Source organism: Anguilla anguilla, chromosome 6 (assembly GCF_013347855.1).
Source record: "Anguilla anguilla isolate fAngAng1 chromosome 6, fAngAng1.pri, whole genome shotgun sequence".
NCBI classification, from domain to species: domain Eukaryota; kingdom Metazoa; phylum Chordata; class Actinopteri; order Anguilliformes; family Anguillidae; genus Anguilla; species Anguilla anguilla.
Window position 1 is genome coordinate 13,185,250 of NC_049206.1, and position 288,358 is coordinate 13,473,607.

General features: G+C 43.7%; 1 protein-coding gene and 1 long non-coding RNA gene across 3 annotated transcripts; one reads left to right on the forward strand and one right to left on the reverse strand.

Moving 5' to 3' along the window:
* Window positions 1-9,240: 9,240 nt before the first annotated feature.
* Window positions 9,241-14,842, reverse strand: LOC118230564. Its single transcript, XR_004765879.1, has 2 exons — window positions 14,680-14,842; window positions 9,241-9,507 (listed from the first exon to the last, which is right to left on the reverse strand). It is a non-coding gene; the product is annotated as an uncharacterized LOC118230564 (long non-coding RNA).
* LOC118230563 (ephrin type-B receptor 1-like) lies at window positions 12,540-169,538 on the forward strand. 2 transcript variants are annotated; one of them, XM_035423674.1, is made up of 17 exons: window positions 12,541-12,826; window positions 66,739-66,803; window positions 77,757-78,438; window positions 110,453-110,608; window positions 116,771-117,106; window positions 125,546-125,670; window positions 136,696-136,858; window positions 139,952-140,060; window positions 140,604-140,668; window positions 145,043-145,213; window positions 145,559-145,806; window positions 147,093-147,308; window positions 156,030-156,179; window positions 160,274-160,467; window positions 160,902-161,057; window positions 164,273-165,442; window positions 169,172-169,538. In XM_035423674.1, the coding sequence occupies exons 1-16, from the start codon at window positions 12,769-12,771 to the stop codon at window positions 164,379-164,381; spliced, it is 3,003 nt and encodes a 1,000-aa protein (XP_035279565.1). In that variant the 5' UTR covers window positions 12,541-12,768; the 3' UTR covers window positions 164,382-165,442; window positions 169,172-169,538. The 2 variants fall into 2 exon arrangements, with proteins under 2 accessions (XP_035279566.1, XP_035279565.1); XM_035423675.1 differs by lacking the exon at window positions 116,771-117,106 and having other exon boundaries at window positions 12,540-12,826.
* Window positions 169,539-288,358: the final 118,820 nt, after the last annotated feature.

A 288,358-nucleotide genomic window follows, 5' to 3' on the forward strand; every position in this document is an offset into this window, starting at 1 on the left:
TGTTAAAGAGTTGGAATCATTGTCAAACACGTGACCATGGCCAGGACCAATCAGAATGTGTTGCATGTTTCGATAACATCCAGTGATGTAACAGTATACTGGGCGTGACAAATTCTTGCTGAATTGTGTAATAACACAGAATCAGACAGGCGTTAAATCAACGTACATAAACACTGATGGTTATTCTTCTCTTGCTGATGATTAAGTGGAGGTTGAATCAATTACTGAGGTCATTGCCATAATTAATTATGTGATTGTTTGACACATGGCTTGAAATAGAGGCTCCATTTTGGATCGATGATGCAGTACTAAAATACATGAGAGAACAACCCCTAAAAACAATATTATGCATTATAAATTATATATAGATTATGTATTAATCAATTTGTTCTCAAGCATTATGTGATGTCTAGACACTTTCAATCACATCATGCATGTGTACAGTGCATTGCCTCTTTAAAAATGTCTGACTGTGATCCGGAGTGGGTTTGTGGTCATCTGTGAAATTTGGCCTGGATGAAGGAAGAGATCTGAGATAATTAGAGATAAGCACATGTTATATCACAGCTGTATGCCATTTTACATCATGATCCATCTGTTCATTGATAGAATGGACCCCTGTATGAATCCTGTAAGAATGATACAACTTCTGTCACATCAAAATATGGTAAGAGATTCTGTATGTGTGTAGCCAAGTAAAAGTGGAACATCTGTCCTCCCATTACTTCAGTTCTCTTATCTTAAAGTTTGTATTTTTCATGTCTCTGTGATTATAGATGCTTCTCAGTGTACTAATTTTATGCCTGTGTTGAATAGCTAAATTGAATATTTGTTAAATAAGTTACTGGCATCTTTAAAAGTTTTGACTTAGAGTACTTCTTAGGTGCAGTGTTGTACTTAGATATCAGGAGGGTGTGTCAGTCCTAAGGTTCTCTGCATCCTCGTTAAGGAGCAGAATGTGAATAGATCGTTATCAGCATTGCCTCTAAATATTCATGGCTTGTCTTCTTCATTAAAACTGCAGTGGCTACAGGGATTCCTGGCAGATAATCAACAGAATGCAAGAAACAGGGATGAACAAAACCAATAGGCAAATGGATAATATATTAAAGCTATTCTGATGCACAGTCCACAGAACACTTGTGCCCTAACCACTACCCCAGAACTATCCGAAAAACTTTTTTTCTGACTAAACGCTAGCCTCTGTAATAAATGTTACATGAGGAGGACGACGATTTTCCACCTCAGAGTTCAACTTTAATTCCTTCGTGTGAAAGAAAGGCAATGCTTCCATCTACTGGTTACATGTATTATAGTCCACGTGATTGCTGAGCTGCCGTTACAACATTCATTCCTATGCCTGGTTCTAACCACCTGCCACCACACCATTTCACATGTATACACACCCTGTTTCTGCACTCTGCGTACCCACGTGTCTCAGGAACCTTAGTACTTTTATGCTATTTGTCCCCCTGATTATGTCAGGCATTGGATGATTATACAATCCAATGTTTTCAGGCATTGGATTGTATAATTAAATTGTTAGTTTGAATTTATTTATTTATTTAGTGTGCTGTTGCCCAACATCACGTTTCCTACCCAGAAACTGGCATCGGATGTTCTCAGATGGGTTTGGAGTCACATGGTACGACTCTGGGAAAGAGCAAAGATATATGGATATAGATATATACATACACACACATGCACACGCACACACACACACACACACACACATTCCCAAAGAGACACTGCATGTTCACTTAAGATACTTTTATCTAAACGACACTGCAGGGTAGCTGAAGTTACCCACCATGGGAGGAGGAGCAACGCCAGTTCATTTCAGAGTCTCCTTTGTCAACATTTGTTACTACCAAAGATGCTTGTTAGTTCACAACAAATGCCAAGTCACACTTTCTAAAGAGAGGCGTCTGGATTGATTCCTTGAAGAAATGTGTACTCTGGCTGCCACCTGCTGGTGAATGCTGTGACTAGCAGATGCAAATAAAAAGAGCTGAACAGCAAAAACCCCTTATGTGAAAAATAAGAATTATTCACTTTCAAATATATATATATTTTTTATAAAACTTAAAATTATTTTTTTTAAATTTTATTTTATTGTACAACACAGAGGGGTTCAGTGTCATTATTACTGAGCCAAATAGTTTCCACAGTTAACAATTTGGCCAAATAAAGTGTTAAAGCAAAATCAAGTTTTTTTTTTTTTTTTAATCTATATTTATATAAACCACTATATTTCTATTTTACATCTAAATAGACTTCAATCAGGGTCAATTCTGAATTCCTTCAGTCACTTCCTGTATCATGAAATTCATGAAACATGAATCCTACGGACAAAACCTGCTCTGTGGGTCACTCTGGTTGAGGGCTCAAGCTAAATGTATAATTGATCAATCATTGGAAATGGTGCAGGCAACATGCCATTAGAAGCTGAATAAATAGATGTATTTTATTGGCAGGCTTGACTTATTCCAGGAAATCAATCCTGAAGGTCTGGATGGAGAAATCTGTGAGCCTGTGCTTGCAACTCAAACACTATTTAAATGTAGCCAAGCCTTCCTTTCACTTCTTCTATGTGATTGTAATTTAGTCCTGCAACCTGGAGAGACAATTACATGTGCTGAATGAGTCCAATCAGAAATTATCCAGTAATGCAAAACAATGGAAATTAACAAACACTATATTGAGTAAGGCTGTTAGAACAATTTTCTAGCACAATGTAGGAAGTACCCTTTGTTTCTGGATGACAATTGATGAAAGATGAACCATATTAACAGTTATATTAACAGTCAAGCAAAATTTATCAACCTTTTATAAGCTACCAAGGACATTTATGGTAAACTTCTCACAGTTTCACCAAAATGAGGACTATTCCATAGGTTAGAACTGTATTGTATTTCTTGCACAGTCATCAATTACACAGTGAACTCTTTCAACTATATTCATTTAAAGGTCGTTGCAAATAAGGTCAAATGGTAATTCTGAATAAATTCCATGTTTTTGGAGTATGCTAAAAAGTGAGAAATGTAATTTGCTCAACCAAGGAAAAAAGAAGAATTATATATATATATTCGTATTTGTTTTTACCATGAACACATCTTTTAAAATAAATATCTGGGGTGTTGGTCGGTGTGTCAACATAAAGCTAGTCCATGATTAAAAGTGACAGACTTTGATTTGACAGGTTTTTAAACAATTGTTTATTTTGTTATTTTTTAGTATTAATCATACAAATACAATTAGTATTTAATAGTTATTTTCAACCAGATCAACTCTCCCACCCATCCCACCCTTGGCGGCCCCCATGATATGACAGTCCGAAGACGTGTCTGCAATTCATTTTTGTAGCTTGCTTACTGTACTTGTGACGGTTTAATTTTTCACTTGCTGCTGTAGATTGACTTTATGCCACCAATCAGTCAGTCAGAATTTAGATGTGCCTTAAGATATTTTTTGTTTAGTTCGTTTTCTGTACAGCGCTGTCATATTTCAGAGGTCATCCGTCACAGAATATCGACTAACATATTGCGGCAAAAAAAGTAACCTTTGAGCGTAGCTATGACGTTCACCTCTTTACCGTTCTACACAGTATTCTCTGAGCAGTAACCATCAGAGCATGAGTGCATCAATACATTGCAGGAAAAATGAACAGGACAAGGAAATCGATTTAATTCTAGCTTGTTACTGGGCCCTAATATTCTGGTACCTATTCAGGAAAATGCATTCAAATTCAAGTGTCAGCAAACTGGGGAAATGCGGCTTGTTATGAAAGCTTGTTACACAACAAACATTTCTCCAGGACTGTTTTGTATCTCAGTGTTATTGAACGCCTTGCCCATTAGTAATATTAAAATTTAGCTAAATGTGTTTGATAAGGTTGATTTCGTATTCATGTATTTTGCACTGTATTTGTCTTGGACTTGAGTTGCAGAAGCCTTGTGTAACTTACTCTGGAATAGGGTGTTTAAATTGATAATAATAATAATAATAATAATAATAATGTATTCTTGTGTCCATGGCAAATATAGTTCCAGTTCCAGCTACTGAGGGAGAGGATGAGGGCATATCTGGAGAATCCTTTACTGCTGGTCCATGTGACAGCTTGGTGTCAGTCGCATGTGATGATGTTGTTGGAGTACACACTGTCATCAGAGGCAGACAGTGTAATTGCCACTCTTCTGATTGAGCCAAGTCTCCCAGTCCAGCATAGAAATGCAGCCTGGCTTTTCCGCCCCATTATCACAGTCTGACAGGCAAAATGGCACCAAGAGGCTTTTACACAAATTCTGCTGTCACTCTGTGTCACAATATTACAGTCGTGCCTGTGTGTGTGTGTGCGCGCACGTGAGTGTGTGACTTTGCGTGAATACTGGACCAATCTATTCAGCCATCCTTCTCTCTATATGCACATACTCTGTGTTTGAGTATAAAATATTTTCTTCAGATCTATGCTTCCTTCCCTCCATCACTGAGCCTGTGCTATTTAAATTAAGCACGGCAAATAGAGAGTGATTTTCCCATCTGCTTTCTCACTTTGCATTCACACATGGGGTATTTGCTGTTCTAATGCTCTGCAGCTGCTGCAGAAGCTGCTAAGCTGCTCTGCTGTTGCTAGTCAGCTGCCTGGATGTTGAGGTATGGGGCTGTGCTGAACACACGCACGCACACACACATGCACACACACACACGCGCACACACACACACACACACACTCACACATGTGTGCCCTGCCCCCTTGCACCCACCAACCTCCCACACCCCTCTCCTGGACTCCAGGCTGTGTCGTTCCCCAGATCCCGACTGAACAGATGTCCAAATCCCAAAGGTTTTGACATTTATTGTTTTATTTATATCCTGAAGACCTTTGCATATTGTCAGGCGGCCTATTACAAACCGATTATGAGATTGCCGACGGCCATGTTTATTGATGTGGGGGCTTGCGCGCGTGCATTCACAGACAATCATCTAAAATGTCACAGTTAATCTCTGAAGGTCAGCCTCATAGCTTTCTGCCAATCTGCCTTTCCATCACATTTCTGTGTGTTATTATTTAATTTGGCCACTGCGCCGACTGAATTCACAGAATACTGTTTTCCATTGTCAGGACTGCTGGTGGAACCGACAGTGTTCCTCCACTATTCCTCCTCTAGGGGGCGCTGAAAGGTTGTTTTTCTCGAATTTCTGGTTTTTAAGCACATTCGAAGGGGAGGGAGGGGAGGATGCATTAGGCGTATTTGTGTGAGCATCACGGAGAGACACAGCGCCTGGATAATTTCATGCCCAGGTTGGAATCACCAATTGCGTCTTTCAAGTCACACCTGTGCAAGGAGCACTGCAGCTGCAGTTCACACAGTCCTCCAGCATATTTGCCCACGGTCCAGTGGCTATTTTCCACACTACAAGCCACACAATCTGTGGGAGCCCCTGCCGCCTGAGGGCTCCCAGCTGCTGCTCAAACAAACATGCTTTTATCAAACAGGTCATTTCTCGCATGCTGTGTTTATACAGAATGTCACCCCGCTCATTTCTGATTGGCTTTTTAAATCACCCATCACGTTAACAACCTTTTCGATCCGAAGGTGCCGAATGGACGAGGGCAGGAACTATGCTGTTGTGGTCAAGGACGGCTTGTGTTACATTTAAAATCAATTCTACAAAAACATGAATTAGTAATTAAAATATTAAAAAGTATTGATTTGCATTGAACTGCAGCTCTCCAGAAAGCCGTTAGCTTGAAAACTGCCCCTGTCTGCCCCTGTCAGCTTTCACGTATGAATGCTGACCTTTGTCCCCCTTTCCCAGGTGAAAGGTCACTGCTGAGGCTGGACCTGAAAATACTTAATAAAATCACGGTTGCATTTTATTTCCAATCGGCTGAATCCCTGAGCACATTTCAGGGAGAGTGGTGTTAATGACAGTGTGTCGTAAATAGCTTTCAGTGTTTACCCTTTTATTTCCACGGCTTCAGTAGAGACAGTGTGAACTGCATTTAAATAACCTGATAGCAGCTCCCATGCACACACTCATGCACTCCCACACACCTGCATTTACACACACGCACACACACACGCCCATACACACAGACACGCACAGATACACACACATAGGCACACACACACAAACACACACAAAGGCACACACACATACACGTGTGCATGCACACACACACATGCACACACACACACACATACACACACATGCACACACTCACAAAGGTACATGCACACACACACACAAACACATGCACACACAAAGGCACACACTCCTTTTTCTGGTAGCTGTCTCTTCGAGACCGAATGCCTCCGCTCATTTGCAGATTTTACATAAAGCTTTTTTATCCTCGGCATGTAGGTGGGAACTCTAGCTCCCTTTGTGACTTTCTGCTGTTCCGTGTAATAGGCATATCTGCCTGTCTCAAACAGTCACAAACATAAAAGAGCATGGTCACGTGCAATACATCCTTATGTACATATTAACGTATGCACACAAAACTGGCAAATGCACCAGGAATTAACCTTTGCAAGCACACTATATGCATTTACCACAAATTATGTATGATTCATTTTATCTCCTAACCTTTTGATTTTGTATAGTGAGAGTAGCGAAGGCTAACTGGAGGGATATGGTTTATTGTTTGTGCTGTGTTCGTGTTCAAAACCGTATTATACATGAGGGATTCTGTAATATGCTGTAACTGGTCCTCTGGGATTTACTTCACTTTTGTTGTCGGTCCTACAGTGATCACTGCCTCTACTTCCATTACAGGTATGCACTTACTACCCATTTGTTACAAAAGAAGCTCCTCTGCAGTTTGTGGAAGATTTATTAAGTTTACCGTAACATCCTGAAAACATTTTCATGCAAATTCATGATTCATGAATTTATTCTTATTCATGATTCCACACTCCAAGAATCTGTGCTACGTTCTGTCATCTTTGTTGAATCTCCTTACCCTCATTTTCCTCTCAAACACACAACAGCTATTGTTGCTGGATCACTAGACAAAAACATCAGTTAAAAACTATGCATTGCCATAATATATGCAGAGTACCAAACCCCACAACAATGCAAATGCTGTGTTTAAATATGATCAGCTATACAGTTTGCAGTGCTATTTACATAATTATAGTGTATTGCAGATTACATTTGATACTTTATAAAATGACTCTCTTCCTTGGCTGCTGAACTTAATTGTCCTTGGCAGACACTGTGATCCTGGCTTAGTCTCAGACTCATTGTTCTCTTGACTCCATTGGTGTTCTCTACGTTGGTACATATTTCTGCCCAGGTTTTATTATCAAACAATAAAAAACTGCAGCCACAAATAAATTCCCTGAAAGGAAAACAAACACCTGTGAACTGAGATTGGGTCTTAAAGGAATAGTTTGCTTTCTGTGGTTTTTATGTTCTTTCAGTTTTTTTTTTTTTTTCAGGTTAGTATGTTTTTAATTGGCCCAAACCCTTTTTGTGTCCAATGAAATACATTTTAGATGCTTAGAGAATGCACCACCTGGCTTTACAATGACTGGTCTGGGGGATTTTGGGGATCATTGGTCCAAAGCAAGAAAATGCATTTCAAGTGACTCCAAACATCTTGGACAGCAGAGATGTTTCCAGAGACTATGCATAAGAACAGATTAAATATATTGTGTTTATTTACAATAATTAACATGAATTTATAAGACTAACTGCATCCATTACAAATTTTAAATCTCTGCTGAAAACTCTTTTGTTTTGTTTATACATTGTTTCTTTGATTTGGCACGCACTGCGTCATTAACAACGTTCAGCGGTCGCGCCCCTTACCAGAAGATTTAAAAGACCATCCGACAGGAAGGAGCGGGGTTTAACTGTGTTTGGGCGGCAAAATTTGAAGAACCGAACGTACAGCTGAGGAGGCATTCGTATTTATTTCGTATTGAGCAATTAGGGAAAAAGAGTCACGAAATTAGAGACCTGCCGACGGGTTTGTGTGCTTGACGACCTTTTGGATGCGTAGCTCCCCTCGTAAGCCAGTTTTGTTAAAATTGTTTTTTTTTCTGTGTCTGGATACCGTCTGTTTGTGGAAAGGACTTTTTGGAAAACACCTGCCAACTCTTCTCCGTCGGTGTGCTGCCTCTGCTTTTCCCCCCTTGTTGGTTATTTGTTCGCGTGCGTTTTAATTTTCACCAAATCAAATAAACGGAAAGGAGAAACAAGACATAACAGCACAGTCTAGAAGGCCCGGAGGCAGTGCTGGTCCAGCCCTACATGGACGACATCTCCGCCTGTAAGAGGGAGGGAGCATTTTGTTTCTGTTTTCTTTTGTTTCGTGTATACATCCTGGTATACACGCATTTTGTACAAATTTGAAGCCATAAGAATCTAGCTTTAATTATAGGTCTAGCTTTCAGGTTATAGCTAGGTAGCTGGCCATGTTTACTCGGCACCTGTAGATTTGTAGCTCGTAACATCAGTATGACAGGTGCTCTACAAATAAAGTTTTTTTTATTATTATTATGCAGTTCTCAGGGTTTTCACTCTTTGGGCTGGTGATGAATCAATTTACTGTATGTTAAAATCTATTTTTCAATGGGAAGTTTTTCTTTTTCTAGCAAAAATCATAGCCAGAGCTCATGAATTATGCCTATTATTAAATCTGTGATGTTTTTCGAGAGTGAATACGAGTAATTGTGATGATCCTTTTGTTTTTTGTTTTTGTATCTGTGCCCTCGATGGATGGCTGTATATTATGAGTAATGGTGTCTTGTAAGCCCATGTGGGCTGGGCATGTTTATGATGTAAGACACTAAAGTAATCGGTCAAGAAACCATACAACCCGTGCCGTGATTTGGATGGAAGCCACGGAACAATTTCCTGGAGCAAAGCAAGCTTTGATCACATGTTCTATAGCAAATAACTAACCTTATGGAATCTTATTTTTCTGTAAATAAGATGATTACCTGTCATTTTTAACAAATAATTGGGCAATACACACACATACTATTTCTGGAGGTGTATGGTATAATGTCCCTGTACAAGTTGCGTTTGAGTTATTTGTAGTGCCATTTGTTGATTTAGACCACAAACCCCCAAATGACCCAATTCCAGCAGGTTGTAAGAAATGTGCCAATGTAAAGCATGCACTAAATGTGAAATAACATTTTTAAATATCCAGAAAGCGGCCTATCCCTTTAAATGTCATTCTCTCCTCCTTCGAAACCTGGAAAATATAAGTATGGGTTTGGCACCTTTCCATCAAACGTTTAATTTTCCCGCTGACAGGGTGCTCATTTTCCGAGTGCTTAGCCCCCGCTGGTGCATATTCCACACCTGGTTTGATAGGCACCAGCTGCTGGGATCACCATGATGAGCCTACGGAGAGCTGGACTGACCGCACGTCCATTAGTGATCTGTCCTTCAACTCCCCCCTCAGCGCTGTGTCTTTGGCCGCCATTTCGTCCAGATTAACATACATTTTTCTTTCACTCATCTCTTCCGCAATGTGACCTATGAAAGAGACAGTGTGAGGTAAGGATGGCTCAAAGTTTTCGGAGGTCTGTTAAGTGAGACAAGACAGTGAGGCTACCTGTCACTTAATTTCCATTAATCGTCTTGTATATTACAATGATAATAATAATTTTCAATGAGTGTGCAGTTGGAAATACAGAACTATGAGGTTTCATTTGTTTTCAATTACCACACTGCCAATGAAATCTTGTTTCAGTGCTAATGCTAATTTCTCTCTTGTTCCATTTTTAGCAGCTCTTTCATTGAAGGCATTCATCTTCCTGAGGCAATCAGGTTTCTCCACAGTGATCTAGCTGAATTGTTTAAACTACATAGTACATACTGAAAGTTTGGAGATTTTCGGATCAATCCTACCTGAGATTCAGTTCATAATTCTTAGAATCTTAAGAACGTGGAATAATTTTCCATCTGTGAATATTGCACAAAACAATTTAGATAAAGAGTTTTAATGTTGGTATTGAGCTTACCACCACTTTTTAAAATTGTTTTACATTAGTACAATGTTAAAGTAGGACTGGTTAACCTTTCCCGCTCCAGGCATGGGGCTACATAACAGAAACGTAATTCTGTCCTCCAGTCAACATCTTAACTACAGTCAATTTCTCCTCGAATTTGGTGAGCGTTATACAGTGATATTTTTCTGCCTCCATTATTTAACTATCATTATCTGGAAAAAGTCTGTGGTTTTCTGCAGTTTCAACAAATGCGCAGCAATAACTGACACTCACATGGCCTACTTACAGTACCAGCACTCTCACACAGCGGGTCATTAGCAAGCTGCAGTTTGACTGTACAAGTGCAGGACACTCGCTGCACTTCTTTGGAATAAAACTCTTCTAACCCCTCGTTCCTGGGCGAGGGCGGTAATCAAGGGCTGATTGTACTGGGATGCAGAACGTCTCCAGCATGTGGCTTGGGGTCAGATATTTTTCTGTTATTACCAAAGACCGTGAGATGACAGGTAGGAGCTGGGGAATGTTGTAAAGCCTAGGCAAGGGGAAGGGGTAGGGAAATGTGCGCAGCTATAATGATCTGGACCTAGTCATTAAAAATGATGAATAGCACTTCACAGCTATGCTGGTATTCACCTATAAGCTATTCGTGTAGTTAGAAGGTGTAACGATATAGCAATTGGCTGCAGCTCTGTTTTGCTTCCAAGCAAACTTTAATTTGTGCATAGTGCATGATGTTCTCTCGACATGCTACACAACACGGTGCTGTCAGTGCAACAATGGCTGGCCAACACTGAGTGTTGGAATAGATGGAGAGAGGGTTGGGGGGGAAGAAAAGAGGTAAGAAAGGAGACTGGAAAGAAGGAGACCAGGAGTAAAAGAGGGAGGGGTAGGCTGGAGGTGAGAGAGAAGGAAGAATGGTGAAGAACGGGAGAAGGAGCAAAGGGCAAATAGAGGGATAATGTATGTATTAAGGAGGGAAGGATGGAGAGGAATAGAGGGAGGAAGGTGCATTAGGGCCAGTCAGTGATCTTTTCTGGTTAACGTTATCGGGCTGAAGCCGTCCAGAGACTGGCTTCACTGGAGCAGAGGGAACAATTGAATAGAAACAGGTGTAGGAGCCGCTGTATTGATAAGCAAATATCAGGCTCACTCAGCAGGGCCCATGTCCACGCCGTGTCCCATAGGAGGGGGTCTTTGTGTCCACCATCTGTTGGAGCAGGATCGCACAATGGACTGCTCGGATGGGGGAGGGGGGGTGGAGGGCAAATGGGCGTGTGCACAATCAGTGCAAATATATCTATGAAACGGTAATGTAATGTCCCCAGGATTATAAGGAGGTGAAAGTACATTTAAAATGCAGATGCAATCCCTGCATTCATTGGGTTTAGTCTGGGGGGGGCGGGACGGGGCGGGGCGGGGCGGGGCAGGGGGGTGGCATCTGGCAGGAGATATATTGGGGCCTCCTTCATCCCCAATCTCTTATTTTTTATTTATGTTTGTGAAGTGCCATATATGCCTTTTTATGTATTACGAGCAATATTTTTTAATTAATTGGTAATATAACTCCATTTAACCAGGAGGTATTGCCAACATGCTTTTCAGGAGATAAATATGCCTAAATAAAGTCATTGGAACTGTTATTTTGATTTTTTTTTAAATAGAGAGATGAGCAAGATGGGCTCTATGGCCTGTTTTCATTATTGCAGTGCTCTCACACACAGTCACCTGAATGGTGATGGAACGACAGGTGCCTATGCCCACTGAGAGCCTCAATTTAGCCTTAATGGGTGGGATGGGCTGAGGTGTGTGCGTGCGTGTGTGCATGCATGCGTGAGAGTGGGGGGAAGGGATTTTCTAAGCATTTGGCACATCAATGCACACACAGTCAAGCTTGCAAACGGCGATTCCACAAAGAAATGTCATGTCATTAGAGCTTTTCACATTCCACTGAATTCCTGAGAATATGTCAGGTGCTTAATTAACTAAGGATCATTTTCCTAATGCTGAATGAGGCGGGGGAACAATAGAATATAAACATATTTAAAATTTATTTTCAATAATTCACAGGTTGATAACGTTTCACCAAATGGTCTACATGATATTTGCATAATAGCCTTAAATAAGTAGCAGTTCCCCATGTTCCTATGCTTTGCATCACATTATGTTCGGTAATCATCCCAGTTTATGTAAGAGGCTAATTTGCCGTGAAAGCAAATTTTGGATGACCTGATTTTTTGTGTATCTTGAACACGGGTATCCAACGGTTTTCCTCTTGATGATGCAATCACACCACCCACAGAAGCTATTAATCAGCGTCGTTGGCTATTAATCAGTTTTACATCACCGAATATAAAAACACCTTGCACAAGGGGATTTCTATCTGCTATGCCAACAAATGACCACTTGTCGGTGCTGTTTCATTTCCTCACAAGCAGTCAGTCGTTCAAATAGGCCAACGAAAAGTTTTTTTGTTTAGAATAACAATGCTCATGGGAGGAGCAGCTCATTTGCGATTGGTTTAGGATTTGCTGCTTTCTGTCTGTGATTGGTCGCAACTTGCGAAGGAGTATGAGGGGGGTCTCTCGGAACCCCTTGTCCACCCCCTCGCCCCCCCACCAAGCTTTCAGCGTCCGAAGCCTGCCTCTCACATACTACATAGCTACCCCGACTTGAAATGTGACTCAAAATATTCGCTGCTGGAATACCGTTTTGTGACAACTGAAGGATTGTGTGTGCTCGCCTTCTGGTATTCATTGAGGGATACACTGAGGAGAATACATTTGCCATGACAGTGGATTTGCTTGCGATTTTATGTCTAATCACCTCGGTCTCAGCGGTTGAAGGTAAATTGGACTTTACTATCTAGCTTTCTGGCTGCTTTGTGGGATGCAATGTCAACACATCGTTTTCCAGGGGAATGCCACATTTAGCAACATTTCTGATTTCCGTGATCCAAAACTGGAGTACTTTGCGTTGCAAAGGAACCAAGCACGTGGATGCGTTTTTTGCACGTTTTAACCCGTTTCTGACGTATTGTTATTTTTTTATAAGGACTATGTAACTCGCATGACCTTTCCCTCTCACTCCAGAAACTATTTCTGGTTTGTATCTGTTCTGGTGGTGCTCGAATTGATTCTCTGAAACTGCAATGCAGTGTTGTGCAGTCAAGAAACATGGGTTGGAATTGAATCGTTGGTCAGAAGGACGACCGGTCCCCCTTTCTCAATTTAGTTTTGCTTTTTGCAGCATTTGAGCGGCGATTAGATGACCACTGATGGGAGGAATATCGATTAATTTGGTAGCTACGATTTGGTTATTATACACCAGTTTCTTAAGGCACTGAACAAAAATATGGTGTCTGTGCATGTGTTCAGTTCTAAACTGAAATTGTGTTACTGGCTGTTTAGAGTAACGCCCGGAGAACCCGCCTTTACACTCCAGATGATGCATAACTCAGTTGCTGCTGATGCAATGTGACAATGCTGTGTATTTTACAAAATATTAGTATTTATTCAAATGACCCACTAAATTTTACAGGTATAAAAAATATAGGCTTAATAAAAAAATTTGAAAGCATAGATGTTTAATCCACGTAGCCTACATGGTGGTGATGCAACTTCTACATCCACATATTTCACAGTTAATAAACAAAAAGATCTGATAAAGAACTTATTTTGTCGTGTCGTCCAACAGGTAGCCTGTTCGTAATTTCCAAATTGGCGTCTTTATGCAGACACGGACGAATGAATGACATAAACATGCAGCATACGTTAATATTTTATGCAGGGCACGTTATTCTTATTTTAGGCTAAATGAACACTGCCGATCACATTGAAAAAATCCATTCGTTTCAGATGGTGATTTAATTGTATCGAGTCCAACCGTAAATAGGGACATATCATTAAATACACTGTTCACCAGGGAAAGGTCGTAAATTCGGTTCCCAATTAAGTAATTAACGTCGATGTATACGGTAGCCAGCCATAATAGCCTGTCAACGGATGCAGTGCAGTTTTTGTCGGCTACCTGTTGCTAGAAATTCTCTAAAACGAATTATCTGACCAGTTTAAAACTAACTGTAACAAAACGCTATTATCTAATGTGGATCATATAGCAAATATTAAAACACAGAAAGCGTCTGTAACAGGAGGTTTGTTAATTCAGAGTATTTGCACCTGATAAGACTTTCCCTTTATAACGGCTCTTACGTTTAACATTTATTCATGAATCCGAAGCTACTGGAATCTGTATTTCATCCCAGCAATCATTTAGAATTCCAGCAACATTACGCACGTTGGCAGTCGCCTGTTGTCGCCTATACTCATCATTGGTGCTTCCTATTTCTCTTAAATCTCATCAGAATTGGGATAGCCTACTTCTGTTTTACATTGCGGAGCTTAAATTGCATGACTCGGCTAAATGAACATAAGAGATCTTGCCTAGTAAGCTTATTTATTTATTTATTTGTTTGTTTGAACTTTTTGCCCACTTTTTACTGTGGCATTTTCTCAAAATGAGACGCCGTGGTGTATCGTATTACAGCAGAACTTGTACGTGGTAGGCTATTTCTATACTGACCACTCTTCGTTCAGCTGCATTCAGTTCAGCGTGATGTTGCAACCGAGGTTAGCATCGCTTGGACCGTCCGCTTCTTTTCTCGGTCAGCTAAGGCGTCAGGACCAATAGCTCTACTTACCGTCTTCTCCGGTGACTACCAGTAGGCCCAGTGTTCGACATGAATTCTTTCGATTTCAGCATTGTATTCGGGTGCCATAGTGCTCGGTGACCATCCCTTTATTGATAAGCTATAAAACCTGATCGTACCTTCATTGATTGATTGAGCTGGCGTTTATCATAAAATCATGTCCGTTGCATCACCAAGCCGTGTGCTCTAAATATTAACCTACTGCACATTTTCCCATTATTTGTTCATCCGAAATGGCCGGTCGTTCTCTGATCCATTAAACTTTCTTGAGAGAAGGATCTGGAAATGTGCTAGTATAGGCTACTTGAAGTTGTGTTCTCAAAGACCTTTAAGTAGCCTACTTAAATGATTTTCATATGGTTTGAAATTTACTAAAAGAAACCGCGCAGCATGCCCATGTTTTCATATGGCCTATATATTCAAATTGTACACTTCAGTCTTATAGGCTCGGAAGCCTAGATGAAAAAGCCTAAAGCGGGATTTCGCAGCTTCCGAAACAGTCTTAAAATGATTTTCAAGTTCATTCATGGAAATAGGGAATTGCTATTACGCTTACATATTTTCGTGGGCTACTCGAGCATGATTATCAAAGGCAATAGCCTACCAAATGGTATAATTATAAACCTAGTCATTTTTTCCAGTCGTAAAATACAATCCGTTGTAGCCTAGCCTACATTAAAGACAAGGAAAAGGCAAATTTTCTGAACTGTGATTTGCATTACGGGTATGTATACTGTAAAACACTAAATTGTGTTTTTACGAGTTCATAAGGTAGTTCGGTGTCATGTCTTGCCAATACTCGAGGTTTGACAACGGGTTACTACTGCTGTCAACAGTGCTATGCAGCGCCTATGCATAGAGACATTGCAAAGCAGTGCTCTGACCTGTACTGAGTACCTGAATCATAAAAGAGAATCACCGCCTACCTTAGGCTTTAAGAAACGCGCTTTAGGAGGGGAGGAGGACAAGGTTCTCCAGACCTGGTCTCCGAAGGGGAGCGGGGGACTGGGACGGCAGTGTCTGGTTGTAGGGGTGGGAGGTGGTTCCCTTCCTTAATTTTTTCTTCTGGGGTCATTTTCAGACAGTTTTAACTGAGTTATCTCCCTATGTTAGCAGGTAGGAATCATAGAGGCCAGAGTTTAAGTCATGAAACAATTAGTTACACAGTAAAATGTCCAGCGTTAATTCAACTCTTAACAGCTAACATTTGGTCCCACATTCCAGAGTGAATTAACACCAGTAAATTAACACTACTTTGAGGAGTTGCGATGCAATGTACTGCAAATTAACAGTTTTGAAACAAGTGGTCCAACTCCTTTTCACTCAACAGTCGTCGTTTCTACAATTGCTGTTATAGAGTGTTTTTCTTTTGCAGTGACTGCCTGCCTTGTGTGTGTGTAAAAATGTGTTGGGGGCAAACCCGCTCCTGATTTTGTCAGGTTATTCTAGAGGGAGAAGGGGTGTTAATGTGTGGAAAATGTCTTCAGTAGCATATGGCACGTGGAAGTTGTCTATCGTGCCTCGTAGCGCAAAGAACAATGTTTTTAATGCCTTCACAATCACCTGTCCTCGGGGAGACAGAGCTGAGAGGGCCTTTTGGCTTTATGTTTTGGATTTAACCCGTTGGTGTGATTTTTCTATCCTGTGCCATAACTTTAGATTCAGCTGTTTCTCTCCTTGGATCACATTGTTGTTAGTTACTGTGGGGCAGAGGAGGATCATATCCTCTCATTCCCTGACTGCTCATATCTGACTCATGCATATGTGCAGGGTTTAATGGTCCTCAAGAATTTCAGTTGATTAAGTGTGATGCTGAAACTCAGCATTGCACTTGTCTGCCATTTGGCTAACACCAGTTACTGATTGTAACTGTTAGGCTGGGTGTTTGTGAAAGAAAAGGTTGGGTGAAGTCACAGAGCAGTCAAAATAAACTTGTCTAAAATCAAGGAAAACTGGGGGGAAAAAGGCAGAATCACATTTATGGAATTAACTAACCTCATTTGTGGTAGTGGGAATCAATTGACATAACATGCACAACTGTAGCAACAGTAAAAAGTGCTTGAAGTTTTAAAAAAATCACCGGGCAATTGCCGCTAGGAACAAGTGCGAGTCAAATGCATTCATCGCACTTAATCGCTTTGGTCCATCATGGAAAGAAAGAGCATGCTTTTGCTTTTCATTTAACAGAACGTTGTTAGAAACGGAGCATGCTCAGATTGAATTATGGCAATAATAAACAGGATTTCCGTGTCCATGTTTATTTTGGTACAACATGCTGTACATTATGAGGTTTGAGTCTTTGATGGAATGCCTGTTGATAATATTCATGATGATATGATGAGAACCGCCCCCTTTGAATGGAGTTTTTGATTGTGTGTCCTTTATGGGGGAGAGGGTGCGGTAACACTCAGTTGAATTCTCTTGATGACTTCTTATGTAGGCTATATTTTTCTCAACTTTAGGAATTACATGTGTTAGGCAGCTGGTCAGTCTCATATCAAATGCTGATTTTTTTATTGTTAAATAAAAGTAGCATCCCTTACTCTTTGAAATTGAACAGGAATAATGTTTCACCAGTTCTCCACTAGGGGGAAAGGAGCATGAATCAGCTGATGCCATTGAAACGTTTCTTTGGGAAACTGCGGTCTACAACTGTCACAACCTTGCTGCAAACATAGCTACATAAATACACATGCACTTATTAGCATGCATTTAATGTGCACACTGATAGTCACATGCAATACACACACTGATATTCAAATTGTTTAAGAAAACAATTTCTCTCTGTTTATGTCTCTCACCTTTCCCCCTCTTCTTCTTTCCTTCTCTGTCTTCTCTATTTCTCTTTCCTTTTTCTTCCCTCTGTCTGAATTTTACTCTCTCTGACCATTTTCCTTTCATGCTTTGACTAATGCGCCTTACACCCGAATGTTAAGCTGCAGGTAATTTGATAGGCAGAGTTTTCTGTTACAGGAGGTGTTCCTGTTGAAAGCTCCCTGTCTTAATTCATTTGTCTATTCCAGACATCCAAATGAGCCGGCCAATCTGGCTTTGATTGGTTCGAGGGCAAACAGACAATAAGCCGCGTTGTTGTAAGCGCTGGAAGTTATAATTGCCCTGCTGAATAATGAGCCCGGGATGCAGGGAGCACGGTGACTTTAATTGCATGTAAATTTCTCTTCTTTCTCCCTGACCACTTCAATTTATTTGTCTTGTATATATTTTTAAACCCATCAGAGTGTCTATGGCTTGTGTGTTCAGACAGGGGTCATGTGTCCTGTGCCCAGCTGTGGCCCTGGAGGGCGTTTAATCAGCGTTGTTTATTTGATCCAATCAAGGCATTGGCTGAGTAGGCCCTCTCAGCGCTGTCTCCCCGAGGACAGGTGATTGTGAAGGCATTAAAAACATTGTCCTTTGCGCTACGAGGCAGGATAGACAACTTCCACGTGCCATATGCTACTGAAGACATTCTCCACACATTAACACCCGCTCTCCCTCTAGAATAACCTGACAAAACCAGGAGCAGGTTCCCCCCCCCCCCCCAACACATTTTTACACACACAAGGCAGTAACTGCAAAGGAAAGAACACTATTACATCAGTTGTATAAATTAGGACTGTTGAGTGAAAAGGAATTGGACAACTTGTTTCAAAACTGTTAATTTTCTGTACATTGCATCGAAATTCTTCAAAGCAGGCCTGGTAGAATTTCTTACTGTTTGGGTCAGGCAAAAACACAAGTAGTGTGTATCCCCTGTATACCCATTCTGAACAAAGGCTAAATGAAGTTGAGGTTGGTGGTGGATTCTGGATGTAAACAGTTGCCAAGTAACTGAGAAACTATAACAAGCCTTCTCTTATCATTTAGACGCAGAAAACTGAAGAGGGGAAAAAATTGTCATGTCTACTTTGAGGTGCTCCGTTATAGGAAATGCAGGTTGCTGGGGCTGAAGAATCTGTGTTTGGATTTGAACCTGTGGTAACCTTGGTTTATCCTGCTTTCCTGGGGGCGTATGTATATTTCTGGGACCAGATGCTTTTTTAGAAAGTGAACTTGCTGTGCCAAATGTGGCTCTGACTGCACACAGCGTATTAATTGTTAATGGGAGCATTAGGCTACCCACGGTGAGTATTCTACCATTTTGTGCCTGTCTGCGCTGCTACTTTGCTGTGTGGTTCAAGTGAGGGCGTCTCAAGGGTACAGTGATATTACAGTACAAGATTAAAAACACAGGAATATGGAGTATGTGCCCAGTAGATCTTGAAATATCTCAGCAGAACACAATTTATCATTCCAGCTATGTCAGTCGACCTTCATTTAATTCTTGGAAGTTAGGCTACACTGAGGAAACGAGCCCTCATTTACAATTGTACCATGATTACAAAACCCAATTAAAACGACAATAAAAAGAGTAAAGACATTTTTAAACAAAATAATAAATAAAAACGAATAATAAAATAAAGTATTGATAACTGTAATAATAAACAAATACAACGTAAACACCGTAAATAATAAAAGTTCACAAGGACAGTTATTAACAACGAAGTTGTAAAAACAATTATACTCCATTGTAATCAAGGTTGAGATCAGAGACTTGAGTTAAACCAGTCCAGTTTCGGTTCCTTATGTAATACATTCAAGGTTTGTGGGGCATAAAATAGCACTTTTATCCCGGTCTAAATTTATGTTGCATGAAAATATTAGTGCATCCATCCATCTATCCCACTTATTCCTTGTCAGGGTCACGGGGTTGCTGGAGCCTATCCCAGCATGTATTGGGCAAGAAGCAAAAATAAACCCTTGACAGTTCTCTAGTCCATCAACGGGAATGCACAACAGTCACTCACACACGCATACCTATGGGCAATTTAGAATCTCCGATTCACCTGGCCTGAATGCCTTTGAACTGTGGGAGGAAACCGGAGTACCCGGAGGGAACCCACATGGACAAAGGGAAGAACATACCAACTCCACACAGAAAGGCCCCAGATGGGATACACTGTGCATGTAATAGCCTATGTAATTCATAAATGTAGTAGGTCTAATTGAACATCTGGATAGCTGTCATGAAGGTAATTTGTCAAGGATTTTTATCATTTTTAAACACCTCATGGAGTTTGCCGTAAAAAGTGAAAGGTGTTAAATGGTGTCTAAAGTGTCAGAACTGTGGTGTTGCCCCTGCTCCTGTAGCGAGGAATGCATGTTAAAGGCCAAAGCCTGTGGATGCTGGGCCTCTGCCTGTGCCTTACCCCCCTTCAGTCTCAGAAGCAGATGGAAGGATTGTTCTTTAGTCTTGTGGAGTAAAGATGGTCTCTTCTGGAGTCTCACCGTGACATCACTTCCTTTACACCATTTCCTTTGCAAGGGATGTGCGCTGGGCTTACCATGCATAAATCTTTAATCAGCAGCAACAGAGCTCTTGGCTCTTTGAATGAACCCCTTGGGCTCATTCCAATTGCTTATTTTAGCCTTCCTTTTCTCCTCGGTCCTCCACTTGATCGAGGTCTGCCATCTTTAAAGACATTCCAAACCATGAAATGCTCCTTGAAGGAGCTGGGAGTGAGGAGGCTCACAAAGGATGCTTAAGCAAGAAAACACAAGTGCATCCTTTGTGGAAGTTTTTTTTTTTTTTGACCATGCGACATAAATGATCGACCCGTGTATCCACCTCACCCCATCTGTCACGTGTAATCGACGTGGCTTCAAACCGATGCCTGTCTGAACAAGAATGTTCCATTTTCCTAATACACGATTTCTTGATTCCTTCGCTAGGTGGAGCGAGGAAAGGATGCTTGGAGGTAAAATCTGTGATTGAGAAGAACCCCTTGTTTTGTTAACTGTGTTCTCCTGCTTTAGGCACATTGGAGAGGTGGATGGTCCATTCACATGTGTTTTGTCTTTCTGGCTTATGCTGTACATTTGCGATCCTTGGTTGTGCCACCACAGCCATCGTTTAGCAGACTCTCGTAAGGTTAAGTACTTCTCTCAAGAGTGTAAGTGGCCATGTTCCACCTGGGAGTTGAACTCGTAAATAAACAGTGTGTAAATGATCCCAGATAGGCAAATCTGCCAGTTTGATAGATCTTGATTATGAATAGATGAGACACGGAAAGAGAAGAGAGCATAACTCTGCATTAGCCCATTTCAAACAGGAGAGCGCTCGCCCTCGGGCTGAAGAATTCAGACAATAGGAGCCGGAGTGTGAGTGGGCGGAGCTCGGTGGCGGTTTACACTCAGAGTACAGCTGGAGTGGCTGCTCTCGGCCGGGGTGCGGTTAATCAGCCTGGCGAGGTGGAGTGCGGCTGCCGCTGCGCGGCGTGGCCCGGCGGCGGCCGAGGCCTGGCGGTAATGAGCGAGCGGGCTTCAGATCCCGGGCGCGCGCTGTTATCGCTGCTCCTTTACATGTGAACCAACATCAGCTCGTTATTTCCCAGCTGGAGCGGTCGGGGAACACAGGAGCAGGGAGAGGCCGCTTTACTAATGCTCCATGGGAAGCAGAGAAGAAAGTGGTGTTGACTGGGGTGGGGGGGTGGGGGGGTGGGGGGGACGACGAGTTGCCATGTGTTATTTGGAAAAATAAAATTGTGAAGAGTGGTTGGTGGTATGTATGGAGGGAGAGGGGCTGGGAGTCGAGGTGGAGGGGGGAGTTTGGGGGTACTGAAAGGAAGGGGGGAGGCGTGGGGGGGCTTAGCATACTGGAGAAGTCAGAGGCATCCCATTGCTGATAATCCACTGGTACTCAGAAAGCGAGGAGCATTCAACAAAAAGGAGATTAAATCAGAATTAAGCCATTTTAATGAATTTGGCACTGTACGCTTTCTTTGGTTTTAATTTCTGCAAAAACACAGCGCGAGATGCACCCGGTACACGAGCTGCCAGAACTGTCAGTTTAAAGTAATTAACCGCTAGGTTACATTAATCATAACGGCGAACTTGTGAAAAATAACCGTGAAATAGTTTGTCTTTGGGAAGTACGATCAGTGCGGATCCGGCTCCTCCTCGGTGCGCTTGTTCAGAAGACAGACAGGTAGAGCTGACAGACAGAACAAGCCCGTTTGATGTTAGGCGGAAGGATGTCTGGCTCACTGTCCGTCTGGTTGTTCTTTTTGGTGTGGGTGTATCTCTGCGCCAGGGAAACGCAGGAAAGTCAGCCTGTGGGGAAAAGCAGAACCTGGCCCAGTGTTTTCAGTGCAACGGGGCTGCAGAGTCGATCAGTTATGGAGTTCGGCTCCAGGCTCTTTTAGGGTACCAAGTCTGGCCCCCTTTCCTTACAACAAGGCCCTATTGTTCCCCCCCGTGCCTGCTCTGACCACAGTCCCGTATAGGGTCTTTTCCTTCCTTTTTTTTTTTTTTTTTTTGACGGAAAGGCATTTTGATTAAAACTCGGAAGCTGCAGCAGACTTTTTCTCTTGTTTAAATAGTTTGCAGCCCCAGTTTTCTCTCTCTTCTGAGCTGAAATGTGACTCCGCTGCTGTATTTACATAGTGGACACACAGGCGAATACTTCTACCAGGGAGCGAGAGAGAAATCAGACTAAATGCTTTTTTAAATTACTCTGTCATTGAAATTTGATTTCGGACTTCGCACAGTGACTAGGAATTTCCTTTTTTTGGGATGGGGGTGAAGTGTTGTGTCAAGCTCGTGCCTTTCAGCCACCCTAGTGAAAATCATGGAGCTGAACTAAGATCTAGCCTACAGTACGCCGTAAACACTGCTGTTATTTGCTTGTTGATTGGTGCTTATTGTAGGTAGTCCCTGGCAAGCTGAGTGAAGTTGATTGATAGCTAAGGAATTTTTAAAGAAGGTTTATAGCTTTCTGTTGCTCTGACTATTTGCCCCAGTTTGCTTCCTGCTGTTTGTGAAACTTCAAGCCTCATTCACACGGTGCCTAAAGAGGGTGAGCAGCTGTTTCTCCTAATAATATGGCACGTACTGTACAGTTACAAACAGGAGCCATAAAAAATGTTGTTTTCAGCCTGACTAGAAGCAGGTAGCCTATAGAAAACCAATGCTGCTTACTGTGAAAATAAGCATTAAACTGTGTGGATGTGACCTTGAAGTACCATTGACTTCGAGCAGTAGAACACTGGACAACTGCACAAGTGACCTGTGTTGAACTGTTTTGACACCTTGGCAGTGACGTACGTCTGCAATGTCAGTTTTTCATACACTTGCTTGAATGCATAAACACAGTTTCTGTTTATGGGCTGACGAGTACCTTCAACATAGATCACGAAGGGATAACTGCCAAAATGTTTCTGTTGCAACATTTCCATTCTGATATGCAAGAAGGTGAGCGAGATCATATATAGTAGCTGGTGGACCAGGTGATTAAGCAGTTCAGCAAAGGATTTATTGTTGTTTACATTTCTTTAGATGATTAAGCCTTTTTAATTCTGATTTGATTCTTCATACTTTATTCATAAAAACTGTTTCCCAACACTCTCCTCTTTCTGTAGCCGGTTTCCTGGGTCTGGTCTGAAGCAGGTTTAAAAATGAATTATTAATGCTTAATTATAATTATCTCTGTGGTACAACTCAAGTGTTGGAATACTCACCATGGTATTTGACAGTATTTTGTTTGAATAGAGGTTTTATTTTCATTTTTAAATACAGATAAATTGGTCTGGTGCAACAGGTGAGATCTTAAATTTCCCAGATCTCAGGCGAACCATGTTTCACATTACTTCAGGGCTATGTTTCAGACATGGAGATTTAGTTTTATTTGGCTGCATTATGTTTGAGTAGAGGTTTTATTTTCATTTTGAAGGGCATTTGAAAAATACAGTTAAGCTAATTCTACGGGCTACAGTGGGCTCCAGTTACAGAATGAGTCACGGTAGAGTCATGCTTTTTTTGGGTGTTGGGGTTGAGTGCCGGTTATTGGAAGAAAAAAAAAAAGCAGAGGATCATTTAAAACGGAGAGGTGCGATGCAGACAGTGATGAAGGAATGCCGTAATGACCTTCTGCTGAGCCTTGTTGAATGTCAGCCTTGCAGTCCCCCGGTCCGGGAGGCTTGGGCGTGGAGAACGTCTTCGCAGGTAATTAACTATTGATTTTAAGCTGCTGGAGGAGCGATACGGGGAACCATTGTGGGCTCCCCTAATGGCACCACAGGTCTGGCTGGCCCTGGCTCAGAGGAGCAAATGGGCTAGGGTGAACTGCCCCCGGTGGCCAGGAACGTAATTACATCACATTAATTCTCAATTATTGTATTAGCATAGCATTATGCAGGCCCTTTGTATGCGTTATTTTTATTTTTTATTTTTTACAAACTCTTTCATCCAAAACGCACCCCCTTGCTGAATCTACCCGGCTATGATTGGTCAAAGCTGAAAAGTGGTTGGGTACCCTTCTTCCTGGTAGAACAAAATTCACTGCATTCTATAAATACAGATATTATAAGAAATTTGTTTTTTAAAGATTACAGTGGACATTGATCCAGACATAAACCACAGCAAAATAATTTATCTGGTTTCTTTGAACCAATCGCCTTTTTGTGTCTGACCTTTGTTTTGTTTATTAATCATACTATTTACACAGCCAGCACTGCAAGATTCGAAGAGAAAGTAGCTACTTAATTTGAATGAAAAGTTGAAAATGAGATGTCACACTGGCTAGCTTGCTCAACATGAGTAAATTAAAACAGAAATCGCTCCTTGGGTGTTTTAATATTATTAGCCTGTGTGGCAAAAAGTTGTTTTGTTCAGAACGCTGCAACATTATTTATCTTATGTGGTCCTGATAATCCCGCAATTTCATTCCACTTCTGTTATAAGTGGCATCATAAAATTATGAACAACATACATTTATTGTGTTATCGTTGTTAATTGACATATTACGGCATAATAGTTACTTTTATCAGAGCACAATTGAATTCGTGTAAAACGCAGATTTTGAAATGTCCTGCGTTCCAAAGATGCAGCTATCCATGACCACTGCCCCCAAAAAATCATCTTGTTCTACTTGGGAGGATAAGCACCTTTTCCAGAATTGCTACTGACCTATAATTCATTTAAACATTCAGATATCTAGAGAGCTGATATGTTAACCTACGCTACTGTCAGGCTCGTGCTATTGTCAGCACGGCAGATTCAGCAAGGGACGTGTTTTGCATGAAAGCTAGTGCAAAAAAAAAAAAAACGCCCTTCGTATAGTTGGGTTTTCAGCATACCATACTCAGGGGAGGCAGAAGCTGTACTCTACACTCTGTGTCCTTGTAGCTTTATTGCGCGAACTGAACGGCTGAAATGTAATACATTCTTGGAGTGATTTCTTTCAGCCAAGGTGAAATGGATCATTACCCTGTGAGCAACCACTGGGTTTGCTGCTCTAACACTTTCCTCACTCCTCAAACTCAATACTGCTCGCCAGTCCCATGATCATCTGTCTCAGCTCTTGAGAAATGTATCAGTATTGCTATCAGTATATTTAGCTTAAATAAACATGTGATAAAAGGGAAAAATTTAAAAAGAAAACACGTAAATCTATTAGGCTATATATTTTTGAAAATTGTTTTGTAAACGTATTAAACATATTATCAAAGCAACAGCAATGAAGGTATTTGCATTGTGAACTAAAGCTTTGCAGGGCTCTGTTTGTTGGTACTGGCAGTCCAGGTAATAACTAGACCTGGCAGCCTGGTTCTCCTATGCTGAATCCCATCTTGCCTCGTTCCAGCCATGTGTCACGATCTGCCTCTCCCCCTAAAACAACCTGACAGAAATGGATTCAGTGCCTTGTTCCTGGTTGGAGTGTTTTTTTTTTGTGTGGGTGTGTGTGTATTCACATCTTCATCTGAGAGGGGCTCGGCATATTGATATCAAATGCGAGTGGACAGAGAAAGTTTAAAGAGAAAAAGTTTATCAAGTGGGCATGTGGTCAAATCGGGCATGGTGTGATCGACACTACCAGACTCTAGTGTTGGTCAGTGCTTTGCCCTATATGAGTGCAGGATGAGAAAAAGGTGGCAGAGTTTTTTTATTTTTTTATTTTTTAGCAGATGTAAATGCTGGTTGTGTAAAGTTCATAATCGTGGGCCATGGTTCAGATGTTCCAACGAGCGTCAGTTTTCAAAGACGCCATTTAAGTCAACTGCAGCCGCGCTGATTCACGGACCCATTGTTTCAGCTGGTTGTTCATAACACTGGTTATTTCCTTTCGAAAACAGAGGAGAGACATGGTAAAGCTGTTAGACCTCATTAATCTCTCAGTACGACTGTAAAAATGTCTGACTGATGGGGCCTTTGTGTTTTCTTCTGAGATTACAGCCACAAGGAGCCCTCTTTCCCCCCAGAGATGTTGAGAGAGGGGAGAGATTTGTGGCTCGACAGAGGATTTGACTTTTCGTGAGTGTTTGATTTGGATGACACTCTTTGTTTTTCGCCGGTGAAAAGAACGCGTCTCCACATTATTCATGCAGTTTATCCACGCGTCATTTGCACTGTTTAATGGACCGTGCGATGCACTATTTGAGCAGTCGGTGTGGTTTCAGGAAATAGATGTGTGGTCGGGCGGGGGATTACGTGTATGAGAGTGTACTTCTCCTCTGCGTTTGCTTGCCTTGTTTGAGGGCTGGCGCCTGAATTTTAATGCACCGTGTTTTGAGGCACTGCTAACCAGCCGTGAGGCACTTGTTGATATAGCCTACTGGTTCCATAACATTTCATGAAACACTGAAAAACACTTCTGTACACATTAAAAGGATTATACATTTTTTAAATGAATTTTTTTATCATCATCACTATTTCTGATAAGTTAAAGCCTGACTGATCTGTTATGTGGATGAGCGGGGAAACACTGGGAACACCCTCTTGTGTATGGGGACGTACTATGGGGACACCCTCTTGTGTATTGGTATACACTGTGGGGACACCCTCTTGTGTATTGGTATACACTATGGGGACACCCTCTTGTCTATGGGTAAACACTATGGGGTACCCGATTGTGTATGGGGAAGCACTATGGGGACACCCTCTTCTGTGTGGGGGAACACTATGGGGATCCCCTCTTGTGTATAGGGACACACTATGGGGACACCCTCTTGTGTATAGGGACACACTATGGGGACACCCTCTTGTGTATAGGGACACACTATGGGGACACCCTCTTGTGTATAGGGACACACTATGGGGACACCCTCTTGTGTATAGGGACACACTATGGGGACACCCTCTTGTGTATGGGTAGCTCTATGGGGGACCCTCTTGTGTATTGGGAAGCACTATGGGTGCACCCTCTTGTGTATTGGGAAACACTATGGGTGCAGCCCCTTGTGTATTGGGAAACACTATGGGTGCAGCCCCTTGTGTATTGGGAAACACTATGGGGTCGCCATCTTGTGAATGGGGAAATATATAAAGCCCTTGAAGCCTGGCTTAGGGTGTCTGCCAGTCAATTTTTAAGGATTTTGCTGCCTTCTGTCTGTCAGATGTACTCAGTAGCGCTGTCAGATGCACTTAGTTGCATTAGAATTTAGTGTCACAAAGTAAAGGGATTTTGCTCTCTCCTTCCACAGACTTCTATTAATATTCTTTTGATATTTCGGTGCAGTTCTGTTCCGTACAGCGCCGTTAGGCTCGAAACGAAGACCGCGGGATGAGGGGGTGTTACGAAGCGAGCTCTTAAGCCGAGCTGGCGGGCGGAGGAAGAACGATTCCCAGGCTGAATGGGGTTGGCGTGGCGGCGCGCGTTTCTCACCGACGGCTTGCAAGACGGGACTGGACTGCGCGAGGCAGCGTGGGAGTGTTGTTGAGGCATTGTTGCCACTACAAAACCAGCATCGCCCCTAGCGACAAGACCAGATATCCCACAATGCAACGCAAAGTGCCGCTCAGTGTGCGAATAATCTTCTTTGCAAGTGAGACGAGGTTGATTAAAAGGGAGTCGTGAGTTATTCTCCAGCTAGCCTAATTAACTCTCTGAAAAGTTTGCTTGGAAGAATCCTACTGTTCATATAGGCTATGTCCAATGAAACGCATTCCCCAAATTTAATGTTCATGTGGTAACTGCTTTTTTGTTCTTCATAAATAAATAAATAAATAAATAAGTGATAAATTCCAGTTAAGGCTCCAGTACCTAACATCTACTAATATTGTTACTTATTTTCTCTTAAATGCAGGCTATGGCTTGTGTTTAATTTGGAATTCGGTTGAAGAAAGCGCTTTTGAAACATGATCATGTTTCAAGATAACTTGTAGCTCTCCAGCTTGGATTAAAACAGGCTTACAGATAGAACAAAAAAAATCACCCATCTTGTGCAGGCATGAGGCCATAATGAAAAAGATTCATAAATAAAATAAAATAAAATATAAAAAAACAACTGGAAAATTCTCCTCACAACAGTGCATGCCTGTGTCGTGGTGTGACTGTAATGCCACAGTACTTTTTGCAGAAGCGGCAGGGCGGCCATGTTGGCCTGTTCCGTAGGGAACGACATCCATCAGATGTGTACGTTTGATTTTCTTAACTAGCTGTTGAAACAGGAGCACACTAACATTAAGGTAATGTTTATGTGAGTTCAGTTTTCATTGGCAAAGAGGAAAATTACCACCCATTATGGGGAATTAAGTGTGTCTCATCCTGAGAATGGATGCTGTTTCCCTAGCAGTAATATTGCTTTTATTATATTTGTACCTGTTATTAAAATCAGGCCCTAGCCTCTATAATGAGTGTTTCACTTAGGTATTATTACGGTTTTTGAAAAACATTTTGAAATCTAGAACACATGATCCCTTAAATCATTTAATATTTCATTTTAATTCATTTTAGTGGCTTTTTGTGCTGTCTGGCATGCTGCATAAATGAATATCTACATTGTCTCACTGGTTCTGTCCAAAGTGGCCTCTAGTCATTTTGCTGTGTTGTAGATATTCTCTGTACCCTTAACGCCCTACTTTGAGTTTGTCTTCACTGGACTTCTCTGTTCCAGTGCTTATGAACCTTACTGCTGGAAAAGGCCAGGCTGAAAACATGGCTAGGGATAGGACCCCTTTTGTTGGGTATATGGGTAAGCTATATAGACTATATACTGTAGCTATAAAGATTCAAATCTGAAATGGCTCAACAACCAAACTAACATTTAATAACTTGAAATCTGTCAAATAATTTCTTTATAAATTTAGAAAAAAACAAATGACATTTTTCTTGTTATTAACCGTGCGATCAAACTGCCTGTTCTATTGCGATGTTGCTTCCCTGCGTTTGACTGTGCTTCCCTGCGTTTGACTGTGCTTCCATGCGTTTGACTGTGCTTCCATGCATTTGACTGTGCTTCCCTGCGTTTGACTGTGCTTCCCTGTGCCGAATCCTGCTGCCTGTCCTTCGCTGCATCTGGTTTCGTTTTCGCTTCCCCAGGAAAGGCCCCCTTTTGGGTCTGATCGCAGTTTCGAGTGTCAGGGAGTGGCTCAGCTTGACTCCCCTGACCCTCTTTCAGAATATTAATAGCCCCAATCGGGTCTCTGCGGCCGCGCGCTCCGTCGAGCCTCCGCCTCTTGACCTCCGCGGCCGTGATTGACGGCTCCCTGCGCGGGGCTAGGCTAACAATTGGCCGCGAAGCTCGGGTCTCTCCGCTGACATCAGGCGGTTAATGGGGTAGGGCTGCTAACTTTTAATGATTTTTTTGGGGTGTTCTGCCATTTCCCCTCCGCTGTTGACATCAGCACATTAAAAGACAAGTAATGGAAAACAATTTGTGGAAGAGCAGGTTCGCAATTAAAGATTCGGCAGCGCGCCAGCCCTTCTAGGGGGCGTTCTTTGGCATATGGCTCCTAAAAGAGATTAGATGCATTATTTTGGGAAATATTCCTGTCATGGTGGAGGTAAAAATAGCTGGCAGAGAAAAGAAGCATGCATTTTTTATTTTTTACTGAATGGGGGTCAGCTGAGAAAAAAATTGACCTCATTTCAAAACAGCCAGTATGAAACGTGATCCATCAATCGTCAGAGTCCTCTCATGAAATAACAAAATGAACAAAAAAGCCCCTATCTCCAGACTCTAGGAAAATGGGACAGGTGAAACTAAAACTACAGGAGAAATTGCCCGGCAATTTACCAGTAATAGCTGCAGAATCATTTGGTATTCAGGCATGAATTTTTGCCAGCTAATTGCCAGTCTTTTTTTTTTTTTCCTGTAAGCGAATACCTTAATTATGTTAATCTTCTAATTCCCCCAATTGGCTGATGGCTTCCAGTTGACGTGGGATTTGGGTTAATTCTACTGGGAGGGAGAGAGAGTTGTGGATTAGGCTGACAGTAGGGCATACCTCCACAGCCTGGCCTCTAGCCAGTCTGGGTACAGAACAGATACTGTACATCACCCGGTCCAGATCACTGAGCCCGTACAAGCTGATTCAAATATGAAACATCATGAAGCTGAATTATTACATCCACCCTGTGACCACAGAACTGGTGACTATAACTCATCCCCATGACCCTCACAGTTTCTGTCGCAATGTACGCTCTCCATCAACCAGTGGAACCATTCCCCCAATTAAACCAAGAGCTATTAGATAAACGGCAAATCAGTAATGTTGAGTGCCATGAAACCAGACTATCAGTCTCAGGATCTGTTTGGATTGGCTGTCCAGGTTGAATGAAGACATGTCACATGTAATAGCTTTGTTTTTTTCTTTCACTGAAAGGTCATCTTGCAGATAAGATCAGGCTGAGATCTAACACCTGAAGCCGATGTGCTCGATTACTTCATAGAAAAGTAATAGGCCGTATCACTTGAATTCTACACAGTACCACTTAAGGGCATCAGTCTGCACAGTGTACAGTGGCTACACAGTAAACAAAACAGTTCAAATGTATTGCTGTATTACTTCCCACATAACATTTTTTACATTGTTGTAGATGGTAGAAAGGAACAATACAGCCCGAAATTGTAATTTAATGGGCAGTGGAACACCAAATGTGCATCGGCATTTTGTGTTTAATTTTCACACTCCCTTTTTTCTATTCTGCTTTATTGTTCGTTTTGGAGAAGAACCAAGTTTATGTGAAAAGCAGCTGCTGGTATGTCGGAGGATGCAGGAGTAGCACGGTCCCTACGACCAGTCCTTCTCTCTGCGGTTTAATGCATAACTGAGATAAACCAGGTTCACCGGTTTCATCGGGTGACTTGCCGCAACCTGCCGCGGGACGTACCGCGATCGCATCGACAGGAAGGTACCCGCACGGCAAACCAAACGAAACCGCCCAGCACGCCGCTCTTTCTTCTTCTTCTTTGTTTTTTTCACATCTCTACAAACGAGCGTTAAATTCCACCCAAACTGAGAGGCGGCGTACTTCCTGCGAAAGGTTTAACCGGGTCCTGGCGCTCCCCTGCCGGCTCCGCCCAGGCCGGGTGATTAAGGAGCCGGGCCGAGCTCTGCGCTCTGTCTCGGCGGTTCCCGGAGGAGGCCGCGCGGGGGCCGGGCGCTAGCGCTAATGCGTCGCAGGTGCCCTTGTTTGCGTAGCGGCAGCAGACGTCTGCCGACGGTAAATGTTTGCCGAATTAGAGCTTCCTCCCGTATTCCGGGCCCCAGGCGGTCCGACGGCGTCGCCGAGCGCCGGGGTTCGGCGGGTCGAATAATAGAAACCGCGTGTGCGTTTCAACCCAGCCCCGCCCCCGGCCCCTTGAACCAATGGGGCGGCAATCTCCCGCGCGCGTGGGGACGTCATGGAAACGGAACGTGCGCCAGGTTTTTGTTTTTTTTTTTTGTCTTTTTTTTTTTTGCACAAGGGAAAAGCGCAGTGCTGTTATATCTGGTCCGGGAACAAAGGAACGCGTCGGATGCGTAGCGGGTTCCTGTCCCCAGGGCCGGAACGTTCCGTGGCGGCTCTCTGCTCGCCGAGCCAGCGGAGGATTAAGCGCGCCGCTATCGCGCTCCCTACCGCCGTGCCCATAAGCCGCTGTCACGCACGCCTTTGATCTCTGTTCATTATTTAAAAAAAAAAAAAAAAAAAAACGAACTATATAAAACTGAAATTCAAAAGGGGAAATGAAACGTTGGCGCCGGTGCTATTCCTTATCCCGTGCAGGTCTGAAGCGGCTAGCGACCTGAGGTTAGCGAGGAGCCTGGAGAGGCCGGGGAAGCCTTTCAGGCACCGCACGTCTTTCTGCAGCCTCCAGCGCAGCCTAAAGCTGGTGTTTCAAATTTTAAAAATGGGCGTTCGTCAGCATGTAAGCATGGTAGGTCACCCACCCTCCCCGGGTTTCAAATGTATTTCTTTTTTTATTTTAATTTAATAGTTGTAGCTATATGCTTGAGTGGGTGGGTGTTTGTTTCTTTTTTTCTCCTGGATTGGGTGGCTGCTCGTGCCTCTCGGGTTTCCGGAAGGCCCCGTGGCCGCATGCGCCAGGAGCTCTGCGGCTGAAGCGTGTGCATGCCTGCGGTGTGGCTGCTCTGCATCCTGCAGCTCACACAGTCGCACTGGATGCAAGAGAGGTGCATCTCTGATTGGTGACCTGTGGGCTCCTGCCGTGTTGCTGGGAGTAGCTGGTGGAGCTGTTCACTAGCGCTGCTCTGAAGACTCCCTGCCTACTCAACCACACTCTGTGCCAGTTGTGTCGTTCCTCCACATCAGAATCATAGTCGAGACAGTGGATTGACCTGTGCTGGGAGGGCCCAGACTGCACTCATAGAAACAGCTACTTGGTGGCCTTTTTTTTTTTGTAGGCCAGTAGCTGTCTGAAATGGGATGGCACTGAGCTGCTCAACTTTAGTTCCACTTTCCCGCTCAGACCTTCGCCCAGCAATCTCCCAGGACAGGTTTTTCTGTTTCTGTCTGCGTTCTGATTTCAGTCCGGCTTTTGATAGAGCAGGCGGGCCCGCTCATGGACGGAAGCAGTTTTCTGAAATCAGGACTTTGGCAGAAACGGGACTGAATGAACTCTGAGTGCCTCTCTCTCTCTCTCTCTCTCTCTGTCTGTACTCTTGCCCGGCCGTTTAATGGCAGTCATGTTGTAGCAGGGTGACATGGGAAACACTGGGATTATTTGTTGTGAATTGTGCCCACGTGCACAGAAGGGGCCAGGGCTGGTCTTGTGACAGCGGAGTATGGTAGGAGATGGCAAAATTCTTCGCCAATTCAGGAATGGCTGACCTACAGATTACCCCAAACAATGGCAGGAAAAGGCCCAGGGGTCAAAATACTGGTGGAGAAAAGAAAAGAAAAAAAAGAGTCACAAGCGATAACTGTTCTACTCCAAATGTCTGAACCTCTTTTTTCCTCCTGTCTTCCCCTTTCCATCCACCCACCCAGGTCCACATTTCGCTGGGAGGAAGCTATCAGAGCCAATAAAACAAGCTGCTTGGCTGGGGTCCCATTGAGTGGAGCTCATTGAACCACCGACGTGTTTTCATTTGCTGTCTGCCATATATGCCAAGTGCAGACCCAAAAGTAAAAGAGATGCTCCAGATTCTGGAGCGCCGGCGGGGCTTCTGGTGAGGCGTGTCTGAGAAGAATCAACATTTGGCTTCCTGTCTGATAGTGGGCGAAATCCAGGAGGTGGGGAGGGAGGAAGCGGGCGGGGGGGGCAGGGAAGGATTGTCTGGTTTGCGCGTACTGCTCTTCACACGCGAGAGAGCGAGAGAGAGAGACACAGAGAAAGAGGAGAGAGAGAGAGATGGGGGATACGTTCCCTCCCATGCTCATATATGCGCCGCCAGCATCCCTCCACGAGCTCCTTTAATTAGCGGAGCTTGGAACAGGAACATCCTGTTTTGTTATTCATCCTCCCCCCCCCCCTTTTTTTTTTTCCTCCAATCACAAAAGCACTCGCTCCTCGTGCTCATCAGCCCTCAGGTACTGCTCGGAAGATCAGCTCAATTACCCGCGGAGCCCGAAGCAATTTGCTCCCCTCGGCCCGAACGAGGAGCCGTCCGCTCCGCCCGCTCCGTCCGCTCCCGGGCCGCGGCGGCCGCGCGGCGGAGAGAGGGGCTGGGGGAGCCCTCGTACCTGAAAGCAATTTCAGCCCCCGTCTGAAAACGAGCCGTGGACAGGAATTGAGGGCAGGCCGTTTGCGCGGAGAGCTGGAGGAGAGGTGCCGTTTCTGAAGAGCGCGGCGGCTCAGCGAGGGACAGTCAGCGGAGAGGCGGCCATTACGACCCGGGGCGAGTGCAGCTGCGTGTGTGTGCGTGTGTGTGCGTGTGTGTGTGTGTGTGTGCGTGCGTGTGCGTGCGTGTGTGCGCGTCTGCGTGCGTGTGTGTGTGTGTGCGTGCGTGTGTGTGTGCGTGCAAGTGTGAGCGTGAGCACGTGTGAGTGTGCCAGTAAGGGTATGCTTGGAGTGGCACTTATCTTTTTCACAGTTCACTGAAGCACACTTATTTTAATTCTTCACGCGGCTACACCCCACCAAAAATCTGCAGAGGAGATGGCCTGTGTCCATGATTTAATTTGTTTCAATTGTTGCATAGATTCTACTAAAAAACAACACTTAAAAATGGATCAGTGATTACCTCTCACTAGTGACCAAATTGTTCCTGTAAACCACAGACTTTAGTTTTTTTTTTTTTTTTTGGGCTGTTTTCTTGGCTATATTCTGCAGGCTAATGCAAACAAGCTAATTAAACTGAAAATAGTGCTTCCCTCAGGAAAATCTGTTTTGTTATGGTTCTGCTCTGATCTACACACACGCATGCGCGCACACACACACACACACACACACACACAAACACACACACACGCGCACACACACACACACACACACACACACACACACACACACGCGCGCGCACACAGAAGAAGGCGCCTCTCAAACTCTGTGTGAACCTGTGTCCCAGCGGCTCCCCCCGGTGAGAGACACAGACGGAGGGAATTAATTAGGCTCCGGTGTGAGGGGCTCATTTTTAATAAATCACTCCATTATCCGGAGCCGTGTGCGGGGCGGCGGCCTGCTTCCTGCGCGGGGCGAGGCCGGGGCCCCGAGGCGCAGAACCAAACCGCCGCGGCCCGACCCCGGCGGCCCCGGGGACGAGGGCGCGGCCAGGGCAACGGCGCCGCAGGCCGACCGGAAAGACGCACGCTAGCTGAACCGTCCGAAAACGACTCTCCCCCCAGCCCGATGAGGGGCCTGTGGGGCCGGTGCGTGCTCAGATCGCCCTGGCTGAACTTTCCCCGGCTCGCCACGGAAAGCCAGGCTCGTCGAAGTTTGTCCTAACGCGAAACAGTTGAAACGGTAAGGATTCAAAGCCTACATTTGGGAACACCTGCGTCCTGTTGCCGTGGCAACCGAAGATCTGTGCTGTGGTTGATGCCACTTAGTTAGACACACTATGTGCCCCCCCCCCCCCCAATAAAAAAAAACAACACAAAGAAAGGAAAACAATTCTGCAAGAAACGACAAAAGGATGAGAAATGTATTTTGACTGGTGAAGGCGCAATGAAAAAATAATCTGGCGATGGTTGGCGCTGAGAGACTTAAAAATAGGTCACGGAGAGTTTCTGGCTCTCTCCGTGTTCTGAGGCTGCTGTGCTTCTCCAAAAGTTTGGGTTCAGCTGCAATGCGCTGTGCTTTCTGTGACCTTCAGCATTCCAGCTTCCCCGCCCTGCCCCGCCCCGCCCTATCATGACATACTGGATTCTGTCTGTTCGCTGGGCGATCACAATACACTGGTTTATGTGTAATTTAGGTGCTTCAGCAAAAAATAGAATGCGCTCTCTGTGCTGTCACAAGACTCCGCTAAAGTTAACCAGGCAGGCTGAAATCTGGTCCTAGTGGACAGTAGTGCTACTGATGTTTCTTTTTTTTCACCGGTAATTTAATGTTTAATTAATGGATTGGCCAGACATTCCACTCAGCTGATTTTTCCCAGGTCTAGATCAGCCGCTGATTAGAGAGGAAGAATAAAAAAAAACACAGGACTGCTGGGCTCGAGGGCCAGATTTGAAACGCGTTGGGCGAGGCGTCAAGCGCTCGTGGCACGCAGCTCTTCTGCTGATGTTTCAGGGCCACGTTATCATGGCTGCACAAGCACCTGAATGTGCAGGGGAAAGAGAGCATCGCTGCTGTGCGGCGTTGTATCTCTGCAGCTGACGGCAGTCCAGCTCTTTACGATATTAAAGTAGCGGAGGGTCAGCTTCGCTCGCGCGCGTAGCCTGCATCATCCTGCAACCGTCACAGCTGTGTCCCCAGATGGAGTAGCCTGCTTTTCCCCGGGACCTGATGGCGTGGTGGGAAGGAGGGATGAAGAGGCGTGAAGAGGAGGGGTTTACGGGGCTCTCCAGCGCCTGCCAGGCCTGGCAGCTGACTGCGTCGGGGGTGGGGTAGTGCAGCCGGGGGAGAGCGGGCTGGCCGTGGTGGACGGCTTCTTTCCTCGCCCGGAAGGGAAGTCAAGTGTGTTCGCTGAGGCGAGCTAACCCGTCCTGCTAAAAATCACCTCCGCTCCAACTCTTACCGCCCCCACCCCTCCCCCGCTTCCTCCTTCGCTCCAACTCCTACCACCCCTCCCCCCATCCTCTCTAAACCCCCTGGGGAAGCCTTGTGACACACAGGATTATGATTAACATTTTTCTTTCCTTCTTTTCTGAGGTGAAGATGTGCAAGCTGACCCAAAAGTGTTAGCTTCACCTTTATCAGCCATAATGCTTCATACTGTCACCATAATCACCATATAAGTGATGTTTTTCAAGCTTGAAGGTACACTTCTAAATGTTACTACAACAAAATTCTTGATATTTTATTTTGGGGTGATTTTCAGTCAGGAACATCCCGTTTTCATTTTCATATAGCAGCCCTGTGCAGTGGAGAAGCAGAAATCCGCAGTCTGTGCTTAGGCTGAGGCCAATGGCCTAGAAGCCACGGACAATTCTCTGAGGTTCTGATTGGCTGCTGAACCAATGATGCCAATGGACTCTCTTCCAGTGCTAGGAAAGCTACCCTGAGAGCAATGGCTGACTGATGGGCAGTTATCTATGCGTTTCCAGATTAATAGCAAACATTAGCAATGCCTAATGTCTGGGGAGAAGACTGGGGTTAGTGTCAGGGTCTGCTTTACTATTAAAGAAACATGTAGGCTATGTGTCCTTATTTTAAGGAGTTGGGGTTCGGTTCAGCATTGTTGAATGATATTGACTCTGTTGGCAGGTAGCAGGGTAGCATAATGGTTAGGGAACTCTATGCTTCAAAGTCTAAGGCTGTAAGTTTAATTACATTTAATTTAAATGTAAGTTTGCAGAGTTACACTGCCATTGCAACACTGAGCAAGGCACATAACCTGAATTTCCTCAGTAAATATCCAGCTGTATAGATGGGTTGCATGTAAAAAGAATGTTAGCTTGTGTAAGTTGGTCTTGGTAAGAGCGTCTGCTAATCAGCTAAAACGTAAATGCAGTTGTTGTTAAGGTTCTGTGATATAGGAAGATGTTTGGATCCTGGAATTTAATATCTGTCTATTGAGTGAGGCCCAGGTTTAGCTGGGTTTTGAATATAGTACTGGCAGACTGAGATGGTGAGTCCATACTGCAGCAGCAATGCAGATGCTGGAGAATGGAATTAATCAAAGTCAAAGGCATACCTGTGCCATGCGCTGGAAGACACTAACTCCCTTCAGGTGGGCCTGCAGGCAGAACTGGTTTGTGGGCTTTGTAGGCTCTCCAAAGAGAGGCCCCTGAACCAGGAAATCGGAAGATTACCACAAGCAAACAATGTCCGCGGTGTTCTCTCGAGCAGCATCTGGTTTCCTCTTCCAGAAAGAAGCAGGGGAAGGCCGGACGGAGTGGCCCTCCAATGCGTTTGTTATTGTTGACGTTTGATGGGTCATGGTGTGCTTCAGGGTAGGTCATGTGACTCACGTCTGGAGCTCAAGGACAACAGGGATTAAGTAAGACATTTTAATGTTTGGAGCTTCCTGTTTTTCTTTGGGTGTCGCAGGGATGTAGGCTATTTGTAAGCCTGCACTGATGACACTGGCTTGTAAAATTGGGCTCTCCAAATGCTGAGAAAAGAAAAATAGGCAGGTAATTGGAGAAGATGACTGCTGCATTATGGGGTAGCAGTGTGGACTGTGAAAAGGGAACTAGAAAAGACCTGTAGGGCCACCCGTATGTCCTATTTCATTGGATTTGCTAAATAGCCGTTTCTGTTTGAAAATGTTACCTCCCAATCTTTCTTGTGCACGTTTCTCCACTTGTGGTCCATAATTATGTTAAATTACAGTCCAGAACATTTTTTTCATTATGACCAACAGAGTTAGAGGATGTGAGTTGTTACTTACTTACTTACTATTAGGCTACTTTTACCCTGTGTTTGTGCGTGCGTGCGCGCATATTCTTTTACACATCATTGATTTACCAAGACATTTTACCTGAATGTCATGTAAAACTTGCTCTTCTGAACAACCTCTGCTGTAGCAGAAAGAAAGGTGTGATTTTTTAAATGGTCCTCATTCACATATTAGCCTAAAACACATTTCACATGGAGATGGTTTTTGCATCCTGCAGAGAACAGATTTCCTTATGCTAAAATGGACCCAAGAATAAATAGGCTTTGCAAATTGTCTGTTTGCAAGCCAATTATTTTCCTGTGATGGGAGTCGTTGTTGTACTGAATGTTTAGGAAAGAAATAAACTTGAACATATCCTCATTACTGACTGTTCATATGCTCCAGTGGCTTCTACCCGTCTGTCATGAAAAAGAGATATTTTCACAATTTCAAATACGATAATATGGACATAAAACAAAGTGGAGCCTTGCTCTTATGTATCTTATCTATCAGATTTAATTGTGTTAAGTGAGATGAAAAAAGCTTATTCAAAGTAGTAACTGAAATAAAGCCGGCATTGCAAATGCAATGTAAAGCTAGATTTGCGGGGCTGGTTCAGTTTTCACTCAGAGTGGACTCTAGCGTTCATCTGGGCCGACGCGTTTGGATTGGATCTGGACGGGCCGGACGTGCGCGGAGCTGACAATGAAAACAAAACATCATTTGTTTATCGACGGCGATAAAGCGAGCGTTAGCAGTTCCGCTGAGAGAGAGAGTGAGTGAGTGAGAGTGTGAGGAAAAGGAATAATTGTTTATCGATCTCGGCGCTGCGTTTTGGGGGAGTGCATTAAACGTGGGACTGCTCGGCTGGGCCGGGCCGGGCTGGGCTGGGCTGGGTTGGGCTGGCGCAGCACGGGGTGGGCCGCGCCCTGCGTGGCTGTGGGACGGGGCGAGGGTTAGGGACAGGGCTTTATGAGCCACCAGCACCTGTGTGCGTTACAGGCTGTCTGAGAAAGTGACTGAATCACCTGCAGCACACCAGACTGCACGTGCTGATTGAAATGAAGCTATGTACAGTACAGCGCAATGGAAAACAGTAGCATTTGTTGGGAAACGCTCATAATATAGGTGCAGTAAGTGGCATGATGCGCTCTCTTAGCTATCACTTTGTCGACTCAGTGACTTCATTTTTGTTTTTTTCCTGTAGAGTAGTTCTATATACTGTAGTATAGGCCTATATGGTGTATTCATAAAATGATGTGTAAATGAAATGCGTGGAAGGTGTGGCGTGTTGGGTGGAGGGGATATTATTGAAAAAAAATAAGTGTTTCTCCAGCTTGAACATATTGGTGGGAGCCTGCCTGGGTCCGGGGGAGTCTGGAGAGTTTGTAATCGTACCTGGAGGAGAGCTCTGGGAGGACGGCGCTTTTAGCGATAATGGGGTGGATATTACACGCCTGACTGTTCCTGAAGCACACAGGCCGCGACACTAAGCCACAGGGAAAAGGCGCACGCGGCGCCTTTGTGTGCTCACGTCCCCCGCGATACCTTCCATCTTACAAAAACAAAGAAAAAGAAAAAAAGACTGCTTAATCACCATTTTGACATTGCAAATGTGGCAGTGTTTATCCCTTGTAATTGAAATATCTAGAATGGCTTGAGTGTGTTGACTGGCATCAGGTTCAGCAGTGCTTAGCAGATTGGAAGGAGGCACTGTAGAAATATCACCTTTAAACTACTAACTGGCATCGACTGGTATTCATTTGTTGAATTGAATTAACAAGTGCATCAAATATATTAATAACCAATTTAGTGATTTTTTTTTCTTTTCACATTAGAGAATTTTAATAAAATCAAATGCAATCATTTAGAAATATACTTAGGGACTAATACGTCCATTATCTGTGTATTGCTCCAGCACTGAGTGCAAGACACAATATAAGCTAACAAACAGCTGCTAGCAGCATCATCATCAATGTTCCATAAATTTTGCGATGTTGGGTTGCTATCACAAAATAAAATTAGGAATGAGTTGGAAAAACCTGTTGGAATTTATCAAAACATTGAAAATGCTGTGTGCTTTGTCTATCAGTAAGGAAGAGCAGTAAACAGGCAGGTAAAGCACCTGCAGGTGTGCTACTGGAATTTGCTACCCATCTATTTAATTACTTGATTACTCATCAAAGAAAGTAAATGTAAACATGGTGAGTAACGATCGGTATGAAGGTAAGATTCCAGCCCCCTGCTTCCAGCTCACCATCTTTCACAGGCTGAGGTGATTAACAGTGTCTGTGAGGAGTTGACAGACACATGACAGCTCGGAGCATGAGAGACACCATTTATCTGCATTGTATGTCTGCAAATTTGCATGAAATGTCTTTTAGAAATAAACATCTAGTCTGGTCATTCAGTTTGACAGCTAAGAACAGTTCATTCCAAGTGTCTAACTTGCATCATACAATGAATTTAGAGGGCGTTCAGATGGAGAATTGTGGGGCAAGAGAGCAGAGGACTGTGGGGAAGAAAGAAAGAATCATGTTTCCGCTGGAGATGTCTGTTTTTACAGCTCCAGAGGTGCTTTCATGCGCCACCTTTCCCTTTACACGCAGGGCTGCTTTTCTGCAAGCTGCTCCTATTTTCCCATTTTCTTGATTTAAAAAAAAAAAAAAATGTTTTGTTTCCTCTCAAAACAGCATTAAAAATGTCTGCTTGAGGGGTTCTGTGCAGCCGGCATGGCGGCCCGTTCCCGTGGCGATGGAGCTGGATCACGTGGAAGCTGTAAACTGAAGCCCTGGGAGAGCTGGTGTCACTGCACAGACAGCGTCGCTCCCTCAGAGGGACAAAACGTTATTTTGCTTTCTCCATTTCCCCGAATCCGGTGGGGGAATCGTGTTCCCGAATGAATATTATGTCTGTAAGAATGCCGTGTTAAATTAAATCAGTTACAGTAGGTTTGCTTGTCAAATTTTGGAGTGGGGGGGCAGCATGGTGTATGATACTGTATATATGATGAAAGTAAAGATGTAGACTTGAAGTTGAGCCATAGGCGTAGATTTCGGGGGGGACGCAGGGGATACATCCCCTTCAACATTTAGAACATGTGCATTTGTCCCCCTGAATTTAGTTTTTTCCTTTACATAAAGACATTTCCACCATAAATTGATGCAGAAAAGGCACAAATTGGTGCATAAAAATTCCCCAGAATGTAGGAAATGAAGTGTTTGACGCAAAAAATCCCCCCCCCACCCCCCCCGCTTAATGTGTCCCCCCCAATGTTCAAACGAAACCTACGCCACTGGTTGGAGTTCATGACGCATTGGACCAGCGTGTATCATTAGAGAGGGGGACTAGGCCATCTTCACAACCTGAGAGAAATGCATGTCCTGCTGTTCTTTGCATACCCCTCATCCACATGATTGTGCGTCAAATGCTGACTTCAGATTCTTGAGATTGACTCCCCAGCCCACTGCCTGTCTCATATCGCTGGAATTGACTCCTAAGTCAGGTGGCTCTGTCACATTTTTGTAGTTGACTCATATCATTGCCATTTTATTATTGTGACTGCTGACTACTGGTGTTGGATCATCGTAAGACCAGATCATTATAAAACCATTAGATTTTAATGCGTTTCGGCCGGGTGACTCACAGCGCTTGCCTCAGACCCATGAGTCTTCCGAGACGACTGGGTCTGGTGACGCGCTCTCGCCGTGATTTTTTCTGTGAGAGTCAGACTGATTTTCGCACCCATCTTTAGCGTCAGACTCGCATTGTCCTCCAGCGCATCAGTCATTGCGGCCCCTCAGACACGCGTGGATGCTAACAGGACGGTCAGATTCATCTGCAGTGCGGCGAGGGTAAAGAATTTTCCCCCAGTCTTTTTGTTCGACTGACATTCGAGCAAGACTCTTCTGCCGTGCCTTAAACCTGACATGCTTATGCAAGTCTCACTGAGAAATGTGGAGGTTCACTTATCAGGCTGCTAAATTGTTTTTTTCATGGTGGGGAGAGCTTTTTACTAAACAAGTGCCTAGTCTTGTGTCTGAGCAGTTCACCAGCATTGATGGGATTGTAGCCAGCTCAAACTTGTCTGCTTGCAGAAAGAAAACACACAGTACACAAGTGCTAAGAGTGAGAGAGAGAGAGAGAGGGAGGGAGAGTGCTAGATGGAGAGAGATAGAGAGAGAGGGATAGGGAAGGCAGGGAGAGGGGGAGTGAGAGAGAGATTTTGAGCAGCCAAGTTCTTGTCCAACTTGCATACAGTCTAAACTGGAACAATGGGTCCCCTGAGATGGCCAGCGTTTCCATACAGAACATCTCGAACGCTCCTTCCTCTTCCCCAGCTGCCGCTGTATCGATTCGGTTATTTCAACTCGCACAATAGGACCCAAAAGGAGCCTTCTCCTCCTGCTGCCGCCACTGCCATTGCAAGCCATTTATAACACCGTCTGCAGACTGCAGGCAGGGTGGTGACACCACCGTGTTCCCAGTCTCCTCCGCCGCTCAGGCTTCAGGAAACAAACACTCCCTCACAATGGCTACTGGATAGTCGGTTTAAGGAGTGTCGTGCGGCATAAAGGCCGGTTTATTCGGCTAAGTAACGGCTAATGGCTCTTACACAATTCACAGCGCTCACGCGTCTGCCGGGTCCCATTGTGATACAGTACTGCACGGGGTCTGACGTTTCCACAATTTATTTTTCCATTAGTTCCAGGCAACTTAAAACATTGTCACTCAGCAGTCATTTCGGAGAGGTGCGATCACGGTAATGGAATGACGGTACTTTAAGCCATCAGTAAGCCCATATTGATTTTTGGGAGAGCGCACATATTTCACGGGCGAGTGCGTCTGCGATGTAGTGTTTGTACACATTTTATTGTGCGGAGCTCAGCTCGGAGAGGGGAGACCTGCCGCAGAACAGAAATACATCACTACTGACCCAAGGCATCGCTGGACAGAGCAGCGCTACGGACACAGCAGTACTGACAGTGTTACTGAACTAAGGACTGTTCTATAGCACCATAAACCAATAGCGGTGCTGACCCTCGGCACAGATAACCTACTGAACTACTGACACACAGCAGTACTGACACAGTGTTACTGAGCAAAAGACTGATTTGTAGCACTATAAACCAACAGCGGTACTGACCCACACAGCGCCGTTAACCTACTGAACTACTGACCAACAGCACAAGTAACCTTCAGTGTTACCAAAAAGTATTGCTGCTTTTTTAGGACTCTTAACAACAGCACTGACCTACAATATGTATGACTCACAGTACTGTTTACTTACAGCCTTAGTGACCAGCTGCACAACTGACCTAGAACATCACTTACCCACAGCAGAAGTCCTGCAGCCTATCGTAGAACGTTATTGGCCTGTGGATTTACAGACTCAGTACTGCTTGCTGACACACACACTGCAGTCCTGTAGAGCACACCGTTTTCAGGTAACTGTATCACTGACCCAAAAGTCTCAGTTTCATACGCCCTACCCGGGTCACTGTGTGTAATTTCAGGAAAATGGCCCAAAGCAAGCCTACCATAAATACAGCCCCCTGCAGATATATTAAATTATTATGCCTGTTTTCTAAATTGAACCTTGTGTTTGATGTAAACACTGCCGTGAGGAGTCTTCAATCTTTTCATCCAGTTCCTGTATTTATATTACAGCAAAATTCACGCTGGCTTTCACCTGAAATGCATCATGCTGAAAAAAGTGTGGGTTACACATTGGGGCGGTGGCGGCAGGCCCGGGCAGGCCGTTAAAGAAAGAACGGGTTTTCCACGAGAAGGCTGGTTCCTCAGGCCCGAAGCTGTGCGTCTTAGGCCCTTCTGTAACTGTCCTGCCCCTCGTCTGTCCTGCCTTCACGAACATAAATACGCTCATGTAATTAATGTATCAGGAGGGAAACGGACAGAGTTGTGTCCTTCGCCCGAAACGTTCACAAGAACCAAGATGGAGGGTGCGTCCCAATAAAAAAATGAAAAATGTGTCCTCCTTTCCTCCACTATCACCTTGTCTCCTTCGTGCCCCGGAAACTGAACTTTGTGTCCTCCCTTCCTTATTTGAGATGAGCGAAGCGCACAGAACTGCCTTCAGACTCGTCTCCTCCCCTCCTTCCCTCCGCATACTTCCGGGTGGGAGACGGATGGTAGTGGGGGAATGGAGGAGTGAAGAATAATGGGACGCATCCAAAGTCACAAGCTGGAGGAAAGCAGCAACTCTTTCCCTACTTCTTGTTTACCTTTTCACTCTTTATTGATCGCCTCTGCACCCCCCGAAGTAGACAAGGCGAGAATTGTGGGGGTCACTATATTCGTCTCCTGCTGTACTGGTAAGCTGCCAAAGTAAACAGACCTCCCTTCAAGTGCCCCGAGCGGCGAGCTTGCTCTGACAGCAGACACCGATCCGTCAGAGCCCCCCAGCCCGGGAGAGCCTTTCTGCTGAGGGCGGTCCTTCGAATAGGATTCTGCGTATCCAAAGGTTAATCGTCCAATAACAGGTCTCCGACGCCGTCCCCGTGGTGACGGGAACATTTCATTCACAGTGAGGTATCACGGTGGCGGTTTTTAATTGAACATTGTAAAGGGCAGAGGTGACCGTCTGAGCCGAAGCCGTTTTCTTTATTCTGTTTTATTGCGTTTCGGCTGCGGGGGACTCTCCTTCCTCCGGCTCTGCTCTCAGATCGGCTCCGTCTGTGCCCATTTCCGAAGGGAGCTTCGGAAGATAAGAACCTTGAGACAACAACATCTGCATCGCCGGCCCCCCAGGAGAGCATCTGATAGATTAATTTCAGCTTTGAAATGATTATTATTATATAAACCATGTAAGCATAGCTGTTTTGACTTATTTCAAGTTATTTTTGGAAGGCAGTGCAGGGGGTGGGGAGGGAGGGGGGAAATAAAAACAGAATCTTATCAGTCCAGTATCTACAAAGCTGCAGCCTTATTCCAAAGGCTCTCTGCAGTCAGCGGAGAGAAGATGAATGAAGAGAGAAAACAAGCGGATTCGTGTCACACCCTGACAGACTGGCACGAGCTCGTCTGATTCAATTAGCACGGGAAGTCTCTGAGGAGAGCCTCCTCGTGTGGAGCCCCTTTTCAGAAACGCCAGCTCCGTCGCCCCCTCCGCGCGGAGACGAGCTCCGCCTTCGGAGACGATGACGGGGCCACGCCGCCCGTCTGTCAGCCTGTCCGAATGACGGACGCGGGCCTCGGCGAACGGGATCGCGTTTCCCCGGCCGGACGCGAAGCTGCTGTTGGGAAGGCTTTTGGCCTCTGCGGCGCGGCGTGTGACATCGCCGTAGCCCCGCGTCACACGATCGCGGCGGTAAATCAGGTGGGCCCGTCAACTTCTGTCTCCGCACGCCCAGGTTCTCTCAGTGTGCTGCATTTCTCAGACTAATCACTGATTTAGCTCTTGTCAAACACATTGGAAGTAGAATTCTTCAGTGCGGTTTATTTAATAGGCCGTGCATGCACGCATATATGATATGTTTCACTGTTTAAAATACGTTTTTTTATTTATACGATGCAGTTTATTGAAGGTTTTTTTTTTTTTTTTGAGCACCTAAGTGCTGCCACTGGCTAAACTGAAATTTCCATTCATGCAATTCCATTTTTTTGAATCTTCCATGTTGAAGTGCACGGCATCTTGACCTGTGTGGGAGATTGTAGATACTATAAGATGCTCTACTCATCTTGTGATGTGTGATGGTAGCTGTACAACACAGTTCATTATTCAGATTTAAATGCATAAATTATTCTGTGTTTTAGGGGTACAGGCCTAGTTGTATAATGTCATAGTTTAGCATTAGCGGTCGTGGCTCTGGACACTGCACAGTATCGCACTCTCCCATGGTATTGCCATCATTGATAGGAGTGTTATTTTTATCTAGGAAAGGCTTTAAAAAGGCACACATAAGGGTCCTGGGTGATCTTTTCTGACGTGAGGGAACTCTCTCAGTTAGCATACTGAACGTCCCCCCAGCCGATGTGAAGCAAACTCCGAGTGTCTGATCGGCTCATGTCAGGAACGCAGTCAACAGAAATAATGTTTGGCGGGGAGGGGGGTGTCAGGGAGCATGTGCAGAAAACACCTGCGATCACAGAAGTCACCCCGCCAGCACCAGGACCCCCCTCAACGGCCACCATCTGGGCCCCTGCTCTCTCCAGACAAAACAACTATGTTTTTCTATTTGTGAAGATGAAGAGAGTGCGTGTGAAGACACATACAGGCACTCACGAACGGACCTGCTCACAGACATGCATGTGCACTCAGGCACACACACACATACTGTACACACACTCAACGCTTAACACTCAGATAAGCCCTTCCAGACTTGATGTGGCCGCATCTGCACTGTACTTCAGCACCACTATAGTATCACTCACTTTCAGTCTTAATTATGAACCCCATGTATGTGTGTCGCACACGCACACACACACACACACACACACACACAAACACAGTACAGATGTGGCCATATGGACTCTGGAACGGCTTTTTTGGTGGCACAAAAAGAAACTATTCATTACACTAGAATAGATATAAAAGTAAAATAAAAACAAGTACAACAAAAAAAAGCTTTCAATACATAAATAGACCCTAGTCATAAATCAACACAACACCTTGCACAGAGAGAGAGAGAAAGAGAGAGAGAGAACACCCATCTATTACACGCCCACCCGCACTGGGGCAGTTCATCCGATCCTTTTCATCTTTTATCTGCTCTGGAAAAGAAGAAACTTACCAGCATTATGATTTCTGTATTATTATCTCAGGGAGTAATTCTGTTTGTTCAAAGCGTAGGCTGGTGTGTAAAGAAATTTTACGCCAAAAAAATTTATTTTTAAAAATGTTTTTTTTTTTTTTTTTTTACTACTGAAGTTTCACTGCTATAGCAATCCCACCCTTTTTTGAGTTGCGTTATGAGTTTATGTACATAAAACATCATTTTCCGTTGCGGCCTGTTTGCCATCTCCTCGGTTCGCTGGGTGAAGGTCCAGGGTCACGGCGGGGTCGCCGGTGCATGGATTGCCGTCTAAGTGCCGCGGCTGTAATCCATCTTGCAGTACCGTCCCGGCCAATTATAGAGCATGTGGCAATTAAGTGCAAGAAAAGGTCCTCCTTCAAAACCCGTGTCCTGTTTTTCCTCCGTGAAGATGTGTGTGCAGATGGAGCCAGATCCCTAGAGAGAGCTAGCCTTGACCCCTCTGGGTACTTTAATTATGTCCAGAGCTAACGGATATAGCGGCGCTGGGGGAATGTATAAAGAGACCATTACTCCTGGAATGAAGAGTGGAACGTGTCCGTATGTGAGGGAGCATACGGGTGTGTGTGTGTGTGTGTGTGTGTGTGGGGGGGGGGGGGGGGCTGGTTGTTGGTGGGTGGTAGTAATGGGTATGAATTACAATCGTGGCTTGGCGTTAGGTTCTCTGGATATTGGACAGAAGTTACGCCACCCTGTCGCCCATTATCAAGTCAGATCAGAGACATGATGAATGTATTTTATGTACTGTGCGTCAAAGTATGCTTCATGTGATAAGCCAGTAATTCAGGGGCCGTCTGTAGTGTGCATATTCATACATGTGATAGGAAGCTATATTATACCTCTATACATTTTAGACAGAGGACAAGTGATATTAAATGGCGTGTTCAAATGTAATGATTCTACCTTGATGAATAATGCAGTTCCATATATCTTTTATCAGTGTCTTTCATGGCTGTTGGCATGGAGGGTAGAGATAAGGTTCTTCTATTATTGGTCCATCCTTGGTAATTGAGTCTGTGGCTCTTTTTAAACCTTGGAAGAATAATTTGGGGCTTTCTGTTAATGGTGGAAAATTAGCAATTTGCGAACCGTGCTTTAGTGTTGATTTAACAGGCGCCAAGAGTGAATTTTCAGATAAGTGTGGGGTGGACTTTCCCTTACTTAGTTTCGCAGTATCATTTACAGTGGCAGTGTTTTCATTAGAGTACTGGCTTGACTTCATAGGTGTAGCTTACTTTTAACTATGGGACTGTGCCGGATTCGGTTATTACAGTTAAATGCAAGCGTACATTTTTCTTCTCAGTTCGAGGGGTTCCTTTGTGTGATTACTGCAATGCAGAGGAAAAGGTTTCTGTCTGTGTTTAACTGTTAGTGAAAGTTAACGACAAACGTTGATTGAATCCAGGCCGGTCACGACTGAAGGAAGCTTGTGAGCTTTCAGTAATGTGCATGCTCTGTGTGTGTGTGTGTGTGTGTGTGTGTGTGTCTCTCTGTGTCTCTGTGTCTGCCCGCCCGCATGTGCTCCACACTCACTCTATGCAGTGCTTTATATAGCAGTGGATGAAGCCCTTATTTCAGCCTTTCAGTTAAAAGAAAGTGCGTAGATCAAAAGCATTTCTGTAACTACACTTGAAAAGAAGAAAACGTCTCAGGTTTTGGGGGAAAACTTTGAGCGTTGGGATTCAGTGGAGTCGGTGAGCTGCCTTTCACAGGTGAGGTTCTGTCATGGCAGTGCCACGTTCCAAAACCTCAGGACAGGTGCGCTCACTGATTAGAGAGCCAATCTGGGCCTGCTTTCTGTATCACATTCAGCGGGTTCTTAAATCTCTGCAGCAAATGGAAAAAAATTAATACGGGCCAATGTTTTTAACAGAAGTGGACCGACCTCTTGTTTTAGACTTTGCGTTAAAAACATGCTATTTTTTTTTGCTTATGAATGTAGTTTGGGCTGGGCAGTGGAAACAGCCTAGCCTTTGAAAGTCAGATCAGTGCATGGAGAGCCCAGCGGCAGGACTTATATATGTATCGGTCACCCAGCATGAATTAAACCTCGGTTTTTACAAAGAAACGATTTGCAGAGAACCAATCTGAGAATGCACTTTCAAAGCACGCACTGTAATTTATATTTAATACCACTATATATGCTTGATAGTATTTTATCATAAGGATACACATCCAACCTCATATCCAGCAACATATGCTTTAATCCCAGCATCCAATGTGATTTATTTGTGATTGGATGGAATTTGCAGTGCAATTACATTAGACGTGAGTGCCCGAGTTACCTGGGGAATGATTTGCCCTTTACTCCCCCATTAACAACGGATTAAACGATAAATCGCTCAATCTGGCTCGCGCTCCAAACGATGCTGCGTGCTGTTCCCCGTAATAGGCAAAAATTATGAGATTGTAGATTCGCTGCATGATGAAAATTGCCGGTGTCAATTAGTATAATGCTAGTTGCGCGCAAAATGTTAGTGCATTTCTTGATTCTGAGCAAGTGTGAAGTATCCGCGTACCGGTTCTGCGTGCGCGCTCGTGTAAAACGGTTTACCCGTCATTTGTTCCGTGCGTCTTAATTCTCTGCCCTTGTTTTAGGGAATTCCTTAAGCACACCACGTACTAATACCCGAGCTCTCCGTCACGGTTTAAATGGCAAATTAATCAATTATTCTGCACTGGTGGACAATTTTAAACATTATGCTTTTGAAATAAAAATGTGTTTATGAACAGACATATTCCATTTCAGAACCTGTAATTATTCATGGCTTGTGACAGTTGCGATGGTATGGGCTGCTCTGTTCCTCCTCTCTCTCTCTCTCTCTCTCGTGTCCTGTACTCTAAGGAGGCTGCTCCGGTTGGCTGAGAGCCCTATCAGTGGTGTGATAGGACGTGGCTGTAGACTTAATGAATGTTAGTAGATGGGAACCGTTTCCGGCGAATCGCTGCCCCGCGAGGATCTTCGCCAGAGCTCGGCTGACGGGCGCCGCTGTCGCCCGGCCATCAGATTCCCGAAAGGACTGAAGTGACGTGCCAAACGGGGAGCTGGCACTCCCCGAGAACAAACATGCCACTCAATTCGGCTTCTTTAAAACATAACGTCAGGGTGATTGATATATAATGAGTACATGTGCACACAGACACACATACACGCGCACACACAGACACACATACACGCGCACACACAGACACACACATGCACAATATGCACACACACACACACACACACACACACACACACACAACATGCACAGACACACACACACACACACACACACAACATACACACACACACACACACACACACACACACACAACATGCACAGACACACACATGCACAATATGCACACACACACACACAACATGCACAGACACACACACACACACACACAACATGCACACACACACACACACCACACATATATGCTTGCTCTCCCTCAAGCATATGCATACTTAATCTACAGATGTACAGATGCAACAAAGGTACATACTCACTCATTAGTGCAGTACACGAACATGCTACTTCTTAGTCCTATGCCGTGTGATGAATATTTTAACTGCTGTTGTGGCTCTGCGATGACTGCAATGCTGCCGATGCCGGTCAGGACTGGAAGCCGTCACCGGACTGGTTTCTGAGTCCGATACGGGTCAGACGCTGGAGCGTGCTGCAGCTTTCGCCGTTCTGCGGTTTTGGCTGGATTGGCTCACATTGACTCCATGCACCAAACGTGTCTTTCAAGGACAGAATTGCCAGGGCTCTTGCTCGTTTCTTCGAAGGAACGATCACCTCTAAGCAAATAATATTGAGTTACGGGCACCGAGCTGAAGCCTGTGACATTAAGACATTAGCTGTGATGTAGGATGCCCCCAGGGCAGCCAGAGGGGGGGTGGAAACGCAGCGCTCTGATGGCAACTGTTTCTCAGGTGTGGGAAGAACACTTTAAACACAGCGACGCTGAATCATTTTTTGAAAATGGGTCAGCGCTCGCTTGTGTGTGAAGTGTGGGATGCTCGTACTTCTGTTGGCAGGCAAAGCTGCGCATCATGAGCTTGTTAAAGTCGGACAGAAAAAGGCGAATCCTGTATTTTAAGCTCAGGTCAGGGCCCGCTGCATTACCGAGGCCATCTTGGGTTTCGCGTGTTTGTTACTGTAGAGAGGGGACTTTGTGCAGTTGAAGAGGAGGTAGGGAAGCTTGTGAACCGAGGAGTCTGCTGCTGAATGAGCTGTAAGGCGTGTGAATCTGTCATTGTGATGTCTGTCACAGCACTCATCAAATAACAAGTCATGATCACCCACACACACACACACACACAGACAGACTCTCACACACACACACACACACAGACAGACGGACTCACACGCACAGTCACACACAGACAGACAGACTCACACACACATACACACACACATTCACTCATACACACGCACACATACACACACACACACACCCCAACACAGACACATAGACACACATGCACACACACACATATACACACATGTGCGTGCGCACACACACACCATGCACACACTCATGCATGCACGCACTAATTCATGCACGCACACACACACACACACACACACACACATTAGTACTCCAGAGCCAGGATGAGCCCAGGGCATTATGTGGTTAAATCTTGGCCAGAGGGAACGTGCTGTCTGGACTCCTGCCACAGAATCCCAGTTGGTTGGTGAGGCTGTTATCTTCTGTTTGGCCCTGAAATGAGAGTATTTGGTGGCCATTCTCTTTTGTTATTTAAATTGACATCTTTTCCATTTGAATCTCTGCGAGTGTGCACAAACGCATACATGCAAACAAGTTCGCACACCCTTGTATGCACACGTGTACACACACACAAACCCATGCGTGCGTTCATAGTATTACGCGCACCCACTTGCATGGACAGAAGTAAGCACATGTCAGTTACATGCCCAGGTAATTTCAGCTGCCCATTCATGGTACAGCCCAAAATAAGGAACATTAGGCAGGGATGGATCTTGAGTGGTTGCACACACACTGACGCACGTACGCACACACACGCACACCAAGCGCCATTGCTTCTAGATGTGCATAACACTTAATTCCAGTTCCGGTTGAATGCTGTTTGTAAATTAGAGATTTCAGTAAAAGGTTACACAAATGCTATCCAATATAGATGGGTGGAGTCTCTGTTTCTGCTCTGATCCAACTATTGCCTTGGCTTTTGATTCATGCTATCAATTGCTGTGAAAAAAATGTTAATGTGGGAAGGCATACTTCGCACTGTGTGCCGGATGCATCGTTACCAGAAATGAGAGCCTGACAGTAGGTATGGCGTTATTTCAATAACAATGCCTTACAGCAAACGGGAACAAAGCTCACTATATTTATTGCGCAAGGCTCACATCTCCCCCAGAAACTCTCCAGGGAGAAAAATAGTGTCAATGCCAGCATGCAGTGGAGCACAGAAACCCCAAATTTAACAGGTGAACTGAAATACAGATGTTTTGCTTCCTCCTTCCTTTAATGATGTTTCGTGCTGTGAAGTCGGCAGGGCTGCTTGCAGCACGGCGCGTTATTTTCTTAGCAGATGCTCGTACCCGGCCTACACTTGTGCGCATTTTCCATTTGTTCCAATGTATTAATTCAAGGAAATCGGTTTTGTAGGTTACTCTGGGGTTCAACTATGCTTAACCAGGGATTTGAACCGGAAACCCACTTGTAGATCCAACTCTAAGCTGTAGTGGTAGATGGCATTGTCATGTGCGGCTAGCGCTAATAGAAATCTCGTTCTGTTCGTGGGTTGTCGGGTGGAGCGGGCGGAGGAAAGCGGAGCTCGCTTTTCCTCCTCTGTCTCGTAATCTCAGAAGACCGGCGGCCTCCGAACCCCCCTCCCGGCCGAAAGCGCTCCCCGGGAACGCCCCGCTTTTGGTTTGTTTTCGTTTTTTGGCTGACGCTCTCCTTACTCTCACCTTGGGGTGTGCCACGAAGCTCCTGCTCTGCCAGGGGCGGGCACAGATTGCTCTGCTTCCTGTACAGGGCCGCTGGTGATGCGCTGATACCGTCCGGCCTTCTTTGCACTCGCGAACGCTGCTTCAGGCAGTTCATCCATTCCATCTCACGTACATTCAGATGTGCACACGTCCTTAGCCCTAATCTAGCATATGCATTGCATGTTGAGTATGTCCTCTGGCAAACAGATTAATGGAAAGGTAAGCCTTTCGGTGGAGGCTGTGAAGCACTTCTCTGTAGAGAATATACGTGCAGGAGTTACTCTGCGTTTGGAAGCTGTGCAGTGTAAACGACTGGAGGCTGCGTCTGTTGGCAAGCAGAAATCTGGGGCGGGGCGGGGGGAGGTCTGCTGGTGGACACGGCAGCAGGGGGGTTGTGGGGGGTGTATTTCTCAGTCCTGCTAGCGTTGATTCAAGCTTTGTCGCTACAAAGTAGACAATAGAAAATGCACGTTAGCAGATCAAGATTGATCTTTGGAAAAGTAGCTTTCTTTCTGAATAAGGGTGGCCCTCGTTGACCACAGTGTGTGTACTGAATCAAGAGGGGCACGTCTGTATGCCGTGTGTTCAAGTGGGGAGGGGGTTTGCGTTTGTACTGTAGTTATTATTAATGATGCACGAGGCATCATTTTTCTACGGGAGGAGCAGGCTAGTCATTTTCTCGGGTTTAGGAGGGATGGCAGCGGCGGCTAATGAGCTCCCTTGGCTAGGAGGAGACGGCGTGTGGAGAGGCTCCGGCCTCACTCGCGTCCCTCATGAGGGGGGGCGTTGGGCCCCGCCGCACTTCTTTTTCACACCCGCTGATCCTTCGCCCGGGGCGGGGGCACCGGGAACAGAGATGCATGCTGGGTATCGCCTTTAATGGGTCTTGTCCATGCGCGGCGGCCGACATCGCTAATTACGCGGCCTTGAGGGGGGGGGAGCCGTGATTTTTAAACTGTTTTGTCACATTTCCATTTGCGAGGAAGCGGTGGGTTTCTCCTGTGGGGGACCTCCTGGGGAAACCTTTGGTTTTATGATTGAATCTCAGACACCTGAGCCGGACTGTTAAATGGTGAAGGGCTTTCTGTCAAGCGGCGTGTGAGAATCTGCGGGCTCCTGGCCCATGAAATCCATGGCGATAATTGAATGTTATTGGATATTAACTTGACCGGATCCACAGTTATTAAAGCCTGTTCCGCTATTCGCTGTTGGGAAGGAAAAGAGATTTAATTGTAGACCTGCTCACTTTCCTTTGTCCTTGCGTTTTTGGAAAACGACGATCCAAAAACTGTTGGAGATTTTTTTAAATACAACTTCTATTTATAGCCCAGTGGCATTCCACAATGCCATGCTTTATTGCGAGGTTAGAATAGTAGAATGTTTATGTACTCAGCCATCCAATAGAATTGAACTTCACTGCTGTGTCAATCGTTAGAAGGTCCCACCACTGGTAGTCATAGCTTAGACTTTCATTTTACAGTTTAAGAATCTACAGTGCATCTGATGACCCCAGTGCAACATGGATCAGTAAAACTGGCCCTATTGATTCATGTTTGAGTGCAGAAAGCTGCATTCTGTCCTGGCTGTATTCCATGGCTTGTGGTGTTGCTTGGCAGAGCTGGGATGCCCGAGCTGGGCTTGGATTGGCTCCTCTGTCACGTGATCGAAGTTACATCTTTTGTTTTTTTTACTAAGTAGACTTGCCACTGTGACTTAGAACTTCTGCTTGTACTTCAACCTTCCAAGTCCAATTTACGGCCTGACATTCAGATGGAGTGATTGAGGTCAGGAGTGTGATAACAGTGTTTGGCCCGAGACTTAAACCCCAGTCCCCCGGGGCAAAGATATTGCTTTTTCCCCCTGCCTGGGAGCGAATTGAAGAAGCAGACATGTTGACCCTTAGGTGACCAGCCGGTACTTCTCAAACATCGATATCTGTGAGGTAGACGTGCGCGCCCTGTCACCAGCATGATGTACACCGGGTCCTAATGGGGAAGATGTGTCCTGGAAAAAGAAAAAAAAAAAAAACCTGGGAAATAAGTATGTGGGCTCTGCAGGGCAGATTCCTTCAGAGTTGCATGCCATTAATGCCTCAAAAGCACCCTCCATTTCTGTACATTTACAGGACCTGTCACTCTCCCCCGATCCTTACCTTTCTTTTTACCTGTCTCCCTGTCTTAGCTTTCTCTGCTGCTCTGCCTCTCTCTCCCCCCATTCTCTCCCCCCTCTCTTTCTTTCTCTATCACTCTCTCAATGGGCATGCATTTTAGAACACTTACCAGGTCTTCTGTTTCGTACATGGTCTTCTCCGCTGGTCTTACAAGGCTACTGAGATAATAATGAAAATAGGAACTTGAGATTCACAACAAAACTTTAATTGTTGTGCCTTTTGGGCTTCATTTGATTTAAACGATAATCCCGCAATCCCATCCATCGCACCTCCAGATAATTAGGCCTCCCCATGAAAGATTAATGAATGGCATCATCTCTGTGCACCCTGGCCTGTTTCCTGGCTTTATGGAAGGAAAATAAGCTGTAACTTGTAAATAAATGGCTTCAGCAGTCCTGCAGAGCTTAGTCTGATTGTGTAATAATTCAGTTATCAGTTTATTTTTGGGTGAAGTGTAATGCTGCAGCTTATGAATTTACTGCCACGCTCTGCCTCTTTCCTGATTTTTTTATGTACTGCTGCTGACACTAGGATTGCTGGCCTCTAACTACTAGACCAGAGCGTTAGACTGCAGGGTCACTTGAAATGTGACCTCATTAGCTGTGTAATTTGCGCAGTTTGACATTTTTAAACTTTTACAAGCACTAAATCACGGCTGAAGACCGGAATTATGCACTAAACCCAGGAAATTTCCGTACTGTAGAGTTCATTTTAGGAAATGTCTATGTGTAAACTAGTGTGGCTGGTTGACTGATTTGGTAAAAAAAAAAAGTCCTGTCTGGAGCTAAAACTAGGATGCAGATGTTCCTCCACGTTTTGCACACGGCACCGTACCTCAGTTGCTCCATGAGAACTTTTCTATTTGGCCACCATTTTGTATGAAAAATCAGTAATGGTTGAACGCTGAATCGGGATGTTCAGTGAGGAGCAGGAGAATGGAGCCTGTAAGGTTTCAAGGTACTGGTGCTCTACAATAGGTCCGGAAAAGGTTTCTTCAGAAGAGGTTTGATGTGGGCCTGTGTGAAGGCATTACCAGCACAGCTAGCGGTCATGGAGTAGGAACGAGCCCAGGTGCGATGGCCTGGAGGACAGGAAAGCGGATTGGACCCACTGGACTGATGGGTCAGTAAAATGTACCTCAAGAATTCTTCATGTCTGCAAGAAGACGGGGCGAAAATGTGGCAGAGGAAGGAGTGGAAGGAGAGATTCAGGGTACAGGCAGTAATTACTACTACCGCCCAGGGGTTACATAGAAAAGTGTTACAGCAAAATTACTGCTTGTGTGCATCCGGGGACAGAGGTGATGTTCATCATCTCCCACCTGAATAATTACTGAATTAGTGCCGCTAGTGCAGGTTAGATTAGTAAGTGGAGCCGGTGTCTGTGTCTCAGTGATCCTCTCAGACCTCTGCTACGAACACAGGCTGGAGGGTGGGGGGGAAGAAAAGCTGTTTTTCTCTCTCCCTCTCCGGTTTCAATTTCATTTCCAGTTTTTTTTATTGTCATGACACGGATTGGTATTGCCAAAGCGCTTGCTGTACATACACAGAGGAGACGGAAATACGATATGACAAAATGAAAAACGAAAAATGCGAAGTTAATAATTTACAACGATAAAGACTGCACACACAACATGAAATATTTAAATACACGAAAACTGAAGTAAAACAAAGGCAAGGAAAGTCGAGTAACATGAAAGGACGTGTTGATAAGACTCTTCTCTCTGTTTTATCTTGATTAGATCAGATCAGCCATGATTTATAGGCATGTCTACGCAATGCTGTACCATTTTCGTAGCGAGCAATTTGCATAATTAGTAATATAACAATTAGTGTCCCTCAGAATGTGGTCATGTGTAACATTGGGCAGACAGTGATGGTCCCTGCGTCTCTGTGAATGAAACATGTTTTTGATGTTCATTCATTTTTTCGAAATATAGGAGGAATGTGAACATTGTGAATATTTTTCTTTTAAAAAAGCAAAAGTGCATCTCTTACACAACCCAACCACAGTGACTACAAAGCCTTTGTTCTTTTGGAAGCCATTTTTTAGGTGTTAAACTCTGGTGACTGAGCCTGTTGCTGGTAAGGATCACTCTACTTTATATCTCTGATGGCTGAACAGGTACTTGACCAGTGTATTTTATACCAGTAAAGTTTTGCATTGTAATAGTTGTTGTGCTTCATGAATGAGAGGGTGTTTGTACGTGTAGATATGTGAGCGTGTGTATGTGTGAGTGTAGGTATGTGTGTGTGTGTGTGTGTGTGTGTGTGTGTGTGTGTGTGTGAGAGAGAGAGAGAGAGAGAGTGAGTGTAGGTATGTGCTGAGGACACAGTGCAGTCTGATTGCTCCCTCTGAGCTCACAGTAATTGAAGGAACACTCTTGGAATAATGAATTCCCAAAGCTCTCAAACATTCACATCCACAGATGGTGCGTTCTGAGCAAATCCAGGGGGATAACATGTCCCTGCTCTCCTATAGAACAATTTGAATCGAAGCTTTTTTTATGGTGTTCAGTTATTGTACCATGTCTATGCATATTATAAAGGTGTGGTCATAGTGGATATCCTATGTATTACTCTACCCTTTTGTAATTTATTTTTGATTGATTGACTGATTGATTGGTATATATCAGTTCCAACATCCTAACTGCTAAATAGCTGCTAGCTCAGACAGAGGGGGAGATGTGGCATTAGTAACAACGCTCAGTGATAGTCATGATGTTAGCCTCCTTCACAGTAATCCACTGTAGGGGAATATGCTTCAGTCCAGTCCACACAAAGGCATATTAAAAAAAATGTTTATGTCATTTTTTTCACACTTACCTGGCTGGTCCTCAACAGTTCCTCATCTTGTCTCATTAGTATATGCGTTTTAGGGTAGAATGCGGAAAATAAACATACTGGTGGACTGAGTGCATGAGTCCTCAGAGTCCCATAATTTTACTGAGATTGTGGGAACTGCCAGGCTAAGGACCAGGCGGTCTGGGCAATGAATGCTAAAATTGGCTTCATTAAAAGGAACTTTGGAAACATGCTGATCTTTCCTGACCAGTCAAGTGAGAGATCTGTGGAGTATGTAGGAAGTGCAGACTAATAGAAATCTGGGTTGCTTTTGTGATGAGAAAGAAAACAGGCAGTGCAGTTTGTTTGCTGAATAATAATAATATTAATGGTAATAACAAGAACAATATGATGAAGAAGTGTGTGGTTGTTATTACTGATTATTGATTACAATCGTGAAAGTAATAATTCAAAATTTTATTTCATCAGAAGCTACTTTGAATTTGTCCTGGTGGTTGCTCACTTCATTGTTGAAGCATAAATATAATTACCATACTGTATGTACAGAAACAGTCCAGTTCATGGTTAATACATTATAATATGATGCACTACAGTAATGTACTATACCATGTTATCATTGTACAGGGAAACAGTGCTAATTTACTGGAGTTTGAAATCCAAACTGCATTATCTTAGTTTCTGAAAGTGTGTTTAATTTTGCATGATTTGTTGCGTTTGACTGTGATGAGATGGTGCTTAAAATTTTGGATTTTGGTGGGTGTGACTGGTCGGAATCATTTTGATGGCTTTACCTACCTTTGATGTGAAGTATAAAAAGCTAGGAGGTAGGGCTAAATCACAGGTAGCAATTTTGGCTTTTCAGCAGCTCTCTCTAAATGGCTTCCTTTATGCTATGTGGTATTTCCATACCTCACAATAATGGAGAAAGTGAGAACATTCTTTCTAACAGCTGTGTGGAACTGGGACATCGCCTTTTGTGTAGTACCAAACATCTTTCGCAGCTCCTGAAACTTTTTATCTTGTTTTTTTTGCTTTTTTTTACGACCAGTTTTACAGCTTCACTTTGCCTGCCGCTTTAAAGCCCTAAAAATAGCTGCCACGAGAAATGTCAAGGAATCTACTCTTCCAACAGATCATTCAGTTCCAGTGACCCAAGGGTGCACTTCTCTCTCTGGATGCCAGCGACAAGGTCCTTCGTGTTACTCATCTCGAGCTGTAGATTATTATCTTTGCACCATCTTGCTAGCCCAGCGACCTCACCCATGTGTACGGTCCCATCCCCTAGCATTAGGCCATTCTGTAGCCTGACAGTCTTGGACTAACATACATTAATTTCCATACTGCTGATACCATAGGGGGGGTGATAGAATGCAACCTTGTACTGACCCTGACCTTGTTTTTTTAATAAGTAAGAAATGCAGAATCTAGTGGCTTCGATTATGTTACAGCTTGCCCTACTATGTTGCCATAGTACACAGGTGAACACCAAAATTCTGCAGACCCTGTAGCTCTTCCATAGTATTGATGGTATGATTGTGTTACATATAGAATTGTAATCGATAAACATCAATGAATGGAGTCTTCCATACACATCAAGCATCAATAGGTGCTTTAGTTGAAATACTGGCCAAGGATTTAATCAACATTTGTTGTTAATTTTGACTTGTAGCCTATACAAATACAGTTGGTCTTTTTTTCTTCACAGACAGTGAGTTCAGCAACCTGTGCTTGTGAAGAAAGAAAACAAAATGTAGAATTATTAGCATGCCAAAGTTAAGGACAAATATTGATTAGATCCAGGCTACTGCATCCCCCAAACTTTTGATCCAGGCTACTGCAACTCCCAAATGACTACATTTTCTCCTGCTTATCTGTCTTCTGTGGCTCGGTTTTCTGCATTATTTCCAGAAAGTTCTTTTGTAAATAAGTCAATACAAAGAAGGGAAGGAGAAGTCTTCTGCATTCCCTCACAAGTCAACCTGGCCTAACATCATTTCTGCTAGCAGTGCACACCCTGCTGGTTGTATAAAATTTTCATTTTACATTTTAACGGGTATGATTGATCATCCAGAGTAACTTTCACAGCTTGCAATCTTTGCATATAATGCATTCAGACAGCCTGATATTCTCTGAGGAAAGTATCTTGCTCAAGGTTACAATGGCATTGTGGCCCCCTGGGAAACAAACCTGCAGCCTTGGAGGAGTAAGCCCATTTCCCTAACCACTATGCTACTTTCTCACCCTCATCACATGTAGAACAGCATTTGGGATTCTCTTTTTTTTTCATCCTTTCTTATTCCATTGCTCCGTCGTACCCTTTCTTTGCCTCTCTCACTGACTCTCCATCCCTCTCTTTCTGTATTCCTTTCTTCCCCGTCCCGCTCTCTCCCTTTTAACACTCCCCCAGATGGACTGGCTTCTTGAGGCATCTGTCATATAATCTGCCTCTGGGAATGGGGGCTGTGGGTGTTGGCATATCTCAGGTGGCCAACCGTAACCATCGCAGGGTTTTTTTTTCCTTTTTTTTCTTCAAGGTGCTTGACTCACATGTTCACACCACTGATTTCCCTGGCGGGGGGGCCTGAATCATCTGCTACTGTCTCAGAATAGCTTTTGTCCTGTTCCCCCTATAGAGCACATTTCAGAATCTCTTTCAATTTAAGATTCATTTTCACATAAAGCAGGGTTTTTCATGGGGGCCTGTTATTCTCTGATGCGTGTTTTACATTTAAGGCCAGCCGTGTTTTTTTCGGGCCTGTTATTCAAGTCTATGAGGCATGAAAGTGTAGATTTGTTACACCTGACATTTGCACGTTAATGACAGTGACAATTTAACACAAACCCACTATAAACAATGTCTAATAGTGGGTTTGTGTTGGGGGGGGGGGGGGGGGGTTACCTTGTGCAAAAAGTGCAAAAGAAGTGGTGAAAACGCAACAAGGAAAGGACAAACTGCTGGGGATCATGTGGATGTGGAACCATGTATTGGCAAAACACTACACTGTCTTGTTTCATTAATATAACGGGGGAGAAACATGAATAGGGCCATTTGTGTGGCATTCATACAAGCTTAGCTGCTTTTAAACAACGCCAGATAAAAGTATAGCTACAAGCAGCAATTAACGGGGTTAAGCACCATAGGTTAATGGATTTAACAGCATGTGACCTGTGACCATATATTAGATCACACTGCCTGAAGGTCTATACAAAATAATTGATTTTCATGGCTGTAACTACAAAACAGTAGATTTTAAAGCCATTTCAAAGGCTACTGTGGATATTGATTCACTTCTAGTAGCCAAATTGCAGAAAACAAAGAAGCAATCTGTGATAAAGAACAGCATACATTTAGTTTATGTCCCATGCTACACCAAACGGGTTACAAGATGATTTGAATGATATAAATGTTCTCTGTAACAGGAGAAACAGATGTAAGTTCATTAGTATTTTCATAAGATGCAGTTAATTAAGTATTTTGAAAAATATCATACAAATAATGTGGTGGCCAAATCTGGTGTGAAGACATTTTCTTCACAGAATCCACACTAAGAACATTTTTAGTACACTTTTTATGCTGATAGCATAGTTAGTTTCTCTTTGCAATCCACCATCTGAACACTCAAAGGACTATACCCCTCCCCACACTGGCCTGCAAGTCTCCAAATGGCTGGTGGACTCACTGTTATATGATGAGGTAAAAAAATAGCCTCCCTTCCTGTCTGAAGCTTTGACCTGTAATGCCTTGTGTTCAGAGTATCAGCTTGTGTTCAGAGTACGGTATCTCTGAGAATGGTCTGCTTGTGTTCAGAGTAGCTGAGCGGTCGGCTTGTTTGTGTGGTTGGCTTGTTCATGGTGCCTGTGAGTAGGGTTGCCAAGTGGTCACGGTGCATGTTTATGGTTTTTTTCATTGCCGCCCACGCCTGTCCTCTCGGGCATTACAGCTTCTCTGTGCAAGGTTGCCTCATCTTCACGATGTCTTTGAGCATCATCACTTGGCTACGGCCAACCAGAGGTGTGCAGATGTGTACTGTGCCATGCACGATCCGTTTCCCAGAATTCCATGAGTGAGAGCTGCTCCCCAGGTGCTTTTCAATTGCGCAGATACGCTCTCTACATGCTCTCTAAAATCGTAAATTTGTTTACCCTGCATGTTTGTGTATTCCCTCAGAAGACACTGAATTATTACCTAAATACAAAACAGTTTTTTTTCCCTCTCCTCCTTGATTTGAGATCATATTAAAATGCAAGGCTTAGCTTGCTGTTAGGACCTCATCACTTCTCAGTAATTGCTCAGCGCACACTCAAATCCCTCTGATTTTTCTTGCGTTCACGTTTTCTCTGTCTCTCCCTCTTGGCCTCTGCCCCCCTCCCCCCCCCCCCCATGAATGGAAAATCATTTTAAGATAATTTGAAAGAAGGATCTTGGGAGCTTCAAGTAATGGCGGTGGAAAATCAAATCACAGAGGATATTTCTTTGAGTAAATGCTGTGGTAGTGCGATGAAAAAGAAGGCTATTATCAGCGCTCCGGATCTATACCATGCATGTGTTGTGCCGCTAGCTGTTCTCTAGGAAGGCTGTCCAAACCTTAGCTTATCGGTATTATCGAACCTCGGCTTCATTGGATTCAGATGCATTTTGCCGCATGTTTCATTAAGCCCAAGGAAACTCGGAACGATGTGAAAAGTCAGCCGCTCTCTGAAGATGGCCTGCTCTTGAGCGGCAGTGTCAGAGCGGCCCTTCGGGGCGGGCGGCGGCGAGGATGTGATTTCTCTGGCGTTTTCTCCGGCCCTTTGTTGTTGTTTTCGTCGTGTCCGGGTGAAGCCGCACACCCGCCGTCGCCGTGTCCAGGTGTGTTGACGTGACACGGTGTGCCTCCGGTCACCGGTGCGTAATTGTGTGAAGAGGAGAAATATTGATCCTGGAGGTCTGGGATCCATCAATGTTTAATGCAGTCCTCTTCACTGAAATGGCCTACCATTAAATATTGATCCTTTCAGAGCGAGATTCACTTTTTTTCCTATTTAATTGGTTCTCTGGTGCAGCAACAAGGCTGGTGCTGGGAGCAGCTTTGGGGGTGGGGTTGGGGGGTAGCGTGCTCTGTTGGAGTGGGGTGCGGGTTGCCTGACACTGTTGCCATAGGAACGTGAAGATGTTGTCTACGTTTTTACTCTGTGATATTTGCAAGCCATCGCCCAATGTTCCCTTTGAGTGGGTGATAGCCCCAAGCACGGGCCTTTTAATATTGTGCTGACATCAGGATGCGCATGGCCAATCAGCTGACGGCAGAGAAAGAGACACACACGGAGGATCATAGGGGTGTGGCCTGTGTGCTAAGGGAGTGTTATGTGGGCATATGTGCTGTTTTCTGCATTTATTTTAAAAAAAATATGCCTTGCCTGTACAAATGCCAACTAAACCAAACGCACATCGATCAGTTTAGAACCAGGTAATAAGACCTGCTCTTGCAGAAAGTCCCTTTCACATGAACGATTTACTGACGGAACAGAGACAGATGTCTGAAACGTTTAAAATGAAAGCCCTTCCCTGTGTTTACACAGCGTGCTGTTCCCAGGTCCGTCACGTATGATCCATCTCTTTATGAACACAAATCACATTAATGAAACTGCGAGAACAGCCGGTGTGAAAAGGATCACAGTACAAGGGACTGGAAAGTAAAGACGGGTAGGTAGGTAGAAACTACCACTGAAATGGACTGCATTTAGCCTATATAGCGCTTTTATCCAAAGCGCTTTACAATTGATGCCTCTCATTCGCCAGAGCAGTTAGGGATTAGGGGTTAGGTGTCTTGCTCAAGGACACTTCGACACGCCCAGGGCGGGGTTTGAACCGGCAACCCTCCGACTGCCAGACAATCGGTCTTACCTCCTGAGCTATGTCGCCCCTATATGACTACTGCTGGCCATCACTCTGATTGGGAATTCTCTGAGGACAGCAAGGTAATTATGAACATATGTCTACAGTGCCCTCCATAATGTTTGGGACAAACATGGCTCTGTACTCTGCAATTTTTAGATTTGTAATCAGACAGTTCACATGTGGTTAAGGCGCGGATTCTCCGCTTTTATAAAAGGGTATTTACAGCACTTTTCTATACATTTATATACAACTTTAAATATAACTTTATTTATCCGGCTGATTGTGGGCTGTGCTATAAATGGGACCAAGGAACCATCTGCTGTAGTCAGGCCTGTATTTGGGCTTGAATCTGCATCTGAATGGGCCTGGAGAGTTCTGTTATCCCATGCTTGGCAAAATACAAGTAACCTCAGAGACCGAGGGACTGCTATTGTATAGATTGTCGTGAGACTCAGGTCTAAGTGCTGTGGTTTAAAGTTGGAGTTGCACACCGAACTCTAGAATAGGATAACCTTTCCATTAGCCAGCAATAATGCTGAAGTCTCCCTGCGCTCCACTGTCATTCTGCTGGCGCATCGAGAGAGCCGTTTGAAAAGCCTTCATTTTGGACGTGAAGCTCGCTGCTTTCGCTCTTAGAAGAACAATATCTGCTTCCCTCCCCCAGTATGCCAAGTCTGCAAATTTTAATCAAACTGTCCGCGCCAATTCCAGTGAGGCTCCGCCCCGGTGACCATTTCAGTGATGTCACAGCTTGCCCTTTCCCTCACCCTCTGAGACATTTAGCCTACCTGAAACATTATCTCACGAATATGAATATGATACCGTTTGGAAGACACAGAGAAAGTAGTGAAAACAACAACTAAAGAAAAAGTTATTGGTTTGTCTAAAGGTGATGGGCGCAGGAGGATAGGTTGTTATTGTAAGCCTGTCAGGGTTTAATGTGATACATTTAGTGTGTGTGTGTGTGTGTGGGGTGGGGAGGTGGGGGGTCTGGGCATTTAATATTGTGGAGGTGTTTCTTTGTGACTAGAAATGTAAAATGCCATCTTGTTTTAAGCTGTTGATTTGACAGTAAGTAAATCAGCTGCTCCATAGATTTTGTGAAGGCATTTCCCATCAAAGTGTTATGCTTCCTATTCAGTTCCATCATCTTAATTGGAATGATAAACTTCATCATTAACATTAATGTCTAGTCACACAAAAATGTCTAGTCACACATTAGAAAGGGGGTTTAGGTGTTGAATGTCAGTGGCACAAAGATATCTGGTCACTTGGCTCTATAAATTTTTCATGTTTGTTGCGTGTCTTTTTTATGTTCTGAGTTGTAGTCTCACATGTTAGTTTAATTGGCGCTGTAGGTCTTGTGCAGTGTATTTAGACCTACACACAAGAGAAAATGCATGCTGTATGATACAACCAGGCACAATGACAATCAATTTGTGGGAGGGATCACTTAAATGATATAGGCTACCACAGGACTTGTTCAGTTGCAAAGAGGGGAAGAGACGGCCAGATTTATCTGGGAACAATGGGCCTGATGACAAATATGTACCCACTCTGCCAAAGTGGTTTGTGGATAAGCTGTTCTACAGGAAAGTGGCCTGTACTGTGAAAGGGCTACTTTTGAATGGGTGTGTCTGAATGAAGTTTAAAAGGTCCACTTGCTTGAGTTATCCTTAACTTTTAACAGCCCTGGGCCTGGAATGGTGGAGATGTTTCTGGCTTCTGTTCAGTCTTAGCTTGACGGCCCAGTTTAATGAATGAATTTCTAATTGTCCCAGTACTTCTTCAAGTACATGGTTGCCTGCATTCATTAAGCCTAATAAGGAATCCAATTATGAAGGTGAGTTTTCAGCTAGAGTGAAAATCCGAAATGTCTACGGCCCTCCTACCTGTTCTGTAGGGTACTGCAGTTCAGTTCATATGAAATGACAGATAGGCTAACTCAGTATAATTTGTTCAGAGGTGGCTTATATTGGATTGGTCCTCTCCAATGGAAATAACCTTTCACCTGAAAAGGATTGAAAACACTGGCTGCTGCAGGGATATTTTACCACAGTACTGTTGAGTATTTCTGCCTTGTCTGCAAACAAGTGTCCTGCATTCGGTTTTCATCTTATTCTTCTTCCCTTATGTGAGGGTTCAGCATTGTTTCTGGGCCACAATCCAGTGGCTAAGTTTTTGCCAAAAGCCGATTTTAAATTATTATTTTTTTAATCTGTGAGAAGTGAGAAAATTAAAAATATATATTTCATATTTATGCACATAGTTTTTTACTAGAAAGCTGTTTACATGCAATGTTTACATGCATGTAAATACGAAATGCACCAACCCTAAGCTTGCAAATTCACAATGCCACACTCACTGTTATAGCTGCCTACTCTGAAGAGCATGTAGGCTATTTGGAGGTGAAATGCTGTGGGCATCACTTTCACTTTCCAAGCTGAAAAAAATGCAAATTCACAACCCAGTGAGCTTGAAATGGAAACTTTATACAAAGATAGTAGCTAATTATTTGCCTTTGATTTGGTTCTTCTGAAAAGCACAGTTGTGGTGATTGTAGGCTACACTTTAGTCATTGCAACAGCACAAGCACTGCTCCACAGTCGTAAAATACACTTGTATTCAATTGTTTGTCAAATATCTTATATTACCAAAGATTTCATATACAAACCTCAAATACTTCATTAAACTCAAGCTATTTATTCATAAATGAGAAGTGAAAATATGGCAGCATTCACTCACATTTTCAGGCTTGAATGTGAACATAATTGACTGATGTTATTTTATTTTATTCTATTTATACATCCTACTTGTTTGGCTTGCATTCATGAATACCAAAGTGGCATAGCCTTGGACTGCGAGGCTCCCACATTTTGGAGAAACTGAAAAAGATTGTTGCATATTGATAATTTGATTATGGATCTCTTTCATTATTGTATTTATTAGCAAACATTCAACTACTAATCCCAGTAAATGATCAGTAATCAGACTGCAGAACATCAGAGAAGGGAAAAAATCAAAATCCAGCTCCAAACACTGCAGTGTTTTCACATCAGAATCAAGTTGTTCTCTGGCAAATCTCCTTTTTGTTCGCTTCAGTTGAGTCCGATTTACCATCAGACATCTCTTGCTGGTGCACAGAAATGAATGTCATATTTGGGTTTATCGAGGTGATACTGCTTTAAATGGAAGCGCTGACGGCTCGTGAGTGAGGGCGCAGTATTTGACTCTGTTTTTCTCTCTCCTCTGACTTGTACAGAAACGGTGATGGACACCCGCACTGCCACGGCAGAATTGGGCTGGACGGCGTACCCGGCGTCCGGGGTAAGTACCGCCCGTTTCTGCGTCTCCTCGCCATTTACCGGCAGTACAGGAAAAGAACAGTGGCCGTAGAAATATGAGGAATTTGGGGAACTAAATCGGGTGATCGGTTATAAATATGTAAACACTCGTGCGTAAACAAATCCCTCTTCTGCGATGTAGGGCGAAAGGATCGATATGTGTGGCACCAGTACTACTGTGCTCGCGGGCACGCACGCACACACACACACACACACGCACACACACACACACGCACACACACCAGCGCGCACACACACACACACACACACGCATACACAGACACGCACACACACACACATAGACACACACCAGCATACACACAAACACACACACATGCACACACACACACACACACACACACACACAGGCACATACAAATTTAGCTTTGACCCATTTTGACCCGTTATTTTCTCTCTATTTACTTTTACAGCATCTTAATGAAGCCAATTTGGCTTAAAACCGTTTAATTTAATGGCGTCATCGCACCTCTGTACAGCAGCGCGGCTGCGCGGTCGAAGCGCTAGCTCTTCGCGGGCCGCCTCACTGTTGTGTGAAATAAGCCGCTGACACTCCAAGCGAGGGGTTCAGGTGAGATGGCGTGGGACGGCGTGGGGGGCAATGCAGGGATCAAAGAGCCAGACGCTTGTCATAAGAAGCAGCCCTGGGCATTGCCCTTTGATTTCGCTCACACGCAAGCTGATGAGAAGTGCCGTAATGTTCGGAGCGAAAACTGTGCCGTTGCCGTTATCGATCGGTAGATATTCACAAGCAGGTTATTTTCATTCTCTGGAAATGATTTTTCTCTCTCCTCTTCCTCAGAAGAGAGATATTTTCTGCGGTCTCTGTAGTCTTCAGGGAAGCATTTCAAGCGGAAATCCATGGATAGCGTTTGGTTGAATGAACCAACCTTGCCTCAGGTGCACAGAACCTTACAAGAATGCTCAATAAATACTTGGCATGTCCGACCAAACTCTCTACCTGGGTTTGCTTTCCCATGAGAATGACTGTCCTTGAGGTAGATGTGCGCATTGTAAGGTGCCCTGCATATACAATAGACTGCAAGCACCAATTTCCTTATTTCCCCACAATGGGATGGGAGTGGAAACGGCCAGACTGAAGTCTGACAGTGTGTAATGGATTCAGGCTGCGGCTGCTATCTGTGGTATTAGGGATGTGTGATATGGGCAGCCCAGCAGAGAAGAAATTAATTCACTCGCGTACACGGTTTACAGAAACCTCCTGACTAAGGCTCTGTCCATAATATTTATAGCAGAACCCGAATTACCATGCAATTTTCATTACCTGCTGTTGTTATGAAAAAAAGTGTGCTAAAAATAAATATTAAAATTGCCTACTTCCTTGCGAAAACCACACAGAAACAGGACATCATTAAACCGAGTCTGCGGAGATTTGGGTTGTTTATACTTAATTTCTGCACTCGACACACATAGCACAATGGAGAACTTGGCCATTCATGGAATAGGTCTAAGCTTTCAGCAGCTGTAAGAAAAGGAATATCAGTCTATACTCAAAAGACAAAGACATCCAAATCATTCTTAGCAGAGTAGCAAAAAAAGCCTATATGTATTTTAATTAATCGAAGGATAGAATGTTGGCATGATATTTGTGGATATTAGATGTGATGACAAGTGGATTTTATGTATGTTTATTATCCTCTCAACAGACTCAATTGCTATAGGATTTTAACAAAATGTGCTTAGAGGTTGTACGGCTTAGTTTACCACCCACAACAGAAAAAAACTGTTTTATTTGGGGGATGTTTTTATAATCTTGATTTGTAATATAATATTGTAGGTATTGGTATTCATATTGCTATTGCTATCAGTAAGATAAGAAGTATTGGCACCAGGATCTGTGTCATTTCAATATGAACAAAACCAGTCCTTTCATCTGACATGTTCATTTTGACCACATGACACGGATTCACTGAATGCAGCAAGGTCATAGAGAGTCAGGCAGACAGAATTAAGCCCGGATTATTCCACGTATTATTTCCCGTTGTATAGCGTAAGAACTATATGCAGTGATGCATTATTGAAATGTAAATTAACTGTGAAAATAAAACCGTAGCCCCCTCTAACACACAGCTCAAAGTCAGATACTCATGATAAACTGAATAGAGGTTAATTGAAAATGGGATATTTCTTGTTTGTCCCTTGGATAGGGTAAGAAATATATGCGGTAATGTGTCTCTGAAATGTAAATTAACAGTGAAAATAACAGATGAATACACACACATGGACATACATGCAGTGGCCCGTCTAACACACAGACTCTCACACTGGCTCAAAGTGAGCTGCTCACTGATGATGAATTAAATATGGGCTCTCAGCAGGCTGTCTGACCTCTGACCCCGGTCAGGAGTGGTAATTGCCCAGACTAAATCCTTAGGAGAGGGGCCGGCGGGGGGGGGGGGGGGAGGGAGGGGCTGGAGGGTGCGGGCGGGGGGCGGGGGGCAGGGGAGCAGTTAGGAGTGACAGGAAGGAGGGAGAGTGAGAGAGAAGTAGCGGTTGATTGTGTTAAAAAAAAGTGTGGCTGGACATGAGTGAAGTGCCTTTGAGGGTGTGAAAGGGGGGTTGGAGACGAGGTTAACTCCTCTCATGTGATTTTGAGGGGCGGGTGTTGGGGGATTTGGTGTGGATGTTATTCAGGGATTATGGACGAGAAGGGTCTGGCTTGCAGTTGGAGAGTGCGTGACAATGACACTGGCGTGACTTGACCCTCCGCTGAGCAAGTTCTGGCTGTCCCACAGACGCTGGGCGATGGACGCGGGGGCGGGGGTGTTGGCGTCAGGGGCGGGGTTTGCTGACAAAAGGGCGCGGCCCTGCAATGGCACCCTTCATACGCTTCGGGAAGGACGAGCTAATGCACTCTCCCGCTCTCCAAGCACAGCCGGGGACTCGACAGCCTGTTTGTCTCCATCAACCTGAAAGTGAGAGAATAATGTCAGACGCTTCATTTCTCCAGCCATCTGTCCAGCAGTCTTCAATTATTAATATTAAAACTTCAGCGCTGAACCCAGCGCTCGGAGGTCTCCCCACAATCCTGTGATGCAGTATTTAAGGGAAGGTGCAGAGTGCCCAATGCCACCGCCATTTCACGCTTTTCAGGCACCCTTTAATGACACGTTTTTACAGCAGTCCGCTGCTCCCTTGTTATACTGCCAGTTTAAAACCAAGGGCAAAAGTTGTTGATAAGTCAGGGTGGTGATTCACCATTTACAAGCTGTCCAAGAGACATGCCGTAAATATTTGCTTATCGGTCATTTGCTCTTTCTGCAGGCCAATTCTGCCTTTAAAAGCATGTTGAATTTAAAAATACGCATTTTTAATCGCATGCATTTTAAATTTAATATTCATGTTGTGTTCTTTAAAGTGGCAAAGCACGTCTTGGTACCAGCGGTACTGTTAACGGGACACAGTAGTGTAGAATGAAGCGCTGTGCTGTCACAGGAACGTGCACAGTGAAATGTCCAGTGTTAAATCAACTCTTACGGAGTACAAATGATCCATATTGCGTTCTTACAGCATGTACTCTGTTACAGTTGGATTAACACAGGCCATTTTACCGTGTGATGTAAGGAATGTAATTGGACTGTAATGGGTGCAGTTCTTTGGGCAGACCCCCTGGGTGATGTCCACAGGGGTCTGAATCGAAGGTGGAGGTTCGCTCCAGACCCCCCGAGCCGCAGACCGAATGAAACGACCAGAGAGAGACGATGTGAACTTCCCCCCCCCCCTCCCCCCGAGGAAATGGGAAACGCCCACGCCCGCGTTCAGTTCTCATGCCCTCCCGTTGCCCGTCCGAGAGCGGGTCGTGACTACACTTTCAAGAAAGCCGCCGCCGGTCCAACCCCTCAAGGGCGCCACCTCTTTTTCTCCCCCCCTCCTCTTTGTGGTGCCCTGCAGAGATAGTCTTCTTTCACCGTGGAGACGGAGGGGCTGTGCTGAGAGAGCTTCCTAAAAACAGCACCCTCGTATAGCTGTGACCTTGCACAAGCAGAACTCCAATTACCTCTGAGCGCGGTGGGGAGCCCGGGCGCCACGTCCCTGCCCTAATTTCAACCCCGCTGACGGGGGGTAGCCTATTTTCTCTCCTGCCGATTGTTAATCCTGCACTCCCGTCTCCGCGGCCGGCGCTCCTTTTGTAATGGCCGGGGCAGATGGGCTGTCTGACCGTCTGAGTCACTGGCTGTTGTTCGTCTTTAATCCATTGATTCCTGGCTCGCGCCGGACCTGGCAAAGTGCTAACGCCGGGCACTTTCCGCTCCCCTCACGGCTGCTCCCATTGTGGGGGGCTCTCTGAACGCTCCGGAGGGCCACCGAAAGGCCACCCGCCAGGACTGAACGAGGGCGTCCCTGTCCTCTGCTACATGGCCCAAACGTATGTGGGTACCTGACATCCGACAGCTCATCCACAATTATGGGTATTAGTATGAAGTCGGTCCGCCCTTTGCTGCTACAAAAACCTCCACTCTTCTGGGGAGGTTTTGTACTAGATGTTGGAGCAGGGATTTGCTTCCATTCAGCCAAAGGGCATTAGTGAGGTCTGGCGCTGATTGGGCGATTAGGCCTGGCTTGCAGTTGGTTTCCCAATTGATCCCAAAGGTGTTGGATGGGGTTGAGGTCAGGGCTCTGTGCTGGCCAGTCAAGTTCTCTCAGAATTGTCTAGAATGTCATTGTATACTGTAGCATTAAGATTTTCTTTCACTGGATGTAAGGGGCCTATGAAATGAAAAACATAGGAGATTAAATATTTTTAAATATTAAATATTTTTTATATTGGAAAAATATAAATATGATTGATGCTTCATAAATAGCTTGGTTAATGCCTGCTTGCTTTCTTGATAAATAGATTGTTTTGTGAATTTTTTATTACATATACTGGATTAAACATTGTAGCTGAATTGTTTTACTGTGGTGAGAAATGTCCATTGGACATCTGTCAAAGATAAACAAAAACCCATTTTAAACTGATTGGTTATGTTTCCCCTCTCCTTTGTGCATATTGGCTGCGTGCAGTCTCACCTTCCCTGCTACTAAAATTCTTAAGGCAACAAAAGCAGCTCTTACCACCGTTGGCAAATAAGAGGTTTTTGCTGGCATAGTTATACATGCAGTGTGCGGAAAACACTGTGTCCATGATTAATTGCCTCCCCGGGCCCCGTTCCGTACCAAACCCGCAGACAGAGAAACCTGTAGCGCAGCAATTTTCCCTGTTCCTTGACTGTAATTCTGATGAATCGAATGCGTGGCTCGGAGCTCTTAACCAATCCCGCGCAGACGTTTAGAATAATTCGCTCGTATCCGGGAAACTTTTTATTATTTATTTTTTTTATAGAACGCCCGTGAAGTGCCGCGGCCGTCGCTTTCGGAATCCCGTCCTATTTTCCCGCGGGCGCGGTTTCTGTTTGCATGTGAATGAGTGGCTGGTAATAATGGCGGTTTACCGCCTGATCGGAGAGCCGCGGGGCAGGGTGGCGGCTCAGACACCGGGGCCTTTGAGTGCCATCGGGGAAAAATGTCACCGCGCACTCACCTCGTAGCGTTAAGGAAATGGTGTCATTATTTCCTGTTTCAATAGGAAACAGTGAGCCCTGTACAGGGAAAGCTGTGAATTTCGTTTGAGCAATAAGGAAGCATTTCTGCCGAGAGAAACGTAATGGAAGATGTGGAGTCAACAGTACTGAAGCCCGGGACGAGCGTTTCACGCTTCCTTGATCTGTGCAAAAGGGCACCTGCACAGTAAAATGTCCAGTGTTAGTTCAACTCTGGAATGTGGGACAAAATGCTGTCTGTTGAATTAACACTGTTAGTTCAATTAACAGCAGACATTTTATTGTGTGCCCTCCCTCAGGAGCCTGGCGCGACAGCGTCTGTTCCCCAGCTCTGCGCAGTCGGGTGTCCGGAAGCTCTCTCTGTATCCTGGCCCTTACCAGCGTGGGCTGCTCTGGCCTGCGCAGTCAGGCATCGAGGCTCTCCGTGTAGAATCACAGAGAGCTTCCTGTGTCTGCAGAGAGCTCTCTCAGGACTAGCGCAGTGCCTGCATATCCCCAGGGCTGTACAGTACCCCCGCTGAATCTTTTATCCCCCCCAGTAACCTCATTAGAACCATCACCGGGGCTCCTGTTGATTCTCGTTCACCATTTAGACCGGCTGTCTCATTAAAGCCTCGCTCCTGAAAAATAATGCAGGGGGGGGATCAATATGATGAATGGAGGGAGATGAGAGGGCTCGCGAAGGCCGTTCGGCGGGCAGGGCGTAGCGGTGCGGCGTGGCGCATGCACGCATCTCTCTCTCTCTCAGCTGCGAGAGCACGCTAGCTATCAGTAACGCTTTCCTGTGGCCTCGCCAAGGCAACGGTTTAGACCCTCCACATTAGCTCTGTAGGCTGACCTTTTGGCCTCGCCTGGTAAAAGGCTGTTTTTTGTTGTCACTGTGGGGAGACACTAGGTGGGTCATTTCTAGGGGTGCTTCACCAAACCGTATTCAAAAGGGACAATATGTAATTTTATGAGAACCATAGTGTGTGTTCCCCACATTTTATGACCATGCTTTCTAATGTTATCCAGCTATTGTCTTGCTGTGAATCTCAGAAAGAAATGGGGTACAAACTGAAAGGGGAAAAGCCTGCAACAAGGACATGAGCATTACAGCAGCTCACTGGTAAAGATGTTCACCGTAAGACTGCACCCTGTAGCTGAGTCATTGCAGGTTTGGGTCTGGGATCTGTCATTAGATGACAGATCACAATGCTGGGACAGATCACAGTGCTGGGACAACCCCCACCAGGGGGGGGTATGGCGGACCTCAGTCGGCCAGGACTCCATGGCTTACTCCTGCCTGAACTACATCCGACAGTGTACCAACAGGCTGGCTGTTCTCATCAGCGAGAGATACGCGTGTCCACTCACTGCGCTTTCTCTCCTGTAGTACTGCGCAGCCTGCAGCGTGTAAAAAAGTCAGCAGCTTTGACTCGTGTGCACTGAAAGAGCACACGCACTTCAGCAGCGGTCATGGCAAGTTTTTGGTGGCGCAGCGGTAATTCGAGAGGCGCATTTGGTGATGCCAAATTTAGGGAAACACAAGAAAATAAATAGATACATGCGCGTTCCAGCTGAGCTGAGCTCAGCAGTCTTTCCTGGGGATGAGCTGTAAACTCCTGGGACCAGCCTTCCTCCCCGCCGATTCTGCCCAGTGACATTTATTTACCATAGCGATGCATAATGCATAGTGTCACTGCATGCCTTCAGTGGAACAAGAGTGCATGTGCTGTATACAGTTATGGATGTGTTATAAAATAAGCACAGGGCGCTGATCCGGCATGAATGATTTATTTCATTTGATAGCAGCATATGAGGGAGAAAACAGCCCGTGGTAGAAAAATGTTGTGTACAATATTGCTTCAAGATCCTGGTAACAGGAACCAACAGGAACTTTAAAAAAAAAAAAGAAATGTAGCCCTATAGGATCATGTAACATCCTAAAAAACATCTTTTAAGCTCCTACATGATCCTACAAAAAGATATTAAGGATCCTACAAGACCCAATATGACACATAATGATCCTACAGGAGCCCTATTAGGATTTTAAGGAGATGTTGTAAACGACTTCATTTGAGGTTCTGCCTGTTCCTCTTTCCAACAGGCATAAGGATGAGAATTTTCTTTTTATGAATCATACAACCAAATGCATAGTTATTTTCTTGTTTCATAGTGGTGAAAGGGAAAGTATTACGTGAATCATATCCTGTTATGTCTTAGACCTAATGTCAAATTTATGCTTATTAGTGAGAGAGAAAACATATAGATGTATTCATATGATGTTCTGCATTTACAGTACATAGCTCATTACATCACTTTCTGCTGACTAGTAGATACTACTGAGTCCATTTACATTTCGGTGCTTGGAGCCTCTGCAGTTTGCACAGAATTTGAGGCGTCACACATTGGACAGGACGCGGCGCCTCTGCTGTGAGAGACTGGGTGCGTTTCACAGGCAGAGGCGGGAGGAAACCTCAGACTCGCACGGGCGCGACCGCGAGCGGCCGCCTGACGGAGCGCATCAGCGGCCGCCCCGCCCCGAGTACGACGGGCCCTTCTAATTTTGATGAATGGTCATCCCGGAGCAGAGGACGGTCGACGCAGGGGGGAGAAAAACAGGGTTTAATTTGAGCCCGAGATTACTGTAAACTCATTAATCACCGCCCGGTGCCGCTTTTGTTCGTTTCGTTCGCTCCCTCCCCTGCACCTCCCCGACGACAACCTAACCTAATTCTCTGCAGCTCGTCACGTTGGGTATTAAACTGTCAATAGTAGCCTAGTATGTACCATGCACACACACACACACACACACACACACACAAATAAGAAAACTGAGAGGATCACCTTGACTGTATGAGTGCTGAATGTGTACACAGCCATCTTCATTATACATTCATTTATTTGGCAGATGCTCTTGTCCAGGGTACTGTACAAGGCACGATACACAAAATGGCAAAAAGAACAAGAAAAACAGAAGATCAGGAGGTGGTTGTTAAGTATAAAACTGAAAGCAATGATAAAAGTAAAGCGTTTTTTTGTATAGGCCTACGCACTGTGCTCAATGAGGTTTCAGAGGCTACTGTTAACTATTATTACCCTACACTAGCTATGCCAATGTCGACGCAGTGCTGCTTTATCGTGATATGCACTGTAAGAGCAGCATTGGTCTGCTAGAGCTAGAGTTTTTCCACATGTTTCATAAATAGGTATCGGTTTTTTTTTAGTTTCACAAAAAAAAATTTCACTGTCCCAATACTTTTGCATTTTATATATATATATATATATATATATATAAATGGACTTTAACAGATAATTGATATCACCCTGACTCAATTCTCAGTTCCCCTCAGCGACCTATCATCAACTTTAGGGCTAAAAATAAGATGCCTTAATTAAATATTTTCTGCGCTGTCCTGTTTTTAAGCTGAGATATTTTAATAGGAATGTTAAAAATGGCTACTATCGAATCGTCTTTTCAGCTGGTGGAGAGTAAAAATAATTATTTCAGGTAACGACAGCCACCTAACACTGGGATTACTTTCAGACCTACATTGTTATACGCTACAGCATCTCTGGCCAAACATTTTATGTCTTTATTTGTTTACACAGAGATTATCAGTCAGGCTACAGGCCTCTCTGCAGTAACAAGGTCGTCACAGGGCTGTACCAGACATGAACTCTCCTAAGAGTGGCGGTTACTGGTCCCTCTGCCCTGCAATAAGGAAAGACAATCCCGCTTTCTGTACTCAAACCGTCTTTGTGACACAAGAAAAAAAGCTATACAAATAAAACTTATTTGATTTGACTCAAGTTAAGCTATAACAAATGAACTTTACGTTACCTCAGCGTCGCTACGCGTTTCCACACCGGACTGTGTTTGTGTAATTCTTTTCATTTTTTGAAAGCCGCGGAGGTGTCTGTGTGACATTTTTAAAGTTGCTGGCGTTACAGAAAAGGCGGTCTGCCAGAATTAATGGCACCAGGCTTTGGCCATGTTTTAGATGTATCTGCTGCACGCCTCCTAAAGTGTGAAGCAACGGCGAGGTCCTGATTAGGCTGTGTCTGGCTGGCATAAATCAGTCCCTTTTCCTCTAATTATAATTTAATACTACATAATCCTGAATGTGTTACGTGCACACATTTCATAATACGCTGAGGTGGTGCAGAGTCGCGCTTTTCCAGCACAGATTTGGGTTGGTTCGTGTATCAAGTATGTATTTAAGTGGCTTATGGCCAGGAATAGTCCATGGAAATTCCTTTTTCTTTTTTTTTTTTTTTTAAATGGTGAAGCGGTGGTCATATTCGACATATAGTATCGTATCAGTGAGGGTTGTCCATGTTAAAGGTCTGTTCAGAGGTGGAAAATCCAGGATCAGAAAGTAAAAGTCCTTTTTGTTCCAATCACCTGTATTTGCTAAATTAGCAAAATTCTTCAGGTAGAACTAATTAGTGTAATCAGCTGGCTGGCTGAGTTAATGGGTGGAAGAAAGACACGGCACGACTTTTACTTTCTGACCCCTGGACTTTCCACCTCTGGGTCTGAACACTTACTGGAAATAGAAAAGTAAAGTAAAGCAGTCTACCTTTATATTGTTCAAAACGTTCCATAGATTTTAAATCGGCAGCAAAATTTTCTCCAGTCAAAATTTGTGTCCACAGGACGTTATGGGCAGAGCTGATTCTTCATGGAAACACTCTGAGAAAAGGGTTGTACTCGGTGATGCACGTATTGTCTGCAATGAGCAGTACCTTTACAGTGCGCTCGTTTTGTCCTTGCTTCACAGGCAGTCTTTACATTCATTCGAGTGTTGTTCAAGTCCATCAGAATAGCCTTTCATTCATCCTGCTCTCAGCCAGGCAGGCATACAGGGGTGGTCACCGCTGTGGAGTAGAAGTTACATCACCTCCGCTGAAATGGCGGACATGTAAAATGCATAACACAGTGCTGGGCGGCACTCGTCCAATCATCAGCGCGATCATATAAGCCTACGTATTGTCCGGTACCTTATTCAGTACAGTAAAATTAGGTTTCTGATTGGCTACCTTTATCCACAGTGTCTTATGTTTCTAATGTAGTGCTAATGTTTCATGATAGCACTTTGTAAGGCAGGCCAGCTAATTGTGATTTGTGATTTTATAAGAACAGATGGTATAAAGTGCAGTGGTGTCAGCAAGCTAGCCTCATTCTCACGTCAAGGTGGCAGGTCCAGTAATGCTGTCATGACTGCCTGACAATGCCACGCTGGGCAAATAGCAGGATTTGTTTGGTAGTTCTTTGCCCAGGGGAAACACAAACTCCGGTGCAGGCATATGAGCTAAGGGAGCTTCCTCTAACCCCTCCGCTTTGTCTTTGTTCTCTCCCCGTATCTCAGTGGGAAGAGGTGAGCGGCTACGACGAGAACCTCAACACCATCCGGACCTACCAGGTGTGCAACGTCTTCGAGTCCAGCCAGAACAACTGGCTCCTGACCACGTTCATCGACCGGCGCGGCGCCCAGCGCATCTACGTGGAGATGCGCTTCACCGTGCGCGACTGCAGCAGCATCCCCAACGTGCCGGGCTCCTGCAAGGAGACCTTCAACCTCTACTACTACGAGACCGACTTCGTCATCGCCACCAAGGGCACCACCTTCTGGATGGAGGCGCCCTACCTGAAGGTGGACACCATCGCGGCCGACGAGAGCTTCTCGCAGGTGGACTTCGGCGGGAGGCTCATGAAGGTGAACACGGAGGTGCGGAGCTTCGGGCCGCTGTCCAAGAACGGCTTCTACCTGGCCTTCCAGGACTACGGCGCCTGCATGTCGCTGCTCTCCGTGCGCGTCTTCTACAAGAAGTGCCCCAGCATCGTGCAGAACTTCGCCATCTTCCCCGAGACCATGACGGGCGCCGAGAGCACCTCGCTGGTCATCGCCCGCGGGATGTGCATCGCCAACTCGGAGGAGGTGGACGTGCCCATCAAGCTCTACTGCAACGGGGACGGCGAGTGGATGGTGCCCATCGGGAGCTGCACCTGCAAGGCCGGGTTCGAGCCGGACAACGCCAACGTCTGCAGAGGTGAGAGCTCCTCCTATTCCCGCCGGGGGCGACGGGCGAGCGTCCAATCGGTCCCGGCTCTTCGGGAGCCGCGTTCCCGCCCCCCCGCCGCGCCGATAGACCGGGGAAGCGGCGTTTATTAATGGCTGCGGCGCTGGGCTCTGCCGGTCGGACCGGAGTCAGCAGATTGCTCGGGTCGCCTCGGCCTCCTTTGTCTTACCTTTCATTTCGTAGGCTAATGCTTCTTCTCCTCTCTGCATATTTTACCCATTCAGCAGTGTTCTCACTATGAATAGCTCGGGGTGTCTTGCCTGTAATGCATTAGCGAGGTATACAGCGTTCAATTAGAGTTTATTCTTCTGAATTTGAGTTTGCTCGCTCCCGGGGGATTACCGCGGACCGCTCGGCGCGGTAGAGCATCACTGTCGCCACAGACTCCGTTGTGCTGAAATAGGGTTTACCGAAATACCCTGTCTGTTCAGCCTGAACGCCTGCCCGTGCGGCTCCATAGTCGGGAGTACGGCTCTCGGTGCGCCGCGATCCCTTAAAACACACGGCGCGGGGTTCGGATAAATCCCGCCGCGGTCGATAGATTCACCTCGATCCCGCCGGTCGTGGTATTCGCAGGCACAGGCGTGCACTGTATGTGCAGAGTCGCACCGTTTCTTGGGGGCAGGTCCCTCTGGAACCGCAGCCAAGAACGTGCCGGATGCAGATAAGGTCGATCGACGGCCATCCGCCGCCATCGACGTATGGATCCCTTTCAGCCCTTCTGATGTGGAACGAAGCTTTTCTCGGGCGCGTTGCGGAGTGTCCTTGACGGGCTCGGATGACTTTGAGGGGGATTTACCCACAGCGTACATGTCCCCGCTGTTGCTCTGAAAGCACAAACCGCACCACCTTATCCCCACACTGAACCCCCTTAGCATCGCCAACGATAGTCACAAAGTTTTTCTGCTCTGGAAAGTAACACATTTACACCCCGCCACCTTTGAGGTGAGGACAAGCGAAGCTAACGCTCATTATGTTGCTAATTAGCAAATGTAAGATCTTGCTTTGCGCTATCTAAGGTAATCTGCGTTATTTGGAAGAGGAAGGGAGGTGTTTGGGTTGGCAGAACCGTAGTTGGACTCACTGTCTACATATCTACCAACAGAGCTAAATAAGAGATTGCAAAAGAAATATGAAAAGATTTGGATTCACACATTGTAAGTGTGCCAGCTATATTCCCTTACACTGAATGTGCGCATAGGTGTGTCTTGATCACTAGCCTGTTTCTTATGGTTGGTGTTGATACACCGTACACATTAGTCTGTCTTTATGCAAAACCATAGCCTCCGGACTCTTTAGTTGATGAATACGTGCGTGCCAGAGCAGCGCATTTTTCTGTACAGGCCGATGAATTGGCTAATGTTTTGAATCGGAGCCGAATCGTGCACAACATTTTAATAGATATATAATGAAACGGCCTCAGAATCACTGGGCATTTATTTGTACTTACTCGTTCATAAATAACTTCCTCTGAGCCCAGTTCCTGCTCCTGCCTTGTCTGAGAGTCTCCACCAATCTTATTAATGTCCTGTTGGTCTCCATTTCTGTCAGAGAGCCATATTTCTCTGCCAGAGCCCTCCAGCTTCCCTGCTCTCTTTTTTGCTCCTGCTCTCTCTCTCTCTCTTCTCTATTTCTCTATCACTGCCTCCTCACTGTCTTTCTGCCTCCTCTCCTTGTCTGTCTGTTGTCTTGCTTCCCTCTTGCACTCCTTCTCTCTCCCTCCCCCTTCCTTTTTATCTCTCACTCCCTCCCTCTTGTGAAGTGATTTTATTTAACATATGTAAATATGTACGTCCGCATATCCAAGCGTCTGAACAGTCGTTCATTTTAAAAGTTTTGTCTCTTGCAGTTATGCACAGGTACTGTATGTGCAGGCTCCTGTCTGGTTAACTGGTGAATTAGCAGCAGACCACAGTGGTACGCAGCAGAGTGTCTGAAGGCAGGTCCACACACTGAGGAACGTGCTGGCACTGGCAGAAGCTGTGTGAGTCATAGCAGAACCATAGCGAACCATGGGCACGCAAGTGTGGAGTGGAGACACGAATCCACTGCTGCGATTGACCTTACCACACACACACGTGCACGCAAGCACAAACACACACACGTGCACAGACACACACACACACAAGTGAAAACTGATTCAAATCGCCTCACCTACTTTTCAGACCTTCCTTAATGCGACTTTCTCGTCCTGTATTTTAAATGTACCCTCTTTAAATCTAAACTCGTTATCCCCGACATGTAAAATTATCCTATAGTCCCCCGCGATCTTCGTGCAGTAATGGAAATATTAATAACCGTGGGGACTCAGATCATCCGCAGTCCCAGTGTGCCGCTCTGGGTCGGTGTTTGGTAACGTTAATGCTATGCTGGATCCGTCGGGTTCACCCCTGATCTTCGCTCTTGTGGGCGGGGTCACGCAGAGCTCTGCTGGATCACAGTCCTCGCAGCCCCAGAGCGCCAGACCTGAGGGGGAGAGAGAGAGCGGCGAGGACGGGGGAGGCGGCCCAACACGCCGCCCTTCTCCGAAACGAGTCCCAGATGGCTCCGGCCACCTGGCTGGCGTGAAGAGGGCGGCGGTGCCAACGCGCGGCCTGCTGAAGAGCAGGCGGCTGCAGGGCTAGCTAGGCCCCGTTCCGCCCGGTGGCGCTGGGCTCGCTCCGTCTCCCTGTCTCCTGCTGTCTGAACGCGGATTTAGACATCTCTCCCATTTCCTCCTATTAGGAGAATTTTCTTGGATCTGCTTGACGTTTTTTTTTTATTTTACAAAGTTTTTATTGTGTTTTCTGTAGCGTTTTTGTCCCAGCTCTTGAAAGAGGAGTTGTAATGGGCCTGCAGACCTCAGAGACGTTTATTATTAACTACTTGGGGATTATACAAGAGTGCATCGATTGCGGTAAACAAATATGGAAGCATGTTTTATTGCTCGTATTTTTGGTATTGCAGTTTTGCAGAATTAGACTTACAGTATGCAGTGCACTGAGGCTGTGCCGTCTAGTGTATCGTCCAAGTGAAGTGGTTTGCCTGAGATATGTTTCTGCAGTACTATAATGCAGGGCTTGTTCTGATTGACCCTTAGGGCCCGTTTCTGACAGTACTGCTCTGACAACCTGGATATATTGCAATCCCTCCTCTGTGGGGAACAAAAGCGCCTGGTTATCGGTATAGATGGGTAATGTTATCTTTAATAATATTGTAACATATTTCCCTCTCCCTCCCGCTCTATCTCAAACTGCATCTGTGCCTCTATCTCCATCTTGCTGGCGGCTGGCTCAAGTGTGTGTTCGTAGAGCAAGGGTTTAGTCAGTACCAGTATCACTAGCTGCAAAAACACACACACGCATACACAAACACACACACTGAAACACACACATTCACCCACACTCACACACACATACACAGAAACGCATGCACTCTCACGCACACCTGCATACATGCACGCACACAAACACACACACACACACACAAAGTAATATTCCTTTCTGAGCACTTCTCAGCATTCTTCTCATCACTTCCCATCGCTCAGGGAAGCCTGACCTTTTATAGATTGTGTCAAAAGAACCCCTAATTCACCTCACACTGTGCCTTTCAGTCGATGCTACAACTGTCCCCAAACAGCTGCTCTTTAACTTTGTGTACCTCAGTCTGGCACAAGGGAGGCAATACAGTTTGGTACAATGAATTTTTTACAATGGTGTCATTCCATTCCAAAGCACACTGCCTATAGAAATTACCCCTTATCATGGAGCACAGTAAGATAGCACACCCTATTTTGAAACTTCAGGTACCACCTGCTCATTCACACAAGGAAGAAAACATCAGTTTTCAGAGCCATCCCACTATATCATTTTAACCATGGATTAAAACCTCACTCACATCTCATTATATCGTGTATAACATATCTGTGATTTACAAAGATGTACAATTATGGTATTGTTCATCTGACGACAATGAAGACATTCATATCCCTGAGCAATAAATCAGGTTTGCATGCAGGGAACTGTTGTTCTTCTTCATTTTCCAGTCCCTTCATTTTCCTTTCTTCGTAGTTATGCCAATCACGGTTGGATTAAAAGATTTCTGCAGACCCACCATTTCGCGCTTAGAATAATCCTCACCTTCTCTCCCAGTGCCCCGATTCAATCCATTAATTCAGAGAAGTTTAATATTGAGTGAGGGATTAGGGATAGCCACATACTGTACATATATATATATATAGATACCTGCAACTATGTCACCCTTTAAAGCAGAATACTTAACAAAAGCCATCATGATTGCACTAGCCTTATTCAGATCTAATGAACTTCCTATGTTTAAATGAAAACATTCAGCTCCTCACGACCAATGATTATGCCTAGACTCAGTGTTGGTAGCATAAGATTATGATTTGTTTTGATATGCATTATTCAAAATACATAAAACCCTCACAAGATAATTAGGTTACATATGTCGAATATGCTGAAGACCATCGTGAGATGGAATAGGTTTGCAATTGTCCAACGTTCTCTTTATGGTACATTCATGTTTATTTAATACTGTACATGTTGCAAAGGTTTCACTTAAACCTCTGTATCTCTAGTCAAACCACACATTTCTTTTCACACCTCGCTATTAGAGAAAAGCCCAGTGAAATATTTGATTCATTGAGACATTGTTAGGGGAGGGAAGTATGAACAGCTAGGATATTTGTTTTCCCAGTTTCCTTCCTGGTTATAAAGATGCATTGTCTTTTGCCTTTTTTAAACCGAAGCCTGTCTTGTCCCTGTCCAGGCATTTGTCTTTCACAGGAACCAGACAGCAGTTGTTGTTTTGACTTCGTGTCTCCGAAGGGTTCATTTTCACAGGAAGGATTGACAGACATTTTAGTCATGCGAGCACAGCGAGAGTCTGCAGTAGTCAGGTTGCTTGGACCCCCTGAGAAGATGCTGTGACTGGCTGTTCTTGAATCATATGATATCAGTGTTATTTTAAGATCTTCATCCTGCTGGTAAGGTGACTTCTCATTGGTGGCCTGAGATGTACCCAGTACATGATTTAGAAGTCTGGGGTTGTGTTTGTGCCTCTGGGCTTGTTTTTCTAGTTTTGTCTCTCACTAACTAACTAAAATGAATTACAACCAAAGCAGGGCAGCAGCCAGGAGGCCAGACAGCTGGGCTGGTCCCTCATTGGAAGCTTCACCCTATTTAAACCGTGCCTGTTTTTCCCTCCTTTTTGTTTGCACCCTCCGCTCTTCCCTCTGCTGCACTTTACACCAGTAGGTTAGGATCCGCTCGCAGGCTCTTAGCGTCTCGCCTTTGCACTCAGGCTAGCTAGCTTTTTGTTAGGTTTGGGACATCATTAGCCACGAATACAGTGATCCAGGAGAAATGGCAACTACATTACAGCGACTATCCGCAGTGATTCCAGAAATGACTGAAATTGCACTCTCTTAATTGCCTCAACTGCACTGTCATTATTTTCAGGATACGCTTGTATGTACACCCTCTTATTTTCCTCACTTTAAAAGAGGTCACCCCAGTGCTGTATTGGCAATAAACGGACACACTCATTTTCCCAATGACTACAACATAAGTTCAACATAAGTTTTGAAACTGCAGCCTTTAACTCTGTAGACGCCCCCCTTCTCCCCTGTACTACAGTTGGTATTTCATATTCCCTTCCCCCCCTCACTCCCCACCCGACAGAGCAGAGTTATTGGATTGCGGAACGGCAACCCGTGATTGGTGGACATGCAGGATGCTTGGACCGGTTCCAGAAGAAAACCCCTGGCTCTCATTGATCCCCACAGGCTCCGCCCACTCTCGCTGAAGGGGAACTCGTTCGCGGAGCTTTCGTGGAACTGCCGTAATTGCATTCCTGCTCCGGTGGTATGAACGCGGCTAACAAGAAAAACATTTCCGCGTATTATGTTTGTCCCCCTGTCCATAAATGCACACGCCAGCGTTCGTTTTATGAGTTGGGGGGGGGGGGGGGGGGGGGGGGGGGGCTAGGGCAATGGGATGGAGCCTTGGAGCAGAGCAGACCAGTGGCACAAAAACACACATCAACATTATGTCTTATCTCTCCTTCCATTATATAGCCACTCTGTTAGTCCCCAGGAGGACTGCAAATTCAATTCTCTTTCCTTGGCCGAGGGCTGTAAGTTTAAAACAATTTTCAGCTTAATTCTGTTTTATATCGTCCGCTTTTATTAGCCTTTACAAGAATTAAACAAGGACCTACGACCTCAGAATGTCTGTGGAGCAAGACCGGTTTTGAAACCAGTCTATTATATTGTGGCCTTTGCAATTAGACGCTGCCCACTCAGCACAATGCATTGCACTGGCTGAGGTTGGTCCATGAGGAAAGCTTGTAATACAGTAACAAGAAAAGGCTGAATGGCAGGAAGCGTGTGTGTGAGAGTGTGTGTTTGTCTGTGTGTCTGTTTGTCTGTCTGTCTTTGAGTGAGAGTGTGTGTGTTTATTTGTCTGTCTGTCTGTGAGTGAGTGAGTGTTTATTTCTCTGTCTGTCTGTCTGTCTGTGTGTTTGAGTGAGTGAGAGTGTGTGTGTGTGTGTCTGTCTGTGTGTCTGTCTGTCTGTCTTTGAGTGAGTGAGAGTGTGTTCGTGTGTGTCTGTCTGTCTGTCTGTCTGTCTGTCTTTGAGTGAGTGAGAGTGTGTGTAGTGGCAGAGCGCTCCATAAGCAGTGGGATATTGGTGGCCCAGGTGAAGCGTTGCTGCTCTTCAGCGTCTCTGTCAGCTGCTGTGACACTCTTCACACCCCCAACCTTCACATCCCAACACAAGCAGTGTCGTCCCCAGTGAATTAAAACGCATCGACCCACATGAGCAAACAGCCTCTTCAGCCAATATCCACCCCTGTCACTCACACATCACACTGTGACTGACGCCAGAGCTGGAAAGGGGCAAAAGAGGGCCTTGATGGGAGTGCCTGAGTGTGAGCAGCTAAGACTGAACGCGTGCGTGCGTGCGTGTTTGTATGTGCATGTTACAGAGGGAGTGGGGAGGAGACAGAACGAGTCTGAATCAATGGAGCTTCACATCTGACATGTGGCCTGTGCCAAGCTTGCGTCTGTCAGATATTTAATAAGAATTCTGCACATCGGCCCGGGCTTTCATGCTACATAATTAATCCGGGGAATACGATGTCATTTTAAACGGCCTAAGAACCTGGGATCGGCTGATGGGCGTGACATGCGATCTCCTTCCTCTTTAACCCCACCCACCCTGCCCCACTGTCTCGCTCTTTCTGCTGTCTCCATATTACCTCTCTCTATCTGTGTTTGTGCTGTAAATGCCTCTGTACTGTGTGCATCGTGTGCCAGTTACTCAAATAGAGATTCTGTGCAGTACAGGAAAGTCAAAGCGGTCTCTGCATTTGTGTGTGTGTGTGTGTGTGTGTGTCAGAGAGAGACACACAATCAGGTCAGTTGCCAAGGCTGCAGTCTGTATTTTAAGTGTGACAGCTGGGCGTTCGCGGTCTGGAAGGTGGGTGGAGGTGGAGTGTCTGTGGATAAATGCTTGTGCGGAGGCATAAATGTGAAGTTGACATGTACCTCATTATTGCCAGAATTTCTGATGGAAGAGATTTGTGGCTTCGGGTGTGTTTTATTAAACGGTATTTTCTCCTGCACAAGCGATCTTTTAAGTGCTTTATTTCCTCCAGTGTAAATCTGTCCGAACGCTTTCTAACTTTTCCTTTACCGCCGTCATTTTTTTCCGTTCGTTTCGGCGGTGCTGATTTGCTGAAAGCAGAATTCCAGCTTCCTCCTGAAGTTGTGCTGGTGGAACGAGGTGGTCCTGAGCAGGGTGTGAGGTCCGGTCTCCGAATTTGGACGTTGGGCCACAGCCTCCCTCTTCCATTATTCACTGAAGTTGTGTTTGCACAGCTGATTCCTTGATCCCAAGCACCAAGATACTATACATTTTTCCGGATGGATAATTCAGGTCATATTCCATCCGCGAGGGTGCATTGACAGCACCTCCCATGGGAAACTGATGCTGCCTGTTCTGAGTTTCTAAATAACGTCTTGTTCCTTGAAAACTGCATCATACTGCTGTGACACCTCAGTAGGGTGGGTAGGCCTTGACATTGGCTCATGGAATTGAAGACGGTGTTATAGCATACACCAACTGAAAAGCACTGAATCCACCCCCAGGTCATTATTTCTCAAGGAACAGTGCTGCTGGCCATGCTGTGAAAATTAATATCTTGTGTGAAGTTTTGAGATAATGGCTCCAGTCTCCCTTCATTCTATAGTTGTTTTTACTTTGTTTAATCTTGTGGAGGTGGTGTTGCTGATGATGTGTGTGTGTGTGTGTGTGTGGGAGGGGGCGGGGGGTAGTTAAATTAGAAAGAGCAGGAAGCATACCTTAAATGAAAGAGAGAAAAAAAGAAATGAAGAATTCTCTCCATTGGATTTTCTAATGACTTGAAAATATATGAACTGCATTGTCTTGGTTTATGAGGCTCTCTGGAGCATTTTATATGCTTTTTTATCCCTTTGTAATTGGGTAACAGCTTATTTCGAAAGCCTTATTGCTGCGCCTGTAGCTTTTGTGCTACGCCCCATTTCTATGCTAAGCACATGAAATGTGGTGGAGAGCCGTCTCTATCCGAACGGGATTGGGAGAGAATGCTGAGAGTGGAAGAGAGGTCGGCCTGTCAGCACAGTGAAGGCCGAGCCTTCAGGCCAGGACAGTCTGACTTTGATTGGCTGGCCATCGACTGTAACCCCTCCTATCCCGACTGCAAGCTGCATGCCTCCCGAAATCATCCCCCCCTCTTCTTTAATCTGTTTATTCCTTTATGTGAACGGGAAACTGAGGCCTTTCGAACACGAGAGTCCGGCGCGCGGGCGTTGATGTTATCGACGGTCACATGACTTCATCCGGCGTTCGGCGGGCCGTCGTGGGGGGAGGGCGGGTGAACCGGCGGCCGGGTGATTGAGCGCGGTACCCCGGGCTCGAGTGTCCATTCATCATCGGTGCGTTATTTTTGCATAATGCACCCATCGTTAGGCGGCGGGAGGCAGCAGCGGGCGAGAGGGGGGGGTGGGAGGGGGGCAGCCCGCAGGCATACTCCCGGCGGGACGGGGGCTGAGGCGCCTGGAGGTTGGGGAGAGGGGGTGGGTTGGTTGGGGGTGGGGGGGGGGGGGGTGAGGAAGTAGTTATCAAGCAGCAAGTAGGTCACCTGATTGCAGCGGTGGAATAGCCTTTGCCTCTTGATTCTGGCACATTCCAAGCTTTGTGCTTCAACCCAAATTACTTCATCTGGAGCTCTTCAAAGACTGCAAAGTGCTGCTGTGTCTAACTGATTGTATATAACTTAATATGAATTTAAGCATTTCTTCCCACCCTCTGTGTAAAATGCATATTTTACCCTTTGTATGGTTTTTAAACACCTTGGCCATGGATTGGTCCTTATTTATTTCCTCACTGACATATGTACTTAACTTTTTTTTCCTGATTCCTTTAGCAAAGTAATTCTACCAAATGCAAAGCCAGGCTAATCTGCGATGGGCTATATGAATGCAGAAACATCCGGAAAGCCCTTAAGCACCCGCCATTAATGAGGGCAGAGCAGAGCTCTTAGTCCGGCCAGTTTGGAGCTGTCTCTGCACTGGGATCTGTGTGTGGAGCTGACCAAAGGCCTCACTGATTGTCCTGTGTGTATCCAGAATAAGACATCATCAGCCATGTTATGCAGTGATCTCATGGATACATAGATAATTGCATGGGTCAAGGGGAGAGGGAGATACAGTGTGTGAGAGAAAGAGAGAACAGGTACTAAGTTATTAACAATATTGCTAATGTTCTATTCACATTCTTGTTTTTGGTTGCTTTTCATTAGCTGCTGTGTATGTGTTGCCAGTATGCAGTTATTGTATATGTCGTGCCAGTTATAATTATTATAGAGCACTTGATCTGCATTGAAAGGCAGTGGTTACCCGCTGGACTTATACAGCAAGAGCAGCATGCCACAGTATGCCTGCTACATTTCAGACAAAGGCCCACACTGCAAAATGTTCAGCGTCAAATTAACTCAAACAGGGAATCTTTTTAAACTCTATTAGAGGACACTTAGGCCATATTGTTCCCATGTTGATTTAACACTGAGAATTTTACTGTGTATGATCCTGCTTTCACTGGCTCAGGAGAAATACCGTTGCAGAATGTCTGCTGCCAAGGTTTCCACCTCTCCACAGAAAAAAATAAAAATAAAAAAATCGATTTGCTCTCCATGGTCACTTGTTGCAGACAAATGTTTCTTGTAGGTTGTCCAAGGGTAACCTTTTTACATTTTCTACATCTTTCTTTCAATTTTCAGAGTCCGATGTGATAAAACAAAAATGTAATGTCTCTCGAGGACTAAAGAAAAATAAATTAATTGCGAATCAATTGCAAAGTTGTTTGTAAAAACGCATAAAAGTTGTTCGTCAGGCTACAAAATTGGCAAGAAGCATGGAATTTGTGTCCATTCAGCTGGCCTCTCTGCCGGTCTGAAGCTCGGACTTTGAAGATGAATTTCAATACCTGATTGAAGGCTCCCCTGAGACCCTCATTATCACAGGGCCAATTCACTCGAGCTGACCAATCGGACGTCTCCGTTCTGTCCGGCGCGCATTGTTGCGGCTCCACCGATACGGACTGCTCTCAGTATGCGACGCGATTCTGCGTTCTGAAAAGATGAAGAAAAGGTGCCTGGGTTGTATAAGAGAGATTCCTCTTCCTCATTATGTCCGGCGCACGGACACGGGAGCCCCACCGAGGTCTAGACTCTCGCCGCGCGGTTTCCAGGCCAACCGAGGGCGGGGCCATCGTCGATGACTCGGCCCGCTCGCCGCTGAGAACTGAAATCCGGGAGAGCCGGGCCTTTGTTCAGCTCCGTCCCATTCAGACGAGTACACTCGCTTTCCCACAGTTTGTTTTGTGTGTACAGGCACGCAGATGCACATCCTCTCTCTCTCTCTCTCTCTCTGTCTCTCTCGCTCTCTCACACACACACACATGTATGTATGGCTTTTCACAGGAAGCTAACTGTCAAACGGGCCACCTTGAAGCCCAATTATAAAACCTGTAACTCTTGTTCAAATCCTCATTACAGCCCAGATTAAAAAGGCTGCGGAGGCAAAACAGAGACAATGGAGGGAGGGAGGGAGAGATGGAGAAGAAAGACGGCTGGTTTCCAGGGACTTCAATAGACTGAATGTGTGAGGTGTGGAGGCCTGACACAGCGGCAACCCCCCCCCCTCCCCCCTCCCCCCGAGCTGACCCCAAATTCAGGGATGCTCCGCTTTTTTAATGAGGTGCCAGAAGTCTCTAATGAGGTACTCCCTCATTTCATCACTGCCACAAAGAGAGTCACACACTCTGTCTGTCTCTCTCTCTGTCTGTTTCTCTCACTTGCTCTCTCTGTGTTCCTCCTGTTCCTCTGTACTGCGACATTCCTCTTTGCCCGACGGGGCCAGTCAGACTGAATGGGGCCCATTGGTTCGGCCCGAAACCCCCATACCACCACCCCTGATTCTCCATCACTCACCCCTCCTCCCCCCTCGCCCGCTTGGTGGTATTTCTCCCCTCAGTATTTGCCTCTAATTAGCCGGCCGTGGCATTGTGCGGTTAGCGGGACAATGGGCAGAGCGGCCTGGGAGAGGGGGGGGGGTAGGAGGACAAAGCCGTCAATGGCTTCAGCAGATGGCCCGGGCTGCTGCAATTTGCCCCGCTGTCACCACTGTTGGCACAACACAAAGGGACGGGGACTTGGGGAATGACCGGGGGGGAGGGGGGGTGCGGTATGGCGGTCCTGCCAGGGCGAGAGGACCGCCCGCCAACCCCGGGGAAAAGAGCAAGCTCTCTGGCGCCCCCAGTGGACGGTGTGCGTTTTGTCTGCTTTTCACGGTCAACCAAGCTGCACAAGGCATTATTCAAACTTTATACAATGCCATGAGCAGCATGGCTGTAAAATCATTTTGAATTTTATAGCACACCCCCCCAAACCGCAAGTTTTTTTTTTTCTTAGGGCGTTTGCTGCCCCCAACGAAATAACAAGAACACAGAGTTTTCACAACTTTCCACAACTTCAAAAAAAAAAAGTTTTAAAAAATGTGATTTGGCTAGCAGGCAAATCAGTTTCACCACGGAGAAAAAAAAAACAAACGGTGTCAATCAAATTCTTATCTGAGCTTGTTTATGTCATCCTTTCAATCCTTTCAGCAGAGGACATTCACCATACGCCTGCTGTCACATGGGGGGGATGCCGCCTACACTGGATGCAATTCTTTATATAAAAGAGATTACAATCCCACGTCCCTAACACGAGCACTGCCAAATCCTGTCAAGTGCCTTTGGAGTTGGGGAGAGCCAATAAAAGAAATATCCTGTTCTTTTACGTTTAGATTATCGGCTGAGATTCAGCTAAATTCTCTTGATATTTCTGCCAAAGAAATAAACCCAGAGAGATATCCGCAGTGTTATTGTCTTTGTACATCTGGCTCCGTGCGTTAAACAGGAAGTGGATCGCTTCGGGGCGCATGTTTTTTTTTGTTTTGTTTATCGACGGTCACTCTTGGTTTTGATATCAGGTCTTTGCCATCAGAAACCCCTCCCTCGTGCTGGCCGGGCAGCGCGGAGCTGGAAGCACGCGTGCTTGGCTCGTTCGCCCTCGCGTTTTTCTTTTTGCAGAATCATAACGGTTACAAATCGTGGAAACCAGGCAGTTCGTTTGTGCGAGCAAATTTAAACCGCCCTGTGAGCACTGTGCCTGTTTATCCAGTTGCGTTGTGACTAATATGGAACTAATTTGCGGTTTCAGTAAAAAAGAAATATTGAAAAACCCAGCCATGGCTTCCTGCCCTTAACCCAAACCTAGCCCTAATCTCTATGTAATTACACAAATCATGTAGCAGTGTGTGCTTATTTTGCACACTATCATTATTTCACTGCGCGTTTCATTATTCGCTTGGCAGATTACCTCCAGAGCAGTTTATATAGGTCCTGTTTTTACGGCTCGTCTTTTTATACAGCCGAATGTTTTCTGAAGCTATTCTGGCGAAGCGCGTTGGTCGAGGGTGCGATAGTGACATCACGTCTGCTGAGGGAGGCCGCAGTCCCCTGGTTGGCAGGCCTCGGCTCTGTTCCCTGCACTGCGCGGGCACTCCTTCATGAACGATGGGAAAGGTCTGCACTCCGTACTACCGCTGGCGCATTGTTCAGTGAGCACGTGCAGGAAGGAAGTGCGTTTCCACGTGGACTTCAGCGGGTTTAAAGCGCAGCCCTTGTGGAGGGTGGAGCAGATGGACACCGGGTCTCCTCCCCACTCCACCCTGCCGGACCACCTGACCAGCCCTCCTCCTCCTCCACCAGCCAACGTGAGGCTCGCACGTCTCTGTGACGGGAAATGCAACCCGTACTGCTCTCCGACTGCGACAGATTACCTGCTCCCGAGGACCCCCCCCGCTGGGGCAGCCCGCTGACATCGCCTGCCTGAAAAGACGCCGTTGGAGAGTTCAAACACGACGACTAGGACCAGGGGGCCGCCAGAGAGAGAGAGGGAGGGAAAGAGGGGGGGGGGGGGGGGGGGGGGGGGGGGGGGGGGGGAGAGAGTAATCCTCTTTTTGTATGTTTCTCCCGTCTCTCTCACTTTCTCTCTCATTCTCGCTCCCTCTCCCTCCCTCACTCTCTCTCTCTCTCTCCCTCTCCCCCAGTGACTCATTTCGTCGGGGCGCTTGCTTGTTTGTTGGCCGCACAAAGGCGGAGAGACTGTTTCTTTCGGGGGGGGGGGGGGGGGGGGGGCAAATAAATCCTGGCGTCCTTCAAGGCCGGGCAGTTTCTCACGGGGCCCTTTGTGGGGCCTGTGTGTGCGGCAGGGGCGGCGGGGGCGACTTCGCGAACACATCAGAGGGTGCTCTGGTGGCGGAGGCCCCAACACTTTATCCAACCCCCACAAGTTTTGCAGTCCCTAAATAACTTTCCCCGGCCCTTTCAGCTCCCCGGCTTCTCTCCAGCGCATCGGCGAAGGCCCGACGGGGCTGCTGCGAACACAGCCCTTTGAAAGCCTTTCTCTGTCTATATTTACAAAGGCCACGTCTATTTCCTCTTTAAAGTTGTCCTCTTTTGAAAGAAGACACTCTAGTGCTTTGTAAATGCAAGCAAGCCTTCTGCATGCATATGAAGCTGACTGAGTTGTGGCAATTTTTCTGTGATTTAGTTTTATTTATTTATTAGCTATATGCTAGTTCTCTGGTAAGTTTTGAATAAATATGTGTTTTCTCTACTGATTGCTTATTCAAAAACATACTTGTAAAATAAGTTCAGAGGGTGGTGCTTAATTAATTTCGCCTACTTCATAACTTTACATCAGTGTAACAATATTACGGTTTGAGAAATGAATAATGAAACATTAAATAATGTAATTTTAACAGACATTATATTTACATACAGTATGAGCGTTTAGCAGAAACTGCACGGATTACATTTTTTACATGCAATCTCTTTGCGCAGCTGCTTGTTTTACTGAAGCAATTCAGGTTTAGGACCTTGCCCTAGAGTACAACAGAAGCGTCCCAGCTGAGAATCAAACTGCCCGGACTTATGTGGTTTTGCGTTGTCACGGTCACAATCTGCAAAAATGTATTCTACTATAATGGTTTTCAAGTAACAATGTGTTGGCAGTGTTACACACGTTTCAAATTCAATTACAATATTGTAGAAGTAGGATTAATCTTAATATAAGCTATATGAAATGGTATCATCCTTCAAGATCCCCATTGTGTTTTATAACTTTAATATATTTTTTTGGGAATTACTGAAACCACGAAACTCTGAGCATTCCTTCAGATTTAACGTGCGGATTAGTCGCAGCCCATGTGGTCTCCACGCGGTGACCGGCGGCAGACACAGTGACCTCTGACCCCAGAGGTCGCCAGCCAGTCCACGCCAGCGTTTCGGCGAGCGAGGGCCTGAGGGCCAGCGGCCGCGTGATTGCTCTGAACAGTCACGGCCGGCGGAACAGCCCCTAAGCCCCTCCCACAGCGCCGTCCTGATGGAAGTTGCCATGGCTCCGCGGAGGGTGGCGGGGGATGGGAATGGCCCGCGGGCCCCGGCTTTGATCCTGCTCTGTGGGGAGAGAGAGCCGCGTAGCCCGGAGCTCCGTGTTCCTCCACCTGAGCGACGGCTCGCGGAGCAGCGGCGGCTGGCGGAGCAGCGACGGCTGGCGGAGGAGCGGCGGCTGGCGGAGGAGCGGCGGCTCGCGGAGGAGCGGGAGACGCCGTTTCACGCCGCGTTCCGGCTCGCAGATATGACCCGGGCCTCGCGGTTGAAGTAATGAGTCTGAGATTTGAACCGCACTCCTTCCGGTTTGCGCGCCCAGGGTGTGATGTTCCGTGGGCCGTTCCCGCATTGGAAACGCGGGAGGACTTGTTTTTGCGAACAGAATTTGTGTCAGCGGACTGGCGGCAGGGTGCTGATGCTGTAGAGGGCTGGAAACAACAACAAAAAATGTAGGAAAAATAAAATTCGAGACTGGAAGGAAAGTGACCTGTGTTTCAGCTGACAGAGTGGAAAAGCCCTGTGGATTTGCCAGTGCTGCTGGGCCTCGCTGGCACAAGCCAGATATTTTGTTGCTGGCAAGTCGCCGCATCCCATAGAGTGAGCCGAGATCTGTGTGTCAGTACTGACAGGCACCCTGGGCTTTTGTTTGCATGTGTGTGCGTGTTTGTGTGTGCGTGTGTGTGTAGCCCAGAGTGTGTGTGTGCGCGTGCATGTGTGCCTGTGTGTGTGTGTGTGATTCTGATTATATGTAGTTGCCCTTGACACGATGAAGAGTAGGTTTTGTGAGAAAAGAAACCCATTTGGAAAAGAGGTTTGATACAATGACACTGCGACTCGTTCCGCCCGTGATGAGGGGATTTAGAGAAATAATGAGACTGGCGGGTCCTCAGCTCTGTTAAGGGCTTCATATAAATCCTAAATCCTCGTTGCAGAGAATGGCCACCCCCGTAGTCACATCCTGTCCCTAAAGCTAACGTAGCCCAGTCCATTTCGAGTCAGATAATGTGAATAGAACAAAAGATCATTAACTGTAGCCTCAAATCTTAAAATCAATCTCTCCAACACATTCGCTATTATGCTGGTGGAGCCATTTTATGACAATGAAGCTGGGAGCATTGCGGTCGTGAGGGTGGAATTATAGCCAAAACTGGACTCCAAAATGGCCGATATCCTCTTTCCACAGTCAAGTACAAATGGGGATAAGACAAATAAGCCCCTCCCCCCAGACCCCGTTTCTTAGTGGCTCCTTCCTTCTCTCTCTCTTTCTTCTCTCGCTCTCTCTCTCTGATAACAATGCTGGCATTAACAGGCCATCCTCTGAAAACATTGCACCCACAGCCCCCCCCCCCCCTCCCCCCTTCCCCAGTGGTGCTAAGCGTGTGTTGAGGGGGATAAAGCAGACTGAGAAGCGTATCTGAAGAGAGTCAGAATGTGTGAAGGGCCTCTGTCCACTGTGTGCTTTTCATCGAGTCGCCGAAGCCTGTTTCCCCTCTGACGTTCTCTCCGTAATTGCTGCAAGAGAGCCTGGCCTGGGCCCAGACGACGTCTCACCGAACTCTCCCTCAGTTCAGCTCAGCTCACATGTGCCTTGTTAGCCCGGCTGTATGTTATGAGCACTGCGAAGGCAAATTGGGTGTTGAAGCTTGTTTCTAGCCGCCTCTCTTTATCGCTGTCTCTCCTTCCCTCTTCCAGTCCTCTCCCTCTTTCCCTTTACTCTCATTATTTTGCCTGTGTTAGGTGATGCCAGGAGGCGGGTGGAAAATTGCATTCCGCCCGCCGTCCCCGCACGGTGAAACCGTGGGGCGATCTTCGTTCGGTAGAAGAGCGTTGCCATGGGGGCCGGGGCCAGGGGCCAGGGACCTCGGGGGTCTGAACGAGTGCCCGGAATTTTTAAGGAAGACAAAAGGCGTACCGGTTACAGGCCCCACGCACAGAGAGTGGCACCACACTTACTGTATGATTCTTCTCCGTTCTCTTCCTTCAAGATGCTGCAGTGCTGTTGCGCTGGTCTAATTGCACTAATTCTCCCATAGTTATATCATTGTGAAATCAGCTCTAATAGTGTAGATTCTACTCCAGTGTAGTACTCTGTATGTCGTTTGGTTCGATGTGACCCCGGTTCGAGTGACTGAGCAATGCACTTGCCCCAGCGTGAAAGGGTCTTAGTGGGATTGGCTGTCTGGCTGTCTGGACAATAAGGGCGAAGCGCATGGGAAGGGGGGGGGGGGGGGCGCGTCTGATGGGGTTTAGAGCCGTGTGACCCAGCCGCCCGCGGTCCGCTCGCCGGCGGCTTATGACGGATCAGCCGCTCGCGCAGGGACCGCCCGCGTCTGACCGCACAGCCCCAAGACTCATCCCATCATGCACCGGTGCCCGCGCCGCAGCCGGGCCCCCGCGAAAGAAATACCCTCCGCGTCCGCCTTTGAATCCCCGCGAGCCAAACCGGCCGCCGCGTCCCAGCCGAGCCGAGCCGAGCCGGGCCCCGGACGACGAGGCTCGTCTTCTCCCTCCGCCACGCCCGTCGGAGCCGGCCTGCGGTTGCCAGCGGTTACAAATCCAAAAGGCCAAATGAGATTTACCCGCAGAGCGGTGTCGTCGGAGAGCGGCCGGTGATTGGGGGCCGTGTCGGAGCGCGGGTGCGGGGGGCCCTAACGCGATTAGGAGCGATGTTTCCCTGACCCCGCGGTGGCGACGAGCTGTAAGTGCCACGCAGCGTCCCACAGCACCTTAATCTAGTGTGAAAGCAATTGCTTTGCCAATCGATACGTACCATGGCACGGAACCAGGATTATTATTCCTGCCCCCGCGCTCAAGGTGGAATCAATTTATGGTTATTGATTTTTTTTTTTTTTTTTCCGCGACTGAAATACAAAGAGCCGGGCGGAGCGCGTTTGTATTTTTGGAATATGATTTATTTTGGAGAGGGGCCGGGAGCGAGATGGTGGCGGCGGCGGCGGCGGCGGCGGCGGCGCCCGGGAGACGGAGAGCGGGCCCGCGGCGGATCCTCCCGCCCGCCCTCCATAAGTCTCCCCGTGGCGGGGCTGCCTGGCACTCTCCCGGGCGCGGGTACATTTGTCACCACGCGGACGGGCATTTATATACGTGTCACCCGCGCGCGCATGGGTCTGAAGACAGGGGTAAATCACAGGAGTGTGGAGTGGCGCGCAAGCGGCTCGTATATCTGAGCTCTGGGTGTTCGCGTGCCCCGTGTCTGTGGGAGATGTTTGGGGAGGGGGGCGGGGTGGGGGCTGGAGGGGGGCGGGGTGGGAGGACTTGATTTTGTGCGTTTCTGATTCATTAGGGCTCGGTCCTCCTGCTGTGCATGCCTTTGGCAGCTACTGCGGAGACCCACTGGAGGAATACATTAGAGATGCCGTTCAGTCTTCAGTACTAACTTCTAAAATTCAGATTCTGTGTGTGTACGTGCATGTGTATGCGTGTGTGTGCGTGTGTGTGTGTGTTTGTATGTGTTTGTGCACGTGTGTGCGTGCGCGTGTGTGTGCGCATGTGTGTAGTGTGTGTGCTGCTGGTGGCGGTGTTGCTTTCTCCCTAACTGCCATGGTACCTCATTTTGAGCAGTATATAAGCGAGCTCACTGGGGTTAGGATTTGGTTTTAAAATACTGCCAAGCCTTTTTTTATGGACTCATTCAGTTACTCAAAATGTAAGTTTATCTGTGAAGCCAACCTTATGCTCGTAGGGCTTAGCTTTGTGCTGATGGTGATTTGTCTCTGCTCATGAGGGCTGGAGTCCAGGAATCAGACATCGATGCTGTCTGAAATATATGGCTGCCGGGCTGCAAGCAGGAGCCATTGTGCACAGAATCTCCCTCAATTGCCAACATTTCAATTAAATGAACAAATTTATGGTCACAGGAATGGGAAGAAAGAAATTTAAATGCAAATGATGCAATTTATTTGTGGATCCCATCCCGTGCATTTTTACTGGAATAAAACAATTAAGAAATGTATTTATTATTTTGTCTTTAATATTTGGGTCGTATGATAACTCAAAAAGAACTTTGAATTGGTAATAATGAATAGGAAGGCAAGAGACATATAGATCAAAAGCTATTTTAGGTCCTGGCAGTAACATTTTCTGTAAAAAATGGTAGGCACACACTAATGTATTTTTTCTGAATAAGTATATTATTCATATGTAATATAATCTATTTTGGGGATTTTGTACAATTCTGTATTCCCTCGTATTTAGGGATGATTAAGGAGTTTACTATTTTAGCTTATGACATAAAATATTGTATCGTGGCTTGATTCCTGAGTAAAATGGTTAGCTTTCAAGCAAAACAGGCCATAAAATTTTATGACCACATTGGCCAGGAAGTTACAAGAGAATTGGTAGCTACAGCACTTAACATTAATTTTGCAATGATGCTGTGACAATGGGGTATTGGCGAAAAGCTCGGTTTTCACTGTCAAAGTTAACTTGAATTCCAGTACTGTGACAGAGCAGCAGCAGTTCCGAGTTGATTAATGCACATAAAGATGAGAAATTATTCTTAAAATGGAGTCATTGTACCGTCGCATTAAAAAATCATTGAAGTATTCTAGCCAGTTTCTTAATCCCACTCCAACACTACAGGTAGTTACATTTGAAAGCGAAAGTGCGTTCCCTCTAATGTTAATTAGGCTGCGCATTGTTCCTTGGTTTTCCAGGAACCTCTGCTTCAGCCTGCCTGTATTTTATATTTATTAATGTTTTGATACCGTAGGTGGAGAAAAATGGAGAAATGTCATTTATGTGAAGAAAACGCAACGTTCAGTCTCTTTTCGATTTGAGCATATCAAACCTATTAAGGTTCTCTTAATATTTGAGTTAAAACGGTAAAACACTGCTTTTTTTTTTTACCCACGCAGAAATGGGCGCTCACAGCCACAGAGTCGCCCACGCGCGCTTAATTAATTTGAACTCGCTGAGACGTGGCCAAGTCTCGGAGCTTAGCTGGCAGAGCTTTATTAAATCTCCGTTATTAATGACTCTGACGAGGCGCTCCTCAGTGGGGCTCTCGCACGCGGCGCCTTCTCTCCCGTCGCCGACTCTGTCCAGGAGGTGAAGGAAATCCAGCAGGCGAGAGCTCGGTCCCCTCCATCTGCTGGCCCGCGGAGGTTGGCTCCATCCCCCTTATAGCCGGTCCCACCGGCTCCGGTACGCCGCGGTCAGCGGTTTTAATCCCCTCCCCTTCCTGGCCCCGGCGCGCCTCCGCACCACCGTATCGGTCGCCGCGTCGTTAATGTTCCCGCCGCTCTACGACCCGCTCTCTGAATCTGGGGAAGCCGAGTTGAGCCTCTCCGTTCTGCAGCACTTTCCTTGTGGCCGTCTTGCGGATAATGCGTGTCTAAGGAAAAGGGATTCACGCGTTACGTTTGAACGATTTCCTGTGTACCCCTTCTGTGTTTTTGTGCAATTAAGACCAGAAGGTTATGGATTCAAGTCCCAGGTGCAGGGTATTGCTGTTGTACCCTCAAGAAAAAGTACCCAGCCCGAATTTCCTGAATAATCATTCCAGCAGAGGGATTAGCGTTAGCCGTCTGAGCTACGCTGTACGTGAGCGTCTTCTCCCGGGGACAGGGCCACACCCGTCCCTGACGCAGACGCCCTCGGTCACGTGCGGCCGAAGCCGTCCGCTTTCAGCGCGACCCGCAAGCTCGATGGCGTGCGGGGTGGGGGGGGGGGGACTACGCGACTACGCGACGGTTTCCCGCCGCGAGCGCCAGCGATGAGCCCTGCCGGGGGGGGGGGGGCACGCTGAATTTACTCAGATGAACGCGCCCCGCTGTCCCAGCGCCCCTCTCTCATCCCCCCTCTCTCATCCCCCTCTCCTTCTCTTCACTCTCTGCTCTGGTGGGCAGGTCTGCTTCAGAGGCGCTTGTGGGAATGGCAGGGGAGGCAAGGAGGCTATGCTCTACTGAAACAACCGCTGTTCCATGGCTAATTACTGCGCCACCTGTTTGTGCCTTAAGTGCAGTTTTTCTATTCCTTATTTCTTAGATTTTATGTTCTTTGCATAAAGAATTTTGCAGATACTTTAGGCTTCATTTGTCTTGTTTGGCACTAGGTATTATTATTGGTCTGGAGTACCGTGACTCTTGTCTGGGCTCTGTTATTTGTCCTCACCTTGGATTCACGGTTGAATTCAGGAGATTCTTTAACCAGAAACAGCCTAATGTAGCCTAATCACCAAAATTAGTGAAATAAAGTTTCATTGGAAAAAAGTGACACTGGATTTTAATTTTGAGTGACAAAGTCACGGCTGTTTGTTTTTCTTAACCTTTTATAAATAAGGTCACGGTGATTAAATTTCACATTTCATTTGCCAGAGCTGCTGTATATGAAATTTGTGGACTTTCATTTGTGGAATTCATTTTGAATGTACACATTTCAGTGCTTCTTCTGCGGTTAGTGGAGCCTTGGCTTTCTGTAGAGAAAAGATGAAATTCAGCAGCCATTGTACAGCCAAGAAAACAGACAGGAGGAAGACTGGAGGAGATGCAGGCCTGAGACTCAGACAGAAGCACTCTTTAGTTGTAGGGTAAAGCTTGCGTGAGAGAACACTGAAGAGCATTTTACAAAACAGCTTGTATTGATTCATTGATTCAGTACTTTTATGAACTATGTTTAGAAAACATAAAAAATGGTGGGAAATATCAGTGCTATATGTGACTGATGCACAAAAGAAATACTGTAGGAAACGAGAGGATCTTTAACGTCCCGCTGTATATTATCTTTGTTTAAGACGTGGCGGCTTGTCTCCTGAATTTGCCCGTTCAGTGCCTGTGAGGCTACACCATGGCAACTGCTGCTCTCCTTCCCCAAGTACTACCGTCTGTTTTAGCTGTTCATTCATTAGGCCTATGCCTGGCATAGAGAATGGCTACTCTGGCAGCGTTTGCAGAGCACACGTGCAGAACCACACATGAGCGCACACACACACATACACCCATACACATACTACACGCGCACACATACACACACAGTGCCTGGTTTTGTTTGTTTTGTTTTTTTTGTTGTTTTTTTTTAGTTCATTTTACCTCACTTGACTGCTTTTTGAGGGCTCAGGCCTGGTTTATGCCTAATTTCCTGTCTGGTTTCCTCTGTAATGCATCTTCATGACAGCGTTTGTGAAAAGCCCTATGCAAATAAAATGGAATTGAATTGAATTTAATTCAATTGGAGCATTCCTGTGGACAAATCCTGCTTTCCCAGAAATCCATGTCTTGTTTTTAAGAACTGTCAATGTGACAAACCCGTTTGACCACTCTTTTGTACCTTAAATGGCTTATGTTTTCCTAGTCAAACAAACACATACATTTATGCATACTCTGTGTATGTGCAGTGTGTGCATGCGTTAGCGAGTGTAAGGGTACGCTTCCTGTTGTCCCAGGCACACCATAGATGGCTGTTACACACAGGCACAAGAAGGGGTCTCAGCTGCCAAGCATCCTGCTGCAGCCCAGGGCCCAGGGAGAGACTGAGGTTGGGGAGCGAAGGAGGAGGGAGAGATTACCAGCCCCCCCCATCTCCTCGCTCAGATCTGTGAACTGTAAAAGGAGAGTGCTGAAGGCCTCTGTTAGGAGGACGTCTCCCCCCCCCCTCCCCCCCCCCACCTGCGGTAATTTGTTTGACATCCATTCATTCCCCCCCCCCCCCACGGCTCTGTCACATCCCCACACATTAAACTGTCAGAGCCAGTGAGCACGAGACACGTCTCCATCCACACATATGCTACCTCCACCTTCTGCTACACCACCAAGCCCTCTCCCTCCACCCTACCGCCTTTCACAGCTGTTCTTATCACTGTAAGAATAGGGGAGGGAGTCATATGCAAAAGGAGAGGTGGAGAGAGAGGAGGGGGGGGAGAGAGAAGAGAGATAGAATTTACATTCTGAAATTACCTTTATTGAGTGACCTTTCGCACAAACTGCATGCAGTCAACGACCTCAGCAAGAATGACAAAGCTGCGTATTTGGCGTGAGAGAAGACAGTCGTCGCAGAATTCCTTCCTTGGGCGAGGGAGGGGAAAAGAGGAGTGTGCTGAGCAGGAGCAGCGAGGTGGGGGCTCCTCCAAAACTGCCCCAGAAAAGACGTGAAGAAAAAAATGTCATTAAAACAGGAACATCATATTCACTTGATGTAAGCTACACCACAGAGCGTGAAAACATGGGGTGGGTGCATGGGTGTGGGGGTGTGTGGATGGGTGAGGGGGGTGCGGTCTCCCAGGAAAGAGTAAAATAAAAACAGGGAAAAATACACAGAACCTGATGAAGGCTTATTAGCCCTGACACGTCAGTCATTCGCAGTACACGTTGTTTTTTAACCCAGTTATACAAATGATTTTCAACTTTTGTACTCTCATTTGGAGCGCCTTGGGTCTTGTATCATTTTGCTCAGTGTATTTCTGCAATTTAATTGATTACGGCGTCTTCTTGGCCCGACTTGACTGAGTATCTTTTTTTTTTTTTGTTTGCGATCTCTGGTTTTCCTGCTGTATTCCAGCGGGGCTGCATCCGGGCACACTTATTTATTTTCTGACCGCGCATCATTAGTCTGAAGGACAGGTATGTGCTCGGCTGGAAAAGCGAAACCCCGCCGAAGCTTGGTGCGCTGCCTCTGATTAATGACTGGACAGAACACAGTCCCTGCTTATTCATTCATTGTGTCGCTGGAGCCGACCGGAGGAAAAAAAGAAGCAACGAGCTGCAATATTTGAAATGCATCAGTCGGGCGGGCAGCTGGGCTTTTTTGCCTGATCCAGGGTGAACTCCAATACGCGGCTTTATTTCATTATTAACCCTTATGTAAGCATCCTACTTTTGCAGCATTTTAAATATTTAGTTTTAAGTGAAGCTGGGGGGTGGGTGGGGGTGGAAAGATTTGATTACCAGACTCTGGGTGTTGTGCTTGGACAGGAGTGATGGGGAGGTAATAGGTTGACTGACCGAAGATAAAAGGAACTTCACAGAGTTTCCTGCTTCTCATTTCGGGGCGTCTCCGAACAATGCTTCGGCCTTTTCCCGCTAAGCGCGAAGCCGGAGCTTTGACAGCGCTAAAATGGAGGGGTGATTAATGTTCTCCGAAGTTTCGGGGGAAATCTGGGTGAACGTCCGACAATGAAAGGGGCTTTCTGAAGAGCCGGAGAGGCAGAGGTTTTGCAAAGCGATGACGGACGGGAGTTAAAGTTCGGCGGCCACGCCCACTGAGCCTCCGCAGCTGCGTGCCCGGGGACCCGGCTGCGCTTTCAGGTCCGAGGACGCGAAGGCGACCGGCGAGTGATGTCACAATGAGCGCTGAATGGAGTCTCGACGGAAGCTGGCTTCGCACAAAAGCATCAGGCCTAGCGTTTCTGCCTTTACTTTCAGAACGCCTTTTACTTTTCAATCATGTGTCCCTGAGCTGTTTTTTTGTCTTTTCATTTGTTTTGTAAGTCACTTTGCCTCCCCCTCATCCTGCTGCATGCAAGCGGGTTTGGAGGGTGTCAGGGCGATGTGAGCTCTTAGTCGCGTTTGAGATTTATTTTTTGCGATGCGTATCCTGCGTTGTTTTCGATTTCGCTTCAAAGAAAATCTCTCGGAGCGCAGTGAATAGAAACAATGTAAGATTTAGTGGTGCCTGAAATAGAAGCAGTGAGGTGGAGGCAATTCATTGAGACCGATCCGCATCAGAAATATGAATACAATGAATGCCATGAAAGGAAGAGGCTGGTCGCTTCGCAGTGACCATCTGTTCCCATGCGATTGGTCAATAAGCAGATCAGTGCGCATGGTTCCCTGACGGAAATTTGATGGCTGGAGCTGACAGATTTAACCCCCCAAATCGGGCCTACGTTCATCGCAACCAAAAATGGTTTACCGTCATGTCCAACAAATTGGTTTGGAAGAACATCACATTTTGGGTGTCTACGTGCAATGCCTCCCACGCACTGTTTTGTACAGATCTACTTAAACACAGTGTCTTTAGCCTTTATGCCAGAAGCCCACATATTTTCACGGCTGTGCAGTCGAAATTGATCCTGTGCGTATTTCGATGGTTGCCAGCATCACGGGTGAGTACCCTCGCCCTCCGTGACGGGCTGCTGGTGGCGCATCGCGACGTACTGTCAGTGAAGGGTACAGCGCTTCCTCATGAGCTCTCACAGTTTTGGGCGCAGAGGTCCTGAGGTTTGGGATTTAACACTCTTGCCCCCCCCCCCCCCCCCCACACTCTCTTTCATTTCACTTCAATTTTCCGGCTGTCACACGGCCTGCCCGCCATCGCGTCCGCGCCTCGCATTGTGGCGGCGATATTTACCGTGTCGCGCCGGGCGTGCGGCAGTAAATCCACCGTGTATCTGCCTCCGTGCCGAATGAGGTTCTCACAGCCAATAAGCTGGAGCTCTCTATCTCAGCAAACACGCTCAAAGTTTTCCTGCGAGACGGAGAGAGAGAGAGAGAGAGAGAGAGAGAAATTTTACAGTTTTGAATTAATGTTGTTGTACGACCTTAAACATCAACCTTTCACAATTAATCAACAGAAAAGCCTGACCTCGTGTTTGCGTCGGTGGAAACAGCTGCCGCAGAACACCGCACGGAGAGGGAGAGACGAAGAGAGACCCTCGACCTTTGCCCCCCCCCCCCCCCCCCCCCCCCCCCCCCCCCCCCCCGCCAGAGGTAGATGGACAGCTCTTGCCATCTTATCTCAGCCGGGAAGCCGTGTTCAGTTTGAGGCCCGCGGCGCGCCACCGTCGGCTCAGGCTTTGGAAGGCAGCGATAGAAGCTAATATTGCCTGAGAGATAAAGAGCACACTTCCCAGAGCACACACAGATTAAACGCTCTCGTCTTTCTTTGAGGAAATAAAAAACAGAATGGAAGGGAAGGATCTGCTCGTTCTGCTCCCCGGGTGCCCCGCTTATTACCTGTGGATTTTTAAGTCCGGGCAGAGAACATCTGCTGGATCGGGGCTGGGAGAATGGGCCCCGTAAAGCTTCTGCGGTGGAACGGTGCGCTCCCCTTCCCTGCGATAGCGGCTGGAACATTTTCCAGGCGGCGTAATTGCTGTTCAAGGACACTCAGACAAATTGTTGCTCCAGTTCTTTTTTTTTCTTTTTTTTTTAATTCATTATCGCGAAACATTTTCCTTCGGATCGAAAAACGAGACCTCGCGGGATGATGGATTGGCGCTACCCTTTTGTGGCCGAAGCGCCGTCTGTGTTTCGGGAGCAGGAAAAGGGGTCCGACACCTCGAACGGAAAAAAAAAAAAACCAACGAACGAGGGATGGAGGGAGCAGAGCGCGGGCGGCGTGCCAGGGCCCGAGGCGGAGAGCCCCCCGATCCCTCCGTCGGGCAGTTAGGCGCGGGCCGCCGAGGCCGCAGAACACTCCGCCCCGCGTCTGTGGCCTCCTGAAGGCGCGGCGCGGCGGAGCACGACCGCGTCCATTAACCGGCTTAATGTGGGGGCGCCCAGCGTGTAACGCCACAGAGCCATTTAAACAGCACTGGAGTGAATCCTCACAAGCACACGCCCTCAGACTGTGTCAGCCGCAGCCCATATCACCCCCCCCCCCCCACCCCCCCGCTTCCTCTGCTAACCTGCCGTTTCTCCCAGCGAGAGAAACCTCCACTCGATGCGCAATTCTTGCTCATTTTGCAAAAACAATCGGCACAAAGAGCCGAGTCTTGCGTTTGGCGAGCAGACGCTGTGGGGCGGTCTGTTTGTTAAGGATCGATGGCGTGCGGTGAGCGCGTGCGGGGCGGTCCGTTTGTTAAGGATCGATGGCGTGCGGCGAGCGCGTGCGGGCGTGTCGTTTGGCTCGCCCTCTCTGTGTGCTGGCCGATTGGTCAGCCCGCGCTCCTGTCTCCTGTAAATGAGGAGCTAACGTGCGAGGTTGAGCGAAGCCCCACAAACACTTCACAGCTCGTTAAACATCGGCTTGAGCGCGCGACCGCGCGACCGTGCGACCGTGCGCCAGGCGAGCGGTCGCCGCGTTTGCCTGATCGCTCCTCGAGCGCATTCTGAGCGTACGTGAGGGGCGGTGTTTTTGACCTGAATTCACGGACGTCAGGGTTATGTAACGAGGTCCGGGGGTTGGCTCTTAAAGAGCTGTAAACCTGAGCAGTGCGTCGCGCGGACATTAGGAACGCGTGCCCACACACTGCCGTTTGCTCTGGCTGTCGACAGGTTCTCAGTGCCTTTTTCCTGATGAAAATCGCGATGTCCGTTAAGTGCGAATCCACACACACACCCTCAGTGTGGGCTGTCCAAGGTTGTGCTTCAGGTGTGTGTGTGTGTGTGTCTGTGTGGGTGTGCTCATAAGAGGTCATTTTTCTTTACATTGAGCACTCATCCGCCATATTTTCTGTCCCGTCACCCCCCTAGTGCGGGCACCAGCCGGGCCACGTGCAGGTTTGAGTGGGCGTGGTCGATGGCCCGGGGGTGGCCCCTTACTTCTGTTTAGGACAGCACTCCCCCTGCCTCTAGCCCTGTGGCTGAGGAGCTAACAGGCTTTGTCAGGGGGAGACCACGGGGGCCCCGGCCTCTGAGCCTACTGCATCCAGCAGATTTCGAGTGGCGGAGCCACGTTGCCATGGAACCGCTGGCCGGGCCTATCGCTGCGCAGCCTCTTCCCAGCTCCTCGGAGCCCCTCCCCCCTCCTCGTTAAAACCCGGCTACTCTGTCTGCGGCTCCCTCCTTGGTCCTGGATAAGCCCACAATGCACGCTGGCGTGACGGAGCCATCTCACAGACCTGGTCTGTAATGCACCAAAAACACCCCCCCAGTTACCCCCCATCTCCGCCCCCCCCCGCCCCCCGGGCTGTGAGCACAAACAGTCTCGAGGAGCTGTAAAACAGGCCGTGTTTTACTGCACAATAAACCAGCTACTGGTTGCAAAACTGTCTCTTTTTCCCCCCTCCCCGATTGCATAAAAACTTTAATTAAAACCTAAAATGCGATTGATATAAAGGCACAAGGTTTCAGTCCCCTCTTATTTTATTCAGGATTGGACATTACGACCCTGGTTGTTCATGTGAAAACGGTGTGGACTGCCAAGGCCCCACTCATTATCCCCGCTCTGTCTGTTATAAACATAACCAGGAGAACCCTCTGCCTCTGCAGAGATTCATTTTAATTAGCGCTCATATCCATCGGACATGTAGCACATTTAAATTTTTATACTTTGGAATGTATGATCAGCTGGACCGATAACCTAAGATGGTTTTACTTAAAAGCCTAGCGCAATCAATTTTAAAAGTTTAAAGTGTTCATTAAGCCACAGGATAAAGTTGCTTACTTTTTCCAAATTCATGAACACGAAAATTGAATTTCCTTTTGATGTAAAGTATTCCATTTCTCAACATGAGAGATGGAGCTGTAATTGGTATTCACTTCAGGATCATTTCTTATTGGTATGCTCGCTATATGCACAAATCCCTGATTAGTCAAAATGTGAATCACAAAGATGATTATTTCAGCAACATTGATCTCTAAAAGACCACTACCAAATCTGCCTGTTGTGGGGATTGAACAGTGTGAAGTGTTCCTTCTACTAAAGGATAACGCTCAACTGAATAAAATAGGCTTAATTTTTTAAAAATTTGTTTTATATTGTTTTATTTTTTTGTTCTTTATGTTTAACGTTCATGTTTCTAACTAATGTTCAAAGATTATGTATCAGTAAAATGGACTATTCCAGATTGTTATGTTGCCTGTTTTCACCTGTAGACCCTTGGTAGATGAACATGCACAGACATAGTGATAAAAAGAAATACAAGATAAAAGCATAAAATCTGATGGAAGAGCAGCAATGAGTTATCTTGCAACACTGTGTTGTTTAAAAGTTTAGTTTATAAGCACTTCCCCAATGGAGATACCCATTGAAAAGAAAACAGAGTCTTGGACTAGGCTTAATCCTTGTCTGGGAAACCATCCCTCTAAGTTTAGTTAATCTTGGAGTTTTGTAAGCTAAATTGTGAAAGCACTGTGATTCAGCTCTTGATCTATATAGGTTTTCACATAGTGCCAAACAGGAATCCGTCTGAGCAACATTAGCATGTTAGCCCTTATTGCTATAGTAACCTCCAGAAACCAGACCTGGGTAAAATAATCATTTTAAACACTGTTTTTTAACCCTTTAGTGTACACCAGCAAATGTTATGTAAATTACTGACAATATGATTGTATCTTTTGATTAGTAATGTGATCTGCTGGGTGTTTTCTGATTTTACCGGCATCTTTAGAGTGAAATTGTTTCACATATCTGTCTCATCCAGGTCTGACAGCAGCTGTGATTTACGAGCGCATTGCCTGGTGTTTGCTCGGGTTATCAGGCGCTGTGCGATAGGAGCAGGACTCGCTCAGATTCTGGGATATGAGCTGAACTTTGAGTTTCCAGCCGTCACCGGAGGATGCCGTGGAATTCTAAATGCGTCGTGTGTCGTAGCGCATTGCAGTCCATGTCTGCGGAAAGCCTCGTGTCAGACGCACAGGTCCTGTTCCGCACATGTTCTGTGTGTGCCTGGCAGGAGATCTCAAAGGGTTCTGCTTCCTCAGACATGCTAACCGTTGTAAAAGTCCTGGTTCACCAGGTCGGTAATGGCAGCGGATGAACTTGTGTTTTGGCACTTTATTCTCGTCCTGCAGGATCCAGTCGTGCTCAGAGCCTGTTCTTATCTGTCGGAAGGGAGGTGGGTTTGTAGCTAGCGCTCACAGAGCCGGTCTGCAATGGTCCCTTCTGAAGCCAGATTAATACCATACGCTCAGTCTGCCTTCATGTGCCGCCACTTTGAAATGTTTCATTCCCCATCTGTAAAGAGGAGCCCTGCTGCATTCCCATGCCGTTTAGAAACGTCGGAGAATCCTGCGCCCCAACCGCAGTGGTGCTCAGAGCGTGTGGGTGGAGGGGGTCAGGGGTTTGGGTACTGGGGGGGGGGGGGGGGTATACATTCTGGGCCTGGCAGATCTGCTACTCCTCTCTGCTCTAGGGGCCAAAGTGAAGGTTTATAATCGAGGCTTCCAGACTCACCAGCCACGAGCCAGGCCTTTTGTGCGTTAGGTGGCAAACCGGCGCGCTTAATTGCGATAAGTATGCATGGACCACAGGGAAGGGAATTGCCTGTTACCCACTTGGGCTTCACTTAATGAGAAATGCCATTTTTAAATAGCAGATGCTGATTGAATGAGTTAAAACACCTGCTGTTTTTGATTGATCAGCATTTGCGCATACATTATCTCAGTCTGGTTCATGATTGTCACCAAATGTCATCAGGCTTCCGCGTGACCTTGATTTTGCCGTTTTAATGAAGGCATTGTGTGCGGCATTGTGTGCGGCGGGGAAGGTATGGCAGTGCAGATCCTGCATACTGCAGCAGGACTGCCTCTGGTCCCTTGTGGTGATGGTAGCTATCGACCTTAATCGCAGCTGTTGAAAGGAGAGACTGAGAGGCAAAGAAACTTCTAACCACCGCGTTCAATAGGCACTGTGGGATGTTCCCGGGAAAATGTTGCGTAATTTAAATCACAGTCATCATTTAGCTTACAGTATGTATCTAATTAGCCATTGAAATTACGTTGCGATTATTCAATGACATTAAAGTGAGATGGACAGTGTGTTTTAAATGGATTTCAAGGATAGTGATTATCTCTATGTCCCAAGCGTCCAAATTTATGCTAAGTACATAGCTGGTACACCAAACCAAACATTTGTCCTTGGTTTCATTTTCTTTTCGAACTATCCTAGGTTCTTTGTAGCTCAGTCTCCATTTGATAACTCCAGGCTTTAGGGAATATATTCTCGGGTGGAGTGAAGAATAACTGCAATGTTTTGCTGATGGAAAGAACATGAACAACAGATCTTCTCTACTCTCCTATCACTCTCTAGTCTGGGTAAAATATGCACCACATCTTCTATGAATAAGAATAGTCATGATTCTTATTGGTCAAATAAATGCAGGGTGAAAATGTGAGAGGCTGCTCTATCTGAATTTATGGACCTTGTCTTGAAATGGCAGAGGGCAGTTAACTAGTCTGGATGGCTGATTGCTGAGCATTACTGCATATCGCAAACAGCTGGTCATCAATCCAGCCCTGTACAGAGTCGGCCAGGCTTTTGTTTCTTTAACTTGTAGAAGACCTTTCCTTATTTCTGAAATTAATGTGGCATACTGATGAGGCAGGCTGTTGTGTGCGAGTCTGCTTAGGATTTGTGACATCACTTCCTGGAGACCTGATGAGAGCGCTTTATCTCCATGTGAGAATAGAACCTTTATCTCACCAGTGTCATCGAGGATGTTTCCTATTGGTGGACTGAGATGGCTTTGAGTATTAACAGGTTGGCATAAAACCTTATTGTAACTTTTTGCACCATTACAGTAGGGTTTCTGCTGTGGTAAATACTAGTGTTGTTACTGTTTTATGAACATTTGTTTTTCCACCCTAGCCACAACTTTTCAGCACGTTTTTTTCCCTGGAAAATCTTTTAAAGTTGTGTGTTGTGACCTGACAAAATTACAAGATCATATTTCACAATTTTCCACAGTATGGACGTAAAAATGAATGTTATAAAAATGTTATTGGGCTAGCCGAGTAGAGGGGAAAGCGTGCAGTAAAGCAAGTTTATAATAGGCCACTAAAGACACTCAGCCTTCCTGTTTGAGGGATCTGGGTTTCAGACACCGTGGTGAAATTGTGTGTTTGCCAGTTGTGCTGTGTGGTTACAAACATTGTGAGTTCAAGTCCCATTCTGCCCACAGCAGCTACTCTGAGAAGGGGTCTCTTGTGGATCAGTGAACCTAGCTTTTTGTTCAATCACAATGTATTTTTCATCACAGTGCAAAAAAAAGGAAGAGCCATTCAAAAATGCAGAGCTGTCCGTCCCCTTTTGGTGAAGGAAATAATGGGCGCCGTTTCTGCACTGATGACTTAACTCTTCTCATTGTTGTCTCCCACAGCGTGCCCCCCCGGGACTTTCAAATCCAACCAAGGGGCGGGGCTCTGCCTGCAGTGTCCCCTCAACAGCAGGTCCACCGCGGAAGCTGCCGGGATCTGCGTCTGCCGCAACGGCTACTACCGCGGGGACATGGACCAGCCCGACGCCCCCTGCACCAGTGAGTGAACCGTAATTCACCTCATCCTCATACGGCATCGACAAACTGGCCTGGGGAGCTTTCCTGCCCGTTCATTATGGGGATGAAAATAGGGTTAACAGAAAGCACTGTAGAGTTTTCTGGATTTTCATCAGGGCTGAAGTACTATACGGAACAGCTCTGGGGCAGTGTAAGAGTACACAATATAGGACACAAACAATGGTCTAGATTCAGTCAGACCAGCACACAGGGAAATTGCTTGTTTTTTCTGCCACAAACTGTTTGGATAGTTTAGCAGTAAACAATTACCTCACAAAGTTGTGTTTGTGAAGGAAAAAAAAAAATTGCATATATTCATCAAAGTGAGGACAAATGCTTATTGAGTTCACGCCAACATCATGTAAACAATGAAGAGCTCTCCTCGTTTGTTTTCCATCAAGGATAAACAAATTGCTTGTTATGCAGAGAATACAGACATTGTGAGGACTGTATCCATGCAGGAAATAGCGCGTGCTGTACATGAATACCTTCGGTGAGCGTGAACGAGAACAGCACCACAACGTCCTGCCGTTCGGCAGCCGAGAAAATGGGCCTCAGCAAGGGTTTCTGGGAGTCCTGGGCGGCCCAATCAGTTCCCTCCGTCCGTCCCTGCTCCACATTCGGTCGGCTCCCAGGAGGCCCGGGGGAAAGTGGAGCGCAGTATGTGGGTCACCTGGACCGACAGGCGACTTCCTTCCCCATTCATGAATAACATTACCGCCGAATGACAGTTTTATGAATGGGGACAATTTCGGCCTCGGTTCTGGTCGGTCTCAGCTAAGTGGGCGTCGCCTTCCTTTTCGTGCCCAGAAGCCTCGCTTGTGCATCTGTGCTTCCGCGTGTAACCAGGCCGCCCGTGCAGTATGGGGTCCGTTTCTGCAGCTGTGGCGCTCCCACTGTGCCTTGTTCAACAGTACCGGAGCAGAGTGCTATGCGGGGCTAATACCCTCCCTGCTGTCTGCAGCAGCACGCAGCTGACAGTTAGCCGGTCTCGGGGAAAGTAGCCATATGCTGCCCCCTGGCCTCGGGCCTGCCTGCATGCTAAGAAGCGCACTGTCAGCACGGCGCAAGGTCAGTCTCCCTCTCCGGTGTCGCAGAGACAGAGACAGAGGCTAGCGGTGGAGCTCAGACCCCCGTTATCCTGCTTGACTCCGGGGGCTAGCGCTGGAGCTCAGACCCCCGTTATCCTGCTTGACTCCGGGGGCTAGCGCTGGAGCTCAGACCCCCGTTATCCTGCTTGACTCCGGGGGTCTGACAGGGCAGATCAGGGGCCGAGACAGGGCAGCCCCCGAGGCTTCACACCCACACCTTCACACTCCTCACTTAACAAGATTAGCAAGATGGCAGTGCTCTCTCTCTCTCTCTCTCTCTCTCTCTCACTGTCTCAGGGTCAGCGGTTTTTCAGTTTTTTTGGGGGCTGTCGGGGTGGGGGGGGGAGGTGAGCCCCGCCAGCTTGCTGATCCTCGGATGAAGTTGACACAATGGTCTCATTGTGGGATTTGGATTTTAGGGGGGTTGTTGGGGGGGGGGATCTTGACTCTGGGAAACTTCTTTCTTTCCAGAATCCAGCTTTCACTGCTTCTGCAGACGGCTCTGTTTTTATTGATTTTGCTAATTGTAGTATTGGAATCCATTACCATAACAGTCATAGCAGCAGTTGTAGCTATTGTAGTAACAACAGGGAGTCATATTAGTGGGAATAGTAGCAGCAGCAAAAGCTATAGTATCAGTGACAGTGCAGGCTATTATAAAAGTGTGCTGCCTTTAAGTGTGATTAATCACTTTTACCTTTTTTCTTTCTTGCACATTCATCATTTTTAAGCAACCACTGAGCTCAGATGTTGAAAATATTGAAGGAAAAGGCCCTTGCTTAGAGTACCAAGGCTTAAGGGCAAAGCGCATTGTGATTAGATTGAATCTAGCCATATGTTTTCTGTTTGCATTTGTAATGGCAGTCGAAGATTCCAATCGCAGTCCTGCCAGCATACGGTACCAAAGTATCATCTTGCTGTTTATGTAAAACACGATGGTTGATCAAGTCAGTCGTGATCTCCCCATCCCTGCAGACGCAGAATACATTACTGACAATGGAAAAAGGCCCATGGAGTTGGTTTACTATCCATGAAATCTAGCCAGGAACAGTTTACAAGTGTTTAATGGGTTTCTTATTTCCCCAGTGACAATATATTGTATACAATTTTTATTCATGTATTTATTTATTCAGGGATTGCTGGAGAAATTCGTTCAAGGAAGGCTTAAGTCACTCTTTCCCACTCACCCTCACTCAGGGTATTCTTAGCCATTCTTCCAAAGTGGTGTGTGATGTAGAGAGGCTGTAAAATGGCCCTGACTACCAGCCTAATGGACTGGGGGGCTCTTCAAACTGCAAGTGTGGGTGCCCCCCCCCCCCCCTCCCCGGTCCTCTGAAACTCCTTATTGTCCAGCATATGTGTGGAAGAGTGTGTGGAGAAACTAAGATAATAAAAATGCACGCATTTCCAGGAAACACATCTGACATGAAAAAATTGAATTGCAGAGTTCCGTATATTGCCTGGCCCTTTTTCATTCGATTTGAGAAAAGTTTTTATTTTAAAATGAATGTTAAACATGAACACAGAATTGAAATTATATAGGTACACAGTGTTAAAGTTAAACTAAAGCTACAGGAATAGCCGGTGGAGCTTGATCGCGTCATGTTTTTTGGATGGATTTTTGCATGTTGCATTCCTTGGAGAATCCAGCGGCCCCAGATTTCTGCTGGAGTTGAGTGGCCTGCTGTCTGGACTCCTGATCAAGGTCCAAACCTCCTCAGATCCTCGCCTGGGAGGACGGGGTTCTGGAGAAAGCGCCTGGGAGGACGGGGTTCTGGAGAAAGCGCCGGTAAACCAGCCTAAGCCGGTGTAATTGCCGTTCCCAGCTTAATCCGCTGGATCGCTCCGCCTGGCAGCCCGCTCGCTGTGCGCTGCTGTCCCTCTGTTTCAGCCGACCAGGTTTCTGCTCCGCGTCCAGTTCTAGCTGGTAACATATGTGTGATCGCTAACGCGTATGTCTGTGCGTGCGTGCGTGCGTATACGCATGTGTGCATGTTCGTTCGCGCGTGTGTGCTTGTGCGTGGTTGTGTCTGCATGTTCGTGTATGTGTGTGACCCGCTTCCCGCTGATGCACCTGTTCCCTAAACACGGTCCCAGCTGCCCCAAACTCCGGATGGGAGAGCGAAGCAGCCAGAGAGTTTAAAGAGCAGGGTTTGAGTCTCGGCTTCCCGTCCCAACTCTAAGCCGCTGGTACAGACCTACGTGGTGCAGGTCCTTATTAAAACACAGCCGAGTGGGACTGTTTCGCCAAATAATGGGGACACTTTAATGAAATAAACGGTGCAAAAAAATGGTGGCATTAGTGGAAGAGCTAGGAGGGCGAGCGAGTAAGCGATGGCATGATTGTTTATTTCAGCGTGTGGGTTGGGAGAGGAAGCAGCGGCATTGCCTTTTTGGCTTAGTGCCCAAACTCACTTCTGGTACAAGTTCCAGTGCCGCTCGCAGATTTAAAAAAAAAAAGCTCCAGAGCTAAGGTCCCACTGCTACTTTATTATAAGGGTGACAACAGTAAAAAATATGAGCCTGTAACCACGGCAATAGCAAAGAAATTATTCCTGTCGCTGCGGAGATAATATGTCTGTGTGTGGTATGTTTTTTTTTTTTTTTTTTTTTTGTTATTTTGTTTTTTTTTCTTCTTCGTGGAATTTTTTTTCTTCTTCGTGGAATTCTGTCACCAGTTCCGGTATCAATAATGATGTAGCCGTGTAACCGGAGCAAGAAACTTGTAAACAAAATCAACACTGGCTTCTCCAACTAAATTAATGCCAGAGGACAGGCGCTCGACGAATGAAATCCTCTCGAAAATTAAAACAGCCAAGGGGGCAGCCCGTAATAGCCTGCAAATCACTCGCTAAGTGGCAGTCGCATCTGATTTCTCCGGCTGCTGTTACATCACTGGTGGTTTTCCCCCAGCCCCAGAAGCTGGTCGTGTGCAGCCATGTTTAGGTCACCCTTTCACCTCTTAAATAATGTTTGCTTTTTGTATGAAATGTATTCACACAGTAGAGAGAGAGAGTGTGTGTGTGCGTGTGCGAGTTTGTGTATGTGCATGTGTGTGTGTCTGTGTGTGTGCTCTCAGTGTTCTCGGTTCCTGGGAGAGGCGGTTTGGTGCGGCTGTGCTGCACCTCTTTAATCTCAGCTCCTCTGACCCATTTCTGCTACACGGAGGCAGGGGAGAGTCCTCTTGACTGCTGCAAATTAATCAAGGAGAACTGTGCTGTGCTGTACAATATTGTAGCGTGCTGTGCGGTGCAGTGCTCTGCTGTGCTGTGGTGGCCCATCCTGTGCTGTGCTGTAATAAGCAATGCCAAGCAGGGTGCACTGCGGAAGTGTTCAGAAGTGTGCTAATCTATGCTGTGGTACACTTTAATGTAAAATCTTGCTATAATGTCCAATTCCAATGTTTGGCAGGCTTCTGTAACGGGCGCCAGATAGATCTATTTGTTGTGTAGCGACCTATCCAGGGGACGAAATAAAAATCCTGCTATATAACCATTCAACCATTTCATCCATACAGCTGGATATTTTACTGATTCTGCTGAGGTACTGTACCGTGGTCAAGGGCACAGCAGCACAGTTCCCCCCTCAGCGGGTCACTGGGGGCCCGTATTAGCTTTAAACAATTCTGTTTGATCCTCAGTGAGGTGGGGAGACCATTTTGAAGCGCACATTTTTTCATTATTCTGGTAAAGCTGACCCACAGCTAATTTCATGTAAGTCTAGCTAGCGGTTTTCCCACCGTGTGGGATTAAGTAGCACACGATGTTCATGCAAAATAAATATGAGCTAAACCGCGGTAGGCTATGAGCTTTCCCCTCCTGTATTCTTCCTGGGAAGTGATGCCTTCATAAGCACCGCTAAAGCATACCGTATCTACAGTGGATTAACCTTGACGTTCGGCAGCGTGGATCGTAGAAAGCATCACGTACAGGGGAAAGACAATCTGCTTTGTGCCCAGTTTCTTCAGAACGCTAATTATGGAGTGATAAATAATAACACCGTTGTCTTTTGTCCCTGAGCGTTTCCTCCAGCGGTTTTTGTCTTTTTTTTTTGGCTGCAGTCCACCGCTGCCTCTCTGCGCCGGCCCAGGAGGCATTGCGCTGGGAGCTGTCGCGCTAGCGGCCGATTAGCACGTGCGCGGTGAGCGAGGCCACGGCTCGACACCGCGTTTCTCGCTCGCCCTCCCGGTTTTCTCTCTTTCTTTTCTGTTGTTCGGTTTTCTGTCGCGCCAGCGGGCCTTGCGTTTCGCGGCATTGTGCCCGAGCCGCGGTGTCGCTCGGGCGGCCCCGGCAGAACAATGATTAATTGTGCTGTCTCCGAATGTCACGGCCGCCCCTGCCCGCCTCGTACGGAACGCCTTGTCATCGCAGCCGGAGCTGAAAACCTTGAGCTCGGCACGCCGCCGGAAGCACGCCGGCTCAAGGAAGTCGTTTTTTAAACATATTTAAACAATGCAACGGTTGGAATCTTAAGAAACACGACCGTGCCTGGTACGGGAACGCGGCTAAAACAAACCGACGTCTTTTATTGGCTTTTATCTGTCGTTGAAAGCCCAGTCGTCACTTCTGTGTGACGTCCAGGCCCATGTACCCTGAACCTCAAATGACTCCGTGTAATAATAGCAGCCAGCGACTTATGCAAGGAATATTTTAACAGCTGCTGAACTTACAAAGATCAGGCTAGCAAAAAGAATTGTAGTTTTGGCACAGCTGAGATTCGGTACACCCTTTCTCTCAGCGCAACTCTCGAAATTGCTCATTTTAAGGGGGTGTTAGCTGTCAGCTGTCATGGAATTTAAACCAGACGAGAGCAAAGAGCCTGTATTTACTGTGCTCCAAGTGCATATGGCCTGGGCTGAGGAATAAGTTATTGGTGTTCTTCCATTCTCGGTTGACCTACCTGGCTGAATAAAAAGTACGATAAAGAATAACAATGTGGTGCCGTAGCAGTTACCCTGGGAGTGTATTAAAACGGTGATGCGGAGGCATTGATGATGTGTTAAAATGACTCACCGCCCCCCCCCCCCCCCCCCGCCTGTGTCTGCGGACCGCAGGCGTGCCCTCCGGCCCGCGGAACGTCATCTCCATCGTGAACGAGACGTCGGTCATCCTGGAGTGGCACCCGCCGCGGGAGACGGGCGGGCGGGACGACGTGGTCTACAACATCGTCTGCAAGAAGTGCCGCGCCGACCGCCGGTCCTGCTCGCACTGCGACGACAACGTGGAGTTCGTCCCGCGGCAGCTGGGCCTGACCGAGACCCACGTCTTCATCAGCAACCTGTGGGCCCACACCGTCTACACCTTCGAGATCCAGGCCGTCAACGGCGTCTCCAACAAGAGCCCCTACCCCGCCCAGCACGTGTCCATCGACATCACCACCAACCAAGCAGGTCAGTGTCTCACCCCCTCTGTCCCTTAACCCACCCACAATTTATATCCAGTGTCTAATCTCTGCTCAATATCACTTGCACCGCCCTCTCATTACCAACCTTTTTTCTCTGCTTCGGCCCAGAGATTAAAACGGAACGTTGTGGGCAACTTAGTTCAGACGGTTTTGGAAGTTGGAGAGTTTTGAATTTTCAAAGTTGGTGAATAAGAAAATTGCATTTTTCCTCTTCCATCTGTTAAATGAAATCACTTGCTTTTATTTTTAAACTGAGAGTGCCGGAGATTCCGCTTTTTTCATCAAAAGAAGGAACCTGAGAGGTGTGTCACGCTGTGATCACTCGCTTCTCTCTCTCAGATTGCTGTGTGGACCGTTTCAGTGTTTACACATCACACACCCTTTGAAGGAAAACTAACAAAAAAGCAGGTTATTTATATTCTTCAAAGTGTGGCGTTTAAGTTTTACCTGGAAAAAGTTTCTTCAAAAGAGAAAAAGATGCTTCTTTTTACTGTATATTTTGTACTTATTTGCATTCCGTGGCCAGAACCTTCCCCATCCGATATGATGTTGTCCTAATAAACATGGGACCTGTAGTTTCTTGACATCTTAGCCAATTTTATGGCTTCTCTTATAGCAGCTAGGACCAGTACTGGCAGAAATTAGAACTGTGCACTTAAGGTTTTATTCATTTTGGGCAAAAATGTTTTAGTGAACACAAGTTGGAAATTGTTGAGTGTTCATTTACAGAGTTAACGTGAATCCAGTTGGGGTCAGAGTAAAATGTGCTCTATCAGAATTCATTTAACACTGAATATGTTACTGTGTGAATAACCTTGAGCTTAAAGTGATTGACAGAAAGCTTAAATGTGCAGTAATGAAGAAACTGCAGGTCTCTTTTTATATTTAATGTGGCGAACGAAAAGGAACAATTACCTTCCTTTCACCAAGAGCACCTAGCTACTTGAAATGTCAGTCAGTTGAAACCTTTAGCTTCCCAGTTGTGAGAGTAGCATTGGTTCAAAGCGCAAACTGGGAGGGGCCTAGCTATATTCTCTCACCCTGACATATGAGTGTGTCACATATTTACGTGTGTTTATGTCAGACCTTTTATGTTTCTGCTGGATATGAAGAGAATTGTTCAGAGTTGCGTAAATGTGAAGCAGCTCTTTGTTGAGGTGTTGGGCAGCCAGGCTAGTGCTCAGCCTCAGGGTGAAGGTGAACAGCCTCTGAGGCAGAAAAGATTAAAGCGAAGCCACAGAGATCGCTCTCTGAGAAGTTCCTACTCGATGTGGTGCACTCGAGTGTGAATCGGAAAAATATACGGACATCGCAGAATACTCTACTGACAAAGTGGCTCAGCACACAGCCTGTTGCACACAGCAGGCTTTCCGCAAACGCTAATAAAATTGCCAGTTCAGTTGAAACGACATTCAGAACAATTCCTCTCTAGGGGATAAAATATAAATGATATGTATTAAATAATTTTTATCATATTTGAAACATAGCAAAGGCTACAGTCCAACGTGGTTAATGGGGAAGTTGAGCATTATAATTATTTCATAAAGGAAGAATTCACTTCCAGGAGCTAATTTTAGATAGCCATCCACGTTGATGTTCATGGCAGTAGCAGGGGAAGATTGGCTACGTAGTGAGTTAATCGCACTGAATTATCATTGAGGCTAATAGATTAGTCTGTGATGTATGGCGGGGTGAACAGGAAGTTTGATTCCATCATCCTGGGTTAATGGTTTGCCCTGTAATTATGTGTTCAGCAGATGTTTGCGTCATCCTGTGAGCTTCTGGCCTATCTCTCTAGTGTGGAGGGAGTTAGGGCAGCAGTATCTTTTGCATTTACCTTAAATTATTTAATCTGCCCTCACAAGAAAACTATTAAAATCAAAAATTGAAGGTGCATTTTTAACCGAATATACAGCTTACATTGTAAAATATATAGATAATTATCACTTTCAGATTTCACCTATACTATGTAGGCCTATATACGTACGTATTTTTATGGAATATTTATGTAATGTTTATTCACAATATAGGGACAATAAAATAGCACTTTAGAATATGTATTTGAATCAATACATGGAATTTCACACTAAACTTTCAAATTTAAAATGATATGTATTTTATGTTATTACAGTTTATAGTGTATAACAGTGGTTCCCAACCTTTTGAGGTCCAAGGTTCCCCTGTAAATAATTTGGATTTGACCAAACGTACTATATTCATGTCCTGAAGGAAGATCGGTCTGCTAATATTTGCAGCACGACATAACAAATGCTCCATTATAACCTCAAAACAGTTGAGCTTACAAATACTCCATTATTAATTGAAATCAGTTTTTTTTATTCACAGTATGATTCATTAGTTTTATCATAAATCACTTTCTCATTTTTAACATAATTTAAATTTCAACCCCTAGAGGGATGTCACGGCACTCACTTTGAAAAGCTTTGCTGCATGATATATGCAGAAAGTGAAGGCCATACATTATGGGTTTAACATCTTGATCGGCAACGGTTGCCAAGAAAACATTGACATATACAGCATTGATGAACCTTGTATTCATTGCAGGATGTGGTGTCAGGGTGTGTCAATATCAATGAATAGTTTGGGTTTTTCTTCTTACGTTTTACCTGTATTTATTCCAGTTTAATCGTTATTTTATTCGATGACGCTAATTTTGTAGCCATTTGTTTGTCATTTGATTCACTCTCAGAAGAAATCAATGTGTTTGCTGGCTCGAGGGTTTGATTAAAGGTTAAATGACCACTGGATGCTCAAACTATCGAATAAACAAGTTTAATGTTTTTTTTTTCTTTAAAAAGGCTGGGAGCAAACTTTATGCATGTCTGTCTGTGGGGAAAAGGCTTTTACGGTGTCATTAGTTGTGCCAAGTGTCTGGAGTTGGTTATGCCCGAGTAAAGGAGTGGTAATGCCAACCCTCGATGAAAGCCAATGGCGGAAATCTGCCAACTCGCAAGAACTGTAGTGCGTGCCCTGTGCTGTGAGCTCACAGTGAGGCAGAGTTTGTAAGGACCAATCACAGCGGTGTTTACAATAAGAGAGCAGAGAGCCATGGTACAGCCGGACCCATTGGTTGGACAAGCATCCACATACAAACCTTATAGACGCCCAACTGGTGGGTTACCCTGCTCTTCTCTCTCCTCTCTTTTCCCTCATCTATCCAGTAAGTCCTCGGGAGCCTTTTTCAAACATTAGTATTATTATTGCATTGCTGTTTAGATTATTATGCTTCTTTGGAAAATCCCACTGTTATCCTGGCAAACTGTGCTCTAAGCCATTCTGGGTCTGTTTTATCATAAAAAGTTCTGAAGTTCCGGGAAACAAAAGATTTGAAAAGAAAAGAGGGACGGCTGTAGGCAACACTGTGGGACCCCTGTCTTCATCAGAGGCTCTCCTCATCCCTCAGCAGTGCTCTTTTCATCTTCGGCTGTACAGCCCGGTGAACAGAAGTGAGCGATGAGGAAGGCAGAGTAAGTCCTGAGTCACAACTGGAGAAGTCCCTGCTGAGAATAATCACCACTGTAAGTGAGGAAGCGGGTTCTGAAAGAGGAGTCAATGCTGTAATAAAGGAGGGAGCGGGTTCTGAAAGAGGAGTCAATGCTGTAATAAAGCAGGGAGCGGGTTCTGAAAGAGGAGTCAATGCTGTAATAAAGCAGGGAGCGGGTTCTGAAACAGGAGTCAATGCCGTAATGAACGAGGGAGCGGGTTCTGAAAGAGGAGTCAATGCCGTAATAAAGGAGGGAGCGGGTTCTGAAACAGGAGTCAATGCTGTAATAAAGGAGGGAGCGAGTTCTGAAAGAGGAGTCAATGCTGTAATGAACGAGGGAGCGGGTTCTGAAAGAGGAGTCAATGCCGTAATAAACGAGGGAGCGGGTTCTGAAAGAGGAGTCAATGCTGTAATAAAGGAGGGAGCAGGTTCTGAAAGAGGAGTCAATGCTGTAATAAAGGAGGGAGCAGGTTCTGAAAGAGGAGTCAATGCTGTAATGAACGAGGGAGCGGGTTCTGAAACGGGAGTCAATGCTGTAATTGGGGCCAGCGTGGAAATTAGGCCGTCACTGTCAAAATATGAGCCAGTGCTGAGGACTGGTTTTCCGAAAATCAATCAATGTGGTAATGGAGTCAGCGATGAAAAAGGAATACATTCTGCATGGGGAATGGGTTCTGAAAATGACGTAGTTACGGATTACACTGTACCTGCCAATCGCTGTCCTAATAAAAAAAAAATTTATCTGCATTTGGCACTTTAGCCCCTTCATTCCTCTAGTGGACTTCTTCAATTATTAGTTATACAAACGTGCAACGGTTTCTTTGATGTATTGCTGAAAACCTTTGTGTTAATATAACATCCATGAATTATGGCTTTTTTGTGATTTTGAGAATCACATCAATGTTATGCAGTCGTATGTGGGTTGGCAGGTGGCCCCTTATCTTACGAGGATTGCGTCATCGCTGTAAAATATGCTGGCAGCTATTTACGCTCAATTACAGCGTCTGGAAGCGCTTTTACTGAAAGTTCAGGTTGACATCACCCCACTTTCTACTCTTACTCTCACACGAAAAAGGACTTAATAACCTCCACTTATCCCGTGACTTGGAGGAGGTAGGAGTTCAGGTGTGGCGCGGACCTACGCTCCAGAAAAAGATTGTCCCTCCTGGGATTCTGGAGCACTTGGCTCTAAATGCCACGCTCCAGCAGCCGATGAGTGATTGTTCAGCCTCGTGTTGTCCCTGTGAAAGATTTCAGACGAGGGCCCCGGCTTCTCTGTTTTGTTGTCACAAAACCGCAGCGGAGGATTGTGGGTAGCTGCTACAGTGATTTATTAGCCCCGAGTTTAAGCGTATTGGAGCTCGGATGCGCGATCGCGCTGTAGCCGCGGCGGTCTCCGGAGCAGCGGGCTCGACGCGCCCGTGCGTATGAGTTTATATCCTGCTCCCGCGGCGTCTGGCGGACGTTAGGTCAGATCTCATTACCGCGGGGGAGGCGGCGCACTGTCAGCGTGGTGGAGCTCGGGCGAGAGGCGGGGACTCGTTTGTTAGCGGGTCTCCCGGATGGCGGCCTCGCTCGTTCGCCAGGAAGTGGCTGTCCTGAAGGGGTTCACCCCGAGACTGCTGCAAAAAAGCAGGGGCTTTAGGGCACGCTGCTGAGGTGGTCGGTGCGTGCGTGCGTGTGTGCGCGTGTGTGTGCGTGCGTGCTTGGAGAGAGTTCAAAGTGACGTCTCCTGCGTCCTTTGTGTGAAAGCGCCCCTACCACATCCTCTCATGGACGCTTTCACCTTTAACTTACTTCCACAGCCTTGTAAAAACCTGCAGCCCTTCGTCCCAGTCCCTGGGTTTCTGCCATCAGGAAAGTAGGGGACTAACCGGAGAACAGCTGGAACGAGGATGAGGAACGAGGAGTTTTTATGCTCTTTATGATTTATCCCAGCCTTTCTGTACATAATTATAGTGCCATGATTGTTTTGGGAAACATTTTAAATAAAAAACAATGCTATGTGGATTTCAGCAGGAGCTGTAACTATTTGCATTTGAATAGGTATCGTGGTGTTACTAGTCTGGTATGGTAATAACATTAAAATATTGAGCTGCAAACACCACAGAGCATGTAAATAAAAATTTGACTGTCTAATCAAAAATGTCGAATCAAGTTGTTTCTAGTGTACACGCGCATAGGGAAAAACACACGTGCATTGTGTACTAAACAATATATCCGTCTGTAGTGTTCGTTCTGGCGGACAACCAGATTAGCCTCGGTCACGCCTAGCGTTGGAGAGAGCACACGCACCTGGGTTGCGTTAGCTAATCAGCCCAGGTGCTTAAAGGTGTGTTCTCCTCCACGGCACGGGGCGACCGGGACGAATGCGGTTCTCTGCCGGACCAAATGCTACACCGGCATTTACACAGATATCTGCGTGTTTACGATCTGTACTGCCGTGGTTTATGAAACTGTTTTATACACTGAATCTGAGTTTTCTCCGTGACCCATATAAAGCAGTACGTGTGAATAAAACATTTCCTCGGCAATAAGAGAGTGAGTGGAGTGCATCTGTCACCAGCAGCCAGGCTCAACTAAATAAGTATGAAATACAAAACAGAATGTGCTGGACAGCTTGACTTTGATTAATGTTAAGCCAAGCTGTATTGAGAAAGGGCAGATAAAAGTAGAACAGGGATCGGGCTGGTGGGTGATGTCGAAGTTGTGTGGGCCTGCCTCCACCAATCACTGTCACCGCTGAGGGTCCAGGGTCCAGGGCCGTGGCTGTGGACTCTGCGGCTGTCCTGTGTCAGGCGGACTCTGCTGACCTCGGCCACTCCCGGTCCTGACACCACACCTACACAGGTTCCCCAGCAGAGTCAGAGTCAGACACTCTGGCCATGAGGCAGTAGTGTGCTCAGTCATTGATCCAGTGAGTGCAGATGTGCCTTACAGCAGCATGCAGGTACAGTACCTTTGTGTGGGTATGTGTGTGTGTGTGTGTGTGTGTGTGCGCGCGGGTGTGTGTGTGTGTGTGTGTATGTACGTGCGCTAATGAGTGTGAGTTCAATGAATGTGTGTCTGTGATTGGCTGAAATTTCAGCTCTGTTTAAGAAAAATATTGTCAATGGGAGGGCCTAAGGCATGGGGAATCATTCTTACACACATACGGGCGCGCGCGCACACACACACACACACACACACACACACACCGGCACGCTTGGTCAGTTTCGGTTATGAGAAAGGTAAACGCTGCTCTGTTAGAGAGGGGGCTTGAGCGAAAGGGCTTCTCTCAGAGGCATCTGGCCAGCTCTCCTCCGCCTCTCGCTCGCACACAAAATGCAGGCGAAGCAATTTAAAGTCCCCTGTCCGAGCGAAACAGAGCGCTCTCGCCGTGTAATTGATAACACAGCTCAGAGGAGGCCCGGCCGAGCGTGAGCCAGCCAGAGAGAGGCCGGGAGCGGCACGGCTGGCCCCGCCCCCTCCCGCTCCGCCTCGTCGGCACGGAACCCGCGCCGTCATCTCCCAACACTCCGCCTCGCTCCCGGAGACCAGCGGCCTACCGAACCCAGAGTCAGCGTTCGGATGGAAGGCCGCTGGGGTGAGGTAATGCTTCGGCAGCCCAACGCACCGCGGCGTGCCTGTCCTAGCTTCGGCGCGCGCGCGGAGACGCCGGCTTGCAGGGGTGAGGGAAGCTGTCGAGATCGCTGACGCCCTCCGTTGGAGTGCGTTACCTTTACGGAAAAAAAAACTGCGCATTCGAAAGCCACGCGTACAGAAACCACGTGTGGACACCAACATGTGAAGAGTAAACTATAAAAATGCAAACTATAAAAATAATCCCACTTATATGATGAGCGCCGGGGAAGGTAACCTATGCTATGCTAAGTCACATGTTTTGTTTTCACGTGTGAAAATTGTAATTCAGATTTGAAAAAGTCAGTCACTTGTGAAAATGTGGAATTTCTCGTGATTTCATGTCACATATTTTGTTTTCACACGGAACTTTTCATTCACATGTGAAAATGTTCCGTTCACACGTGGCATTTTCTTTTCACATGTGAATATTTGAATTTGCGTAGGGAAATGTTGTGATTACAAGTGAAATTGTGATTTTTACAGGTGATAAGGCAAATTTCACATGATTTTTTTTTCATAAGGGTACTCCATCACAATGACAAACTCAAACTTGAAAGCAGATAATGCCCACTATAACCAGTCATCTCAGTACATTACATTTTTATGAAGAATGCTATGAAACAGTGTCATAATGTATGCGGAATATTTCAGCCCGATTTAAAATTATCCCTGCATACATAATGACAGTGTTTTGACAGATGTCATGTAAACTGAAATACACTGTTGTGACTGGTTGTTGCAGGTTTTATGACATGCCTATGACAGTAAAGTGTTGTACAGGTACAGCACTTTGCATGCAATTGTCCGTATCTCTAATGCCAACTATCACGGTCTGATGTCACTGTTCTTTCACTGACCTACATGTAGATTAGGAAAGCTGACATAGACATACTGTGGTCTTGATTAATGTCTCGAAGAGCTGCCCAACCGTTTCCAGCCAACCCTTTGTCAAGGTGACCCCGGTCTCTGTGTCCTCTACTCTCATCTCTTACGTAGTGGCTTTTGTGTCACTCATGGATGCCTCAAATGTTAATATTTCATACAGTATTTATTTGAAAAGGGAAAGGTAACTCCCTTTTCAAAGGTAACTCAAGACTTTTACAACCCTGTATAATCGGTGATATTTTATTTGATTTGTGGGTGGGCGGACGACTGCCTTTCTGTGGTATGTGATGTTTTCAATCAGTGTTAAAATTTAATGCCTTGATGTCGTGCTAGTTTTGGTGAGGCACATAAAAAAAATCTTCTAATAGAATTGTTCCTGTTTTTTTTTCCCTCCTCTTTGTCTGTACCCAGCTCCCTCCATGGTACCCATCATGCACCAGGTCAGCTCTACCATGAAAAGCATCACGTTGTCATGGCCACAGCCTGAGCAGCCCAACGGCATCATACTGGACTACGAGCTACGCTTTTATGAGAAGGTAAAAGACGTAAGGCACCCAGGCCAGAGTCATGCTTTTCACTCCCGCCTCTCACTGAATGAACATGCATGTTATTTATCTGCACTGCACAGTACAGAAAAAACCATTTGGCCCTGTTTAGAAAAAGCACCGGCAAAATGTGTAATATTTTCAAACTGGATGCAGGCTCTCATTAGAGGCTAACATTAAGCAGGTTGGAGGATTTATTTCAGAGGTCTAATGGCAAACGAGATGGCAAAATGGAGAATTCAGCATCAAGTTCAGTATGAGCAGTATTATAACCCTGTATAAAGAGTTTGATATCTTCTACCGTAGAGAATCTTTGATTCGATGATGCCAGGGGTGTTTGCAAATATCTCAACATGGGTGCAGACCTTCGCATGTCTGAAGGCTAAGCTTTTCAGCAGTGATGGGAGAGATATATCAGCTGCAAATGAAAACAGCCACTGGTGAAATATGCTTCTCCGGTCTCGGGTGTGTAATTAAGCCTGCAGGAAATCTCATGGTTTTAATTTAAAAGAGATGAAAAAGTGATTTGATTTGCTGTCAGTCCTGTCACAGACGGGCGTGATTAAAATGATGATGCGTTCTCCCGCCCGGGCTGCTCAGCCTGCCGTGGAGATCGTTGTTTTTGCACATAAACGCCGCGCAGTAGCGCAGAGCGGTCAGTAGGGGGGGGGGGGGGGATAGAAATGAGCGCGCGAGCGCTACGGTCGACGCGATGCTGCTAAGTGCGTTATGACGCCCGGGTGGGTCGTTCGCTAAAGGCGTTAGCCTCGCGCCCGCGCCCGCGCCGGGCCCTGCGCTCTCGTTGCCGAGCCGCGCTGTAAGTGGATTACTTCGGCTCCCGGCCCCCGGAGCTCGCAGCGCTAGCTCACAGCGCTAGCTCGCGCGTCGTCTCGCGCGGCCCGCGGAGTGTAAAATTGCCGCTGGCTCACACGCGAGTGCATCAGAGAGCCGCGTGCGTCTCAGCGACGGAATCGGTGGCGTAGCGAGCGGTGGCTCGAGGGACGCAGGTGTTAAATCGGTGCATAAAAGGGAGAAATGCTATTTTCGTATCGTATATGGAACTAGAATATGCCAACGAATTACTATACAGATACATGACAAGTTGGATATTACCCTTGACACCCTACTACCTGCTTCCTTCTCTGTCTGGATCTTTGGTGATATGTTTGCCCCCCCCTGCCCCCCTTGTGCCCCGGCGAGTCCCTGCTCTGAAGGGCTCAGATTAATCCATATGTCTTGAGACATGTTTCTGAATTCGGTGAAACCTAGATTCCGCTTAATCCAAGAACATTTATGAAATATTGAACCTGTAGATAGTTTGTCAGTTATTTTAATGGATGTTTGATTTTCGTCATTGCATTAGCAACCTGAAATGATAAGAAATGTGTGTTGATTCCTAAAACTGTCCTGTCCACGGTGAGACTCTAGTTATCATGCAGACATCATTAAAAACCAAACGTTGACCATGCATTGTATATGAAGCCCTCCCAGAGCACATATTTCAGCAATTCCAGACTGCCCTTGAAATGCGAGTTGATTTTTATTCATCACATCTGCTTTTATTAATTTGGTTTAACGGGTACGCCCAGCGCGAAAAAAGGGTAGGTGAGCGAGGGGGGTTGCTAGGATACCGCCACACACTCGGTGCTCCGGAGAGACCGTCTTCAAGCCCTGGCCCCAGTCGCTGGGCCGGACTCTGCCCTGAGGATTCAGGCGTGACCGCCGTCCGTCTCCTCCCAATTACGCGTAATGATGTCACTCGGAGCCGCAACCCGCCGCGCCGCGGACCGTCCTCCTCTTCGCCCGCCCGTGCGGCTGGAAGCCGGGACCCGGCCGCTTGTTTACAGAGTGAACCGGGCCGGCGCTGGACTAGCGGGCGGGGGAGCCCACCCGCGGGGGAGCCAGGCGGCCCTAATCTCTGTTGTTTTGAAGTCGGCCGCGACCTTAAACACAGGCGGAGCCTCTCGCCGTGGAGACGCGCCGCTGTCGAAGAGCACAGGACCCGCCGCCGGGCGCACGCTCCGCTTTCGGCTGAAGAGAGGGGCGCGGCGGGGCCGTGCGTGTTCCCGAGGGACTGGAGACGGCGGGAGGCCTCGAAACGGATCCGTGCCCCGGCCCGATCCGCTCCGCTCTCCTGCCGCACGTGCTCAGTTCCGCAGGGCCCCGGTCCCTGTGCTCTGGAACGCTCTCCTGGACTCCTTGATGAGCTGCGTACCTTCTCCGTTCTCACCCCACGGGAAACGGCTTCATTTCCCTAATCAGACACAATTATGTCAGTGGAGCTGAAGGTTCCGTGTCTCCAGGGTCCACGGGCGGCACCGGCATGTTAATAACTAGTTGTCCTTCGTCAGTAGCGAGGGTTTGTAGGTCCAACTCTCTTACGGGTTTCTTAATGTCACTGTATGGTGAAGCAATGAGCTGTGTTTTGTTTGAAACTTTGTCTTCAGTAATGGCAGGAGATTAGTGCAGCTATATGCATATTGACTACTTTTGTAATACAAAGATGTTCATCCAAAATCATGAATGAGTGTTCAGCAGCATTTAGGAATATGTGTTTATGTTTAATAGAGTATTATTAGCTGCTTGTTATTAATACTTTAATACTAATGTATTACCATGGCCTTGCACAGACTTTTTGAGGGGCAGGGGCTCAAAGTGAGAAAAGGGCACTCCAACCTAGAAAAAATACTCAAATACCCAGCATCCCCCGCCCCCGTCCCCAACAGCCTTTCGCTTGTTAAGTGGAGATTGGTCTCATTCTCCTGTTTGTTTTGTTATAATGCGCAGGGCAGTCCAGAGAAAGGTTTAGTTAGATCACACACACACACACACACACACATTCACCGGCAGTCACGCATTGTTCATCAGGAGAGTCTTTGCATTAAAGGCGAGCATTTAGAAGGACAGCACCTCTCAGCTGTGAGGTTTTTAGTGTGTACCCTGAGAGAGAGTCTGCTGGAGTTCCCCTCATGGGCTGTCCACTTACAATGCCCACAATTCTCACCACAATATCCAATTATTCTGGAGATTCATTTGTCATAACACACTTCACTGCGCAGATGGTGAGCATCATGCCAACGAAAAGCTGAGTTTATGGAACCGACAGTGTTCCGGGTTCTTTTGTGTCCTGCGTTCTGAATATAGCCCATATTTCTGATCTGTGAGCCGGGCAAGGCGGTGGTGGCAGCGATAAAAGATCTGTTTCAAATGTTGGAAACCCTTTTATGTCTTACTGTAGTATTGATTTGCTTAGCCGGCACCTTCATCCAGACAGGCCTTCCACTTTTCACATCAATCGTGTTTACTGCTAGTCATCTGCTGATGTGATTGAGGGTCAAGCTCTGTGTTCAAGGATAAAGTGGCGTCTCGCTGCGATTCAAACCTGCAGCATTGTCCCTTCCTGTTTGCAACTCAGCATAGCTGCACACCACTAGTGAAGCAGGCATGATGTCAACGTAGATATCTCTATATAGATGAGAATCACCCACACACACACACACACACACACAGGAAATAAAGAGAGAGAGAGGGAGAGAGAGAGACGTACCTAGGTTACAACTGTGGACATATCTGTACGTTTATCTTTTATCTCCTTTCACAGGTAGTAGGAGAATACTGTAAAGGCTACCCTTGCTAGCCCTTGAAGGTGATGGCAGAGATACTGGCCAAAAGCAGGCTGCGATGCTATTGTTAGCTTTCTCTGCCTGGTCCTCATTAACATCATCAAAATACCTGGCAGAATAGGGCACTAAAAGGTGTTCAATTTTGGAAGTTTCTTTTTTGTGAGCGTACCACTTTTTATTTTTCTAAGCATAACTTTTATGCTTGAATATAGAAGGCATTGCCCATTGTCTCGTCTCTTTTGGTGGTAGCTTTCCCTTATCAACATAAACACTTTTTTTCATTGGAAACCACAGCAGATGACACATGATGTAAAACTGACAGCCGTTGGGGAATACCATGACTTTATGCAAATCATTTTACCGACAAGTCATCTTGATCACGACAAGGGTGATACATTTAAATGCTTTCTCGTTTTTACTATCAAAGATAGCTCTTTTTTTTTTTACCTCAGTCTTATTGTTCCTAATAGAAGACATTCCATTTCAATACATTACAATGTTCCACACTCAAGTAAGTAACCTTGAGTGTGGAACATTACCCAAATTGGCAGTTTATAAAGCATGAAAACTGCATTAAAGCCCAGTGAATTTCTCCAGACAATGATCACTGATAAAGTTATCTTTAAAAGACTTATAAGAAACCCGTTCTCAGAGATAGGGAATCCAGTTGTGGGCCCGGGTGCACCTGCACTACCAGAACCCCCTCCTGGCCCTCCAGCGCTGCTCACATTGTTTATTAATGAGGCAGAGACATTCGAAATGCAAAACACCACGATTGATTGTTTTTAACGAGAAAGATAATTACAAAAAAGTTCATTTGAACAAAGGATGGCAAAGGATTTTTGCTTATCTTCAAGACCGAGACCAGTAAAAAGGTGCAAATACCATCATTTACTAATATGTGGAAATAGACAAGAGTTATGTTGCATGGTGATTCACCACCATTGGTTCTCTGTACCTGTAAAAGATAAAAATTCACTTTGAACTGAGCTATTGTGATAGGTAGGTAGCCAACACAGGCAATGAAGGCTACATACTGCAGGCATCTTTTACCTAGCGAACAGGTGTACAGCAGTATAATTGTACCTGTGTTTCACAATGACTTTGTGGGTGAAAAAATTAAAAGTTGTAGGTTTTCGTTTCTTGGGCTAATTTCTACGCCACAGCAGGCGTGTGCAGATGCAGTGTATGATGCAAGAAGTTGCATATCTATCCACAAACCCCCATAAAATTTTAATGTTTCTGTTTGTGTGTGTGTGTGTGCAAAGCAGAATGGTTTTGATACAGAACAACCTAGCCTACAAATTACAGATGAGATCAGAATGTTCGTAATTGAACATTCTAATGCTGATGTAATTTTGAAAAAATATTCTAAAAAAACCTATTATTTAATGGTTTAGAGCAGTTAAAAGCCAGAAAATACACTTCAAGTTACTCCAAAGCAGAGTGTAAACCTTTTTGCTTTAAAATGTGTGAAAGCATTCATCATTTCATATAAACACCCAGATATATTATTTTAATTTACTGTGTACTGCAAACCTTTTATGTACTATTGGTGTTGATAGAAAATGAATAGGAATTCAGTTAATGAATTGAAGTGTCCACAATATTTGACTATTTTTAAATTAGTTTGTTTTCAGTTAGTTTTCCGAGTTGCAATGGAATTGACCACAACTATGATTTTCATACATATCCAATAATGCAAGAGAATATACGTAGTAAGAAAGCAGCAGGCGATTATTGTAATATTTACGTAATTTGTCATTCAATTTTTCAGTGAATAGTTCACATTTTTACTTTTGTATGTCTGTTAACAATTAACTTTCTCTATGTCAGGAAAAAGGAGAGAGAGAGAGAGTTAGAGAAAGGAGGACAGGAGGCAGAGATCTAGAAAGAGATCAGTGGTGTTTTGTAAATATCACTTTGGCTTGGAGGGCTTCCTCTGTGTCAGAAGAGAGCTGTAACTCATTGTCCCAGTACCTGACCTCAGCCAATCAGGGAGGAGCTGACGGTGGGGCGGGGCATATCCCGGGCTGGCACATGGGAACCAGGTGCAGTGCGGGTCACCCTGCCCCTCACCCCGCATTCCTCAACACCGACACCTGTAATTTGGGAAGCGAGCTTGAACCGAATGAAAAGTTTTAAGAAACAAGGTCGAGTCTCATTTATTTTCCTCCCCTCAGGACGGGCGGAAGGCTCGCCAAAGAAAAGGTCACGGCTTCCATTAGCTCCGTGGCGGTTTTGTGCGCGGTCGCGGCCCCAGGGGCCGGGTGGGAACAGTGCGGCAGTGTCCGCAGTCGGACTGGCTACGCACGCTCAGCAGACAGGGACAGAGCCCGTATAACCCCTCACAGTCCTCCCGCGCTTCCGACGCTCGGAAAAGCCCGGCGGTGGAACTGGCAGCGTCGGGCTGGAGCGCGCAGTCATTAAGGGAGGAAGCCTCACCACCGAAGCGCAGTCTTCATTAGCGTTTATTTTAGCGCTGGCCTTTCGTCTCCACAGAAAACACCATCTCTGTCCATTAGAACGTCACGGGAAATTTACCTTTGTACTTAAAACAATCACTTTCACTGCTGTGTGAAAATATCCATCAGGACAGGCCGTTCCAAACAGCTTTCTGTTGGAGGAAGTGATTTGAGCAAGATCACTGTGTGTGTGGAAATGGACAAAAGACTGTATGTTTAGATTGTATTTTTTTCTTGTTAACATATCATTAACATGACGTTAGTGCTGTAGAAATTATGACTCTAAGCACTGCTGTGGGGATAGGGTGGGGGTCATAGTCATGCTGTTCACACAGTAAAATCCATACAGTATTTGTGCAGATCTTTATTTAGGATATCACTGTGTGAGGGGTTGTGACGGAGAAAACCGGAAGCACTTTTGTTTTGGGGGTGAGGCGCTTTCAGGGGGCACGCCCGTCTCTCTTTGGTTCTGGAATGCGCAGCTCTCAAGCTTCGAACAGCCTTTTTACCGCCCCGTCGGATTTTTCCCAACACCTCCGAACGCAGCGCAGTCCCGTAAAGAGGAGGGCAGGGGAGAGGTTCTCGTAAGGGCGGCCGGCGCTACTGGAGTCAGCAAAATGGAGATCGCGCGTCTCTGGGGTCCCGCTCGACGTCACGGCCGCCGCGGAGAGCAGCGCTGACGAGCCCGAGCGAGCGGGAGCGCGCGTCATTCTGCCGGGTGAGTCAAAGGCAGGAGGCTCTGACACGGGGAGGTTATCAGGGGCCCGACTGAGACAGCGGAGATGGTAGATGGGCAAGATACTGACGTGCAGTGCCGAGAGTAAGCAGATTAGTCGGGGAACGGATTTGAAGGACGTTTGAAATCTTTTTTTCAGTACATCATCACAATCTGGAAATGAGGACAGAGCTCAAAGACTAACCATCCATTAACAGTTCGGATGCTTCCTTTTACTCAACTGTATACAAAATGAAGTCTTGACAGGCTTTTTCCACATCACACCCGGCAGATAAAACGTTTCAAACAGTCAAGCGTCTCGAAATTGGACAGCGCTGAAAGAAGGCTTCGGCTGATATGACTATAGCCTAAAGGCTGCAAAATGGACTATGCTAGAAAAGGCTGCCTTTATTAGATGCGCTGAGAGGCCATGTGATAGACAGCGGGGTAGTGTGTTTGTGCATCTGCATCAGGTGCCAGATCTGTCCGGCTCAATCAGGGTCACAGAGGAATACTTGCTGTATTTTAGTCAGAGACCTACAGGGGGCGCTATTTCCTCGCAGTCGCCCGCTAAGCGACAGTTTCCACCTGGCGCTGCCAACAGCCCTCACCTGCCAGTGCGTCGACCCCGAACTCACCGCGTCAATCGAAGCAGTCTGTTCCTCCTGGCACGGCCTCCCATTGGCCGGCTTCCATCCGCCCTCCCCCTGCCAGCGCCTTGTCACAGGAGAGTAAATAAAAGCGGGGCTCCTTTAAATCCCACTTGACTGACAGCGGGAAAAGGTTAGCGCTCTTGGCTGTCGCAGGCCCCTCTGCGAAAGGCGTGGAAGGAGGCGGAGAGAAGTGCGCTAAGTACCCGCCCGCCCGCGCGCGGCACCGCCCTGCTGGTCTTGCATACTCACCGCCATCACTCATTGGCCGGGGTCACTTTAACAGTGTGGTGATTGGTGCAGAGACACAGCTGTATTTCACACTGCGCGCTGTACTGTGGGTGAACTCGTTCTGATGCTCGGTGTCTGTCAGTCTTAGCAGTCGTTCTGAAACTAGTCATTCGCAGCGACGTCTGTCAAACCTCAGCGCTCAGTGGTAACCTAAAGCAATGAACTTTAATGAACAAGAATTGTGCTTTTCGGCTTTTGTTGTTTATTCATACTGAACTGTATTATACTGTATACACAGTATTCATATACTATAAGTGACCAGCATAAATGCATGTTTTGCTAAGGACTAGCAAACCGTTGATCTACGGTAAGAATTAAAAGTATTATGATTATATTTAATCTTTACTTTGAAATCGGTCCTCTGTTCTGTTCCTTCTGTTCTGAGCTGAAATTTGGGTTTATATCATACTGCAGATGCACTTGTAATAATAAGGGAGATATATTGCAGTACATGTGATTCAGAATGGCAAAATGTTTAGTATATAATCAACTCTGATGGGAGTGCCTTTAACTCTAATAGAGTTTTGGACTCATAATCTATGTTGATTTAACTCTGAATTTCTGTGTGTGATTGCCCTGCAGTTGCAGTACAAATGCACAATTTGCTATGGTAATTTTTTAAAATGTCTTTTCTTTTCCCTTTGTCTGCCTGAGCGTGTACGTATTCAGTTTCATTTAGTGGAGCCCAAAATAACTTTTTTAATCCCCTTTGGGGTAATTTGCGAATGAAATTGCAGAGCTCTTCCAGTAATTGGTTTAGCTATTTTTGGTTATTGATGTCGTGTTTTGATTGGAGTAGCCCTCGTATAAATAGATTTTGATTTGTAATCTTCCCCGGTCGCCACTGCTCCCAGGTCTCATTCGCGTCTCGGTGCATAAAAGATTTATGAAAACTGGAAGACAAACGTGGAACAAACGGCACGCTTGTGTGTCTGAAACCCTACGATGGTGAAAGAGGTGGCTTTGCTTCATAACTCAAGCTGGCTCGATTCGGACGCTAGGCCCGTGTATCGCCAGCGCATAACATTTGTCTTTGTCACAGTGTCCAGTAGCTCCTAATGCAATTTATCCCTAATAGGCTATTACATGCAAACCAATTTTCCCATTAGTGTTGTCCTCAGCTGTTCATTGATAGGGAGGTTTATGAATGAGGAAATTGGGTTTTAGCATTGTTTATTTCGGTTTATTTCGCTGAGTTGGATCACGCCTGGCCCAACCCTTCCTCCTGCTCTCCTCCCTTATTTCTGCCTTCTCTCAGAGGGTCATTTTCCTTTGTTCTCTGCTCATTCCACTCCACCAAACACAAACGTGCACACTCACGCACACAGAAAAACACACAAACACACACGCACACACACACACATGAAGACAAACACGCACGCACACGTACACAAAAACACAAACACAGACATGCACACACACAGACAAGCATGCACATACACGCACACACGAAGACAAACATGCACGCACACACACACACAAAGACAAACGCACATACACACACGCGCGCATGCGCACACACAGTAGCTATAAATATCTGTCAATTTTGAGTCAGATCGTATTACCAGGGAAGATATAGGTAGACAGCAAAATGCAGTTCTGGCCAAGGAGTGGCATTCATAGCTTGCTATCAGCCTGCGGCAGTGAGTTTGGGTGATGCCTGATTCTCTGGCTGTCATATTCCATCTCTGTCTGAGGTATTGATAGGGCTGAGCCTGGGCTTTCAGTAGTGACAGGCCTGAATGATTTCTGGTTCCCAGCATCCTCTGCTCCGGGCAGCAGCTCACCTTAATCAGCAGCATCTGGGCCGGATTCGTTATGGCAGAGGTGGCCGAAAACCCGAGAACACCAAGCCCCAGAGGCTGGTTAAGCTTTGAGAGACAAACATGCAGACACACACACCAACTCCCACATCGACGCACAGACAAACCCATACATAAATGAGCCCATGCAGGGTTGTATGCACACAGACATGGACTCCCACAATTGTAATTGACTCTTGTTTAGTTCTTTGTATTATGAGTGCTTATTCAAGAACTGGGACACACAAAATGCTGTGTGGGATATTTTATATGAAGGATTACAATGAATACATGATAGAACATTCATATGAAAATCATCTCTAAATATTAGCCATAACTGGTTTTCTTTTCAGTTTTTCATAACTGGCCTATATATAGATGCAGTGAAAATGCTGATTCAGTCTGATGTTCATTATATGAGGGCTTGCAGTTTGAAAGCCAGCCATTTCCCTCAGTTTTCAATGGGCTTCCAGCTGTGTTGCCTTTACTTCATAAACGCTAGAACCAAATAAGAGACCGTAGGTTGGTTTCAATCAACACCTGCCCTTTGAATTGTAAATAAATGTGCGTGTGTTCATTTTAATCCTCACATGCCAAGTTTGATGAGTTCATTTTGATCATTGTTGACCTACCAATTCGCGTTTGTGAGGAAATATGAACACAGCAGAATGTATTTAAGCATTAAACATTTACTCAATCGCTGTTTTTACCATCCGCTCTTAAAATAAATCCATTGCTATTAGCTTGGGGCTTTTTGCTTCCGTCCACTTACTGAATTGATGGGTCAGCGAGTTAGAAAGTGCACTTTCTCTGATACCCTATAAAAAAAATCCAAGGTCATTAAAGGTTATTTTTCTAGATTATAGATTATAGATAATTTAATTGACAAATAAGGAGGAAAGGAGTGTTTGAGAAGGGTTTACAGTAATAACTCCAGAGAATTGCTCCCTTATTTTAAAACAAACAAACTCTCGAAATAAACAAGTTTTTCATAATAATTAGCGCTTGCGGTACTTCAGACACCAGAATCAAGAGAGCCAGCCATTCATTATCTCCTCAGCTAATTAGGAGTCTGCCGAAGTCCTGAAACAAACAGAAAATAAACGAGTGTGTAATTGTGACCGCTTTCCCGACTGCGCGGCTCCTCTCATGTTCTCTTTGTTTGCTTCTCTTTGTGTTTTGCGCTTAATTGGGTTGGATGGGATTGTTTTCTCCTTGGTAATAAAGCGTGATTGCGGGGGGTATGTTTCATTGGGGAGAAACAGGTGCAGGTCTCATGCAGACTCAGTGAATGGTGTGGATATGTATGTATGTAATGCATGGTATGTTATCGCTAGCGCTAGTCATTCTGAGCACTCTGCTTGTGTTCTTCAGTGTATACGGGAGCTGAGCTGAAGGAGCATTGTTATAGTCAGCTGTGCTGTTGTCCAGGCTGTGACGCTCTCGTCTCAGGCTCTCTCTCTCGTGCAGGACCAGACCGAGTTCAACTCGTCCATGGTGAAGAGCCTGACCAACACGGCTCGCGTAGACGGCCTGAAGCCCGGCACCATGTACGTGATGCAGGTCCGCGCCCGCACCGTGGCCGGCTTTGGCAAGTACAGCGGCAAGATGTGCTTCCAGACCCTGACAGATGGTGAGTGTGTGTGTGTGTGTGTGTGCGCGCGCGCGTGTGGGTGCATGTTTGTGCATGTGCATTTGCGGGTGTGTGACTGTGGGGTGTGCGAGCGTGTGCGTTTGTAGGTATCGCACCTGTGTGTGTGTGTGTGTGTGCGCATATGTGCAAGAAACCCGCGCTTGATAGGACGCGCTGAGCTGATTGGTGTGTGCGGCGTCCGCGTTTCGCTGAAGAGCTATCCCAGATTGCTTTAGCAGTGATTACTCACTGATGTATTTAATTATCAGCCACGGGGCCTGGGATTGTCCTGAAAGTGTGGACACCTGCTCCACCGACAGACTTCCTGTCAGCGCATGCAATGAGCTGCTCTGTCACACTCAGTACCTTTCCTCCCTTCCCTCTCTCCTGGGCGGGGGCGGGGGGGCTGGGGGGGTGTGAGAGGGGAGGGGCCGTCGGTCTGAATGTGCGTTTAACTGCATCACAAACACGGCTCTCCACCTCTCTGCAACACTCAAAGCGATCACTCTGTTCCACGCAGTAAAACGCATCTCGTGTTTATTAAGTGGTAAACGTAGAGACTGCAGATCCGTCAGGCTGCGTGTTTGTTTACCTGCGCATTACCGTCCAACCTCATTTCTGTTTTCTCCTCCTGAGTCGTCAACAGTGATCAAACAAAGCGGGCTCTGTTAAAACTGGAGTGCATCTGGCCTGTTTCTGCACTTTCACACAAACACTACACGCGCACACGCGCCCACACACGCATGCATGCACGCATGCATGCACACAAGCACACACGTGCACGCACACACAAACAAACACACACCCACGCACACATTAATATCATGGGCATTATTAGTGTGTCATAGTTATACACGTATCTGCTTCACTTGCTAATGGAGATAAGACAGTGGTACCAGTGATTATCGTTACGATGGTGATGGTGGTTTTGATTGTGCTGATAGACGATGCTGGCTATGATGGTGATGCTGATGGTTATTAAGGTGGCGATAATGAGAATTATGATGGCGACAGTGATATTGATGGTGATGCTGATGGTTATTAAGGTGGCGATAATGAGAGTTATGATGGCGACAGTGATATTGATGGTGGCAGAATGCGGCTTGAGCTCTGTCCCAGGCAGCTGCTCCCTGATTACATCCCAATGAACATTTGTTTGTCTCATGCCAAGACACGTCCATTATTAAGACAATTAGCGGCACGGAAAGGAGGTATTGTATCATTCTGTCCCTCTCAAGGCAAGTAGCACCCTCCCCACAGATCCCTATTGCCTCACCTCACCCCTCGGTCTATTTAAAGTCTGTGCTTAATGGCTGGTAAATGTAATGGTGAAAGTAAGTGATTTTAATTGGGAGGTGTGCAATTGAGTGTTGCAGCAGAGACACCTGTTCTGAGGTTCCCTGTCTGCCTTTAACACTGTACTGGGCAAATGATGTCTGTCCTTAGAGAGAGTGGAGGGGGAGAGAGAGCGAGCCAGATATCATGATAGAGTCAGACATTAAGACAGGCTGTAATGAGTTGGTGAGCATGTCATTTGGCCCACCAGGAGGACATTTGAGATTCAGCTAGCGCAACACGCCAGTTTCGCTCAATGTTCAGGTGCATCGCCGGGCCTGCCGTTCGAGTCTGTTCCGTTTTACCGCACGCGCGGAAAGTTTCCTTTCCTTTTGATGATTAAAAAAAATCACAAGTTGGAGGTTCTTCTTTAAAATTACGCTGCTGGTGGTCTCCTTGAGCGGCGCTCGAAGCCTGGTGAGCAGGTATGTTCCGTGTCATTCATCAGCCACGCGCAATACCCCTCTGAAGTGGTTTGATTGACATCCGCAGCCTTCGAATCGGGCGTGTTTGGAGTGCCAAAGGAGCGTTTGAGTCATCGTCAGTCAGGGCACTCACACGTATGGCAGGGCTTACCAAACACCCCGTTCACTCGGTGAGAATCGTGCATGAGCAGCGGCGGCGGTGCGCCATTTGCATTCTGAGCACATACAGGTGGCCATTCAGGTGCTGATTGTATATCTGAAAGCGCTCTTAAAGTAGACTTCAACAGTATTTCACCGTCAGACTCTTGAGTTAAATTGCCACTCTGGTACTACTCAAATCCATTCAGAGACGGTCTTTAAGTTACCAAGATGAACTTCTCGCCGGCTAATGAAATTCTTGAAAAACACACAATGAACCTCAGAAATACAGAAAATGTATTTTTAAAACATACTTTAATTAGGCTACTTTGAAAGGTCTTTAGGATTTTTTGACATTTTACATACCTTTAGAAGTCCTTTACCGTGTGAAATTTGAAATCATAAAGCGTTGCATGCCAAACATCACTGTTTATTAAACTGGACTTTCCGAATGTCTAAAAGTCCTATGTCTGAACATTTTTTCTAAAAAAGGACAGTGGACATGTCTGCCCACCTGTCCAGTTGTCTTTTTATTTATTCAGGCAGGTAGAAAGCAGAGAGAGTAACAGGTAGAGAAGGGTCCGCGGTTCAGAAGGTACCTTTGCAGGGATCGGTCCCCCACCCACGCAGGGGGAGGCACGAATGTAGAGCCAGCCTCCATACGGACCGCACCCCAAGCCTCGTTCACTTTTAAGTATTTCTGAAGGAAATTCCGCGGCGTTCTTCGCGGTCTGCGGACTGAGAGAGCAGCGCTCCAGAGCGTGGCTGGAATGCAGCAAACGCTGCCTGGCATGCGCAGACATTCTGCGCCGCTGTGGTGAAGCAGAGACTCCTGAGGCCTGTATCAGGGCAAAACCCTACACTGGCCCCCGCCGCGCTAACACGCTAATGTCCTGTTATGCTGATGCTCACCTGAGCTTACATCCCTCCATTTTGTCCCACCCCTTCCATCCCCCCCCCCCCCCCCCCCCCCCCCCCCGTATTCTTCCTCTGGATCTCCACCTTTCCTTCCCTCCCCCTTCTCCTTGCCCGTCTCTCCTTATCTTTCCTCCCCTTCTGCTGTCTTCGCCCCGTCTTCTCCCTCGCTCCGTCCACCTGCTTTCTTTCCCTCCCCTCTCCCGCCCCTTTTTTCGCTCTTCCCCTTTCCTCTCTGTTTTTCCCGACCCCACCCACCCTTCCCCGGTGGGCGGAGCAGATGACTACAAGTCGGAGCTGAGGGAGCAGCTGCCCCTGATCGCGGGCTCAGCGGCGGCCGGGGTGGTGTTCATCGTTTCACTGGTGGCCATTTCAATCGTCTGTAGAAGGTACATACCCCCCCCCCCACTCCCCCTTCCCAAAATTCCCCATTGGGCAGCACCCTTTGCTATTGGACAGAGCTTTTCACTTTAGGACAAAATCCATTTGCATAACAACAGAACAAATTATTATAAGATAGACCAGTTTACTATAAGGCAGACCAGATTATTATGGGATAGACCTGTTAACTATTAGACCAGTTTACTATAGGACAGGGTACATTATTCTGGGATAGACCAGTTTACTGTTGATGTCAGTTTACTATCAGAGAGTCATTTATAATATGCCGAACCTGATTATTATAGTAATGGTCTGTTCATGAAGGTAAAGATCACTTTAACTTATAAGGATTTTGGATTATGGTTATTAACAGACATGTTTCTTTCGTCCCACAAAGAATATGTAAAGTCAGGCCAGATCAATCCAACGCTGTGTAAAACCCTAGATATTCACTCTGGTGAATGGCATTTAAGATTATTACACATTTTTGCTCTCGTTGGCTACTGTCCACTGTCTCAGTGTCAGCATAAATTCTGAAACTTTTTCCACAGGAAGAGAGCGTACACCAAGGACGCCGTGTACAGTGACAAACTGCAACATTACAGCACTGGGCGAGGTGAGCTGACCGCTCTCATACAGTGAGAGGTGTTTGTGTGCGTGCGTGTGTGTGTGTGTCTGTCGTGTTTGTGTGTGTGTGCGGAAATTTGTGTGTGTCTGTCTGTCTGCGTGCAAACCATTGTTTGCATGCAAGTGCAGGAGGTATAATATGAAATTTTCCTTTCATATGCAGCCCCTTCAATCAAGCTTTTCTTTCAGATATGCAGCAGTAGATTGGAATAAATGTGCCTTTGTTATGATTTAATACGATTTAAAAGGGAGGTGTATTTAACATCTACAGTGATAACAAGCCTCCTCTCAGGAGTGTTATTCTTAACCCTGAAAAGGCATGTCTGCGTATTTCAGTAAAATTTTTGGTAACGTTTATTAAAGCCGCACTTTCTCAGGTTGCTTTTTCCGGCTGTCATGTTCTCTGTAGACTTTGTATGCTCGTTCTGAAGCTATGAGATGGAAACGAAATGTAATTAACAAAGAAGAATACACAATTCATCAAATGCAATTTAGAGAAGAATAAAATTGAACTTTTTCCTCAATTTCTCAGAACATGATTATTTTTTCTGAAATTAATTACAGAAGATTTTTTTCCCCTTTGAATCAGAATGAAGCTCCGCGCATTGAAAATAGATAATTAAGTGCAAAAATGCACTGTGAAATATTTAATGTGTAATGTGTACGATGTGCGGACATGCGAGAGCTAAAGCTGAAGGACACCCTCTTCCAGACCTTTTGCACAGAACGTTTTGTCTGCTGCGTTGCGTCTCAGCCCCTCCAAATGCAGCGGGGTCTCTGCAACATACACGCGCCAGCCCCAGTGATGGGGTTCCAGATGGACTCCAGATCTCCATCCTGTGAAAATAGATGGATAAATAAACAAATAAAACAATAATGGCAGTTGGCTTCGGTGCTTGAGGAGGGGTACAGATGTTGCTAAGTGGGGTCCCACAGGAGCGCGTGCGTGGTGGCGGGCGGACTGAGCCGCGATGAGGGGGCGCGGGGGCCGTTCCGCCGCTGCCGCCACCGCGCGCATCTGCTTCCCCGAACGCCGTCGCGCGGCTCCATTCTTCTCTAGCGCTGGAGCACACGGAGAGCCTGCTTCAGCATCTGGACCCGCCATGTTTTGACACCAGATAACGTGCGGCGCTGGCTGCTGTTTGGCACCCTTGTTGGTCAATCTGTTGCCTCCCCCCCCGTGATTGTAGACTCAGCCAATTAGCAGTCAATCCTCCCCTGTGGTTTACAGCTGTTGTGCTGTACTGTACACTCTCGTCTGCTTGCTCCCACTTCCTGTGTGCAGCCGGCCTCTTTTCAGAGGCCTGCAGCACACGCACGTGCACATACACTCACTGTATCCAGGGAAATGAAAAACCCTCAATCAATGCTTGATGATAAGGCAGTGACAGTGTAGATTGCTATGGACTGACTGTTGCCTCTGCCGCCATTAGAATTTGAGGCAGTGTGCCTATGGAGCCAGCTGCCACCCTATGTACTTCTCAAGTCCATTTACTGAAGCTGGTTTGGCCTTGGTTAGTACTTGGATGGAAGACCTGGGAAAGTTATTGCTGGAAGTGGGGTTGGTGGACCAGCAGCAGCAGGCAATCTTCCCTCTGGATCGTTAACAAATATCACCGTGCAGCAGTCAGGACACTGTATGAGATGCCATCTCATGTGAGATGCCAAACCAAATGAAAAACAGAAACGCCTCTCTCTGTGGAGTTTGCATGTTCTATCTGTGTCGGTGAGGGTTTCATCCCACAGTCCAAAGACATGCAGGTTAGGTCCATTGGAGAGTCTATATTGTCCTTGGGAAGTGAATGGGGTTTGGGCCCTATGATGGGTTGTCGACCTGTCCAGGGTGTATTCCTGCCTTTCACCCAGTGTATGCTGGGATAGGCTCCTGCAACCCACTATCCTGACCAGGAGTAAGCGATTTAGAAAATGGACAGGTGGATGGAGATTTTAATGTTGACAACAACTCCAACAATGTTGGAAAGTCCATGATTTGTTTTTATTTATGTTTGTTTAGGATAAGTACCTCAGATGAAATACCTCTCTCAAGGCTAAACAGTGTCTCACTTGCAACCGTCAGCCTACAAAATGAAGAATAAATTTGGCACTGTGTAGGTATATTCACAGTGCAGTCTCCATTATAAATATGAAATGAAAGATGATAAAATGTGCTCGTGATATGAAATACATTTTGCATATTAAGGTGACGCGTGTCTCACTGTACCCAAGCAGCAACCAATTCTGTCTGCTGTTTTAGAGCAGGCAGAAAACAGTCCCACACTTTTGATTTGTTCCCTGAGCACACACTGATCAAAGAAGCGTAAACGGTAAATGCAATATTGCGCGTAATCTTCCTGCTATAAAAATGAAATTTTAAACAGCGCCACTTTAGATGAAACAAAAATTGATAAACGGTTAAATTATACATGAAAGAGGGTTTGCGATTTTTTAAAAAAAAAAAAAAAAGCAGTCGAAGCCGGCATTCGTAGACTGTGCCAGAACCTAATATTCTAACTGTGCTGTGCCAGTTCTGATCGCCAGAAAGCCATTGTCTGACACGCCGTGGCTGTTCCAAGCACCAGTGCGAATCCTCTAAATTACAGTGTGTATGGATTGGCTTAATTGTCAAATGCGTTTTGCAAAGCCCTGATTCAGATCTGTTAGCCGTCCGACGTGTCCTCTTCAAGAGGCAGTGCGCGCCGTGCCTCCTGGCTGCCTGTCCGGACCGGGCCCCGGGCCCCGCGTGGTTCATCTCGCGGCGGAGACGGCGCGCGTTCCCGTGCCGTTGGCTCAGTGCCCGCACCAGGGCCCTCTCATCTCACGCCTCATTTCCTGGTTTCGTCTTGGAGAGCGAATTGTTCCGTGCCCCTTAGCAGAGCGGAGAGAGGCCTCAGGTGCAAGCTGAACGGGGCTGCCGCCTTCAAGCGAAACGTCAGAACGGGCTGTTATCTCTATTGTAAAAGTTTCTGGCTCGTCATAGGTCTGGTTTGACATGTGTTCTTGTTTGCCTTAGTTTGCCTGTTTGTGGCTCCCAAAGTGGAACAGATTCCTACGCTTATGACATATCTCCCCTCGTTTCTGCTAATTTCATTTCCTGTCAGTAACGGGACTTCTCCTAGCATCATGTGACTGATGAGATTTAAGAGAGATTCTCAATTCCTAGTTCTTCCTATGTCTTGTGATTTCTTTTTTTTTTCTTTCTAAGACTCCACACACTGAGTGTACAGAGTTCCCTGGAGGGCTAAATTACAGGCCCGTGTTTTTGTTGAATCTCACTCTGCTTCAGAGTCTGCCTGACGGCTTGTTTCTGTTATTTTTATCGAATGTGCAAATGCTAAAATTACTCCTTACGATGTAACTTTCATTTGTGACCCAAAGCTACACGATTTTGATATGAATCAGGAAAATATTTTTTGAATCTCTTAACCTTTGCCCATGACCTCATACAGTACAGTGTGTACAGAATATATGCATGTCTCTTTGACCTCTTTTAAAGATGTTTCTGCTGAGAGAACTTGAGGAAGTACACTGGGTACCTTCATGCATATGATTTGGGAATGCCCAGTAATGATGTCTTTTTGGAAGGTTTTTCGGAAGTGCTTTGTCACTGTGTCCCAGCTTCTCCTTCAGGATGACACCTAAATGCACTTCCACTTATATAAGAAACCTTTATTGGCTGGATTGACTTTTTCTTAAAACAGTCGTGACTTAGAAATCTACCATTAGTTTAAATTCAGTTTGGTTATCTTATTCCCTTGAGGCTGACAGGGAAGTTGGGCTGAGCAATTTGTGCCACTTTGAGCTGTTAGTAAGGCCAAGGTGTTTTCCACCTTGTTGTTTTCCTGATTCATGATTTTTTTTTTGTTCCATGGTGTCGCATATTAGTCTTCCTTCCCGTTTCCTCCATTTCGGTTTGTCTTGTTTTTTCTGGATCTCCCAGCATACCTCAGTCTATGACTATTGCAGTGGCAGAGAATAATTTTGTGTTGTGCGGGTTTATCTATTTATGGGTCCCGCTGGGAGAGTTGCTTCAGAAATTGGTTCTTCCACTATTAAACGGGAGGAATGTCTGTGCGCACAGGAAAACAGAGGCTCCTTTCACTTTCCAGCACCACTCTCCCTCCCAGCAGTTCATGTTCTGTCTCTTTCTCTCTCTCCTTTGTGGCTTAATGATGCGAAGACAGTTTTATCAAACGTCGTTTTTTTTATGCTGTGAAGGAATGATTTACAGAACTCAGCACGTATGGTTCCGTATAGAATTTCATACAAACGATCCTCTTCTCTGTAGCGTGCAGTGTGAAATGGTGCCGGTATGCTGTTTGAAATGACACTTTTGTAAAAAGGCTCTTTTCCCTCTGTGCTCCAGATCTGACAAATTGCCACTCCCCCATTGGCTGCCCAACCCACTTCTCGGGGTCCCCAGGGATGAAGATCTACATAGACCCCTTCACCTACGAGGACCCAAACGAGGCAGTGCGAGAGTTCGCCAAGGAGATCGACGTATCCTCTGTGAAAATCGAAGAGGTCATTGGTGCTGGTACGAGCAGTCACCCCGCTTCTCATCATTCTCATAGTACTAGATTTGTACATTACAAGAGTTCCAGAACTTATTGAGAAAGTTTCAGAACCATATCAGCGGGTTATAGGAGTGAGCCACGTCTGAATATATGATAAGCTGTCACCCTCCACAGAAGAACACTACACAAACCTGTATGATTGGTTCAAGTCAATGTGACAAAGATGAAACATGATGGCTGCTCATATTTTGGAGATGGTACTGCATGCCTAGATAAACACATTTTTGGCCACACAAAACCCTCTCTCTCTTGCTATCACTAGCTGCCACCTGTGCTGGGTTTAAATGAGCATGTCTCCTCTTCAGGGGAGTTTGGAGAGGTGTACAAAGGTAGGCTGAAGCTGCCGGGGAAGCGGGAGATCTACGTGGCCATAAAGACGCTGAAGGCCGGCTACTCCGAGAAGCAGAGGCGGGACTTCCTGAGCGAGGCCAGCATCATGGGCCAGTTCGACCACCCCAACATCATTCGCCTGGAGGGCGTGGTCACCAAGAGCCGCCCGGTCATGATCGTGACGGAGTTCATGGAGAACGGGGCACTGGACTCCTTTCTGAGGGTGAGGAACTGATGCTGTGGCTGCAAACATTACCATACTGACAGTATGCTGGGATAGCATAACTACACTTAACTCAAGGTCAGGCTGAGACGTCCCTATGTTCCATCTTTATTCAATCATGTAGCCACTGAAGAAAGAAATCACATGCACATGTATTCCTGTCTTCTTCATTTACCGCTGCATGCACACATACACGCGCGCACACACACACACACACACACACACACACACACACACACACACACACACACACACACACACACACACCGAGGTAAGAAGGACCGCAATCCATGACCCTTTGACCCTTTCCACAAGAAAAGTCAGAACATACGGCTTAATCAATAGGCGTGTGGGATATTTGAATCTCATGGATTGGCTTGCACTCCCCTTTGATCTAGAGAGGTGTTTGAAATGGGTTCTTTGAAGTTCCCATGGCCATCCACCGCGTTAAACCAATGTTTCCATTGATTTCGTAACCCCCATGTTTGTTAGCGTGTGTTCAGTTCAAAGAGAGCTCCGCAGAAAATTTCAAAGCAGACCAGAGGTTGTGGTCAAGGGCTGCATCCGCGTTTCATGCAGAGGGAAATTACAGCACGCCTTGGAGGGACCTTTGAACAGGCGCACTGATTCATTGGCAAGATGAAATGCAGAAATGTACTACATTCCTTTTACAATTTCGGAACGCCTGCTCCCGGCGTTGGGGCTGTCAATGCAAAGCGTGGTTTCAAAGGAACTGAATACACCGCACGTGTCAGAACACAGGAAACAGTGCTATTGCGTGGTTGGCTAAGACAATGACACAAAGGTGACCGTAATGCAGGTGCAGTTTGGCTGTGGTGAGAATGCGCCAGCAGGTGGGAGCTGCTCTTTCTGTTTCTAAATGGAAGATGTCAAATTGAGAAGAATTGATACTGGGACTTGTTTTCTTGTGTTCAGAGGATTTTCCTGTTGAGCCAGCACAAATGCACACCTGGGTCTAATGTTAGAACAGCTTCCCAAAGGATTTGTGTCGAGTGTGTAGTGAAGTCCCGTACAGCGTGGGGAATGCAGCACTCTTGCTGCATGGGGAATCGTAAAGCATACAATGTGTTAGGCCATACACATTTGATTACAAGTTTTAACGGATAGTATTTTCAGTAAAGCGTTGGTGAGAAAAGAAAATGGCCTCCTGTAAAATTACGTATTTGAAATGCTGGCAACCCCAAGATTCTGGTGTGGGGATTTAGGCCCTTGGGCGTGTCTCAGTAATGACACCATTGTGGCTCTGTCACTCTCCTCCCCAAAAGCAAAACGACGGGCAGTTCACCGTCATCCAGCTGGTGGGCATGATGCGCGGCATCGCGGCCGGGATGAAGTACCTCGCGGAGATGAACTACGTCCACCGCGACCTGGCCGCCAGGAACATCCTGGTCAACAGCAACCTGGTGTGCAAGGTGTCCGACTTCGGCCTCTCCCGCTACCTGCAGGACGACACGTCTGACCCCACCTACACCAGCTCCCTGGTGAGTCTCCCTAATCCTCCTCGCCCCCTGTTCTGTACTGTCGAAGGCAGGCCCGCCTCTCTCTCGCCCGTCTGCTCCGTCATGAATGAGCATGTATCTCTCACCCTTCTCTTCTTCCTTGTTCTGTCCATCTCAAACCAGTCTGCATCCCTGCTTCTCTCTGCCGCAATCCTTCTTTCTCCTCACAATAAAATTATCGGTGTTAAATCAACTCTCACAGAGTCTGTATGAGTCTAGTAGAGACTAGATGTACTCTATGAGAGTTCCTATGCACTCAGGCTGAGTCGATTATACGTGGAACGCTTCGCCGTGCTCTGCGCCTTTATTCAGTGCTCTAATTGGGGCTTGCTTGTGCTTAAGTAAGGACTGTTAGCGGTATTCAAAAGCAGCCTACGGAGTTAAATACCAGGTACCCTCCGTGACACGTTCTGCGGGTCCAGCTGGAGTTGCTGGTTGATAAGAGGCAGAGTGAAGCATGAAAAGAGAGGCGTCTGATGGCTCCAGATAAACCAAGCCAGTCAATCACGGGCCTGCCATTGCGGAATTGCATAATTGGTTGACTGCCTGCATTCAGCGTAATTCAGGAGGGCATTTCCCCCTCTGCCCGGGATCGTGTTGTGCCTGCTCGCTTTTTTGTTCGGCTGAGCTCTTAATCGTGAGGGTTCATTGGAGACCTTTCTGCTGGTTAATCCCGTCTTTTGACTCCTTTAGCAGAGTAAGCTGTGGTACCAGGTGTCTCTGAGCTCCCGCTTAAACCAGCACGCGCGGAGAGATGGAGCTCCTCCGCTTGCGTCATTAACATCTGCACAGAGTGTGTGTGTGCGTACGTGTGTGTGTGTGCGCGCATGTGTGTGTGTGTGTGTGTGTGTGTGTGTGCAGTTCGACACACTGTATCGGAAATTCTCATTTCAGTTTCAGATATTTGTCCACATTTAATTACTAAATATTATTGAACCAATTGCAGGTGACTAACAGGTAATTTGAAGAAATACATATTTCTAATACGAGGGAGTTTGGATTGTCAGCAAATGCGCAGGTTCCAGGAGCCCCGTGTTCTGTAATAGCAATATCTCGACTGTGCTATTACTGTCTGTGGAGCGACACATAACTGTGACTATAGCTTGTGGGTTTCATTCTGCAGAACATTACTGCACTATCCAGCTGCATGATAATGTGCAGTCCTTTGACACTATGACTGCGCTGCTTAGCTGTTGAACTGCCCTGTTTTAATGAGTGGAGACTGGCTGCACACAGTGTGGAGGACGTGCTTGCTAGTCTCAGAGGTCTTTCAGGTAAGTGCATTTGCAAAACACGGGCCATGAAAATGTCTGTATTTTAAGCAATTTCATGTGCATTCTAAGCAAACTGACGTTTACATTTATCTACCAATGAATCAGAAACAATTCAACTTGACTGGGACGGGGAGTTTCTCAGTTAAAAAGAGGTATTAAAAAGGCATTGGGAATGAAACTGAAAACGAGTTCACCACTTCACTGTTAATGTAGCATTTGATATTCCGCCAACTGTACCACACCTGCAGATGATTAAACTTGAACATCAACCTGGAGCATCTCATGTAGAATATTGCACTGCTACCATTATATAAAAATGTGAAGCTGAACTGTTATAGTTTGTTTAAATTCCATGAAAATGATCAACCCGAATCGCCCCGGAATCAGCCTAAATAAATTCAATTACGCGGAGCGTAGGCTGCTCAAAGTGGCTATAGGAAAAGAAAAACGGGAGCCTGCACTCAAAATATAAAAGATACTTTCATGTATCTTGGCAACAGCCCTTAAATTACGGAAATTGAAGACAAACATGTTTTGGCCTCAGTCGTCCTCAGTGTCTCAATGCTCAGTAAATAGTTCACCTACTTTGGGTTCGTCTTGCTACACTTTCACTCCAGGTTATGGTGGGAACATCTAAAAAAAAAAAATTGTCCTCACTGTTAATGTTACCTTGTGTATGTTTTTTGGCTTTGGCTTTGGTTTTTTTGATACAAGGTAGGCACAAGGAATGCAAGCATCCGGTCTAGCCTCACCTCATGTCACGTCTTTTTTTGTTTTACAAAGCCGGCTGATAACTGGCTGTTATACGCATCCATGCGCTCAGCTCAGGGCTCATTTCAGGAGTTCAGCTCCGGGTTCCCCAGGAGCCAGTTTTCACATTCACAAGAAAAGGAGAGGCTCAAACAAACAAGGCCGGACCTGCTGAGACTGTCGATGGACGGGGAAACTTTATTACAGGTGTGAACTGGTGGTGTGGGCCGAGAGTTGAGCTCGGCAGGGTTTCTGTGTCAACAAATAGCTGCTGGAATTAATTGTAAGCCAAAAGCCCTGGCTTTTCCTAACGGTCTTTCAGGGAGTTATTTAAGTCCCGGGGAGGATAAAAATACAACACTGTCACTGGAAGGTAGGCAGTGCGAAGTGGCCTTCCTCCTCTGCATGTAGCTGATGGTTACAATAAAATATGAGGTATAATTCAAATGCCCGTCAGTCACCACCTTTCGGAAGAGGCAACACATTCTGAGAATCTGTGAAATATACCTCCTGATGCATTGCTGTTTACACAGTTTGCGATATTTAATATGACTTTAATATGACAGCAGAGGTAGGAGTTTTTCAAGTTGTTTGGCCCAGCTGCTACCTGTAGACGGTGGTAATTCGTGTTGACATAGGATTTGTGAGTGATTTGACAATCCACCCACGCATGGCGAGATGCTAGAAGCTGACAAACAGGGTTCTGCGGAGAGGAGACCGCGATCTCGTCTAGCATGCCCTATTAGGAGGGGCTGTCTCAGAATCTAAGCAATTTCTCCCCTATTTTAGCCTATTTTGACTAAAAGTCTGTGCCTCTCGGGTCACACGCAAAGAATGCTGTAGCAGAAAGAATATGCACTTCTGACCTTCCCAAGTGCCATTGGCTGTTTTACACCCTGCAGGCCGCACAGTCCTACAAGAGAGAGAAAGCTCTGATTTTATCTGAGGCAACAGCTGGGTGCTTGTGGTTGCCTCCCTTGAAGTTGGTAAAGCGTTTTTCTGAAGCCCTGATCCTCGTGTCAACGGCGACCAGTGACTTAGGTCTGCCTCACTGGCTTTCCAGAGGACTCGAGTCAGTGTTTACGAGTGACACATATCAGGAAATCCAGTGCACTATCAAGCATGCTGTTTCTTATACCCATCCATTCCCACTCTCCTCCACCACATGGGCACGATACACAGTCACTGCGCACGCAGATCAAAGCCAAAACTAGTTAAAAGTCTGTAATTTGAACCAGGGTCAGAGCTTGGGCGAAGAATTAATCTCCACCAAAAGACTTTCCCTCCCACAACTTTCACAAAGAACTTGAAATTAGTTCCTTTATATGTTAAATGCTAGGAGTGCAGATTAATAATGAATAATTTGCAGCCTCGGTCCCAGGTGACCTTTAAGCTGTTACTGATATCAGGGGAGTATTGCAGCCAGAAGATGTTTTGCTCTGTGGGCCCTGATTCTGAATTCAGAGCTGTGCGCACTGCCATCTTTTTTTTTTTTTTTTTTCCTCATGAAAACCTTTTGCGTGACCTTTCCATAGCCGGAACTCGACCCCGGGTCGGCAGAGTCCGTGATGTCAGTTAGGGAGTGGGGGTGGAGGATTTGAGGGGAAGGGCCTTGAGCTCCGCCCACTCAGGCTGTTAACGAAACCGCGTGCCTCGCCCTTTACTGCGTGACCTCTCCCTTTATGAGTCTGGGAGAGCAAGGCCATCATCACGGGCGAGGCGAGGGGAATTAAATTCCGCTGATGCCGCATGATTTACTCACAATTTGAGCTCCTCTTCTAAATGAATGCTTTTTTCTTCCTCATTATTTTGGATTCCCTGGTATACGTCCTCCCCGTGGGGTTCAAGGCCTTTGGTGTTGGGTTTAATGTGCGTTTCATTAACCGTTTGGCTGCTCGTTGTTGTAAGTGAAGAACCAGCATGGTGCCTCCTCGCTTTTCTATTGATGATGTCCCCTATTAGTTTAGCATCTTTCCATCTATCTGTCAATATTTCTACCCATGAGGCATCATTTAATTTCTCCAGTTACCACAAAGAGTTCTCCTAAGTGGTACTACTACGTTCCTAGCTAAGAGTGTCTTTTTAAAACCTATTCACAAAGCTGTTGAGGGCCAGCTTTTACTAACGAATGGGGAGAACTCGTAAGCTAAGCGAAAAGGAGGGGTTGACCTTTTTGCTACGGATGACATAGTGTTTCATCAACAAGCTTACTTATTTTGCCCATAGTGATTGGGTGCTAGAGGGTGAGTCTTTGTCAGCAAATTCATCAAAGAAATTCTGTAGCGGGAGATACTAATCATGTTGGCCTATTCAAAAAAAGATTTTTAAATAAAATGTCGGCCATGTGTTGCTGATTTATCGTGGAACGAAAAATAATATAACAATATATTCACGTATGCATTCGGCTAATTGTCGGCCTCTTAGATGTCCGGCAACTTGTAAAATAATTAGTGGATGTTCATTTAAACAGCCTTTTAATTATTAGCCTAGAAATGACTGACAGTGTGATGCTACATTGCCCTGCAAACAAAAACAAAAACCCAACTGGCCACAAAAACAGCTTTTACTTCTTGCCCAAGTGGTTCATGAAAGGAAGGACGTTATTAAAGGGAAATTTGGAATCGAGATCATTTCAAAAGCCTAGAAAGAAATGTGGGAATATGCGTCCACATAAATACAGTTTTCCCCCTTCTGTCCACTACTATACTGTAATCATAATTCCCTCGCGATTGAGGCAATGCCTTTTTAAAAGCTCGATGTGACTAAATGTTTCTAAAACATTGATTGCTGGCAGCAGATCTTAGTGTCTTAGTCCTCTTGACAACCCCAAACCTTTGACAGATTTAGGAGCTGGTTTTTGCACTAAAACGCTTTGGAATTAATCTTGGACCAAAAACTTTAGGAGTCCTAAAGTTAGGACTGACATGCCCATTATTTTTAAGAGTTTCTCCTAAATCTGCAGGTTGGGAGCTACATTTAGCCTTAAGATGTTTTGTGAATTACAGCCACTGGTCTACTGCTTGGTTTTTGGTTGACGCTCTTTCCCGACTTACTTCGAATAAGGAAACTGATTTTTTTTTTTTTTTCAGATTTCAGATTTCCCAAAACAGACAAACTGCCGCGGTGCTAAAAAATCATACCGTACTGAAAGCGTCTCTCTCGGTCTGTAGAATTCATTTCACTCAGCGACTCCTGCCTGTGGCGCTGCTGGGAAGCCGCTAAGGCTGCTATTGGCGAATGGCGTGCAGCTTACAACAGATATTGCCTGAGCAAGCTGGAAAAAAAACCCCTCTGGGTGAACGGCGATATCGCGCCTTATCAGGACCCTTCCTGGCTGCATTCACTGTGGAGGTGGGGCGAGCGGTCTGCCGGTGTTTGGTGAGGTTGGGGCGGGTGGGGTGGGGGGGTGTAGAAAGTGAAAGGAGGAAAATACGGCGCCATTTCTCATTCTCACCGTGAAAAATGCACCTGGTTGACAGGCTGGCAGCTTCTATTACAGGAGGAGCTGGTCCGCTGCAGATAGAGATGGAAAATAAGGCCGGGCGCGGCGCCCTTTTCACCCGCGCTGATTTTCCCAGCATGCACTGCACAGAGAGGGCGAGAACACCGCTCATTTCAGTTTGTTTGCCATTTTCGTTTCGACCTTTGCCACCACGCTGCCTGTTTGTTAAGGAATTATTTTTGTCCCCCACATATGTATGTTAATTCGCTCTGTTTGCTCTTATCAGAGTGAGTTTGGGGACACGTCATCCGCGCAAACATCCAAATGTGGAAAACGCGTCGCATATTTTTTTTTTTTTTTTACCAGCTTCCAATCTTTTTCATGAACAGTAATAAATATTTCATAATTGTGAAATGTGTGGGAAAAGTTTCATAAGCACATGCAGTAAAAACATTTTTTAAAAAGCCTTTTTAGCTGCAGCGTGTGATGTAATGATTGCAGGTTTCCGTGTGAGGCTGTAGCCGCGCTGCGTCGTGTCGGGCTGCTCTGCTTTGGCAGGGGCTGAATGCGTGGCGCGCGGCCCTCGCGTGGCTCCGCTGAATGGCGGCAGATGGCCGTTACTCACTTGTGCGGCGGGGTCCCAGCTGCGCGAGCGGGACGCGTACGCGTGGCGCAGACGCGCCGAGGGCTTCGGGAGGCTCCTCCGCGCCGGCGCCCGCAGATGTTGCCGGTGATTGCTTTTAACCTGACACCATCCACGGAATCCCCCGTAGACCCGCTCTGAAAATGTCAGACAACCACAGCCCCCAAACCCACAGATACTTAAAAAAAATAAATAAACTGAAAGTGCAATATTTGGAAACTTTCCCCTATGTTGACCTCATACATTTGCCACATATTTGAGTCATAATTTGATATTTTCTTACTGCCCCGCTATTGTTTTATTGATAATAAGTTGGAAGGAAGTGTTGCATGGGAGGTGAAGTTAAATGCTGTTTAAACAGCACAGTAATGTGCAATAATTGAGCAAATTAATCGCAAAATTAGTGGCAGATTCAAGTCGCAGGTTGAGCCGCAATGCTGATATGATGTTTTCCAGGGCTGTGTTTTTCCGCTATCCCCTGCATCCGCACGTCTCTTTCTCCTGGTCCGTGGCCCCATACTCCCCCCCCCCGCCGTCCCCCCCTCCCCCGCCGTCCACGGCTCTACGACAAACAGAGTGGTATTTCATTCCCCTCATCGCTCGCGATCCTGCTCCCAGGGCCTTCTCTCTCTCTCTCTCTCTTTTCCTCCCCGGCCCTTATTAAAACCAGCTCTTTTTATTATGCTTTTCGTCTTCTCTTTGTTTGCTTTCTTATTTCGCCGATTTGCTTTATTAAACCCCGAGCCGTCTCCGTCTCCGCCGCCGCCGCCGTCCCCCCACAGCGCTAATTACTGACGCCGAGCGTAGCCGCCTCCGATCAGGCAGCCGCGGAAACGTTATTACTCGCGGAGAGACCCGTTTTTTTTTTTTGTTTTTGTAGGGGTACCTACTCTCTCTTTCCGGCCCTTGGCGACGGATTTCATTTTCAGAGGTGTCCCGGGGCAAGAGCACAAACGAGGAGATTTCGGAGGTGGGCGGAAAAACGGCGCGGAGACAGAGAACGTGAAGATGCAGGGTCCCAGCAGTCACACTTGTTTATTTTTTACAAGCGCGGGTCTCAGAACGGCGCCACATAAACTGGGCCTCTAATATCTTATCACTGCAGGGTCCGCAAGAGTGTCGTTTCCCCGTGATGTGTGGGAAGCGCTTTTCTCTGGGTTTTAGGGGGTCAAGCACTGCAGGTTGTTGTTACCGTCCAGACTTTTTTTTTCTTCCACCACTTCCCCGACGCAATATAGAAAAGTCATGAAACCCGGCCCAGTTGCCGAAATATTACTGCAAGGTAAGCCTGCACATCCGTTGGTTTGGTGTCATGGTGTATCAAAGGTGACTTGTCAGGTAAGGTAATTTAGCATAATGTGTGCTGCGGGTGTGCCTTTAAAAAATGTATTAATTAACCAAAATGGTGAATGGTCTTTTTTTTTCTTTTTTTTTTTTGTTAAATCTAGAGTTTTTTCCAGATACACCCTGGGCATACAAGCCTACGTCATTCTAGCATAGAAACAGACAGGCTTTTCTGTAGAAATATGTAATCATTTTCCAAATGATTTTGAATCCATCGCCACATGTTGTTTTTGCTGTTATGATGTATTTGTATTTTTTTTTTCCACACCGAAAGGTTTGCATCCCACAAAGCAAGATGCTCTCTTGAAAAGAGGTGGTTGGAAATGTTTGTGCAAATAGCAGCACTCTAATAGCAGCAAAATTATCAAAGCAGCAGCCTTCTAAAAATCTGCAGCATTCAGACTTGTCTCCTTTGAAGCCAGAGGCATGCGAGAAAGCGTGAACGTCAGCCTAATTGCCATTAAATGCTATTAGTAGCTATTAAATGCAAGCACCTCCTGAGTGTACAGGAAAGTGCTACAATGTCAGCGATTGATCAGCATAATGCATGTGATGTTCAAGGGTTCAGGTATCCACACACACACACACAGACATGAATTCACACACACTCACATCAGGTACTAGCACCCTGTCCATACATACTTTGGCACTGCTCTCTTTTATCATATTTTTCATTGAGTATAGGATAGGATACAGGGGTTGATAAGATTGATATAGGTGGATCACTAACGGAAATTTCATAGCCATTTTTTAAGTCCCATAATATCTCCAGCAGAGGATCAATGCTACACTGCAATGCTGAGCCTCCTGCCATACAGGCTAGTGAGCACAGACAGCTCTTCTGTTCTACCCCAGGACCCACATTGGGGAGGGGCAGCACATGAATCCTTGCATCTCTCAGTGTGTGGAGGGAAATGGTTGTGTGTGTGTGCTTGCATGTGTGCATGCATGCATGTCTGTGTGTGTGTGTGTGTGTGTGTGTGTGTGTGTGTGTGTGTATAGAACAATAAATGAAGAAGACAGGAAAAGTGTGTGTGGAGTGCTTGTAAGCCTGTAGTGTTTTTTTTTTAAATTAAATAGACAACCAGCAGCCTAACCTCAGTCAGGAATCTTAGTGCATTGTGCTACTGCAGTACTACAGAACTTGTTGACAGGTTCAGTAGCCTTTGAGTACAATAAGCAAGGCCACTGTTCATACACTCACTCTTACTCTCTCTGTCGCTCTCTCTCTCTCTCTCTCGTGTTGACAGGGTGGCAAAATTCCAGTCCGGTGGACGGCTCCCGAGGCCATCGCCTACAGGAAGTTCACCTCCGCCTCTGACGTCTGGAGCTACGGGATCGTCATGTGGGAGGTGATGTCGTTCGGCGAGAGACCGTACTGGGACATGTCCAACCAAGACGTAGGTTTTAAAAACATTTTAATGTTTTTTTTTTTTTTTTTTCTAATTGCAACTGTCTGGAAATATAAATGAATAATTACACAACGAACGTCATATGTGCTGCCGTTGTTTTGCTACTGACGCAAAGTGGACAGCCATCCCTAGGTCATTCTGTGCATTGGCTGCAACACGTCTTCACTAAGAGCACTGAATAAATGAAATTGCAGGTTCAATTTGAAACGACCGACCAGGCATATTGCTGCACCCACTTTTATTGGAGAGCCTGTGACTTTACATGATAATGTGTGCGGCAGTAGGGAGGAGATTTGTGTTTGTGAGTCGTGTTCCATACCGTACGGGCTGATTAAAGCGTGTGTTCCTCTCCTCTAAAGTGTTCATTAGCCCTGGGAGAGGCCGGCGCTTGATTTGTCCCTGTGTCCGCTGGAACGCGCTCCGTGCGCTAAAGCCTCTTCTCCCAGCCCCCTTTCCAGCCAGCTGCTTCCCCTGGAACATCCTCCGGGAGGCACGGCCAACAGAGCAGATGCTTCAGTCTGCGCTGGGCTGTAGGATGGGGTGTGTGTGTGTGTGTGTGTGTGTGTGTGTGTGTGTGTGTGTGTGTGTGTGTGCTTGCATGCGTGTGTGCGAGTGTGTGCGTGTGTGTGTGTGAGTGAGTGAGTGTCTGCATGTCTGTGTGAGTGCATGTCTGTGTGCATGTCCGGTGCGTGTGTGTTTCCATGTCCATCTCTGTGCGTGTGCCTGTGTGTGTGTGTGCGTGTGCGCGTGCGTGCGTGAGTGCGTGAGTGCGTGAGTGAGTGCGTGAGTGAGTGCGTGAGTGCGTGAGTGAGTGAGTGCGTGAGTGAGTGAGTGAGTGAGTGAGTGAGTGCGTGCGTGAGTGAGTGCGTGAGTGCGTGAGTGAGTGAGTGAGTGAGTGAGTGAGTGAGTGAGTGCGTGAGCGCGAGCGTGAGTGCGTGCGTGAGTGAGTGCGTGAGTGAGTGCGTGAGTGAGTGAGTGCGTGCGTGAGTGAGTGAGTGAGTGAGTGAGTGAGTGAGTGCGTGAGTGAGTGAGTGAGTGAGTGAGTGCGTGAGTGCGTGCGTGAGTGAGTGAGTGCGTCAGTGCGTCAGTGCGTGAGTGAGTGAGTGAGTGCGTGAGTGAGTGAGTGCGTGCGTGAGTGAGTGCGTGAGTGCGTGCGTGCGTGAGTGCGTGAGTGAGTGAGTGCGTGCGTGAGTGAGTGAGTGCGTGAGTGCGTCAGTGCGTGAGTGAGTGAGTGCGTGAGTGCGTGCGTGAGTGAGTGCGTGAGTGCGTGCGTGCGTGCGTGTGTATGTGTGTGTGAAGGGAGAAGTTGTCCTTTCTTTACACCCCTGCCCTGAACCATCAAAGAGCCAAGTCTGAGTTTCAGCCCAGTGCGAAAAGTTGCTGAAAAGCCGGAACGGGACTTAACGATCGCACCCTGTTCCCTCTAAATCACCTGCACGTGTCAGCAGTTCCCCGCCCTATCGATCCTGTTCATGCTCTGGTCCCTCTCCTGAGAATGCACTTATTCACAAATTAGCTGCTCTGTGTGACTGTGAAGACTGTGAAGAGAAATGAACAACTAACTAACAGCAATTATCTAACTAGCTGATCAGGTTTTCCTGAGATCCAAGTAAGGGAGAAGTTACCAAACCATTCAGGTCGATTTCCTGTGTTTCGCTAAAACTGGGCTGCTCTGCATTCTGATAGTATTCCGACGCTGACCACACCGCAGCTGGAAGCGAGACGTCTTAATCAGGAAGTGGGCAGTTGAAATGAGGCACCATGGGACTGCTTTTTAATTAAAACCAGCTGCTAAAAACGGCCCAGGTGTAATTACAGGAGGTACCAGAAGGATGATTTCTGCCGTCGTCTTTATCCGGGAGGCGCGCACACACATTTTATACACGGCCGCTTACCTGCAAATTAACGAGGGGCAATTTCTGCGGTATCTGACACATACATCCTGATATATCTGAAGAAAAGACATCCGCGGCAGTTGTTCGCCCGCAATCTCTTAAGACCTCAGCTGATCCAAACGTATAGGTGCGGTGAACTGTTTTAACACACTGTCTAATTGGATCTCGTTTCATTAGCAAGAAACTGATTTGCTCAGCTTGTGGCTAATCGGATAAAGACGGAGCTACCTATCGCACATACGGTAGAACAGGGGAGGAAACATGGGGGAGTCTCGGATGTGTTCACACTTGCAACCTTGGGGGTGCCCCCTTGGCTGAATCAGTGGTCAGCCAATGAGTAATGTAATAGAAGGAAAGATATGTTGAACACACTAAGAGTGTATCAGTAAATCAAAGACGCCCTCCCTTAAGTAGACCACACTTCAAATGCCTATCTCTGATCAGCTATACACTTTCATTATTTGTGGGGGGTGTGGAAACGCTGATACCTGACCTGGGGTTTCACACATCTTGTGTGTGCGTGTGGAGGTGGGGGGAGGGGAGTCAGAGAGATTAATGCATTTTCATTACGTTCCTGAAATGCGAAGCCCCATTGAACACAGCATGCCACCTTCCGGTGGGAATTCGGTACAGGGGAGCCGAGTCATAGCAAGAGTGGACCACATGACTACCTTCACCCGTGCCAGTCCCATTTCCCCTGTAGAAACTGGGGCGGGGGGGGAGTCACCAAAACCAGCAGGGGGTTGTGCCTCCGCCTGACGCTCTTCAGTAATCAGGACATGATAGTTCAGTAGGGTTCATGGAGACGAGGGACGATTGGCGAGTGTCCGGGGGCCACTAGAGCTCACATTCCCCTCCTCATGGGCCAATCAGGCATTTGCGTGATGAGACGTCCTGACCCCACTGACACCGCAGCAGGGCTTCCAGACGTGTGATTGGCCGACACCTGCTGGGAGAGGTCTATCTGTACTTTAGATGTGGTCAGTGTGATTGCGTGTACTGTAGCATTTCAAAGCTTTCATTTTATCTACTACGAACCATGCCCTTACTTTGAAGAGGAGTGAAATTGGAAGACTGAGGGAATGGTTGATATGGATGAAACCACTATGAAGCAGACCGAATGAGGATTGATTTTGGAGCAAATTAAATGGTGGATTACATGGATGTCTACTGAATATCATTTGTGGGGGAGATCTGTTGATGTTTTCTCATCAGCTTCTTAAATGATTGTTTTTTTTTTTCTATTTCTCTTCTCCAAGTGGCTGAAATTCTCATATTCCGTTCATTACCGTTTCTGAATCCGACAAGTGGAACACATGATTTTATTCTGGATCGTCTGGCCTTTGAAGTACTTGAGGGGGCACGTTTGTGTACTTTTAGAGCCTGGCATCTCTACCCTGCATCTAGCTGTGCAGGCTGCCCATGTTTGACTCCCCTCGAGCGGTCCAGCAGTAAAATCCGGCTCAGTTTCATGGCGAGAGAGCTGGCCGGCAGCGGGGAACGGTGCCAGTGTCGTCCTGCAGATGCTGACTTCCTGTCTCCACCCCGCTGTTGGCGTCCTTTCGCCAGTCTCCTTTCGCGGACCGAATCAGCAAAACAGAGTTTGACTCTCTGCCTCCTCTTTGTCTGCGAGGGTCGAAACTAAAGCATCCGCCTAGAAAAGAGGCCAGAAAGCCAAACTTCCACTTTGGCTTTGTAGTTACACTAGTGCAGAAGGTGAGTCTACAGACACTGAGGAATACACAAGAATCAGTGCATTGTGGGAAACATTAAATAACATAGAATAATGAAGAGAACAGGCAATTCAGCCCAACAATGCTTGCCATTTGCATAACTAAATTGTACCTAGTGCTCTGATCACCTTCTGGCTAGATAGTATCTAACACCATATCAAGCCTGGTCTTGAAAACCCCCAGAGTTTCTACCTCTACTGCATGACCTGGCAGGATATTCCACACATTGACTACTCTCTGCCTGAATAAATGCTTCCTAATGTCTGCGGAATTTACTTTTTGCTCATTTCCATTTATGTCCCCTTGTTCTACTGACAGAACTGAGGACTCAGCAATCCCTGTGTTAAAACGTGTGCTGCTTAAGTGTTTAACCATCTGTGATTGGCTCTTAGCCCCATCCCGTCCTCCAGTTGGACTGTTTAATGACCTCGTGCCCTCCCCCCCCCGTCCCCAGGTGATCAATGCTATCGAACAGGACTATCGACTGCCCGCGCCCATGGACTGCCCGGCCGCCCTGCACCAGCTGATGCTCGACTGCTGGCAGAAGGACCGCAACGCTCGGCCACGCTTCTCCGACATCGTGAACACGCTGGACAAGATGATCCGCAACCCCACCAGCCTGAAAGCTGTGGCCACCATCACCGCAGTGTGAGTGCACCTGCGCTCGCTCGCTCTCCTTCTCTCTCTCTCTCTCTCTCTGCCTCTCTCTCTCTCTCTGCCTCTCTGTCTCTCTCTCTCTCTCTCTCTGCCTCTCTGTCTCTCTCTCTCTCTCTCTCTATCTCTCTGCCTCTCTGTCTCTCTCTCTCTCTCTATCTCTCTGCCTCTCTGTCTCTCTGTCTCTCTCTCTCTCTCTCTCTCTCTCTCTCTCTCTCTCTCTGCCTCTCTGTCTCTCTCTCTCGTGATGACAGGGTGATAAAATTCCAGTCAGATGGATGACTCCAGAGGCCATCGCCTACAGGAAGTTCATCGCTCTCACACACAAACGTGTACACTTTCCATCTAATGTAAGGTGGTGTAATATTAGGGGAGAGAGCACGCTGTATTTTGTTACTGATTCCACTTCATCCCCTTCCCACCCGCAGGCCTTCTCAGCCCCTTCTGGATCGTTCCGTGCCCGACTTCACCACCTTCACCTCAGTGGAGGATTGGCTGTGTGCCATAAAGATGACCCAGTACAGGGACAACTTCCTTAGCTCTGGCTTCACGTCCCTCCAGCTGGTTTCACAGATGACATCAGAGTACGTAACCACTGCCAGATCACGCTTCCATTTGACGTGTTACACTGACGTGTTCTAGTCATTGGATGCATAGACGGTAAAATGCTCAGTGTTAAATCAACTCTTACAGAGTCTATATAGTCCACTGCGGTCAGAGGTCGAGTTGAATTAATGCTGGTTGTTTTACTAAGTGCAAGCATAAAAATAGCTTTTTGAAGTTCTGCAGCTACAGCAGCATGCTGAGATATCAATTAGGTATATAATTGCATTGTTAGGCATGGTATACTGTCTACACTTAAAAATGATTCTAATATATTCTGTCAGATAGCTTTCTGGTTCAGTGATTCTGCTTGTTATTAACAAGCATTTGTGTATTTGACTTCTCTCTCAGTGTAATGGATCAAAGCTCAGAAAATACAATGTATGAAATTCTTAGCCATGAGAAAAGACACGCATACCCTGTTGTTTAGATAAGGCTGACATATTTATGTACAACATGTTTGGTGCCAGGTACTGGTTTGTAACGGTTACAATCAGATAAAACTCTGGTGCTGTTTATTAAAGCAACAAACAGCCATTGATGCTTTTTAATGAGCCTGATCTCCTATGGGGAAGGCTTTAGGCTTGGGCCATGAAAACACACAGAGAGCCAAGTTTGATTTATTTATTTTTTTTAAACTTCTTGGACACAATCTGAGTACAAGACATCAGGGTTGACATTAGAGGAAATAGAGAGCCTTTACCCTGCCCCTGGCCAAAATCAGTTTGTCAGAGACAGAGGGAAAGAGGAACATGGGAGGCAATAGTTAGACCCAACATTAGATTCACCTTCTAAACTGCGATAGCAGTTTAGAAGGTAGGTGGCTGTGGCTACCCAGACCGTGAAAATCTTTTCTAAAAATTCTCGAAATTGGAGGCTGTTTTTCCTGAAACCTGAGGCTGCTTGTTTGCTAGCGGAGCTCACTGAATGGGGATGGTTTTATTCGGCTCACCTGTGGCTAATCAGCCACAGGCATTAAAAGCCTGACTTTTTGTTTGCTCGTTTGGCTGAGAGTGATATTGCATGTGGGAGGTTTGTCAGAGGCTCCTGGTGCTCGTAGCCTGGTAATTTGGTAACTTGCAAAGAGAGTGTGTAATTACACGAGGAGAGGACAACAATGCGAAAACGGTTCAAGTAGCAAACAAACAACAAAGGCTTCTGTTAAACAAAAAGACGATAATTAGAAAGGAAATGCACGGTTATTTTATTTTACTTTGAGAGCAGTTTTTTCTCTTAATACCTCCAATATCAGTGGACACCTGTTTTTTAGAATCCTACTTTCATGACTCAAATTGGAGCCTTTTTGTTTTATTGTTGGTTCCCGCGGGGAAATTAAAGCATAGCAAACACCAGTTTTTTTACTGCCTAAGTTGAATTTTTATGCGACATCATAAGGTCTTCCAGTTTTGTGTGACTGCAGAGGTGGTAAGACAGGGGTAAGACAGTGAAAGTCCTGTGTGTTTCCTCCTGTTAATTCAGCCAGCTGATTAATTAGTTCTGCCTTCTGGCTTGAAGAATAATGAGCAAATACAGGTGATTGGAACAAAAATACTGGGGAGGACCTTTACTTTCATAACCTGGATTTTCCACCTATGGCACTGTGTGGATTAAACTGTCAACTGGATTAAAAAAGTTTTGACCTTAGTGTTTTTACTTCGCAGTCAACTTGGGAAAATGAAAAACGGGTGGTGCGGCAGAATGACAATTCAAGTACAAAGTTTTTAGCTACATTTCTTGATACTTTAAGTTCATGAATGACAGCTGAAGACTGTGCCTGTGTCCCAACATGAAACACCTTATTATGGTCTGTGGTTAAGTCAGCATAAGTGTGTTGAGATAATTGGCTACTTTGGCCAGTGCAACTGGTGACAACGAAAGTCAGCTGGAACAGGACTGGCTACCACTAGTTTACTGCACCCCACCCAGCAATTCTACCCAAGTGCGTTTCAGGTTTGTTACTAAATGAGCATGTTCGTCGGAATAAACCCGAAACTCATTTGGGTGGAATGGCATTTGAATGCAAGATCACATTAGATCAGCACATAATGGTGTACGCACGTAGTAGTTTGGAGCAAGAGCGCTGGATCCATTAATATGATCATGAGTGACCAGCATGAGCCCTCCAGATTATATAAATATCCTGATTTCAGTCAGTCATATTGGTGAAGAGCATATCTCATGGAGTCTTAAGTCCCATGTAGCATGAGATGAACTGAAAAACTCCTTGAGATTTTGGCAGGAAAATAGAAATGGATGAGAGAGGCACTTGCTCAAAAGTCCCTCTACTGCAGTGCCGCCGTATACATCAATGCTTGTATTAAATAATTTCTGGAGTGGAGAGTGGATGAATGTCATCCTTACCATTGAGACATTGTTAGCATTGAGACGTTGGCATTTGAAAGCATTCAGAAATGACCACAGGTGGTTATCCATGAGCACTGCTGGAGTCTTGGGTGGGTGGGATTCTTTCAGAATCTGGGTTTCGCCCTCAGACTCGCGTCAAATTCCTGACGGGAGGAGACCTTTCCGTCAGAGAGGCAGCTACGCGGCAGACTTCAAACACCGTCAGCGGCGTGCAAATAAGCGATGTGTGTTTCAGCGTTAATGTAGGTGTGGTGTCGGGCTCGCTGCCGGCGTGCTGTGCTTTCATGTGTTAAATCAGCCTGCTCTAGCTGTCAGGGGCGAGGGGACCCCCTTTATCAAAGTGCTTATTAAATCCTTACACTTTCTTATATAACGCAGTGACATGATTACACCTGTAATTTATTGCGCGCTAGTGATATACCCTACCTGCTTAATACATGTTTGGTTTTGTCAGTTTCACGGTCCGTAACAACAGCTGATAAATAATCTCCAAAATGGCGTCTTCCGGCTCTTTTGTTTACCGGCGCGAAAACCTATTTGCATAGGAATGTGAGCTGCAGGTATAAACTGTGCCTTGCGCACGGAGCGGAGCCTGGCTGTTCATGTTTATCTCTCCCCTCTGCCAAGAATAAAATAAAGGATATGCAAATTATCGCGGCTTCCAGGGAAGGTGAAGCTGGAGGCAGCATGACAGTGGCACGTCAAGTCTGTGCCTGGGTCCTACCTGTCATTTTAAACGCTATATTCGCACTTCATTTATTCCCCCCTCCCCCTCCCCCCATCCCTCCCTTCCCTCACGGCTGGTCTCCATGTTGGTTTTTTTTTTTTCCAGGGACCTCCTCAGAATCGGGGTGACCCTGGCGGGGCACCAGCGGAAGATTCTGAGCAACATCCAGTCCATGCGGGCGCAGATGAGCCAGTCCCCCACTGCTGTGGCATGACTAGAGGAGGCGCTGAGCGGCGGCGGCGGCGGCGGCGGCGGCGGTAGCCTGCGCGGCAGCCTGCGAGGGAGCCTGCGTGCGGGCCGCCAGCCGGCCGCGGGTTCGATGGAGCGCGCCCGCGTGGAAACCGTCGTTCTGATCTGATCGAACCCCCCCCCCCGCCCCCCCGCCGCATCAGCCTGCCCTCAGCTCAACGGCCTCCTCCCCTTGACGAGACTGGTACCCAATCGCCAGCGGACAGGAAAATGAAACCCATTAAGTTAAATGTACCGTACGAAGACCCGAAAAAAAGAGTATATTATTAAGACGCTGTGGAATATCACCTTTTTTTTACTTCAGGTTTACTCCTGCTTTTCTGTGGATTATTTTTTTGCCCTCAGCCTGCTACATCAGAGGATGAAACGAAGGGAGGAAGGAGGGAAGGAAACCAGCTTTCATCCATTTTCATTCTTCGTTAGCCGTCGTACGTGTGTCCAATCCCGCAGGAAAAGGAGCGCTGAGCTGCCTGCTGAGGTTCAGGCGGATAGCGTTGCCCAAGGACAGCCCGGGAGGGCCGCCCCTGCGTCAGAACTCCGTCAGAGGAATATAAATATGTTCTCGTATAAATATAATGAAATAACTGGGAAAAAAAATCTTCATATTGAAGGTCATTTGTTATAGAAACTTTTTTCTCTGCTTGCATTTTTTGCAAATAAAGTACACGGATTGTAAATGAGTTTAAATGGATTGTAAATTATGCCACGGTGGTCCCTTACACACAGGCATCTTTCCTGGATGTTTTGATTTTGCTCCCGGCACAAAGGGGACCGCAGACTGCTGTGGGGAACAGGCTGCGGCCTAGCCGATTCTGTACAAAGAACCTTTGTTTTTGTGTCAAATGCTTAAAAAAAAAAAAAAAAAAAACGTTTATGTCTTCAGACATTGTTGGCGTGGGGTTTCCAGGCTGCGGAGCTCTTGTCTGTAAAGGCCTTCTCTTATTCCTCTTGTGTGGCTTCTTTCTGTGTGAGCTCCTGGAGCCGTGGTTCAAAGGACCTGTTCCAGCCCTGCAGCTCAAACTGTCGGTACGTACCCGTTACCTTATTCAAACTTTAGGTCCTAATAATACACTGTCTGTATGTCAGCGATGTAAACTGGTTGAATAATCATGGATTGTGTAAACACAAACTCTGACATGCAGACATGCATTCCCACCCCTTTAAACAGAAGCACTCCAATGCTGCTAGACGCTAGGGGAAAATGTGTAAAAGGTCTAATGTACAGTAGCATGTTTTATATTCATTCCACAAAATACTTCTGTATTTGATTGGTAGTGTCATTGTGTAAGGTACAAAACCACCCATGGTTCAATGTTTAGGCCCACCGTGTATTACATTTGCTATGAAAGCACAACTGTGTAACTGCCCTGATCAAGTCAGTGAACCTAATTATCAAGAGACTGAGTAATCTGGCTCTTTCAGATTAGCATGAGTCACCAGCAAGGGTGACAGCCCGACAATGGGGTTTTCAGTCTGATATCCATAAACGAATGTGGTGCTTCAGTACCCTCACTGCCTGCTTCTGTGTTTAACTTACCGGCACATACTGTAGACCCCACATTTTAATAGGACATTATCATTGGTGTCTACATGTTTTGTGTTTAAGTACACTTACTGGATAGTACACTTCTACCATTGACCCTTCTTTAGAGTATCAAGCAGAGAAACAGTGGGCATTAATGTAAATGTTTTGGTACGGTACGTACAGCAACGCGTTGAGTACATGCGGCCCGACTCGAGCTGGAACTGGAGCTGGAACTGGAGCCACACACAGGCAGGTCGAGGCAGAGGGCCAGTTTCTGCTCTTCGCAGGCAGGGGAGCGTCTTCTTCGGCTCTCCCTCTGCCGCTCGCTGCTGGGTGTTTGTTGTTTTTTTGGCGTGTGATGGATGACAGTGGTAAACGGTGCTTAGGATCCTAATGAGACTCTAATTGTAAGAGGCTTTCAGCTGTGCATTTTCAGCAGGGCTTTTCGGCAGAGGCTAACGCTGAGCGCCGCTCGAGTGTTTACTGGGGGCCCGAGCTCGGCCGTCCCCCGGAACTAATGTGCCGAGCTCGCTCGGCTGTCTAACTAGAAATGCACTGCAACTTAAATCAATGGATCAGTGCATTAACAAGCTATTAAATACCGCAGTCTCCGCACCGGATGAGCAGTGTCAGGGTGCTCGCTCTTGGGGGGGATGTATCCCATACATTGTGGGGGGGGTGGGTTGATTGATTGATTGATTAATTTTATTTGGTCTCAAAAACAAACATTAACAATGCATCACACAACACAAAAGCGAAATTTAAATCATATCAACTTAGGAACATAGCAACCAGGGAGACCAGGATGACCCTTAAAGTCGAAAATATATCGACTTATTTCCAATGGGGTCCCATAACCATAGAGTTACAAACTTTAAATTGCGCACACAATTACTCAACTACTGTACTCCAAAATAAAAACAATATATCACACAAGGGTGTGTCACATAAGTTTTGTGGCACTAAAGGAGTGACCTCTGACCTCCGTTGCTCACATCTCCCCATTCACTTTATCTCTACCTTATCTGATTCTTGGAATGTCTTGGTGTGCGTGACTGAGGGCTGTGCCATCACTGTCACTCGTGGTGTCAGCCAATAAGAAAATGCAACGAGGCTTGGCTCATGATTAAGAGGGGCTTCTGCCCACAGACAGCAGCGTAATGGGAGAGGTGTGAGATGATTGACAGGTCTCTGGCAGCCCGCAATGATGAACAAACGTTGAGCAGAACCACTGCTGAGTGGGGAATTAAACCGCATTTATACTACACGCACACACACGCACACACGCCATTCATCTCCTCTCTCCAGCTGGGTTTCCATTATTGGGGAATTTATACAACTAATTGTCAGTTTCCAGTGATTGACTTGCCTAATTGAAATACTGACTGTATAAAAACTCTGGGTCTTAGTATCTTACTCTGTTGACAGCTTGAGAAATTTCAAAATAACGGGTCTGCATGAACATCAGAGCAGAATGAACCAGCTGCAGTTCACACAAGCTTAATCCACACCATGACTGCGTTTGAAAAATGAACCTTTCTCACTTGCAAATGACTCATTCAGAGGGTAGTTGAATGCAATTTGCATACACCATGTTGTACAAATTTTTAAACAAACGTTTTGAAAACCTTGTTTTTGTGTACACACACACACACACACATGCCACACTGACCCCATGGTCACCTCAACCCCACCTTTACTCCTTGTCAAACAAGTAACATATACTTCTGCCTTTAGCCAAATATGACTTCATAGTGGACTTGGTTTCTCCTCCCTTTCTGTGACACTGTTGTGACCAGCAGCCAAGGCTGTGAAGGTAAAACATTTTCCGTTTCGGTTAGTGTGCTCAAAAGCCCTTTTTCATGCCTTTGGACATATACAGGTCCTTTTTTGCGACAGGTGGCATTTATATTTTACAGCGAAGAAAATCTAGTGAGAAAATATTACAGACAGTCGGAAAATGCGCAAGTCATTTTATGCCTCTGGCCAGTAGTGAGGAGGTTATGCCTTGTAATTCTCCGTGGTGGAACAATTCCATTATCTGTTTGAGCCGTAGTTTAATTAACTGTGCATGAACCCATTATTTTTTAATTAACACCGGCAACTTTCACCCACGCAAGAACGATTTGTCATCTCCAAACGTGGCTCAGGATGTCCCTGGAAAATATCGATTGATGCAAACACTGCAGCCGTTATCTGCTCTCAGATCACTAAGGTTTCTGTCAGTTAAGCGGGTCCCATTTGATTCATTTAGATTATGCTAATGCATAGACAGTCAAAGGTAGGAGTCTGAAGGGAGTTTTAATTAGGGACCTGGGTTAATGACTAAGCATGGGTCGCTGCTATCAGCTGAACTTGTTTCAGATGGCTAAAGCTGATTAGCACAAATTGAATATACAAAATGCTCAACAGATGAGAACATTCGTCTCTTAGTTTCCTTTTAAAAAACATCGTAATCATATACTTAATCGCATTGTATACTTACTGAAATGGTAAACAAACACAGCGACCGGTGGTAAATGGAAGTTCTGATGAGTGTAAGATTTCAAGTCAGTCAAAATCTTATACATGATGTTGATTCAAAATAAATCAGAATATATGGTCAGGTGGTATTTGATCTTACAGTAAATCATCAGTTATTTGTATGCACTACCTTCTGGTCACTAACCCAAAAAACGAATGGAGTAGCAATGTGTTTTCTAGTTTTACCATTGTAATTAAAATAATAATAATCAATGGCAGCCAATCTAGAGAACTTTTCACTTCCTTGGAAGGGTTCTGGCTGGACTGGGCTAAATTGTGCGTGCGTGCGATGTGGAGCGAGTCTCTTGTTTGTCTCTTAACTGCCTGTCTCTCTCCCACTGTTCCTGCTGATGGGAGTGATATGAAGGGGATAGATATCAGTAAAAGGTGTGGGCTGTGTTTAATTTACCAGTGAATTAAACAGACTTTTCCTCGGTGCCCTCTGTTTGTGAGCTGAATCTCAAGAAGGGTTCGCCGTGCTCCAAATGTCCTCCAGTCGCCTGTTTGTTCCCTTTTTGGCATCAGTGCAGTGCTCTTCTATGCAATGCTACCTACCTTAGTCTCCACTCATGTCATTAACTGACCAGATGAATCTCAGATTCTCTGTACCATTTGCAAGCCATTTCACTGATTTTTTTTTAAAGGAATTGCATTTGAGGTTCAAAGGTGAGACTATATATCAATTTGTTTTTCTCACACTTTTGCAGAGTACGGTGCCCCACGGGACCTTGGGAAAATGAAAAGGAGTCCAGATGTTTATAGAAACAAGAGCGGAAGCCTCCGACACAACGCAACACACCAAACTCAGCGCACTGTAAATACCATGGCTGCAAGCTCTTCCTCTGTGTCATCGTACGATTAAGATTTGTTTTATTGTGATGAGTATGTCAGAGTTTGTAACTGTAACTTTCTGAGAAATATTGTACTAAAATGCACTCAATAAAGATGAATCAACTGGACTGGCCTCTCTACGAGCCCATTTCCATGTTTCGAGATGCAGTGGATGCATATTTTATTATTTAAATTGATTTGGGTTTATTTGTGTCAGCAGAATAAAAGGATTAGACACCCTCAGATGCCTGTAACTTTCTATTTTTGGCAATTTTATTTGAACGCCAAGAGGTGAGTGACACCCCATGATGATTGGATTTGAAGAGCAATGTGACAGCTGCCCAGTAGTGCTTTGATACTACTGCAAACCATCTGCAAATGTAATATGTTACAAATGTATAATGACTCAAATATAGCAGGAAATTGCATCTCAGCTACCACTCAACCAGTTACATTTATGACTCTCATTTTATGCATTGTGAGTTTTGGTAGTGAAGTTTGGGGAAAATCTCCAAAAATCATGTGGCCATTCTCAAACACAATTAGGTTCTTAAAATGCAAGATCACATTCTGCTTATATGTGAATCATGCTCTACTGTGCAGTCTGTAGGTTTTTGGATAGTGACACAATTTTTGTTTCGGCTCTGTACTCCTGCACATTGGATTGGAAATAAAACTATGAATATGAGGTTAAAGTGTAGACTGTCAGCTTTCATTTGAGGGTGATTTGTGTTTGAATAACACTTTGCATTTTAACCTCATATTCATTTTTTCATTTCAAATCCAATGTGCTGGAGTACAAAGCCAAAACAACAAAAATAGTGTTACTGTCCAAATACTTACAGATTGCACAGTATATTCATGAATTGCATTCTACATGCATTTAAAATGTTGGCAGTAATCAAAGTCCGCAATCTTCATCAGTCTGATTTATATGAGACTGAGAGTCCTTAGTTAATGAGACCTTAAAAAACATAGGCTACTGAAAATATGTTTCATGGTTGGAGATGTGTATAAGAATTCTCATTGTTTTCCAGGAGTGTGCCCTGACTTCATTTCCTGGGACCAGGGAGTCATTTTCACTCATTTGTGATTTTAATGAACACAGACCGCTTACATATTTAATGCAAGTAACCCTCAACATGGCTAAGCAGCACTAAACTGAGACTGCCCCCATAAAACAGGAAAATACCATATTTTTATGTACTGCCTTTTAATAACCGCCAACTCCCTTTGGTTCCACCCCCTCAGCAATGACTTGGAAACGATGAATGTCACCAAGCTACCCTTTTACCACAATGCAATGGGGCACTGCTTCTGAGGGATGTCTTGTAATGTAACCACATTGTGCTAATGAGCGTTGCAGCTAAGAGGCAGCATTACTCCCTGTACGCCTGACAGAAGAGGACCTGCCCCAGTACTGGGGAGATTGCCAGTAAACTGGAACAGGATTGCACGTGCCATTTCGAATGCTAATTCATTCTTCATTCAGGGTTTTCTAATGGAAAAACCCAAGAGAGGTCAGACTGATGCTGTAATGGTGCTTCTGCAGCTACTGCAATTGTCAATTATACACATTTAATGACTATTTATGGTGGCAATTATCCAGTTGCTTTAGCTTCGGAAGTAAAAGTTCTTTTTAAAAAAATTGTTAAGTTGCCTGGATCAATTTTGTTAAAATGCAAAGTGTCTATCCATAATGATATACGAGGCAGGGGAGCACTAAATGTACCTTGATAGAGGGAATAAATGAGAACCGAGCTGCTGTTTGTTGAATATTGAGTCTGTGGCTAGTACATGCGTCAATTAAACAGGATTTAAAACGGCCCAAACACGGGAATGCAGCTGATTGGGAAAACTTTAAAAGCCTCGGCCAATCAATATCGTCGGAGTAATTACCTTAAAAAGGGGGATCATGATTCAACGGTGACGCTTAAAATGGGAGAGTGGGAAAGAGGGATGGAGCGCAAGAAAAGGCGAGACAAAGCGAGAGAAATGGGGAGAAGGGGCAGACAGATTGTTTGGGTAATTGGATCACTGGCAGCGTGATTAGTTGCAGAAAGATGAGAGAGTTCTTGCCCTCGCTGGTTTCGTGCGGGGCTCGGATAAACGTCCTGCCGCCTGGCTCGAGCCTACCTGTGTTTCCCGCTCATCGGCCCGCTTATTCCTGCTTCTCGGGCTGTGATTGGTAATGTCTGACCTGGTTGTGACCAAAAGAATGATGGCGCGCATTTGAGATTATGACATACAGTATTCTATCCTGTGGACACAGTTTGTAATTTAAAAAATAAAGATTAGAATGCCAGGAAATGAATACGGGTTTGATGAAATGTGGCGATGTGCTGAGAGGTGTGTATCAATAATGAAAATGAGGGCAGGAGACATGAATAATAAAGGGGAATTCTATTGTTTTATTCCTCTGGGATTTATTGGTGTGTTCACATAAGCACAGTGTCATTATCAATATACATTATACAGACAGGCAATGGATACCACACAGTTTACCTTTTATTGCCACATCACTCACAACAACAGGAAAAAAAGGGAATAATCTCATCAGTCCATAGCCCTTTAAACACATAGGCATTATAACAAGCTCTGCATCAGATCTTTGTATTTCGGCATTTTACAACACAGAGATCATCTTGCACAGTTTGTACAGCACGATGTCTGAAGCAATTCGCATTAAGCACCTCCTTGATATAACAGAAGCACCTTACCTGGGGGTCAAACCCATGACCTTTGAGTTATAAGCTCACCATACACCATAACCTGCCTAATCATTGTGCTCTACTATCATCCTCATCATGGTGGTAGAGGTATATTCCTCTTACTTGAATGTTTTCAGATCTGTACCTCTCTTGGTTTCTTCTCACATTTTTTAATATGGTAATTGCTGTTTCTCATTGTGAGCCTGGCTCTAATTTCTAACCTCTCCTTTTCAGTTAAGTATTTGCCTCGCAGACAGGAAATGAGTAAGCAGTATTAGCATCAGTGTTGGTTATGCTTTTGTGGTTTGGTATTAAAAGAATCTAATAATATTTGGCCGGCAGCGCTTCGAAAATGTAAAATTGATATTTCCTGGCTTCTATGAGCATAGCTTAATTGTTTGCTCTTCAAGAACGAGTGGTAGATTTCACCTCCATTAAAGCAAAGCACAATAATCTGAGCCTAGATCAAATGAGATTTGTTTTCTCGTAGGGATTTTGGAAAATTGAATTTTGATTTATGTAATTACCCGAGCAATCTTCTGTCGACCATGTGAGTTGTTATTTCAAGGGGGACCTTTGTCACCAGCAGGAATGTGGTGGTGATGGGAGGCATTTTCGAGGGGGGGGGGGGTTTACAGTGTGACAACAATATGCAATTAGGCCTAACCACATTCTTCATTAGAGGTCACTCCAATTGCCATATTAAATTCCCATCATTCATCACTCTGATGGGCTGTGATTGGTCTGATACTCGGATGTGCTGCAGGAGAGGGGTGGTTTCTGGGTCTTGCCTTGGTGGCCTCCTTTAGAGACTGACCATATGTCATACTGCATGCAGGAAAGCATGTTCCTGTAAGACTGTTCCCCTCAGGAACACAGTCTGTCTGCACTCCTCATGCAGAGATGTGAGGCATGCTGTAACAAGGTCTCTAAATCTCTGCTATTGGGGAGAATGTTTAAACATCATCGGAAGGTACTGTTTAATGTCTGGGTAGGTTTTTTGGGACTCTTGACAAAGGGGCCTGGTGCCTCGGAAAAAAATTAATTAAACTGCCCGGTTCAATCTGCTGAGCATTTATCAAGCAACCTTGCAAGGGAAATTGAACTTGTGCATGCTTCATTTACTCCACCAAAACTTTTTTAAAACCTCAGCTCAGTCTTTTCACACACTGGCTGACTTTCCCAGAGTCACTGTAGAAATTGATATCTAAGCTGAAAATGGAAACTTGTTTGTGTAAAACAATTTTTAAAAAGTTTAAACAAGGGGACAGTATTGACACACTGCCAGGGAGCATGCATAAAACCTCTGAAGATCTGCCCTCTTAATTAGTGAGAGAACAAGTTGTGGTACAGACAAAGCAAAGGATTAAAACTGTGAGAAAAGGTTGGATGTGATTGGGGGTGGGAGGGGGGAGGGTGGAGGTGTGGAGGGGGGTTGGCAGGGGGAGTGTAAGGGCACATGATCCCTGCCACTGAATCTAATCCCACTTTCGGCTCGGTCCTTTTCGATTTCTGCGGAAATCAATGAAATATTTTCCCACAGAAATGAAGTGAAAAATCAGCGAGCCGCACAGTCAAGGTCTTCCTTCCTGTCCATCGCTAATTAGTCTCTGCAAAGGCATATTCTGTTTTCAGAAGGGCATTGGAATAGCTCTGCTCCCATATATATCGCTTTCACATTGTCTTAGTTGAGCCAAGTCGTGCTTGGGTCACTCAGGCTGTTAGGTCACCCCAGCTTTTATTTTCACTGTCCAGCAAGACGTGCCAGGCCAGGGCTGTGGGTGAACCTGCATCATATGCTTGATTTCTTTTAAATACCATTAATGATTACACAATTTTGAAGAACGAAAGTGAGGGTTTACATGGGGTACTTACATGCTAATCTAATTCAACCAATATTCTTTAAATTGAGGAGCTAATTTAATTCATTATTGCACCCTCGCTGTCATCAGGTTCCATGGAATGTGGATTCAAGTCTTCTCTAATTAGCAAAGAGAACTTTAAATGCTAATTGTTGATGCTTTCCATGATGCTTTGTTATAACTGGTAATGACAGAGGTGGATGCAGCCCATGCCTGTGCTTAAGCTTACATGGGAGCACACTGAATAGATTATACAACAAAGTCACAGGAAAGGAGGCTGTCTTCACTGTATGGCCTTCTGGGTAAAAACGATGATGGCATGGTGACCTGGGAATTGACACATCCAGGTCCCTGGTTCAAGTTCTAGGTGCTACGCAAGTACGGAACTTAAAATATTTGAGTAAATATCTAGTAATGTAATTGCGCTGTACATAGAGCATTTCATGGAGGCATTGAGCGTGAGTTAATTGGGAGTCCATATGGGAATTATGTACAATATGTCTAGGAAAAATCAATTGTCCTGACTAACAGTAGGAACCATTTTGTTGATTTCGAAGAAATAAAAATGGTAACCGAATGAATACAGCACTACGAAATATTGTAATGGAAGTTGTCATCAGGTAGAGACGGGCACCTGTTTAGTGCTTATGGTGGAGAAGTGGTCATTATTCCTAGTCCCACGTGAGTTCCTGAATTCCTGCCACAAATTACAGTGGTGATTACATGACCACGAGACACCGAGAAGGTTCTCAACCAATATTTGTGATGTCATTACTCAGTCCCAGGGGTCCCCACTGAGAATGGATTCCTGTCAGCTTACTCAGGGATCCAGTTATTGCCAGAGATGGTGGGGAGGGGCCTTGCCTGTTCAGCCAGCCTTACTGCATATACAGCACAATCATGGCAGGCAGGCAAGTTATGCTCATATTTTAGTCACATCAGTGTCATAGAGCATTTGTCAGATTATATTTTATTATTGTTTTATTTAGATTATGTCTTTATTTATTTTCTTTGTCATCTTTTACTGTGCAGTGTTGGCAAATTATTTTACCATTTTGCTACTTTTTGCTTGTTTTGTCCTACATTTGTCAAACCTTTGCACATAAATCTTTTTTTGTCAGCTGAATATTGTTTTAGTGGTGCGATACACAGTGATGATGACTAATGTATTATTATTATGTATGTATTATGTAAAGGATCAGTGTAAACTGATTTATAGGACTTATTGCTACTTCTTCTCCATTTGGATTCAGTGAATCCGTCCCGCCTGAAGTCTCCTGAAGGTTAATGCTGGGGTTTTTTTGACCCTGCAGACTCCTCTATTGCCTTGCAGTTAAGCACAGTGAATTTAATGTGCAAAAGAGGAGATTCATTTTTCTTACTGTCGTGTATTAAGTTTTTTTTTTTTTCTAAACCATAAAACAGTGGGCCGGTTGGACCTGGCTAATGATCTGCAGTGGAAGCAGAAAGCCGGTTTAATTGTGATGTAGAACCCTGTGTCTGCACTTTGCAGCGAACTCATACATACAAGAGCCTGCTAATGGCTTGTGAATATGACCCTCTCCGGACTCGGAACGCCACAGGGCTCCATTCCGAGGGTTGGGGGGGGGGGGGGGGTTATGTCCGATGACAGTGGAGTGGAACGATGGCTGAATCCTCACAGAGGACCGAGCAATATCAAACTTCCTTCAGGCCCCTTCCTGACTCTGACTCTTAGTGTCTGGAGATCTGAAAATGAATAATTTAGCAGCCCTAGAGCAAAGCCTGCTTATATAGTCAAACGCTCAGTCATGTGACTTGCAGTAATGAGCTTTACCTTACTATCCCTTGTCCCGGGACAGTTTAGGACCCCATCTCTGGCTCTCTTGGGGCCTATTTTAGGAAAACCCCTCTGACAGGGAATATGATCATGTAGCTGAGGAACAATTTATATTTCATATGGGGTCAGAGTTTGATCACGTCTATATTCTGGGTAATCTATTAAATTTTAAATTAAATTTCATTTTTTGGACCTCCTTCTCACCCCCTCATGGGTGGGAGGAACAGAACCCCCAGAATGGCTTTAATGCTAAACTTAGAGGACAGTGGGACCACAGAGAAGAGGCAGTGTTTCTGCTAATAAGCCACCACAACTGCCACTGCAACAGAGTTCAGGGTTCATCTCATCTGCAATTTCTGTAAGTCTGAGCTCTTCATGATATCGTTTAGAAACCCCTGATTTATATCCATTAACCTCATTCCTGTGCGCTACAACCCCACCTCTGCAGGTGAAGTGGATATGTTGTGTCTGTATGAGGGAGCAATGCTCCGCCTCTCTCCATCCACTTTAGAACTGCTACCTCTGTTAAACTCCATGGAGAAATATTCAATAAATTTCAAATGCCTATAGCAGTGCCAATAACTACACATCAGGTGTGGCACAGTAATTGAAATTCGTCAAATGGAACCATAAAAGCACACATCATGAGTAATACATTAAGCATACTAAATTATGATAGCAATACTACACATATAACACAATAAGTTGATCTAATATCCACATATGCACTGTACTAATTTGAGTTGTCTGAATTGTCTAAGGGGTGGTTCATAGTGACTGTGTATATTATAAAAGAAGAAAAATCTGCCATTATTTTAGTCTGATATTGTCCCTAGATTATACCAGATTATGTGCTTGAGTGATTAATATAACCAGCGTCTGTATATTGGAGCAGGAGACTTCCTGTCTGCTTGTAATCTGCCCTTAACTGTGTAGGTGGATTGGTCTTGGAGTTGGTGTTGATGCTGTTCTGTGGTGAGGGTGCTGGCTACTGCCCCCTTCAGGTTAGGAACTAAAAGAAAAACGATATTGATATTATATTGATTGAAGGGGTGGGGACACTGGTCAGCCAAGTGTAGCATTACCCCAGGTTATTAAGGAGAAGTGGTCAGATGGAGATCAGGTTGCGGTCTTCCGTGGTTTGGCCAGCGTAATAACATCTTTGATACTGATACCGAGCCGCCTTGCTGTTGACCCCCCTCCCCCCTCCCCCCTCCCCCCAGAATAAAAAACCACAATGGAGCACATTGTTTAGTGAAATGCATGGCTCCTTTCAGACTCCCGAGAAACAGCGAGGGGAAAGTCAGGCCGTCAGATTCCCCGTTTCAATCGGGGCCCCCCTGTGACTCTTCATGTTCACCGCCGGTAGAGCGCGGTCACGTGAGCCGCCGTCTGAGACGGGCCTGCTGCGTTCAGTCTGCTGTTCAAAGGCTGAGCCTGACCACCTCCCCACATCATTAGGTGAGGGAACATGGTATCCCAGTCGTAAGAATGCATTACTCACAGTCAAGTGAACTATCTTCCTTATGCTTGCAGTAAAGCAGAAAGCGCCAATGACTGTTTTCAAGCGGGTACATTTTCTGTTGTTTTGTTACACGCTGGTCACGTGTTGTTTCGTTTTGTCCTACCGTGAAAGAAAACTGATCAATACCTGCAGCGCTATGCGTGCTTTCAGGAGCTGGTGTGTCTGCCTGCCTGCACCAGACAAGTGCAAACACTGTTCTTGGGCATCTCCTGGCTGTACTCTAATCTTGTGCTTGATAAGAGGCAGTCTGGCACTGAAGGCTGTGAATATATGGTTTAATTCAGGTGGCTGCTAGGGGTTTTTGTGATCATTGATAGTGAGTTTTAAAGCACATTTGAAATGCACATATTCCAAAATAACCACTGAATTTTCTCCACCAGTGGCACACGAAGTGGTGAACATCATTCACCCCAATTAGACATTTGTAAGAACAGTACGCAAATTCCACCCCAAAGTGATTCAGCATTCAGCATTCCAAATCACATTAAATGTGGACCAGCTTCTGGTGCTTTAGGCTGACACACCATTATCATCTAACAAGGCAAACAGAACAAGTGCCTAACCACTTTATGTCAGAGGGAAAAGGTGTGAAGAGAAATCCCATTTTGAAACTGCAAGACATGCACCCTGGGGGCTTGTGGTGCAATGACATTAAATATTCCTTCATTGACACTGCTATTTTTTCCCTTGATCAATATATACCTGAAATATTTGTTTATTAGAAATAGTAATGTGTTTTAGAGCAAACTGGTATACATTTCCTTTCATTATAATAAAGAGCTTGGATTTGAGATCTTATTTATTTTTGGTTCGAAAATATTCTGAAACCAGCAGACCTGTCATTTCTGAACAATTTTGAAATCTAAATACCATTTTAAAGGTAAGTGCTGGTCCTCCCTATTTTTCCCTTGGCCAATGGATATAGTGGTGACATGAACAAGAATAAGTTCAGCCATTTTACTGGGAATGCTTACACACTGTGCTCAATTTCAGTTTCAATATCCTGAGAGGCCCTTGGGTATAGGGAAGCAAACAGAGATTCATTGAAAAACAAACAACCATTCTCCCAATGGCCAGCGTTTCAGAGCATAATCGATATCCAGAAAAAGTTATGACGGAATTGTGAACACAATATAGAGGGCAAAATGTTGACATGAAAGCCTGCTGTTTTTTTTTGCTGTAGATTAACTTTAGGCAATAGCTCTCAAATATCATATGGTTCAGAAATCAGCACATCAACTCAGTAAAATGTCTTGTGTTTGTGAAGGGGGAAAAATAACTAACATTGGATTTGAATTATTTATTGTGTTGTGTGCTGGCCAGAGAGAGGTTGTAATAAGTTCTAATGAAGTTCTAATAAAATTCAGTCCTTGTCAACTATTCCCATCCACCATTTTGTATAAATCCTCAGGATCTCCTGAACCTCCTTGACCCCCAAAATACACAAAGGTTTGTATGTCAAGGATGAGGTACTCTATAATGGAATATACTGTGTCCTTAAAACACCATGTTTCGGTTAAACTTACCATATCTTATATCAGCTTGTAAATATTGGGATCAGTGATCACTCTTGACTTTATCAGACATCTAAATCCTGGCCCCTGTTGTTTTCAATCATGTTTTTTCTGCTTTTGTAAATATCCAATTTTCTTGTGCCCCAGTATAAAATTAATTAGTTGACAATGTCACTGTCTAGAGAGAGAGAGAGAGAGAGAGAGAAAGAGAGAGGGAGGGAGGGGTAGAAAGGGAGAGGTTTTTCCTCCATCTGTATTATAGCGATAAGAGTGAGTCTTCACCTATGCAACATTGGGCTTGAGGAAGAAAGATGACTGGTGCGCCTGTAGTAGTGCTCCCTCTGATCATATCCTAGAAACAAAAATGATTATGGTCTTTGCACACAGGAGGTAATAAAAAAAGTAATCTTGTCCAAGTAGCAAGGTTGTTTCTGGGAAATCGTTTTCTTCAGTCCTTGGACGATATCGTGGCATTTACATTTTACTGGGGCGCTTTGCGGAATGGCGGCGTTGGAGTAACTCCGATTCCTCTGCCTCCCCAGAACACACTGACATTTCCGAGCGTTCCGGAATTACGCCGAGTGACAGTATCCATGACAGCCAACCATTACTCCCTCTTTACAACAAATCATTCGCCCCACCAAAAGGGAATGGGGGTTTTAACAATCAGGCAGTCATTTTATTTCTATTTGGATGAATCATCTATCCCTCAAAGGGAAATGGAGCCTAGTATTATATTTACGCTAACCAACAGACTTTCACTGGCAATGTGAAGAGTTATCACAGATGGGGAAGATAAAATTGGTGTATTTGTATTGTTAAATGTGTTCTTACTGCGGAATGTCTAGAAAGAAATGTCACCTAGAGTTTAGTGCTATGTGCATACAGGGAGGAAAAGATTTGGATTTCGTGCCTGTCCATAAAATCTCCCTCATCTAACTGAAAGGAAATTAAAAAAAAACATAAGTCAATTATTAAATACCATCGGCTATTGGCACAAGTGTTCATTTCAACTTCTAGATGCACACATAACAAGGCAGATATGGCAGGGAAACTTGGCACTCGAAACAGGTGCTACAAACAGACACAAATTGTTGGGACACAGGCTTTAAGGTAAAGCATACTTTATTTATCTGCTAAAAGGTTCACACTTAAATAAACTGTCATGTTTACTGCAGAATATCTATAGCACTTTTCAACATTGTTAAAAAATAAAAGATACTTTCATGTTTTGGTAACGCTTCCTGTTGACCATTGATGACCGGAGCAATTGAGAAGTCAATGCATGAAAACAACAGGAATTTTTAAGTAGCTGGTCCTTTCATTTCTAATGGAGGTGGCTAAGTTCAGTCAGCAGAAGCCGTTTGACCCCTCCGTCAGCCATTAGATGGAAAGTGGAGTTGCCCGTGATCTAGAGATTTCCATCAGCTGCTGAGTTAAAAGCATCTATAAAATATGCAGAATGATGGCTTTCCAAAATATGGCCTTAATACACTCCCACAGAGCCCTCACTTAATTTTCTTAGGAAATTCAATGCTTAACTTTAGACCAAAGACAAAGTACCGCAGGCAATGTTTACACATTTCACACTACTGACGGGTGCCCCATCTCTTCGTTAAATCGAGTTACGTTACTCATTTAGTAAAATATCTTCAAAGGCAAAGCTGGCCATCAACCTTCTGCAAGGATGTATTTATGGATCATAAAAAACTTCAAAACATGCCTGATCTTCTAAGAGATTCTCTGAAATGCAGGAACAGAAACTTTTCCAATCTGCAGGGTGTTTTCCAAACTGACTGAAATGTCAGAAGAAGTTTTTAAAACTGACACAAACTGAAAACCTAGACTCATACATTACGAATGTAGAAAAAAGCTAAAAATATAACAGGTCAATATTTTTTTGGGATCAATGCTGAACATGTACCCTGCTGTATTCTAGATGCTAATTGGCCTGCTGTACTCTAGATGCTGCGGACATACTGAGCATGCAGCCTGCTGTAGTCTATACTAACTAGATGGTATCTAAATAAACTGATAGCACATCTTGTACCAACCGAAAGCCTAAAACATTGGGTTTAAATTGGGATGTGATTCAAAAACAAATGACAGGCATTTAGATTATTAAGTATAATTCCATCCTGAGTCATTTAGATCAGAAATGGGATCCTGAGATTCTTCTAACCCTTAAATATTTGAATATTATGAATGTTTTGTGTAGAATATCAGCCTGTGATGGTTTTGTGACTTCAGAACAAAAGAAAATGACTTACAAGTGAAAATGGCTCTCACGGCAATCTCCATTTCAAAGAGAGGCTTTCAGTGTAGTGGATGCAATTTTTATCACAATTTATATATATATATATATATATATATATATATATCACACCATATATATATACTTAGCATGATGGGAAAAGGTGACTAGGTGTTTGTTTGGGTTTTATTACGCAGTGATGACTTGTGCATTTCCATGCAAATGTTCAGTGGCTGTGTACTGTGGACAGCATTCGTTTCACTGCAGGCTACGGCTCTGCAATCTTCAGATCCCATTCAATCCTGCGATGGGTCCACACCTCCTTCTGTTCTGTTTGGGCCCCAGTGCCTTTGCCTTGGATGGCTCTTTCTTACTTTCTCTCACACACTGACTGCATCTATGTATTTCTATTTTGAATTATTTATAGCATGTTTCATTCAGATCAACCTTATGTCATATACATTATGTCTTACAGGTGCAACAATGGCCATAATCATAAATAAGACCTGTCATTACCTGTCATGACAATGCATTAGTGTCATAATGTGTACAATGTAATTTGCAAAGCAGATTTCAAAACAACTGCTGGAAAGTGATTGACGTATGCATTTATGTCAGTGAATTGACTATGGTCTATTGGAAGCTGTCAATATGCTGTCATGACCAGTTAAGGAATGTGTTATGTCAGGCTTTTTGCAATATAATGTCCGCTTTATGATGTACAGTTCAAGTGTACAATTGTCAAGTGTTAACTTTCTATAAAATGTACAAAAACTTAAATCACATAAATCACTTTTTTGTTTTTTGTTTTCACTTGACAGTTACCAGAAATGTAATATGAGTCGTGCCGGTTATTGTGACATAATTTTAACAGGTACTAGTTAAGAGTTGTTTACATGCATGCTTAACTCCATTGAGATACATATGAATATTTATGAAACATCTTTGATGACAAATTAGCCGCACTTAAATTCAGATCACATTTTCACCCATTTCTCCTGTCAGAGGGAACCCACAATATGTGTTTCTGTGAGACATACCTGCTGCACAGGTTAAATTATGAATAATGGAAGCCATTCCACTGTCACACCTGTGATTCATCTTGCCATCAACTGCTTTGCAATAAATAATTTTGACAAGCATATAAATACACAACTGAATTCTGACATGCAGGATATATACTACTGGTGTAGAAATGGATGGCCGAGGAATGGTTGGGTGCATACAAAAATATGGAAGGAAATCGCTTTACACCATTACAATATAAATGGTGAGTAAGCAGGGCATGCTGGCCATGCATGGCATGTCCAGTATTTTTTTATATAACATGTTCAAACATATTTTTCATATATTTTCTTGGGAGCGCTGACAGTATACTGTCCTGGGGTATTTTTTTCCACTTCATTCAGATGAGGGAAGCAGTGAGGGCTATAGATAGCAAAGCGATCGCAGTACAGAAGGCGCCATGTCAGGGAATCTAACCCCTGGCCACCAAAGGGATTAGTACATGAATTGAGTCAGCTGCCCTGTGGACTATGCCACAGGCCGCCATATGTGTTATCTTGACAAGCGGTATTATTATTATGCTGTCAAAAAATGAGTATTGGACCCCGATGGGAAACACCAATGGACACATTGTGGGTGTCCGAGGGCACTGCCATGCTGAAACAGGAAAGGACCTTCCCCAAACTGCTGGGGAAGCACAGAATCATCTAGAATATTATTGTATGCTGTAGTATACAGAAGATTTGCCTTCATTGAAACTAAGGGACCTAGTCCAAACAATGAAAAACAGCCCCAGACCAAGGGGGGTCCACATACTTTTGCTCATATAGTGTATATGTGGTGGTTCTTTTAGGGCTACAATTGGAATATTACACAGTGAATGGTTTTACACTCATGTGGCAGTGAGTGGCAGAAAGTAAATAGACTCTGGTAGTGACAGCTAGATAAAATTAAAACTACATTGAGTACCTGCTTACTTAGTATTTGAAGTGGAAGGGAGCACTTAGAAGGAAGGTAAGTGTTTTACCCCACAATTGATATGTAAATGCACTCATACCTAGCTATAATATAGTAAAGCCTTTGTGACAGGATCATGACACTTGTCATAAAGTAACTCAGTATGCTATGCCATGAAACTAGTAAATATACATGTCACACCACAGCTACTGTATGGCAACTGTCAAAATGTCTTATGGCTGTTTTTGACATTCCTTGATATGTGTCAAAGCATTTCTGACATCATCACAAAGGTGCCATGACCATAATTTCAAGTAAGGTGTGACTGAAAATACCTTACCAGAATTGTAAATGTAAGAGGAAGAGACGTATCGAGCACTGAAGACCAGGTTTCACACCATGCAAGATGCACTATAGACATAATGAACATGCTGCATGGTCTGAATGGTATGTTCTCAACCTCTAACTTGCTCCTGTTTCCTCGTTTTTTCCAGATGAAATAGTTATTTGTTTTCAAATGGATTGACTCTGGGTGTTTCATTGTTCTTTTCATTCCCAGAGTTGGACAGAAACAATTGCAAACCGGAGCTTATCTTCAAACACTGCCACAGGAGCAACGTATGCAGAATGAGCTTTTTTCTGTGTGGGAAACAATGAGGAACCATGCAGTAAACTGCAGCATACAATGAAAAGATTCAACCTCAGTTTAATTTCTTTCCTTTTTCCAGACAAACACTGCCTGTCCTTGTTTGCCTCTCTTTGCTTGCTAATGTGCAGCTGAATTGCTTTACTATTTTAAGAGACCCTGGTAATAGGGCTCACACTGGCAATATATTCACAATATTAAATGTGAAGCAAAAGTTCTCTGGGAGAGAAAAACAATGGCATTTATTAGTTATCACCAGATGCTTTTTAGAAAACTGTTTTGGGTTTGGTCAATAAGAGGGAGGGGAAGGGCTGAAATTATAAGCGCACAATAGCCATAGTACAATGGCAGCCAGTTCAGTCAAGGTATTTGGTATATTTTCAGTTCCTTAGGAGAGATTACAGTTCAGAGCATGACAGACATGTGGTAGCTGCCTGGGACTCATAAAGCTAAACGGAGAATTATGGCTGTGTACAAATTTTCAGATTGTAGCACAATTGTCTCTCATCAGTCCAGAAGCGAGCTGCCACTGCTGCAAAAATAAGAAATTAAGATGATATTATGTGATAGTTATTATGTTAATACAAGAATCAAATTCACATTATTATGTAGAAAAGATCACGGTAAATCGTGAAGCTCATGTTATAATGAGAAATTACCATGTTGAATAAGGTGCTATTGCATTATGGGGGGGGGGGGGGGGGAGAGAGACTGCTAATTTACTGGCTGATCAAGGCTTTGCTTCTGCTGATCTGCATTTGAGGTCGCTGTGGTGAACAATAATTATTATTTATCTGGTATTAACATAAATTACCACGTAAAAGTGATTGTGAATATTTTTCTGTCTGATTTTTATGTGTTTAACAATGTTTCACATCTTTTCATGCAATGGTGTAACATGCATTTCATTTTTTACTACCAATGCTAATCACATAATAATGAATGGGGATGTTTAATGTGATGTTTTCATGTAATGACATGATCCGACATAAGATGGATTTCATTATCTTGTATTAACATAATGATTATCACATTTCATTATTTTTTTCATTGATAGTACTGTGCTTCTATACATCGGAGACAAGATGTTTTTTACTTCCGTAATTCTGTAAAATCATCCTCACATGATTGACTGAAGGTTAATCTTCAGCCCAAGGCCTAGATAATGTCAAGTGAAAGCAATGACGTAATATAATGTGTGCAAATCTATATGGGCAGGTCTGGACTGCTCAATCTATTGAGCTAATCTGTGTTTAAGTACATGTATGTGCATCTATAATTGCACCGTATTGGACACGCCAAATGTTAAACATACAGTACCTCAGCCAGCATGCTTCACCCCAGTAAATTCCTCCAGCATCTGCACAGCACTTCCACTGGCTCATCATTTGGCAGATGCTTTAAACCAACATGGCTTACAAAATGGCATTTAATATAGCAAGCAAACACAACTAGAGCTAGAAGCTTAAAGGAGAAAAAAAAACCCATCTCCCCATCAGGGAATCGAGCCCCAGTGTCTCACATGACGTGCAGGAGTACACCACTGAAGAATGAAGAGTAGGACAAAAACCCCTTTAGGTGAGCTGACCTGTGACAGATCTCACTGTTGAGCTCAGTGGCTGTTCTATCCCTGTGTTTGCGTGTCTGTACAAGGGAGCCCTGTGTTTCATCTATTCAGCCACTCTGCCTGCCTCTAATGAACTTGCACCTGTGTCTCCTGCTGTGTTCCTTCATGCACATGTGATCTCCCCCCATTCTTTGGTCAACCTCCTGCCATCTCTTTACATAAAAGGGACTCACTCCGATGACTTAGGATGATAATGAGAAGGAGGCAGGGGTGTTTTCTGAAAGGGTTCAGTCCCTCTTTCCTCACTGCCCCTTCAACGTCATCTGACGTCACCATGGGAACCAGCACCACGCCCCACGCTGTGCAGAGCTTTGAGTCCTTCAGTAATGAAACGCATCTGCTTTCTGCACGTTCAGGTGAGTGTCTTGATACCAGTTGATAAACTGCTCCTCCTGTTGTTTAGCAGCAAATTTAAAACTCATTTGACATCGCTGGTGTCATGCTGGTAGGATCTGTAGTCGAGAATATATGACCTGAAATGTAATTCTTTGTAAAAAAAAAAGCAGGATAACTTATAGGCCGGCTGGAAAGTCAATAAGTGCTTACTTGTTTCAGTTTAAAGGTTCCTCCTTTCTTTTATTTATGTTTTCCGAGTTATAAAATGTTGACAAACTGTGCCTCCCAGCCCTAGCCAATGGAATCTGTTCATTCTGAGGATCAGCATTTTATGCATGTGATTAAATTTATGATCACTGTCAGGAAGGCATATTTATTGTAGCACATAACTTGGTACAATGAGCACACCTTTCTACTGCAGAGGCACTTAAGATGTTTACAAAACCTAGCAAACAGTTGGATGAAGGAGAAATTAATGACAGGAGTGACACCACTGCAGAGAGCATATCAGGATGTACAGACAAGAGTGAACAATGCCAGGTAGCAGAACCTAAACTAACAGATGCCGGCAATAAATAACAATGTAATTTAACAATGTTTAAAAAAAACTCCATATGGTGGCGCTCCCAGGTGATGCATTCGGCGAGCACGCTGAAGGCACTTGTCCTCAGTTTAATAACATGCCCCTACAGTCTGCATTCAAATGCTGGCCGTGCCAGTGCTGACTGGGTTTGAGAGTACTGTGAGCCAAGACAAAACTGGGCATAGAGTTACAGCACTCAGATACTGCCCTCACTGTGAAAGATAGACTGCAACTGCCCAACCAACCAGAGTCTGTCTGCCCCAGCTGCACAAGACCTCCAGGCTCTCAGTACAATGACTGGGAGCAGCTCACTGAGTGGACTGAAAAGTGAGAGTAAGCACCAGCTGGTGGGAGTGCCTCACAGGTCACACGTGTCAGTCTACGCTCACCCCATTGCAGAGGTGACCTTCAAATACGGTTGGGCATTTCATATTGGTATAAGAATGGTTTAAAACAAAAAATAGTTCAGCCATTTAAAATCTCCTTTGAACCCTATTAAAGGCATACTATGCAGGATTTTCACCTTGAAAATATTATGACGCAACCATGCTCAGTCATTACTATGATGCAGTGGCAATCTGTGTCTGCGTGCACTTCTGCCCAGTCCTTGCTCCTCGGCCAGTATTGTTTTCATTCTAAAAAGTGTTCAGGATGTTCTGGGCCTTGACTTTTTTCTTTATGGGCTGTATCTGAAAAGCATGTGGCCAATAGACGAAGAAGAAGAGGAAACGTGTATGGATTGGTTAGCTTTAGGATATTATATCATGATGTATTAATCCATTATGTTTTAATTAAAATGTTACTGGAATTCCATGGTATTTATAATATCGTGGAAGGGCTTTCTAGACTCTGGCAGTCTATCAAAACTAATGTGTGGCTGAGATTAATTTGTCCTGATTGCCCATATAAAGGGATATTTGCATTTGGTGCATATTAGCTTTCCTTACATTGACTGTTAAAGGCTAGTTTGGTATTAAAGGAGTCCATAATGGTTTGTGGAAGCCAGAGTAGCCGCAGGAACCTGGACTGATCTGATTAAAGTGCAGAGAACATTATTCACTGTGAACGTGGTCTCTATACAGAGGCCAGGACAGTGCACTGTAAAGATGTGCTTGAAAATTCATCACAGAGCATAGTAAAAAATTCTCTTTAACACACAATTCATCAGTCTAGCCACTAGATTCCACATCACAACTCTGTTTCAGAAGGCTGAAAATAGCTGGAAATCCAGAAATGGTTGAAACAATCATTTCTATTTCAAATATTTACAGTTTATAAAAATACATTTTACATTATAGAAAGGAATTTCACGTCCTCCTGCTTGTGGAAAAACAGATTTACAAAGAGCCACAATTGCCCTGTCTCTTCAGGTAAGCCAGACAACATCAAAATTCAGCTTCAGGCAAAACAGATCCTATGGAAGGCTTCCAGTGCTGCTGACTTCTCCAGCACAGTATGCTGTAGCTCCTTTTTGCCTTTGGAGATTGTTGCCGTGCGTGGAATGGCTAGCTGGAATAACCAATAAAACTGCTCTCCCCTGTGACCCATTTTAACGCAAGTGGGGGGGATGCTCCCCAACTAGCTAGTAAATTATGGTTATTAATTGTATCCGCGCACAGTGCGCTACATATTATGGACTGTTTCAATCTGCTTCAGACTGCCGTGGGCAAAGCACTAATAATACATTTTTACTGGGTGTAAAAAGGTTTTGAGCCTTCATAGGCCATATTTGCTATACTTTGTCTCACTGCTACATTATGTGATCTCCCAGTTTGATGTTATTTTTGAACAAGGTTCTAACCAAAGTAGTATCAACCCATTTTTCTAAATTTTTGGTTAACTGATAGGCATTTGACTATGTATCATTTATCAGATTTGTGAATACAGTACGTAATGTTTTTATTAGTATCCTTGGGGCTCATTTATTAAAATTTTCTAGGATTTAAACTTAAAACGTGGTCTTAAGAATTTCCCTTGTCGTGCTTACTTTATTTAAAAAAATAAAAAAGTGATGTACCTGTGTCTTGCCCACATGTGATATATAAATTTCAAATGAAGTTCAATGCATGCGAACGTGCTTTACAATTACCCCATCATGTGAATGCAGCCAGTAACAGCCATTTAAATAAGGTTGCATTGCATCCCTCTTCATGCCAAATTGTATCATCCATCGTATTCTCAAATTATGAACACAGCCCACTTTGGGGATTTGTGCACACAACCATTCAACATTTGCGCACAGCACCGGTAATTAACATGCATCTAGTATAAACTTTATGTAGATATGATCATATCTACATCAAAGTGGTATTTTATAAATAACTGCTTAGTCAGGGTTTTCTCCATAAGCCACTATTTATGATACAATTTGATCATATGACCATTTTCTAAATGAGGCTCCTGGTGAGGAAGATTTAGTATTAGTATTGGTGACGATGAAGGGGCCTAGTTTGGGTGGGGAGGATGGGGGAGTGGAATTCTAATTCTGCTAAAGTTCAAGGAGACAAAGACTCGCTGCAAAAGAGCATGTTCAAACTGTCTTTGGCCTCATCCATATCTCCTGTTTGTGTTGTTTTTTTTTGTTTTTTTCAAAGACTGCCAAATCCATGCCAGAGGGATTTATTAAGCACAAAGACAAACCAATTTTTAATTGATCAGTGGAACACATCAGGAGTTGTTTGTGTATTGCTGAGTGGCTTTTAATTAAAATGCCTAATTAATCCGTTCAAATGTGGACGAAGGCAAAAAGACTTGCAGTAATGATAGCTTTTTGTGTTGTCCTGAAAGATAAGCATATTCCTCTAGTAATTCTAAATTAATGGCATACAATCAAAATATTACATGATGGAAAGTAAAGAATGACTGATCTCTAAGATTTAAGTAAAAGTATGAGCAAACAAAAGCAAAAAAGATATAAAAATTCACAAATAGGAAGATAAAAAATATAATTAATGTAATAATTAATAAAATGCTCTAACCTCTGAAGTTAAGAGAACAGTTGAGAGAAAGTTGTATACCAAGATAGGAGTGGCATGAAGTGGGGGCATATTTGATTTTGACTGGTCAGGGTGAAGTCAGAATTTTTCTGGAACTGTTCTGGAGTTACAAAATGAAGTGCTTCGCCCTGTCAAGCCAAACCAACTAACCCCGATTCTATCAATATCTTGTCTGATCTGGCATCCTGTGGTGAATATTCATTCCAGGAACAGGACTGAAAATAAAACTGACTTACAAGCTCTCCCTCCAGTTCCCTCCAGTGCTGCTCAATATGTGAAGACCTAATGTGTGTGAACTCATGAGAGTTCGGACAATGATGGAGCTTAATGTTGTGAGAACCGTAATTGAGCAGTCCGATGCTTGAGATTCATTATATGTGCAGAAATGTATTATCATTCTGGTTTGGGGCAGATGTTATTACTGCTGTGCATATGCTTGGAATAGCGCATCACTGAAATCCTGAAATAACAGCTGCCGCTCGCCAATATTAAATTACAGAAGGAAAATGCCTGACTCATTATAATCCAGTGTGTGAATGCCTGTATTATGCTTATATACTGTGTGACACCATGGAAATTGTCAAATTTATGAAAGCTGCCCATTTTAATAAAATTCATTATATGTATTCCAATCTGTCTAAGCATTCATTTCAGTCATTTTATTTGTTTAAATGGGATTGTCCAAGCAGGATCAATCTCTACAGGGAGTCCTGGGGTCCAATAAAATAATTTTAAAAAGAGAAATAGAGAAATGAAAAAAGAGAAAACAGTTGCACAACCCAGACCAACCAATGGCTAAAGGTTACAGGGTTACAGTATGGCATAATTGTAAATGGTCCCTTTTTTACATTTTCATATTATGTTCATGTTATTAAATATCTAACAAACCAACCTATCACAACTGAACTGAAATACTATTACACAATAGTCATAGTAATCAATATGGTGGACACAGTTCTTACTATGTCAACAATGAGACAAGTTTAACTACTTGTAATTGTTGTCTCCAGGTGATTGTCATAACAAATTAGTCACAACATGTAAATGTGAAATTACCTATACAAGGAAATCATGATGATGCTTAACAATATTTTTCTAGTTAGAGCATACAATGAAAATGCATTAAACCTGGGAATTGTAATTAGCCATTTTTTTAAAAAGCTTGTGAGATGAAAGTTATACGTTCAGCAGGCGTATTTGTAGATAGTGGCGGTGTTAATGACCCAGATTGATAGTATGAATTCTCTGAATAATGTTTAAATGAAATGTACATATGACAAATTAAATATAAATTGGGTCCTTTATCACAGTAGATGGATATGAAAGTAGAAAGTGCAGCTTTTGCTTAACCACTCTGATTCCACTTTAGATCACAAGACTGTGGGCAGTTTAGATCGCTGGTTTTGAACATTCCTGTCTCTGAGTGCATCTGTTTTTGATCGTATCTGTGCTGATTTTATTTATTTATTTTATTATTTTATTTTATTTTTATTTTTTATCATATTTTACTGTATTTTATTACTGTTATTTTATTATTTACTATGTTAGTTGCTGTTGCTATATTCTATGATCTTTTATTACACCTATTGTGTTTTAATTGTGTTTGTAATCTCGGCTACATTGAAAATGAGGGCCTGGCCCTCAATTGTACCTCCGAGAATTTAAATAAAGGTTCTGACTGACTGGAATCACACATCTTGTATTTTGAAAAGAAAGTACTTTCCTATGTGGTTCCATAATGGTAATGGGATGCATCTTTATATCTTTATGTATCAGTATAAATGATCTCTTAATGATACTGATTTATCATCTTCGCCCCATGTTAAAGCATTTCTTTCTTACAGAGAGGGGTGTCTTTCAAGATAACAACACCCCATCCACAGAGAATGACCAGTCACCCAGTGGTTTGAGGAGCATCACCAGATCTGAACCCAATAAATCATTTATGGGATTTTGGGAGCCCATGCCTGAAACTGCATTGTTCACTTCCTGCATTTAACTGTGAGTAAGAACGGTGTCATATTCCTGTAATATTCCTGCAGTATTCCAGATGTTGATAGCCTATTCCACAACATATAGGCAGTAGTGAGTGCACAGAGTGGCTCTAAGCCCTATTAGCTGGCTTTGCATTGGTCTTTCCACCATTTTAATTCTTCATAATTACCGTGCAGACAAATGAAACTGAATACAGTCCTGAGTGTGGCTTCCTAATTGGTGGGAATGCTCAAAGCGAGCTCTCATTAAATGCTCATTTCCTATGACTTGTAATAAAACACTAAATGAAACCTCATATATAATTTAGAGAACCCACTGAACGTCTCTTTATGTTTATGTAAATCTTGACCCGTTGGAATCCTCCTCCAGTATTATTGCATTGTTCTCTGCTGGACTCATTACTGGTGACAGGTATTCAGTGAGTGGCTGTTCATCACAGCTGCCACTATTTCTTCAATTGCAGGCCCAAGATGACCTTTGCACATTAGCTGTACTCTGAAATGTTCTCTGGTAAATGACAGAAACAGTAATGATATTAACTCACAAAAGAAGAGAGAAAAAGATTTCCACTTTTATTTGACAACTGTTTAAAAAGTGGCTATGCCAATGCTAAAGTTTCTCTTCGATAGAGGCTGGTGAAAAAAAGCCTGATTGATGTCATAAGGGTATTTTATTATCATTTTTGCTAAAATAGAGGCCCAGATTTACTCACGGCTTCTGTGTCTAGTATAGGGGTATAGTCCACCAAAAAACGAATGGGATTTCCTTCCAGTCACAGTGGGTGAAAATTACAGAGTGATAGAACTGTTCCTCAGAGATAGTGACACCATACACCTTGATGCACAGGCAAATATACATATACATACAAATATGTGAAACTGTGATAAAATGCTAAAACTCAGAATGGTTGGAAAATTTGATTGAAGTATTCCATCACATTGATTAAAGTCGATATTATGCACAAGCCAACTTGGAAAATGGGAGTTAACACATGTTCTGTAGGAGCAATGGCCACATTTCAAAATAATACCTTCTATGCATGAATAGAAATTACTATAGATAAAATAGTATAGATAAATAGTTTGATTTCCAGGTTAATATTTAGCCTCAATAAAAAAATTAATACATTTGCATTCTCTGTGCAGCAAAAAGTCTGCCCTAAAATATTAGCATAACAGCACAACTGAATAGCTATATTACACATAGGAGAAATCTAAACCTGTGCCACTTGATGCATTTAATTACTTGGGTAAATCATGCTCTTGTTGTTATTGTTACAGCTATTAGATAATGATCTTAATGAAAAACTATTCAGGCAAACCAATTCTACAATGCCCAATCTAGTCTTAAGCTTGTGGATTCTTGTGAAAGGTTTTCCTAAAGTGCCTGACATCAATAAGGAGTGCAAATGCCCAATGATTTGTGCCTAATGCCTCTTAGTTAATTTTCCCCCAGTGCATCTTAGAGTACTGATGTGTCTTTCCCCTCTGTGTTTCAATAGCCTTGTTCAAAACCACAAATTTATTTGTGAATATAAAAATGTAAGGACCTGCTACTTGTTCACTTTGTTCCATGTTAACATAAACAATTAAAAACATATTGGGTATTCAATGCTTCCCTAAGGTCAAATCACACAATGGAAAGAGCACAATCTAATGTTTTCAGTGTCCATTATCAGTCAGATTAAAAAGTACATTTTCTGATTATCACAAGATTTTAATGTGCAAAAAGCACCATATGGCTGTAACCTGCACCTAGAACCCTTAAAAGCATTACTTTACCGGGATTTTATTTTTTATTTTCTATTGCCATATTTGGTGGCTCACAAGATTGTACATTAATGTAATGGAACCCCACCTTCACCTCCTGGCTGTATAAAACTGCAATCCAGTCCAAGGAGATTTGCATTCATTGGCATTTTGAGGCAAGAAAATTAATATTAACGAACCATATTTTCTTGTATGCCAGGTTATTAGAAGCTACTTTGTAAATATTGATGACAAAGCATGCAGCTTTTTTCATTTATTATTACGCGTTTGAATACTGGTCCAAAATATTGATTCTCATGGTTGGATCTTCAAATTAAACTATTCTCTCCCATCCCTACAACAGTCACATTGGTTTCAGCTCTAAGATCTGCATATGCGCATGTACTGTATGTATGCCCACTATTAAATACAAAACCATTCTTTTATTTTCAATAGCTATATGAATATTGTAAAGACCTGGACCAACCTTGGAGATGCATAACATTTAGCAGTTTTTTTTCACCAAAGTTACACAGCAGGGGTGTTGAATAGCCGACTTTACAACTGTTTACAGACACAGAGCACTGCGCCATGTAGGTGCTGCTACCCCTATTCATTCACTTATACAGTAAACCTTAATACCCGTTATGTTAAACTCACTTTCCTTCCCTGATAAAATGCTCAACTTCAAATAATACTTAGTTTTCTTTTTGTTTTTTTTTTAAAGATACTTCATCTTCAACAATATGTCAGAGGCCTGAAATGGTCAGTCTTGCCCAGGTGCTTGGCGCAGTGAGTCATTGGTATCTGATAACAGAGCCTTATAATGATGCAATCTCTTTAAAAAAAAAAAAAAACAACTCAATTTGCCCTCACAGCACAAAAGGTCTACTGAAGGATAATGGAGGAATATGATGAAAAGTTGAATGCCAGAATGCAAATGTAATGCACTAATATGTTTTGGAGCATTCAATTGGCAGCAGAGATAGAAGTATGGTTAATATGCAAATACTCAATGTGCTTTTAAAATATAAAATATAGTAGCATCCATTAAGGGTTTTGAATTGCATTGCTATCACATCTAGGAGATTTGTGGGTATAGACAAGAGTAGAGGTTAATGGTTTATTCATTAGTTTTGTCAGTGACCTCAAAATGGAGTTGTTTCCATAAAGCCTTTTCCAGCTGAAGATAGTGAAAGCAATTGCCATTTAGATGGCAGTTTGTCTCTTGCTTCTCAAATATCTCATTATTCTTTATCAATTACTTGCAAGAGCCTGAGTTACCAATGCAGTGAGTACACCACTCATTGACACATCCTCGAATGGCAAGTCATTTTCTTCTGAATTTATTTGGCCTATCAATTGAGGGAGAAGCCATATTGATTTTTTTTTAAAGCACAATCCTCATTTATTAACACGTGTGTGAAACCTAAATTCAATCACCTGTACATACTATGATATATATAAGGTTTTAGGAAGAAACATTACTAGATCTCAGTTCTAGAGCTGTTTTACCCAATGTGCATGCAAATGTGCCTTGACATTTTGCAGAAACTAATGGCCCTAACAAAAGACTGAGCTCTAGCTCAGTGTGTCTTGGGAGCTAGCTAATTATGAACCATCAATAGTTGGCTATTATCGTAGATAGTATTAGAAAACAGCCTGGCAGCACTTTTTCGTTTAGCTTGCTGTCTATGGAGAATAGGGGATATTTTTCAAAAATAAAGCTCAAAAATTCATATTTAATCATGGACTGTATTTTTTACAGACACTCCATTAATACACCTAGATATTAACTGAAACAATGCAGGTCAAGTACCTAGCTCAAAGGTATAAGAGCAGAGCCCAAACTGGTAACTGAATCCACAACCTTTGAGTTACAAAAAAGTACCTAGCCAGTCTCTAACCATTACACAACACCACAGCCAAAAAAAACTACAACATTATAAAAATTATGTTGTTTAACTATTCAGTAACATATTCTGTTGTTTAACTGTTCCCTAACTATTTTTGTCAAGAATTAAGCAATTTGTTAGATTGTATCAATCCGGCATTCCATTCAACAGTGTTGGTTTCAGCAAATGCCTGCTAGCTTGTCTGTTGTTTTTTTGTTATTATGCTCGCTAACCTATGCCGAGTAGCAAAAAAGTGGTTGCACTATTGCGTGATATTGGTAAAATCTCCTGGTGTCATTAAAAAAATTAATTAAAAACATTTGAAGGGATCAAATTACTTACCTTCTGTTTAGCTTTAAATGTGAGAGCTGTGGCCGATTTAAATTTAACCATCATTTAAGTTCCTTCAGCTCCAGTTCATACTCAAAATTTTGACAGTTCTCACAGACTCTTGGAGCAAAGAGTCAACTAACCTTCCCTTTTCTTCATGGATCACTTGGTATTCTATGCCAAGTAGCAAAAAAAAAAAAGGCTGAACTCCTTGGTTTAAAACACATTCTTGTGGCTCAGAACATCTTCTGTGTTTACATACAGTAGACGTATTCATTCAGTAATAATATATTTATGCATTGTGCAGGTTTAGAAATATCTAGTACTCATTTAATTTTGTAAAACACACAGAACAGGCAGACAGACTATTGTATCAGCAAGGAAATTTCTCCCCTTAATACAGTCGGTGGAATATAAATGAAGGAGGAATTTCAGTGTTTTACGGCTTCAATTAAACCACACACTCTGAATATCCTAGAAAACAATGCATCGCACAAATGACACTCCAGGATTTCTTGTAAAATTACCAGGAGGAAAAAAGATCCATTAAGGCACTACCTATGTGAATATCGCTGCAGTTCAAATGCCATCCATCAAACTAATGATTCCTCAAACTTTTACTCTTCGGAACAGTGAATAATGACAACCTAATAAAAATGTCATCGCCTGTAAGATATTGTAGCAGCTCTGAGTTTTTGTTTGACAGCACCCCCTTTAGAGCAATACCGTTTAATTGACTGAAAGTATTTTGGGTGCATAAAATAAAATGACATTGTGATGAGTAAACACATGATGATAAATCAATAATACACAATCAAACTAATTTCCTTTCTCTGACACATCCATTAAATGCCAGGGTGTTGCGTGATTCCCAGTCATGATGAAATTTGGCAGCATCGCAACTTTCCCCAGCGCTCTGTGTCAGTGAATCTGTTAGATTCTCAGTCACTTTCTTGCCATAACAATGTAGGGACTGTACAGTAGCATCTCTCAATTCCTGTATTTTAGTCTATTTTAATAGGCTATTTTAATAGGCTGTGTAGGAAAAACCTCAAAATTGGCCTGCACGTTTTCATACTGGAGTGGCTTAAGCTCGAATACAATCTGTAGAAATGGAATGTTTCCATATCACTCTGGTTAATGGAGCCCAGTTATTTCCTGAAATATTTCTGCAACTAACTGGGACTCACGCAGTTGTGGCAGAGAAACATGTGTGGTTGTTTTATTTCTTTGGATCAAAAGCATGTCAGAAAACACAGATAAGTTTCAACACTCATTAGTGAAGCTGGTAAACAGTGTCACGTCAGATGGGAGATACAACGGTCTCATCTAAACGTAGCCTGAAGTCCACCCTAGTTCCACGCTGTGATCTATTCGTTCAGCTAATTAATCATTCACTTTTGCTGTTCTTGAACCAGTCAGCCATTTTGAAGCAGGATTTCTATTCCTTTAGACTGTGTCTGAGGTGTGTCAAGGTACAGTTTTTAAAAGAACAAAGCCTTTTAGATTTTCTGAGCTGGAGACCAAAGTTTGGGTCGTCTGTTGGCTTCGCTGGCCTTGATGTGATATTCTCTTTAAGCACCAGGGCAGAGGTGATCGTTGAAGCATTTTATATCAGGTCTTCATCTGAGACAGGCCCAGAGAGTGCCCACAGTGCTTATAAACTATTCTGAATCAAAGCCTTTCAGGAAAAGATTCACCCTTTTATAACCCCCCAACCCCACCCCCTTTGAAAAACTGACACAGATTGAAATGGAATCGTAGAGCGCAGAAAGAGAACGCGTTGATGCGACTGCATCTGGCCTGGCGTCCTTCGCACTGAGAACGTTCCTGTCCTTGCATGCAGCTGGACCGTTGGACGGATCACAGGGATTTTCAAACGGCAGGGGGCCCCTCTAATCTGCATGTCGCTTGTTTGGCGGCACTCCTGTTCTCCAGATTAAAGAGGATGAGCCCCCCGATTGCGCGGCCTGGGTTGAGGGCTGAGGGAGAGGTCGCTGGTAGTCTGGCTCGAGGAGAAGTGAGCCTTCCTGAAGCTTTCTGGATCACCTCAAAGAGGAGATTCATAATAATCCATAGATCTTGGAGAGCATTTTCTTTTTATATAAATCGCTCACACAATTTTGTGTGTGTGCGTGTGTGTGTGTGAGTGTGTATGTGTGTGTGTGTGTGTGCGTGTGTCTGTCTGCATCTAAGTCTGTGTGCACAGAGGCATAGGAAGCAGGGGGGAGAGGAAAGAGTTAAACCCCCAATAATTGTACCATGTACCTTTATTTTGAAAGGCATGTTGCGGGAGCGAAGTCAACAAGTCTACCCAATACAGCAAAAATCATTCCTTTTAATGGAGCCCAATCTTTAAAAAAATCATCCCATTCAAATCATGCAGTAGGTACCTACTAACCAGTAGGATCAGTAGGTTGCAATCAGACGAGTGAATCACTACAGTATCAGTATATTAGATTTTTTTTTTAATAAGATTTTGCGAGGAAGTTTGCAGTCATATGGGAGGAAGGTAAAGTGAATACTGTGCTATTACTATAAAAAATAAGTTTCAGATTGTATTATATAGTTATTATAAAGTTATACGTATTGTTCAATACGTTATAAATTGAACATGCATTAATTGACTCTGTTTTGCATGCCCTGTGTGCAACAAAGAATAGAACCTTGAATCTAGCTATCGATAGACTTATCTGAAGCTGAAATTCGTTGTAATGTTTCCTGAAAGTATCGGAGCTGGGTTAGAAGTAAAATGATCCAATGGCTGATTTGGTAGTTTTCATTTAATAATTATTTAATAATTATTTTCCAGCATTCCTTCATGCAAAAATGTGGCAACAAAAGCAGTCGAGAAACTGATCCAGTCCAGCGTTTAATCTGGTGCAAGGCATCATTTATTATGTCTGACACACAAACATGTTACATATTTACATAACGTTATACTGAACAGCATTTTGATGATGGGGTAAAAAACAAAAAAGTGTAGTTGAGTTTTTGTGAGCAAATATTTAAAGGGGAATTCAAAGACCTTTTTGTATATTTTGTATATTTTTGAAATGTTCTCATATTCTCATATGCCTGCACATAAGTGAAAATAATTTCTTCTTGAAGACAAACTATCTATCTTAGCTTAGTAGCTCCTTCTTCAATCTTGTTCAGTTGGCATGCCTCATCTGCACCCCACAGACACATTGCATATTTATTATCCATGAATTTAGTTATGTGTCTAAAAACAGAATGTTTGTGATGTATTTAATTCATGCATTTCAATATCAGAGGGTTAAATACGGTTTAATTAAGTTGACTAAACATGATACGTTCATGCTTGTGACCTCTTGAGGGTGTCTACTGGCTAGGAGATATCTCAAGATGCACACAGAACAATATAGAAACAACAAGGCCAGCTATTGCAAGTGAGATTGGATGAAGCTAGCATGTGTCTGCATCTTTAATAGTCTGGCTGGTTCTGCTGGAACCAATGAACTTTTTCACTAACTACAATATTTATTATGGGGGTGGGCGGGGTAGGGGCTGGGCCAGCAAATATGTCCCCCCCAATGTCAAACTCACTCCTATGCCCCTGTGTGTGCATATTTGAGAATTGTTCATATTCAAAACAAAATAGTCTGTATTTCCACATGGCATGATGATCTATTTGCCTATGTGCACTGAAGATGACAAAAAAATCAAGTTGAAATCCACAAATCTAAATTTTCACATCAATAAATATTGTTTTATAGTGCTCATGAATATAGGTTTCAAACTAGGCAGAAAACGGATGCGTACTTCCACTTTGGAAACTAACATGATTATCATTCATTTCCTTCCTGCTGCCCCCATATTATGCAAATTATCACAGATTTCAAAAGAAAGAACGAACTCTGCTGGTGAACATGCAGCATAAAAAGAATTTCTTCTGGAGGCAGTTATCAGTTGCTGGTTCCCTGTTTTGGTTTTCAAGTGAAGTCATTTATAAAAGGGAATGTATCTTCAGAAGGCATTCGCTTTATCATTTTAAATTATTTCAGGAAGAACTGGGATAAAATCTTATACCGTGCCGATAAAAAAGTTACTGCAAACGATTACATAAAAATGATTGCATAGTTCACTTGAAAACGGTAACTTAATTTAAAAATGTTTTGCCCTTAAACAGTGGTAATTGAGTTGTTTAAACAAACATTCCATTTGCTAGTTTGTAACCTTGTTTGCAATTAATGAATTAATAGGCTTATTACACGCTAAGCTAGTAAGGAGGAGTGCAATATAGATAGTACAAGCTACAGGTCTAATCTTACTATAGCAGACAAAAGTGCAATTCTTTGCTGTTAATGTGTAAGAACTGCCAAAGTGCGACAGCACTTTTAGACAGGTACTGGTGCACATTTAATTAAACATTTAATTAAACATGCATTAATCAAAAATGCTTAAATGTGCACTAGTATCTATGTTATTCCAGCTGTTATGAATTGGTTTTGTATTTTCAAACAGCTTTCATAAACATTTCTAGTTTTCTACCTTTAGAGAACTAGATTAGTACAGAGATTTTAACCGATAGAGCCTAAATAATTATCCCAAATCTTAATTTGAAAATATAATAGTATGTTTTAATACTGCCACTTCCTTATGAAACATTTTGCAGTCAGCACGTTTACAGAATTGGCTGAATTGCATTGGTCTTCTACAATATTCAGTACATAAAATATCTAACATATTTAAAACACTTTGATAGTCAAGGAAACAATGTTAGCACTTTGTGCCAATAAACACTTATTATTTTAAATAGAAGTACATTATTCTGGTTTCAACCTTCAGGCTAAAAGAGAGAATTGTTGGAGATAATGGCCTATCTATTCCACCTTTGTTTTTTATTAAAAAGCTGGCAATATTTGTTTTTGAATTGGTGGTGTTTATTTAGGTATTGATATTTTTTATTCAAAAATATATAATACATGACAGGACAATTTGTTTTTCCAGTTTCCATGATCCATATTATATTGCACCCATTTGAGCATTGTCGCTGTATCTTTGACACTGTGGTCCTCTCGTGTAATGTGTATGGAAATGGAATGATTTTTCCAGGTTACTGTACCTGATTGTTTGGATTTAGCTGTCCCGCGTCTCTTGGGGTTTCTGCAACCCCTACTATCCATCTTGCTGTCCCATATGCTTATGCAGCCTTACCAAAAGCACAGGTCTCATCACCCTCCTCTCGATGAGAGATGAAACCATTGGCTGATCCCATTGCTGTGGTGACATAGGATCAGTCGATGGGTGCATGTTGCCTTGGCAACCACATCTACTTGGCCAAACTGATAGCAAATGAAAATTATGTTTCTTGTTTTTTTTGCTCAATTGAGATGACAGAGTGCAGAATGAAGACAGGCTGAAAATATAAATGCCTCTTACTGGTGTTATGGTTTAAGAGTGACATAGTACATAGGACTGTATTATTAAATTTAATTTAATTTGAACTGATTTTGCCTTTGCTTTGTTTGTACCTAATTGGGATTTTGCAGCTGTGTCAATCCTTCATTGCATTCGCCCAACAGCCAGTGTCTGTTTACACTACACAAAAGTTCTAGTACAGAGACATGTCTTCTGATTACATCTGCAAACCTATCGGTGCAAGTAAGGAGAAACTAAAGCAGGCGCCCGCAATGCAAGGAATCCTGGCCAGCTGAAACCCACCATACCACTGGAGGGACAAAGCTAATTGCGTCCCACCACTGAGGACCTCCTAGTCATATTCAGCTAATGGCACGACCCAAGCTTGAACCCTCGATGTCTAGGGAAGCTCTAGGTCTCAGCCTTCACTCATGGTAGACACTTCTACTAACTGAGCCACTTGGGGTTCTAATTTCAAATTCTAATTTTCAAACCCTGAATAATTAATGTATGGGTTTTGAACCCTCTACCTCTGGGAAAGTGGCTATACTTGCACATTTTTATTAGCATTCTCCATTTGTGCGAATCCTTACAGTATTTACGCATTATTGCCAAAGACTTGTTTGATGTTTGACGCTCTCCTTGTGTTCCTGAAGCGTAGATTACAAATGAACCGCATCAAAGTCAAAGTATGAGCGCACACTTTTTTTTTTACTGAGGATGTGTGGGAAATGAAATGGTCCCATTTGCGGTATTAAATAAAACGGCGATCCTGAAATGACTGCAGCTGCTGCTGTTTCTCAGTGTCGGGCCGTTTCTTGCCAATACGGTTAACCACAGTAAGTAAAATAATCTAAGGCTCCTGGTTATTGGAGCCAATTTATTGGTTTATGGCCGCAGGAAATTTATTTTCCTGGCATGTAATCGATATATTGACATCAGAGAATGACATTTAAAAGTGGCTCTGGACAAGGCTTATGAGCTTAATATTTGCGCTGCTGCCGGGATGCAGAGGGGATGGTAATTTGTTAGATTGTGGATGGGGAGCTAATAAACAGAAAAGCATTAGGGTCACAAGCCATTTCTCTTGACCTTTATTTTCCAAATAAAAAAATCTATTCGCAGTTAATATCACTCCATTAGTGAGGCACCTTTCACAGTGTTTCTGAGGCGGGAGTCGCGTGGACGTGTCTGTGAAGGCACTGGGGACCCTCGTGTCCTGTGCTGCCTTTTGGACTGTGCCTCCTCCCTTACAACAAGCTTTAAATTGCAGTCACTACAAAAAAAAACACCAGGGACAACCCCCCAGTATTTGTATGGCAAAGCATTTTTGGGGAAAAAAATACAAAAATAAAAACAGTTCTTACTGTATTATACAAACACTAATGCATTATTATGTGGGAACCACAGCCTCTTCTCACAAGCTATTTACGTGTTCACTTGTTCACGTTTCACGCGAGAGCATTTCTTGATTAGCCATGCCTTCTAAAGCTAATTTTTAAGACTGAGGGAGGGGGGGGGGGGGAAGAAGGCCTGAAAGAATGTTTGGGGGGGTGAGTTTGCACGGCCCACCAGCCTCCTGCTTGGGGGAAGCGGCACGCGCTCGTCCCGCGGTGCGGAGACGCCGTCGGCTGCGCCGCACGCGGCCCTTCGCAAGTGAACCTGCGGGAAGCTCTGCTTTACAGCCGTCTGCCCGCCACCCCTCAACACGCCCCTCCACATTTTCCCTGTCCGCCCCCCCGTCACGTGGATGAGCTATTGATCCTTCACTGTCTGAATGCGCCACCTCCACCCCTCCCCGCACCTTTCACTGGAGAAGAAGGGAGGGACGGAGAGACAGAGAGCCCAACAAAGAGCACGCTGTGCCGTTTGCCCAGAACCAACTCCTGCACCGGAGACAAGCTGGGAGATTAATAACTGAATGCTCAATTTGAGAGGAGCGGGGAGGGGGAAACACAGCTCTTTTAAAAGCTCTGGGAGCGAGTGGGGGGGGGGGGGGGTGAGAGTAGAGTTCAGTGGGGGTGGGGGGTTTCTAAATCACCCGACAGTTTACTGATGTGATTTAAGCACCCGGCCAGGCTGGACTTCCTGCCATTAAGATGGAGGGAACGCAGAAACTGCGTCCGGCAGTGCTGCCGTCCGCTTGATTTATTTTGCCACGCTCTCGCGCGTGAATGAGAGGGGAGTGGCCACACTGAAAGGATCGGGCAGCTGGATCACAGGGACTTCAGCCCAGAAACGTTTCAGCGACCTCCATTGAAGATCTGCTAAAGTCTCTTGCTGTACAAAACCCTCTATTGTCTTCCTGCTGGAATTTATTTATTTATTTTTGTATTTCTGCAGACTCTCAATTTATATGTAAATTCAGTTTTTTTTTTTCTCCAAGACAACGCATTGCCCAAGGTAGTTTTATTCATAAGTTACAATGACCCACTGTGCATCACTGGCAAGTCGGAAAACAGCGAGGATCCTAAAGGGAGACAGGTCGTCGCTGTTGTTTAAAACAATAAACATGTCATATAGTGCATGTGAAATCCTGTGGATATTAAAGTACAGACAACAACATGCATCTCCTCTGCTTGTGAGGCTGTAGTGTCACCCATCATCAGAGGACGAACAGCTGAGGAAAGTAAATGGAAACAGAATGAAACATGGTCAGGTTTAGGTGCTTCATCTGGGTGTGCAAACATTTATGTTTGCTAGGATATGGTCAAGGTCTAAGATACACCCTCTGGACATATAGTGACCTTACCCAGTGTCATTCAGATTCTATTTTCTGTATCTGGATTCAAAGCATAGGCGATATAGGCAGTTGTGTAGAGAGCTATCTGTAAGGTGGGGGGGGGGGGGGGGTGGCAACTGAAAGGAAAAAAATGAAACTTGTTGCATCAACCACAGTTGGCAAAGGAAAAAAATGGGAAAATGGACCTTGTGGTGTTAACTGTAGTCGGAAAAATTTGCCACCCCTTGATCGCAAACCGCTTTGTCCCTGCTCCATGATTGTTATCCCCTCCCCCCGCCTAACCTTTCCACGATCATTTTTTTTTCTGTTTTTTTTCCCCCCAGTTCAACCACTTATGTGAGCGAAGCATTTCCCCAGAAAACCTATAGAACCATATTTTCGTGACCAACCAGCAGTAGCCCCTTCACAGTTATTTGATAGGACTACTTTCCTTTAAATGAAATTCCAGGCTTTCTGGGAAAACGTAAAAACTTAGCCATTGGTCAAGTTCCAACATTCAGAACAGCCATGATGATGTCTATGTTCTGGTACAAATTGTAGACCTACCTCTTTAGACTGAACCTTGGCTCCTCCAGCCTTACCCTCTTTAGCACTTCTACCTAGTTGTAATATCTGGTAGTTGACAAGTTGATAATCAAGTCTGCACTTCTGGCGCTTGCTACCTATCTCAGGGCTATACTTTCCACTCTGGGGAAGGATTGCACTTTGATCCCTAATCTTTGCACTTGCGTTTGCATTGGTAGTCGCTCTGTATAAGAGCATCTGTTGAACGCAGTAAAGACCACATTGCTACTATTTATTAGAATAGTCTGTATTGCTAGCTGTCTTAAAGAACCCTGAAAAAAATTCTGAAGGCTGTGGAATAGTGTTAGTCCGTACACGTATCCCACTGGTACGCTGTTTACCTTGCATGACAAATGTCAACCTTGAGAGTCCTGGAGACAGAAGCATGTTGACGGAAGATGCCCTGCATGTCCTATAAATCAAACATTGCAGTATCTGTGCTGGTGAGCACAAATCAGTGTTTATGAGAAGTTTTTTTTACCAGTTTATGCAATTTAATAAAACCACTTCATAAATGTAGACCTACAGTATATTTTGCAGCACTGGACTGGAAATGATTACAAAAGTCTTCATATGCATGGAGGTTTGCAGCAAATTTATTGGAAAAATGTCTAGATTCCCTGAATTGTAAATATATAATTTTAAGATTTATTTAATGTAGACTCTGAAATCATCCTTTTTATTTTTTTGAACTGTATTAACAATGTGCCAGGTAAACATGCCTAACTTGCTGAACCCTCTGTTTTGTAAAATTAAGCTGCTCCAACTATCCAGTTCTCCAGTTATTTTACAAGGAGATTTAGTTTTGGTACTTGGGCCAAATATAGCTGAATCCAAAAGGAACATATTGTCTCACAGTGGTATTTCTCACTTAGAATATTTTTCTGGAAAGTTAGTGGGAGCTAAATGTGTGGGATGGATGGCTTTCTGGAAATTCTCCCATTTGAGATTACACCTTGGCTTATAAAACTTCCCAATGCATTATATTATGTTTTCATTACCCTCGGCATTTTAAAAATCAGTACATCAACAGCAATTTTTATAACAATTATATCTGATCATGCACCTGCTCTGTGCTATTCCAACCAAGCTTCAATGTAGCCATATTCAAAGATGATATTTAATGTTTTATTTCTTTGGAACAACAATTTCATGAAATGTATCAATTATGAGCTCAAGTACATTTTGGATATAAAGACCCCTCTATATTAATCCTCATCTCATAAAGTGTTTCCTTAACAGCTTCCTTGCAATCTCAATAGAACCTGCTTCATAGAGTATGCTGTGAAAATTGTAATTCTATTATGAATGTTTTAGGTAGGGCCTGAATAATTATTAGGAGCTTTCCAGATGAAATGAAAATGTGATCATGTGCCAGACTGCACCTGTGTTGTACTCTGCAAAGTGTGTGTTTAGTCTTAAAATGAGACTTAAAATCTTTTCTTTTTTCCTCTCAAGTAGAAAACATTAACTCGTTTTAAGTTTCTGTTTGCTTGACCAATGAAATTTTCTTACCCCATTGGCAAATCTTAAAATGTGTCACTGGCAATATTTTTGTCTTATTTAACAAAATAGTAGTAGAGATAAGATTTTAAGCCTGAGTATAAGCCTTGTTAGATTTACTTGTTGTTTTTCGGTTTTGGCGCTGCAGCAGTCGTGTTGATCAGGGTTGCTTGGGTCACTGCTACATTTGGTCTTCTCAAAGGCAGACCATTCGCCCACCGTCATCATGGAGACATCCTCCAATCAGCAGCTCTCCTGTAGTTCTGTGTGACACGGTCACTGGCCCTTGGTTGGGTGCAGTAGGGGAGTTTGCTCCTATATGCAGTGCACCATGCATGGGTGAGGGTGGCAGAGCAGCAGCTTGAGCAGAACAGCTGGCAATTCAGAATTTAGGAGGGGAAAAATAAATCAGGGACTTAAGTACCTTTGGAAAACAGTGTAACAATTCTCGATGCCTTTAAGGAAAAAGAAACTCGTGGACATTTTTTTTGCACTGCAGTGCAGCGTGATCCTGTTGCGCTAATGCGCATAGCTTCCTGCCCCCGTGATTATTTCCTGGGTATGACTAAAGCAGATTGTTGTCACGAGAGAGACATCAAGAAGCCCCCAACCTTCGAGATGCTCCCAGTGCCAAACGCATGGGCCCCGCAGGCCACACAATTTACAATGCAGTCTCTCTCCTTATCGACTCAAAAAAAGTGAGCAATCGCGTGTGACTTCCTGCTCCAGGAAAAAAAAGCCCGAATGAAATGGGGAACCTTTTAATTGAAAAGATTGCCGCTCAAACAGAGACGTCGAACAGCCTGGAAGGTCAAACTCATTTCCGGGCTCCGACAGGATGGCGATGTCGCGGATGACAGGAGGCGGAGTCTCGGGATCCCAGGCCGGGTGTCTGGTACTTACCCAGGTCCCATCAGGAACAAAGTGGGTCGTGAAGGACTTCCAGCCATATGTGTCCCAATATCAGCCAGTGAGGTACGAACAGAGGAGTCGGAGAATTTACCTTTTAGCTCTTAATGGTCCTGAACCTCTATGCTTTTAACAGGGGTTGCAGCTTCATGACGACAAAGATATCTAGCTTTGTAAAAAAATTTAAAACAACTAGATTTTATTTTGTAAAAAAAAAGATTTTTGTTTTTCTCATTATGCACTTCATAGGAGATCCTTATGTAAATTGCCATGCTTGTTAATGGTGTGAAAGCAGAGAACAGGTTCTGGATGATTACAGATAAGTTCGCTTCCTGGCTTACTTGTTATCACTGTGCTGCCTGCGTGTCTGTGCTCACATTGTTCTGCCTCTTTCACTTACGCAGGTGAAAGAAGCCATAAACTGATGTGCAGAATTTGGCATTTCTGGCAGGCTGGCTTAAGCGATAACCAGCATAACAACCTGGAGTGGAGCGCTAGCAGGCTGAAGCCATGACAACAAACTAGGCGCATTTATTTTCCTCCTCTCCGAGCACTCACAGCTATGGCCCCATCCGTACACTTCTTAACTGCATGTCATCACCAGTAGTTGTTGTTGTTCCGTAGTTGTGTCACAAACTGTTCATATATAATTTACATTTTTTTGTTTATTTGTGTTGTTACATTTTGATATACTTATTTTTTTTAATTATTAATCTTCCCCTTTGTCTATTGCTGCTTTGTTCTTATTGTGGCTTTGGTGTTTGATTTGGAAAGTGCTTCAGACACAATGTGCGAAAACCTCCATTGATGAAGGGGATTATTGTTGTTCTTGTTGTTGTACACAAACACAGGCAGCTCACCCCAGGTGGCTCAGAATATGACCAGAAACATATGAAAACTAAAGTCCCAGTCAATATCTGGGCACAGCTTACTTTATTGCTATTGAGTCAGTTTCATCTGAGGTGTCCCTACAGAGCTCATGTTTTTTAGGAATGGTGCCGAATACAAATATCATATTCAGCAACACTCAGATCATGTTCTTGCTGGACAAATGCAGATACAAATACAAGTATTGGCATCTCCTTCCGCCCCCTAAGTTGTGAAAAACATTGTTAATTACGATAACAATAATGCAGTTGATGCTGTCTCACACTCTGAGCTACAAAAGGCTTGCTTCAAAGAGAAGCGTGTGTCAGCCACTCAGCGTAAAGGACAGCACAGTGGACGTCCCCTCTGTTTGCGCATGACGAGAGAAGGGAGCAAGGGGGTGTCACTCTGTGAACCCAGAGGAGGCCCGGGAGTAATGTGGAGCTCCTGCCACACATGGGGCTCCAGGTGATCTTTAATTTTTCATCTTTATTCATGATTCCCCTTGAGAGAATGTCTCTACCTGCTGTTCATCCCCTTTCAGGTGCATTCCTGGGGGGAGGGGGTGGTGCAGCTCGGAGGAGGGAGGGACTGGAAGATGAGATTGGGAACGGGTCTGGGAGAATTTCTTGGTTTTACTTTGCAATGCAGAGGGTAAAAAAAACTTCTATGGGGAGTGATATTGCCTTTGAAGATGTTTGTTGACTCTATAAATTCATAAATTATTTTCACTGTCTTTAGCAAGCCTGTGGTGAGGTCTGTCCCCGTGTTGATATTTACAGGCCAATTTCTGCTGGTCATCTCCGATCGCAGTGGGAAAACACTTTACAGTGTTTTACACTACCTAGGACTGTAAAAAACAATGTTAAGTGTGTTGTTGTGGACATTAAACCTTTCCATTATGAAACATAGGGTCTTGCATGTGCATTATCTGTTTTTATTAAACCACTACCACCGCTCTCTCTGTACTCCGATTATTATGATATAAACACGGAAAACCGTCACGTTGCGATAAAAAATGCTCAGTGGTAGGCAGAGCTGCCGAAATATTCATTAATGTTAACTAGCTCACAAATACTCTGTATTTTCATGACACCACTGAAAATCTCACCTACAGCAAGCCAAAAAATTCAACCAAAATACAGCCAACCCCATTTGACAATATGACAAACTGATTATTGTTACAGCAAGCATTACACCATATTACCCCATTATACAGCTGGCCTCACTAATATCTTATGCACTGTGAAAGAAAATGAAATGTCTTTTTGCATCAATATTAGATATTATCTGACATATATGGTATTGTCTGACAAATATGGATTGTTACAATATTGTTTGGTTGATATCTCTTAATAATACAAGCTCTGATAATATTTTATTTTTGTTTAAAAAAGTGTTTCAGCTTGACTAAAGTGTCCTTGTACTGTGCTGGCAGGCTTTGGAGGATGCGTCCATTATGTTCTCCTGCATTCAAAACTTGTGTTTATGCCCGCTCTTCAGTGCAGAGTTCTGCAGTCTCACACACCTCTGTATGAAGGGACCTCCATAATGGAGTCCATTATTGTTATTGTAACTCAGACTCAGTCCCACAGCACATTGCACAGGGAAAAAGACCCCGTCATTAAAATGAAATCGAGGCATATTTTCTCAATGCATAGGGAATCCATCTAAGCAGGGTTGTTATCGGCTTGCCAGTAATCACTTTACTTGCTCCACTTTTGTCTGTTAACGTATTTATTGTCCAACGGGGACCCATATTAAGGTTTTATTTATACTGAGTACCACTAAACAAAGCATTTCAACCAATTAATTGTCCATTTTTTTCAAGTGCATAGGAAGTGGTCGAGTCACTTCCTAACAAAACAGAACCAAAGTAAAAATTGTGTTACTTGTTTAACCCCTTATGTATTGCCCCCTTTTTAACAAAAGCCTGAAAATGACATACCCAAAATAAAATGGCTACTATTCTTGAACACATTTGACTGCAGGCATAATTCTCTTTTGAAAGGTAACCCTTGGGAGTTTAGAAACAACAGAGGCTCAAACACAGTGGAAGTGAAAGTTTTTTCTAAACTAAAAGATTTTTTTGTTGTTGAGTGGATACATATGCTTGAGGCTGTGCCTGGTGGGCTTAGAAACAAACTGAAGACACAGCTGCAACGCTGGACAAATCCTGGTTAAAATTTGATGGCAATAACACCAAAAATGAGCATTCTGCATCAGTTTTTTCTTAGCTATGTCCAGGCAGGTTTCCAAAAAATCCATTTGGAGAGTCCAAAAGGCACACTTGGTAACCAAATAATAATTATGGGTTATTAGAGGTGTAAAATTCCACATATTTCATACTATATGCTCGTGGAAGAAGTAGTGGCTTGCTTTTGCCTTGCCTGTCACCCTCCTCCTCCCACTCTCTCTACCCCCAACCCCACCCCACCCTCTCTACCTCCCTCTTGCTTCTCTTGCCTGGCAGCAGCAGGTCTGAAAAATTGTAGAAAATAAATACATTTTCTATCTAGTTATCCCATCAACATTTCAAAATATTCTAAATATTATCAAAATATTTTTTATTATTATTCAGTTTGCCTACGCTTTATTTGTAAGATAACTGAGTAATAAAAAAAATATATTTTCAGAATGTATTTAGATGTTCACCGATATATAAAATAGGATCAAGTCCTTCACTGAACACGCCTTCAGCTGTGGAGTCAAAGCCATTTTCACTGTCCTCCTCAGAAATATTCACTCAAATGAGTGATTTCTTGCAAGACCTCCAAATGCTATCTTCCATTTAGACTTAGGCATTGCAAAGCATATTTTTCATTGTAAAACGACCTTGATAGGCATAAAGTCTCAAGTATAAAATTTTTTTACCATGCGCATATAAACAAATATGGTTCGTTTATTCAGGAGGAACAATGCATGTTCTTTTATGCAAGCCTAACATTGATCGTATAACAATGGATACAGTGTTAGAAATGTAATATAATTATCTAAAATGCTTCTCAGTCGTCACTATAATAGCTTGCCACTGGTTGGCGGTGCACTAGGCTGAAGTTATACTGCCCATGTTGAGTCGTTGCAGGTCCCATTGGGTATATTGAGGAAATGCTTGGCCAGGACTGGTCAGAAAAGCTCATAGATGGGCTTGTTTTTTTTTTTTTCCAGAGAATCTATACGAACCAGAGATAACAGCATTCTTTCGCACACAGTTTTTTGGCATGTATGCAACTGCGAAACGCACAACAATGATAATTTGCACGTTTCTGGGACTAAAAATGACTTGATATTTTTTTCTCTAGATTCTTGCTGTGGCTTTATCATGATATGTGTTGTCCGTGGATTTGCCATCCCAAATAGTTTATAGATATGGATATATGTAGTTATTGTACGTTGCTTTGGATAAAAGCATCTGCCAAATATACACACCTGAAATTTACATATATTTTTAAAGACCAGTGATTAATATGCAGTAATATGCAGTCACAACGTTGGAGCCTTTGAAAAGAAAATGTTTTAAAGCTCTTAGTTAGTATAAATTTTAAAAAATCAAAAAGAAATTCAAATGTCATTATTGTATTTCATGACATTTTTAAACCAAAATCGAAAACCATGATTAATTTCCAAAACCGAATCAAAATCAAACTGAACTAAAAAAATAAAAAAAAAACGAATCACTCAGCACTACTTTTGAGAGATGTACTTCATAACCAGTGACTAAACCAGCAGCAATTTGGTTCTTGTTTTTTGTTTCAATTTGCTGTTTAACGGTATATGTTTTGTCTTTTTGTTTTTCTTTGGATATAATAAGATAAAGATGAAAAATAATTGAGAACGTCAGTTCAAAACAATAAATACCAATGATTCACTGCATGTATTTTTTATTTCATTTTTTCACAGATAAACATGATTTATGCCCATGTCTTCAATATACTGGAAAAAATTAATGACACTTCCATTGCTAAATGTGGTAAATGACAACCATTAACCAAAACCATTACATACCATACATCAAGTATTTTTGCATAAATTGTATTTCAGCATTGCTTTACAATCCCAATTATGTCCACGGTATATTTGACCTAGTTTAAAGTTTCACATGTGCTAAAAACATAAACAGAACACAACCTACAGTACATGTCTTATATAAATGTATTTTTAAGTAATATAGGCTATTAGGGATGTGCAGAAACAGCAATGCTGCAACAGTGTCTGTCCAACAGAATGATCTTCTGTCTGTATTCTAGCTTGGACGGTAGAGTTTAGTTACTGAGCAGAGCTGGTGTTATCTACCCTCCCTGTAGCATGTTTTAAACATACAATACATTATCTGTGCATTTCTAAATAAGAAATTTCGGTTTGGATAAACTAATTTGGGCTATTGCCCAAAAGTATAATAAGTGCGGGGTATGATAATACATTGCATTTGAATTGCTAGCTGGTTTATATTATTTTTCAAAATGTCTAAATTAGACAACCTCTGCTATTGCAAACCCACAGGGAAGCAAATACTGTATCCAGAAGCTAAAGGTACAAATTGCCAGTCATTCTTCCTGCTTAAGTCTCCGCTCTGCATATGCTACAGCCAGTAGCAGGCCCCGCGTTTCTCTCTCCTCCTCCGATAGAAACCGGGAGGGCAAATCGGTTGACTGCAGCCATGGCGGCTAAGCTTCCCCGCTTTGATCCATTGTTGGCATTCCGCGAGACGATCCCACCGCTGCCCTGCGTTAAGACACAAAGGAGCAGTAAATGGATGTATATCTGCGCTGGGGAAGTGAATCTCGGAGGACCGGAATCAAAGCGGGCTTTGAAGTCAGGCTGCGGCAGAGATGCGCAGAGAGCACGCAGAGACCACGTGGGCCCACCTGCCTGGTACTCTGCATCAGTCCTGCACCACCGCATCATTTTCACCTACCTGTCACTTTCTCTGAGCGCAGTTCAAACGTTCATCTGGTCGTATAAATATTACATTATAAATACGGTTCGGTTTATAATTGCTGGAAGATAAAAACGTTTTTAAAGATTGACAAGCTAGGGCTGGTCACTGGGGTCGAACAGAAAGAAAACAGTTCCCGAATTTTATCTCTTGTTTGACCAAAGTGCCTTTCTGCGGCTGTAAATAATTTGGAACATTGTCTGTATGTGGCCCCAGCAGAATTTGATTTAGTTTTGAGGCTGACTAGGCTGCAGAATGACTCAGGGAAATTTGATTAACAGCCCAGTTGTTGTATTCTCCAGCCTCCACTGTTGTTAGGCTTGTAAAAGGTTCCCAAATGCACCTCGCACTGTAAACGCTGAAGTACAGTGCAAACCATTTAGTTTCTACAATAAAAAAAACTGGCTTGAGAAGCAATCAAATTAAATCAATAAACAACAAATGCCTGATTGCTCGTGAAAGAGAAGGGCAGCGGGCTGTTGGCTTGACTTTTCAATGTCTTCCCATTCTGTAATTTACTCGTAGTCGTAAAAGCCTTTCATCCACTGAGCACAAGTACAATGTGCAATCCATAACTTCCATTTTGTTAAGTACAGCATTCTTTGAAGAACATTCAGTTCACTGTAGCCAGTCGGTTAAAAAAAAAAAAAAACGGATCAGTGGAGTGGTAGTTAATTGCGTAAAATGAGTCTCTTTTCCTCAGCCAACTTTTATTTAGGCCCTTACCAGTGAGAGGTATTTTAAAGGGCCCACAGGAGTCAGCGTCATTCACAGCATGTAGTTCTGTTGTCCAAAGGTTCCAGGATGATGTCACCTTGTGACAACATTTCTGGGCTGGGCAGCTACAATGTGGAGCTGAGTAGAGCTTATTTAACAACAAAAAAATATTTTAAAGTATTTGTTAATGTTATTACGCAACATGAAAGCAGCAAAGCAGATTGTCCCTTGGCTTCCACCTAAAGCCACCTTCCACCTTGAATTTCTTGGTAAGAAAAAATAAAAGAACTTGCAGCTGTGGGTGAGGTTCATTTTGGAGTCTACACCCTTGCATTTCACATTTCACCTTGGTGACTATTAGTATACAAACCATGAGCTGGCCAGATGGGTGCCAACAGTACTGAATCTAATTTCTATACTTGAACATTTCATGTCATTTTGTTTATCTTTAAATGTTTTTTGGAGAACGGTCTAACAGGTGATGAGAAACTTAAATTAAACACAAGTGACTTTGCATTATGTGCTGACAGGAATTATTTCTCTGGACATTTGCCACTGCATGACTGTAAACAGAATTTCTATTTCTGCTGATTGCAGACAGCAAAGGATGACAAATAGGAACATTTTGTATTCAGAAGGATTCTTCCGAGTTCATGTTAACAAGGTACAGGCCAATTTTCATGGAAAGCACTGCACACAAACATTTAACAAGAATTATTATTAGAATACGTCTTGCATACCATATTTATTTATACATTTGATTCTTAATGGTTTGAATGACTGTGGAAAGACCAACCATTAACCTCCAACAGCTATACAAACGCACTTCATCCACCAACAATGTGTGCCAGCAACATGCGTGCAAATAACCTTATCCTTGAACAAACCTGAAGGACCCCTTAGTTGGGCAGGAGCAGTTGCCCCTTCATTTCCAGCACATACCACAAACACACAGCTTGTGTTCAGTGGCACAGCTGCTCTTGGAAAGTCAGTGCTGACCCTTCGTTGGTTGGTTGCGTTTTCCGCGGCTAGATGAAAGCGCTAGCAGGTCTCGCTACGGTGCAGAAGTGAAACATTCAAAGGCAAACAGTGATGAGGCTACTTCATGGTATGGTGGCCATGGGTTATTAATGCACTGCTGCCTCGGAAACTCTAGGTCTCATCAGTGTTGTCTGGAGTGAGCCAGCTTTAAAAGAGACCCTGTGATGCATCAGAAATGAACCCTTCGGTTTCTAACTCTGATCTCGTCTCTGACTCACCTGTCCAGTTATAAAACAAATAAAGCCATAACTTGCACACACTGTAGACTGCATAGATGCTCAGTTGACTGAAAGCACGTACTCCTGTTATGGCAAATTTCTCTGAACATGCCTCAAAGGTATGTATGTTTTTGTGAATCGTCGGGACCCAACTGCTGCAGGACTCGAGAGGTTGCTGATAAAATGGTAGTCATATTACTCCCCCAAAAATGTATCATTGAACTGGGCATACACATCTTCTCATAAGATCCCCCCCCCCCTACCCATTAACTGTAACTGGCCATAGAGGCTGTCTGCAGACTGAAGGAGCGTTTTTTTGAAGCTGCTACTGTTGTACGATTTGTTTAATGCTGGAAATGTCCTCGGGAGGCACCTGCAGGGTGCCATTAATTCAGGCCCGGACCTCACTCCGCCTCTCGACGCGCCGGCCGATTCCTCAGTGTCCCCTCCTAACTCAATTCCCCATCACTTAAATTGGAATAAACGGCAGATTTATTGGTCCTTGTGCTGCGAGCCAGCAAGAGCCATAATCGGTGGAGTGATACTGCAAAATAACACACCTGGCACAACAGGACCCCCTAAGCACGACCGTCAGGAACTAAATATTAACATACGGGGTTCCTGTGTGGAATGTCCAACTGAAACACTGGTTTCCTTTATCCCACAGGGAGTTCCCTGGTGGGTGCTACTCACTGCTGCGGGTTGAGGTGTCCTCCCTTCCCTGTAGAGATAATACAAGATGAGAGGTAGTATATAAACGGAGTACATTATTGAGAGTGGCTCCTCTGGGTAGGCCAGGTCTGCTGTCCTCCACCCCAACCACCACGCTGCTCGAGCGGACCGCCGGGTGAAAAGAAGGGGTGGCCGGCATGTCGGCTTGCGCCCCCGTGGAGCGAGGAAGGACGGGATGTAAAGAAAAGGACACACACAATCGAGCAGAAAAGAAATAAATGCGTCATTACAAAGGAAAAAATATTTTTTAAAATACCGAGATACAAGGACAAGCCAGAAGCTGAAGTGCTAGAAACGTTTTCTTTGCTCACGCCTTTTGTTGAGCCTTGGTCCTTGATATTTGGTGAATGCTTTGAATGAATAAAGCTCAAAAACCCAAGCAAAAGATAAAAGTAATTTTAAAATTTCTGACTCACTGAAGTACACATCGATGTTTGAATAAAACTATATTCAAATCATACATACTCATTTTGCCTTTTTTGGTACCAGTATCTTCTTAACACCATTGATTCAGTCAACATATGTACTTAACTTAAATTCAAATAAATTCATGTCTTGTTTCATTTAATTGCGAGTCAAAGGTCAGGACAAAAGATAACCGAACCCTGCCCATGATCTTGTTTTTCCCACGGCGCGCAGGACTGCCTGCCACCGTGGACTATGCATGGCAAATTGTGGTCACTCACTCATGGACGACCTTTGAGGGACGTTTTGTAGGACGCATGCGCAGGAGGTGCGGTGGTGCTTCGTTTAGTAGGACGCATGTGCAGGCGCATCTCCCAAAATCACTACTTAGTATGGCACAACATTTTTAAGCACAGCTTTATCACCTGACGTTACTTTAGCTAACCCTAACATGTTGGCGTTTCGCCTATTTAGTTAATCTAGTTAGCGCGTACCACCGATACAGATGTATGGACACACAGAGGACAACAAATAACGTTACAGAGGTGAGGACATGCCATAGCTAGCTAGCTATATAGTTAGCCAAGTTTTAATCATGACACTTTGTACAGGTGCGCCGTGGGTCTGGATGGTTTCGTGCTTGTTTACTGTCTACATTGTGTCTAAAATACATTATCCACAGCATCTGTCACTACCCTTCAGAGAATATCTTAAAACTAAAAGGCCTGTTTCTTTTCAAAGCAATCCACACTGAAGTTCAAATGGTTTCATACATAATTCAGGCTGCACTAAGCTACAGAATAAGGTGTGTTGTCAGCTCACATATAATTCATGTGTTATGTAAGCCAAATGTTTTGGTATTTAATGTCATACCGACTCCAACCATCACACTCAATATAAAAGTCTGTTGTGGCATTATGCATTTGAATAATGCATTCAAGGGAGAAATGCAGTATTACCACATACGAAAAACACAACTTGGTGAAACACTGTTTGTCACCGCTATTTTCTCCCCAAAGTGACTGGCCTTGTTATGAAATCGATCGATAATCACCGTAGCCTTTTGTAGCTTCAAAACAGCTTATACATTCTCCACCTCCGAGCGAACCGCTGGAAGGTGATGTAAGATGCACAGGTCTCTCCCTGGGGCAGTTTTAAGTGAGGCAATTTTCTTTTTATCATAAAAATTCTAACGTTTCTGGGCCACGGTCGTGCAGTTCTGCAGTCACTTTGCAGTTTTTCCACCCTCAAGGGGTATCAAAGCTTTAATTACAAAACACAGCTGCCATAAGCGCTTTCAAAAGAAACCATAATCTCTAGGGGTCAGGGGTAAGCCTTCATCAGTAATATGCGGAGGGATGGTGGGTGGGGGGTGACAGTGGTGGGGGGTGGGAGGTGGTGGGTGACAGTGGTGGGGGTTGGGGAGTGGTGGGTGAGAGGTGGGGGGTAGGGGGGCGGGGGGCGGGGGGGTTGGTGAGACATCATTTACGCATTCAACAGACATTATTACAGATCCCATTTTAGCGAGAACACGGCACTCGAACATTCGCCCGTTTTTCTTGATAATGAAAGCGGCTCAGAAGTATAATTACTGAGGGGACACTCTGTTTTGTTCTCTCATTGAGCTCAGATGGGATCCACATCTGATTCTTTCACCATCATCAATTTAATCTCACTGTAATGGACATGCCATTGAAGCTGTCGATGCAAATTACAATCACAATGGACCCTCCGTGCCTCCCATGTCTCCGCGTGTGCCTTCGGTCAATACTCTTTCAGTGCGTCCGAGTTCAGAGAGTCTGAGCAGAGGCATAGAGAGCAAAAACGCCTTTCAGAGAAGCTCCCACTATTTATTGAACCTGAATCTCCCATAATCCTTTGTCTGCTTCCACTGACGTCAAACCAAATTCTACTTTGATTTCCAGATAATATAATACCTTGACTTTTTGTTGAAAAATACAAAAATTATTCATGTACTCTAGAAGCAAGAAAACCTTTGAGAAACAAAGTCTGTCTTGCAGTAGCAGGGATATAAAGTAGTAAAGACGTGGCAGTAAAATGTGTGTGTGATGATGGGAGTGGAGTAGCACGGAGGCGCAGTTTGTAGCACTGCCGCAGGTCCTCGGTTCGAATCCGGCCTGAGCCTTTCTGTGTGGGTGTGTTTGCATGTTCTCCCCGTGTTCGCGTGTGTTTCCTCCGACTACTCCGGCTTCCTCCCACAGTCCAAGGACGTTCAGGTAGGCTAATTGGAGACTTTAAATTGCCCATAGGTATGAGTGTGTGAGTGAATAGTGTGTGTGACCTGCGATAGATTGGCGGCCTGTCCAGGGTGAATTCCTGCCTCTTGCCAAATACGTGCTGGGATAGGCACTCCAGCACCCCCCGTGACCCTGCCCAGGATAAGCGGGTACAGACAGTGAATGGATGGATGATGGGAGTGGGCTGTGTAGTGTCTATTCACAGTGTTTTCTGTTGTGTTACTATGGAGTGACCGCGGCACATCTATGAGAGAGCATCACATGCTTTTTTTTTTTTTTTTAAAAGCCTGTCCCCTAAAAGGGGATTGCAGGCATGCATTGACTCAGGACGGTGAGTATTTTCTACACAAGTCATTCTTTTCTAATCTCAACAGCATGCGCCGCCTACGTATCCTCACTCTCTCTGAAGTCCGTCTAAAACTGCACACAGGATGCCTAGAGTGGAATACTGAATAGAACCGGAGCACAGGGTTCAAGAATGACAGGCAGTAGGCCATCACACATCAGGTCCGCTTGGGCTTATAGAAGACAGGTGCCTCTTCAAATACTGTATGAATATGCGCTTCTAAAGTGCCAGGGGTGAGCTTGAATGTTTTTTCCCCTGCTTACTGATGGTGCGACTTCCAGATTGCTGACGCATACAAATAAATGTCAGATTTTCCTACGCTTGGAGTTTAAAGTGGACATTTAAAAAAATAAAATAATTTCAAACCCAACATATCTCTATATGTCAGGATTGATTTTATAAATAGGCTAGCAGAAAAAAAACTGACATTTGAATGTAGGGAGCACTTCACTGGCACTAGACTGTAAATCAAACAAAGACACTGAGTGAAATAAACTGCCTACAAGTGGAAGTGCAGTGGAAATGGACGATACATCTATATCATTTTGAGACTATCCTGCTCATAGGAAATCTATATGACCGTGCTTCTGGGGAATATGGTTAAATTTGAATCAAGTACATTTCAGACATAAAATTTTTTACCTGGGGTGGAACCGGCACTCTCCCCTTTACCTGAGAGGAAAATTGTGATGTTGGGGAAATGGCCAATCCCAGTATTTACGCATGCTGTGGATTACATCACAAGAAATGCAGCTCCTTATTATATACCTTATCACAGCCATTTTACAGCTGTGTCCATCACAGGCACCAGAGTTAGGTACAGAATTATGGAATGATTTTTTTGTTGGGATGGGGATTCAGATCCTGGCTGCATAATCGCTCTACTACTGAAAATGAAGCTCTTGCTGAGTACCTGCAGTCATTTAAAGGAATATAGATCCCCAGGGCCACTTTAGTTTCAGGCAATAATGTACTCACTATGTAGATCCCATTTAGCAATCCATTCTGAAATTATTCTAAAAGAGAACGCTGCCTCTCTTTATCTTAATTTGTCATAGTACCAGAGCTAAAGTAACAACGATGCTTTTTTTGATAAAATAAGATCAGGACAGTCCATTCTTCTTTCATATTCTTTTTTTTAAATTCAGACAGGGAGGAACTATAGGGCAACAGACAGAGGAGGGACCACAGCAGAGAAAGTGCTACAGCAGAGAATCGAACCCCTGCCCACACGGGGGGGACTCACACAGAACTGGAGAGTCGGCACAAAACACACGTCATACATCACTGCAACGTCGCTTACTTTGAATAACAGAGTAAAGATTGTGCTCATATTTTAAACATGAACATATTTGTTGTTAATTATAGGTGATTTCTAAACTTGTTTACGTGCCGAAAACAAGGGATTATGTCCTGAAATTAATTACTGAAAGCTAAGGATAATATGGCAGTTTGATAGATCAATCAACATTTATCCTCACCTATTACTCATAATTACACGCAAGTGCTATTTTTTTTTTAACATCACAGCTTGGACTACCCCCCTCCCCAGTTCTAAGAATAATGATATGAACATCCTAAATGATACATGTCTTGGCTTTCTTTCAGAGGAACTACCGAAGTTAGGTGGCAAGACAAAACAGGAAGTGGTTCTTTTTATTCAGTGAGCCTTGGGCAAATGCCATTGCACAATTATAGGATTGATAATTCAGAGATTCACATATACTATTTTTAAATCACATTTTATTTCTGCATTTTTGTATATGCTGTGTACACTTGAATAATACAGACTGAATTACATTTCGCAGCAGCCTTTTGACTCCAAGTCTCCATGTTCATGAAGGGGGCTGACCTTCTGAGCCTTTTGTGGATATATTTGTTGAAGTGAAGCTGTAGAGACTAGGGCTGTTGATTTTAAGGCATTAACTCTCAGGCTTGATTTAAGAATAAATTCAAAAGTAGCCTGTAAATTAATTAATGTTAATCACTGATCCCCACTTTGGAAATCAGTCTGTTACCAATGCAGAACTGAGTCAGTGCCTAAGATTACTGAGTGCAGATTGAGAAACATGACTGAGCCCAATATAGTGTATACTGTACAATATATACTACTAGGGCTTTGAACAGAAAGTTCAAAGTCTTATTTGGATTTTTTTTTTAAAAAGATTCTCGTGTCAAATTAACCATAATAGAGTAGCTTTGAATAAGGTCTTGTTGACCAGAAAAAAAGTCATTTTGTGAATGAGTGCATTTTGAAGACAGAGTGTCAGGACTGTGATGTTGCAAAAAATAAATAAATAAATAAATAAATAAATAAATAAATAAATAAATAAATAAACTGTCCAGATTGAATCCTGACCATATAAGCACTTGCCGTAGCCATTCGTCCCATGGTAATGCGTAATTGGCCAGAGTCACTCAGAGAGGGATGGCTTCCGTTCACAGGGGATTCTTCCTTCCCGCCACTCAAAAGCTCAAAAGAAATGACTACAAGAAAGAATAAGTAAGTGAAAAGAATAACTGCACAGCTCAGTTGGTAGGCCGCAGAGTGAAGAGAGAAAAAGAGAAAGAAGCGTCAAGCTGAATGCATCTTGGAGGCTGTTCTTGACAGCTTTTGCTGTCCCAAATTAACAGAGGATGTCACACCAGTGGGATGGGCCTACAATTACCAACGGACAATGAAGAGAGTAGAAAAATGGGTAATAAAAAAAGTTATAGAAATAATATGAAAAACATGCAAGTATTAAATTAAATAAAGTGCAGAAATTAACTGTAGAAAATGATTTTAATTGTGGATGGAGACTGGATGGCAAGTATAGGTGAGTGCACAGAACAGATAACGTTTTTCATGTCTACAGCTATTTCTAGTAGTGTGTAATGTAATTTACTTCCAACATATATTTTTTTCATTTTAAAATAAAATATGAATTTGAATCAATATTTCATCTTCATCATAACCTTGTATAATTTAAGTACTGTATGCATGCAGCTGATCCCTTTTTTGAACACGGAAACCAATCTACTGTAGAGACATTAACTAAAGAGCTCTCATCTACATATTGTCCACTTTTCTTTTCAAAACTACAACAGAATGAAAGCCCACTTTGGCTACTTCAGTGTACTTCAGTCACAGATCAGATTGTTATTCATCTTAGTGAAGTTTTGTTAAAAAAGCAATTGAACCCCTAGATCCTGTATTGGGTTATTTTCTTTTGAGAGTCATTTGCATAATCATTTGGTTTTTTTTTTAGAAAGATTTCCTCTGAAGAAGCAAAGTGCTTTCTCCGCCATGCCTCTATCTGAGGGCTACTGAAAGGAGAGATGGATAGAGTTCACCCCATTAAAGCAGGGCTTGCTCTGGATACCATATGGAGACACGGAGCTAAAACAACAAGGCGGCGCTAGCTTTGTTCGGCCTGTTGTTTGGGCGGTAAAGAAAGGACGGCCATTTCACAGCCTCTTCAAAAAGCGTCCGAAGGAGCAGACGGATTAGCCTCTCTGCGTTTCTTTCCCAGAGACTGAAACAGAAGCCATCGTGATGCTTTTGGGGAGGGGTGGAGGGCAGGGATGGAGATTTGCACAAAGCTAATGAGAACACCAAAGTGAGCATTAGCTGTTTATTTCATGAGTGTGTTTGGGTGTGTTTACAGGACAGTGGTACCAATTAGCATTGAGGATTTGACATCTTGGCATCCCATTCTGCTCCGAGACGGGAGAGGCGAGAGAGTGCATGCCGGAGCTTCCGTACGAAATGCAAAAGAAGCTGTAGGCCACGCGTGAGGGGGAGGAAGAAAACACAGGCACGCCAGTGACTTAGAGTGACACCCCTGAAATGTAAAGCCAGCTGGGCCTCCATTATTCAAAAGAGCCTCTTGTTTTAATTCAGTGGAGCTGAAAAGACAGAGTGGACCTAGGGCTCAGCGGAAGGCATGGTCATGCATATGCAACAATAGCTTGCTAAAACTTGTTATTTTGATGGTTACGTTATTTTCTTTCCCCCCGACAGATTGCAAACACACCCACTGCTGAAAAAACAAAGAAATAGAAGTGATACTTTACAAAACAACAGTTTCATACGCAAAAAGCCTGTCTCTCTTTATGTCTAATATTAAACATTTGAAAGTGTTCATTTACTTCACCATTAGCACAGCTTGATTTCATAAAGCAACCTGAGCACCAAGAGAGATGGCTTTAACAATCTGCAATCATTTTCTAGACTTGACATCCAAATTTGTCTTTTTGAAAGCCAGATTAAAATTGTCTTTTTATTTTTATAATCCATCTACTATACATAAAGTGTCATAAGATAGCCGACACTAACATAAGCCATTTTGTTTTGGGTTCCCAGGCTGGACAGTCAAAGCTTGTAAGAGCATAGATGACCCCTGAATTTCAGTTTAATGATCAAACAAGTCCTATAATTTCAAACATATGCAGAACCATGGTCATATAGATCTATGCCCATTTAAAACCAGGGACATGATGAGACAGAGATTGCAGGTTGAGTTGCCATTAGATTTTTTTGTAGGCCTGTTATTATGGGTGGAAGAGAAGTTTTCCAGGGGCTACTGGATGGGTGGGTTTTCAATTTGAGGTCAACGTGAAGGTGCAGAAGGGGATCCTTGCTGTCATCCATTTACACTAAATCTCTTGGTTCAATCATTAATTCACATGACTTTTCTTACCACTGTTATGCTGATGATACACAACTCTTCTCCCCTTTCCCTCCCTCTGCCATACTGGTCAGTGAGAGAATATCTGCCTGCCTGGCTGACATCCTGACATGGATGGGCAGGCACCACCTGAAGCTCAGCCTCAACAAGACTGAGCCGCTGTTCATCCCTCACAGGACCTCCCTAATATGGGAGCTCTCTATTACTCTGCAAAGAGCCTGGGGGTGGTCCTGGATCCCAATTGCCCCACCTCCCACTGCCCACCCCCCGGTCCATGAAAACAATCTCAACAACAGCAACAAAAGATGTAGGTTACAACAAGCGGTACATCGTGAGATTCCCAACTGAGGAGATAAAGCATTAAAAAGCTGTTTCCCACCTGACCATAAGACACCACTGATGGCTGCACATGCATAGCTCCTATGCTTCCAATTGGTCCTATCGATGTAAATCTATTGTGAAGCTGTTGACCTGCCGTCTTGTAGGGGCAAATGTAATTATTCTACCACTCAGTAATATTGACCATAAGGTGAGTAAAATGAATATTTCATTCTGAAGGTTTTTACCCACAGTATGTGAAGTCGGTACATGCGTGTGGTTACTGCTGAATTAGGGTGTGTGTATGTGTGTCTATGACAGAGATAGAGATAGTCATTGGATAGATACTTCAGACTCAAAAGCCCCCTCCAAAGCTTTTGTGCTTTTTATTACCATCCATTATATCCAGAAGAAGACTACAGACATTGCATGTTCACATTAAGCACCTCTACTTTCACATATCTATACATTTATGGGCACTGATTGTTAGAAATGACTGTGACTGTGTTCCAGTCATTTACTTCATTCGAGAAATCATTGTAGTAAGTCAGATAGATGCAGTTGCAGCAGAAGAACTGCGTTCAGTTCTCAAATTTAATTTAATTTCACCATAATCCCATTAGAAAACACCCATGTCCTGTCAGTTTTGAATGAAAACAAATGTGTGCAAAAATGGACATTTTTACTGTGAATGTTAAGTTTAAAGCTAATGGTTACACGCTAGCTCAGTGAAAAGTGTGGTTTCCCCAGTTTGGTTTGGAGTCGCTTTGGTGTGGAAGAGGGAATCGCAAGTCATTTGGGATACTCATGCAGCCATAGTGACTTACAAAATCATTCTGTCATTTTGTGTTGGTTTAGGTGGGAGGGGGTGCACCTGGGTGTAAAAGGAGCTGAACAGCATGAGAGGCACCTTAGACCCGTTAACATATTGACAACTGTAGCTTGAATGCGATAAGCCAAGCCAAACACATGGACCCATTCACCAGCACAATCATATGCAAACAAGTACCGGCAGGCACATGTATATACTGTATGCACGTGCACAAACACAGATGGAGACATGCAAACACACGTTAAAAGAAGAGGCACGAGCCACCAACACAGCTGAAAATGGCACCGATCAAAGCAAATATCTAAATCGGGGTCGGTGATTCAGTTGATTCATCTGCGGTTAATTGGTCTCCTCCTTCGAAAATGAGAGAAAACTTCCATCTGGAAAAATGGAAAATGACTCCTTTTTTGCGAATGCTAATTGAAACAGAAGCCTTCCAATCAGGCACACAAAACCGAGTTCACTCGAGAGAGTAGCTCCGAGCAGCATCTCACATGGGAAAGCAAAGCTGATTAAAACGGCGCGCAATCATTATATTTGTGTCACATCACAAACGCTGATCTAAACAGCAATAAGAAAAACAAAAAAAAGAATCATATTCGTGTGCCTGAAGTATGCATTGTGCACTGCAGGCAAACCATCCAAAAGGCAACGCTCTGACAAAAATCACATTCAGAAATACAGAAGAGAATATAAACAAGGACACTTGTCAATATAAAGCTGGCCTCCACCGTATAAAGACATTGGGCTACTGAGTGCTGGGTAGCCTTTTCAATGTCTCTGATATAATGCCCTTTAGAAAAACTCTGTGGACTGCCTTAGTGAAAAGGATGGGCTTCACATCAGCAGACTTCAATGTGTCATAAGCCTTGACCCTTCATTTGTTGCACAAATGCTCGCCTGACAAATACCGTGGCCAAAGAAAAGACTTCATGCCTTCAGATTTGCCAGATGTATCTGAGTGTGACCCTCAATAAGTGTAGTATTTTTCATGGGTGTATATGAATATGAGCTTATTTTAAAAAGCAACATGTAGTTCTGTTCGTACAGTAAAGCTGGTCTGCTCTTTGACTTAGCGCTAAGCAGGCTAGGTGCAAAAACACTCTAAATTTTTTGTTAAATTACGCTGGCATCTAGCGAAAAAAATTGCTTCTGTGCAGGGTGAAAATGTAAAAACTTGGCCTCAGTGCATCTGAAGGAAAGACTTTTAATTTATTTTCAATAACATTAGAAATGTAAAACCTTAATCTAGAGCACAGGTGGCACAAAGATGAGGTTTCAGTGTTTTTTCTCAGTGATTTAGATTTTCTGTCAGTTATTCTGTCCATGAGCAGATGCTGTGGAATTAGCATGCCACCCGTGAGCTGACCGTTGAAATCTTTCTGGTAACACTGGCCACACCACACAGACATGGGACCATGCGGATCACATCAAACGATAAAAACAAAGGATGCTGGCTTTTCACACTTGATACGTTGCAGCTCGCACCAGGTTCAAGGGTAGTAGAGACAGTGCTGCCAGCTTCAGGAACCTGTCTGGAGTACATTTAGGACAATTTTTTTTATTTTATTTTATTATATTCTTTAAAACTTTTTTGGCTGCATTGTCTGTATTTTATTTGATAATATATGTACTGGTCATGAGGGAATCTGAAGGGGATAAAATTGAAATATAGGAAACAAATGTGCAGCCTTAGCCTTGTCCCTGACAAAGGCTGCTGGATCTGGCACCAGCCAGGAGAGTTTCTGGATCTGGCTGCAGATTGGACACTTAATGGATCTGACACCATGAAACAAAGTTGCTGAATCAAGGCGGGGATAACAAGGTGTTGTGTGAGTTTTCCATTGTCCGGTAATGAGAGGTCAAACCGCTCCTGGGCAAAGGTGTCAGGAGGTGAAGTATGGCTGGCCTTGGGTATCTGTAACAAAGCAACCCAAAAGAGAAGAGCTACACACAGAGTCAGGTGTGAATGAGAACAGCAGCTACTGGATTATTAAGCAACTGGGTCCCAATTTATAAACAGGGGGGTAAAGTGTAACTGTGTGCACAAACACATAGTACATGCAATTGCTACAACAGTGTTTTTTTTTTTCTCTCATTTTAATTTTGAATGTTTCAAAGACTTTCTCTACTTATAAGAAAAAACGCAAAATTAATTTTAGTTAGTATTATTCTGATGGGGATTCCAGATAACTGCATTCAAATCAGGTAAGAATTGTCACTTGTATCTTCAGCTTCAAATACATTTTTACAGTTGAATGCACTGTAGAGATGTGCATTTATAGTGTAGCTACTGCATAATTACACTAGTATTGGGGGTTAATAGAAGGTGGGACCAAGAAGCCTCACCCAAAGATTGCTCCCACTGGAATTTGAATCTGGGTTACACGCAAGCCACACTCCAACCAAACCAACTTTCACATGAAGTTACATTCCTTTATGATCAGTCCCAATTGGATTTTGTTCTTGCACAATCACCAATGACTTGCATTAGCTAGATTTCCTTTGTGTCACTTTTTAATATATAGTGTATCAGGGAAGCAATCAGACATTTACCTTGCATGTCCTCCTGAAATCTACCTCTATCGTCTATCTGTTTAAACAAATGTTGTACAGATTGTGAGATTGTGGCCGATTAATTGTTGCAGAAAAGCTTTTGTTTGGAAGAAGTGATACTTTTTTGTTATGTGTTTCATAGTGCTCAGACACAGTTATAATTAAACACATTGTTGGTTATAGTTATAGGAGGAACATGATGGGCGTGTCAGGGATTCCAACCCGGAAGCATCCTGAGGTTATTCATACAGTAGTGCTGACAAGATTTGATGGCACATCAGCACATTAAACCTTTTCCCTCATTCTCGGGAAGCCTTTCAATTGAGTCGATGACAGCGCCATGAGATCACCTGAGGGTGCAGGCCTGGAAGGGCTTTGACAACACCACGCCGCGAACGCGGACTCCTCAATCACAGTAATTAAGCCAGCGGGTCACGCAGGCATTCGGGAAGCCATCTTGTTGCGAGGAACGGCCGACTATCTTATTCGGGGAGTGATTGCCTTCGCCCGATTTCCGCCCATCGATGGAATACAAAACGACGCGTCGCGGGGTCAGGGCCTCTTCTGTTTTGCCTTGATTATTTTGCTCATCTCCGAGTCGTGCCTGAATACGCTCCGAGCGGCCTCCTCAATTTGGCGCTCGGCTCCCTCCTCGCACCTCGAGGGAGGTCTACATTATAGGCAACCGAATGAAAGAATAGCTGGATTATCCCCTCTGCGGCCTACTTTAAATGCAAATGCCGGGGGCCTCATCCTGAGAGCGTTTTAGCGAGAGTGCAGTGATGTGTTAAGCGCGTGTGTTATCACCGCGGGTCTCCCGTAGCTGACTGGGGCCAAATTAAAGCCACGGTAGGAATATCTCTCTCTCTCTCTCTCTCTCTCTCTTTTGTGATGTTATTTTTTGACAGAGCATCCGCGTGGCCACGAGCAAACCGGAGTGACAAAGACAAGCTTGGGGCATCTCATTCTAGCAGAAAGATTCATTAATAAAGGAGACGGGAAAGTGTAACAGAGAGAATCATAAGTGGTAACAGTTATCACGCAATGCGTAGTCACAGCTATGGTGCGACAGCGTGGTGTTGTCAATGGGGCTTTTGTAATCTCTTTATTAGAGAAAACATTTATCCAACCATTGAAATTCAGCATTAATACAATGTATATACAGTATAGATTACATTACAATCATTACAGTACATTGAAATGTATAGAAATTGAGACCTGGGTCGATGTGAGGGGGATAGACTCTGTGGAGTCTTTGGGAGTCTGAAGCCCTTATGGTTTTTGGTTGACACACAGACATGTGCATCAGGGTGCAGGACATTAAGCAAGTCCTAGTGTGAGGTGTCTACAGGTGTGAGGTGTAGACTACATACCATGAAGGAAATTTTCACAGGGTTTACAAAATACAGCTGCATTTCTTCATAATTTGAGCCATGTACTTTACGTGACAAAAGGTAAAGTACAGCTCCCCATGAAGCCACTTGTTGGTAAATGGTAAATGGACTGCATTTATATAGCGCTTTTATCCAAAGTGCTTTACAATTGATGCCTCTCATTCACCCATTCACACACACACTCACACACCAACAGTGAAAGGCTGCCGTTCAAGGTACCAATCAGCTTGTTGGGAGCAATTAGGGGTTAGGTGTCTTGCTCAGGCATACTTTGACACGCCCAGGGCGGGGGATTGAACCGGCAACCCTCCGAGACCCTGCCAGACAACCGCTCTTGCCTCCTGAGCTATATCGCCCCCTTGAGCAATCATTGATAAGAATTCCATTGTCCAAGGTGAATCCATCATGTCCTATAATAATTTGCCATTCTACTATAAAAACTATTCCAGTCTGCCATATAAAGAGAAAATATAAAAGGTTGCTGGATCAAATGTCACTTTGTGACAGACAAGCTGGCCATCAAACAAGTTATTTTTTTTATCCCTGTCTCCCAGCAATGTCTTCTTAACATCTTACCTCAATAAACATCAGGTAAGGCACAGTCACGTGCTATTTGAGCAAAAACTCATTGGCTGGTGTACGTTTCCATACAACAGTATTAAAGTAACAAGATGGGGCCTTTTTATGCTTAAGATGGCACGGGTATCCAAATCTCCTTTGGCAATAAAACGTAAACATAATTCCCTAGATCAGCAGGCAAAGGTTTATCCGGCTTGCTTGCGTGTTGTAATATGTCTTTGACATATTCATAGTATTGCTGCAGTCACGTAACACTGCTTTACCTGTCCACTGGATCTCTTATCCAGGGTAACGTCCTATGAAGGTGAAGGTCTCTTCACTATGAATTTAATGACTGGAATGTTAAACATAATAAGGGAAGGTGTCTTCCGTGTAACGATTATTATTCAAGTCTACTTTGAACTGCTAATAGTAACTGCTGTGACTGATTAAGGTCAGTTTCCCACTTGCTGGTGACTGCAATTGGAGTATAAATAGTAGGTCTGTGAGGAGCAGAAGGGAGGCCATTTTGAAATAAGCAGGGTTGAGATCTTTTCTGTAGAAACATGCAGTTTCCCTTTGTATTAAAAAGTACCTCTTGTAATGCTCCCTCTCTCAGATGGTTTTTCTAAAAAATCATTTTGTAAGGCAAAGCAGTTGGCAGCTTTGCCACACTTCAATACGTCAGCTGCTTCATCAACTTTACAGCTGGAAGTACAGAAGCAATTTAGGGTTTAAAGTAAAATTTAAGTAGCTGTTTGAAGTACCTTTGTTATCATAACTTACAACATTGCTGGAACATTGTGAGAACATTATATGCTTACTGGGTTGTCAGCTCTTCATTTGGCAATAATGTACTAACTCTCGAAGAAAATGCATTTGCCTTCACCAGGCAGGGTATCCTTGGTGCTCACTGACCAGATAAAACTGTGTTTCAGCAAAATCTTCAAGATGAATTTAGCTATAATTCGCCCACCAATTCTATTTCACATACAGTTAACCTCTAATAGAGAAAAGGCTAAAGGCACTATACAGGCCAAGGCAGGTGATCTATTAACTCCATACAGAGTGGCTTATATGAATATATTAGATATAAAGCCAGAGCCAAATGTTTCTCATAAATGCGGACCTACAATGCTCGTGACATCAGCTATAAGGTTTTGAATTGACACACCGCTTGGTTAATACTCTAATATAAATCCATTTATTTCAAACACTCGACAGATGTACTGAAAGCCCCTGATAAGAAAACTGTCGCCAGACCATTCCTTATCGCAAAGTGCAGTTGAATTTCCTCTCTGCAAATCAATTACATTGAAACACAACTGCAAATTTAAACAGCGTGAGCATTAGCTTTTATGAGAAAGCATTAAGTCCAAGGTATTTGCTTCCACCAGTGTTTATCCACTCTGTTTATCCTCCAGAACTGTGTTGCTTTGCTACCAAAATGCCCCATTATCAGAACATTACTGAGCCATTTGGCACAGTGCGCGTGTTTGCATTAGGGCAGGCTCTTTATCAAAATGCAGAAGCGCTTCTTTTTAAACTGTGGATTCACTGAACCGCACCACATCTTTAATTTCACATTTGATTATGTGACCTGGCACACCACCTGGAATACTCAATACCCCCCCCCCCCCCCCCCCATACACACACACACGTGCGCACACACCTTTCTCCTTATAGGAGGAAATCATGGTGGACTCCCCAGGGATGAAGCAGAGAAAATGCTGTGCTGTAACAGGACGATCATGGAAAATCGGACAACAGCAAATCTGGTCAGCTCAGATAGCTAATATAGCAGATGGCTATAGGAGAAGCTCATATTTCTTTAAATTATCAGCAAGGAAAATGGCAGGGAAAGGTCAGAAAGCAGTTACCATTTAGGTATATCGAAACTGTGCAGTATGCAAATCAAGCTGGTCTCCGTCACTGAGGAATTCAACCAGTCCTGTCAGATAAGCAATAGTCCCCCACCACATCTTGCTCTGCCGCAGGTGATGCACAAATTGTGAACGTCAGACACGCTTGCCCACAGCAGTTTCCTCCAGCAGATGATATGGCATATGTAATATATGCAGCATGTACACTGCTGGACAGAGATTGAGATAATGTGACAAATTATGATGCAGTCAATGTGTTTTCCTGCCTTCATTAAAATGATTCTGAACATAATGAACATGTTCTGAAATCCGCATTAGGCTGGGCAGCAGAACAGATGTTTTGTCGCTGTGTAGTAAACTAAGAGGTACAGGCAGATGGCATTGAGCTGTGCGCGTGGACATCAACTGTACCATACGGTTAAAATAGTCTTCACTTCCACTCATAGTGAATGACAGTTCAGCATGTCTTCCTTAAGAGCAAATGAAATATCTGTACATATCCACCTGAATCTTTCATGATGCAGTTAATAATTAATGGCTCAGCTGGAAACTAAAGCCGGCTGACTCTTTCTCCAGACAGATCTTACTGTATATTGAATATGTAGCAAAATGGAAGTATTTTATAAAAACCTTTTTTTGTAACCCCTGCTTCAAATATGTCCCTTTTTTCCCCTCATAGCCTCATAATTGTGGATGTGTGGTCAGTAATACTTTTGATATTTTTCACAGATTAAAAGCCTCCCATTTGTTCGGTTACTGACAGGGCTGGTGCGCGGACAGGACCGTGACCGCATGACCGTCTGAGCAGGAAAAACTCACGCGAAACAAGAGAGAGAGCGGCAGCCATCTTAGGCAGATTCGCAAAGGCTTTTCTTTATTGTCGTTATTGTTGTTCCTCAGATTTACTCCGGAGCGCTCCCCGGTCGCTCCCGGTCTGATTCCCCTCTTGTAAATCAGCCGACGGGCGGAGCAGCTGCGCGGAGCGGCCCTTTGTCGGCCCGTGCGCGCTCGCGCGAGCCCGAAATGGCCTGGGTGGGAACAGGGGGCCGGGCGTTTAGGCCTATTAAAGTCTCAAAGACATTTCGCACAATGGACTAAGGGGAGGTCACTTTGTGCATTCCAATGGGCTGAGGAGCTCTGGAGATTCCCATTGAGGTCCATTCCAATGTCAGCAGACATGCATTATTTTAAAAACTTGCAATGAGAAGCATTCAGTGAAGCTCGCATTGTAAATTCTAGGTACACGTGGGCCTACTCGAAAAATTACATTTGTATTATAATTTTGGTTCCAGTGTCTACTGTACTTCTTTTGGAGTGCACATCCCAGCACTTATATGGTCTCTTTTAAAGACAAACTGAGGCCATTAGACTCACCAGGCTGTCTGGGATGGCAGACATCCTCTCATTGTCTGCGGGCCTCGCTATTCATTTATGGAGATGGACGTGAGAGAGTCAAAGTCGCCACACAACTGCGCCGTCAGAGACAGCCCCTCCACGCCGATGCCCGTCCGGGGATTCGTCTCAAGGACGGGAGCAGGCCTTGAGAAAACAGGGAACACGGGAGGAATCCGAATGTATTTGGGCTGCATGGCCTGAAGTGCGGGGTCATCGATCTGAACTCTAGCCACGGCTGTGTTTGTGCTGTTAGGCTCCCTGACCAGAATGCGATAATCCCGTGGGATTTTTTTTATTTTTTGAGGACAGTTGCTGGATAGTTCCCATTAACAGGCTGAAGTAGGTACAGTATGAGGGAGTAGAGTGCTCGCCACCTGAGAGGCAACTCACTCAAACATGGATGGAGAGGTGTAAACAGTGAAAGAACAGGCTTCCCTGGCAACAAGCACGTGCAAGGGACAAATGCACATAACAGGATATCCGCACGTCTGTGAGGTTTATCTTTAAACAATTGTACATATGCACGTCTGTGAGGTTTATCTTTAAACAAATGTACATTTGCGTTAAATGTTTTTCACAGTGCTCTGACCATTAATGCATCATACAGATCATAAAGCAGATCTGTGATGATGACTTGCTATGACCACATAGCCATATCTTCACGTCCCATAAACCAATGAATGTATTCAATTAGCTTTCAGTATCAACACGATCATTGGAGACCAGACTTAACTGCATTGGCTATTGCTTGTGTCCACATGCTGGGATACCAACACTTGGTGAGGCAGAGTGCATGGACAGAAAAATGCCCTCTAGTGGAGGGGTGCATGATGTGATAGGTCTTACCTTTGTACATAACCTCAAAGGATAATTCCATTTAGTCCACACTTAGTCTTATCATGCCGCTTGCATTCATAAGGCAGACAAGGGTCATGTCTCTTATCTGAGGTGCGAGTTGTACCTGTGCTTCCTATTTGTTTTTTTTTTTGTTTTTTTTACTAATCTGTCTGACAGCACCTATTTTCACTGCAGCCTACCAACTGTGCTGAAAATCACCTCAGCCTCACCTTCCCTGGCTGATGTTATAGCCAATTATGTGCTACCCCGCTGGTCTGCATTCCAGTCAGCACTGGCATGGATCTGGATTCGGCATCAGGCTGTTGAGAGCGTCCTATATTGCAAGCCGGATAAATGATAGATTACATTACATTTAACTAATGTAATGTAATCTCACATTAGTTAAAAACTATTTTTCCAGGTTGGCTTGCTTAGCAGATGACTTTACCCACATCTATCTAAAATGCTGATTGCATTTCTAGATGCAAGCATAATGCAGAGAAAGACAAATAAGAGAAGCCACAAGTTAAAAGTTGGTTTTCTTTTCTTTATAATACTTTTCTGTGTGTAAGTGTCTGTGTGCCCGTGTACATTTTGCTGTTCTTTTTTTGTCGTTGGTAAGTGAGATCCAAGGCACTGTTTTGAACATTTCAACTGATATAAATGCACTGCATTCAGAAACAGTGACTGGGTTTATACTTTCTATGCTAATTGAAAATCCCTTTCAAAGGAACTTTCTGAAACTGGACATTCACACCACTTTTGTTCCGGTCACCTGGACTGACCAGGAAAACAATAATTATATATTTGCAGACTTCTTTTTAATCAACTCTGCATCAAATGAGAACAAAAAAGGGGGCAAAAGCGCAAGAGTACACTTGCGATTACACAAATCCGTGAGTCCACCAAACAGCTTTCCCATACCTTCTGCTGCTGACTTCATTTATCCACCTGAAAGCTGGATTTCTCTACTTTGACAAAACCAGAGGCAGGATCTCAATCTCTTTCCTCTGCCAAGCTCCACCCTTTCCTGTACATGCAATTTCAGCTTTCAGTTTACATTGTTCTAGCTTTACCTCACCCATTTTATAATTATCCAAAGAGCACACATATTACAATACTTTAAAAAAATAATAATTCAAGTACTTAGTCATACCATTATGTCAATAATTTTACTGCTTGTTCTGTACATTTTAATCAAATCTAATACATCCTCAGAGCAATTTATGGGATAGAAGCCTTTATTAATTTAATCTGAATTGCATCTGTCAACTTGATCTAACGCTCATGAAGCATAAAACTGTGTGTCACAACCCCAATAAATCCATAACAGTGTCATCCACATATAAACGAGATGGAAAAATGACGCTCTTAAAATTGCAGTTGCCTTAAAATGTGATCATGCAGTTTACATAATCATAAGAAACCATGGCACCTTGACATGGTCATCTCTAACCCAAGGCAACCTACCAGTATGGCATGTGATACTGTATTGCATTGAAGAAAAATAAGACCAAGATGGGTCTTATTGGGGTATTAGTATTGCTGTAGCCTGTAACTTTATTTTTATACTTTCACATGGTGTTTCTCATTATTTTTGTAGTTTCACATGATTTGAAGAGACCGTGTTTATGTGCTTTCATAAGCTCACAGTTCATGTACAACACTCTCATTGGCTTGGAAAAGTTTTCCAATGTACACGCACCAAAAAAATAAATAAATAAATAAAAATAAATAAATAAAAGCTCAAAGATGGACAGGGATTCTGCCCCAGGGCCACGGACAAAATAGGGTTTTATCATTAGGAAGATTGCGATGACAGTTATGAAAGCGGTGGCAATGTTGTTGGTGGTGGTGGCAGTAATGATTACACTGCTGATGGCATTGGTGAAGACTGTGATTATGTCGATTACTGTGGTTGTAGGGACAGTGGCGGCAAACCATTGATGGACATCGTGTGTTTCGTGAATACAAAGACGATGGCGAGTTGATGAAGACAAAGAAAATGATAATGACGTTGGTGATAATGATAATGAGCTGGACCGTATCCCGGGTGAACCGAGCTGCTGAGCTTCGCGCGTCCGGCGGCGAGCGCCGTGTCAAAGGTGAAACGTAAATACATATCATTATGTAGGAGAAACTAGCCTTCCCTTTTGATAAATGAATATCCAGGCAGCGATAATGAATGAGATGACAGCTTGCCCTTTTTATTGAAGTGCCGGAGAGGAATAACCACATGATGAATGGGCAAGTTCTGCCCGGCTGCAATCACGCGACGGGTGACTTCCCTCCAAATTGATTTTTAATCCCCTAATAGAATGAAAATAGTGTGGCCGAAGCGTGGTCTAAACCCACTGCTCGAGGAAGAAAAGCCAGTAGCAGCCACAGTAGAAACAAAGTATATAGAGGGTTGGGGTGGAACATTGGAGGTGATGGGTGTGTTGTGTGATGTCACAAATGCAATATTCTTTGTTTTCCGGAGGTTTCAGTGAAGAATACGAGCCTCCCTTACCAGATATGTGTCAGGCCTGGGAACACAGACCTGGAAACTGACATAGCAGCTATACATACTGTAGTATATACACAGTGGCTCAGCAGCTGATTTTTCAGTGAGAAGTAGTCCATAAATACCTGTCTGAGGTAAGCTCACAGTGGTTACCACAGACATGTCACCAAATGGCTTTACAAAGCAGACCTGACACACGCAGGAGGGCTGGGATCTTGGGGGCCACACATACATCTCCTGAGCACCTACAAGTGAAAGCACTTGGAAAGGGAGGCAGAGAGAGCTGGACAGAATAATATATCATTTGGACACACCTCTCTGCATTCCTTGATCCAGTTAATAATTCTGATAAATAATGTTCATAAACTGGGCTAAATATGGCAATCTGTCGGATAAAGACAGATTGGTGTTTTTAAATAGAAATTTAATTCTCTGTTTGATAAAGTAGCATCATGTAATGTGTATAGCAAATGGTTATTCAGTACCTCTGCATACATCATGGAACCATTCTCTATGCATAGACAGTGTCTGCATTTTAATAACAACAGGCCTTCAGTTTGCGTAATAAAATGTTTTATTTAATTAACCTAAGGCAATATGCTATGTAATAAATGCCATCTTGGACACCCTTGATGAAACCAGAAAGAAAGATTGAAAAGAGAAGAGCAATGATGAGTGTATTCCACATGGAACCAGTCCTGCAATTAACCTTTTCATTAGACCTAGCTCCGAACTTTTGTAAATATGCAGTTGACCTTCATTATATTGCCTGGTAGAACCAGAGTCAAAATTAGCCAAGTGTATAGAGTAGGCTTGGTGGTTAAGGATGGTGCCTAATTTATGCTTATATTTATAAATATAAATACTGCTCTTTAAAGCAAATTCATGGATATAACGAGCCATTTCTAACCTCTTCATATACTGGGCTCCATCTCTAGACAACTTGACATGCCTTTTGTGCACGCTATGTTGTGTGTTGTACTTGTTCAGATACACCAATACTGTATGAATTTTTTTCTTTGCTTCGTCAAATTCACTTGAGTAGTTTTGCATTGTTCATTATATAAACTAATGGTATCAGTGCAAAGGAATTTTATTTTCTTACAGTATAGGCCAACTGACCTTTTTTTGATTGAATCTGTATGTGCTTTCTGTCAACATTTCTCCCTGAATTTACATCTGGAAGGACATGTATGCAGCATTTTGATTGCATGCTGCATAACAAACTATTTTAAAAGCATCAACATGAAATGTTTGACATTAATCACTTGTGAATATAGAAATAAAGATATATTTCACCTTGGGGGCAATTGCTGAGCTTTAACGTTCATTCCCCTGGTTTCTGAAACATTAGCAGCTGTTAGAGAGGAAATGACATAAGTTTAGAAAAAACCAAGGTCTTTTCCTTAGTTTCCACAGATTTGACTATCTTTCCTAAAAAAGCACTTTCAAATGCAACCTTAAAATGCTCCAGTACAGTTAGAAAACAGATGTTTCAACATTCATTTCACCACGGGGTTACTTATATCAGAAAACATCTTTCACAAAGTCTAACTACAAAACCATGATGTTGCTACTAGATGAGCTGACAAACTTTGATACACTGGTGCAATGATGTCTCTTTTGGTGGTGCATTTGGTGAGCAACAGTCACTATAGGATGCCAGATTTGGCACAATTATGACTATCACTAATATACTATTTTCCCTAATCTATTAACAGTAAGTGTTAGTTCAGTAATGCCATACTACAATGCTTGTATAATTTGTGCAATGTACAATTGCATCTGCAGCCAAATATGGTTCTGTCAACTACAAGCCCTGGCACATATTTGGGTGTAGTTTCTAACAAAGTATTACTTTAGGTGTTTACACTGGCAAGGGTTTTGTACCACAGAAGTGAAAAGGCTAAGAGCCTGTTTTTTGGTGAACCATTGCTGGTTGTGCTGCCATTGCCAATGGTAGAGGATTGAGTTCCAGCAGATCCACATCAACACAACATTAAAAAAATCCACTGAATATATAGAATATATAAGTCTCCAGAGAATAGCCCCAGATAACACTGCCATTTCAGTGAATGTCTTGCTCTCAAAGTGATCTTTACAGGTATGATGTAATGGCCTTTCAGTAGGCCCCATGGGACTTTCTGAGCAGGTGTCAGAAGTACTGGTGGATGTCAGTTACGTCAGGGTAGCTCTTGTATGCTAATTCAGCGATCTGCTTTTAAGGTCAAGTTCATCTGAAAAACATTGGAGTTAGAATATCAGGATGTAGTAAACAGAAACAACTTCAGTGCTCCATGGGCATCAAAGATGTTGGGCTGCGTTCAATCAACATTTTTCCATAGTTCTGACTTGTATTTATTTATGACTGTTACTGTTTTCAATGAAAATACAATTTATTTAATTAATTATTGTGATTGTTGAGTTGTCAAATTGGATTAGTGAAGAGAGAAAATGCATTGCTTGCATGTAATTGTGAGTAACAGATTTCAGATTTCAGTGCAGTGTTGATCTATTATCTATTATCATCTGGCTGTTATTTTGCTCAGATTTATATTTATTAAATTTTATTTAAGCAGATCATAATTTCAGCATTTTAATTTTTTAATCTTTTGGGTCATGCCCAATTTTTCTCTCATAAGGGGGTACTTTAATTAGTGTTCTTGTATTTTATTGATCTCTTACTGCATCCTGTGTCTGAAATATTCATTTCTGAGGAGCCTCTCCACTACAGTACCATCTACTACCACCTCTCCTTTCTACCTATCTCAATATGTAGTATTTGAATAAAGCAAAGAAATAAAAATACAAAAAGAAAGCAGGCTGCTGTCTCATTTCCTTTAAAATAAATAAATAAATTCTCCCTGGTAGATAGAAAACTGCTGGTCTGCCTGACATCAAAGAAGTGTATATTAATATGCTGATCAGAAGACAAGGCGATGCATCTAGACCTTCAGATTGTGTCGTGGTGCAGGTTTTAACCTGGAGAGAGGTTTGGGCTTGAGTGGTCTGTGAACTCAAGGTGGGTGGAAGGGGGAGAAGCCCAGGGGAAGAGATGAGAAATCGAAATAAATTAATAACTAGATACAGGCACTAACACAAAACAGAAAAGCATAGCCATGCGAATGCTGTAGGGATCAAATAGATATGTCAGATTTAATAGCAGTTTTAGTTTCCTGCTTCAGTTGTCATTTCAATCCCCCAGTATGAATAATTCTACTGATATTTCTGATTAATGACTGAGTTTTCATTCATCTGATTACTGGGACTGTGTGTGAGGACAGTGAATCAGTACACTGACAGAGCATAATTTTGAATACCTTCAACTGAATTTTAGAATAATTTTGAGCCGGTGAGGAAAATAAATCTGTTGTCACAATAGGAGTGTGGCTGACAACAAAAACGTTGCCTCGCTCAAATATATATTATTACTTGGACAGCTTGCAAACCCATTTTATCCATCCAAGAAAAGCAGCCTGAACTGATGGGACTTTGTTGTTTGACATTCATGTGTGGCACAGAAAAACATTTTGAAAGCCCTCCCTCCAGCTGACATGAAAAGTCAATCGCTCTCTGCAAATGTGCCCAGTCTGGCTGCTCCACGTCTACGTACTGCTCAGGGATGAGGGATGCTGTGGGCGGGGCCTTTGGAATGGCTGGGTTGAAATAAGGCAAGGACGACCACAGTTCGAAACCTGTCAGTTGATGCCCATGAAGAAGACAAATGGGTTTAAGCTTAAAAATGAGTGGGGTGGACTGGGGGGATATAAAAGATAAAAAAACACCTTGTGGGTGGTCAATGGTTGACTCTGACTGATGATGCCAGGATGATGTCTCATTATGAAGGCAGAGTGAAAAATGCCTTTATTCTAATAAAGGCCTTGGAGATTTGCCTGCGCGAAGGTAAACTGCAAAGGCCGCCTTTCTATCTTTAAATCCAAGTGTGAGTTTTGCAGACCCGAGTAGTTCAAGAAAAAAAAAGCCTTGTTAGCAGCTCGTGGCTGTGTGTGACAGGATAGCTGACTGGTTGTATCTGCGGCCTAGACAGGATCTGTGAGTGGGAGAGGTTTAAAGTCTAAAAGCACTGTTTCTAAAAGAGGTTTGTCAGACAGCTTTGCAGATTTGAAATGGAAAAAATTACCTTTACTTGTAAGTGTGTAAGGGGAGCACCATTAAATATTGAGCCACTGGGGAGCACTGTCTCCATAGCACCTTTCTTTTAGTTCTTCTATTGATATGCGTCTGTACATACAACTCTATGTAGGGCAGGAAACATTTAATAACTTTATATCAAGGACAAAAGCTGTATACCCAAAACCCAGTCGAGTAGGTCAGGTTGACACATGACATATAAACAGGCCTGCATCCATAAACAATCCATTTTAACATTCGTAAAAGCTCAAATATGGTTCGCACCCCCCTTGAGAAAAAAATGAGTTGCATGAGAAATCAGGCCCGACTAAATGAGAATGTGGTGGTGATAAGAAATGGTGTGGGGGAAAAACAGCCATCACAAAACATTGCCAAATAGCATTGCCATTATGCCAATTTTAGAATTGGACTTCATGGGGTTTTCACAATAGAATTTTTAATTTGAAGATAATTAGATTAATGTCTGCCCTCCAGTCTAACAAAAGTTCTACCAAGCTAACAAACAAATGAGAACCAGAGAAGGAAGCCAACTGAACAATGGAACACGTTACCTAGCTATTATCTATTATTGGCCATTTGAAAAGCTTTTGTAACTGACAAGAAATACAAAAACAAAACAAGGACAAAAAGTAGGAGGCTATACTAAGAAGAAAATAGTTGTTAAGCCACGCACGATATGGGATTTTATTCTCAATAAATATATCGAAAGTGAAAAGCTGCTGGGTGACAGTCACAGAGGAAGGAAACAACCACCATCACCAGCTATAGAGAAGCCCTACTGGACAGGGCTGAGACTGGGTATGGGGGTGGGGCTGAGAGTGGGGGTGGGGCTGACATTTCCAAAGCTGTTGAAACCAAACACGTCTGTTATTTCCAGGCCTTGCATGGAGACTTGACTCTCTTACCAGTCTTTCAGAACATGACTGAATGATTGCATTTCAACAAAGGTAGAAAAATCGAATTCTGCAAATTATTAACATGGCCTTTCCTTTTTGTTGGGGGGGGGGGGGGGGTGATTCACCATGGGAATCTACTTGTATGAGAAGAAACATGGAAAGAATGACAGGAGCATGCACATTACAACAGAATACAAACAAAATAAGAGGGAAACTGTGTCTCTGAGGAATGTGGCTTGGATACCAGATAAATGTATTATAAAGATTTATTTTAATGGTAGCACATAAGATTATCCTATTCACTTTACAATAATATAAAGCATATAGTGAAAATATTATATATATATATATATATATATATATATATATATACACAAACATATATGCATACCAGATACTAATTAACACATTGTTCCGGCATTGATAGTAAAAGGTAGCATGAAAACCAAAACCAAGTCGCAACAGAATGTTCTTCAGAAAAAATGCAAATGACATGTCAACTTGACCAGAGAATAATAGGCCATGTGCACAGCCGATTCAGAACAGTGACCTTCAGATAAAGGAATTTGTATTAACCTTGCAAACCTGAGTGCCAGTTCCAGTAAACATGACTGTTTTCTGAATGGTGTTATTCAAACGTGAATACAATCATATAAAAAGAAATACCACGGGCTCAATCTCCCCCCCCCCCCCCCCCCAAAGACAACAGAACAAATGCTAAATAAAGCCAGTGCATGTGAACAGGAACAGGTAAAAAAAAAAATTTTTTAAAAAAATGTATTTCCATATGAGTTTATATTAAACAAATGCACCTCACCTAGGGGGGGAAAGAAAGCGTGGAGTGCAATCGCATGGAAAATTAAAGCTTTGGGAATAATGAGACAACCAGCGGGAAGCCGTGAAGATGCCATGAGATCAAAGAAAAGCCTGCTTTCAAATGCTATGCCAGCATCACAAGCAGGCAGACTCCCACCTGCAGGGGTACTCGCTGCCTGAGCAAGAGCAGGAAGTGCATCAGGCAGAGCAGGTGACGGTAGCTGGAGCATCAAAAAGGCCCAGCCTGCAAAATATAATTATTTGTTTTGCGGGAAAAGCAAATGCATTTGTCTGAAATATCATCTTGGTCACCTGATTTCTTGGCAATGCCTCCATCTTGTTACATTTAAAGGTACAGTATAAGGGTTACAGGCATGACTTCCTGTTTAAATGTTTTGTTTTTTATTTTGTACATAAACCAGAAAGACCAGAGAATTGTACATGCATATGGAAAATGACATGTGTTAATGCCAATGAAAGACAAATTCCCAGTGAATGGCTCATGAGCTCTTTTTAAATCCCTAAACTCACTGGAATCCCAGCTTAATTTTCAGAGTTTTGAATCCATTTTAATACTGAAGGAAGAACAATCATTTAGTAAATCTATCCCAGAGTCATTTTTTTAATGCAATACATTTACGTGATAGATGTGATTATCCAGAGAAAATTACACAAGGCCACAATCCTTTCAGCAAGAGCCTAACTTATGAAGTTTGATTTTTAAAACCAGCGGTTTATTAGCTGGACCAATCATCTCATTAATTGAACCCGGGGTCAGACAATGGATGGCTGGTCATATCAAGTGTTCTTGGTCTAGTCTTTAATTATTTTACTTTCAACTAATTCAAATTTCTCTCAGCCCATTTTAATTGAGGAATCAGTTATCTGATTACGATTCTACCATTTGTTAAATGGCAGCATACATTTTAAGTCAAGTACAGATAAGAATGTTGTTTTTCCCGTTCGCAAACATGACCACTGATTAAGAATATTTTATTGAAAATATGGGGCATTAACAGCACTGATTACATTCTGTGCAATATTACGATACAGTACATTCATTGCCTCCGACTCATAGTCCAAACATTCTAGCTCTTTATTGGAAGAAAGGTTTTAGATTGCTCAATGAATGGGTTAGCATTTTAAAAAAATAAGGTTTCTCCTGTCTGGAAGTGGGCCTGTAGTGAGGCTGAATCAGCTCAGAGAAGTAAGTTAGATTACTGGTTAACATTTATTTTTGTACCTTAACTACAATTTCATCACTGTCAAACATAGGTGTAGGAAAGCTCTATTAATTACTAACTGGATAACTACATGGATGAAACCATTAAACAAGATAATTAGGCTACATTGATTATGCACAACAACCATTTTATACGATACAATACGATACAACTTTTGTCAGTTTGCACTGAAATTCACTCATTATCAGTTGTGCTAATGAAAAATAAAGTGTGTGCATAGGATTTTTCCAGTCAGATCACCACTGTGAGCATACAGTATATCTATATATATATATGTGTGTGTTTGTGTACACTGGCTATTGCCTAATACATATTTAAAATGTAAATGAACATACCTATTTACTACCTGGAATGCATGTGCTGTGTGTGTGCTGTGCGTGTGTTATAAATTTCCCTGAGATATAGGAAAATAAGCCTTTTGCCGTTTTTAATGCCGAAGCAATTTATGTGTGAGTGGCAGTGAGAAAGTACATCCACACAGCTATCAAAAATGTAATCAAATTTTTTGCATCAATTTGTCTTTGGCCAATTTACAGATTGATCCAACGCCACAGTGTAAATGAAGTAGTTTCTCATTCAATAAAATATCAATCTAAGAAAACACAAATAATTGCAGCAGCTGGAAACTTAATAACTCCTTAATAACTCCTCATGTGTGGTTCAATTTTCTCACCATTATTAAAATTTGCATTCAATAAATTGAGTTTTTTTCCCATTATTTCATGCCATTCTTTTGGCTGGGACATTTGTGATTACATCTCTCGGTAAAATGCTCATGGTATCCATTTTGGTAGACGTGAATATCACTGGATACATGAAAAAATTGCCTGGTCCTCATTTTAGTGTACAGCAGTAACTGAGTACCAACTCCTTGATAATTAAACAATTGACCTGGGTTGAAGAGCAAAGGATGCTATGACGTAACACAGATATCATTTTAATAAACCTGTGCGCTATTCATTCTTTTAAATGCATGTATATGCTATGGTAATTTTTAAGGTCTTCAGTTATCTGTCTCTTACAGGTAGGGCACTGATGTGATGGCTTGAGACATTTTAATTATGATTCTTGTTCTTCTTCTTCTTACTCTTCCTCTCTCTCTTGTTTTCCTCCCTTTCCACCATAGTCAAAGAAACCCTGGGTATGTTATGTTTCCTTCAGAGTATACCCCCAGGGTTGAGCAGCTTTGAATGGTATTTCGTGATCATTCTAAATCATTAGATCCTGACAATCTCTGCTATTTAAAAAGATTTTAAAGAAAAATTGGGCATATTGTCATCAACTATTATCATAAGCCATTTGAATTTATATTCTTTTGAATCAAAATACTTGTTAGTAGTGTTAGTTCTGAAAACGTTTCAGCTCAGGTTATGCCAGTCCTCTCTGGATGATTTGTATGTCCTGGTGTTTATTCATTTCACTCCATTTATGCAAGATGGAACACAATGTGTTCCTTTAATGAAACATAATTTGAACAAGTCTCCACTCCCAGAAGTCACCAGGCATGGAAACTCTAATCTCTACACATTTAAGAATGATTTTTCCTGAGACATATAAATCAACAATGAGCTGTGCTGGTGTTTTTGCTTTGGATGGGTGCTAGGAGTCGCCTGGATTTTCTTTTGGCTTAATTCTACATATCGTTTGATTTATTCTCAGCCGAGCATGATTGTTGCACTCACAAGTGGCCAGATAATTGCAATGGGATGTTTTTCATAATTGAACTTCACTAATAAATGTATTTACATTCTTGTTAAGGCTGAGCGTACTCTCTTCTTTTCAACTGAAAAATAAAACTTTCAGCTGAAGATTCTGGTCCCTGCAGATCAAACAGCTAAAGCTAAGGAGGTGTGGGCTTGGTTTTTTAGGTAAAGTATGGGACTTGGAAGGGATAACTCCTGAGTTGCTGCTGGAAGAGATGGCGCCTTCTGTGGGCACATCAGAAGGCTCCATAGAAGGTGCCATCTTCCAGGTCACATGTTAAACCTGGGCCCTGACTCACTGAGGTCGCTTTTGTAATGCTGTATGGGTGTCTTAATCAAATTCCTCTGAAATTGGCTCTCTTCATCTGGAAATCTAATCACACTGGCACATGTAATTGGCTGCAGAATCATTTGCACTCCCTGCCAGACTTGATTCCCAGGGGGTCACTGAAAAGGGAACAGTTTTCAGTTGACCTACCTGGTAAAATAAATGAATAAAGATTCAGTGCGCTGCTCTGCCTGACTTCAGTGTGTACTCACTAATATTAATACCAGTGACTTGAATCGCATGTTATATAAACCACAAGGTTGGCTTCTCAGGGTACTGCATTCTGTGGGGAAAATACATCGGTCAAAGAGCAATCCCTTTCGTGAAAGTACTACTGATTCAGTTCTGTACATTCTGTACCTGTCATTAATACTGTGTTGACAGGGACAGACACCGATGTGTGGTTTTTTAAATATAATCCACATTTGGAATATGGGTGATAGTTTTTACAGAACAGGAACCTCATGCGGCTTTTGAGATTAAATGTAAAAAATGCTCTTTTTTTATATCCAGCCATGTCTTCCAGTGCACATAGCAAAAGTATTTCACTGCACGTGCCTTATGCCACCCATTCCATGGTAGCTACAGTTGTCTTTTTAAGGAATTAAAGATCTATAACTATTTTTCCTCCAGATTATTTGGGGGAAATACTGAGCAGGGCTGCTTAAGCTCTTCTGTGCCCTAAATCATATCAGTGGATTTCAGTTAGCCCTTTTTGAGTGAGATTTTCATATTCAAATTGTCTGAAAATTGAAATAATGTAGGCATCTTAACTGTAGGTTATAAATGTTTTTGCTGGGGAATAGATGGAGAATTGTATCTGAGGAAAGAAAAAATCAACTAATCAACCCATACCATAGGCATTGCTTATTTGTTTTGAAACCATTTTCTCATTCAGTCTTTTTTTCCCTTTCATTATCAGAAGCCTCTAGGTCCTAGTTTTGTATGAATACGATTAGACTGTTAGACATTTGCTCATTTATTTCTTAGTATATTGTCCTGAAAAAGCTGACTGATTAGACTAATAAAATGAATTGTGACCTAAGTTATAGCATTAAGAATGGATAAACAGTTATACTGAGATAGCTGTAAGCTATCGAGACTGTACCTGATGTCTTTAGTGCTGACCCCATGCAAATGGGGTCCCTTAGCCCTCCCATATGTTAAGATCATAATACGGTTGTAACAGCATGCAAAAGATTGAGGTTGTCATAGTCAGAGTAACCTAGTAACCTGTTGTGCTGCAGTGCATAATCAAAAAGGTCTCTGGATTCTCCTGAAAAAAATGAATCCATGCCTCCTCATAATGTTATCCTGCTTAATAATACCACATCCTCCATAATTTGATAATATTGTGGGTGATTTTTTTTGTCACATACTGTGCCAGGTACAATGGAACATTCCAGAGATGGTTCAAATGATGGTTTATTCTTTTGTATTGGATGGCCATGGAATGATATGTCCATGACAATCTAATACAAAAGAATAGCACACCTTCCTTCCCTTTTCATATATTTAGGATGGTGTAGTTATGAACTGAATACAAATTAGGTTACTTTTGTCCTTTGGTGGTGTTCACCTTAAGTGTTTAGACATGTCTCGCATTTGTGAGAGATTTGCTCTCACAAATTGTTTGTTGAATTAAGGTATCCATGGTGGTTTTTGGCATCGCACATCTTTGATGACTCTTAATGTACTCTCTACTGAGGATGCATGAAATATATATTCTTGTGTCGACAAACTTTAGTGACATGGATGTAATGAAATGGAAAGCTGCAAATATCAATTCTTATGCACAATAAATATGATATGGCAGTAATACGATAGGGGGAATTTTTTGAAATGAGAAACTAAGATTCTGGAGGCAAAGCTCAACTCCCTATCCTTCTCTTTATCTCTTTCTTTCTCTCCCTTTTCTCCCCCTCCCTTGTAGCTCTCACACTCTCTGTGTGGATCAGAAGTATTTGCATCTTATTTTATCAATTTGCTCTGTTTTAAGTTGTAATTCAGTTAAACCAACACATTGCCCCCTTTGCCCTCTGCTTTAACTATTCAGTAATCAGGCCTCCGAAATGTAATGGAGGATGTACAGAGAATGGGGGATCTGCAGACAACAGTGCGCATATGCATCTCGAAACAATGGAGGATACAGTTGTTGTGTATCTCAGAAAATAAGCAAAGGTTCCTTGCAACCCTCAAGACATGTGTCTTACTTCTGAATGTATTTTCAATTTCTGGAAAAAGAGCACTGGGTCACAAAACAATGTGTTCAGTACAACTGCAGGGTGCTCCGCTGCAGAGTCAGCAGGAAATCAGAGAGGCAGCGGTTGACTTCAGATGCCAGCTGTACTCTTTTCAACCCGGGGAGGAAGAAATAGATGCCCTCATTCTCAGAGTCCTGCCAGCTTTGCTCCTCAATGTCAAGTCCTGGGGGGCCACCATGATGATGCAGGGCTTGGAGCAGGCAGTGACAATGTTGTAGACAGGACAATTACCAGCCTTGGATGGATTACTAGCTCAAGGGAATATGGGCAAAGGATTGCTTTTCTAGTGCGTACAAGAGCCCACGCTGGTAGTGGTGGTGGTGGTGGTGGTGGTGGTGGTGGGGTGGGGTGGGGTGGGGGGTTTCCTGAGAGGTGCCATTGGGCTATATCTTCACTGTAATTAAAAAGGGAACGGAATGTGGCAACTGGAGGAAAATGGCACTATCATTTCTTGATCATAAAATACTTTGAACAATGTAACAGCAAATGCCAAATAACTATCTGATTTATTTTTTTACGATTGTTAAACTTAATGTCAGTTTGCATCAAAAATAAGCAATTTTCAAATAAAATGTCTTACCACTTTATAACTCTGAAAAGGGTTATGTGTATCTACAAAGAGTGTATCCAGTAGTGACTAGTCTTATAATAGTTGTTCGAAATAAGCCTTTTCCATGCAAATCAATCTGTTTATGCTGCACAGTGTAGGTTTTAACGGTCAAGTCCTTGCTATGTATGCAACGAGAAGTGCCCTCTCTTGCCATGACCTGCCAAGAGTCCTTGTGTCAGGCTCCTGGTGTGCACTGAGGGCATTCCTGCGCTATGTAAATCAGAGACAGATGTGGTGGCACTTCAGGAGTGCCTTGATGCCTCTTGGATGGAGACCAGCGCCAAGGTGAGCAGGTGAATGAGTAATGCTTTCCTGACAGTGAGGGGGGAACTTTGTGTTCTGCTGTTGTTGCTTTATGGGTGAAGGGCAGGACTTTATATGAAGGACGGTGACAGCACATTGGAAAAATGAAGGGTGGCTCCCACAGTTTCTTATAGGGGAAGAGCCATAATCCTCAGATGAACAGCATGAATTGTATTTGTGTGTCTTGTGAAATATTTTATTGAGAAAGATGTTTTATTGTTTAGTTGTTCTAAAACTAGTTCTTTTTATGTAAAAAAAAAAAAAAACACCTTTCTTTCTCTCCCTTTCTTTCTCCATGCTGGTCTCAACAATGTTATCTTTGCATGATTTCCTTCAATGTCAGCCCCAGGGGGGTTGTTATTAAAACTGTGTTGAACAGGAAATATGCCTGTGATTGGCAGGTGTGAACTGAATGCAAAATGGCAAGCATGTCATCGGGTTTTTGATGGAAGCTGGATTTTGTGGGGGATCACCTTGGATGAATCATCGGCATTTTAATCCTGGAACATATTCCATTTTTTAGATTCATGTAAATTGATGGAAGCCTCCGATACATAATTATCCATTGCTGTGTAGTTGGAATGCTGTTTTATTTTGCTTCAGTCAGCGTGTTTGGAATAGCTGCAGTCTGATGTAATCAATGTAACATATCCTTAGGCTCTTCATATTTTTTAATTGGTGTAAAGGATACACTGTTTTGCGTTTAATGTGTTCTTTTTTCTTTTTATTGTATGAAATATCTGTATTACAGCTATTATAATTCATCTTTGTATGCAATTCATAGCAATTCTGATTTCCTCTCTGTGTCAAACACAAGTGCTAGCTGTGTGTAAAAAAGGTCATGTTCAGAAAGCTCTCTTTAGGGAAAAAAGAATGAAAGGGTAGTATTGCTATTGTGTGGACCTGATTTCAATAATATTTGAGTATCCCTCCAAATATGTGATTTATAGTACATGACAACTGTTACTTTGGTTGCCAATACAGGTATTTTTGACACTAAATTTTGTCCGTGGCAATGGAAATAGTTGTATCATACTGTAACTGTTATACATATAATAATACACATATTGTAATTTCCAATAAAGATTTCATGTATTTTAATTTAATATTTCACTTTTATCCTCAAACTTCCTCTCAGTGTTGTGATTTTTATGAATTACTTCTCATTAGACTGGAAGGCTGTGGGGCCAGTGCACGGGCAATGATGAAGTCATGGATCGCTGAAGATTGTCAGTGACCACACATTTTTCGAGGCAAAGAAGAAAATTATTACTGTTTGCCAGATTTCTAGTTTTGAGACGTGTGCAATGTGAATGAACTGTTAGAGGAACTGCACTGCTTCATTCTTTTATTCAAACTACTCAAATTGCTCAAAATTGTTTGCTCTAATATATGCATTTAGGATGGAGTAAGGGTTTATTCAAACAGTTTAAATTGAATTGAAGTGATATGTATACACTTGCTATAATATACTGCTTATTAAATGTATCTAATGGGCACTGAATACATTTACCTTGTGCTGAAAGAATAATTTTTCAGCTGTGTAAGCACATCCATGCTGAGTCTACTCATTTTCTCTCGAATATTAAAAAGCACATCTCTATTTGTTTTTCACGCTTTCAAATTCTAAGTTTGTAAGGCCATTAAGATTAATGATTCAGAGTGAGCAAAGAGTGGCTACAGGTTTTAAATTGAATATCAGCCCAGATTCTAGCAAATTGGGTGGAATTGTCCAGACTAGGCATTAAAATGCATCCATTTAGATTTAATGTTTAAAACACATTTTGTTAAATATCTGAAATTTGCCTGACTGTAACAGGGGCAACAACATTTTAAAACATACCTTTCAATATTTAGCATCAAATTATATTATTTATTAAATGATTTAATCATCAATTTATCAAGCTTTGTGTATTTGTATAGTGAACTGCACTGCAAAATACTTATGGGTGGGTACACTTTGACTGCTAAATTGAGACAAACACCAAAAAAAACATTGCATATGATTCATCTGCTTGGCCTAGCTACACTAACCTCTTACCAGAAGGACGACTGTATTATCCTATCAGTTACAATTGATTATATTAGGGGGTACTTGCCCACAGATTCTTAACCCCTTAGGCCACAGTGGGTTTATTTGCATTCGTTTAGTTTTTTTTATGGTGAAATTGATGATCAGTCTGATCAAACAATGCACCATTTAAAAGTGTATAAGCTATTTGACAATGCCAATGTTTCAGCGACAAAGGTTCCTTACTTAGTAACACGTGTGGTGGCAAAGCAAGCTTATGGGGTCCTCAGCTTCTTTGCATTCAATATAGCCAATGATAATGAAATTAAATTTGTAATGGTCTATTAGTTGTTAGACTTGTGTGAAAGAACACACATTGTTTCTCCTGCGTGAACAAACTATGGCCTTTTCAGTGCACATGCTGAAAACGTTATGCATGAGTCTCAATTTTCTTCAGACTTTATGCCTACAGAGGTTGTTTTACAACAAAAAAAACAGATTTTACGATGCCTAAGTATAAACAGAAGACTTGGCATTTGGAGGTCTTGGCAGAAAAACATTGGGGAAGGACAGTGACTGACTCCACAGCAGAGGGCAAAGTTCAATGAAGGACTAGATCCCATTGTTTTATTATTCAGTGCTCTTATAAATACGGAGTAGGCATACTGAATAATAATGAGGATGGGGTATTTGATGGAAAATTCAATCGATGGACTTCAATCAATAGATTAAGTTACGTTATAGATCATAAGTTACCTTTCAGAAGGGACCAGAATTATGCCTGTAGTCAAAAGGGTTCAAAAATAGGAACCATTTTATTTTGGTTTTGTCATTTTCAGACTTATGCTAAAAAAAAGGGGGCGATACAGAAGGGGTTAGACACTTCTTGACCTAAAAATAAATACTGTTTTTGCATTTAATGCTGTAATAAGTAGTCATTTAAACATATTTTAAATCTAATGTTTGACAGTTTTCCACAGGATTAATACACACATTTCCTTTTAAAGCAATGCATAAATGTTTTTTTGTTGCTGTTTGTTTTTATTTTTTGGTGGGAAAAGAAAAACACCCAGGGAAAAAGCCTGACCTGTCCCAGTGGTTTGAGTGAAGTAAAGCTAGATGCCTCTAAGTGTGTATGCTTCTGTAAACGGGCTTTACATGCCCCGAGTAAAAGCAAGGACCAATCAGCTTATCGTCCTTTAGAGAAAGTCCCACCCCCAGACCATAAAAACATGAGCAACATAGTCACTGGATATATATTAATAACAAGCATTATTTGTTCATACGTTTATTAATGGGATCCACAATTACTAGAGCATTTCTAAAATAATGGATCTTAGGGGGATAGTTTGAATGATAATGCTGCTTTCCCGGCTGACTGAAAAGCACAATTTAACATTACAGCCCCAGCTGTTTCTGTGCCATCCACCCCCAGCATCTTCTTTGCCTGCAGCAATCCATGCCCTTTCTGGTCTCAAGTGGTTGCTCCTCAAGCGATCCACCTCCTGTCTGCCATCCTGGTCTTGAACTTTTTTTGCCAAGTTGTCATCTCTTCTTTATGTCTCCTGCCACATTCCATAAACAAAGGACAAGTAGTTACTGTAGCTTTCAGAATCTAGCCATTTTGCAAAAATGTTTTATATTTGTTGATATATATATTGCTCTTATAGCTTCCGTTGTGATTTATTGTCATATTTACTATTGATTTATTTTCTGCCTGACCAGTTTCTCTTTTTTAGCCATTCTGCATTGATTCACTTGTTTATAAATTTTATAATGCATCACAAGATCATACATGTTTGATTGTACACCATCCCTGATATAAATATAACCCCCATTTTGAGCATTGTAACACCTTTCCCACAAACATTCTCTGGACTCCCATTAAAGCAAAAGAACAATTATCTCCAAGCCATGCGTACTGCTGGAAAGGAGAAGTGGAATGCTCAGCTTCTCTATGCTTCACTGTGTTCTAAACAGAGGGTATGCGAGAGACGGCATTTATCTTCTTCTCTGGGGAGTTGTATGCCTATTTACATCAGAAATGGAGATTAGAAATATAATTTATTTGACAATTAAAAAAACCTGTGCACCCACATTCATATGGTACCCTTTCCTGATTCCAACACAAGTTGTATTTAACATTTAAAGGCAGCTACTTAATTACAGGAGGCATTTCTGTGAACTAATCATTTGTTTAATTACACCTTGTTAGCTTCACACTCAAATATCTTACAAGGCTGTCAACTGCTAATTAGGAAATTGGCAATGAACTTATTTTAAACAGTGTTGCTGAATACGGAATCTTCCCATTACCATTCAACCCCAATGTAAACATCCAAACAAGTTACATTTTTTTAATTTGTTTGTTTGGTTTCTGTAATACATTGCTTAATTTATATAGACAAAAACGAAAGGTTCCATTACCTCTGCAAGACTGGCTGTGTTTTTAAACTAAGTTAAAATGTGGGTGGAAAAGAACCGAAACATTGTCCGTAACAAATAATTTTATTGATTTTTTTCTTACTAATTTATCACATAATGCAGTAAAACAAAGTTAAGAAGTGTCGTGCTGCCTTGCTTTCTTTCAGTTGTCTTAAGGCTCATGTACCGTATCAACTTTTCTACCATACACCTTCCTCTTTAATGCCTGTTGTCCAGAGAAGTGGAGATGGAACAACCTCAGCCTTTGCGGCCAAACTGTGTAGCTGTTCACAGGAGACACAATTGGCTCATAGTGCAAGATTCTTATGTGCAGTGAGGACAGGAAGTTATCTTTAATTGAGCTGAATTGAGAAAAGCTGGGATAAGGAAATAGCACTGTCACCTCACGGCAAGAAGGTTCTGGGTTCGAATCTGGCCTGGGCCTTTCTGTGTGGAGTTTTCATGTTCTCCCCATGTCCGCGTGGGTTTCCTCCGGGTACTCCGGTTTCCTCCCACAGTCCAAAGACATCCAGGTAGGTGAATTTGGAGCCTGTAAATTGCCCATAGGTATGATTGTGAGCGTGAATGGTTTGTGTGTCCTGCGGTAGATTGGCGGTCTGTCCAGGGTGTATTCCTGCCTCCTGGAGCCCACGCTGGGATGGGCTCCAGCACCCCGTCCCCGCAACCCTGCCTAGGAAAATAAAAACCGCTTGTCCCTGCGCAATCCAATGTTTCTCACATACTAAAAAATTTCATGGTGACGCTTTTCAGAAATGGTCCACTTGGGTCAGTTGGAACATGCAGTAATCTTCTGTGAGACAGGTTATGCGTCTCATCAGGTCTGTCCTATAACCTTTTTTTCTTTCTTCACGGAGGGATCACTGCTGCATCAGTTACACAGTGAGCACTCTCTCAATCACCCCTCATTCGGCATAGTATTGGTGGCATTCTTACAGGGTGAGGGGCATATCATGTTTGTAAAACACATTTGCAATACCTGTATTTGTTTTGTGATGCCAAAGGCATAGTGAAATATTCTCCAGGTCTCAATGTTAAAACAAAAAAGCTTCTTTTTTTCCCCCAAACATGACGTTCTTTCCATTTGCTTATGCCCTAAATGTATATTCTCAAAATCAGTGTTGAGTGTGTCATGTCAGTATGCATGGCGCTGGAAATAATCACACTAAAACAAAGTATCCATGTAATAATTTTTGCCAGGAAATCCATTTTAATCAAAAGGATCATATTTAATCACTATTAGCCCTGTTGAGCCCTGTTCTTTTAATAGGATAGGATAATTTAATCGGAAGAATCATTAACCATTTTCCATTATCAGACAGGATGCCAGCACGCTGCCTCCTAGTCATTATCGCAAACTTTCCATGCATCAGAAAGACTGATATTCGCAACAGAAAATGGCTGTGAACATATATGACTTTGAAGTAATCATTTTTCCTGTTCATAATGCACTGATGGGCTCTTTCAATGCAAAACAAACTATAGATGCTGTATTACTCACATTTGTACGCAAAGAAAGTCAAAATCAGTTAGTCTGCAAATGAGTATTGTCCTGTTTTTATTTGCATTTTCATGTTACATATTACACTTTACATTAGTGATTAAAATGTATTCATCTTTTTTGTTCTTTTAAATTGCCTTTCAGTCTACACCATGTGATAATTGGATAGTATACCATACCATACCATATTTACTCAAGGAATTTAGTGCAGAATATGTATCATCTTACTGGGGTGAACATGCAAAAAAAAAAAAGAATCTAAGAAAACAGTGACAGCATGGTTAAATTCCCTCCTGGAGCTCATTAGTGCTAAATATTTTATTGTGGCCCATGATGGTAAGATCATGAGAGAAAGGGAGCGCTAATTAGGCTCATGTACAGCAGGTGGAAAGTGCTGGGCTAGCAGATTGTGCGGTGCAGTTAATTGGTCAGTTAGAGGAGACCCTTGTGCATCTCCCTCCCCAGGTTGAGCATGTGACCAGGAACATCGCTTTCTGTGTGAAAACTGAGAACCCTCTGCGTTGTAGTGACAGCAATGAAACAGAATATTAATGAGCTGAAAAAAAATGTGGAGGCTGAAAGAACTGGATAATATGAAGAGGCTTATTTTACATCTTAAAAAGTGCAGTGGCTCAGCTGCTCCACTGATCAAATTTATTGCCTTTTTCACTCCTTATTTTTCAGTTACGTTTGAAATCTTTTCTAGATCTTAAGAAAGAAAAAAGGCTAAGAAGAGCTTCAGATCACAGCTAACACTAAATATTGATGACTGCATGTTCCTAATGACTAGACAATGCTTACAGATCATATGGAAAAAGGCTTTAATATAACCGCAAACTGGCCCAGACTTCCCCAGAACCATTAATCAGACAATTGACAAAAAGCTTAGAGGTTTAGGTGTTATGTCTCATGTTAATGCTGCGTGAGCAGTGAACAGCTCATAGTAAACAATCCTAGCTTGAGTGAACACTTCATGAATAAAATTTATTGAAAGCCATTTCAGTTTTCGGCAGACAACAAAGGATTTCCAAATGGCTGGACATAAACATGAACTGTCAGTGCTAAAAGACGTGGTATAGGAAAGTGGATTTTTTTAAAAAGCTAGCTTGGCCTGGCTACTCAGACGGAAGATCTCCATTTATATTACGCTCATTGATATCATAAAATCTGATATAAGCTTGTAAATAATGCCTGTGTGGATGGATTGGTGTTCTATTTTACCTATTTTCTCTCACTCCTCTCTTTGTATTCATCCCAGAACATGTCCGGAAGCTTCTTTCAGAAAAATCACATTGGGGAGAATGTCACTTTGATTTGCAGAATGTAGGAAATCATAGGAATTGTAATGCATTTGATGGGACAGGTCATTTGCAACACCCCCGAGTCTCCCTTGATCTGAACGATTAGCGACAGATCTTATGAATGAATTGATCATTAAAAGAAATGTTTCCTGACTTGTTTTTTTTGGGTTTTTTTTTTTTTGCAATGGTGCATAAATGAGAGTCCCTCTTGACTTGTCTTCTTTAAGAGGCAGGTCCAGTCTTCACACGCCCACTGATTGGGCTCAGAACCGGGGTGATAACCTGGAACCCTTCGCCTCGGGTGGAGATCTGTGAGTTTTGAAACGTTCACTTCTTCCCAAAGACTTTATCGCAGCAGGACCACCAGTCAACTCAGAGCCCCTGTCTTATTAGCAAAAGAACAAAGCGGCCCGTCTGAATGCATCAGCTTCTTTTTCCCATCATTGCGTCTGAGAGAAACAGCGGGGTATGTCTTTCTGTATATGCAGCAATCAATTGGCAGTGCTTTGATCGTGGCCCGAAAGTGTAAAGATACAAGATTCAGTTGCAAAGCATGTTGGGATATGGGACGCAGGAAAAATATTTTTCAAATTTAAATGATTTTCCAGTATCTTCAAATAAGCCTACGATAAGAGAATGGCTGTGGGTCAAAGAGGGGGAGAAAAGAAGAAATCAGTGAGCGGTTATTTTCTGTTAATTTATCAGATTGGCCTTTGAAAATGGTTACGCTGTTATAAAGACGTGATTCTAGATGCTGGTGTTTGCTGAATTTTCTGAAGGAGGGCTGATGCCAGCCCCTCAGTGCTTAAAAATATACATGCAGACAGTTTCTCGGTTTATTTATTTGTTTCTGAGATATTTTTTGTAGGAGGAGGGAGAGCATACAGCTGTTAATGTGCAGATGCTTGCTTTTTACGAGTTGCTGAGAGATGTGAAACGGCTTCCAAGCAGTTTCTACAACTATTTGCCAACTGCAGATTTCATCATATCAGGATACTCGCCTACTGTTTTCCTTTTGCGTATAATCGTATCACTTAGAATAGACCCTATAATAATTGTTAGACATATAAAATTGGGTATCACTGTAGGTTTATCAGCATCAACAAATACATATAGAGTAAATACATTGGTAAAATGTCGGTCTTTGATCCAGATTCAAACGTGTTCATACCCTTAGCTCGACAAACAACACTGACACTAAGTTCAGAAAAAAAATATATATATATATTCAAACATTTTGATTGAACCCAGGCCTTGTTTCAAGGCCTTAATCTGGACTTCAAGTCTATTGCCAAGGAGACAAGGTTGGATGAGAGGGTTTCTGTCTCGGTCCCAGAAGTTGAAATAATGATGTGCCACCCTAGCCCAGCACTGGAAGGGCTACAATCAGCAGTGAAGTGGGGTAGAGGGCACCAGGGTGGAGTGGATCTCAATCAAGACAGGCCACTACTAAACATGGCCTTTCATTCCTGCCAAAAATTTTGGATGGCGTCCTTATGAAAATTTAAATGCACAATTTGTTTTTTCTTTGTCCCCAAAAAAAGACCCTATTTACTTCACAATTTTTTGTCAGGATTCCATCATTTGGAGAGACCCACTTTTTACTCAAATGTTTTTATATTTTTATATATGTAAGAAAAGGATAATTACATTGACAAAGGAATGAGGCTTAATTACAGGGAGCAGGTTGAATGTTTGGGAGATTCCACACACAGCAATAGAACCCCAGGCCTTATATTGCCCAAAGTAATTTATAAAGGTGCATATCTGCTTGCAAAATACAATTCAAAAACATTTTATTTGTCACATGTCAATAGTCAGTTCACAGATAAAAGTACACAAAAAGGACAATGGAAGTAATAAATACAATAATAAAAAAGGTTGACTGCAGATTTATAAAAGATTTATACATATTACTAAATTCAAATTACAATGCCATTCTATTACAAGTAGAATTGAATCATTATGAATGGGGTATAAAAGCCATGTAGAGTACTATTGTCTTGTGTTATTGCTACGCTTATGAGATACATAAATTAATCACTAGGCATGTACCTGGTGCTTTATGTAATTTTGCCCAAGCTTGGCATTTATAAAAATCTATCACAATCATTGTGATGACTACGATATGCTCTTTGAATCCTCTCGCCATCCTACTGTTTACCTTCATATATTTTTTATAACGCGAGTACATTTTACAAAGACAAAATTAGACAATCGATCTGTTCTTAACATCAGAACTTGAACATACAGTATGCATATAATGGCCATGTGCTGCTATGGGTAACTACGCGATGATGATGCCGTTGCTTTTATGGATGTCAGCGAGGTCTTCCAGAATGGCAGTGTGCACCCATGTGTGTTAAACTGGTCTGCTGCTTAATGCTGGAAATTAAAATAATAATAAAAATAACATTGCTAATTTCATTCACATTTATATCAGTAAATAACTGGTTTTTAATGGCATGTTTTTTATCTATGCTGTAAATCCAGAAGTCGATTATAGATATAAACTGCTTCAATGCAGAATCAGCAGTCCAAGTCTCAATGTAATCTCTCTCATATACACTCTCTCTCTCTCTCTCTCTCTCTCTCCATCCACTTTTCAAATGTGTGGCTTTTCCGTTTGTGTCTATCCTGCCATGCTGTCTACCCTTATCCTTCCTGTCCTTTTTCTTATTCTCCTTTACAATGCCTTTCTTTCGCTCCGTGTCCTCATTCCCTCCCTCCTTTTTTCTCAGTCCTTCATTACGCCTCCTTCGCTTTCCATCTCCTCCTTTTCCCGCAGATGTAAAACGTGCACGGCTCAGAGTGCCGAATGCCGCGGCCCACGGGCTCACCTGCAGGACAGCGGGTAGTGTGCCGGGCCCAAGGCAGGTGGCCCGCTGATGTAAATCAATGAGGCTGCGGTCCGGGATCAAAACACTGCCGAAGCAGGGTATTAAAGTGATGAAGGATGAAGAAGCCGCTCCGCAGTCCGGTAGCAGAAATCCCTTTGCATGGGACCCACATGCCTGTTTTCGTACCGCCGTGCGAAATGGAGCTATGCAGAGGAGAAGGACTGAAGATGGGCTGCAGAGCTAGCGCAAAAAAAAAAAAAACAAAAACAAAAACAAACAGCAGACAGATGAAACATGGCCTTCGGGAGGCACGTTCAGGTAAGGCACTCATTTTCGGTGCAGTGACGCGCCCCACAGTCTGGAATAAAACACTGACCGCGCCCGTACTGACTGTGGCCGGCGGCTCCGCGGGACGGCGCATCATTGGCCGTAGCTTAACTCAGGAAGGACCGGAGTCAGCGTAGCACACTCCCCGCGCCTGGTGGACTCCTCTGGTTAACCTGCATCGGGCTGTCTAAGCAGCGCTGTCCTCTTGTGCGATGACTGTGCGGCTCAGCAGGCAGACTGCTGAGTGAGAAGCGGTGGGTGGTACGTGCATTTAGGGGGACACTCAGTTGACAAAAGCTATTGTAGCAATGGGAAGAACTGACAATTGAACAAAATAAGGGTGGGAAAAGAAAGGAATTAATAGGTGCTCATTGTAAATAGGTAAATACAATGGGAGTCTTGAGTCCTCTTTGGAGTAGGTTTCCAGTCAGCATCCAGGTAATTCAAAAATATACATATATGAAAGAATGAAGGGAAAAGGGAATGTCAGGCATCGAAAGAGCAATGTCACTGCACTTAACACGCCCACAAAAATGTTTTTACCCATAATTCTGCTGTGCGTCGACTGTCCCTCTCTTTGCTGTCATGTCCTCTCTTTCCTCAGTGAAATTTCCTGTATAAGTAGTGTAGACGAGCGTTTGCTTAATCACGCTTTTCTTCGTTATGTACCCCGGGTCAGATTAGTTTGTGCAATGCTGGTGGATCTACTGATCTGAGAGAACGAAAGGGGATTCACCGGGGACTGCGACTGTGGCTTCCGGAAGATCTATGGCTCGCATGCAGAAGCACAGCAGAGAGGGTCTGCAGAGAGCAGGGGGGGGGGAGTGCGTGAATGATCTCTGCATGTTTTCCTGATATAATGAGGTAATAGGTGGAGGGGTCAGGACGGGAATGTTCTCCGCACATTTTCCCGGCATAATGAAGTACGGGGGAAATGAAACGGCTCCGTGATGGATTTAGCCTGGCGCTTCCGCGGCTTACCCGCCATACGCTGCGCATAATGAAGTGCAAGAGTGTAGCTGTGTGTGTGTGTGTGTGTGTGTGTGTGTGTGTGTGTGCGGCATATGTGTGTGTGTGTGTGTGTGTGTGTGTGTGCGGCATATGTGTGTGTGTGTGTGTGTGTGTGTGCATGCATGTGAGCGTGTGTCTGCTCGTGTGAGGCCTGTGTGTGTGCGTGTGTGTGTGTGCATGCATGTGAGCGTGTGTCTGCGCGTGTGTGGAATGTGTGTGTGTGTGTGTGCGTGTGTGTGTGCGAGCGTGTGTCTGCGTGTGTGAGGCATGCGTGTGTGTGTGTGTGTGTGTGTGCGCAGATGTTAGCCGTGGGTATTCTGTTCTCTTTAGCGAGTTGGGTCTTTTGGCTCTGTTCACTGGAAAGATTCTCTTAATTTGGCTCCCAGTTGGCTCTTCGCTCCGTAGTGCTTCCGGTTTGTGCAGTCAGCTGCTAGTAAAGTAATGAGCCTCTGGCTCTCAGTATTTCAGTGCAGAATCCTTCAGCGAGTGAGATGTGGTAATGAAGGATGAAGCTCTCGCTCTCTAACTCAGCGAGTGCGGTATTCACAAGTGACTCATTGACAATACGCACTGGCCATGTCTATCTCTAGCCTACTTTCTCCACTCATTTTTGCCGTATGTTCTTTTAATTTGGATTTGTGTGTGTGTGTGGGGAAAGGGGGGGGGGGGGAGGGGGTGGTACTTGCATCCTTCAAGAAGTGCATGGTCCCATGACCCCCCCAGTGTGGCAGTCACTCTTGCATCCTTGTTTCAGACTAGACAGAGACCATGGCCAGGCTTTTCTTTTCTAAGGTTAAGAGCTGTAAATAAATTAGTATGATCTTACTCTGAGTCAAAGCTTACTGTCATCAACCAAAAACAGAGGCTTATGTAACATTAGCTGTGAAAACATAACTGCCAGAACCCATTGAGTCTGCACTGAAAGGCCATTCAGTAGCGTGACGTATATTGGTTTTTCCGCTAATATGTTCAAAAAGATTATTAAAATCAGAATATTAATTGAATTATGACGCACCAGTAGTAACATGGCTGCCCCATGGACTAAAATTGTAAGATTTGTTTTGAATTTATGTGTTTATGAACCACTGCCGATGCTTACAATAATGTTTTGTAGCTGTTGTTTTGTGAGGTGGTGGTTTTCTATAATGACCAAAATTAATTGTCACTTTTTCACTTCCTGTGTCATTCCTGCATGTTGCCCTTTCTTTTATTCAAAAGAAGGGAGAATTGGGACTCTTACTAAACTGGTGGCCTGCATTACTCTGCACAGGCTACAAATGCCTATTGAATAAATGTATTAATTATCCTGGGTGATCTGATCGACAAAGTTTGGCCACCTAATGGCTCCATTATAGACTGGAAATATCTTTGTTGTTTATGAGCTGACATTATTTGATCTTGTCATTATTTTATTCTAGATCAGGAAACACATTTTGATTGATTGGAACCACAAGGATTTATTTTCTTTCCAAGGCTTTTGACTCCAGGGATGGACATTTGTCATAAGTGGGGTTAGGTGTGTACAATTTTATGATTTCATGTCATCACCAGTACAGTTTCAGCCATGATATAACTTTTTATGCTAGCCCTAGAGGCCTGGAACAAATGGGGTTCAAGCATAGATTTGTGAGAACATCGTGGAGATGGTTATGCTAGATCGTGTAGCTGGAAACTGTTGTTAGTGTTACCCCAGCTGGTCTACCTGGACTTTGATTGCCAGCAAGTTAGCCACTTCAACCCTTTGGACTCAGACTCATTGTCCTACATTTATACAGAGGACTCCTTGATGAGTTCCAACAGGCACTTGTTGACTTCTGGACTACTCAGTACTGGATCGTAGCTGCTGCTCTGTACCTGACAGATTCAGGATGAAGGACAGGGCCTGGTGGCCATTGGCTACAGGAACATTACATTCTGTCTTCAAGTGACTCTGTCATTCCTGTATCAGTGGGGCTCAAGCTGGCTGGGCACTGTCTATCTGTTCCTACAGAAGGCAGTCTGTCTGAGCCAAGCCAAGCCAATCAGCTGCTGACAGAATTTGAGAACGTGGACCTGAGTGGCCTCTTACCAGCCAATGCTGCAGGTGGTGGTTTTTGCCTCTGGAAAGACAGGATAACATCGGGAATCTGACTGTGGTTCCACAACCTGTTTTTTACCTATGCGACTGTTATCAGCCAGCCTGTGTTCCAGCTTGCTGGTGGCAGCATGCATGAAACTAGGTCACTAAGATAGCTGAGCTGGGGGAGGAGCCTGGAGTGGCTCATCTCATCTGCTACATCAAGTAGTTGCAGAGGTATGTGTCCCTGTCAGTTCCTCATAGAGCTTGTATAACCAATGGGATGACTGCTGTCAGCACGCTGTCCCTTTCCTAACCATTTCTGTGGGGGAAGCGGGGAAGTGGCAGGAAAATGGGGGTTTGACGTCTTTCAAGTTGAGAAGAAAATGTATTATTTACAAAGCGGAGAGGAAAGTGGCCGATTTCTCCCGTGTGGAGGCGTTACACTCACGCTCGCTGGGCAGGATGACCTCATTGAGATGGGCTGAAATTTTATGTTGCGACACTTATGCTGCTGGAGGTCGCTGAATAAGCTGCCCATTGGAAAACAGCCAACCTGCAATGGAGGATTATACATGGGGTGATAGCTGCAAACAGACATCTGCTGAAGCTGGACCATAGCATGCAGGAGGGCCCTGCTTTTTATTTTGAGCTTTTTGAGTCCTTACAGTGTCATTACTGATGGCAGTTTAGTAAGGTTTTTTCCATTATAGTTAGGAGAAACATGTAGTGCTCATTCATTTACATTCTGAGTGGTCTAAGATTGCAATATGGAAACCTATTTTATTCAGTTCAAGTTTATTCAAGTTTTTTGTGGGGGGGGGGGGGGGGGTTGTAGAACATTTCCTTTGTAGAAATGTAAAGGGGCTACTCCCTGCCAGTAAGGGAAAATGTACCACAAGCTGGTTAACAGCGTACTTTGATTATTTAATGTGCTGTTGATGTTCGCTTTTTGTGAGGGGATGGTTTTCAGTAATAATCTGAATTTATTATCATTTATTCAAAATGTATGACTTGGCACCAGCTCTTTGTTGCCTTATCTTTTTTGTATGCACTTTTTATATTCAAGTCGCTGAGGATAAGAGCATCTGCTAAATGCCTATACGTAAATTTATAAGAATTTTGAATGTAACAAGGATTAACAGCACCCTCTAGTGGTAGCACACTGAACTGTTCTCATGAGGGCTTTCATCATGTACCTGGGCTTGGTTTGATTTGAATCATTTCCACAAATTTTACAAACATCTAACAGGAAGTGGAAAACAAAATGTATGCAGATTCTCACATATCCAATACAATAATTTGTGTTTAAGATCTTTTACTAAAATGTTAGGCCCTGCCAAACATGGTTATACTAACATGGCTTGGTAATTTGATGCATCTTACCTGCTGGGCACTTTCAAGATGGCTAGACTTTCGAAGTAACACTGCTCATAAATAATTAAGAGAAATCAGTCACTTCTGTACATTCTCAAGATTAAGGGCTGGATTTCTTCATCAAAACATTTCATGATGTTGACCACCATTTCTTCACATACCACCTATTCATACTATAAGTTTGGCATTAATTGCTATGCCGTTGGGCCAACCATTGTTTAGGAAAAGGCACCAGTGTTGTGTCACTTATGGTCAAGTATATGATTTCCATTTCATTCAGTAAAGAGATTCTAAATTATTTTTAAAAGCTAAAAATGAGAACAAAGGAACTGCACTAGGTGTAATCAAGTGAAATTAAAATCAGCTGTTAACGAGTGAATCTTTAATTTCACCTTTTAGCTTAAATAAAAAACTGCATTCAGCCTTCAGCATCTGAAACAGCACAGTGATGTAACATAATGCAGTCAGTACAACTAGATAAAGCCAGCTTCTATTTTTTTTTTCCTTTTTGCTAAAGTAGTGGACAGAGAAAACTTTGTCAAATAACTTAGGGGGTGAAGGAATAAGAGCAAAAAGTCTTCTTGTCAACAAAATTATGCTGTGGGGCCTACATTTGAAAGCATTTTAAAGGCATTCATCTCAGTGGGGATCATAGTAAGAAAAAATAAATAAAAATAAACACTTGTTTTGGTAGCATGTGGTCTGAGGAAAAATAAATTGCTCAGTATTCAATAGTATTCAATAAAAGCCTGGTATCAACTCGTATTCAAAAGAGAAACGATTTCACTTTCTCTTATGATTATCAAAGACCCCCACGTCTTCCTTGATGGGGTGGTGCCATGCTGTGCAATGCGTACCATTTCATCTGGAACACAAAGGTATAGATGGGATGGGAGGTCTGGACCCTGATCTGCAGTTTGACGAAGGTCGATAAGCTTTAATAATGGAAGCCACTGTCTCCAACTTCACTGCCCTCACCTTGATACAAAGAGCTCCCCCTGTAACACACATGCACACGCGCGCGCGCGCACACACACACACACACCCTTGCTCCTGCATTGTACGCGCTGTATGTGTCATCAGCATTCTATTTCCCTCTTTCTCATGACACCCAGGGAGATGGAGAACAGTGTATTGTGACTACCCCGATTGGTTCTCTCCCACTGTGAGTAGCAGGGACATGCTGCTTCCATCTCCTCTGGGATATGACATGACATTTCCCAGCAAGAGCACTCTTTGCAGTAATCTATAGCAAGGCCAGCCACACCCCCCACATCGCTCCATCCCCATTTACTGAGATGAAACCATACCAGGAGCTGAACATTAGTCGTGGGTCGCTTTACTCTTTCGGCACACGTTCCATGTCATTTTGCTCCAACAACCTTCACCTGTTTTAACACACAGCAGCCTAAATTGGTCTGATAGCAGGGGAGCTGGTGTCTTGCCACTGGAGCCCGGCTTCCAAATTGCCCCTGAGCTTTGAAAATGCATTTTGATTCTCAGATTCAAAATAAAAACGAAAAGTAAAAGACCCGGTAGAGTCGTAGGAAATCAAAAAATTCTACTTCAAGTCAGAATGGTGTGTGTGTGTGTGTTTTTTTTTTTTGACAAAGAAAGCGAAGCACCCTGTGGCTTAGCCTGTCTTAGCCTCACTGGAGCACAAAGCCAAGCAAGGAGCATCAGGCTTCTTCGCACAATTGTAACAAAATGCCGAAAGGGAGAGGATCATTTGCTGCTGGACCGTCCACTGAATAGGCCTCAATCTGGAGGCAACTGGCTCATGCTGTAGGCCAGACTGAGGTAAAGCCAATGGCTTCATGATGCATTGGACAGTGGATTTACCACAGAGAGCCTCTCTACCAACCAGGCAAACCCAAGATTTCCTCAATTAGCCCCAGCAGTTGTGCTTGACCTTTGAGCTTACCCATTTTAACCATAGGTTTCGCAAGCTTTCAGGCTTGTCGTTTTAGTACTCCACACAGCCAATGTAAACCACTAAAATACAAGTAAAACCAACAAGAAACATTATTATACTTATGTATAAATGTAGCCTTCATATGTTTTCTTGCAGTGGAGAAACTATTTTAAATCATTAATGTCTTCTCGGTTTCTCCAATTTTTATTTATTTCAAGCTGTAACACTGACAAATATTTGTAATTAATACATTTGTAAATAATCACTCTCGCCAGAAGTATGAGGTGTCTCATACATGAAGACCAATTCCCCAATCCCCCTGCACACAGAAACACAGCCTGGCTCTGGGACAGCGTTCCAGATGGACAGATGGGTGGTGGTTTGAGGATCCATGGTGGCCCATAGCCCGTGCCAGCGAATGCTGGCAGCTCTTAGATTTAATTACATTCACAGTATGATGAACAGAGCTCTGGCATGGGCTGGTGCTGGTCCCCAGGTTTCAGCTGAATGATAATGCAAACTGACTCCGAGATGCTTCAAGATACCCTTTTTGTAATCGGCGAGCAAATTCATCAATAAAACACACAGCTTCTCCCTCTCATACAAAGAATAGAAAGCAATTGTCAGAGATAATAACGAATGAATCTTTCATTTGTACAGTGAGAATAAACACGAAATAAAAATCCCAATCAGATTAACAACCGCCAGAGATGTTCACTCAGACAGCAACGCGATGTTTGCTACTGATTCGGCTGATTAATGAGATTTTGGGCGAGCGTGCGGCTCTTCATCCGATCTACGTGGTTCAATAACGCCAGAATAGAAATTAATAAACGATCTGAATTGCAGATAATGCAGCAGCTGCGGGACAGAAGAAACGTCCGTGGGAGTCGTCCAGGATATTTAAGAGGCAGGTTGCAATTGAGAATTTAATTTATTAGTATTCATTTATTTATTTGTTTATTTATTTATTGGATGCCCAGCACTGATACCTCATCTTGTACACGATCCTGAGGGACCCAGTTTGTCTCATGAAGCCTTTGGCGGGCTAGAAAATATAGGAAATGTTGCCGTGCGCCACTTTAAACAGACACAGTGTTACTCTGTGTTGGAAGAGACCGTTGTCCGTAGGGTACATTTCTGTTGTGCGTAATCATTTTCAAATAATTATTTCCATAAATAAGTACAGCTGTAGCCGGAGGAAACAAACCGATTCCGTCTCTACCCACTTCTTCAGCCTCCCTTCAGAACACAATCACACTGCACCCAGAGGTCTGGGCCACACCTGCCACGTTGAAAGCTGCCAAAGGGAGCACCCGATGGAAAACAAGCCTGATTTAGCCAACGTTTTAATGAATTCTTTACAGTTTATTGGTCTCCCCCCCCTACCCCCCTCCATTCTCACAGTTGAATTACACATCTGTGGGGACTGAGAAAGAAAGACAAAGCCCAAAGCGTTTCACAAAGTCAAAATGAAGATGAAGGCCACTGATTTGCACAATCAGGCCTGCCTTAATGCAGCTAACTTTGTTTTGTGGTGTTCGGGGAAATGATTCATTCTAAGCACGCTGGAAGCCATAAAGCCCAAGCCAGCATTTCCAGACATGCACAAGGAGACACGAGACAATGGCCGTGTTCACGTTCTTTAAACGGCTTCAGTTTGTTCATTTCCTCCCCTCGCTTCCTTTTTCTTGAACTCCTTCTGAACATGTCACAAGGAAACACGGATATCCTTGTTCACTTCAGTGCAATTTTTCAGTTGAGGAGCAATGCTGAGTGGTGCTCTAAACTCTATATTTTGTCCTGACTTGTGTCAGTTGAGTTTTGTCAGAATTCTATTGTCTATAAATGTTTTGGCATTACAAATGTAATTTTTCGCAATAATTGATTTAATATTCAAGTATTTCCTAGTATCTCTATCAGTATCCCATCACCAAAATGTGTTTCGAAAGTATGGTAAATGTATAGCAAATTTTTTTCTTCAGTATATACTTAAGGCATTTGGATTTGAATTAAAATGATGAATTAAATAAATAATCACCTGTTATTTTACCATTTTACAGAAGCAGCTGTTTTTGTGGTGAGTACGCCACCCCCCCCCCACCCCCCCCCCCCCCCCCCCCCCCCCCCCCCACCCCATTTTCAGTTAGCTTACTTTTGGAGAGCACTGAATTTGTCCTCATGAAATCCCATGGTTCTACTACAGCTCTTTGTGGCCTGTTATTATGATTTACATACAGTACATTTATTAAATGCGTCCTTCCTCTGTTCCTCCCCTGCTTTCCTGTCAACCTTTCAATTACTTGCCGGAAATTACTTGCCCTAATCGCTTACGAAAAAATATGCATCGTTTTATCTTTCGCCGAAGGAGGAAAACAAGGACGGATCATGTTCTCCTCCTTGGCAGCCAGTTAGGTCTTTCCAGGTCACAAGGAGACCAGGAGACAAGTAAGGCAGGAAGGATGTATTTTAAAAGTATTCAAACACAGCCAATACCACATAATACTGTATCATTAATAGTTAAGACTAATTACTCTGGGCAGGCAGCCATTAAATTCTTAAAACACAATCCTTGAATGGCTTAGTCATTTGGCTGGATTCCTTCTGCAGTGCTTCTGAAAATATTTTGGACAAATATCTTACTTTACCTTCTGATATGATTCCAAAAGAATTCGGTTATATTGCTATTTGTTTTTTAGACAAGATTGTAAAATCCAATCAAGAAATCAAGCACCCAAATTTTGCCACATGCTCTCCCTGTTGTACTTCTCTTTTGAGCTTGCTTTTTTTAGATCAAATTTTGTATTAGGATAAACCAAACAATATGTACACAGACCAGAATTACTGAGTTAGCTGGATAAGTGCGCTGAGTAAAACCCAGAACAGCTGTTTTTACTTACAGTCCATGTTCCAGATTTGGGAAGGTTCTGTGTTTTACTCCAGTAACCAGCTAACTCCATAACCCTGCTTCATGAAACACCCTCCTGCAGTTGGAGTGCAGAAGGCAAAAAACAAAAATCTGTGATTTAAAAAAAAAATCTTTTCTCTGACGTCATGTTTAAAAAATGTGTTTTGAGCATGTTGATCCCTTAAAATATTTCCTGCCCCTACGGCCCTCTCTTACATTTCCTTTTCCTTGGAAGTAAAAGAAGAGAGAACAGTGTGTTTGTGTCTGCATGGTGCACAGAACAGCCAGCATCCATGTTCAAGTCTTCGCTCTTGTGTCCATGTCACGCAACCATGTGCATTACCTGTATGTAGGTCAAGACTTGTCCGTAATTCATATTTTATGAACACAGAATATGGAAACTGCGTGCACAATAGTTATTTGAGCTCTCAAAGGGTAAACTAAGATGGAAGGGGGTAGTGTGGAGACTTGAGATGTGATAAGAATTTGAGGAGAGGGGACAGAGGGACCTGTGGAGGACACATTACGTAGGCAGAGGACGTGGTGACAGTGCACAGCAACAACAAGCTGATTACCGATGGAATTATGTGACAGAGAGAGCACTGATTAAGGAGAAGTGTTCTGGGAAGATCTCTGCGTCTGTCTTCTAAGCAAAAGAAGGCAGAGCCAGCTGGAGGTCTGACTCACCCAGCAGAAATCACACGGCCCATCGTCTCACGTACGAGGAACGGCCTGTATGTTTATTGGAGGGCACCGAGAGATGCGGTGAGTATCGTGAGATTCAAAGGCATGTTACCGAGACAGACAGTGTTGTGGTGCTGTAGGAAAAGAGAAAGAAAAAAAAAAACAAGAGTGCGTGGAGCAGTTTATATTACAGTCAAACTTATTTTAGAAACTCTGCCCAAAGCATCTGTTCATAGACATATATAATCGTATTCACAAAAAAAACCACCTTATGTTTCTGTTATCCCTTGTGTAAAGTGTTGCAGTTCTGTATAATAAGCCTGCATCAACTTGGCATAGTGGTTGGGAATTAGTCTGGTTAATTCAACGGACTGATGAGACACACCCCAGTCCATTGTATAGACAAGAACAGTTTTCCACAGCATACCAGCAGCAATAGCTCCTATTTCATCCTCCACCACAGTTACTCATTAGTAAGTACATGATCCACGTTCAACATGTGTGGCAATCCCTTAGATAGCAGAACATAGTTTTTATTTTCATCTTCTGCCATAGTATTGAATTGCAGCTGAAACATGTACTCTTTATCTGTCTATCTGTACTTACCCATTCTAAGAATTAGGATTCTGGATGTTTAAGGACAAGGCCTTGCGATTGCCATTAATCTGAGTCTCCTCGTCTCACTGGCCTACATGCACATTTGGGTGTTCAATGCAAGCGGTGACTGACTCCCATGTTGCGTTTGGACTCTTCCTCTGCTTTGCCCAACGCAGTAAGATTAACCTGTCATAATTGCTAATGTCGCCCCCTGCAGTCTGTGAAATGAGCCCAGTCACTGTCACTCCTGGGCCAGGGAGCCAGATTAGCTGTTCAGGTTCATATGCGAGCTAACCACTGCGTTCCTCTCCTGGGGCGATTGTTACAGACAGTAACCCATTGGACCACGCTGTCTAAGCACAAAGAGTTCCCGGTGAATCGCTCTAGTACAGCTCCATGTGCTGCACTGCTGAGCACTGCGACAGGACCGCCAGGGCACCGCACAATGCCAGCTCTCACAGGAAGTCAGAGGAAACAGGATTTGTCACAGCTCTCTGGTGAGAGAAGGATAATCTGAATTTCCATTGCCATTTCACCTCAGGCAGTCGCACCTTTTTTTGCAAGCACTTGCTTTATCCTATAATAATGCATTTCCATAAAAGACTATATTTCTGCTGCAAAGTAATGATAGTTTTGAAGAGAAACGGCAGCGCTGCACTGTGATAATCGCATTTGTCTTAAGCCGAATGCGTACATCAACTGGTTAAACCTATTAGAATTTCAATAAGAGGATTGCTGCACATAGCATATTCCGTGGAAAATGGGTTGCACTCTCAAATCAACAGTTCCAATATTCAAAGTTGAGAATAAAAGAGGTACATCCACCAACCTTTCGGCCATTTATCTTTTGTGGACGTTTTTTGGTACAACAGTGTTACAGAGTCATCAACCCCTCCTCTATGAAAAAGGCAGTATCTGAAGCTCGAGAGTATACTGCAGCTTAATTGGGTATTCCATCACCAAGAAAAATAAATATGTTTTCTTTGTTCTTAAAAATACACTATTTGAACTGTAGAAACACCGTAAGGGTCAGTAGGAAAACTGCATGCTAATAATGATGACAGATTTGTGAGAGAAAATGTTCCTGAAGAAAACAGGATTAAAATGTCATTGTATACGGTGCCGTGAAAAGAATTCGCCCCTCTCCTGAATTCCTCAATTATTTCATATTGCACTGAATGGTTTCAGATCTTTACTGAATGTTAAACAAAGGGAAACTGAGTAAACACATAACACATTTTATAAATTATTTCATTTATGTAATGAAAAGTTATCAAGCACCCATACCACCCATGTGAAAAAGTTATTGCCCCCTTAGTTACTCAATCAACCAATTAATCAAATTTAATTGATAATTAGGTTCAGCTGATAGAACACAGCCAGGCTTGATTACAGCCAGCCCTGTTGAATCTTAACCTCACTCATACTGAATCTTACCATCAGAGTGAAGTAGTCACCATAAATTAGAAAGAGAGTGGGAAAAAATGGGATTCATGGGAGAGTAGCAAGACAGAGACCTCTGCTAACCAAGAAAAACCTTAATGATCCTCTCACATTTGCAACAAAAAAAAAAAAAAGCACCCCAAGTATGGGTAAATGCAACCTTTCAAACCAATGAACCTTCTCCTTCAGTGCTTTAGATGACCAGTTACTCAGTATTCAGCCTAATGTAGACTATTCTACCTGGTACTATGTCTTCTGTATAACAGAAACATTTTTCCAGACACACAACTGAATGTATCACCTTTATATAATTAGCATGTTTAGGTGGATGTAAACATATAGAGGTCAGGGATTAACATTGGACTGTTGAAAAGGTCTTTACAGACACATGCTATGTGAAAATAGATGCTATATTGATTTACAATAGTGTTTGGTTGTATTCCATCATTTCTTTTAAAAATGCAACGTACTACATTTTATTGAATATTCCATTTTGTTTTTAATGGTCTGAACAACATGGCTCCAGTTATCTCCAAAGTTATTAACAGACAGTAATGTAGGAGTGGCAATAGCACTAGAGGAACAGCAAATGGTAACTACGGTGACTCAGCACAAATCCATCCTTCCTCGTATTGTTTACATTGTATATACCATATAACATACTATTCTATATTTTTGTATCAGCTGTTGTAAATATCATGCAGCTTAAAAATAGTACATTTTACATTTATTCCATTATATTCTGTTTTGACAAAAGCATAACTGAAGGCATAGGGTTGTCTTTGAATGCAAATCTCAGATGCAGCACATGTTTCTTGCTTTAACTTGTAACAATGTTAAATTGCCTTGCCCCCAATAAATAAAAATAGATAAACAAATAAATGCATAAACAGACGGTTATTTGACTACCTCCTAAATGTACCTACTCAGATGGTAATAACAGTGGAGGTGGGGAAATTTTGTAAAATAAGCCAGGCCTGTTTATCAATGGTAAGTGATGGATTTTTCATTTTTATTTAACGTTCAAAACACAATGGAGCAGAAATATATTTCTCTTGTTATGAGAAGGAAGAGTCCCATTATTACAACAAATTCCCATTATAACAATGCAATCATTTTCTACATAATAAGAGGCTCATTTGACTCGCAAGGGAGACTCAAATCTTCTTAAGTCTTCAAGACACTATTGATCATGGCTGCCTATGCAGTCAATTACCATCCTATTTAAAATGAGAATACATTGCTACTCTTAAGACCCCAGTCTTTTTGAAAGTTGTAGAAGCGGCATATTATATAAACTACAAAAGAGAAATAAACATCTACAATTACAGAATAGAAAGTGGTGACAATATGGGGAAAAAGGAATCTGTGTGGATTTAAATCAAAATCCATCCTTAACCTAGACTTAATGATCAAAGTATTGTTTTAGTTCTTAAAACACACAGGCTTTCCTAAGGCTTTATGAAGTTGAAATTTAATTTAAAAGTATGAATGACATATTAACGCTTCAGAATGTTTTGTTTTCTCTCCTGTGAGCTGTCCTGACATTAATTCATTTTATAAGCTTCCCAAAGAAAATTTCACTGTAGAAGAGGAATTAATTTCCCTCCCATCAATTTCTTTCCATGCCATGTTTCCAGGTCTGAATTCTCTTTCAGCAGAGATACCAGATTAGTCTCTTCGGTTGAGGTTAGACTGTTCAAGCTTAAAAAAGTTTGTCAGTGCCATCAGCCATGTTTCCCTTTATCAGAGCAACAGGATTGCTAGGGCAAAATTTTTAAAGTCATAACCAAAAGTTTATGACTCTCTCTTTTACTTATATTGAACAAGCTTTTCACAGGTCTACATTTTCTGCTGTTTAACTCTGTTGGGAGAACATAGATTTGTTATCGTCACTGTAAATTAATAGGGACAACCCTGGGAAGACAATCATTCATAATTTGATAAGCGAGACAAGAGCAGACTATTTGCAAGAGTTTCTGTATGCATACAGAAACTTGCAATTGGCCAAACTGTTACTAGTTTGTGTTCCATAAGTGTAGGCTTTTTTAACTGCACTGAGATTACAATCAAGCTCAGATATGTGTCACAAGAAATGTTAAATTTATACAAACCATAATAAATTGATATTGCATTTATTGTATCTGAAGTCACTCCAGACTGTTCCCCCTAACCCCAACTCCTAACTCCAGTCTGCACCCCACCCTCCCTCATCCACAATCGCTCTCCCCCCCTTTCCAGATGACAAAAGAAGTCTTATCTGTTAAACAGCTATAGTATCATTACACAGGCACCAGAATAAGGGCATTAAAGGACTGCTAGTTCAAGGGAACTTCTTTGCTGAAAGAAAAAGTCCGTGCGGGGCTGGGCGAGGCCGTTTCGAGATGGAGTTTTAGGAGAGTGCTGCTTAGCGAATATGAACTGCAGAGCAGGCCTTTGGAGACACAGCGGGGGCTGTTAAAGTTGGGTCTGTGTGACCCAAATTAGATCTGAGATGTTTACTGTGCTCTATAAAGGAGGGGCGACAGCGCGGTGGCCAATCTGTCTTATGCCACCGCTTATAGCCCCCCGGGGCCCGGCGGCCATGGTGTCTGATGCAAGTAGGCCAATGCCGTGCCACTGTCATATTTCTACGCCAGCGGTTCGGTCCACTGACAAAGTCTGCCGGGAAGCCCGTGGGAGGGGCTGTATCTGCCAATCCACCGTGAAATCTGTGCAGCGTGTTGCAAAATGCAGCGTGTTGCAAAATGCAGCGTGTTGCAAACTGCAGCGTGTTGATGCGAGCGTGGTGCGTCGGTAACCTTGACGCCGCTCGTCACAATCGCAGGCAGTGCGTTAGCGCCGCATTAGCACCATCGCATGTATAACCTGATCAGCATTCCTCAAGACCACACCTTGTTTCTCCAGGCACTCTTGCACTGTGCGCTCATTGCTCCAGTAATATTGATTCAGTAGAAATGAAATAGGAACCGACAGCTTTTTTATTTTTTATTTTTTTTATTTTGGGGAAATGAGAAGTAATAAAATCAAAGCGAAGGACGTGCCGCTGCTGCTGCAGATGCTACCAAACAGACCACTGGTTTCAAACTCGGTCCTGGGGACCCACTGTGTATGCTGGTAATATCTTAATCAATTAAGGGTTGATGAAAACATGTGCTCTGCCATATTTCTGCACTTTTGGGCTCATTGCATTTGCTTTGTTATAAAACTCTTCATTTTTTCACAAATACTTTAGTTTCAGTGATTTCACCTGTCAGTCTATAAAATTGAACTGAAAATGTTTATTTCTTTTATAAGGGCTGACATGTCATACAGCATATTAGCATTGTTGATTAGACTGAACAAACGTCCTGGGTTTTTAATGTGAAATATTTATTCTCCAGGACATATAGCCATATATATATATAGCCATAGCAATTTCTGACAATTTGACCTTAAGAGGACAATTGTTGTTTAATTAAGACCAATTAACAGCTCATTACTATTCAGAGGTTGTAATTATGATAGAAACAATAACCATCATAAACAGTAGGCCCCTACGATCAGGTTTGAAATCTCCTGGTACAAACTCTCCTGTGTGTAGACTGGACCCTATAGCAGAGACATCACAGACTCAAGCCTGGACTATGTCATTTAAAAGCTACAATGACTGAGAGAGACTGTACTGTCTTAACTCCATCCAGGGTAGGCTCAGTATTAGTTGGACCGGGTTCCTTGGATTTCTGCAGCATCAGCTGCTCCAAATAATGGGCCAAGTGTTCATAGGCTGGCAGTCTTCCACAATGAGAGACGTCTCCCATCAGTGCTAGCTCTCCTGCAGTACTGTGTAACCTACAGGCATAAAAGTGCATTGGAGGAATATACATCGTCAAAGACAATGCGAGGTGTGGGTGGTACAGCAGTGCCTTACAAGCCACTATTTTCTATTACAAATTGGGGAGAAAAAAAACTGGAATATCATTTTAAAAATGTGAGCTCTAATGTGTGGAGCTAATACAACATGCTGAGATGCAGGGAGGCAGGCCACCTCTTTACTCCTTCAGTAAAGAACTGTTAATGTATTGTCTAATGCATTGGTTCTACGTTATTGCTGAAGCCATCTTCCTCCCTCAATGGTCACAGCTCCCTCTTCTTAAATTGCCTTTTTCCCCCACCTTCATTTGTTCTGTTTCCACACCATTGCACTTTCATTATTTATATTCTGAAACACAAAGCGTGGCAAAACAAAATAACTAACTTTGACAGAAAAATATTGTAAACACGCGCATATCAGTGACATCTTCCCAAAGAAAAAGTATGCAACAAATATCAAATGTCATATCTCATGAAAGGAGGGATGGGGGGGAAAGGTTCAGAGTAAAATCCATCGTTATTTTAAGCTCAGTAAACACAAAAAAGAAACTGTTTTGCCAGTCGTCCTTCTGTCTTCTGCAGCCCATTACTATCACCGTGTTTGTTTTCAGGCTGGTACACAGGGGGCTTTGTATCCGACTGTTATCATCCTTAATGAAATGGTGTCGTTTACCCAAGAGCAGGCGCCACCTCTGCAGTCCTGCATAATAAATATTGATTGTTTTCGGAAGACGGGGAGACGGGAAAAGAAAAACGGGAGCGGCTCGGCCGCGGGTTTCCGCGCTCCGTCCCGAGCGCCGGTCGCGTAATCAATCGGCGCGCGGTGGGTTATCGCACACGCGGCGCTCCCCCCTCACCGCCGGCCGTGCCAATATTGCCATTAGCAGCGGAGGTGGCGTGTCATTAGAACTGCGGGGTAGCGGGTTAGGAGTTGTTACAGACGCAAGCCAGGCCACTATAAAACCGTAGTTACAGGTTGAAGGGGGGGGGGGGGGGAGATTAAAAAGCTTTATTTCGTTCTTATTTCATAACTACCTCTTGCTAGATGCAACTCGACAGCGTCAGGCTAACAAGGCTATGCTAATGGATGGTAAGGAATGACTCAACGGGCTGTCATAGAATGTACTAGAGCACTTTAATAGAGTTAAAAATATATACATATAACGTCGACATTGTACTGAAGCACAGCAATTCAGTAAATCAACTGTACAAATTTATACTGAACACTGCTTTTATTCCCAAAAAAAAAAAAAACCCAAACTGATCAAAATGCTCAATGCCATTTGTTTCAAGACTAGGTAAGCAAGGTGTAAGGTACAGGAATTACATTTTAAAGGGTGGAGCAGTTATTCTAAAATTTTGCACACATTGTTGCTATAAAGAAAACAAATAAACAATGCGGTCTAGCCTGATATAGTATCGAGAATCAAGAAGTACAACTCATCACATCTGTGTACCAAATGTTGATAAGCAAACCTAGTTGGTACATTATAATCATATCACACACAAAATAATTTAAATCAGCCAGAAATTAATTATTTTGTATTACAGTATAATTTGCATGATACAGTCATGCACATTGGAAAATATTTAGCATAAACCCTTGAACTGAGTCTGATTGCCCACACCAGCACCATAAGAGTAGCAACTAATTTTCTATAGCAGTAAGAATGGACCAAGCCCATCTACATCTTCATGTCCATGAGATATATTTCAGTGCAGTCCATAAGACTTGAATAATTGTCCAAATCCGTTCACACTGCACCTCCAATATGCCTAGTATTTATTTTAACGCTGGAAGCTTTTTTGAAAGCTTGAGGTTTTATGTTGACCTGTATAATGGCACATATACCTGCATATTGTTTTTTTCCCCCCTGAAAAGATACTCAGTTAATCTAACCAACACCACATGAATATACTTGACTTTCTATATAGAATTGATGTTCTATTGTGAAAATGTATTAGATTTGATTAGACCTTGTGAATTGTGATCAGGATTGTCTGGTAGTGTCCATTACAGTACTTGTGTGGGATGGTTTGATATTGCAACTGTGCCCCAGTTGTGTACAAAAGATCAATTCCAGGGAACTTGAAAAACAACTTTGATTCAAATCACTTGGCACAGCATGTATTTTGTGATATCTGTTTGTTTTTTTTAAAGATAATTGCCAGCACCATTTGCAACAACCTTATGCATTCAGACAGCGCAAAAATGTGTATTTAATTCCATTCAACTAATTGAACAAAGAATTCAGGATTCCTTTCACCAATTTTATTTTATTTTTTTCACAATTTAAAGGTCAATGCAACACTTTCCTATTTTCAACTTTCGGGAGATTGTTTCCCCCCCCCCCATAATGTGGCCAGTAATTTTTTTTTTTGTGGGTTTCACCATGAGCTGGTTCTTGCAATAATAACCTCACTACAAGCAAAATTAAAATTAAAAATCAAAGCAGACTGGCAGTAGACTGTACACCATAGGGAACTACGCCCCACATTTCATCCAACCAATCAAAATTTACAAAGCAGTGCTTCACCAAAGAACATTATAGTCTGTTTGGTCACTGCCAAAAAGAAGGAGCAGGGTCACGGGCCACAGAGCTGGTCAGGGGGTTCCTGTGATGGTGGGTCTGTTTTAGTTCTTCTATCCTCATGTCAGTAGTTTGTGCCAGCCATGTTCTGTGGAGGCCCTTGTGAGCAGATTCTGCTTCTCTGTCCATGTGAGATTCCTGGGGCAAGGAGCCTTCTGTTTGTCCACTGAGTGTGGCCTCAAAGTTCGAGGGGGGCGGGGACTGAACGCTTGTTAGGAGCCTTCTGTCAGGAGCCAGCTCCAAGAAGCCAATTTACTTTACCCTCAGCCTGTTTCTGGAAATACTCCAACACAGGAAATGCAAGTTAAGGGGCACACAACAGTTGATATGAGTGTATCCCCAACAGAAAACCAAAAACACTTCACAGAAATTAGTCATGTGGAGAATATTGCATTCAAGAAATTCATACAGGATCATCTTACAATTGGGCAAAAATGTGTGTGTATGTGTGTGTGTGTATGTGTGTATACAATATATATTGCTATTGCCTCTCTACCTACCTTTTACCTACTATTGATTATTCAGTACATTGAGGGTTTAATTACTAACAGAAAAATGTGAATGGAAGGACAGGTTGAGTAAGGATTGGTTGCCTCCTTGGTCACCATATTTACTGTGTGTAAATGGACACATTCCGCAATCACCACTGAAAGAGATGCAGGTGCTGAGCTCATTGCAACAGACCAGCTGCCCATAAAGTGTTTGGGTTTAGTTTGGAGTAAATAAATTAGCAGCAGGATGGGATAGAACTTGGCCTAGAAGCCTGTTTTGCCAAACTGAATAAATGTCTCTTGGGGGTGGGGGGGGGGGGGGGGAGGAGTTGCTCATTCTCTTATTGTCTGACCGTTTCAGAGCATGTGAACAACCCTTGAACCAATGTGAAAATGGCTTTCCTTGTTGGAACCTGGTGGGTGTGCAGAAGAAAACCCATCTTCTCCATCAGGAGGCCATAGGAAGAACAATCATTTAAAAGCACCTTTTTCCCTACAGAATTTTGGTCCAATATTATTTTATTACTTTTGTTTATTGGAAGTCCACTTGGCATTTTGTAAAATGAAAGCTTATTATTAGCCAGACACATCTTGTAAATGAAATGGGGGGGGGGGAAACATAATAGAAAAATCCTCTCGTACAACTTTATAAATCTTATAGCGAATTTACCATTTACAATTTTTTTTCTAGATATTTTTATAGATCATGACTTTTATAGATTGGATTTCCAACCTATTTTTCGATTTTAAAAAAGGCAAAGTTGAAGTTGAACAAGGGGCTGCTGGCTCACAGTATAGAGAAAATAATTATTCAAAAGAAGCATATAGCATTTAAGTATTTAGATTTAGATTTCTTGCTTTAGGATTTCATGTGGCCAAGCATAGGTTACAGGCCCATCCATCCAATTTTGCAGAGAGCACATACTCTTAAATACATGCAGCCGCTGGTTCCTTTCCACTCAGCAATCAACATTTGACTAGAGGACTGCACCACTTAAGCAGATGGTGCAGGCAGATAGCAAGTTCCCAATAGACCACTGAAGTGTGGTTGCACCGCACTGAGGGACTTTCTTTATGCCGTCTAGAGTCTCATCTGATACCAGTCTTTTATTCAAGGATTTTCTTTGTTTGGTAGGTTAATTTGCTTCAGTTCCAGATATAAACAATGCATTTCGTTTAATATGAGGATCATAAAAGAGTCAGATAATGGGCTTAGAGCTGCCCAGGAATATTTAATGGATCTTGGGACTTTGCAATCACAATAGCCGCATTGAGAAGGGTGTAGATTGCAAAAAACTTTTGGCAAAGGTATACTGTAGATTTCTGAAGTACAGTACTATTCATACATTAAGACCACCTGGTGTTCTCTCCATGTTTTACTAAGATTATCCTCATTTTGCAACCTCCCAAATGAGTCATATTCACATGCAAAATGGTCTTCAGCCCAACCAAAGCAGGTTTCAGCATGTGGTATATACACTACTGTGCCCCACTTTCTCAGACTATCAAAGAACTTTCTCAGGAGATGCTGAAATGAAACAAACACGCCAGTATGTATCATTGTGCATTTTTATATCTATAAGTTGCCATATCTATATGTTACTATCTGTGAGTGTTTGAATCCGTATGTATATTTATGAGTGAGAGTGTTGAGTGTGAAGGTGTGGTCGTCCGAGGGTGTGCTGATGGGTTTGTTAGCACACCGTTGATCTTGTGTGAGGGAAGAAAGCAAGTGAGGGAGGGGGTTTGGGAGGGAGCATCAAAGGGACACGAGAAATTGAAAGAAGGGAGAGAAAGAAAGAAAAATTAAAAACATGAACAGGTGCTGGAAACACAGATGACAATAAAAATACCTTCACCTGCAGACCTACAGGAGGGGAAGGAGCACAAAGCTCACATTTAACCTCAAGAACACTGCAAGCGCAAGGGCTCAGGGTACTCTGAAATAGCCTGGCGCTGTCGGCTCTGGCTAATGTTAGTTAGGCCAGTTTTTATTGGCAAAACATCTGTCCACACGGAGAAGTCACTTTTGAATTTTGAATCTCATAACAGTATCGTAGCAGATGTTTGGTCGACCTTAATTTAGGCTAATAGACTATTAAAGTCTGTCCAGTAAAACATTCTAAAAAATTTTTAATGAAAAACGCTATTAAAACAATATTTTTTATTCCTTAACCATCCAACTTATTTTGAACAATGAAAACAGGTTTGTTTACCAAGCTTGCTTACTCTTGCCACTTTATAATTTGTACCTGGCAGCATTAGGAATCTGGCAAGGCAGTGCTAGAATGTTTGACTCTAACTGGTTTGTCCTCAACTTTCTCATAAAAATTCCATTGGGCTTTTCTTCTTCCAGACATGACAGTATTCAATCCAATTTCGAGCAATGTGCAAGTTTATTCATCCCGTATTTTTAGTCGCATAACATTTTTGAAAGCATAGTGCATCATTTTCTGTTTCAGCGGTTTTTCCTACAGTTTAGAATTTTTGCTATTTAGCAAATGGAAGGGAAAAAAACTCTCAGAAAATTTTTTTGTTCCTTTTCTGCCTTTTTGAAAAATATATATACACAATGGGTTGCCATGTCACACTGCAGTATAAATTTCATATTTAGCTCTGAGCAGACATTCATTTTCTCCATTCCTTACAAAGAGTACATTATAGGTCCACTTTAAATAAGGCAGTAAATCATTGTGCTCTGAAGAGAATGTTTGCATTCAAACTTTAAAAAAATAAATAAATAAATTCTGTGCAGAGAAAAAACAATACTAATGAACTTTGTTAGTCAAGATTAATATTCTCTCTGCTGGAGGCCTGTTAAGCACTGTGTTCAGCCCCGTGGATTTATGTTCGCCCAGCACCTGCTCACCATCCACAGCTCGCTGCAGTGTAAAGAGTCAAAAGCTTATAAAACGCTATCTTCCCCAGGCAAAGCGCCCAGCAATGCCACAGAGCACAACCACATCACAGAGCAGAGATCCAGAGCATTGATTTCACTTTGATTTATACCACTTTCAGGAGGAAAATAACTGATAAAAACCGGAAGTCCAGAAAGTCACTGCGGCAAGGCAGGGAAAGAGCCACGGTGATGCATTCTTCTCCAAGCTTTTTGGTCCGTCCACACAAAAAAAGCACAGGCGCGCGTATGGGTGCAATACTCCCAGTATCAAAAAGTGATGACAGTTCGGGCAGCCCTTGCACTGCCTGATCAATAATAACAGATACTCAGGTCGCCGTTGCCTTTACCTTCTAATCAGGCAGTATGGATCACACAAATGGTGGGGGCTTGCTGGGGCCTTCTGGAACTCAGGAAATGCTCTGACAGGCTATAAATGCATTCTTGTGTTGCCTGCTGGAGGGGGGTGGCTGGGATGAGGAACAGGTCAGGGGAAACTTTTTGCTCAAAGTAGAGACAGCCTCGATGCCACTGCCTCTGACACATCTTATTTTTGCGTCAGAGACCCTGTTAATGAATGTCACCATAGCTTTTCAATAGCCTCTAGCAATCTGAATAGGATTATGGCCTGTGAACTAGAACTGGCAAAATAAATCAAGCACTTAATTTGACCTTCACAAACCACAAACATCCCCAAATCGGTGTTGTCATGGTGACTGTATAAAACTTCTTCATTTTTTGTGGAAAGCTATATTCAAAAATGAGAATAATTGCCAATTCACGCAACACATGACGGCAACAACCACACACACGCACACAAGCAGTTTGCTTTTCTCAATTTTGAAAGCCACATGCTAACTTCCCCAGTGGCATTACCATGTAGTTTTCTGGTTGAGGGAAAAAAGCTTTAATCATTTAAAAGCTTTCCCATTGTGTTAATAACGAAGGCTTAACACAGGTGGCATATCCCTCCGCTTTCTGAATTTGTGTTGGATGGAAACCTTTCTAAGCTCTGTTTAATCAACTGGAACACCTGCGACAGGGCTACCTGACTGTGTGTCTCGGGGGGGGGGGGGGGGGGGGGGGTGATGTGTATAATGACACAGATCCAGAGAAAGATATTGTTTCTGAAGGTTGAATTCAAATTGCCTATTTTTTTAAGACTATAGGTTTCTTTCAAATCAATAGGTCACACACTCCTCTTCGGTGATCTGGTTCTCAGTAGAATCAAATGACTAGCACTTTTGCACTCAAGCAGACATCTATTTGCACTTAAAGCACATTAGTCAGAAATACATAAGGTGATGAAATCACATGGATTTTATAGATACAAATTGAAAAGGGGACTGAGACTTGAGATATCTGAGCGTACATTAGAGTATTATTTTTGAGTGTGCATGTGTGTGTGCGCGCGTGTGTGTGTGCTGTGCAAGTCTGTGTACGTTAGCACTGTCTGCAAGAATGAATTTGGTTCTGTATCACCTCTTTGTCATCTCCTTTTCAGCTGGGAATGAAAATCTGGGAATAGGGGCGCTGATGTAATGGATTTTATTTTTGTTATCACTGTTGACTTATTCAATTATTCAGATGTGACAGACGTGAGTGTGTTTCTGATGTGGGAGCTTCCGCCTTGAATGATTCATTATAAACATCCAAAAATCTAAGAAGCTCTTAGCTTTTCTCTCTGCTGTTTTTTTTACTCATCTGTACATAGATTTGATTGGTAACCTGAGCATTACCTTTAGCGAAGATGAAGATGTTATATTTTACTTGCATGGTGTATATGTGTCTGGAGAAACGACAGCAGTCATATGTTGTAAGTAATCCTTAGGTGTCTGAATTTGGACTATCTACAGTAAAATGAATTTAAATAAAGCACAATTGCACATTAATGACCCGGAGACTTCTGAATCCTGCTCAGTTGATGGAAGGTAGTATGCCTAACTATCAAACTGAAAATAACAGCAATAAATCCTTCTTTGCAAACTTCAAAAACTGTGGAATAATTTGCAGCACAGGTGTCTGAAATGTTATGTTGCTTAAGTTAGTCATGTACAAGTGTGACTGTGGGGAAATAAATTACAGCCATTTGTTTTCCTGTTGTGGCAGGCAGCTACCGTATGGGCAAGGGAATTGCCTAATGCCTATTTCCAGCATACAGCCTTCTTACTCGCTTTCTCTGATTCTGGAGACACCGGCAGCCACTGTTTTGCAGATGCTGCCAGAAACTTGTGACGGCCTTGCATGCTCACGGACTTCGCGATACAGAGAGAGGATAATGGTGCCCCCAGGAGTCTTACAGACAACAGGATGACATTTGAATTTGTGAGGATCTGTGGTGTTTTACGTTTGCTTGTCCAAGTTTATTAACTGCGCAGACACACGATTGTTGTGAAAGAACAGACCTAATAAACCAAAAGTGCTGGCGTACAAGAATGGACGAGTGTGTATTTATTGGGGGGAGTGCCTTATGACAGTTCAGAAGGATTGCAATGTAATTCCTTGCTCAATTTTAGTGGAATCTCAGCTTGAACTGAAACAATGAAGTACTGGCTATCAGGAATACATGACGACCAGATGATACTTTGGGTCTTCAGAATGGTAAGCAAAACCAAGAGCCTGAGACACAGACACAGACAGAGGCACACGCGTGCACGCCCCAACTACCACCACCCCTCACCCCTCCACTTCAGACCCCAGGCTCTGGATTCATTTCTGAATTCAGCTCGGCATGGCCGCATCAATCACAGACATGAATTGCTGCATAATCTCAGCTAGCTTATGAACTTACCCTCGGGTGAGTTGGCTTCAGTGAGGCAAGCTCACAGTCACACTTTCACATTCATGCTTTCATGTGATAAGCAGTTCAGAAGCAGGGAAAACCAGCCGTTGGACTGATTAGTCTTGCTGGGGGGTTAATGAAATTCATTAACATGGTTTTGTTTTTCAGTCTTTGTCCGGAGCACAGCAGAATGAAAATTTAATTTGAAAAAATTCAAAGCTCAAATTCAAAGCTACTTTTTCCCAAGCAGGCAGAAGACTGAGATTTTCATGCTTGCTTATTATAGGTTCTTATTTTCAGTGGACCAGCAGTGTAACGAATACAACATTGAACATATTTATGCATCTATCTACATTATCAGCAATGTTTGTCTGTTGGTCAGTGTCAATCAAATGTAACACATACACAGTGTATCATAATGATTGACATTCAGCATAAATACATTTTCATGACAGCTTACTGTCTTGTGGGAGAAAAGGTGAAGCCCAAAATAAACCCCATACAACTGCATGTGCAAAATACCACATGTACAAATGCTGTGTACATACTCTCAGACAACCATGCACAAACTACTCTGTCCACAGACATACAAACATGCATGTGCTCACAAACATGAACAATTTCACACACGCACGCATCCCTCAAAATAGCTGTATACCCCTACTTTCCAGGTCTCCAGTGTAAAGAAATGATGTATGAGGGAGAGAACTATCTATTAAATTATTAACTCAGGGTTTTCTCCCCAGTAATGGTTTGATTAATGGTGGCTCAGAAACCCCCATTGTAGATCACTCCTAAAAGCCATTATACCCCAGCTTCTTGTGTTGAATTGTAAAATCGAGTGTCACAATCCACTACTCATAAAACAGATGATTTCAAAAGCTTTGCAGATTTTTCCATTTTCTTTTTTGAAATGGATTACAATAAAACAGGCTTTTGTAAGAAGTTAAATGTCAAGCTTTCTGTGGAAAATTGAGAGCATAGAATCTGCCAATAGAATAGCTTTGAGTTATCAATCTTTGAATTTCAAGCGATTTGCCTAGTGATGAAGTTACCCGTTAGCCAATTAGTTTAAAGTAAGTATACAAATGGACTTGCAAACCATCAGTCAGTTAATTTCTACCACAAAGGGCTTCAGAGTGGACACAAAATTGAAATTATTCCCTGACCCCTCAACGATTTCAACTTCTGGAACACAGCAGTATAAAACAACTGCACAGCAACAGCATATTCAATTTTCGGATATACAGAAGGTTTGCATGCTGAAGGAAAAAAAGAGTTGTGATCAATGGCTGGGTGTTTCAAGTAAATTAACATCTGTCTGCATTTTTTGAGGAGTGCTGTTCAAACTCAGCCTGTTCAGAAATTGATAGAATTGATTTCCTGAAGAGGGTCAAGAGTTCCGTTGTTTTCATGCATTAGTATATCCTTATTTATAACTTTAATGCTCGCCTGAGCAGATGACAAGTTGTCTGAATCTAATCTTAAATGCTCTCTTCTCTCTTGCTCATTGACTCATTTCCATCTTGCTGTTGTACTGTACATCTCTCTGGATAAGAGCATCTGCCAAATTGTAGTAATGTAGTGTAATTAAGGCCTTAAAGTTCAAGGGGTCACTGAGGTGTCACACTTTAAAGCCTGCAGTGTTAGGTTAAGGTGGATGATTCACCCAATAACCCTTTTAAACCAAAGGTCATGCATGCTGGTGCTCTTTTGGACTAGATGAATTTGAAATGTTTTAAACTTTCATTTCATTTGAATATTATTGAAATATCTATAATATTTCTATCTTTAAATATTAAATATCGATTAATCGTCTGTCCGTCCGTCAAAAAAGTAGGGACTGCCCCTGCTTTCATCAGTTCATGCTTGTCCACCTTGTTGCGCGTAAATGCCAGACTCATTCTGCAGAAATAAATCCCATCTTATAAGGATACACCTAGTTGTGCCTGGTTATTATAAGGGGATAATTTTCTCTGCTCGAAGCTATCAGTGTTTCTACTCACTATAGATTAACAACAGCTACTGCTAACGTGTTTTCCTCTGGACATTTATACTACCTCTATAAGGACAAAATCAATCATAAAATTTGAAACAGCAAATTTAAGGTTGCTATAGAAAGCTGATAGAAGAGAAGAGAACAGAGTCACTTCTTGTTGGTTACTTCATGTAGTTGGATAGAACCATAAAATTCAATACAGGGCAGTTTATTTTTTCGAATTCTTTCTGACTGCTATGGTGTCTGTTGGTTCATTTAGGGCCTCAGTTAGGGAGTTGGAATTCTCCCTCTGAATCCAATCTGTAAAAAATAATGTAGAAGAAAGACATGGATGTGTGTTTTTGTTGGATGTAAAGAAAGAAAGAGCGCCACAAATGGCAGAATATGACCTCAAAGTCCTTCAGTATTATTGTACACAAGAATGAGCTTGTTAATAATTGACCGTGTCAGCCCCTTCTATGAAACATTTTCCCATTTCACAATACAAAACGAGTTACGAAATGAACAAGTTTCAGTTATGAAGAGCTTCTGAAAATGAACATGACCTTTTTTGTGTGCAATCTATGGTCCAATATTAAATTTTTATCCCAAAAAGCATAAAAAAGAACAGCAGAAAAAACTTCCAGTTAAAAAGTAAAACACTCTTCTTGTTAGAAGACAAGATGTAGAATCCCCTTGTTCCCTTCGATGCTGGCTGTTTGTTTGCTACAGCTGATGTGCATAAATGGATCAACTAGTAATTTTACCATTTAATCATTCTGTAATCCATTTATTCCAATATATTTGTACAAGAATAAGTAAAGCACAGAATCATACTCGAACAGCAGTGTCTCAAGCGTAGAATCTCACTGCACAGCAAATACCAGGCATTGTTTCCCCCGGCATTGCTGTGCAATGCTCTTCAAAGGGGTGCACACTTTTATTTGTCATTTTATGTTTTTTAAAGAATACAGGCAGGGCCAGGATGAGCTAGGAAAGATTTTTTTACACCAAGTCAACTGGCACAATAATAGACTGTACAGTGCATCTTGTGAAAAGTTTGCACAATTATAGATTTCCATCACCAGAAATAACATGTGTGCCCACAGCTCTTCTGAAGTTTAGTTCTGTTCGATTAGCCATTTCATGGGATGAACCACAGACTGCAATTGTAATGGTGTAAAAATTCAGACAGGTTTTTACCCCAAAGTGAGGGAGCAGCAGATTCCAGATCTCCAAAATTTCATCAAAACATGTTATTGGCTTGTTGTAGAGATTACTTCACTTCAAAGACTTCTGACTGCTTGTGTTTATTTGTTTTGGGGAACATCGAAATTCATTTTCTGAAGTGTTTTGTGTTTAGATCTGATTTTCTTGCATTGATTTCTTCAATGTGTTTTGTCAGTCTGAGAAACTATGTGTGCCAAGACTGAGTGATTCTACTTGTTACAAGATAAGCCTGTTCATTTGACGTCCTGATATGCACAACATAACAGAGAATAATACTTCATCCTTTTGTAAATTTACATAATTGCACATCTGTGCCTCTGTGCAGCCAAAGCAATAAGTCAGTCAAATGCATTTAAATATGAAAAGCTCCTCAAATCTCTTTTGTGCTGGACTGAAATCGCTGTGCACCTATTAGTCTGTGTAATGACATAATCTCAGGAATACGTTGAATAAATGCATTCTGATAATTTCATTTTAGGTTAAAAGCATTAACAAGCTGAAGGGGTAGATGCTGATATTCAGGATAATTCATCCCCACGAATGTCCATTTACAGGCATCAATAAATCACTCAATTTTCCTACAAAGCATAAATTCCCATCAATTTATGTAAACTGGATTATGAAAAGATGCTTCTTTTTGAACCTACAGAGACAATGACAACAGAAATCATAATGGCCATCCAATTTAATATCGCCCTTGAATGACATAACTTCCAATGTATATATTTTTAAATTAAATTTGATCTTCAAAATGAGTTATATTTCCCTTTTCCCCCAAGAGGAATTTGCATTATAATGCATTGAAGGGAACTATCTAGATCCTTCAAAAATGGATTTTGTGCTACTCTGCATGTTTTTGGCATGCGTACTTCTGTAAAACAGTACATGACAATATGTGGGAGTGCAGGAGCCGGTGCAGACTGTGCTGTGTGTCAAATATACATGTGATAACAGCTGATTTTCACTGTTCTCTTCAAGTCCATCCTTCCCCCATGACCCTTTTCTGTCTCTCCCTTTCAAGAGCAGACCCAGCTCCATGTTTAATTGTTGAAAAGCAGAGAGACTCGTTTACTCTCAATTCCGTGGCCGAGGCTTTGGGCATGTTTTATTCATTGGCTACATGCTTGTTTTGCATGACACGTCGCAGTCGTCGGCCAGCTCCTCCTGTGGCAGTTGGACTCCATGGTAACAGCCCTGTGTTGTCGACACAGGCTTGCTGTGACTGGACAAGCTTGTGTTTATCGTGAAAATTTGTGTTCATCACAGAAGTCCATATTTACTGCACAGGCTTGTGGTGACTGCACAGCCTTTTGCCATGTAGTCATGGTCCCACTGCACAGGCATGCTTCCCTATTAATTAAAGCTCCTTCATCTTGTGCTGTATATTTTACTCATTAAAGAGTGAAAACACTGTGTAAACCTGTCACCTCTTTCCATCTCTCTGAACGAGAGGGATTTGCAAATCACTTTCTACACTCAGGGAGGAAATGAGTGAGAGCCAGTTCCCTGTACTGGTACTTCATCTTCATCAATGGCCAGGGTACGAATTGAAGCTGGCAACCCTCGGCACAGTCTGCTGCACATTTCTGTGAGGTAGCGCACAACAGGTCCACTCCGGCTCCTTCTGCAGCCTGCACTGTTGGAGAGTGCAGCTTGTGTTTTCTAGCGACGTGCTGTAGGGCTGGTTTCAGTCAGATGTGCAGGCCTGTCGCTGCTTTAGCAGGGTCTCAGGCACCTTGCTCGCATCAGACATGTTTAGGACATGGCATTAGAACTGGGGCTGCTCGTGGAATAAAAGACATGGTACGGAAATTGCTATTCCTTGACAAAAACGGTCATTCATCCGTCCATCAATCCATCCATCTACCCATCCATGGGATTGGATAGAGTGGGGCAATACACAAAAACAATACAAGTCTTAATTTGCAGTAATGTTAATGGTATAAAAGTAGGGATTCCATTTCTCCTAGCCATGGTTCACAGAGCATTCTTATTGAATTCCAGGCTGAACCATACTGATGTGTGTTTGGATTGAATTATCTTATTAAGACTGGGCCACTGGCTCCCATGGTCCCATTTTAAATTAAGCAGACAATGTACCCTCAAAATTATGCACGTGGTTTCATGCTTGTGGCATAGTGACAGGCATAGCCATCATGCTGGTGGTGATGGATAGACATGGAAACAATAAATGGGAGTACATTTTCCTATTCTTCTCTCCCTCTTTGGTCACAAATCAAAGTAAAAATGATCAAATAAAACTTTAATAATCTATTTTAAGAACACAGACTTTTAGCCTGAGGGTTTCTGGAATATTCCACCATGAAGGTTTCTCCCTTAAAAGCAGCACAAACTGTACCTTTATTAACTGGGCCCTCTGAAAGCACCAAGCAACACCTGGGCTGATTACCAATAACCTCAGCAACGTGTGCTTTATATAAACCTGCCTCTGTCCATGGTGCTGAAAGGCAGCTAGCATTTTAAAGGGAGCTGGAGACTGTTAGTAACAAAAGAGGGGAAGCAAGCCTCTCTGTAAACCCACACACACCTTCAAAATTACAATGTGAAATGAAAATGAATCACTTGATATTTGAGAAGGCCCTTCTTGAGGTGAGCAACACTACCTGATACTGTACATTTACAGAATCGTTATATACATTATGTGTACAGCTAATTTTCTACATTTGACCTGTTAAAATCTCAAATATTTATCCCAGAGAACCAGGTACCATAGATAAACAACAGTTCTGAACAGTGTTTAGGATGAAAACTCCATTATCAGAGAATACCTAGTACCTCTGTGCTGCCTTACATGAGTAACCGCAGACCTTTACCACCCTTAAATTGTGTTTTTGCGTATGTGTGTGAGTGAGGGAGTGTGCATTAGTATATGTGCAAGCCCACATTAATGAATACAAAATGGAAATCATAATTTTTACTTTTCTTTTCCCTGTTGCAAATATAAATATACAATGACAGCAATAAATTGCATGCCTAGATTCACTCACAACTTACTGTGACAGACCTTGCAATACAAATTTATGGAAGTGAAATTTGTTGGGTGGGTGGGTAACTTACGCCTTTTTGAAGCCTTCTCTTCTGCAGAGTGAGAGAAAATCAGGCACTACTCAATTT

Coding starts and splice junctions, on each gene's coding strand:
- LOC118230563 (XM_035423674.1), top strand. CDS start 12,769: ATGACAGTGGATTTGCTTGCGATTTTATGTCTAATCACCTCGGTCTCA. Junction 110,609..116,770: donor GCCCGACGCCCCCTGCACCA/GTGAGTGAACCG, acceptor TGCGGACCGCAG/GCGTGCCCTCCGGCCCGCGG. Junction 145,807..147,092: donor CACTGGACTCCTTTCTGAGG/GTGAGGAACTGA, acceptor CCTCCCCAAAAG/CAAAACGACGGGCAGTTCAC.